This window comes from Lacerta agilis, chromosome 5 (genome assembly GCF_009819535.1).
Source record: "Lacerta agilis isolate rLacAgi1 chromosome 5, rLacAgi1.pri, whole genome shotgun sequence".
Classification (NCBI taxonomy): domain Eukaryota; kingdom Metazoa; phylum Chordata; class Lepidosauria; order Squamata; family Lacertidae; genus Lacerta; species Lacerta agilis.
This window is the reverse complement of record NC_046316.1, coordinates 54754306-54995907: the sequence shown is the minus strand read 5'-3', so window position 1 is coordinate 54995907 and position 241602 is coordinate 54754306. Positions and strand designations below refer to the sequence as shown.

The window sequence follows — 241602 nt, the reverse complement described above, 5'->3', positions numbered from 1 at the left end:
GGCGGGGTACAAATAAATTATTATTATTATTATTATTATTATTATTATTATAGCTGTCATTAGGAGATTTTTGGTGAAGTGTCATCATTAAGCAGATGGCACCCAGATTCTAGTCCATTTTAATCAGGAGAGGAGGTTGAGGTGTTAGACTGGTGCTTGGAAACTCTTATTGGGAGGACACCAGCATGCCCAGGTGGGTGTGTTAACCTGTCTGTAATAGACATCAACAGTCAATATAGGAGTAGACGAGAGATAATCAGTGGTAGCCTGGTATTGGGCTTAGACAATCATCTGCATGTGAATATCCAAATGGTAGTGTCATATGTGGACCCCATTCTCTCACCATCAGTTTGACCACATTCAAGTTAAATTCCAAACCCCAGCAGCTGTGGATAGTCTAGTTTCCTGTAGATTAAACACCCACCCACATACCCCACTACTGCACCTGAGAAGCTGATGCAATTCCAGGTATCTTAAGGTTACATCCTTTTGTTTTTCAGCCCCATTGATACTGAAAGCTCAGGTTGTTCTCAGATTCCCTTCTGTTCCCAAAAGGGCATGGCACCCTAGCTTGCCAATTCACTTTAGAAGTGTCTTTCTTTGAAATTTACACCACCCTGGCAATTGAGCTAATAAGCCAAAAGCATGCATTTATTCAAGGGGGGTTGGGTGGACTCATTGATGGGGTGAGATGGTGGGAAAAGCCAATATGGTTTGTTATGTATTGTATAGATTGGATTGTGACCTCAAAGAGTTTTACATCAAAACACAACCTATGAACAGAAATCACCAAAAAAAACAAACCTGTTTACCACAAAATGACTATCCAAGGACACCTGAATCCCATTGTGTGTGTGTCAGAGTGAGGAGGGCGACTCTTCTTCTCTGGGCCCCTGTGTCTGGCCTGCTACTTTCGGACGCTCTTCGCCTATTTTTCCTCCATGTGCATCTTTACAAGACGCGTGACTGCGTCTCTCCACGACAGACTCTCAGAGCGTGTGCTTCGCTGGATCTAGTGTGTGTGTGTATGTGTGTGTGTACACGCGCGTGTATAGCTCTCTCTTCCGCGGAGGTGTCTTGCCAATTGGCTGGTGGTTCCGCGAGTGCGTTATGTGGGAGCCTCCTCTCTGCTTCCCTGGGCAGACAGTGCGCGCCTTTCTTGTCCCGTTTCGCCCCCTCCCGGCCCTCTGTCGGAGAAGAGGTTGGGTGGGTGGGTGGCGGTGGCGGGGAGAGATCTGTGCGCCCGAGGCGGGTGAGGAGACTGAAGGGGGGACGGGGGCGGAGCTAAGGCTGCTCCTGCTGTCTGGGCTTGATGGATGAGACGAGGGCTCCCGATGTGTGTCTTTGAGAGCGAGGCAGCGAGACGCGAAGGCAGCGCGTGTTCCTGTGCTTAACCCTCCCGGGCCGCCGGAGCTTTTTCCTCCTGCGACCCGGACAGGAGACGAAGGCGCGAAGTGGAAGAAGCAGGAGCCGGGATCGCCCGCCTGCCCCAGAAGGCAGCCTCTCCACGCCGCCTCGGCAAGCGCGCCGTGCGATCATGTGCGGGGCAGCCCCTCGCTAGCCAGCGCAGGCAGCATGGCTCCCGTGAAGCGAGCGGCGTCGGGCAGCGTGTGGCTGCGGGCGGGAGCCTGCCTCTTGGCCTGGGCGGCCTTTTGCCGGGTCCGGGCGAGCGCCTGTCCCGCGCCGTGCGCCTGCAGCGGCACCACCGTCGACTGTCACGGGCTGGGACTCCGCAGCGTCCCCAAGAACATCCCGAGGAGTGCAGAAAGGCTGTAAGTGCTGCGGGGCGGGGCGGATTGCGTGCCTCGGAGGGGGAGACGTTTGCGACCCTGGGGGGTCCTTGGGGTGGCCCCTCTCTCGGGTAGGGGCTCCGCTCCGCCGGTGCCGGCCGCCACACCCCCTCTCCCGCCCTCACAATGGAGCCCAGCCGCTTAGGATGTGCCACTGCGAGACGCGCTCAGACGGTCCGAGATGGGGGGCAGACAATGATCCCTCTGGGGGAAGTCGAGACGTGGGGAGGGAGTTGGGTCGGGCTGAGGCAGCCGCCGCAGATCCCTTCGGGGTCTCCGGGAACAATCGCTCGATTGCCTTTGTTAGGGAACTGCGGCGCGCGCCCGTGCGGGTGTGCCCCCCTCCCAAATCATTGGGACTGGGTGGGTGTGTAACGTCTCCCCAACACACCCTGTCTCTCACACGTGCACCCGAGTCCGGTGGCCTGCAGATCAGGTCTCGGTCAGGTTTAGAGTAGCGCGGGTCGTGGAGGGGAGGGGGGGGGAGGGAGCGATCCGGCCGTTGCGCTGCGCCTCCTTGCAGCGCGCGAGGTGCCCGGGACCAGGCTAACTTTAGCTGCACGAGCTGGCTGCTCGGCGAGGTTCCAGAAACGGGGAGCACGCACCGTGGACGCGTATGTGTGTGCTGGCGCGTTCACGCGGGTGTGAATCTCCGATGGGCCGGCTGGCGGGGGCTGTTTCTTTTCTCCACTTATCTGCATGCAGTGTGTGTGTGTTCGTGTTCTGTCCGCTCTAGTAAGACTCTCTGGGGAAACTGCCTCCTCTTCTGTGGAGCTAGATGGATGCCTTTTGGGGGCCCTTCCTTGGAAATGTGAGCTTACGAGTGAGAGGAGACGGTCAAGTCCTCTTTAGGAGCGTAGCCCCCTTTCCTACCCCTTGTATAACTGGCCACACCACGTAAGTGTATCTGACAAGATAAGGGTGCACCCACACTATACATTTAATTCCCCCAAACAATCCTGGGAACTGCAAATTGCATGCCCCGAGCTACAATTCCCAGCACCTTTAGCAAACTACAGCTCCCGGGATTTTTTAATGGGAGAAATGGGCTTGAAATGTGGGTGCAACCTTTGAGACAGAGGAGCTCTGTGGAGCCGGAGGAGGTGGGTATGGAGGATGGAATCTGATTCTGGACCATGGAGTCTTGAGTGTCCCTTGCCTCCTCTTCCAAACCCCTACAGGAGGGGGCTTGCTGTCTCTAGCCAAGCCTGCAGCCCTGTTGGCTGCCCTTTCCCATCTCTCCCTTTGCCCCCTCTTTCCACAGTTTAATGAGGGGTGAAGAAAGAGGATCCGTTGGGGGGGGGGAGAAATCCTCTCCCCATGATCAACCCTTTCCACTCGGGCAATATCCATGGCAAAAGCAGAATACCAGGCAGATAAAGGGGAGATCGAGTGAGGAGGGGGTTGAACATGGGGTGGAAGAGACAGACAAGGGAATGGCAGCCCAGGCACTGTGTGTGCCTTTCATCTCTGCATGTGAGGTTCTGAATTATCCAGAATAAAGGCGGGAGGGGAGGGGAGGGGAGGGAATGGGAGCTCAACTGGAACAGGGGCTGATCATTAACGCACACACACACCCCTCCTCATTACACACTTACTTAATGCTGGCTGGAATGCTCCTCATTCCTCTGCAGCAGCAGCAGCCTGACTGTGTCCATTGCTTTGGTGGGGGGTGCAAAGGGAAGTAAAAACCTGGAGGGGATGCTAAATAATTCACCAGAATGCAGCACTGGAACGTGCTGTTTAGGCTGGGGGGAAACAAGGGGGCTGAGTGGTTGGATTTATTGCAGTCAAGCAGGATATTCCCTCCTTGCAGCTCTTAAGGCCTTGTGATTCTTTCCGTTTCTTTTCTGCTTTTACGCAGAAAGCAGCTTGAAACGGAAGGGACAAAGTCTGTAGGAAAGAGTCGGGACCCTTGAGCCTGCCTTGCAGCTCCTGTGCAACTGCTGTCTGGGCTCCCCCAGAGCCTCTGCTTAAGCCCCTTAGTCTCTGTTCCTAGCCTTCCTCAACCTGGCGCTCTCCAGATGGCTTGGACTACAATTCACAAGTACAGCTTGTTGCAGTCCCAAACATCTGGAGGGGGAGGAAGGCTGACCTACTGCTCTCCCCACCACCACAACCACCCAATTTGCTGTCTCTTGATCTCCTCTGAGGAATGTCTCCCTCCGTCGCCAGACAGGCTGGGACGGGGCTTCATGTGTAGGATACGCTTTCAGATTTATGCTTGACTGCAGGGTAACCTAGAAAAGAATGGGGATGGCATGTGGTGTAAGATGTGAATGTGGAAGATTCCTATGAGCATCAGGTGCAGCAGAAACTTGGTGGGCAGGGGGTGCTCCCCTAGCTACCCAGAGAGATGCTAAACCTGAAGTTAAGCAACTTTGCATAACAGGCAGTACCATGAATATTCTCGCAGCGGGTAATTATAGCAGTTTTATTTAGATGCAGCCCTTTTCCTGGTCTTTTGTGAGGGTAACATCTTGTCTCTGGTCAGCATGGTACAAGAAAACTCCACATCAAGGCACCAAAGCTTTCCTGCTTCTGGCTATCATCTTGTTTGCTCTCGTCTGAGCTCATTATTGGGCCAGGCATGGGGATATGATCCATCTACCCAGCTCCAAGCGCGGCAGTGCAGTGGAAGCACAAAAATCCTCCCTCCCCTTGAAGGGAGATTCTAAGAGTTTCAGAAGCCATATCCCAGGCACTAAGGCAGGCCTGGTCTGTTGTGTGTTGTGAGGATCTCCTACAAGGCAACCCACCCATTCCTATTATCATTTCTTCTACAAACCAATTAGTGCCCTCGGAGTGAGCCTAATTAGGTCAGGGCCCTGTAGATGCTCCTATGCACAACAAAGCAAGCTTGGTGAACTCAGTAGCACCGCGGGATACCTTCTTTAACAGGGCGCCTTCTTTAATGGCATTTCCTTCTCTGGCACCTTAATTACCTTCATTGAAGTTGTTATCATGGCACAGCCATGGGGAGCTGCTTTGTGAGTATAGAATGAGTGTGCTGCCCACAAGCACTAAACTTGGCTCAGATCTGAAATGCCAGAACACCAGGAAGGGCTACCATTCCTGTTTTGACAAGAAGGACCTCAATTGTCACTCACAGTCGGAGCACTACTTCTCATGGTCATCCTATTTCAGAGGTGGGGAATCTTTTTGGCCAAGGGGGCCAGATTCTTTATCTGTCTCACTCTTCCATGGACTAACTTTGACAGGTGGGCAGGACACTTACCCACTCTGTATGGGCATAAAGAGGGATACATCTTCCCTGTACCTCACACATAGACTGGTCCCAGATGTTTTACTGACATCTCTCCCTGAGAAAGAAATGGGATGGGGAAAGTTGTTAGGATTACAATAGCACTGAAAATCTGCTTCCACCATCTGATGAGAAATCTCACCATTGAATATCTCTAACTCGGTTGGTTAGAGCATGGTGCTGATAACGCCAAGGTTGCAGGTTCAATCCCCATATGTAGCAGCTGCATACTCCTGGACTGCAGGAGGTTGAACTAGATGGTACTCAGAGTCTATGATTCTAATCCAGAGGTGTTACCTTGCCCTGTTGATCCCAGCCAATGAAAGATTTGGGTGTGTGCACACTGTGTAATAATGTGCATTCAGTGCTGGAGGCCGGTGCCTTTTTGTAATGCTGCACACACAATGCCATCCCTGTCCCACACTGTATGGCAACCTAAAGCACAGTCTACTGCAATGGTTATAAACAGTTTTGTCCCAAGAATGCTCTTCTCAAGTGCTTGCAGCATGCATGTGTGCACAAGAGAGCGCTTTCTAAGGTCACCTGTTGGGGCAGGCCTACTTGCTGTTGCAGGGTTGCCTCCCTCTCATCAAGCTCACCTTGTCTATGAATGAAAGAAGCAAATAGGAAACAGTACAGCAACCTAGCTGTCTCTTTATACCCTTATATAATCTTCTGAATATCATCATACCAGCGTTCACCCCCTCTCTTTCAAAAGGCGGTTAAAAATATTTATTCTTTGAAAAAAGGTCTGTGGAAACACTAATGGACAGGAGGGGTATAGAGAACCCTATTGAGCACTAGTCTGAAAAGGTGCCCACAAACAGCATTCATAATTCGCCAGGCACCAGGCTCATTTTGCACCTGGCTATTAGCCACTTGTGACCAAGTGAAGATGCCCGGGTGCTAGGGTCACTTGATTTCTCCACCATCTGGAGGTGCATGCCTGGGAACCCTTGGATCATGACTATTTTCAAACACTAGCAACACGTCCTGTAGAATTCTGTCTGTTATATTTTATCTGCACAATCAGAATGAATTTCAGGAACCAAAAAGTCATATTGAAAAATACAACTTTTGAGTTGTCTAGCCCCTAAATGGCAACTAGGCATTCTGTTTTGGTGACTGTGTGACCCTGTTTTAAGGAGCCATTTGCCACCTAGCTTATATATTTGAGTTTCTAACACTGTACAAATAGCACAGATGACAGCTGCTACTTTAGATAACATTTGTCGTATGAAGGTGTGTACAATTGCGAACCGTAATGTACAAAAGCCCACGGGGGGGGGGGGAGAATCCCTGTGCACTTCAAAGGCTACATGTGTATACACAACCATAGAAGAGAGGATTATAGTTGGTCGGTTCTGATTTGCTGCAAATGTTCAAACTTCCAAGGATCCTTTGTCAACACAGGGGATTGAAACACAACACAGTTAACTGAATGATGTGGAATTGTGTGTGTGCAGAGATATCATTTTGTCACACGATTTTGGACAAAAGCAACTGTGGGGAGGAGATTGAGTTGGGTATATCTAACAGTTAGGCCCATTTAATACTATCTGCCTTCTCTGTCTGTCTGTCTGTCTTTCTGTAGAACACTCAAACTTTCCTTTGGGCATACAATATGTGGACATATGTTTAGTTGAATAGTTATCTATTAAGCTAACAGTTATGCAAAAGGGAAAAGGGATTTTTTAAGAAGCTATTGGTAAATAATGTCTGGTAACTCAATATGTGAAGAGAGAATTACACATTTCAGGGCAAGGTGTAGATTTTATGCATTTATTTAGTTAATTAGGTGTTCATAATCCATGAAAGGTTTAGATGAAAAATTATGGCCAGCAGCTTTATTCACTTTATTACTGTATATATTTATACAATCCATCCTAAGATTCTTAATATATGCTAAATCTAATACAGTATTTAAATGTTAAATGCATTGTAATTTATTGTAATATGCTTATGAAATAAAGGGTTTTTTCTTCTCAAACAGAAACAAAAACCACAACCACGTGGGCAGATGTAAAGTATAAATTTGGTAATAATGGATACAGCTGGAAGCAATTCTTGTGATCACAGTGGCACTTTCCCCAGCTGCTGTAATTGCTGCTGGTTGGATCTGCAAAGGCCTGTTAACATGCTATAATGCCCATGCAGATTCATACTTTGAAAAAGAATGCAGGTGTTTATTCAGAGAAGCAAACGTGTTGTAGAAATCAGCCCTTAGTCTGGTGCAATGAAAAGATGGCTCAAGGCTGAAGGTATGGTGGCACAATTCAGACATCATGCCAGGCCATGCTTAATGAAGTTTAACCTTGTCTTGATGTCTGAATTGACAAACTCAGTAGCAGCTTGTGTGGTGGGGAAGAACCGTCCTCTCGATGATGGCATTGCTACTGCTTTATCTGGCTTGGGGTGGGCTGGCAGTGAGGTTGGGGACACGTGGTTGCAACAGTGGGGCTGCTGCTAACCATCTCAGACTGCTTCAGCTGCACCCACACATTCCCAATCTCACTGCCCCTCTATCCTGGCAAAAAGCAACAGCACTAGTGTTAGATGGTGGCTTCAAAGCTCCACCCCAGCATGTACTTGGCTACTGGACAAACCATGGCTTGTGATCTGCCAGCAACCAGAATCAGAAACAATGATTTGAAGTGGGCTGTTAAACCATGGCCTGGCATATTTATATTTACAAACCGTAGTTACGGCCATCAGTCTGTCTATAGAGAGGTTGCTGCACCATGGAGACAGGAGTGAACTTAGGAATTTATGAAGCGCTGTGTGTATGTGTGGGATAAAAAAAAGGAGACAAACATTTCTACATCATGGTTTGCTTGTTGTACATTTTGAAGCTTGAACTGCAGTTTGAGTTCTAAGCTATGGTAAGCACAATCAGTGGTTTGGAGTGATATCTGAACGGAACCAATAACTCTTTAAGTTTGTTTCCCCTGGTCCGAGTTTTGCATTTTTGCAGTGGAGGAACAACCTTCCCTTTATGATGATAAACTGAAAGTTTGACTAAAAATGGCCCATCATCATTTAGAAGGCTGGTGAGCCTTGAGCAAACACTTCCTAACTTTGGCCATCTATCAGATAATATTCACTTCCTCTCCACCCCACCCTGCTTTTGCCTGATTTGAAATCCTGTATTTCTCTAGTTCTTTGGGCAGTTGCCACTGTTGTCCTGCCTTGGATATTGCTGGGTGACTAAAATGTTGCATTGTGCACGTTTTATTTTTTATTTTTTTGAGAGAAGCGGCTTCTGATCACTGAAGCTAGGTCTCTAGGTGCCACTTGCGTATGTAATTTTTTGTTTCTCTTTGGCTGTTTCCCAGTGATGGAAATATATGGGACCCACTCTTTAAACCTGTGCCTCATCATGTTGCCTTTCTTTAGAAATAAATAAATCTCAAGCTTGTAAAGGTTTGCGGAGGGCAATATTTTGGCAGGAAAGCAATGCATGTGAGAAGCAACAACAATCTCAGGATGTTGTCATGCCGTTCGGAACAAACTACATTCTGCAAGATACTAAAACCAAATTAAATTTAGTATCCAGTACCCACACAGATTGACATGCATAGAATTAGACACAGAAAATAAAATAATACAAACATATGCTATTGGCTAAACACTAAGGACCAGATTCAAATGAGTGGTTTTGCTAGCAGGTGCCCTCACAAGGGCTCCCCCTAGAGCAGTGGGGCATTCCACTCTCTTCCTGTGTGCCATCTCCATCAAATCAGACCTGTGGGGGTCGGGATAATCCATTGAACAGTGTGCAGGGGGAGGAGAGGTGAGGTTCTTCTGCTGGGCAAGCAAAAATACTTGTGCTGTTGAAACTGGTTTAGTGTGATGTTGAATTCTTCCCTTTCAGGTTGTATTTAAGAAAGTCATTGACTTCAGTGGGTCTATTCTGAGTAGGACTAGCAATGAATGCCACCCTAAGCTTTGACTTAGCAGTGAAAAGCTATCCATGTCTACTCAGAAGTAAGTCCCTTTGAGTTCAGTGGGGCTTAATCCCCAGTGAGTGGACCTGGAAGTGCAGCCTTAGCCACCACTGACAGGCCCAATGGCAGGACACAGATTGTGTGGGAAGTTACACTCAGTCTAGAAGTTGTGGTCAGAAGCAGAGCCCGTCATGGCACAGTATTTTTGTCTTAGAGGTATGGCATGCATAACATATGTCCAGTTGACAACTTATCAAGTGAAAAATGAACCCAAACATTGTGAAAGGCCCAGTTCTTTTAAAACCTAAATGGACAGGAGGCAGACCCACTGTGCCGTGGTGCTCCCCATGCTGCTTTGGCAATGGTGGAAAGGAAACAACCAGGCCAATAGGCATTATAGCTCTCCTCTGCAGCATCACCAGCAGAGCAATGTCAGAATGGGAAGTGGCCATTTTTCAGGCAGCCTGTGCATACATTTCTTCTCTTCACATGTTGCCAGAAAGGTGTGGGAAATGGCCAAGCTACAGTGACTCTTATGTCCCCATACTGTTAGGGCAAGAATATACATTGAACCATTATTCAGCCCTGGACTGTCTTTGTTCATGTAAATCATTGTGCTGTGTGTACTTCAAAAGCTTTTCCTGATAAGAATTTTTTTCAGATTTCACTGTGATTCACACGGAAGGTATTTGTCTAACTGATGTGTTGGGGGGTATGGTGGCACCATTCACATTACAGAAACTATCACAGAGCTATCAGCATTTTCAAAAGTATGGGTTCCATGGCTTGGCTTATGAAAAACAGGGGGTTCTCTGTACTTAGTTAATTGGGAACCACTGCCATAGACAATTAAGCATGTAGGTTATTCTGCCCTGTCCACATAGCTGTGTTGTGTATCTTCTGAACTCAACCCCATTCTGTCCTGTGTTACACTGAATGTATCCCTCTGGATCACGTGGCCCAAAATGCTGCCCTCAGAGCAAAGTCCAGGGATGTGGTGGGCACTCTGGAGAGCCCCCCAAAAGAAAAGTGGGTGGCAGTGATGGGCAGGTAGCAAGGCAAGCAAATGGGCATCTGAGGGGTGAAAAATGACTGCTGATCAGGGCAATTGCCCCAGTTACCCTAATGGAAGGGATGGCCCTTTGGAAGTGCCATGATGCTGCTAAGCTTACCACAGGCACCTGGTTGGCCACCATGAGCACAGAATGCTGGACTCGACAGGCCTTTGGCCTGATCCAGCAGGGACCTTCTTATGGTCTTACTTCATGTGTTCTCAAGAGTTTAAAACTGAGCAGCCTCTTCCCCAAAATTCACACCTGTCACTTCCATAGTCTAGTGAAGCTCTCTTTCCTACCTTTCCTCTTGTCTTGTATCCCTGCTTCATGGCATGCTGCCTCCCTTGTGCAATATGTGTGCTGCCACAGCCATCACCTGATCTAGGCAACAGTTGCAGTATGTTCCCGCTCTCCCTTTTTGTCAGAGTAAAGCTGTCTCTTAATCGTGCGGCTTCACCGATCCCCGTATGTCCCATTCCAAGTTGCTTGCTGTTTGAATAGTGAAAGGCTGCTGCAGAGACTTTGAGGGTTGAGTGTCTCCTTAATCCAGCATCTCTGGACGGATTAGGCAAGAAATCCACAGAGTGTAGGATGCTGCTCTAAAGGGAAGCATGAGACTGTAAAATTGGAATGGTAAAAGACTGCCTTCTGCCCACATTTAATGCCAGCCGTGCTGCACAGAGCAGAATGGCAGGTGTGGTGCTGGAACGAACCCAGAAGCGTTTCACAGCTTTGGCAGCTCTCAGACTCCAGCCTGCAACCTAAAACATAGAAATAAGGTTGTGTGTGTGTGTGTATAGAGAGAGGGGAGTGTGAGGGCTGAGCATGCTTGGATACCATTTAGCCACCCAGATGATTGAGGTTTCTGGCCCTTTCCTCATATTGCTTTGGAACTGGGCACAGGATTGCCAATGGCATGCCAGCAGCCTTGGGATTAAGCTGGCATCAATTCTAAACAAGCCGCTTGGGGGCAAGAGTTGGTTGAGGGGCATTGGGATCCTGCTTTGCTAGCACTGCCACACCCCGCAAGTTGTGAATTTCTGTGCTTGTTAGTATTGTGCGCCTAGGTAAATATGGATCAGATTTCAAGGGAAATCTTTCCTTATTTCTCCCTTCTGTTGCTTTGCGGTACTACTGGGGAGGGGAAGAGTTTGTATTGCCATGGTTAGGAGCCAAGAGAAGGTCCCCTTTCCCAGCATTCGCTCACATATGTTCACATTGATGTATTGCAGTAAGCTAGGCATAGCAAGTAGCAAATGAATAACAGGCCCTCTGGTTTCCTATTGGACTTTATGTGAGTGAGTGAGTGAGTGAGTGAGTGAGTGAGACAGACGGACCAGGCAGGCAGGCAGGCAGGCAAGTACATCTAGCTTATCTAGCTGAAATGGGAGTTCAGATCCCACCAGGGAGCTTCCTAGCTTGGCAGAAGGTGCTCCCGTGTTGAAACAGCGTGGTAGGCTTGTGGTGGATCACACTGGCAGTCATGTTGCATTTCCTTTCCTTCAGATCCTTCCCTGTGTTGGGTTGTGGGGAATTTGCAATTCTATTCCAGTTTCTCCCTTCAGCTACTTCCCAGGCAGATGCTGTCTATGCATTGCCATGGCAACGCTGTGTTCGCCTCTCCATGGAATAGCATGCTGGAAAAATATTAGTTTAAAAACTATGCAGTGTTTGTATTGATGGAAGCCGAGGTTGTTAGCAAGGATGGATCATCCCAGGCATGAAGGAAGCCCCAATAATGGGCAGTAAAGCAGCAGGATTTGCCTCCAGGGGACACTTCCCAGCAGCAGGTCGAGTTACTCCCTACAAATACAATTCTGCCCTCTGTTTTATGGCACATTTTAAAATATAGATATATATACTTGCCTTAAGTGTGCCACAGTGGCCCTTGTAAATGTAGTTTGCTGCAAGTACTTTGAGTAAGTGTGAAAGGGGTTTAGTTATTATTTGTATTTCATTCTTTAGGGAGTTCAGAACAGGTTTTTTCTTAGCCCACAAACAACCCTCTGGGCTAGGCTAGGCTGATAAATAGGGATTATAGACTGAAGGTTGCCCACTGGGTTTTATAGCTGAGCAAAGTGATGTGCTAATAGAATTCTTAGCCACTGAACCACACATTGTTTCTTAAATGTTTTTTCAGTGCTCTTTCCATTTCAGCAAAAAAAAAGTTGCTTGTAGAATAGATCAACAAGCCTTCCCCCAACTACTACTACTACTACTACTTCTTCTTCTTCTTCATGTGCTTTGTCAGTTTTCCTGAAAACATACTAGAAAATCAACATAGGCAGGTAAACACACAACCTGCCCCAGCTCAACTTCTCGAAGCAGGAACTTGGTTCTTGAAACTGCCTGTTTCAGCTCAATTTGCATCCCCCCAAACTGAGAAAATCTGTTAGTTCTATACTGGCCATGCTGTGCCTTTCAAGACAGCTAGTCAAAGCACATGTTGGCAGAGGGAATGCTGCTACTTAGCCTGGTTGTGTGTGTGTGTGTGTGTGTGTGTGTGTGTTTTGCACAGGGAGAGGATTTGGATAGATTTTGAGTGGAGGGGTGGAAACAGTGATCACTTTCCAGGGAGGGATTGCCAAGGGGAAGCAGCTGTGATGGGAGAGCCAACAGAGAAGGAGCTTTCTGTGGGTGGACGGTCATAATCTCTGTCTCTCAGTGTATGTACAATGTGTATGCTCGCATGTATGTATGGAACCATTACCAAATAATAAAACTTTTATTTGTAACAGTAATGGATTTTATTACACCTATGGCTCCAGTAAACATTTCTTTCATCCAAATTAGCCCTTGGTGATTTCCTAATGAATATTGCGGGCTTATTGTCTGCTGTTCTACCTACAAAGCAGATACTGTGGTCCCCAGTTTGTGACTCTGCTGCAGAGTGCGTTTGCTACACCATTTCTTACAGCAACACCACGAGGCATTTCTCCAATGATTTTGGGACTTTAGTTGTTGCTTGGAGCAGAAATAACAAGTTAAAAGAACTGGCTGCAATTCTCCCTACCATACTATCTACTTCTATATAAATAAATAAAAATATTATTTTCTTGTTTATACCCCGCCCATCTGCCTGGGCTGCCCCAGTGACTCTGGGTGGCTTCCAACACATATAAAAACATAATAAAACGTCAAATATTAGAAACTTCCCAATACAGGGGTAATAATTATAATATATTATAATATACAATATAATTATTGGATGTGGGGAGAGGGGAGTGTGTAGAATCCTTATACAGTCATACCTTGGAAGTCGAACGGAATCCGTCCCGGAAGTCCATTTGACTTTCAAAATGTTCGGGAACCAAGGCATGGCTTCTGATTGGCTGCAGGAAGCTCCTGCAGCCAATCGGAAGCAGTGTTGGACATTCGGGTTCCAAAAGAACGTTTGAAAACCAGAACAGTCACTTCCGGGTTTGTGGCATTCCGGAGCCAAAACATTCAACTCTCAAGGTGTTTTGACTTCCGAGGTATGACTATCTCTCTGCTTTACAAAAGCCCCTTTCTGACATTTATTTAGTATATTTTATCTATAGTCCGTCTATCCTCAGAGGATCTCTGGGCAGTGCACATGGTGGTTCTCCCCATGCTATCTTCTGAACAACCCTACGAGGTAGGTTAGTGTGAGACAATGACTGGCCGAAGCAGGCAGCTCTCCCAGCCTAGGTGTGTTCATTATGTGAATCCTGAGAGTGCAGCTGTATACACAGGGCTCTCTGTTATAAGTTCATTACAACATGTGCAGAGAGCCTCACATGTGCAGCTGAATGTGCAGAGCTCGCTACGCACACAGGTCTGGTGAGGTTCCTGCCATGGCAGTGTCGCTCCCTCCTTACCTGCAGACATTGAGTTCCAGGTAACGTTCTAAAAAGGGCAGAAGTTTAGGTCGGCATGGTGACAACTATTTCTCCGAAGTCAAGGGGAGTGTTCCTTGCCCTCTCAGACTGGATGTGATCTGTTCCCTACTTTTTACCCCTCACACCAGCTACCTTTGATGGAGTCATCCTTAATAACTCTGGGTTCTGACACTTGCTGGTTGGAGCAGGCCCTTGGACAAAGCTAGAGACTGTACTTGTAGCTGTTAGCCCAGAGCAGACAGACGAAAAAGCAGCCAGGTGTAGAGAGGAGCTTCGGTCTAGAAGACCGACAAACCTGAAGCATAGCAACCTTTAGTTTCTCTGTTGTTGAAGTGAGAAATTATTGGGCTGAGAGCAGGTCTGCTGCAATGTGGTTTAGAGCAGTGGTTCCTACTTGAACTTACGGACAAAATCACTGGACAGAAAGAGATCAACTAGCTTCTATAAGAAGGCCCAGGTGCATGTGAGTGGTTCTCTTGTCTGGTGTCAAACAGCACCAAAAAGTGAACGCAGTGCCTGAAGTCCTTGCTGCTCAGTCATTCCCTCAGCATAAAAGAGGCAACTCCAGACACCTGCACACGTGGTGGCTTTTTTCCTATTAGGGATTCTGGTAGTGGAGCAAGCACTTCAGAAGAGCAACCCCTGTTAAATAGAGCAGTAGGCTTGTACGCAAAGAGTGACTCAGTCTCAACTGCCAAAATCAGAAGGAGAGGTGGAATCTTTTCAGGCAGTCAAGGGGAAGACAAGTTCATTGGCCAGATGGGGAAGTGCAAATGGCTTTTAAGCATCTGGTGTCACTAGGCAGGAGACAGGAACAGATGCAGAGTTTACTGGAGGCTTCTCTGTTCCCTGGAGAACTGCCAGAGGTGAGCAACTGAGGAAAGAGACGTAGCTGTGAGACCCATTATACCTTAAAGCATTTGTGTGTCTGGGCTCAGCTGATGGCATCCCCATTGCCGGTGGATGACTCCAGCTCTGAAACAAAAGCTAACCAGAGCATTAGTTTTCCTTGCGAAGATGTGTGAGATGAAGGAAGAACAAAGAGAGCTCTGGAAGGATAGTTTTAGGCTTCCTGGATGGGTTGTTTCTTAATTCTGCCGCTTTCTCGTGATATGGACAGAAATGGAGGGCCAAAGGAGAAGTGAGGCAGGAAATATGTGAACAGGATCTCTTGAGAAGGTTTCAAAAGAAAAAAGATCAAAGACGCTGTGTTGTTTTTTTGGGGGGGGAGGGTGTTAGACTGAAATCATGGTGCTCTGGAAGGGTTGTGGGTTTTTTTTTTGGGGGGGTTTTTTAATGCCCTCCTGGAACCATTTTCCTGATAATGTGCTGAGCTGGAGAGAAAGGAACAGAACCTGCCATTTCCCGTGCAGGGCAAAACATGCAAGGGTCCTTCCCAGGCCCTTGCAGATCCAGGCAGAGGCACGGGCCAGGTAGATAATGTGCCCCCCCCCTTTTTTACCCTGGGGATCTCCGAAGTCTTATAAATAAGTATATAAATAATTTCACATTTTCATATACAATAGTGCTTTTTAAAAATACATAGGGAAAAGGATTATTTTAAGTATTTACATTTCAATAATGGTGAGCAATTGTGAATATGCTGATCGAGGCCCCCTTTGGAATCAGAGGCCCGGGCCAAGTGGTCCTTCCTAAGGGTCTTCTCTTCGTAGGACCTCGTTGCCATAGGGACAGGGTCATTCAGTCCTCAGGAGACAAGGGTAGAGCTGTTGTTCCCTTAAACTAGGAGCAGGGAACCTCAGGCCCAGAAGTGAAATGTGTCCCTCCAGGCATGTCTGTCTTGTCCTTGGAACTCTCCCCAGGCCACATGCCTCACAGCACAGTCCTGCTTGACTCCCCAAGTGCTTTGACCTGGTTGAAGTGCAATGTAAGAAGAGTCCCCTGGCCAGCCAGAAGCCTGTGTGAAGCCCGCAAGCAAGTAATGGAGCACAGCAGCAGCAGCAGCAGCACTCTGCCCACTTGCAGTTGCCAGCAAGTGGCTCAGAGGTATCTGACCTCTGGCCCTGGAAGCAGAGCATAGCCATCATGGCTAGTAGCCATTGATCGCCTTGTCCTCCACGACTTTGCCTTATCCTCTTATAGAGCCACCTCTTGTGGGAGCAAGTTCCCTAGTGATGGGGTCTTACACTAGTACTGCAGGAAGAAGTTCTTTCTTTTATCTGCCTGAATCTTCCAACGTTCAGCTTCAGTAGAGGTTTGTAAACTCTGATTCCACAAATGCCCACAAGCTCTGTATCCTTGAGCTGTGATAGTAACTCTTGCATGTGTGGATGGAGGCTAGGGAGGCGTTGTTGTTGTTGTTTGTTGTTGAGAAATTAGTCTATTCTGGAAAGGTATAACTTACACCATAGACCCGCCCACTTTTACCTCTGGCCCCACCCACCACTGGCCTGTGTTTCCACCACAGGAAGGTTGCTCAGAAAGGAGTGCAGCCCTCGGGCTGCAAAAGGGCCCCTATCCCTGGTGACCACATAAATGTTACCCCAAATGAGGAAGCACAACACCAAAAAAGAGGTCAATTCGCATTGCGAATTTAGAAATAGTTGCTCTATTTTAAATACATCTAACCATATTGAGGAAGGCTCTGTCCAGGTGATATGTGGCAGACCTTTAAACATAGGACTGTGTTGTATAAAGTAAGACACATGGCCACCCTAAACAGAGATGGACTTTATATCCAAATAAATTGCATCCTATCAGCAAGATTAATTGCACTTTCTGCCTGCACCTGCTGTATTTTGAGAAATGCAGTTTCCTTCAGAGGCACCAGTGCTCATTGAGTTCGCAGAAGTGATCCTGGCGAGATGAATCTATGAACTGCATCTATTATTTTTTTAATGGTTCACAATCTGCCGCCTTGAAAATTCCTTGCATTTTGTGAATGATACTTGTTCAAACATTTCTGCAGTGACTTAATGGTAGGGAGATCAAGAAGACAACAAAATCTGATATAATCTTGCTTAATCTACTTCCTGGAATGCAACCTCTCTTGGTAAGGGAGCAGGAACAATGGCTTTTGTTAACACCTTTGGTTTAATCCCCGGGTTTGTTGGAGGAGAATGGCAGTGGGCTGTAAGGGAAGGGTAGCTATTTCAAGGTATACCTCCCTTGTACAGCATAGGACAGCAATGTGTGTGTAAGAGAGAGAGAGAGAGATTATCATGCTTGCTGCTCTTTGGAGACAGAAGACAGAACATCGCCCCTCTAAGCCAGTGTTTTTCAACCTTTTTTGGGCAAAGGCACACTTGTTTCATGAAAAAAATCACGAGGCACACCACCATTAGAAAATGTTAAAAAATTTAACTCTGTGCCTATATTGACTATATATAAAGTAATTCTCTTGAATTTTTCAATTTTTCCCACGGCACACCAGGCAACATCTCACGGCACACTAGTGTGCCGCGGAACAGTGGTTGAAAAACACTGCTCTAAGCACCAGGCAAATGGGAGCCATTGTGGTTCAGTGGTTAGAGTGTTGATCTGGAACCGGAAAGACCCAGGTTCAGAACCTCACAGCCATGAAGCTCTTTGGAGATCTTGGGCCAGTCACAACCTTTGAAAACAAAGCATGTTCAGCTGCCTTGAATTAATAATAATAATAATAATAATAATAATAATAAAGTGGAAGATCCTGAATCTCCTGAATCATGTTTAGTTTGGCCAATTCTTGGTATCACATTTTAGAAGAGTGCTTCTTTTCTGAGTATTTACTTACGAGTTTTCAAACCACAGTATAGGGATTCTTCTCTCCAGCCAATGCATCAATTTGTTGTAGTTAGTGTAGTGTAGTGTGGAATCCTGCTACAGAAAGATTACCCTCCCAAGCATTATGTGGGATTGGATACTGTATAGCACTGTTGGGTTCTCAGTTGTTGCTCAATCTGCTGTCCAGATGCTAACTGCTGATGGGCCACTTTGAATCTTTCGCTCTCTCTTCTTATGGCTCATTATCTTCAAACCAGGTTTTCAGCCAGACACTCCTTCAAACTGAGCGCTATCCTCTGGCAACCCTTTAAATAGTGACTCTCTTGTGGAAAGTAGGACATATAACCACCCATCCAATCATGGATAGTCCACCATAGTGTCTAATTTAGCTCTAAAGTCAAAGAAAGGCTAAAGGCAAGAACTTCATTGCCAGGAATGATATAGTGTATAATTTTATCTGTAGAAGTGTACTTGATAATCCTTATTGTTCTCTGCCACATTCAAAGGATGACATGGACTGATACAAATGTTAGTCTTTTTATAGATCCTAATGTGGTTTCGGGAGAAGTACTGTGAGTGATATAAGGATATTAGACTACATTATTCGGTTTGCAAAAAAGCTGTACAATGTAACCAGAGGAGACTATGAAGCTTATTAATTGAAAAGATTATCATGCCACCGTATAGCCAAAGAGTCGAAGGCAGATTACAAAAATTTAAGATGAAAAGAGCAACAATAGAAAGTATGCACACGGATAGCTGCACAGTTATAAGTCAGAGTTTAAAATAATCACGCTGGAAAAGCTTGGATTGGGGGGCGGTGTTTGAAGTTGGCTCCCTGTCACTCAGAGTGGTGACAATTTCTGTCACCTTTTCCCCCCTCCTGTACTTATATACTCCACTTCATCTTATTTTGCTCTATACTATTTTTCATACCTATCACTCCTGAATGATCTTTGCTTCATTACATATTAGGTGTAATGTTAGGGGCCAGGTTTGCAGGCCTTCCTCATTAATCATCCATGTCTTAGGGTGCATTTTAAATGGGTTTGGGTAACTGGAATATGCTAATTTCATGATTTATTTAAAGCATGTATGCAAAGGTCTGTGCTGTGCTTATCACTGCTCGCCCCCTATTCGAATGCAAGAGTTTGGGAGGACCTGCAGGAGGATTCGTTGCTGCCAGTCACAATTGCCAGGGCTTGTCAGGTGCACAAATTCTAGCCAACATCAGTCTCGCAGTAGCTCCCCCTTTTTGTGCCCCAACTTCCCCTCTTTCTCAATTGCCAGAGTCATTAATTCAGTCACTTTATACACCGGAGAGCATTGCAGTCACAGTGGGAAAACCCAGTAGTAAAAAAACGCTGTAGAGACCAGAAAGTCTTGCCTGCCTCCCATTATGGCTCTCACAGTTTGGTGCAGTTTTTTGAGGCTTAATGTTTTATGGCAGAGCTGGAACAGTTTAATAACCTCATAAAACCTAATGGAGTGTTGTGTGCTCATACTCAGTGGTTGCCAGTTACCATTTGCTTGCCCATTGTCACTTGCAGCTAGTGAAGGCAGTGAATTTGGTAGTATACGGGGTGGGACACTGTAACTAGGGATATTTCCCTGACAAAACAAAACAAAAAATAAAAAATAAATAAAATAAAATCCTTCCAGTAGCACCTTAGAGACCAACTAAGTTTGTTCTTGGTATGAGCTTTCGTGTGCATGCACACAAGTGAGTGAACTGTGGGCAAAGGTGAATCCCCTAAAACCAGTAACCCCCTTCTTGCAGTTTTTTCACAGCATCACATTCATTCCTTACACACGTTCATTCTTATTATCTTTACTCTTTCTGTCTGGGGCTTAAATTCCTGCAAGCTCCTGCCCTGGATCATGAAGCCTTTGCTTTTGATATTAACCAAACACTACCTTATAGGGCTAATGATCTTAATGCAAGAGCAAATGTTGTGAATATCGTTTTATTTGGGAGAAGCACATTTTCACTACCATCCTGCCTCGTCTATTTCTCGGAAGAAACACTTGCAGTGCTTCCTGATTACTTGATAATCAGGTAATTTTGCTGTGACTGCAACTGGTTTCTGTGTCACTTGCCCTTCTCCTATTTAAATGCTTTTAAAATGGCATCGAAAAGTTTTCAACTCATCTATGTTGGGGTTTTTTAAAGTGCCATGAATAGAAGGCTGTTCTGTAAATAAAACCATTTATTGTTGTTAATTATTAATATTCTGGATAATAGCAAATTGGGCTACATCAAAATCAGCTAGAAAGATGGCCTTGATGGTTAATTAGAGAGGAAGAACCAGCCCCGTCATCAGAGAAAAATAATAATGAGGGAATTGATCCATGGGAAAATTCTCAGTGCCCTTTGGAGAGCTCATCTATATTTTAGGAAGCAGCTGACTGGTTGCTGCTTTGGTATTCTTGAGAAATATAAAGAATAATGGTTGTTATAAGAAGACTCTCCTGAGTTATACACAAGGGTTTGTTAGGGCTAGCGATGATGCTGCCGTTACAAAAAGCATTTTGAAATGGACTTAAATATGCTAATGGGCAAGTTCCTTTTACAGCCTGCAACCCCTTCTCATTCCCAATTTCTTCTGCTTTGGAGCATAAGAGATTGAGCCAAGCCAGTGCCTGCATATTGAGAGGTAGTTTTCTGAATCAGTTTGATTCTTTAAATTATCCTTGACTATATTTAGCCAGAACTGTTGAATTTTCTTTTCTGAAAACGTTGCGGTTCTGTTGAATGTATCACCTCTGAGACTTCAGACACCCTTAATAGGATTGCCAGCTCTTGCCCAGGAGGCTACACTTCTTCTTGCTTTAGTACCAGGTTTCACAGGCCACATTTAGGAAAAGGCATCTTCTGCCACGGTGCCTCGCCATTCCCTTCCCAGCTAATTTTGGGGTGAAAACAGTAGTCCTGCTCACAACAGCAAGCGGGGAGGACAATGGTATCCTGTAGCATGGAGACAGAAGACAGAATACCCAAATCTTGCCTCTCTGACCTAGAGATGTTAATATGTCATTAATCACAGTCTCCAGCTCAAGAGCTGCAGCCCTAAGAAGAACTGGCAAACTCCATCAAACCTACAAAGGATTAAACAAAATGCTTGTGTCACAGAAGTAGGCAAAACTATGCAGGTGGCATTTTCAACTCTCAAAGACTGTATATATATATATTGTCACTATGTAATAGAGGTGTAATAGGGACACGGGTGGCGCTGCGGGTTAAACCGCAGAGCCTAGGGCTTGCCGATCAGAAGGTCGGCGGTTCGAATCTCTGCGATGGGATGAGCTCCCGTTGCTCTGTCCCAGCTTCTGCCAACCTAGCAGTTTGAAAGCATGCAGTGGAAGTAGATAAACAGGTACCACTCTGGCGGGAAGGTAAACGGCATTTCCATGCGCTGCTCTGGTTTGCCAGAAGCGGCTTAGTCATGCTGGCCACATGACCTGGAAGCTGTACGCTGGCTCCCTCAGCCAGTAAAGCGAGATGAGTGCTGCAACTCCAGAGTCGTCCACGATTGGACCTAATGGTCAGGGGTCCCTTTACCTTTTTAATAGAGGTGGAACCTATTAGCAAAGATTCTACCACTGGTGACAGCAAAGTCTGCCATCCTTTTCTTCTATGGAGAGGTTGTTGTTTCGTTTCATAGCCAAAGACCAAAGTTGCCATGCCCTCGGTGTCTCCATGAGCTTCCTGTATCTCATTACATGTTTTTGAGAGAAGGCTTCCTCCACCCACCCTTTCTTTCACACACACCCCTTTGGTCAAGGCAGAGAATTCGTGATGTGGTAGCGGTATGACTTTGACAGACTATAATTAATATCTGAGAGATTGATGGAGGTGGAAGAACCACTATTGAATTAAATAGCCCTGTTGTTGTGACATCATTGCAAATAAGCTTTCACCTGCTGCTAACTCCCTTCCGTGTTCTCAAGGCCATAATTCAATGAAACAAAGAAGCTATGGGAGCCGCAGATCTAGGGCAGTCATGGGCACATATGAGGGACACAGAATTGTGAACGAGCTGTGGGGGCACTGACCAGCTCAAGGGCAAACTGTGTCTTGTACACAGGACGGAGAGTCTGTCACTTCTAATGGATCTGATATAAACAGAAACATCTGGTCTAAAGATATATGCATGGAGCAGGGCAGGTACTATCTATTCATAACTGAAAATACTGTAACCTGTTCTGAGCTCACAGAATAGGGAGGAAGCCTAAATATTTTATTAATCCATCTACACTCTTTGCTGATGGGGAGGAATAAGCCAGTGAATCCTCAGTCTATATCCCTCTTGTATGCCTATAGAGGTAATAATGTTGAAATGTATTGAGGTGCCTTCTATATAGAGATGCTCATATATTTGATGTGCCTCTCATGGCTGTAGGCCTGGAAGACTCATCCACTCCAAGCATTTAAAGCACTCTTATGTCACCTTAAGTCATGGCTTCCCTCAAAGAATCCTGGGAACTGGTTAAGGGTGCTGAGAGTTGCTAGGAGAACCTTAACCAACCCCGGTTCCCAGGATTCTTTGGGGAAAGCCACAATGGTTAAAATGGTACAAAAGTGCTTTACATGTTTGGTGTGGATGGGGACCCTGTTACTATGAAGATTTGTGTTGTTTTTTGCAAGATGGCTATCCCAGTATACGATTGTATGTCCTGAGCATATCAGGAAGTCGGAAAATAGCTAATTAATCATTGGCAAAATGTTATCTATTGTCAAAGCTGTTCATTTTGACATTTCAGCGTGCAAGGAAAGTGGCAAGCAAAACATCCAGGGCTGTATTAAACCAGATTGTTTCATTAGTGAAAAACAGCACAATGATGCGAGTGCAATTGGACCCTGCATCCCTATGCCATCCCCAAATCTGCTCTGGAGGGTCAGAAATGCTTTTAGTGACAGAATGAGCGCCTTAGCGTGACATTGAATACAGTCCCCTCTCCCTTTTGAGCTGTAGGATGGGATGCTTCCCCCTTAGCATGCTAAAACTCAGGAGTTACGCTGCATTCACTTGGCATCCTTACTGAATTGACAATCAGGTGCTTTTCAGAGAAATGCACTCTGACACCAGTAACTTAATAGTCACATTGAGATAGGAAACTGGAGCAGAGGGTTGGGGGGTAGCCTGCACTGAAGGGATAAAACAAAAAGATTCGGCTATACCAGGAAGCACTTGATTCCCTTCTAGCACTGGCTGCCCAGAGCAGGGAGCCCAGAGCCAAAAGGTTGCGCTTTTGTAATTGAAAATGTAAATTTCTTAACGTTGCAGCTTATGATCTACTCTGGCATTTGTGTGTGTGTACATGACTATGCTTCTGCCTGCACACCTGCAGCTGAGTTCACATGTGGCACCCAAGACAATAGGCACATCTCCTAGATGGCCCCTAGACACCACAAGCAATATAAATGGTAATTTCCTGATGAAGTCATTTTGTTTGGAGTGGCTGGTTTACCCCAGAAAGCCCTTGAACACATGACCCTGATTTCTAACTGCTATTCCTCCTTCCATATGTGATTGAGCATAGGGCTGTGCATCGAGGCACCCACTGAGGCGCATAAACATTAGAACAGTTTCAACAGCTGCAACAAACTCTCTCTCTCTCTCTCTCTTTTTCTGGCAGTTGTCTTGACTGCTGTGATGTTCTCTTGAATGGCCTTTTCGATTTCCATGTCTCTGGAGGTTCTGAGCCTTTTATTGGCACGGTTTAAATTTCTCTTCACAACATGCCAGCAAGCAGCAAAACACTGTTATTATGATCCTGTGCGGTTGAGGACAAGATTACCTTGGCAGTTTCCCCTGCCTTATAAATGTTACGGGAAGGGGGACGACGACGGCTAGTTAGGTTTTTAACATGGCCTTAAAAACCGTAGGCTGTTCTTTCCTTTGGTGATCTACTTTCAACTTGCATGTTTTCATCCTTAGCTAGATTGACAATATCCCTAAAAGAACTGGGAGTTCTTCCCCATTAAAAGCAAGAGGCAACAATTCAGTAGGTGTAGTTTTCCCCGTCAATGATGGGAGAAGTTGCACCTGTCTGACTTATGTTTTCCTCAGAACTCTTAAAGGAACAGAAGTCTTTCCCCCTTTTGGAGCAGGGGTAGCTAGCAGGGGTGTTTCCCAGATGTTGGTGGGCTACAACTCCCATCAACCCTGATCACTGGCCTTGTTGGCTATGGAAGATGGGAATTGTAGTCTAAAAACATCTGGAAGGCACCATGTTGACTACCCCTGTTTTGGATACTTCTACCTTTAGCTGCTCCATCTTTCAGGAACTGAAAGGAAAGGTGGTTGTAAAATGCAAGTTTTTGCATCTTGCTCTTTATTTCTGTGGAGAAGACCGAGCTCCAAATCATTCAGGTTGCTGAGCAATTACATTCCCATCAACTGTCCTGGAAAAATGGTACATTCCATATTTTCTCATGAGAGGACGGCAGCCATCTTGGCTGCCGCGGTTTTTGCGCAATTTCGGGCCACACTCTCGCCCTGAAAAGGTGCTTTTTGGGGCAGCGCTTTTGCGTGGCAACCCAAAATGTGCTTTTTTGGGTGCCGTGCCTGGAAAAAGTGTTTTTTTTGGGGGGGGGGGGTTGATGTCATGTGGGCCATTTGACTTGCCACTCCTGGAAGATGGTGTCCCGAATTGGAGCCGCAATGTATTGGTGGGTATGCGATTAGCCTTTTAGCTGCCTCAGGTTCTCATTATGCCATGCCTGTTTGTCATTGTAGCTTGCATAATTGCAGCAGGAATGAGTGTAGGTTTCAGCCTGACACAAAAGGGCAGGGAGCAATGCTTGTTCACCCCATCCATTCAGGGTGGTCCTTCCTGGTGTCTTGGAAACGTGCTTCCCCGTCCCACCCGCACTAAGCAGCCTCATAATGAAAGGAGGCCAGCAATCTTTGTGATCGAATGGATGCAATTAGCTGCCGTTTCAGCTGGACAATGAGGTCTCTCCAAGGGATGATGCTTGCTTGTTTCATGGGCGAAGCCATATCCATAGTCTTGACCCTACGCAAGCCAAGCATACAAATTACCCGTTTGTGGAACAGTCTGGCTGAGGTGGAATTGCAAAGAAATTGTCCCAGGACCCTCCTATCTATAGGCAGTGGGTTGAAGCTGAGAGTGGGAAGAAAAGCTGGTGCCGTGTATGTTTGCTCTGACGCATCCAAAACTCCACATTCATCACAGTTGGAAGGACAGAGAGTTGGCATTGCACACAAAGGCGCTTCCTCCAGCTATGGCAAGTAATTAGTGGTTCCCTGTGTGTCAGTCTCCTTTGAATACCACATTGGGCTAGAAAAGATATCTTTGAACACCCAGAACCCTAAATACATACCATATAGCCATCACTTCCACACTCTACATTCCACACCTAAAGTTTCACATATTTAATGCTGTCTCAAAACAGACTCTTTGTAAATCCCAGATCCCATCTAAAATCTCTCCCTGGTCTATCCAGGCTCTGGTTTTCACTCCTGCCTGAACCAGTCAGGTTTTTCCTTTCCTCTCTTCTGTTGTTGAACCTTACCAGTCCTCCCACTGGCTACTTTTGGTTCTGATTTGAGGGCTCAATTAAAAAGGGGGGAGGAAAGGGGGGGAGAAGTTTGTTTCTCATCCTCAGTAATTGTAGAACAAAACTTGAAACTGAATAGCTGTAGCACAGAGACCTGAAGGTCAGAGAGGGGTATCAATGCACTACAACTGGCGGCCATGGAGCTAGTTTTTCATACCAGTGAAGAGGCAAAGGACTGAGGAGGAATATATCCCGCCGCGCCCCCCCCCCCCCCGTTTTCTGCAGTGAAGCAGGCAGGGGAAAGAGATGCTGTTGAAATGTCAGAATTCAGATCCATCTCAAGTTTGTGAAATAGCTGCTATTTTGTTTTTTATTTCATTCATTTCATTTCTTACCTGCCCTTCACCACAAGATTCCAGCATGGGTTACAGCGCTATAAAATACAGGATTAAAACTAGTTAAAGTAATTTACAGTCAGAAGAATAAGGTGGGTCCTGCCTGTCTGCCTATCTATGTGTATGTGTGCATGCAAAAGGCCCACAACCCCCTGCTGCTAAATACTCTTCTGAAATATGGTGCTAACTATGTGGAAAGCATAGTAAGGTGTCCAGGACAGGTGAACTCTGTTTTGCTTGTGTGGAAATAGTACATATGAAGATCTGGCACTGGGCTGGTCCTACCATTAGGTAAAGTGCGGTGGCCACCTCAGGTGGAGGTGCTGAGCAGAGGAGAGAGCTCCGCATTGCGCACATAACCTACCCTGCAGCCTCTAAGCTAGGTTGCTGCCCTCAGGTGCTGTTGAGCATACTGTTCCATCACAAGTCTTGGAATAAGATTCAGCTGCTAGTTCAGTCATAGCCTCTACATGGCATGGCAGTGGGCAGGTGCCATTTTGTCCTCTGCCTCAGGCAGCTGAATGTGTTTTAACTGGTCCTGGCTGAAGCCTAGCGCCATGTGTCTACTTCCTAACTTATAGTGTTTCTGTCCTTCACTTCACAGGGAGCTGAATGGGAACAACATCACCCGCATCCACAAAAATGACTTTGCTGGGCTGAAGCAGCTGCGAGTTCTGTGAGTGGCCTCTCCCTGCTGCCTCCAAAGTGATACTATCCTCATGTCTCCACCCCTGTTATTACTGAAGCCAATTGGGACTGCTGTGTGTGTGTGTGTGTGTGTGTGTGTGTGTTACCTTTAATTCAGAGGTGGGGAACCTTTTCCATCCCAAGGACTGCATTTCTTTCTGGGCAACCTTCTGAGGGCTGCATGCCAGTGGTGGGCAAGGCCAGGAGCAAAGGGGGCAAATTTATGCATTTGTACAGTAACTTGCCTTCAACAAACACTCACACACCCTTCTCTATCCTGTGCACAGTCAGCCCAACAAAGAGGAACTCCCATCTGCTAGGATGCTGGGCTCCCTTTGTCCTCTTCCTCTTGTTTTCCCCTTCTGCTATCCCAGCTCTGATGCTCTTATTCCTTTTTCAGGCAGCTGATGGAAAACCAGATCAGCGTGGTGGAGCGAGGGGTATTCGACGACATGAAAGAGCTGGAGCGACTGTGAGTGTCTCAGGGAACCGACCAAACTTCAGAAGCCGGGGGTGGGGAAAGTATGCACACACAGGGAAAAGATGTGTGTGTGGCACACGGTGGGGGGGGGTAGAGATTTCCCAACAGAAACCCTGTTTTCTCTCTCCCCTCCATGCAGGCCATTCACAGGCCTAGGATCATGCACTTGGTGGGTTTCTTGGTCCTACGACAGAGGTCAGCAAACTTTTTCAGCAGGGGGCCGGTCCACTGTCCCTCAGACCTTGTCGGGGGCCAGACTATATTTTGGGGGGAAAATATGAGCGAATTCCTACGCCCCACAAATAACCCAGAGATGCATTTTAAATAAAAGCACACATTCTACTCATGTAAAAACACCAGGCAGGCCCCACAAATAACCCAGAGATGCATTTTAAATAAAAGGACACATTCTATTCATGTAAAAACATGCTGATTCCCAGACCGTCCGTGGGCCGGATTTAGAAGGTGTTTGGGCCGCATCTGGCCCCCGGGCCTTAGTTTGGGGACCCCTGTCCTAGGAAGTTCATAGGTGGGACTGGGCCAGGGGTGGAAAGAACAGCTCAAAAGCAGTCAGCTCCAGTACCTACACCAAGAACCAGTGATTCTCCACCCCCACCCTCCTGCTGACACAGGCAGATGGTGTGAACACTAAGTGTTTTTACACCCAGCCCTGAACAGCCTGGCTGGCATTTACACCCAGATGCTTCCCAGTCTGTTCACCATTTCTTTCAGATCTAAAATAATTCTCAGCAGTGTGCATTCACCGAGGGGCAGTGTTCAAATCAACCCAAGCTGCGTCTGCCTCTTTTCCACACAACAGCTGTAAATTGTCACCTGCGAAACCTGCTTCTATTGTCTCTGAATATTTCCTTCCCTTGTCCTGCCACTGCCAGGGGGGGAAGGGTTTGTTCCAGTGCGGTCCTGGATGAGACTGGCATGCCTAGCGTTGTGCAGAACACGCTACCCCTTTAATTGGCAAGTGCCAGGCTAAATGGACTTTCATCAGTATAGAGATATCATACAGAGACCCCAATCTTCATCCATAAAGCATCGTGGGTAATTTATTATTGGAAGTTTAGGCTGAATTGCCTTTTCATTAATCTGTGGCCACTCTCTGACCGTTATCCATGTCCTGTACAAATCTGCAAACACCACAATTGGACCTCTATCTAGTTGTGTCTTGATACTTGGTCCTCTGCTACCTTTGTATCAATTGCCCATTCAGATTCTTTGTTCTCCCCCTTCCCTAAAAACAATTCTAAATTATATTTTAAAAACATGTACCGGTAGTTTGCAATAAGAATTTTAAAAAACCCACTAAAACTGCACACATCTGTATACAGGTAGGTAGCCGTGTTGGTCTGACACAGTCGGGGGGGGGGGGTGTCCAGTAGCACCTTAGAGACCAACTAAGTTTGTTTTGGGTATAAGCTTTTGTGTGCATCTGAAGAAGTGTGCATGCACACGAAAGCTTATACCCAGAACAAACTTAGGTATCTGAAGAAGTGTGCATGCACACGAAAGCTTATACCCAGAACAAACTTAGGTATCTGAAGAAGTGTGCATGCACACGAAAGCTTATACCCAGATCAAACTTAGTTGGTCTCTAAGGTGCTACTGGACATATTTGTTTTTATTTTGACACATCTGTATAGTTTACCTATACATTCCTACGTACCTTTGACAGGATTTGTACCCCTCTTTTCTCTTGAAAATACACACTTGTACCTTTTATCACAAGTATTTTTATGTTTTTTTATCTGTAAGGGTGTGCTGAAGCAAACGGAGTAGTTGGCTGAAAAATATCGGTTAAGGTTTGAGGGAGGTATTCTAGTTAAGCTGTGAGATCATTGGGGCACAAAGATGACTAGTGGCAGCAACAATACCAAGTGACCTTTAAGCTCAGCTGCTATTGTTGTATGACGTATACTAAAGTGCAGAACCTGTGGACTCCCAACTCCCATCAACCCAAGCTACCATGACCAGTGATCAGGGATGATGGGAGTCTGTGAATGCTTATGAAACTTCCTTCCCCTCTGTTTTCCTAGACGTCTGAATCGGAACCAGCTGCACACTTTGCCAGAGCTCCTATTCCAGAATAACCAAGCATTGTCTCGGCTGTAAGTACCTGAAAATATCTTGCATATTGCTTTTGTTTTTTTCTGCCCTTTTGAAGAATGATGTTGAAGGAGTGCTGCAAATCTTGAATGGGAAAGCAGCAAGAAAACTGTTTCGGGTGTGGTGCATCAATTGCTGTGTACTGGAATTGGCTGATGAACATCAAGGTGTGGATCTGCGGTGTGACTTCTCTGCCCTGAATGTATAGAATGAGAAGCGGATCGCCTTTGTCCAGTCCACGACTGCCACATCTTGAGATCCAAGTCACAAGAGTTTTAAAGCATGGTACAAATTGAGGCTGCATGCACCCTAACCTGTTTGTAGAACAAAAATGTAGTTTTTCTCAGTCCAGAATCATTCATCCTCATCATCAACATGCTGCTTTCAGTCTTTGATTCTAGATACTGCCATTCTCAAGAGGTGTGTGGTTACTGGGTACACATTTGAAAACCCTCACCTTGATTAGGTTACCTTTGCCTTTTCCTTCCTGCACATGCCCCAGGTAAATTAAGTAGGAAGTGGTGACTGCAGCCTTGGTATACAGCCACCCACAACGTTATTGGGTAGGTGTGGATACATGCCCCATCCATGGGTCTGCTTACATTTCTCTTCAAATGGACACACTGCCTTTCAAATGCAAACAATCTGCCCCCCCGAATTAAACCCGCTTCTCAATAAATGTTTTTCAAGGGAGGCGGAATACGCAATAGATCTAGATTGCATGTGAACTACATAGAAGAAACAAGTACTCAGTCTCCATTGATTCTAGAATAAAATGTTATGTGTACACAGCCTGGTATTATTGCCACCTGGGCATGGAAAGACCAGTGGGTTATTGAGATCTTCATACATATCACTTGGAAGCTGAGGACATTATGTGTATTGGGCATTTCAAAGGTCATGTGTTGCACACAGATGACCCCAATCCACCATGAACTGCAGATTTTAGGTGGACTGAATCCTGCTGAATGCCTATATAGAATAGCAGCAGAGATATGGAAGTTGATCATTGATCAATTATCTAAAAGGCTTTCCAATAAAACAGAGGTGGGGAATATTTTTCAGCTTGAGCGCCATGTTCAAAATGGGTTGCTTGCCGGTGCTGGACAGGGCCAGAGGCAAAAAGTGGGTGAGCAAGCAGATGTGCCTGTTCCCTTTGTATACAGTGGGCTTCATTCCAGACATGCAGAAGTCAGAGGTTTCTACCCCCAGATCTTTCCATCTTCCACCCAGAGGCACCATCACAGTTCAAGGACACATTCCAGCCAGGCAAAAACACTTGAAGAGGGCACAAACAGGGCCAGTGGGGGATTGTGGTATTGGGGGAAGATGTGGCCTGCGCAGCACCCCAAGGGCTGGCTAGGCAGGCCTGGAGAGTGCACCAAAAGCCTTAGTCTGGCTGGGAACAGGGAAGCAAAGCTCCCTATAGCTGCTCTTTCTTTGGTTGATGGACAGGAATGGATGGTCTCCCTCTTGCCACCATGAGAAAGAAGCTCAGTTGCATCTTCAATTCCATAATATCTGAGCTAAAGCAGTCCTGAAGTGGAACAAACGAGTGAAGCAATTCTGTTGGGTATAATGCACTGGAATGCGTGCTTCACCAAGATGGAAGGGAACGTCCCAAATATGCCTATTGCTACATTGCATAGGTACCATTAAGCACCCGTTTGTGTCTGTGTACACCTGTATACCCCACAAAAAAGGCTGTGATGAGTGATGCAAGAGGGCTGATTAGATTTTTGCTTTGCTGAGTTGATTGTGAATCTAAACATTTTGTCTCCCTAGTTGAACAGACAATATATAATCACTTCTATTCTCCCTTGCTAATTACCAAGAGCTAGGAAAGACAGAAAACGAACAACTGTGTCTTAAAAAAAAAAGATTAAAGATAAAATGTTCACGTAAAATAATTAATAAAAGGAAGTATAAAATAACATTTCCTTTGTAGACCTGTCTCCTTAAAAGCTTGTGCTAATAACTTGAAATATGCAGTTGCCCATAAAACATGTTTATAATTATGTATTTCTTTATGGCTTCTATAAATACAAAAGTAACAATGACTTGCATAACATGTTTTCTTCTCTGTGCACCGGCAGCTGCTAACAAAACATCAAAATCATAGGGGGTGGGCACCTGCCAAGGCTCATTATCACATGTTGGAGGGATTCAAAAAGGGCTTCTGGCAAAGCTTTTGAGTCAGAAAAAGCCACTTGCATTGTTAAAGTGTGTGTGTGTGTGGGCACAAACACAGAAAGTAGAAGCATTAGCAGAGATGACAGCTTGCAATAGGAGAGCTACTAGTAGAAACAAATGAATTACTTAAGCTGAGTTTTGGCTTGGAATACTTTTTGTTTTTTAGCTTTTGTAGAGGTGCGGATAACCATGAGTCATTTCATTTTTCCCTGTCTTATTTCCCTTCCCCATCTTCACTTATCCAGGCTTGCCTGATTTTTAAAGACCACTTTCTAGAGGCTAGTGGAAGGACTTTCAGATCTCATTTAAGAACAGAAGTTCATACAACCACAATTAAAAGATTTTAAATCATCACAAGTGTTCTTGTAAAAATTATGTGCTGGTATACATTCTCCCTACCCACACAGAGGGTCCTTACTCTGTCAGAGGTAGCCAGTGTGATGCCTTGCATATATTTCTGGCCTACAGCTCTCATCATTCCTGACTACAGTATTGGCTACACTGGCTGGGGCTGATGGAAGTTGGAGTATGATAACATTGGGAAGGCGCCATTTTGTCTACCTGAGTTGTAAGGGGAAGGGATGGGCTGCAGTGCATCAGAGAGTTGTTAAATTTTATCTTCATTTTGTATCCTTCACTTACGAATGGCCTTTCTAATGACATATGAGTTTCTTAGAGAGATTAAAAACTCATGAAGATCAGAAAATCAACAGGTATTAGCTTCAAATGCTTACCTACATTGTTCTTTGCTGGAGGCTATGAATATGTGGCAGGGTACAGATGTCTAAAGCCATATCCTTCCGATCAAGTGTCTGAAATGGACCCCTGTCAGAACTAAGGAAGACAAGCCATTAGACTTAACACAGTAATGTTGTCATTTCATTTTTACCCATGCAAACCAGACTCTGCAGAGTGCCTGGAATTATATTAAAGGTAAAGGGACCCCTGACCATTAGGTCCAGTCACAAACGACTTTGGGGTTGCGGCGCTCATCTCGCTTTACTGGCCGAGGGAGCTGGCATACAGCTTCCGGGTCATGTAGCCAGCATGACTAAGCCACTTCTGGCAAACCAGAGCAGCGTGCGGGAACTCCGTTTACCTTCCCGCCAGTGCGGTACCTATTTATCTACTTGCACTTTGACGTGCTTTTGAACTGCTAGGTGGGCAGGAGCAGGAACCGAGCAACGGGAGCTCACCCTGTCACGGGGATTCGAACTGTCGACCTTCTGATCGGCAAGCCCTAGGCTCTGTGGTTTAGACCACTGTGCCACCCGCGTTCCTTATATTGGAATTATATTGGGAAGAGGTAAAAAGCCCAGTTGGAAAAGCCCACATGATCATAGCACAGTATTCTCAGCCAGTGGGTGGCATTCTGTGACTAGAAAAATAGCACAAGCAGAGGTTTCAGAGAATAAGTGTTTGCTTCCCTTCCCTCTCCCAACATTTTAAGGTTGATTCCAGGTTGATTCCTGAGAAATGTCAGCTTGGCCTGGTTTGTTCGGGGCTCCAATCCCAAGAACAAGGACAGGAGGCATGTGCAGATATTTCCCACTGCTGTCCGGGACATGCTTCTCATCCAGATGCAAGACCTTAGGAATGAGTGTGAAAGGAAGTACCAAGGAGATGGTTTCCTCTGTTTTATATGTGATTATAAAAGGACAAGAGAGGGGATAGGCCTGTGCCAAGCCCCCTAAAAGGCACGGCTTCTGAGGCAGCCGTTACCATGGCAGCTGATGGCTTGATCTAGCTCATTGCCATTGACTGTCGACGTTGCTTCTTCAAGCTGTTAAACAGTTATTCACTGTTGTTGGACAGTGTGCCCCCACAACTGTGTATCCCCCCCTCCCAGAACGATGTATCCCCAAGTCATACTCAGAACAGACCTATTGAAATCATTGTCCTTGACTAAGTCAAGTGCATTGATTTCAGTGGATCTACTCTGAGAATGGCTTAGTTGGATGCAAATTTCCATAAATAAAAATGTAGACATTTGTGAGTTTGCATGAGGGGCTCCAGAGCATATGTGCACACAAGTGGACACTCACAAACCCACACATAAAACCAGGGTGTCAAGCTAACTATGAAGTTCTGGATGGATTAAGCCCTGCAGTGCAAAGCTACTTCTTCCCTACCTGATCTGGCCTGGATGTGATTAATTTTCAACCTCCTGTTAGATGCAGAAGATACACACAATATTTATATTATTTCATTATATTATATTATATCATAAGACGTTTCAGAGAAAGGCAGTGGCCCACAACCCTATTTCTTGGTGACATCTGAATCAGATATGAGGCTGTGCAAGCTCTGGACCAGTGTCTGGATACAGTCGTGGACTGCAGGAGGGCTAATGAATTGTGTTTGAATCCTGAGAAGATGGAGACTCTTTTGGTACCCCTGGATGTATCTTTGTCCCTAGAGACTCAAGTGTCCTCTCTGGCTAGGAGTGCCTTCTACCAGCTTCATCTGGTTCACCAGCTATGGCCGTTCCTGGTCAGGGACAACTGACTTGTAGTTCATATGTTGGTAACCTCAAGTCTGAATTACTACAATATGCTGTACGTGGGGCTGCCCTTGGGCCTCGTCTGTGGTGGCTAAACTGATGATGGAGGCAGATAGGTGACGACATGTTACACTGTTAAAACCTCTGCAGAAGCTGCCCATCTGCTACCTAGCCAGGTTCAATGTTCTTGTATTAATTTACAAAGCTCTGAAAAACTTGGGATGAAATAGAAGAGCTGGTGGCTATGGTGCCTCGTGTCAAGGAAATGGTGACGGGGAGGTAGAAGATTCCATCCCTTAATGTAGGGGTGGGCCAGCCATGTCTGCCTGGTTCTGAGTTTTTTAAAAATGATGTGCACGCATAAGCCCTTGGTCTAGAATGAAGAAATGCAAGTGGTCAAATAAGCTGAGAATTGCATATACAACTTGGGGGGGATTTTGTCCCTGTTTGGGGGAACAAATGTTAAGTATCATGAGCTTCTGCATACCTAAGATTCCCTTGGGTACACTGTTACCTTTGATTTGTTTGTAGGAAGAAGCATCATGCCTTCATAATAATTGGCACAGGGCTACTCAAATTCATTTTGGAGGACTTGTAATGTTTGCTGCCATGGAACAACTGTAGAACTCAACATTCATATTTCACAGTCTGATAACTTTCCAAAAAGACACACAGATCACACTAGGAAGTGCCAGAGGCTGCCAGAAGTGTGCCTTTCAGAAATATGGGTACTTTTAGGTGTTTCGGGTATTCAGTGGCGGAGCTTCATGCTCTGGCACCGGTGGTAGGAAGCAGGCAGGGGCGGGGCTGGTACGCATTCTGGGGGCGGGGCGTGCCACTCGCAGGGGCGAGGCACATGTTCTGGGGGCGGGGCGCACCGCCTGCAGGGGTGTGGCGCGCCAGGATGGAACCCTATCGGGATCCCGCTGCCCAGGGCGCCCTGCCCCCTACACCCTGTCCTTCCTACGCAAGTGCGGGTATTCATAGCTCTTTGAGAACCTTTGTTCATTCCGGATGATGCTCCCTCCCCTGGAAGGACTCCCTTGGTTGTTGTATTCCTTATTGATTGATTGATTGTGTTTAAGGTATCTCTGGAATACAAAATCTTACCGATTTGAGGCAAGTTGTTAAAAAAAATTAGGACATCCTTGTATATGCTTCGGTCTCAGATATTAAGGATATCATAGAACAGACTTGTAAGTACGTCTCTCTCTCTTTTAAAAAATGCAAATAGAAAAAGAAAAACCAACACCATTAGCTCACATTAGCAAAAAATAATAAGTCGTCAGTCCTGCTTTAAACATTAATATAAACAGTCCAACTAGATCCCCAAGTGAGATTAATGATGATAAGATATATGTTCAAATGTAGAAAAGGCTTTGAGTATGTGTGTCTTCATGTGTGGTGCATTATTTGCCTTTTGGCATTTCAGGCCTGGCGGCAATACCAGTGCATTAGCTGGTGTATATTTAGCTGGGCCCCCGTGTCTTAGATGCTGTGGGATATTTAAGTTCAAGAGTAAGTCACTTTGGAAAGAAGGATGCCAGGGATGCTGTAGGCAGCGGCCTGTGGAGAAACACTGCCCAGTTCGCTGGCTGGTCACAGAGTAGCTTCCACATAACTATCACACCTGGTCTCCCACTTTCAGGACATAGGCTCAACCAGTCTGTAAGGGTCTAGTAGTGCTCCTAACGAGTAAAAGGCAATGACGCAGGATCTGTATATTTACATCCGTTTATTATACAGATATGTACAAGTCAGAGCTCAAATTCCATGACCGTCTTAGTCACTCTCAGGTTCCGGAAGTGGCGCTTTGCGAGAGCGCCGCCAACAAAACAACCTGGGGACCCCAAGTCTCCTCCTTTCCTCTTTCCGTTTGAGCCCCCTACGTAATTGGGGCGACGGAACTACCGATTCCCCCTCCGTCCCTGAACTGCAGAGTTGGTGTTGGGACCCTGCAACATCTGACTGCTTTTCCGCCACGGAACTCCCTCCCTGCCTATCGCTCCCACAGGAAGTCTCAGGGCTTCTCTGGCGGTGCTGGGTACTTTCATCATCAGGGGTGCCTCCCTCCAGCTCAGCCTGCTCTCCGCTGCCTCCGGAGGATCCCCTGACACAGTCAGAGAAACCAAATGCATACTGTATGCTGTGCAACAGCACGCCCACAGTCTGGTAATGGCACCACTTTAAAAATTAAGTTACAGATATTGCTATAGGTCTTGGGTCATAGATGTGTACGGAAATGGCACACAAGTATATGGCTGCTGGAACTAATGCTGCATCAAGGTCACCTCTGGCTTTTACATTAGAAATAAAACAATTAAGATAATTATTGTAGAGCAGAATTCTGCCCCCTCCCTTAATCGGCTCTGTCTTTAATGCCATCCTTGTACACCCAAATCTCATCAACAGAAGATGGATGTGGGAGGGAGGAATGTTTAGGAGACTCCCTCATATTTCCTTCCTTTGTTGGCCAAGAGGTAAAGCAGCTAGACAGAGGCAAGGGGGAGTGAATGGTAGGGGAGGGATCCTAGTCTTAGAAGATCTGGCTCTTCATGGTTTCTGACCATTTCCCACTTCACCTTTTGTTCCTTGTCACATTTTAAGGTTTGTGACATTCTTTTACACAGAACAACTATGTACAGTGCTTGGAACTTCTATATTGACTTCTCCTGACTACATGGAAGAGTATCCATGCCTTTAATTGAATGTTTCCGCAAGTATATTCCAAGTTTGAAACACTACTGTCCCCCAACTCACATTTATAATAAGAGGAAGATAATGCTGACCCTGAAGTGCTGCCAGACTCAAAGCCTGGAGTGACTCCTTGTGTTCTGACTTTCAGTGAGTTGTGCATGGAGTTCTCCTCTGATGTTTACTCCTGTCTCCTCTCCTATGGATCATTCCAGCCTTAATATCCCGCACTAGTCATAAAATGCCTTCTGCAGTTTATTGTTTTCTCCTATAACACAAATAGTATTTTCCCACCATCACGATGATGAAGTCGGTTAGGGTGAAACCGAGTCTGGTGCATTTAAATCAACTCTGAGCGCTAGCAGGAATGACAGTCTTAAACTGCGGTTACCATGCCTTGCATGGGAAATCTTGGCCGCACAGCTGGAAGTGGTGTCACCCTACAAGCCAGCTGTCCTCCCATGCCCTTTACGAGTCTCGTTTTAGAGGATGGCCCTTTATTCCTCACAGTCTCTTTGAATACAAAGGATGCCCCCCCTTTTTCAGTTATGAATGTTTCTCAGGGCTATTATTAAGTGACAAACAAGCTGGTTTGACTGTAACAGTTTCCCTCAAGAAACCTTCGGGGTGTTCTTTGATGGGAGCTGAAGAATTCCCAGCGTCTTTACAAAATTACATTTCACAGGAGAAATCATGATAGTTCAAAACCTGTTGAGATTTGTAATGTAATCTTAATGATCACTTTTGCAAATGACATTTTTAAAAAAAAATATCAGTCCTAGACAGTGCTTTTTCTGGGGGGATGCAGGGGAACACATACCCCTAAACATTTTGTGAATCGTAGTTTGGCCTCAATATGAGTAGGAAAATGAGAGTACCCCTAAACATATTTTTAAAAGAAAAAAAGCACTGGTCCTAGGTATGTGGCTCCCGTTAGTTGAAGTCTGCTCTAAGCCTTTGGCCTGTAATTGTGATTGTTTGCTGTGGCCAGGTAGGCAAGTTGAGAGGGTGCGTTGTGGCAGTGGGGAATTTCTCTCTCCACCTCATGGACCTTTGTGTAAAAGGACTAAGACTTCAATCAACTACCCACTTACCTGAACTCAATGGGACTTCCTTCCAAGGGGGCATATACAAGGCAAGTCTTTTAAAAGAGGCCCCGTGGAGCATGTGTTCTCTGTATCCACAGGGCCTCTTTTAAAGGACTTACCCTGTATAAGGCTGTACCACTGTGGGGGAGCAGGCTGTGTCAGCTAATGGGAAAGACAGTGGTATGTTTAGATTAAAGAAAATGTTTCGGTGGGGAAAGCATAGTGTGGAGAGAAGATGGTATTTGGGGGAAATGATCTGAGGCAGGACTCAAGTCATCAGCTCCAAGGAAGGGTACCTGCTAATGTTGATCAGTAACCCGCATTTGAACTCAGTCTGCATGTGTGGATTTGGATATGGACATGTCTCTTTGGGCATTCTTTCTACAAGGTATATTTCATCTTAACTGAACAACAAAGGCTGTGTATACAGCAGAGTGCTAATGCCCATGTGGGTTACTCAGATTTTTCCTTGTGAACTTTTGTGTACATTCATCTACGCATACGCATGAATGCTTTGAATTGAACTCTGTTCCCATCAGCGCTAGTGGACTGTGCTTGATGAGATGTATTTCTGTTGTCATTCCCTCCCCTCAATTAGTATTTCCCTACCTTCCTTAAGTTCTGAAACCTGAGGTCCATTGTGGGCATGCATGAAGGCATTTGTTTATGTGTTTTCATCTATACTTTATTTTTATTTTATTTTTGAGATACAAGTTTTCCAACATACTAGACTTGCCCAAAATACTGAGTTACAGTTTTGTTTTGTTTGTTTATGTGTGCATGTGTATGTTCAGCCTGACCTGGCCCCACCAGTAACCCACGCTCTCTGAGTTCTGGAAATCTGAGGTCCGTTGTGGGCATGCACACAGGTATCATGGGTACAAAATAGTGGGTTAAATAATACAAAGTAAATATGTGTGTGTCCTGACAATCCCCACCAACAGCCTACAAAGGAGTGACTCACCAACAGGGGGTGTGGTGATAGGTGACAGAAAACACCCCACCCACACAATGTGCTTCCATACATCCACAGTTGGGTAACATGCAATTTTATGTTGGATTTCCCTCCTTAGGAAAATCCAAATTAAATGGTGTGGGGTGGGGAGAGTAAGGACTACTACTTGAATAAGAGCAACGTTGTATGGATGAGGCAAAAGACATGGACACATGGGGTGCATCAAATCCACTTTAAACTTTTGTGTGGAGACAGCCAAAGACTCCTGTAGCACTGTAAAGACTTGTCATTTTCCATGCCTCAGACTATCATGGCTGCCTCTCCTGAAGTTGCTCTTTCCTAACTGCTGTTGCATCACTGACTTATCTTCATGGTTTATGTGTGGTATAGTTGTTTTGATTTAGGTCCCTCGTTCCCTTTAAGATGGCATATATAGGTCTACGGTATTTTGTCCCCACAGGAAACCTGTGAGATAGGTTAGGCTGAGAGGTGGTGATTTACCAAAGGTGTCCTTAAACCTATGCTCTTTTGTCCTCTGGAGAGTATCTCATTAAGTAGCCTTGGTGCCTGAAAATGGTGCTTAGTTGATATTTTGCTGGAGAGCACCTGACCTTGCTGACCCTGCCTCAAATGGGGTTTAATTAAACTGTCAGCACTGGACGGAGGAACAAAGGGCCAGGCCTCCCCCACTTCCCCCCAGTCTCACACTAGCAGGAGGGCAGTGTCACTGTGAAAATGAAGAGCTGTTAAAAATGAATCTTGTTTCCCATCAAGGAAAATTACCAAGGCGGGAAGGTGACCTTGGCAATCATGCAGCCAAATGCATTTCCATCGCTCTCCTCCTTGCTATGCATATAGTTGGTGACCCACAGGGATGTCCGAAAGATAGGCAAAAGTGGTGACAGGGAGAGAAAATTGTGGGGATAAAACAATGTAGGTTTCAAGGTACAAGTTGCTTGTTATTCCGGCCTGGCCACAGAGTATGATCGCCTGTCTCCTTGCTCTCTTGACTCTACGGCTCTTTTATCCACCTACTGTATACAAGGAAGCATTACTGTTTTCACCCATACCATGTGAATGACAATGCCATGCCTCCATCTCTGTGGACTCTCACAGCACTCCTGTCCACATTCACAGTCTTCTAAATAAGGATCAAACTAGACATTATACCACAAACTTGCGTAACAGTCAGTTTCTCTCAGATAGGTAGACAGAATGGATATACAGGTAGCTATAGATATATCAATCATGGAGACTTCATGTTCGAGCGAAGGACTGGCAAGGCCGGGTCTGCTTAACCTTTTCCCCCTCTGCTCAAGATTCACTCTCCCTCAGCAGCTTTGCCACCTATGGGGAAAGGACATAGATACCTCTTTTCATCACAGGAGAGGTAATTTTGAAAGGGGAAAATGGCTGGAGGGCAAAGGGTGAAGCATTCCTTCCCCTTGCTGTATCTTCACTGAAGATTGCAGCCATCTGTGGCTCCTTTTTATTCTTTTACTTTTTAAAAACAACAACCCAGTCTGCTGTGTGACTTCTAAGATGTTTGTTCTGGAATCCATACAATTTGTCACTATCATGATCAGAATGAGTTCCTTTTAAAGGAAGCAAATAGGAAACCTGGTTAACTAAGCCTATAAATGTCACTGGGCTGCCATTTCAATTGGTTTAGCCTATAGCCACTCAATAGTATTATGAATACCAAATGTCTGAACCACCAGTTCCACTAAGAGGATATAGTTTTATCGTAGAATTGGGGACACATGGCAATATAGCCACTTTTCTGAAGCTAAGCAGGTCTGGTCAGTTCCTGAATGGCAGATTGCCTCGAACCCCATCTCATCATTTCTGCAGGAAAAAATAGGCAGCTATCTTATATCTGTTGATGCCTGCCCCCCCCCGCCTCCAAATACCACAACTGCTTTTAACTAAAAACAACAGCATGGGATATATGGTGATGGTTCTCTTGCCAACTTTCATTCAGGCAGCAGTCTAAGAATATCTTTCAGTTAATCTCCAGTTCCATCACTTTTCATAACAAATCCTCTTTTGGCATACAGTTTCTATAGCTCACGTATGAAATGTCTTCTAGGCAATAAAGAGGTAATAGATGAAGAGACGGTACCTTGCTGGCCATCCTGGTTATTAACAAAGTTTTCAACAAAGGCTATTTGCATTTTGACAATGCATGTTTAGGGCTTTCTACAGTGGCATACAAACTGAGCTAATTTGCAGATTTTGACTTACTGCATTAAGATAAAAACAAAAATTCTTTCCAGTAGCACCTTAGAGACCAACTGAGTTTGTTCTTGGTATGAGCTTTCGTGTGCATGCACACTTCTTCAGATACCTGAAGAAGTGTCCATGCACACAAAAGCTCATAACAAGAACAAACTCAGTTGGTCTCTAAGGTGCTACTGGAAAGAATTTTTGATTTTGTTTCGACTATGGCAGACCAACACGGCTACCCACCTGTAACTGCATTAAGATAGATGCAGTGCATGTCCGTCCCGTCCCCCCACACCCTTCAGTGCTTTGACTACTAGCTGGAGATGCATAGTTTCTCTCCTGGTTGCAAATATGTATGTTTGATGAGGCAATGAACATCTTCCAAACTTGGAACAGACCTCCAGCAGTGTGTTCCATGTAGTGCCACAAATCAGGACCATCTGTGGAAGCAGCAGGTGTCAGTCATTTTATGTGTTGTCAGAGCAATCAGATCTACACCAAGTTTTCCTTTAAAAAACAACAACAACAACAACAACACAACCCGTTCGGTCCAAGATACTTTGAATTAAGGGAGAAAGTAGGATATAATAAATAATATAATACATAAGCATATTATAATATCTATGTTCTTTGTGAGCTCTTAAAGATAAATGAGTAATAGAATCATGGAAGTGTAGAGTTGGAAGGGACCCTGAGGATCTTCTAGTCAATTCCCCTGCAATGCAGAGATCTCACCTAAAGCTCCAACCTCTGCTTAAAAGCCTCCAAGGAAGAGGAAGTCACCACCTTCTGAGGAAGTCTGTTCCACTGTTAAGCATCTCTTACCATCAGAAAGTTTCTTCCGGACGTTTAGTCAAAATCCCCTTTCCTGTAACTTGAATCCAAGTTTGCTCCATCTTCCATGTGACAGCCCTTTAGATTTTTTGAAGATGGCTATCATATCTCCCCTCAGTCTCATTTTTACCAGGCTAAATATACCCATCTCCTGCAACTGTTCCTCATAAGGCTAATGACTAAATGTCTACTTCCCATTTTAGAATCGTAGAATCACAGAATTGTAAATCTGGAAGGGTTATTTAGGATCATCTAGTCCAACCCTCAGCAATGCAGGGATATGCAGCTTTTCCCATATGGTGATCAAATCTGCAACCTTGGCATTAACAGCACCACTCTTTAACCAACTGAGCTATCTCATGCCATCAGGAATGCAGTGAATAGACATTTCAATCCCCAGTTGAACAGGGACAACCTGTTGATTTGGTGCTGCTTTGGACCTGACTTGTATTCTTTTTCTTGGATGTAACATTCCTGCAAAGTGCTTCCTGTGAGGTGAGAGTTGTCCTGCCTTTATGCTTTCTCCCCCCCCCCCCCCGGTGAGGGGGCAGGTCTTGTCACCAGACATGTCAGGGTTTACCATTTGCAATTCTCTACCACAATCCCACAGCACTGGGGAGGGGAGTGTGTGTGCTTAAATGGCATAACTGACAAAAGACCCTTCTGTGGGAAGAAGGCAAGAGGCTCGGTGGTGCTGAGAGTGATTTGCCGAATACCAATAAGGAGGAGAAATTTGCTTTGCCAAAATGGTTGGGGTGGGGTGGGGGGAGGTGTGTGTCTGGCTGGGTCTGTGCAACTCAGCTTGGAAGGAGGGGGAGAGATGTGGATGCAGGGTTAATGTCAACAGTGATCAACAGGAAAATGGGATGGGTTGGGGGGGTTGAGCTCAAAGCAACAAAGAGTCAGTGTGGCTGGGTGACAGTGATAACAAATGAGGTGCTAATGGGTGAGGAGGATCACCAGAGTACTTAGTCCAAAAGGAGTTGGCATGAAATAGACAGCTATACTTGGCTGTGTGGTGGAGGAGGCTTCAATCTGCACCCCTGCTTTATGTGCATAAAAGTTTCAACTGTGTCCTCGTGCATGATGAAATTAATTTTCTGCATGAATAGCCAATCAACGAATAGAACAGAGGAAGCAACTTTACCTGTATTATGAGACACACCATGATCCATCTCATTTGGTATTTTCTACACTGACTGGCAGCAGCTCTCACAGCCCTACCTGGAGATGCCAGGGATTGAACCTGGGCCCTTCTGTATGCGAGTCAGACACTCTACCACTGAGCTATGGCCCTTCCCTCTGAGCACAGAATGCAGAAACATTTTCCAGGACTGAGACTGCTGGTATTACACTTCCTGGCCTAGGGTATGACCTATATGATGTTGTGCATGGAGTGCTCAGCATGGATTGGAAAGACCGGGTTCAAATTCCCATTCATGGTGCAATCCTGTACACACCTAGCACTTACTTCTGAGTAGACATGCATACTTAAGTCAGGAAGCTCACTGGGCAGCCCACCTCTCAGCTTCACTCATCTCAAAATGGATAAAATTGGACAATACCCATTTGCCACCACCCTGAGCTCCTTGGAAGAAGGGCAGGGATCCTAGCAATTCTCCCAAAAATATTGATAAGGTAACTTTTATTGTTTTTCATTGCATAGAAAAGGCAGCTTCTCCACCCCCACCCCTTTTCTTGTGTCAGTGCAAAAAGCCCACCATTTATCAGTTTCCAAAATTCATGTTTGGTGTTTTTTTTTTAAGTTTGGAGCTCTGAGTACTACCCTTGAACACTGCTGAGAATTCCATCTATCCAGCTGGTCAATGTTATTTCACCAGCAGAGCCACAGAAAATAATCCTTTTGAGGGTTTAGATGCTATTAGCAGAATTAAAAAGACCATCCTCCTAATGTGGTTTAGCTCAATCCATATAATAAAAATAAGTCAAAGCAATTAACAGAAGTAAATAAAATTGCCAATGGTTTACTAAGCAAATCAATCTGGGATAATTCGATTTGTGGAAAATAGAGAAGTAAAGGCTATTAGTGGATGCTTTTAAGTGGGGATTATTAGGAGTGGCTGGTGGGTATGAAGCTTGTGGAGATGACAGGCTGCCCTATAGCTATGCATTAATACTGGGCACATTTGCCCTAGTTGCTTTTTGTCCATTGATTTATCTCTGTTGGATCCACTTCTGATGAGCAAAACCTGTGGCTTCTTTGTTCCAGCAGCCCCTTAATAAGAACCCCCTCTTTTTGTTGCTTTTGCTGTCTCCTTTTGTGCATACCCTGCTTGTAATATTCTTTCCCACCCTGTTTGTGCTGCCTGTAGTCTTGAACATGCGGTGACATTCCCAATTATGCCTGCCTGTGTTTGCAATGGGACCCATGTCAGTGTCTAGGCAAATCCCTATCAATTGTGCTTGCTTAATCACTGGAATTCCACTGCTCAAGGGTATCTGCTCAAGTCTGGGCTCATTGTAAGTGGTCATGGCAGCAGGTTTGTGTTCCACAACACCTCGCATTATAGAAAACTGAATATGGTTGAATATTTAGAAAGGAAGAGATTTAGCTTCATGTCAGTCTAACATTACATTATTATTGTGTATGTGATATGTGTTCTTAATGTACCGGTAGTGATGAAAGATATGGGGCGGGGATCATTAAAGACAGTCTGGTTTTGATTCACACACTGCTAGAAATACCTGATAAAGTATGCGGTCCTGTTTCCAGTTTACGCTAACTAGATGTGAATAAGGTCACTCCAAAGTCTCTTAGCATTGGCAGAGGCCACAGATGCACAAACAAGGAATCTGCATTGACCCCAAAATACTGTTAGCTGAAGGAAACTGAGTGGAGTTGGGGGGGGGGGGTTGCAGAAGTATTTATTTGCAGTATTTGTATACCACTTTTCAGGCAGACCTCACAAAATGGTTTACAAAAGATTATTAAAACAATAAGCAATGCTTTTTAAAAGTCACAATCGAATGGGTAAGACAACATGTTTGTGCAGAAGGAGCAAAGTAGTCCTTCAGGTGCTCCTGTAGTGGCTGTTGTGGGGGAAAAACTTGTGACCCTTGGTTACAAGAGCAGTGCTCTCACCTCTGAGCCATGAAGTCAAGTAGAAGTTAATTGGGATCATGTGCTCACAAGGGTTGATGCAACACCTGATGACAGTGAAGCACAATGCCTGTGAAAGTGGTGCTGTGAATTTAAAAACACCCAAGTCACTCAAGAGCTCCAAACAGTTGCTCCTCCGCCACCTTAGCCATAATGGAGGGGAGGATTCTAACTACCGGTAACTGCAGAAAATTGTGGCATATTAGCAGGAGTAGATAAACTCTAGCAAGGAAGCAGAACTGATACATTAAGACAGCACAGGGATACACCACTGTGCCCCTGTGTCTATAAGAAGAAGAAGAAGAAGAAGAAGAAGAGTTTGGATTTGATATCCCGCTTTTCACTACCTGAAGGAGTCTCAAAGCGGCTAACATTCTCCTTTCCCTTCCTCCCCCACAACAAACACTCTGTGAGGTGAGTGGGGCTGAGAGACTTCAAAGAAGTGTGACTAGCCCAAGGTCACCCAGCAGCTGCATGTGGAGGAGTGGAGACGCGAACCCGGTTCCCCAGATTACGAGTCTACCGCTCTTAACCACTACACCACACTGGCTCTCTATAGTACAGTACTGTTCTCACAAAGCTTTAGCAGATGGGTACTTGCACAGACCTTGAGGCTAGCAACAGATATAGGAAGGTCAGTTGAATAACGCTTGTCTTCTCAGAGCTCATACAGGTACTCTGTCTCTTGGGAATCTGCACACAAACACCCACCAAGATCCTTCCCTCCACCCCAGCATTTGGGCCTAAAGGGACAAGGCACCCCATGCAGGTAAGCAAGTGAGGGGGGGACTCACCTGGAGGGCAGGGTCCTTGTGTTAAAGCTTGACACCTGCATCTCCTCCATCCCTCCTCCTAAATTCCCCAAATGCAAGGGAATGCCTTCCGTGCTCTGGAGAGGGCAATGGGAAATATAGTTACCTCTGCTGGCGAATACAAGGCACACTTGCTTCACCTCTTGCTACTGCTGGCCAAACACAGCTCGTTTTTCTTTGCAGGGCACATGAGCACAGAAAACAGAAATTACGGGCGGCACTTCATTGCATCTCCCTGCAGTGGATGGTTGAATATTGTCTGCCCTGAGAAGTGAACATCCAGATGCAGTTACCATGTGGATTGCCAATGGAAAATTGGGGAGACCAGAGTGAGGCATGAACAGTAACTAGGGTGATATTTTCCCCCTCCTTTATTCATTCAGCAGTCCCAAAGTAGCACATGACTGTTACCATCCTCAAGTCTCTTGTCTCTCTGCAGGTGACAAGGCAGCCATTCAACACACTCAAGAGGCAGATTCCCTGTGCTAGGCAGACAAGCCTACAGCAGCAGTAACCAGTAAGAAGTTTCTCTGTGCGGCTACCATATTTTTGGTATGCAGGGCCCCGTGCCTTTCCAGAGTGTACAATGCACAGTAATCAGGGCCATCTTAAGCGTATCAGGTATCCTGGCGTGGCCGGCCAGCTCGCACTCCCGCGCTCCGCCCGGCACCCGGATGGCGCGGCGCAAGCCGGCCAGCTCGTGCTCCCACGCCCCGCCGGGCAGCCAGAGGGCGCGGTGCGGCTAGCCATCTCGCGCTTCCGTGCTCTGCCGGAGGGCATGGCACAGCCGGCCAGCTCGCGCTCCGCCGGGCAGCCGGTGGGCGCTGCCGGCGGGGCTGGAGGTGCCCTCCACGGCGGGGCAGGCACGGCTGAGGCGCCCTCCAGGCCGTGGCGCCCTGGCGCATTGCGCCAGTCGGCTTTATGGCTGAGACGGGCCTGACAGTAATGTATAAACTGCTGCATTACCCAGGGTAGAGATGCTATGATGGAGAAAGGTATGTCAGTTCACTCTACTGTCTGCCATGCAGCTTCCAAAGGCATTGGGGCCTTGCAAGATAAAGAAGGATGCCAACCCTTGATTCTTCTGTGATGATGCCAGATCAGACTACAGAACCAATGTTCTTCAATAAAACCTGTGACCACTTTAGCTGTGCCTCTGTTCTCTTGAACTGATGGGGAACCTGCATGTTTCTCACCTCAGGATGGGACGCACTAATGGGAAACAGTATATTTAATCTTCTACCACTACCACAACACTTCACCAGGGATCAGGAGCCTGCCTATGTAGCCTTCCCAGTAGGGCACTAGCAAGGGAGAATGGAGGTCGTAGTAGCACAGTGCTGACATCTCTCACCCCCTGCCTCCAGATACTGTTCAGGTGAAAATGAACCAATGCAGCTGGTTGGATGAGGAATGTTGGGTGGATAACAATATGTCCTGGGAAAGTAAAAGACAGGCACAGGCAGTCATCCCAACAAGTGCATGTTGCAGAATAGAATGAAGGAGGCTAGCAAAGTGAAAGGTTTCCTTTTGACACAGACGAGTCAGATGGTTACCTTGGGATATTTGTTTATGTACCAGACACTCTGGTTGGCTATCACATTCCACTCTTTTTGGTGTGAATACATGTCCCAGAACTTTCTCCTGTGAGATTTTAACCAAAGGTTGAACCCCAACCTTCATGTAGAAGAAGATTGTGCTTTTCCACTGATCCATGGCTTCGGTCAGGGTTCCTTTGGTATTGGACTACAGGTCTAGAATCTCTTGGTTCCATGCACAGGTAAGCTGGCGGGTGACAGGTGGTGTGTGCTCGTGGACTTTGCCTCTGGACAAGCGCAAAGATGTTAGCGGTTGCTTGTATGGCTAAGTTGTTGCTCTTTGAGTTTTTGTCCTGTTCCCTCTCTATGTTTCCACCTAAAATTATTGTTGCTGTTAGAGCCCCAGGAAGTTAAGCTTTGTCCTGTGATAGACACATTTTCTTCTCCCTAAAGTTGCACCCACATCTCTGTTTCCTATTGCATTGCTCTTTCCCACTGAGTTACCAGGAGTTATATTACCTCCCATGACCCTGCTTTTGTTACTGTCCATTATCCCTTATTTATTACATTTATGTATCACCTTTTCTCCCAAGGAGCTCAAGGTAGTGCATGTGGTTCTTCCTCCCCCCCTTCCATTTTATCCTCACAACAACCCTGTGAAGTAGGTAAGACTGAGAGATGGTGACTGGTCCAAGGTCACTCAGTGAGCTTCATGGCTGAGTGGGGGTTCAAACCCTGGCCTCCCAGGTCATAGACCAACTCTCTAACCACGGCACTGTCCTTCCTCCCTTCAGTAAAGATTTCCCTTCTCACTCAGACCCAGTGCAAATGTGTTATGTGCAATATTGTTGGTATTGGCTGTGTGGAATCATTGGTAACCCAGCAGGACTTCAGGGAATCCTGTGCGTGCATGCATCATAGGGGAAGCATTGTCCTCTATTCCTGTGAGCATGGCTGTGTGCATTGTCTCTGGAAGGAGGGATGCGCTTGCTCCAGGAAGCAACCATTGCATTCTTATCTTCTATGCATGGCTAATATTGGGGCACCATTGGCAAGCAACGTCACAATTGGCAGTTGACAGTGGCACAAAGGAATGGAAGAAACTGCCTTACGTTGGGCCAGACTATGGGTTCATTTAGCTCCGTATTGTCTCCACAGACTGGCAGTAGCTCTATAAAAGATTTCATACAGTGGTCTTTCCCAGCCCTTCCTGCAAATACCAGGAGTTATGTAGCTCTCTCTCCGTGAGCTACTTGCCTCCAAGAGTTGTCAGGGTGCTGTGGAGTGACTGCTAGTCTTGCTGCATGAGCTTTTGCTTCTCATGGTATTGCCGTGTTGCTGTTTTTGCTGGTGGCAGTGTGAGGGATCCCAGGAGGATAAGATCATCGAATCGCTCTGGCTATCAATAGATGGTGAGAAAATAAGTGTCTCTTAAGAAGTGTCTCATTCCTGGACGAGTTGTCCACAATGGGTACATGCACATGTATGTGCCAAGACACACACCCTGTCATTAACAGCACGGGCCACAGTTATTTAGGGAGAAAAGAGGGGGGGGGTTCATTCCTCTCCTCTCTGTTAAGCTAATTACCATTCCACGCTTATCTGCTCTTAGGCACCTAGACTGAGATGTCTGTGGTTAACATCCCCACCCCTTGCCTAAAGTCTACTAGAGTGCTTGAGCAATTAAACAGTCTTTGGATTAGCATGTCTCATCGCCGGCTGCCTCCCCCCCCCCCCCCGCTCCTTAGAGGCTTCAATCTCATTTTACGCCCATGTTTTTCTTAAAGACAAGAAAAGCTGGATTAATTTTTACTGTGCCCAAGGGAGCCATTTGTAACTAAAGATGTCTCACTGTCTGTGCACTGGGTGGTAGGAAGCAGCAGTAGAGGTGGCTAGCAATATATAGCTCTGAATCTCCATCTCCACCCCCCTTCCCTGCCCTTCTCTCACATCTGACTCCAGGAAGAGAGCTGACAGTCAAGGCAGTGCTTGGCTTTTTAAATGAGAGGGGGCAAAGCTGCCGCCTGCTGTGATATCTTTCCTCCCCTAACTCCAGGTATCCATGTTTATTCAGACCACTTCCACCACACCTTAAACTGTCTGTCTTCACCTCAGTTTCTCTAAGCAAGGCGGTTGGCAGCATGCCTGTTTGTACTGTAGTTTTACACAGGTGCAAATTTATAAGGGAACAAAAAGATGATACTAAATTAATGTTTGTTGTCTGCAATGTGATTATTTTTTTAGGTGAGCACATGTAGAAGAATTATGTTTTCATCTGGTTTACAACTTCTGTGGGTATTGTTCCATAAACGATCTCGGGTTCCCCATGAGTCCTACTCAGAGAAAATGTACATGGACTTCCCACATGTATATATGCTCATGAGTGTTTTGGAAAGTTACTATGTGAGAATTAAGTGTTACACCAGAATAGGAAAGGCTTTGGAAAGCACCATGTGTATATATTGTTTCATTGGTAACATGAGAGGAAAAATGACTATTACTCATACTTAATCTAAGCACAATCACAAGGGCTGCTAATTAGGTGTTTAGCTATGTGATCTTGAATGTTATCTGTTAACTCTGTTCTATCCTGTTTCCCCTTTGTTTTTGTTTAAACCAATTCACAAACCAGGAACTTACACATTGCCCACAAATAGCTATTTTTGTGATGTGCAAATGGCATGATAAGACTTGGTCTCTTTATTTGTGTCATTTATTATTGCTATGATCCTTGCTTATAAGATCTCAAAAAGCTGTTTAAAAGGGGAGGGGAGCTCCATGTGTATGTTTTTTTTCATGCTGGGTTATATGGGGCTGAATGTGCATGTGTTTGGGGAAGGGGGAAAGCATATTGTGGAATTGAGAGTTCTGTTCATTTTTATACTGCAGCTTCACTTTGGCTGTTTCTTTCTGGCTTAAAACTGACCCAATTTTCTCTCAAGGCCAAACTCCATGCTACATAATTAATCACATAACTTGTCCTTACATGGCTTTTTTCCCCTTTTAAGTGTAGCAGGACCCATGAAGCATAGGGAAGAGGTTTAACTTTTGCCTTGTGATATACGGTAGTCCCAATGAAAGTTGCCACCTGAAAAGAATATTTGGCACAGGAGGAAAGCTGCCATTGCTGACAACTAGTTACTCCCCCCCCCCAAGTGTATTTTAAAGGAGAAGCTTTGCAGGAGACAAAGTGGCTTTGCCCTTTGGTAGCCCCATGGTAGGACAGGGGGCACTGGAGAAAGTCTGAGAGAGATCTGGGGTTAGAAACTTTTTGCAGGCGTAGAGAGAAGCAGAGAGTCACATGGACCTTTCTAGGGTTGAGATAATCCCAAAGGGGACCATGTAAAAAAGAAAAAATTGTGATAGCATTGGAAGGGGGTTCTTCGTACTTCAGATGGGAGGCAGACTGCTGCAGAAGCCAGTGGCATGATTCCTAAGAGGATTCCAAGGCATGTCCTGGGCTTAGCACACTGAGCTGGGTTTAGCCGCAGGATTAGGAATCTAAGGGCCTTTCCAAATTATCAGTGAAGGGGTCTCCCCATGCAAATTTTAATCTTTTTCATGATAGACTTGCACATCTCTTTACAATGGCAGCACAATATCTTAACTACATGCAACACATAGTAAAGCTTTTCTACCTACCGGTAATCTATTTATGAACAGAATGTGAGGAGTTTCTAATACCACAGTGTGCAGAAGGCAGACCTATTCTGCTCTATGTAAAACAGCATGATAAACCATATACAGTGGTACCTCCGGTTACGAACTTAATTCGTTCTGGAGGTCCGTTTGTAACCCAAAACCGTTCTTATCCTGAGGCGCACTTTCGCTAATGGCACCTTCTGCTGCTGCCGCCACGCTGCCGGTGTGCGACTTCCGCTCGCATCCTGGGGCAAAGTTCGCAACCAGGAACATCTACTTCTGGGTTAGTGGAGCTCGAAACCGGAAGCGTTCGTAAGGAGGATGGTACGTAACACAAGGTTCCACTGTACATGGAACTTTCTAACATCTATTGTGATATAATATCTGGTCCTCACATGGAGTCTTTTAAAAATCTGGCCATATGTGTGCCCCACCTCAAGAAAGTGGGGAGCACACATTCTTCAGATAATTAAAAAACAAAACAAAAAAACACCCTGAAACAAAATGGCAGGGCATTGCTGACAATCTTGCTGTTACTCGCCATTCGGGTTGGTGGTGATAACTCACAAAATGAACACAGCTGTACTGGGCTTGTACAGCAGGAAGGCATACAGCTTTAAAAAAAAATCTTGTAAACAAAGAAGGTTCCAAAATTATATAGGCATGGGCATGTGTAAGAAAGTGTGCTCTTGATGTTGGTGTAGCCCTTTTGCATCTGTCTGGACCAAAGTGCATCTACTGTTCCTTGCATGTTGCTCAGTAATATTTCCTGCTTAACCACAAATTGGATTCTAAGGGCAGCTTCACACACAAAGCGCTGCTTTCATCCACATACTGGTAAATAGTCCCAGTTGTCTCTGGGCATGCAGTTGTATGGACAAATGTCATGTGTGTGCTGCCATGTCATCAAGGGTATGGCTGACAGCAATTCATGTAATTGCAGCAGAAGAGGAAAAGCACGGTATCATGGGAATTGTTGCAGCCACATCTGTGGTCATTCTGATGGATTCCAAGTGATTTTTGGATCCTTGGAATATATCTGTTGTGTGATCCAGGGAAACATGGGCTGACTGGCAGACACAAATTTTTCCATCCCCTTTACTTGGAATCTGGAAAAGGGGATGGGATTTATTAAGTTATTGAGGTCATAGGTGGACTAGTTACACACTCAGTAAATGTGCAGCTTCTCTTCAAAGGTGTATTAAGTCAGTGCAGGAGTTGTGACTCCTACTTCTGATCCTCCCCACTCCCTAATCCATTATGTTAGCCCACTCTTGTTGCACAACTGATACCACCACCACCCCGCCTTCCTACTCCTTTTGCAGATATGGGAATGAATGAAACATGGGAGCCCTGGCTTTCTGCCTGTTCTCGTACACATTGCAAATGCATTGAATGACTCCTCTGAGGAGTGCCTGAAACATCTTTGCGTGAGAATTGCATTGCACCCACAGATGCTTGGCACACTTGGCTGCGAGGAAAAAATAATGGACATATCTGACTTTTCTATGGCCCCTAAGAGTGGATTAGCATGTCCCACAGGAGTCAGAAGGGTATCATTCCTAAGAGGGCCTCTCTGGACTAGTTTGTTCAGCTCAGGACAGTTCCGGGTCCTCAGGATCCCATTCTTTGCCAGCAGGGACCTGGAGCCAGAACAGGACCCAGCAGTTTGCCAAGAAACAGCTGCATGTGTTTTTCCCATGGGCTATTGTTCTTGGTTGCTAAGGAACAGGGCCCTTCAGGTGTCGCCCGGGAGACAAGGGCCTGGGTATTTGGTTTTAGGTCAGCAGCAATAAAGGCGACAGAACTGCCTGGGCGTCCTGGGCCCTCCTCTGTCATTTGTCAGCTGCTCCTCTTTCCCTGTGCATGTAATTCTCTCTCTGTCTCTCTCTCTCTCTCTCTCTCTCTCTCTCTCTCTCTCTCTCTCTGTGTGTGTGTGTGTGTGTTCAAGAGAGAAAGACTGGGCAGACTGCCTGCCAGTCTGGGACCTATGCCAGTTTGGTAACCCACCTGACATCTCCCTGAGCAGTGTGTTATTTGCCTGGGCGCACTTTGGACCCATGGCAAATGCACTGCTGGGCATCCTTTCTCCTTGCTGTCAATATCCTATCATGGAATCATAGAATTGTAGAGATGGGATCCCGAGGGTCATCTAGTCCATCCCCCTGCAATGCAGGAGTCCTGCTCACAGCCATCCCTTGGTGGGCTCAAACAACCAGGCTTTTGATTAACAGCCAGGTGCGCAGTGCACTGACCCATTGTTTCATCTGAAACAAGTATCTGGCTTGTATCCTGTAGACTTCTTGGGTCACCTAGGCCAGCATAGGGAAACATCAGGCCTGGGGGCTGAATGAGGTACCCCAGGGCCCTGAGAACATCACATATGGAGTATTTCTGCCTGAATGGAATGTATCCTTGAACTCTGATAATGCCTGTCGTTTGTGTATGTATGTGCAGAAGCTGGCCTGTTTTACAAAGGTAAAATTCACACATTGCTCCGGCCACTTTTGCCTTTGCCTCAGCATCAAAAAATGACTGTCATGTGTCCCCAGAATTTACACAGCCTTCGGCACACATCTGGCAGCTTCCAATCCTAGTCCCTGCCCCCCCCCCCAATGGTTTTCTTGTACTGGAAAAGCAAACTCCTTGCTTATTACAGGTAGGTAGCCGTGTTGGTCTGCCATAGTCAAAACTAAAATAAAAAATTCCTTCCAGTAGCACCTTAGAGACCAACTAAGTTTGTTCTTGGTATGAGCTTTTCTGTGCATGCACACTTCTTATTATTATTTTTCTGTAGTGCCCAACAGCCAAAGTTCTTTGGGTAGTGCACAAGATAAGAGATTAAAGCTATAAAATACAGAACTATAACAATAAAACTTACCATAATATCTGAAACAAATTTACAACAGCCACAGAATAAAAACAAAAGTCCTTTTCCCTCCCTCTGCCTCTTTACTAGGAAGGGGCGGGGGGGGGGCCTATTCAACCTGCGTCCAGTTGCATTATTCTGTCTTCCTTTCATGTGCAAAGCCAGTCATATGCTCTTGCATGGTCCATGTTCCTCAGAGAAAAGTCTGCCAGGTAGCAGATATGAAAGACCTCTGCCTGAGATCTTGGAAAACCAGTCCCTCCCCCAACTGCCACCGGGGACTGGCAAATAAAGAAACTTGGGCGACCCATCTAGCTTCCATAGTAGCCTCTTCGATCTTCCATCTCCCAACCACCACCACCAGGTATTCTGCAAAACCATCTTGCCTGGAGTTAGAATAAGTAGTAACAGCTTCCAGCAAACAAGTTGTTCTTTCCATTTTATTGTAACTTTTTAAAAGCAATTCTTATTGTTGTAATAACCTTATGCGAACCATTTTGTGAGGTCCACCTGAGAAACGGTATATAAATACCAGTGCTGTAAATAGATAATCCGACTTTCTACGCTCCCTGTAAAGGGCTGGACAATCACGCAACATCTGTTCACGGATGGTGCTGACAATTACTGCTACGTCTTAACTTTGGAACAAAGAAATAGAGAAGCAAGTGAGAACAAGGGCAAACCAGGAAACATTGTTCATGGAATTTCCAGATGTATTGTTGTTGCAAATTAAGATGCTGTAGAAAGATTCTCTCCCTTTAAAAAGCTGTAATATGTGACCTGGTAAATCCCACATCTGTAAATATTACCAGGTGGTTTCAGTACTGACATGGATAGATGGAGTGCAGTGGACAAGATCTTGCTCATTTCTTCTCACTTCCCCATGTTTCTCCAGCATATTGTCGTGTTAGAGACTTGATCTGGATGGGTTTAGACCTGGGTTCCCCTTGCCCCCTGCCAGATTTATTAATCCAGATTATTGCAAGATTTATCCAATTGGCAAGCTAGCCTCTCTCTTTAAGGTGGACAGCTGAAGCTTAGTGGCTCAGACATGGTCTTACCAAGTACTTACCATTGAGCACAGGGCATTGGGACATTCCAGCTCCCATGCAGTATTGAGGAATTTGGCATTTTCACATCTAATTGGTATTTGCAGAGTTTGCTTAAATTTGCCACTAGTGTGTAAATGCACAAGGGGTGGGTATGTAAATGCAGACAGTGTCCAAATTAAAAAATGGAGATTAAAGGTAGTTGATTAGTTCCAGATGGGCCTCTCCATGGAGGTCAAACAGCTGTTGACAGTCCAAGGAGTAACCATGGCTGCAGGGGGTGAGTTTTTTAATCCACACCGTCTGAGATGCAGCCACAACCATTGTTTTTTATATTGCCAAATAAATTTGGTTATGTCTTTTTGCCATATTTTAAGGCTTCCTACCCCTCCAATCACCGGGATCATTTGAAACAAGAACATCATTTTCGGCACCACATTTCATTTTTATCACTGAGATTCAGTGATGGTCTTAACCTATTCCAAATTTCAAAAAATAAATAAATTGATTTCATTCCAAAGATTACACGCCAACAAAAAAAGAATGGCAAAATAAATTACTGGACTACATTGAATTGGTCAAATTAACAGAAGTAATCAGAGACCAACATAAACAAAAATTCAAAACAGAATTGAAAAAGTGTAAAGATTACTTTATAAAACAGTGTCCCCGACCTGGACTTGGTTTTGATTAATTTCTGCAAGATAGTTTATGATCCTTAGGTTATGGATGTGAGACAATCATAATAATAATTCACAAAGGAAACAGTTGAAAAGAAATAAACATCCAATATCAGAGTGAAGGAAGTAAAAATTTTAAGTTATTTATATTTAAGTGGTGTAAATTTTTAAATTTTGTTGGTTGTAACTTTTATTGTCACTATCTAATTTCTAAAATTTGTATATTGTTTTTGTTTTTTGATTATTTTTTCTCTTTTGTTGTTGTCCTGTAGTATCGATAAAATCAATTTTTTAAAAAATGAAACCCTGTTCCACTCTTGCCGCTGCCCTTGCCGTACCCTTTTAGTGATGTCTTTTATGAAGTTTCTGGGTTACTTCTGGGTTCGGCGCTGTGCACATGTGTGCAATTGCACACATATCAGTCACACCTAAAACGGGTTGCCAGTACTGTATGTGATTGATTCCTACCCCAAAACAGTGGCACCCAGAAGCCCCCTGTTGCATCTCCTCTGCCTCTGTTGTTTCTTCTGCTGCTCACCATTTGGTTTGTTTTCTGCCTGCCACCCCATCACCACCTATCTTACCACCTGATCTCACAGGTTCATGTATTAATCATTGGCTGTCCGCATTGCCTTGGCAACTACTGCTTATGTATTTTTGAAGTGTTCAACTCATAAAGTCACGTTTGCTAGTGAATCACATAAACATAATCCTACAAACTACCGTATTTTTCCGCTCCATAGGGCGCACTGGACCATAGGAAGCACCTCGTTTTTAGACGAGCCCTGTTTTTTTGAAGATCAGCTAAAAGTTTTGTAGCTTTTTTTTGCAAAGGGAAAAGCCCTGTTTTTTGAGGATCAGCTAAAAGTTTTGAAGCTTTTTTAGCAAAGGGAAAAGCCCTGTTTTTTTGAGGATCAACTAAAAGTTTTGCAGCTTTTTTTGCAAAGGGAAAAGCCCTGTTTTTTTGAGGATCAGCTAAAAGTTTTGCAGCTTTTTTGCAAAGGGGGAAAAGCAAAGAGGAAAAGCCTCATTTTTATGGGGTTCAACTCACATTTCTGCAGCTTCTTAAGGAAAGGGAGCCTTTTCTACAGTTTCCAGACAGATAATCTAATCAGCCAGTCACATGTCGCTGGGGAAACAACCTCCCTCTGCAGCACATTCAACAAAGGAGGCCTGGGCAAGAGGGCAGGGCTGAAAGGGAGCCAGGGACTCTTATCTCTCTCCCGATCCCTTGTGATCAGCTGCTGAGCCGGGTCCTTTCAACACCCCCTTTTCTCTTTGTAAAATAAAAAGTATGATCCTCTTTTGGCCCCTAGGCAATTCAGCTGCAGGGACCACCATTCGCTCCATAAGACGCACAGATATTTCCCCTTACTTTTTAGGAGGAAAAAAGTGTGTCTTATGGAGCGAAAAATACAGTATTTGTATGTATCCAGTTGGAAAGTACCAGGTGACACAAAGTGTGTCATCAAACGTCCTCCTCATTCTGCACATTGGCTATCTCAATCCAATTGGTAGAGGGCATAACCACCCCCATTTTTGGGGGGTGGGGGGCCGCCTTTTATGGTCCAGTGCCCAAGACTGTTCAGAATCTGTGTCTGCAAGAAAATCCAAAATCTGAAATTTGCAGAAGAATAAAATTTTCACATTCTGGTGCCATAAGTCAGAAGTGGTGTGTCTGTGGGTGTGTACAAACTAAATTGTTATGTGACCACTGTGCTGATACCTTGGGATTTGGGCTGCTGTTGGTTTATATATGAGGAGAAATGGAGCTTTGCATGACTGCATGGTTTCTTGGTGCATGGAAGGCTCATCAAAGAGCATCTTTTTAGAATCTGCCTTCCATTTCAGATGCCTTGTTCTTCTCATCCTGAGCTCCGGATGCTTTCTCCCCACACACCCAACTTAAATAAAAGTGGAACATCTCAGGAAGCCAAACCTGTGCCAGATTCCAGAGTGTTGTACACGGTACTAGGCCAGCATACAGTTGAGCAAATAGTGGAAGAAAAAAGCTAATGCCACCTTCTTGGGAAGACTGATTTGGATGCTACAGGGCTCTGCCTTTTAGTTGAGAAAATAGCACCACAAATGGGCGGTTTGGACCATCTGTTCTGGCTCACTCTTGCCCAGCCTTCTGCATCCTGGTGCCCTGCAGATGATTCCGATTGCAACTTCCGTCAGCTTCAGCCAACTCTTGTGTTGCCTGAAGTTGTTGGGAGTTGTAGTCTGAAACTTCTGGATAGAGGCATACCCTCTGACAAGGAGCTGTATCTGTGCTGCCCCCCCATATAAAAAGCAGGTGAGGTTGCCTGGACAGGAGGAACATGCCTCTTCAGGGTTAGATGGGGTACCCACACTGCTCCCTGCCTGGAAGCTGCTCCAAGGATCTCTTTCTGTCGCCTCCTGCAGCAGCACCAGCACCAGCACCAGCAGCTTCTCCTATTGGAGATCCTGTCGGATTCCTTCTGTGGGTGAAGCAGGTGCTGCAGTGCTGAGCTGAGGGTGCGTGTGCTCCAGGTGTCATGGGAGGATGCCAGTGCCTGATAGGTGACATTTGTGGGCCCTCCCCAGCCTGTGCCCCCAGTGGCAGGTGGTTTCACCAACCCCTAGGTCTGCCTTTGCTTCTGGAAGGCACTAGGTTTGGGGAAGGCTGGTTTAGCCAGTGGAACTGAGGCTGGAGGGAGGCCCACCTGTTGGTTTTCTCCAGACATTCTGCTGCTGGGCTGCCTGCCTGGTTGCATGGATTCATGTTTCCTACTTTCTCTCATTTCCTTCCATAAATGATAAAAAAATAAATAGTGCAGAATGAAGACGCAGGGCTGCAGAGGACTCGGGGGAGGGGGTGAAGCAGGAGATAGATTGCTGGCCTCATTCGGCCCATTTTCCTTTACACAGGTGCTGACCCCTGACATTCCATGGCAGCTAGGGGGCCTTAACCTGAGAAAAAGCAAACATTCGCTCTCCTCTGCGCCTTGGCGGTGGAGCCTCTGCTCCTAGACAGCACTTGCACTGGCCTTGTGGCTGCAGGATGGGTGGTCTCCACAGAAAGAGTTATCCCACCCTTAACCAGAGAGGCAAACCTTTCTGATTTGCTCAGCTCCTGATAATGGCTTGTTGCATAGTGGTGTAGCTGGAGGTTTGCCTTGTGGGTGGTGGCTGTTGTCAGTGATGGTGAGGCAGTGGGAGAAAGCAGTGTTTTCAGATAAAGAAATCTACGCTGAGCATAATACTTTGCTTAAACTATGTCTTTTAGTTGCCTCAGGCATGCCTTAATCAGGGTTGTCAGATCCAAATAGAGCTTGTTTTGTTCTACAGAGTGGTGACATCCTGGATTAAGGGATAAACAATAGGATACCTCCTCAGACACAGGACATTTGGAAGAAATACTCCTGAACCTTTTTCATAGGAGCCCCTTGGGTAGGGGACAGTCCCTAATGGGTTCCTGCCCCCAAATCTCATTTGTGGGTCTTGAGATTCCCCTGGATTTTGAATACTGTACACTTTGACTCAGAACTAAAGGCAGGTAAGAGGACTCCATAAGGGGCTTAAACAGTACTTGAGCTGGAACAGGACCTCACACCATCTCAGTTTTATAGTGTGCGCATAATTGCCTCTTGGCTTCGGGATTGTAATGTATAGCAGATGTAGGACTGAGCCACCTGGTGCTGCAAAGGAGGTCAGGGTGATGAATATTTTGACTAGGGATAGGCAACAGTGGCTGGTGAAGGTGCTTGGCTACTTTGGGGCAATGCTCAAATCAGGCAGGAAATCTGTGACAAGAGCAAAGGATATACACAAGCCCTCCAGCTGAGCAAATGTTCCCCTTGCATGGAGCCTTCAACGGCTGCTGGGTGACTCCTAGCAGAACACATGAATACGCCCATCTCCACATTTTTATAGCCTTGTTCTCTTGGCATAGTCGCTACTTTGCCTTGCCCTTGTGGCTCTCCCACCCCCCACTGCCAGTATGCTACTCAGCTGAACAGACTGTCAGTGCCAGCGAAGGTTTGAGCTCCTGATGCTCAGGGTCAAAGGACTGCATGAGAAAGCTGTGCTTTCTGGATAAGCAGAAGCGAAACAGATTTTCCTGACATAAATAGGGGATTTACTGAGATATTACGGGGGCAGCTGAGGAGAGGAAACGCAAACCTATCTCAGCTTACTAAACCAACTTAAATCTAACCCTTGAGTATATGTAATAGTGAAATGTAATCACCCACACAGGGTGAATGACTTTGGATTGGCCTCCTCAGATTTTACACTGGCTGTCTCAACCCATATATATGTGGGGTGGGGGGGAGGATGTGGGGACTGCATCTGAGACCTGAGTCTTTGACCACCCAGATTTGACGGAACTCCTCTTGTTACATCCCCTAAGAAACTTCTTAAACAATGACAAGCTCTGTCCCTTTTTGCAACGTTCTCTATAGATTCAGAATTATAATAAGGTGGTGTATGCGTACGTGACTGGGAAACTGTGGCAGGGAGCATCGCACGATTGTGAAGAAGGGCATTAAGTGCTGCCTTGCTAAATAAGGCCATAGATTAGGATCGGAAACAGGAAGCCCTTTGGCTCAGGCTTTCAGAAGGGAGCATTCAGTCCAGATGAAAGGGAGTTGTAAAAGATGTGACAGGAGTAACCGGATTTGCTGTCAGGCAGCTTTGAAGGGCTGGGCTGTGTGGCATTATCTCATCGCTCCTCAAACCCTTTTCAGAAGCAGGTAGGTAGCCGTGTTGGTCTGCCATAGTCAAAACAAAATGAAATAAAAAATTCCTTCCAGTAGCACCTTAGAGACCAACTAAGTTTGTTTTTGGTATGAGCTTTCGTGTGCATGGACACGAAAGCTCATACCAAGAACAAACTTAGTTGGTCTCTAAGGTGCTACTGGAAGGAATTTTTTATTTCATTTCCTTTTCAGAAGGACTCCCCAGGAGAAGCAGTTTATGGTGAGGCAACCGTCTCGAGTAGCAGTATCTACAGGGGCAGCAGATCCAGCTTCCAAGGAATGCATTGCCCACTGTCGCCACTGCGGTAATGGCAACGACTGCGGCACACTCCTTGGAGGCTAGATCTGCCATATTCTTGGGCAGCCTTTTCCATGCCACTTCTACAGTGGCCTCTTGGTGAATAGGAGGAGCTGCTGCTCTCCGCCCACCTTTGTTCCCAATGCAGAACTTTATATTCTCCACCCCCCACCTTGTCCCCTGATATAGATCTCCACTCCTTCCGTGGCAGAGAGTGGGGTGCCATTTTGTGGTTCACCTCCGGAGACAAAATGTCTTGGTCTGGCCCTGGCAACGGCCACTCCATGCACCTGAGAAACCCATAACTAGGGTAGGGTACAGCTGGTCATCCCCAGTTGTGGTGAGCATCACCAATGTCTGGTAAACAGATGAATGTGAGGTTTGCATTCTTAGCTATAATAACTAATATATACCGCTATGTGTGAAAACTATGGTAGGCTAGCTGGATCCTTCTAAGGCGGTTTTAATAGTTGTTGTCAGGTGACAACTTCTGGTACTATCCATGTTCGTCTGTGGTAAGGGACTTCTAGGCAAAGCAATAACTTGCAACTAGTCATTCTGATCCAATTTTTCTGTTTGTGCTATTGTCATATGAGGTTCAACATAGGCACAGTTTACCGTAAGTCCTATGCTTTCCATAGCTATACAGCAGTTTCCCATTTACACCAATGGGCTGTCCCTGAGGGGAATGTTCCCATGCTCTGTGGTCTGGCTCCCCACCTCAGTAACTACTCCCTTGTCATCCACTTACCTTTTCCTGTTCTGGACATGCACACAAGTATTTCTTCTCCTGAAGGAAAAAGTGGCACCCTCTTCCCACATACGGTGCAAATATTTAAATTGATTAAATAACTGACAGTTTGCTGCTATTTCTCAAGATTTGATGTTTGAGGTATTTATCTTCCTCTGCTGACTTTTAGGGTCAGCACTTGGCATAGTAGAAAGATAGAATTGTAGAGTTGGACAGGACTGTGAGAGTCATCTAGTCCAACCCTCTGCAATGCAGGAATCCTTTTGCCCAACGTGGGGCTCGAACCCACAACCTTAAGATGAAGAGCCTCATGCTCTACTGACTAAGCTATCCCAGCACCTGCTTCTGAAAGCTGAGAAGTCCTCATGTATATTTGTCCTCCTGGGCATATATTTGTGTGCAGGTACACACACGCACAGGGGACGTGGGTGGCGCTGTGGATTAAACCACAGAGCCTAGGGCTTGCTGATCAGAAGGTCGGCGGTTCAGATCCCCACGAGAGGGTGAGCTCCCGTTGCTTGTTCCCAGCTCCTGCCCACCTAGCAGTTCGAAAGCACATCAAAAGAATCGGTACTGCTCCGGCAGGAAGGTAAATGGCGTTTCTGTGCGCTGCTCTGGTTCGCCAGAAGCGGCTTTGTCATGCTGGCCACATGACCCGGAAGCTGTATGTTGGCTCCCTTGGCTGCAACCCCAGAGTCGGACACGACTGGACCTAATGGTCAAGGGTCCCTTTACCTTTATACACACACACACACACACACACACACACACACACACACACCCTCTCATTGCATCTTCCCAACAACATTTCAACTTGATGATAGGCATTTCCCCTCAGGCTGTCACTAACAAATACACCTATTCCGCTGCCTGGGCTAAGGGATTTGCACAGAAAGCCCAGCCTCTACAGTCATGAGAAGAATTAGACCTCACCCAGTCTGCAGGGAAGGTCACAGGAAGTGAAGCATGTGGCTCCTTTGTGTCCCTTTTGTAATTCTTTGTCACAATGAACTGCCCCTGGGCTGCCCACCCAAGTTAAAGTGCATAGACTCTTGGTGACAGGAGCGGTCTGTCATTATTAGCCCCCACCTCTTTGGCACGAGTGCTTCACTCTTTCGCTGCTGAGCTCACTTGTCATCATTCTGCCTGTCACCACCCCAAACTGCACAGAATGGTGGCAGACCCAAGTCTTTAAATGTGAGTCTCGAGGAAGTGAAGGTTTCAGCTGAAATAACCCAGCTTGTTTCTATCTCCATTTAATTTAATCTCCCTTCTGCAGCCCCGAATGTGAGTGGTCCTGCTCTCAACCAATGGGGTCACAAGCTTGTGACTCTCTCATTCACAGGACCTCTCTAAGCACCAAGCTGTCTCAGGCAGCCTATCACCAGCTCTGGCATCCCATGGGTATAATGAACAGTTCACACACTCGAACCCTTAAACTTGGCAAATTACAACTCTGTTTTGCCCAGCCTCTTAAGACTGGGCACCTGCAGGACTTTTTGCTGAACTGGCTACAGTGCTTTGCTGGCTGGTTTGCCAGTTCACCTTGGATTGTCAGTCTAACTGTGTAAAAGTTCAAGTGCAGTGAAAGTAAAATTATATAAATGCATTCAGCATTCAAGGGTTGAAGGAGATATATGGTAAGCAAGCATATTGGCAGTACCTGCTCTTTCGCAATTTCAGTTCAGCATTCCCAAATCCAAACTAGCTCTTTACCTTACAGTTTCTTTAAATTATCATTTGGTTTCACGCAGCCCCAGATGTTTATTTTCCAGCTATCCCAGCATACGTTCAAGCTAGGGAACCCGCTTTTTAGGGATGGGTGTGATTCCCCATCCAATGCATGTTACAGATGCTTGGAACAAAGGGTTTCTAGCTGTATTCAGTTGCCCATTACTATGCATTGTTTCCCATCAACACACAGGCTGCAGTCAAGGCTAAGGAGAGAGAGAATGGCATTTGTCCACTTTGCATAACAGAGTCGCTTGGCGTCAAACAATCCTCTTGCCCAGCAGTCCTCTTGCAGAGAGCATTCTTTCATGTCAAATCAGTGTGCTTACTAGAAAGCATGCCAGGTGTTCTTTCATATAATATACAGCCATTTGGTTTCATGTCCCAGATGTATTTTAGCACTAAACCAATTTTATCCTGGCATTTTCTCATGAGAATATCTCCTATTGTGGAACTAGAGGGCGACTGATTGATGAAAATGTGGGATAAAATAAATTAAGGTTTGTATCAAATTAAGAGAGGGCAGCTGCTGAAATGGAAACATGGAAATAAGAGTATTATACTTAATTTAGCTAAAATCCATGCAAGTGTGTGTGTGTGTGTGTGTGTGTGTGTGTGTGTGTGTGTGGCACAGGGGGCAAATTGTATAACTTTTTTTCATAGTTTTATGCTATCATCTGCAAACCTTTAAAATGGCATCCATTTAATGAACGATTTATATTGATAATTATTGAGATCTTAAAATTGCTTTTAGTGCCTTTTTCACTGTTTACAGTACAGGCTGCTAACGTTCAGTATTTCCTTTCTTTGGCTCTTGGCATTTAAATCATCCTAACCTTATATCTTAACTCAGCATCCGGGGGAGTTGCTTGCACTTAAACAGAATATGCTATGAAACTACATAGTCTTAAACAACAAATAGTTTCATATGAAAGTTTTCTTTAAAGTCTTTTAGAGATGGCTGTCAGGGCTTCTCCAATGCGTGTCAGGTGTAAACCAGGGAGACCAGGACAGGGCCCCGTTTCAGCATGGATGCCTTCTTCAGCTGGCAATATCAAATAGTATTAAATAGCACAGAGTACATCAAGTTTCAAAATTGAACATTTTAAACAACATCAAACGAGTTATGTAAGGTTTTAAACAGAATTATAAAGTATCATTCACTAAAGGTCATAATTCAACAACATCAGATAAATTATTATTACAGGAAGTTTTAAAGTCTCGTGCTTATATATGTGCCCAAGTGGCTTTTCAAAGTATTTGGTTCCTTACCTTGTTTTTTATGGTAGAAGTATGTGAAAAATAAAAATGGTGTGTTTCTTTGATTCCTAAGAGGATATAGCGTCTGTAAACCATAGAAAAAACGACTGTTACAATTCTTCCATTAAATTGTGTATATGTGAAGTACAAGATTATGTGTGGTCTCACCTTAGAAGTTTTGCTGTATTTTTCTCTGTTTTTTTCGGGCGTTTCCTACTCATAGGTGAGTTTGTGGCCTTATATCTGAAAGGGGAGGAGATAACCCCCTGTTCTTCTTAAAGGTGTAATGCAATCTAAACTCCTCAAAAACAAAAGGCACTGTGGTGATATTTTAAAGAAAGGAAATGTATTCCTGATGTTCATTCAGACCCTTGGGAGACATGGGTTCAAACAGATGAATGTATCTGGCTTCCTGTTGTAATAGAAGTTTTTCAATATTTCTTCGGTTATATAAGTCTATTTTGGGTTTCCAGATAATAAAGAAGACAAAATCATCCTCCGTGTGTTTTTGTCGTATATAATGTTCCACTAAAGGGGCTTCTAGTACCTTGTTCTCCAAAAATGAAGAGTTCAAACTTAAGTGGATTTCCATTCTAAACAAATGCTCTTTCGACCTGATGACCTTAATTACAGAATTTGCAGTTAAAGAGACTGATCGCTTGGAAAAAGAAATTGGAGGTATAACAGAACAACTACAGAAACAATTTGACCTAGAAACATTTGAGTCCAAATTCAAACAACTACAAGTAGAACTTAAAAATTATTCAGATAATATAAAATCTGAGAAATTAAGGAAATTTGAACGTGACCGTAGAGACTATGAACAAGATCAGGTCTTCCTATGGATGCACAAATCTACAAATACAAGTGGTCGATCCAGACCTACAACCGAAAAATCTTCTAGTAGTGCTGAATCATCTGAACTGAGTGATTCACAAGAATACAGATCACATCGACAGCCAAGACAATCCAGACAACCAAGGCAATATGATCTACGCTCACATACAACCAACTACCCGAAATCACAGGATTTTTCCATGCACCGCAACCCACAACGCCGTCTCTAGTGGTTAATTTATCCAAACGTATACTAACTCAAGAAGAAGAAAGAATATTAAATCTCGGGCTGGGATTTGTCCCTACACCAAAATACAATGCATTTCAAACAAGAGTGGATATTTTCAAGCTTATACGTTTAGTGAAACTAAGATGCCATTTTGGAAACTCTCAGATGACATCTTCTCAATTCCGTCCACAATCGTCATTCAATCCATATGTAGATAATGCCCGGCTAAACGCTTTCTATCAGGTATTACTAGAGGACATTAATAAAATGGAAAAAAGAAGACCACCTCCACATAAGAAAAATTTCACTTCTAGAGATAGAGAAATCATCACCAATCTCCAGAAGGATAAAAATATTGTGATAAAACAGGCAGACAAGGGGGGAGCTATAGTCATCATGAATACACACGACTACACAGCAGAGGTAAATAGACAATTGCAAAATAGTTCTTATTATAAACCATTACCCAAGGACCCTACGGAAGATATATCCAGAGTGATTAGGACCACTTTATCGGAAGGTATAACTTTTGGATATATTGACAAAAAAACAACGGAATTCTTAACAAAAAAATATCCACGAACTCCGGTTTTTTATATACTCCCTAAAATTCATAAATCACTCAGTGCTCCTCCTGGCAGACCCATTGTTTCTGGCAATGATTCCCTTCTGGAACCTTTGTGCCAATATATGGAACATTTCTTGCACCCATTCGCCATTGATACCCCGTCGTACATATTGGACACGAAAACATTTATTGGAAATATAGAGAATATTCAAGTACCTCAAGGAGCCTCGCTTGTAACTTTGGATGTTGAGTCTCTCTACACCAACGTCCCCCTTCCGGAGGTAAGAACAATTATAGAATTCCTCCTAAACTCTAGGCCCAACAAAGAACCACCAACTCATTTTTTGCTCGACATTCTGGATATCATCTTGGACCACAACTTTTTTCGTCATTTGGAACAGTTTTACCTGCAAATCAAAGGTGTAGCCATGGGATCCTCTTGTGCCCCCTCTATTGCCAATATTTATATGATAAACTTTGAAAAAACATTCATTTTGAATAATCACAATCCTTTCAGAACCCAAATCATAAAATACTATCGTTTTATAGACGATCTATTTTTTGTTATACAGAACCAAGACGCGGCCACACAGTTTCTGCAATGGATAAACATTCAAGATCCTAATATACGATTATCCGGGACGATCCACGACACATCGGTCAATTTTTTGGACGTTACAGTTTTCATAGATCACTTCCAATTACTGAAGGTCCGTCCATATAGTAAACTGACTGATCGTAATTCCTTACTGCACGCCTCATCTTTCCATGCTCCACATTTATTGAATAATCTACCATATGGACAATATTTGAGACTCAAAAGAAATGCGACCCTTCAACAAGACTACGAAACAGCAGCCAATAAACTTACACAGTCTTTACTAAGGCGAGGATATACACTACGAACTCTTCAAGCCGCCAAAAGAAGAGCGGAATTAAAAGACAGGAAAGATCTTCTTTCTGTTAAGACTTCTGGAAAATCCAAAGAAGATCGGATTTACACAGCGTTACAATTTACACCTTACACATCCAATATTAAGAAACTGGTATATAAACATTGGCACCTGTTATCGAACATACCGGGATGTCAGAATCCACCTATGTTTGGGTTAAATAAAACCAAATCACTTAGAAATTATCTGGTTAAATCGGACTTGCTTACATACCCGGAGGAAACCACGAAGGGCCATTACAAATGTGGCAGCTGTGGCGTATGCAAATATGCACTACAAGTGAAAGAGTTTGTTGATGTACAGTCTGGCTTTAAATTTCAAATAGAACACTTCAGCAATTGCAACACAAAAAACAGTGTGTATGCATGGATGTGCCCCTGCAAAAAGATATACATAGGCAAGAGCACTAGACCGATAAAATTACGCATAAATGAACATCGATCACGGATCCGAAACAAGGTACTAGAAGCCCCTTTAGTGGAACATTATATACGACAAAAACACACGGAGGATGATTTTGTCTTCTTTATTATCTGGAAACCCAAAATAGACTTATATAACCGAAGAAATATTGAAAAACTTCTATTACAACAGGAAGCCAGATACATTCATCTGTTTGAAACCATGTCTCCCAAGGGTCTGAATGAACATCAGGAATACATTTCCTTTCTTTAAAATATCACCACAGTGCCTTTTGTTTTTGAGGAGTTTAGATTGCATTACACCTTTAAGAAGAACAGGGGGTTATCTCCTCCCCTTTCAGATATAAGGCCACAAACTCACCTATGAGTAGGAAACGCCCGAAAAAAACAGAGAAAAATACAGCAAAACTTCTAAGGTGAGACCACACATAATCTTGTACTTCACATATACACAATTTAATGGAAGAATTGTAACAGTCGTTTTTTCTATGGTTTACAGACGCTATATCCTCTTAGGAATCAAAGAAACACACCATTTTTATTTTTCACATACTTCTACCATAAAAAACAAGGTAAGGAACCAAATACTTTGAAAAGCCACTTGGGCACATATATAAGCACGAGACTTTAAAACTTCCTGTAATAATAATTTATCTGATGTTGTTGAATTATGACCTTTAGTGAATGATACTTTATAATTCTGTTTAAAACCTTACATAACTCGTTTGATGTTGTTTAAAATGTTCAATTTTGAAACTTGATGTACTCTGTGCTATTTAATACTATTTGATATTGCCAGCTGAAGAAGGCATCCATGCCGAAACGGGGCCCTGTCCTGGTCTCCCTGGTTTACACCTGACACGCATTGGAGAAGCCCTGACAGCCATCTCTAAAAGACTTTAAAGAAAACTTTCATATGAAACTATTTGTTGTTTAAGACTGTAACTCTTTACAGAATTGATAATACGTTTGGAATTACTTATGAGTAAACGCATGTTTTTTTGTTAAAACTTTGGCCAGAGTTCTTATTTGGATTCATTACAATTTATTTGGCAATAAGAACTCCAACTTCTTTCATGAAACTACATAGGCCAGGAAAACCTGATTTTCTCCCCCACTGCCTGTATCTGAAGGAAGCAGAGTCCCCATTGCCACTTGCATTAACAGTTCTCCGGGAGCGTCTCAGAGTAAGGTAATGTTCAGGACTCAGCCATTGTGTATTTGCTTAGCGACACTTGGTTAAATATTTATCCCCTGCGCTGTTCCTCCCCCCCCCCAACTCAGAAGCGCATTAGTTGTTAAATGCCCCTCCTCGGGACAGCATGTGGCTCCCGGACCCTGACAGCTCAAGCTATCATTTGTACCTGTGAATTATTGATAAGCTATCAGACAACCCAGGTCTTGGAATAGACAGGCTGCTTGGATGGTAAAGGTGCTGGGCTGCCCCTCTGCTGTATGAGTGGGTGGGTGGGGGGAAGAGTGGTCCAAGGGAAGATTTCCTCTCACTGGAGCTCAGCTGCAACAGAAGCTATTGTAATGCAGTATCCCTGTGTTTGGATCAGGTGTCTCACTTGAGTGTGGTGTCATAATACAGGGCTTGGTCAGAATAAGCACTTCCATAGGATGAGAACCAACATGGTGTGGTGATTAGTGTGCCAGGCTAGGAGTGGGCAGCCCTGGGTTCAGATCGCCTGTCTGCAGTAGCTAAGGGTCAACACCTTGCCTTCTGGAGATGTGTTGGGGGGGGGGGGAGTTCATTATTAGTAAAAGCCATATCCTAGCAGAAGGCTGTGTCTGGTTTGTGGTCTGTCTCTTCTTTGTAAATTAGGCCCAGTTTAAAATGATGACTTTGGATGTTTGTCACCTCTAACCTACCCCACAAGGCTGTTGTGAGGATAAAAGGGGGGTGTTGTGTGGATAAAACCCTCAACTCCTGGGGAAAAAATTGAAAAATGGAATAGTAGGCCCTTTGCATGTCAGTTCAGGAATTCAGAAAGCTTGGAATGCAGGTATGTAGATCTACTTGCTGTTTCTCTCTCATGGATGATGCTAGGCATCTGGTTTGAAGTCTGGGCAGTCCGTCCCCTACACACACACACACAAACACACCATACAAGGGTTGTATTGGCCAACTACTGGCCTTTAAGAAGGCACAGATCCAGCAGGCATTCCAATCATCCATGTTTGGGTTGGCCCACATTTGGCTCAGTATCCAAGGGAAAGCCAGCAACTAGCGGAAATGCCTTTTCCCTAGTCTGAAGGAGCAATTCCTCAGGGAATCTGTTAATGTGCTGCTTTTGTACATATATAATCATAGAATTGTAAAGTTGGAAGGGACCACAAAGGTCATCTAGTCCAACCCCTTGCAATGCAGAAATCTTTTGCCCAACATGGGGCTTGAACTCATGACCCTGAGATTAAGAGTTTCATGCTCCATTGACTGAGCTACCTTCTCTACACCAATGTATGTGCTTCTGAAAGAGGTAATCTCTACTAGTTCCTATAATATGACTCTGGAAACTGCACAACTCAGAAAGCAGCCCTGGATGAATTGTTACAATGACCTTACAATTACAATGACTATTACAATGTAATTAAATCCTCCCCCACCCCCCGCAAGTGGTAGGGAGTACCACACAGATGAAAATAAGTCCCAGACTGCAAGTGCAAAGATACCTCTACTGGCTCTGCCTTCAGTGTATCAATATCAAGCCCATTGTGGACTCATGCTGGCCGAAAGCCTGTCATTCCTTGTTCCCTTTCTGAGTCTTAATTCTGAAAACTTCCCAAGGGCAGTCCAAAAGCCTGCAGCTGGTGTGCAGAATCAATGGCCCTCCAGCTGTTGCTGAACTGCAACTCTCATCATCCCTGGCCATTGGCCATGCTTGCTGGGGCTGATGGGAGTTGTGGTTTAGCCACAACTGGAGGACCTAAGGTCCCCCATGCCTGGCCTATGGATTCTTATCAGCTTCCAGAGGCAGAGCTTATAGTTTCCAGGTTCCTACCACCAATGTGAGGCCCCTGAATTGCTGAGTTATAAATTTCCTGGTGAGTACCAGGATGGCGCTGGGGCGTTTGTTTCATTTCTGATACATTATGGATAGAGGGAAAGGAGTTGGACCTGTCCTCAGTGCACACTCATGCGCTGACCATGTTTCCAGCAGGCTGTGCTCAAAATCTCACAGCTCTGCTCCGTACATAACCATGAATTCCAGAATCTAAACCAGCCTTTGTGGTTCTTGAAATGTGTGTAAATGTTATGGTTGTTTAAAAATGCAGTAGATGGTAAATATTTAAACGCGAAGTGTCCCTGGTTCCCCAAAGTGTGTAGAAACTGGTAGCTGAAAGCAGTTCTACCTTCCTAAACTCGGCAATATGTAGATAAGCAAAGGAGACGTGTGTTCTGGAGGCAGCGGGAGAATTGAGGCTGGCCCTGAAGTCAGGCCTCATTAGAATATTATTTTCGAAGTGCCAATATATATGCGTGTCTGAAATGGGATGTGAGCGTTGGGGAAAAGGTATTGTGTGCTATGTTTTCACTGCAGGGTATTGTAGCAGCTTCATGAAGTGCCTAACTACCAGAATATTTTGATCATTCTTCCGCGATCAGTTATGCTGTATAGAGTTACACAATGGTAATTGATTGAGGTAGGATGGTATACTCCAGCTTTGGGGGGGGGGGGATAACCTTGCTTATGTATATTATCTGGACAAAGGCGTGAAAGGAAAAAAAGACATAATTTATTATTGCTTTCTTAATTGCCTTCTATGCAACCATCTCAAGGCGATGTACAGTAGTAAAAAAGACACGACCCAGCCACTTTCAAATGTCACACAATGGAACTCAGTGGCACAACCCTATGGCCCTGGGAGGGCATCTCAGGGGTCATAGACTGGATATCCTCTCTGGCTGTGCTCTGAAGTGAGATCTGGTGTCAGGTCCCCCATCCCTGATGCCACTGAAGCCATGACTTAACTGATGTTGGTGTTTTCATGGTTCAACTTTGATGTGACTGGAGCCAACTGGCTACTTTGAATAAGCAAGAAGCAAGTGTAAATGGAGGTGCCTATTCTGAATTGGTTTGGACGTGTTTGTCTTTATTGCTAAGTACAGTACTAATATTGCTTTTCCTCCTCTATAGCCTTTTCTACGCAGTTTCCACCTTTCTTCCACCACGTTCCCAACTCAATTCTACTGTTTATGCTCGTAGATTATAATGCAGGATAGATGGCTCCTTTATTCTTTGCCACATTTATTTCTTACAAGGTATTTTATAAGTCCCACTCGACAGCGCCTTTCAGTTTATCTTTTCCTTTACTCTGCTGCCTCTCCAATTTTCCCTGCTGCACCAGTCTCTCTCTCCCACCAGTCTCTCTCAACTTTGCTCTTCATTCGCTCCACTCTTTGTTCCGCCTTTTTAATTCCGCGCGGGGGGACGGACGACTCTATATTAAAACTCTAGCTTTTTCCAAGTTCCAGTTCACTGCTCGAGTTTAAAATTAGATCTTAATAAAGGAATTTTACTGTCATGATCACTCCGGGTGTAGGCTCCAAGCTGGTAAGCACGAACGTCTTTTGTTTTAGTGCCCAGGACTCCTCCTCCCCTCTGCCACATTCAGCGAGGGATGCCAGCTTCCTTTTGAGCACCGCCAACAATTCGGTCAGGAATCACCTTCCTAAACCTTGTTTGGGGGTTCGTTTAGCCTTACGAGACCCCCCTTTCCCCCAGCTGTCGACCCGAGAGCTTAAGAGCTCCCAAATTACACCCAACGGTGATCCGCGGTAAAACCGGAAGCCTCTAATATTGCTGTGCTTTTGTGATTGTATCTGCATGGTCAGAAGTTTGAGGATTTTAGTCCCTGTTGCCTGTACAACCTGGGAAGGGGAGCTGCATTTGCTCTTTCCCCGCCACCTGAGCCTCATGGATAGCCTTGGCCTTCCTCCATTCCTGCCCCTTTGGGCTATTGCAGATATAATATGACCCTTACGGATAAAGACCATGTTGTACACACCGTTCCGTACGATACATGTATAAAAGTAGTTATAGTTAACGACTGTGACGATTGGTCCCTGGGGCTATTCCACTGCTCGCTTCTGCTTTGCTGTGCTGGAGCAAAGGTGATTGCAGGCTTTGACTACATGCAATGCTGTTGAATTTAATGGTGCATTTCCTATTAAAAATCTTATACAGGAGATTGGCCTGGATAGCCATTAATTGCAGTGTTCTGGTGGGGTGAGGGGGCAGCTGGAGCCCAGAGCAAACTGCAATCTCTGGCAGCAAAAAGAAGGAAAACTGCAAGAGATTGCAGCACAAAGGCCAGAGAGCCTAATTCTTTTATTGTCCCCATCCGCCATCACTCCCCTTTCTTCAGTCTCACTCTGTCTCAAATCTGGCAGGCAGCACAGGGCAAGACTATTCCAATATTGACTTTGAAGTGTGAATTTCAAACCCTCGTGGCCTTTTTATTATCTCGCCTGGGCCTGACAAGGAGAGTGAAGAAGTGCCGAGAGATGAAACAGCTTAGCTTTTCAAAGGCTGCCACTTCCAGGTTCACTTCCACAGCCCTATCACTTTGCAGGCAATTACACTGCATTCTTTCTCAGCACTGATTCTCTGCTCCCTGCTGAAAAGCCAGGCTAGAAGGGTAATAAGGAGGGGGGTGCCTCTCCTACCTCCCACTCCCCCACCAGCCTCACTGATGCTTCTGCCTTGCTTCCCTCAGTGCAGCTTTCTGCTACAAAACTTTGGAACTAGAGTGGTCAAAAGCATTGCCACATGTGCGTATATTGCCTGTTTGCATGTCTGAACTATGAGGTGAGTGATAACCCAAGAGGTCCTTTTGTGTACCAGACAACAGTATACCTGCAGTGGTTTCATGTGGCACCTCCGTCTTGCTAGGCTAAAAGACAACCGCCTGTGCTCTCTGAGCGGCATTCACAGCTCCTTCCTTGCTGTGCCTCAGAGAATAGTCATGCAGTGCTTGAGGCCAGGAATCAAACTCCAAGCAGTTCACTGTGTTTGCTTAGCTCACTGAGCTGTGCCAAGGCTACCTCTCTCTCTCTCTCTCTCTCTCTCTCTCTCTCTCTCTCTCTCTCTCTCTCTCTCTCTCTCTCTCTCTGTGTGTGTGTGTGTGTATGCGATGTGATGTGATGTGATGTGGTAGTGTTTCAAACTGATCACTTTCTGTCCCTTGATGAATCTCCAACCCTAATAAATGGCTGCAAGAAGGCAGATGGGGCCCTGCTTCCTGTCTGAAAAGAGAGATGTATGAAGATTGCTCACCCAGCCAAAAAGACACACTTTCCTTGCCGCAGTGTCAGTGGACAAGGGGCTAGTTTGCTGAGCCTGCCATATCTAACGCAGTGTCAGAAATGCCTTGAGATCCTTGCAATATTTAATTAGCATACAGCTCTCTGAGCGCCAGGCAGGAAATGTGTTTGCTAATTAGACATTGTTGATTTCATACCCAGGAACATAATGAATGCCTGGCGGGTGCCCAAAGCAGAACCCCTTCCTCATTTCTATGCATGTATTCCACTTCCTACCAGCTGGGTCTTGCATGTCTGTGGGGCTGGTGTACATTCACACTGGGCGCCTTATAGTAGTAGCATCTTATGGTGATGCGAGAACACCAAGTATTCCTAGGTCGTGACGTGGAACTTCCCTTCTTCTCACCCAAAGTGGGCATTAAGAAATGAACTTTTAATGAGGGAGAATTCAAGTGGCAAAAGTGTACAATACATGCACATCAATATTTAAAGGAGTTAAAAGAAATGAGAAATTTTGCCTATGAATCAGGGCATCTCTCCAGTTACAACATCAGCTTGTTCTGTGACAGAGTGAGTGATCTATAATGAGAACTCAACTAAAACTACAATTCCCAGAGGTCCCTTGATAAAACGATAACTTACACCAGTTTGGTTGAAGTAGAGGTGTGTGTGTGTCCTTAGTCTTTTTGTTTTCACATTGCACCCACACACACATTTTCACAATTTATGTGCATGGCTGTAGGGTGCTGGAATCATGAACCTATAGTCCTCCAGATATAGTTGCACCACAATCCCTGAACCCTGGTCATGCTGGCTGGGGCTGATGGGAGTTGGGAATTCCACAGCTACTAAATGCCCACAGAATGGCCTATCCCTGATCTGAGGCCTGTATCTGAAGAAGTGTGCATGCACACGAAAGCTCATACCAAGAACAAACTTCGTTGATCTCTAAGGTGCTGCTGGAAGGAATTTTTTTATTTGTTATTTTGTTCAAACTAAAATGTTTGTCTACATTGAAAGCACATGTTGCATGTACCCTTAGAACATACTACAGATCTATTTAATCCAGCATTCTGCTCCACTGCTACTGCCTTGACATTGTTGTTGATTTCTTATGGCAATTATATGTAAGTTGCTTTGGTGAGGAAAAATATAAATAAATAAATTTCCACAGCAACAAACTAGATGCCTCTAGGAAGCCACAAATAACATGTGAGGGCAACAGTCTACATTGCTCTTCCCCCCTGGCCACTGATATTCACTGACTTGTTGCCTCTTACTGCCACATATATGCAGTTATCACATGTCTTTGCAAGGGTTGCATGCTTTTTCCTAGATGGAAGTGCTGTTGGTGCTGAAATTGTTTCATGTTTGAAGCAATCCTAGCCACCGCCCCGCCCCCCCAAATGTTGGATTCATCAGAGTCCTTCAGATATTCAGATCACATCTGTGCTGCAGGTGACCTTTCTTCTGTGTCATGGGTTTGCATTGCTTGCCATATATTTGTTAGCTGCCTGCCTGCTTTTTCCATTGCTCCCATGTTGAATGCAGAGTAGTTCTTTACTTCCATGCCTGTTGGAATGTTTGCTATACGGGCTTCAGTACAGAATAGAGATGTCCTCTATTCGTTCCTGTGACGTCTTGCACACATGGGGAACTGGGCAGCCCCTGTTGAAGCAACCACTAAATGTGACTGTGAAATGAGCTCATCTAGCTTTCCTGGTCTTTTCCTGCTGCTCTTCACTGGAGCTACTTGTAGAATGATTATTGCAAAGGAATAAGAAGGGATCAGGAGCAGTTTTTGTGAAATGAGCAAGGCATTTTTTGGTGGTTATTGTAGCTCAAGAAATGTCCAAAGTGATGTGTGTCTCATAGCAAACCGTAATGGGGAAAGCAGCGTAAGGGCTTACATGGAAGTGTTTTGATCATTGTTTGGTTAACTAAAGGCTGGTAGCTGTCTGGCTGTCTGGGTGGCAGAGACCCGGGCACTGACTGGACATGCTAATACCAAGGTCTGAACTGCTGCCACATACCCTATGACTGGAGGCTATGATAGTAGTCTCAAAGAAATGATGCTGTGCCTGCCAACTGCTGTCTGCTTGGCAGGAGATGCAATGCCAGCTCTTATTCAAATGCCTAGTGCCAGTTCCTTGGGATGCTGGTAACATGCGCTACAATTATTTGGAGAAAGACATGGCTGGCCTCCTCTCTTTCTAGGAAGCCATTCATGTTCCTCGTGACTGCATTTGGGAATCTGCAGTTTTTGAGCAGCAGTTGGGAAGGAGTTCTTAATTTTTCCACTAAAAATTTCCTTCCTTTAGCTTCTTTTTCCCCCTGTAGAGTTTCCAGATCATGAAAGCTGCCAAGCAGAGAAGAACATAAGCACCCTGATGCCTTTGCTCAAAATTGCTGCTGTGCATTTAATAAAGCAGTTGGGGCTTTGTTACATGCATTTGCATGTAATGTATAATTTGCCCTTTTGTTAGTACGGGAACTGGCTGGCAGCCTAGTTGTGAAAGTAGAGAGTTGGTCCTGATGTGCTTGTGTCCCCTTCATCTTTTATTGTCCCCATTTCTTTATGTACCTGGGCTGATAACAGAGAAGGAAGGAACTTTGGGAGATGTTTATAGTGAAGGAAGGAACTCTTGTGTCCAACTGTCTAATTGCTCCTGTCCTCTGACACTCACTCCAGAACAGTCCCTCGGGACTCTGTGAAGACGAGAAACACCTGGAGAATAAAGGCATTGAAGGAGAAACTTTCTGCAGGAGGACACAGAAGCACTGTCCCCTGCAACCCCTCTCTGCACCCAAGCAATTACCTAGACACTTATCCCGTGTGTGTGTGTGTGTGTGTGTGTGTGTGTGTAAGTGTGGTTGATTTGGCACATATTTTCTCCATGCAGGTTTTTGCACCCAGGGCCCCACCATTCAGAAGTCTCATTCCTCACTTTCATCTTGGCTGTGGGAAGGCAGGGAGCCGATAATGAGGAAGAAGTATAAATGTCAGCAGAAAACCAGCTTCAGTCAAAACTGATAAAAATAAACCCACCAGGCTTTCATTTCTCAGGATATTCATTCTGAGAGGGTGTCTATTCCATTGCGTCCTAGAGATCCTCAGTGCAATCTCTGGTTTCTGTGCAAATGAAGACTTCCCTTTAAAAAAAAAAATTGAGCTGACTTCCCTTGGTGGGAATGCAGAAGGTGAATGGAGTCTTTGGTTAAACTTTATGATATGCATAGATTGTGTGCTAATCAGAAACTCCTCACACGTAAAACATTTGTCTGGAGTGTTTTAATCAGAGGTGGGATATGAGGAAAGCAATGAAGGTTACCATTTTAATACCATGGCCTCTCTTTCACATTTATAGTGCATTTCAATTCTCTCTCTTTAAAGTGTCACTGTCCCAACCATTGTATGATGTGAGGGATCATAAAAGGAACTGTCCCCGCAAGGTGAAGGAGGACAAAGTTATCTGATGCAGGTCTTCTTGTTCTCAGGTTACATTGTCAGGTTGCTGCACACCATACAGCTGATTCAGGCTACAAATAGAGCTACCCACCAATCTTTGTTGTTGCTGATAAGAAACTGTATTGTGTTGCATCCTGCACTCACCCCCCCCCCCGCAATGCCCTGCATCTGACACACACACACACACACACACACACACACACACACATGGCTGGCAATGTCCTAAAGCCACAGATTTCTAATTCTAACACCCATCTTCCTAGCCAAATTTAAATTCTGCTTTCATGATGTTGAGAAACCTGATTCCACTGACCCAACCATCCCACTGGCCCCATTTATTTCCTACCTGGGTGTACTTGAAAATGCACTTGTCGTCTACAGCCTTAATAATTCCATAGTGTGAAAAGGAAGCATGTTTAATTTATGTGACTAAATTAGCAATTTATGGACAGAATTCGAGGTTATCTGTGTGCCCTGCTATAAATTTCTCAGTTTCTGAACTCATTTGTACAAAATATGCATTCTGGTGATTTTTATTAATGCCCTGAAAAATCCCAAGCTTTGTGCTCAGTCCATAATAACATATTGTAAGATAAGAATGACATAGGCTTGCAGTAAAATATAGTGTGGTCTTTTGTTGCTGCGTGATCTGATGTTGCAAGTGTAGTCACAGAATTGCATGAGTGGGACCTGCAACAAAATCTTGTCCTGTATCCTGCTCCTCCTGTTCACTCTTCCAGCCAGCCAGCCAACCAGCCAGCCAGTGCCACAATAACCCAGTCCATTCCCCCTCCCACCCAGTTTCCCACCCTCCATTTCACCCACTTAATAGTAAGTCAGCATTCTGCGATTACTGAGCACTCTCATTACTTATTGGGCTTTTGTGGGGGAAGGATTCCCCCCCCCCACACACACAACAGGGTTTTTTCCTTGAAGATATTGGGGGGGGGGGTACTTTTGCAAACCATAGGATTCAGCCAAGCCTGCTGAGATGCTTTCTGCCCACCCCGTGTGTGTGTGTGTGTGTGTGTGTGTGTGTGTGTAAGTGTAAGGGGGAAGTGTCAGCTGGCTTGATAAAACAAACATTTGCATCATAGGGAGTCCCAACTCTGACTCTGGTCTTACTTGAGGAACACATTTGCTTCTGTATATGCTCACAGAAGTTTGTTTGTTCTTGTCCATTCTCGTTACCAAGCTTGAACATTTGTCGTTCTAATCTGCTTTTTCTCCAGTTTCGACTTCATCTTTGAAACACAGAAGGAATGTACTTTATGGTACAAGCATATGTATAACACACTGAATAGATTATAAAGTGAGTGTTGCAGGCCTGTGCCTCTCTTGCCTCTTAGTGGCTGACTGCAGAATCCCAGTACAACCAGGACTCAATTCTCAGCTTGGCTTAGCTTTGTCTTCACCTTTCTCAGATTTGGACAGGTGAGAATGCCCACTTCACACTTATTAGTGAAGTAAAGCCATCACAGTGGGAGTAAAATGAACTCTGAGCACAACACCATCACTGAAAAGCCCCCTGTGGGAACTAGCACCAGCACGGAAGAAAGAGACCCTAGCTTTCTCATTTTCACCTTGGATGAGTGTCTAAAAACAAGGAGCTCCATGCTGACAGGGACATGCCTGGTGCCAGCCATCCCATCCGGCTGGAAAAAGAGACAATGATGAAACTTATTATGCATAACCACAGAGTGCAAAGTTATTTGGTCTTCTTGAGGCACAGTGCCTCCTGGAGTCCATTCTGGAGCAGTGCAGGTTATCACTTCTCCTTTGAGGGCGAAGGTCAGGCAAATGAGGATTCTGTTAGGTGCAAAGCCTTCCAGGCCTAAGGCATGATCCATAGCACTGAATCTAGGGGTGCTTCCAGATGGGAGCCTTCTATCAAAAGTGGGTGGTTCAGATTCAATTTGTGCATGTTTGGCACTGTAGCTTCCACACATTCCTCTTTTTGTCCCAAAGTCATGGATAGCAATTGATATTCTGCTGTTTGCTGTCTATACCAGTGGGTGGCGTTTCATGGGATATATCTAGGATCTTGTGCTTTTTTGTCCCTCTCCTCCATCACCCCACCTCGCCCTCTACAGGTTTTTTCTGTTTTGCACAGGGGTCAGCAACCTTTTTCAGCTGTGGGCCGGTCCACCGTCCCTCAGACCATGTGGTGGGCCGGACTATATTTTGGAAAAAAAATTGAGTAAATTCCTATGCCTCACAAATAACCCAGAAATGCATTTTAGATAAAAACACACATTCTACTCATGTGAAAACACCAGGCATGTGAAATGCACCAGAGATGCATTTTAAATAAAAGGACACATTCTACTCATGTAAAAATACGCTTATTCCCAGACTGTCCGCAGACTGGATTGAGAAGGTGATTGGGCCACATCCGGCCCATGGGCCTTAGGTTGCCTACCCCTGGTTTTGGGCATGCATATAGGTATTTCTGAATCTGTGCATGTGTCCTTAAAAAAAAAAAATCTGCAGGAAGTGTGCACAACAGCCAAAACTTTAGTTACCACGTTTCACAATGGGCAAAATGAAGTGAGGAAGGGCAATATCAATTTTCTGGTGTTTGTTTATTAATTTTTAATACTGCGGTCGTATGCAAGAGTGAAAATTACCTGACTAAAGCTTGCAAAGGGGGATTGTTGCAAAAGACTTATTGTCGTCGTCGTCATCATTATTATTATTGAAAGCCTAATGTATGTACATTCCAGCCTCCAAGGTAATTCCCCACATGTACTGTGTGGGGATCATGAGAGAATGGCTGCTCCTAGCTGGGTTGTTAACATTCGAGAATGCTTTCAGCATGCAGCAACTGATGGAAATATCATTTGGGCCACTAGAAACAAAATGACTATTCTGTTCAGGTGAGGAGCAGATGGAAGTAAGGGGGTGTAGTGCTAAAGTCGGTTTACGAAAACAGCACCGTTAATGTGACAAACCGCCCACCTAAACAACAACAAACACTTTAATGAGCTTACACACCAATGAATAGCCTGCTGGATCAGACCAATAGTCCATCCAATCCAGCAGCCTTTTTTTACAGGGACCAGCCAGATACCCAGGACTTTCCCCACTCGGGATTCCTAGCAACTGCCAGCAACAATGATGGAAGATATATAACAGGTTATTTTTTTACTTGTAGGATTTTATGTGATAAGGGGAAATCTAGATTAAGTGTAAAAAATAAAGTATGAGTTGGTATTTTAATGATTACAACTTTATGTGGACATCACAAAAACAACTTGTATGCATGCATGACAGTAGCCATTTCACAATAAACTCCTTTCTGCAAGCACCCTGAATTGCCAAATAGGCTTCACTACAACAAGCAATCTGCTTATCTCCAACGGGAGGTGCTGTGTTCACCTCTCCTGCACCAGAAATGGATAGACAGAAACACATGGATGGATTGAGATATGTAGAAAGTCATTTACGCCCAAACAAAGAGAGAGAGAGAGAGAGAGAGAGAGAGAGAGAGAGAGAGAGAGAGATATCTTGATATGCATGCTGACTCAGAACCATAATTAAATGGCTGTTCCCAAGATATTTAGATAAGGGGGTAATTAGTTAATTAGCAACAACACCAATCAGAGGCAGAAAGCACAGCAACTCTGGGAATCACCCGCGTAGTGAGCACTTCCCAGAGTGGAAGCCTTTTTCAGTCCCTTGGTGGTGGTGGTCCACCTAGGACTTGGTTGTGCGAAGTGACCACCAAGCGCTGGGCTTTGGAGCCGCATTGTCTGGGATCCCAACAGGAGCGTGTCCTTCAAAAAACCTTATTCCAAGTAGATCTTCATGATTAGAAGAATACAATTTACTGTGATGGTGGTGCGGAAGAGAAAGTAACAGTTCTATGAATCCGTCTCTGGAGTCCTATTTCCCTTGTCGTTCATTCTAACCTTGCATCACGTGAGCAAGATGAAACCAGTCCTTGGTAAAACATGTTTCTTTTAAAAAGACACCTTTTAAGATATTTGACAGTGCCTCTTGTCCCCATCTCTTCCATAAGCTAAATATGGTCGGTCCTATTTCCCCTTTATATGTTGTGCATTCTGTAAACCCTTTATTTGTCCTTTTTTCTTTAGTATGAATCCTTTCCAGTTTGTTTGTATCTTTATAATGTGGTGGCCAGAAGTGGGTAACCCCCCCCCACAAAAAAAAAACAATTGAGTCAGCAGCTGTGGCCGCTTGGCAGTGGGAGCCAAATTGTCACAGCGCAGTGCAAGCTGCTGGGGCTGCAGAGTCAGGGGCGTAATGAGATCTTAATAGTGCAATTACAGCCCATTGATTTACTCAGCACATAATTGGCAGTGGCAGCAGCTGCCCAGTAATGGATGGCTGTGATTATTGGCAGTGAGGAGTCAGGATAGACAGTGCTGAATTTTTGAGGGGCCATGGCTCAAGCGCATGCTTTGCATACAGAAGGTCCTGAACACCAGCTAAAGGATTTCAGGAAGCAGGCTGGGAACGACCTCTTTCTGAGATCCTGAAGAGCACTGCTAGCCAAGAGAGTGAAATGCTGAGCTAGGCAGACCAATGGCTTGACTCAGGATAAGGCCGTTTTATATGTGCCAGTGTGGCGCAGTAGTTAGAGTGTTGGACTAGGACCTGGGAGGCCAGGGTTCAAACCCCCAGTCCCCATGAAACTCTTCGGGTAACCTTGGACTATTCACAGTATCTTAGGCAGCCCACCTCGCAGGACTGTTGTGAGGGTAAATTGGGGAGAAAGAAACCATGTACACCACCTTGAGCTCCTTGGAGGAAAGTGGGGGTGTAAATGCAAGATATAAATATATAATAAGTTAACATACGGGGAGCAAAGTGGTAGCAGTGGTGGAAGTCTTATGGTGGTAACAGCTTATGTTGAGAAATGCTGCAAGGGGAGCAGTAGAGGGAAAGGAAAATTAGGGTTTTTTTCAGGTGCATCAAATGGGCTCACTACTTCCTCTCTCTCAGTCGCTCACAGGTGACACTTTTTTGTTCTAGATTTGGATGCACGAGGAAGGATACATGGCAGATGGGAACTGGATGGGGCAGACCCACTGTGGGATAGTTCATGTACCGCTGTAGGCGTCACTTCTGTTACCCTGGCCTCAAGTGCAAGGATGGCTCCCTAAAAACACGACAATAAAGAGCAGTACCTTAGCAGTACCTCTTTTGTTTAGGAGGTGGTCTTCTGTCACAGTTGCACTGAAATTCTGGATTTCTCCATTGATTTCTGTAAGTAGCTCTCACTTGCGCCCTGGGGAGAAAACAAGAAATGATTGAAACCAGGAATTGCTCTGTGTGCTAGTTTTATAAATCTTGTGATCCAGACAGTTTGCCCGTCTAAATGGCCCTGGTAGGACATGTCCACTCACATTGCCTCTCTTGGCAAGATGAAAAAAAACAGAGGGACGAGGTGCATTGGGCTTTGTTGAGAATGTAGTGAGAAAACTTCTTGGCACTGTGGCAGGTCATGAGAAGCCAGTGGTTTAAATGTTATCCTTAATGAAAGATGAGATCCTGGTGAGCAAGAGGGCAGACTTTAGGTACACTTCATGCAAACACACCACACATAGTTGAGCAGGCATGTGGATTTCTGAAAATCCATGTTGAGAAGTAACACAGAAATTTTGAAAGCAAGTTACCCTCTCTGAGGTTTCCATCCCTAGTGAAGGTGCTAATTGCACTATTGATTTCCATTAGAACATGGCACTCTTCGTAGGGCTCACATTTACCATTCTGACAGCTCCTGCTCCTTCATAACATGCTCAATAACCATAGTCCCTAACAGCAGTACCGTGGTACCTTGGGTTACAGACGCTTCAGGTTACAGACTCTGCTAACCCAGAAATAATACCTCGGGTTAAGAACTTGGCTTCAGGATGAGAACAGAAATCACGCCGCGGCAGCAGCTGGAGGCCCCATTAGCTGAAGTGGTACCTCAGGTTAAGAACAGTTTCAGGTTAAGGACGGACCTCCAGAATGAATTAAGTTCTTAACCCGAGGTACCACTATGCTGTGTTTGGAGAAGTGAAACTCATTGTTTATTCACCTGGAATTTAGTTAGTGGCTGTACATGCAGTCAGGGTCAGGGAGGTGGATAAAGTTCCTGCAAAGAATTTCAGACATTCCTTATATTCGATTAAACCTGTCATGCTGCACTGCCTATCTGTGACATCTCTTCTGGGTCAAAGAACCGAAAGTGCTGCTTCTTCTCCCTGCAGCTGGCATTGGCCTTTTTTTGCACCCATTGTAGTGGGTGTTCTTAAGGCCCTGGTACAATAAGCAGCATGCAAACACCTCTTGGTCTTGCCTCAGAAGTACAAGGTGCAGAGGCTTCCTATTTTCTTTGCATCTCTGTCACACCTGAAGCTGCTCTGTACAGCTTCTGGTACAGTGCAATCCAGTCTCCCTATTTGCTGTTCCTTCACGGAGCACATGGAGGGGGTGGGGAGGTGTTGTATATAGTTAGTGATCTCTTGAGTCCTGTTATTTTGGAAACAAGTCAAGTGTGTTTCTGCACCATTTCAAATTACAGAGAAAACTCAATATGTAGGGTTTTTATCAAATCTGGGAACCAGGAAATGGGAGAATATGTGAAACCCATCAAATTCCTTGCAGTATCCTGTCTGCCAGGAAGCTCTGAATTGATTAGAATCATGATCAAAGGGCTTGTTGTGAATGTCTTCCTATACAAATTCCAGAGCCAGTATTGTCTGTGCTCAGTCTGAATGTTTGAAGTTTGCCTCTAAGCCTGACACTGTAAAATGTAGCTGTCCTTGGGTCAGAAAACAGCAGCAACAAACCAAATTAATGTACAAAACGCTGACTCACAAAGACAGAATTGCAAGATGAGAAGGGTTTCTCTCACCCACCCTCCTGGCACAGACCAGGGAATTTCCTCTTGTTAACACTAAGCCCATTCTATTTAAAAAACACACAAAAAAACCTTGTCTTTGGCTACACGTGTCACCTCTAGGAAAGCTCCTGGTTTTGCTTTGCAACCTAGAAGTGATGGTAAATGCAGCCCTTTCCTGGGCAGCTTATTCCAGTGCTTAATCCAATTCATAACCATTGTTGTTCCCAAGTGGGATGTGTCATGCTTCACCTCCCAGCTGTCAGTTCTTGTTGTGCTTCCTTCGCTCTTTAGTGCTCAATTTCTTCTCCCTGGGAAGGTATCTGCCAATGCACTAATTCCATTGCACCCTTCTCTTTAAGATATTAAACAGATTTGAACCCTTATTGTCTGTGACTCTCAGGCTCTCTCATCTAATTTCTAGATGGAGCAGTGATGGCCGGGGGGGGGGCAGGGGGGGATACATGGGTGAAGGTCTAAGGATCCTTCTCTGATATTCCATCCCCACAGAGATTGAATTGGCCAGAGTATCTCATTTGCATGCAGGGGGCTAAATACATTTCAGCTTTCCAGTCGCAGCGGGAGAGGAAGGAGGCAACTGCTGCTGCAGTAAATTGCATTTGAATTTACAAGTACCTGCCTGCTGGTCTGCAGTTTTGAATGTGTTTTTTTTGGGGGGGGGGTGGAGACAGAGGGAGATTACTTTTTTTAAATGCCCATTCAGAACACTGTGGTGCTTAAAATCCTTTGGGTTTTTTCTTTCTTTCTACTTTTAAAGTGTTGCCATGTCACCTCCGGAGTCTCTGTGTTGTCAGTCCGATACAATGGGTGGCATCCTTAACGTGCCCTCCAAGAGCCTGCCATGCCAGAACAAAACAACTGGTGTTGGTTCTATGCTATCCAGTATGCTTTGTGCAATGTTCTTAACCCACAGGTGCAGATTCCTGCTTTGAATCTAAATAAATGTGTCAAAGGGAAGCAGAGTTGCAAGTGTGCTTCCCTTTGGCACAAGTGCAGGGTATATTCCCCTGAGAAATGTGATCCATTTTCACCACCCGCTGGCTGTCGGCTGATCCTACCTGTCTCCTGGCTGTTGTCTGCATACCTCCAGCAGGCACAGCAAGGCCAGCAGCTGTGGAAGCGTCACTCCCAGGGGCTGGATCCAAGGCCACTTTGGTACTAATTACTGCCCACAAGCAACAGGGAGGGATGGGGGCGAGGTGTTTGAAGGATGCATGCTGTGTTGGTGGTGCTGGCGACCAGCTTGGTGGGAGTGGCAGCGGTGCCATCTGAAATCTAGTGGGCCTTCTTGGCCCCATAGGAGTTTCTTCTGCTCCCAACCCTGGCAAGATGCAGCTGGAGTCTAGTGCACCACAGGACATCACAGACTGCCAGAACAGGCATGGCTGGGATAGAGACAGATCTGGAAGGCTCTGGAGGTGTGGCAGCAGATGTCAGAGCAGCTTTCAAGCTGGGCCCAGTACATCATAGGTCTGGGAGCCACCATGTTTAGTCCCAGAGAACCTCTGTTTGCTGGGAAAAGCTTAGGCTTTGCACCAGCAGTTGATTGCAACTGGCTCAGGACTTATGTGACATGGATAAATTAAAGCAAAAACACCCCTCAGGACGCTTGCCTAGTGAATGTCACACCAACAACCTTTCATTGGTAGAACCTGCACTTGGCTGAAGGGGTAATGCCATTTAACTTATAGCGCCGTGGTCTGAGAGAGCCCAGCACTTAGCTATGTAGTCCCCAGAGGAAAAGGAGGCAGACAGTGGACTCTAATAAGGAATCAGAATTCCAGTTTAATTCTGTCTTCTAGGAGAAGCAGATCTGAACGGAGCAAAGGAGATAACTAGAAGGCGATGAAGAGAGGTGGAAATGGAGGTGGGAGTTAGAGATAAAGAAAGAAAGACACAGTCACATGCACACATGCAATCACTTTGGCAGTCTGGAAGTTTTTAGAGGCTGAGCATCAGGAATGCGGTTGTTGGTATCTGCTCACTTGTTAGCAAGAGAACTATGTCCAGGCACTGTGGTGGCTGTTTAGAAAGGGTGGTGTAAAGGGGCAAAGGTCTGGTGTTTTTAAAACTTCCATGCCATCCTTATATATCTGTAAGGTTGCTTATCTCTTCTGAATTCAATGTTTCCACAGAGAATGAGCTGGGCATGCTTTTATTTAAATACTTCCTAGCTGATATTTCTGGACAAGATGGCATACAAATAGAAGCTCGCAAAATATCAACAAAACAAAACCAAAAATTGCAACCTTCAATCCTTGTTGAAAAATCAATCAGCATACTCAGCTTGTCGGTTAAAACGCTTTTCACAGCACTAGCAACCCACAATCCAAGCCAGAAGGCGCTGATCAATAACAGGCTAAGCAGGAGATATATATTTAAAGACTTCCAGATAGCTTAATGAATGGCAGTCCTCTCTGGAGCCTCTGGAAGGGCATTGCAAAGGAAAAGGTCCTCCCTCTCACGGCCACCAACCTCACTGATTTAGGAGGTGGGTGCATGATGAGAGCCACCACTGCACATCTCGTTGTAAGGGCAGCCTAAGACTTTAAAGATGAAAGCTAGCCATTTAAATTCAACTCAGAAATGTCACAGAAGCCAGTGTGGCTGGTATGGTAAAGATATTACTGAAGCTGACATTCTTATCCCTATCAAAACTTAAGTTTCAAAGGACAGTCCCACAAAGAGCATAATGCACTTGTCAAGCCTGGATGTGAGCAGGGCACAAAATGTTTTGGCTGAGTTAGACCTATCCAGATAAGGCTGCAGTTGGCCTATCAGCCAAAGAATGCACCCCTAGCTACCTGCACCACCTGTTGAGCATACATAGGTCACACCAAGTCCAGGAGTGCTTCCGAACTGTGTACCCAGTCTTTCAGGGGAGCACCACCCCATTGAAAACCAGCTCCAAACCTCCTACCAGAGCAGTCAGTCTCCCATCCCACAGGACCTCTGTGTTTCTTTGATTCAGCCTCAGTTTGCTTGACCTCTTCCTTCCCAGTGTGACAAGCTAAGGAACCTCTCTTGGACTGGAAGATGGAAAAGAGAGATAGAGTTGTGTGTCACCAATATACAGCAGACACAATCCAGGCATGACAAACTGGCAGATCCTTCCCCTGTGGGCACAATATATATGTGCCTCATACCTCCCTGTGGTGTGGATGGAAGTGGGGAGTCTGGGGAGCAAATTCTGCACTGCAGGTTGATTATCTCCCTGCTGGTGACTGGGCAATGAAGACAGGATTTTCCATGGCATGGCTAAAGGCTGGGCAAGATGGTCTGGAGCAGTAGGAAGCAATTACCATCCCGCTGAGCCGAACCCTAATCCCCTCAAACAGCAGGAGGGGCTGGCAAGCCAAACACGCCTCAATCAGGTTAAAGTGTGAAGTTGAGATTAGCCAAGAGAATGAGAGCCTCATAATACCATTGCACCCCCTGCTTGCACCAGGCTCAGCCTGGCCCATAGGGCAGGAGATTAAGTGCTTGGCTTGTCTGCCTGAGTGGGCTCCCCACTGGGAAAGCTATGTCCTATGGATGTCAGACAGTTTGGCTTTAGTTACTTGCTGAGTGCTGGCCAGGATCTCGCACTGGGAGGCATCGCTTGCTCCCACAATCGAGGCACCAATCCCAGCAAGGGATTCCTCCAAGTAGCTCATGTCCAAGGCACACAGGGGAGGAGGGATGGCTGAGGCGAAGACAAAAAGAGAGTGTGCAATGTTGAGGGTGCAGGCTAGCCGGGCAAAATTTGTCAGTGTCACGATTTGTTTTGTGATGGGATGGGATGCGACCACAACTGAAACTGGAAATTGGGTCAGGTTGCCCTGGAGAGGCTGATGGTCATGCCTGTTTTAAAGGAGTCATTGGGTGAAAGAGATGAGCTAATCTTTTCTAAACTAAATGCAGAGATAATTAAAGGAAATCAGCATGTTTTCTGGACAAAGTGGTTTAAGTCTTTGCACATCATATTTCACGTTGTATCAGGAAATATAGACAATAAGGCTGACTTGGGGGGGGGGGTCTGTTGGAATTATTTGCAGTAGAATGGAAGAGATTTCTCGGAACACCCTTGTCCAAACTGAGCATTCCCATCACATGTGGAAAACCCCTGTTTATTGAATATTTAACGCTGAGCAGTAAAAAGTAACGTAAGCACTTTAGTTTTATGAACAGAACCTCATATTCTATTTGTGTTGCTATTAAAGGGCATTTAGTTCAAAGTCAGATGGAGAGCCTAGGAGGTATTTGCCCTGCTCTGTAGTCCTACCAGAATTTGCATTGCTTGAAACATACTTTGTTGTATGCATACTGGTTATGGGGTCCCCTGGTTTTCACTCACTAAGAGATGATCCTTCATTCTGTAATAAGGCTGCTTTTCTTGAGGGGGGGGTCTCAATTTATCTGACTCAGCTTAAATGGATGGTAGGATGGTGCAAGTAATGGTCAGAACGTTCCTCTAAAGCCAGACAAAGCTGTTGCTGCAAGCTGTCATTCAACAAGAGTAGAGCAATTTGTGTCTGGGAAACTGGCAGCTTAATGTTCCTTGGAGTTACTGTGATACTGAATGAAAACAGGTCCATACATGTACAATAGGGAGAGAACAGGGTGATTTTCTCCATTATTTCCACTCACCTCTAGGGCAGCTGCCTCCCTGAAGAGAGGAGTGTGAATATGAACTCTCCAAAGGCAGGGAGGGTGGATGGTTACATTACTCCATACTATGCTCTGGCTCAACATCTGTGCAGCAGGTTGCTAGTCCTATTGATTGGGGACACACCAGACCATAGAGAAGAAAAGAGCCAAAAGTGAATAAAAACAGCGATAGAATGAGTCGCTGTGAAGAGCCGGTGGACTCCAACCAAGTCATTTGTGGTAACAATGTTATAGAAAGATTTGAAGCTCCTAATAATCTGTAATATTCCCAGATTTTTTAATTCTGAGGATGAAGCAATTGGAACTCCTACTTTCAGAAGAACTATGGTTTTAAAAACTTTCAATACATCACAGAATGTTGAGTTGTCTAGAACTCTGAAAGTCCTCATTAGATGGGAATGTTATTTGTGCTTTGGCATTTTCACAAGGGCCTGGTTGTTCCAACAGTTTTGTGATCATGCACTCTTTCAGAGGAGAAATGTTGGCTCCCTGTTCCCAAAGGTTCTTTCCTTGGATTTTCAAGTGCCTCCGGCCAAATGCACCCCAATGGATGTTTTATAGGATTGTGTGAATGGGGGCTGGTTCATATACAATGCTAATTTATGATTTATTAGACAATGATTTATTTAGCCATGGCCTAGTGTTATGTGTGAACCCAGTCCAGCCGCTTCATTGATGGTTTAAGGTCACTTGTTAACCAAGGTTTGTAGTTTTAACCTTAGTTAAAATTACCCACAGCTTAGTCCTGTATGTGAACTAAGACCTCTGTCTTAAATATGGTTAAGGAGCTGTTGTGTCCCAAAAGCTACAGATCTGCAGTTGAAAAGTGGCAAAAAAAAATTGAAACTGCTATTAAGGGTCAGTTGCTCTTGCTGGTGCTTTTAACCATTCTGTGACATAATAAGCTAAGGCTTAAGTGAAAGCCTGACAGGCACCACTGCTTTAACTATGGTTTGTTTTTGTTTTTTTAACTATGGTTAATGTTAAACATCACATGTGAACCAGACCTATGAGTCCCTAGAAACAATTCCCCTTTGGGAATAAGGTTAACAAACTCTTCTAACTAGCTAGTTGTCAAAAATTGCCATTAAGATGATGGTGATCTTGGAAGAAATTTGGAAAAATAATAGTGGAGTCTGGTTACAGGTAGGTAGCCGTGTTGGTCTGCCGTAGTCAAAACAAACAAACAAACAAAATTCCTTACAGTAGCACCTTAGAGACCAACTAAGTTTATTCTTGGTATGAGCTTTCATGTGCATGCACATTTCTTCAGATACACTGAAACAGAAGTCACCAGACCCTTATATATAGTGAGAGGGTGGGGAGCGGTATGACTCAGAAGGGTGGTGGGAATGGGTGATAGGCTGATAGCTGTGGTAAACCTGTTGACGACTGTTAATGACTGCAATTGGTCTTACAAGAAAAAGCAAGGGGTGAGAAGGTTAAAAATAGTTTTGTCATGTATAATGAGATAAGAATCCAATGTCTCTATTCAGACCAGGTCTCTCCATGATTTTAAGTTTGGTAATGAGTAGCAATTCAGCAACTTCTCTTTCCAGTCTATTTCTGCAATTCCTTTTTAATAAGACAGCTACTTTGAGATCTTGTATAGAATGTCCTGGGAGGCTGAAGTGTTCTCCTACTGGTTTCTCTGTCTTGTGATTCCTGATGTCGGATTTATGTCCATTTTTCCTTTGATAAATGGAGTGGAGTCTGGATTTTCTTTTCTTTTTTAAATTGCCTAGGTAAATAGATCTATATATCAAAGGCAGATGGTGTGGTGGGGCTCACCTCCCAACAGCTGAATTGTTGTTGCTGCTTACCAGGTGGTGTGGTCCAAACCCCAGGTTGGCTCCGCTGATGTGATTGCACCATGCCAGCCTCCTCACTGCCTCACCCTTCCCAGTTGGCAGCAGCAACTGAACTGTTGGAAGCCCCCACCATGTTCTCTGCTGCTGCTACATAGAGATTGGTGAGGGATCCCATCACCTGAACACCCTAGTGCTATTTTTAGCACCTCCTAATAGTAAATTGCATCTTTATAGCACACACCATTCCCATGTGGAATAAACTAAATAAATAGATAAATAAACGCGTAAATCTTTGGAAGTGTTTTGGTCGCCCCCAGCATTCACATATTACCAGGAAGTTGTTAAGCCTCTGCTAACCCCACACTGCCTGGGTTAGAGGGATGTTTCAGAGATGAATACAAAGATGAACATATTCTCAGCTCTAGCCTTTTCATCTCATGCTCCTTAGAAAAGCAGTAGTGGGATCTTGGGGTGTGGGAGGCAGGGAGGCTGAAGAAAGTTGCTTCCAAAACACATCCTCTGAGAGAAACATGTCTCTGCGGGCAAAAGTTGCACAGCCGCTGCCTGTAGCGACACGAGGGTCCAGTCTAAAGGAGTGTTGGACACTCATTATAAACAGTGGAGGCTTTTTAATGATGCCACTTAGCTGGGGAGTTTCGTTGTTAGCAGAAGTGTGGAGAAGAAACCAGGATGTCATGCACACTTCCTTTCCCCAATGCTATCTATGTGCCAAGTCTGAGGAGCTGCTGTTCTGTCTCAAAGGTAACAGATTGAAGAGGTGACATCAGTCAGCAATGAAAGAGCTTCTGCTGCCCTCTCCTGGTTAGGATTGAGCTGTACTGTGGCAATCCTACTTTCTTTCTGCTCTTAGATTGCAGTTGTTATTTTGTACTTTCTGGTTGTACTTTCTGGTTAGGATTGTAGCTGTACTTTCTGATCTTAGATTACAGTTGTTATTTTCAAAATAGGGTTGCAGGGGTGGTGGAGCAGGCTGTGTGTTTGTGTCCACAATAGTGTGTGTGCACATGTGTGTGTGTGTGTTAGTCTCATGATACAGAAATTTATCAGAAGGCACCTCACTGATAAGCATCAGCCACTATAGGCTTGCATGAAATAATTTGCATGGAAGTTAGGAAATGGCAGCAAGGCAATTAAAAGCCATCACTGCTTATGCTCTTTTAAGTTTCCACTCAGGTACTGTGGTGTGGGTGGTGATGCATAGAATTGCCAAGTGTCTTTGTTAATAAATCAGCAGTCACTGGACATTTTGTGTTCTGAGTTTGCCTCTACTCCCAGGGTTGGGAAAGGCAAGTGTCAACTGTCCACTCCCTTCTCCCAGCCCCTTCATGACTCTTGGTGAGATGCAAGGAGCCAGCAGCAGTGGCGTAGCGAGGTGGGGGCGATGGGGGCGGGGCGCCCCATGTTCCAGCGGGGTGACACTCGGCGCACGCCCCGCCCAAGCCGAGCCCCGCCAGCGGGCCCCGAGCAAGCCGCTGAGCAAGGCTGCTCCGCCCCGCCACTATGGAGCGGCGCGGCACACATGTGGCGCATGCGCCGTGCGTAGTACGCAGCGACGCATGTCATACGCACGGTGCATGCGTTGCACGCTGTGCATGCGTGCCGTGCTTCTCCATAGCGGCGCCAGCGGGCGAGCCCTGGATGGGCCGCAGGGTCGGAGCAGCCTTGCTCCGCGGCTTGCTCGGGGTCCGCCCGCCGGTGCTGCTATGGAGCGGCGTGGCATGCATTCGCTGTGTGCTGTACACAGCGGCACATGCGGCGCTGCGTAGGACACACTGCGCATGCGGCGCTGTGTGCGCGTGCCGCAGAGCGCCACGCACTGTCACTGCACCCCCAGGTTTGCCGCCCCGGGTGACCAAGTTGCTTCCTCCGCCTCTGGCCAGCAGGGATACTGGATGAGCCATGCTGTGGAATGAAGACCTGGAAGAGATTTTGCATCTGATAAGACTATGGTGTGACTCACCTTGTTTCTTGCATGCAGGTGCCAGAGACTGGAATATGCATCCTCATTGTCCATTAGGTCACCTCCTTTGCTATTTTTAAAATGGACTGTTCATGTTTGTTTTGCTATTTTTTAAATGGACTGACTTGGTTGCTTTTGTACCTTGCCGTAAATCAGATGGACCCTGGATGTTTGAAAAATGTGCATTCTTATTTAAATTGCTTAAGGTATTCAAACCACCATCAGTCATCTCATTTTGCTGCCATGACAGAAGTGGCATGAGATGGGCACAGAATGCAATGCTGTTTGCTGTGCCAGTGTCCTGGGGGGTGTTTGGTGAAAAGAACAGCATTTTGGGCCACACACAGAACCTCTTCAGTGCCAGAGCTCACTCTGGTGCATATAAAACAATAAGGATGGTCATGCATCTGAGCATGTGCAGAATATTTATTCATTGCTGCTTAGTATTCCCCTGCTAGTCCTCATAACCTGATGCCTCAATACCTTGCCAAACCCCCCCCCCCCCCGTACTTCATTGTCTCTCCACTGACAGATGGCTCTCTTAAAATTATCATCTGCAGGGACTTGAGTGAGAACCTCCTTCTGGCTGTTCCCAGGAAGGCGTTTCGTGGAGCTACTGATCTCAAGAACCTGTGAGTGACCTGGCCCAGCAGGGCAGAGGATAGGGAAGCACAGCATGCCACCTTGCCCTGGAGAAATTGGCATTATGTTTCATGCATATTGAGGTCATAGGGCTAGCAACTGTGTAGAGGAAGATCTCAAAAAATCCTTCCTCAACAGCAAATACTAATAGGATAACAGCAGTGGGAACGTGTCCCACAGATATAGTGCAGTGCCTGTTGCACCCCAAATCATATTTCCCACCCACCCATACCTATCCCTCTCCTCCTCTTGGCTACTTGCAGTTCTCCAGTGCTTCTTATGCATACCACAAAGCCCTCCAGCATTTCTTCTCCTTTCATTGAGTGCAGCAGATTGGTCTTTGTGTCGAGCATCCTAGGTATTGGTCTGCCAGCACAGCTATTGAGAACAGGTATATTAATCTCCTCTTTCATCACTCAGACAACTGGACAAGAACCACATCAGCTGCATTGAGGAAGGGGCCTTCCGTGCTCTCCGTGGCCTGGAAGTTTTGTAAGTGTCTCTGGGAGGGCTCTGTAGAAGGTTTGTCCCATCGGGCTGGATGGAGAGCCTGCCTAGAGAAGCATGACTGTGGTAGAATCCAGCTCAGTTGATGGGAGGGTGGTCTGGAAGCATCCTGGGGCTAGGGCTAACTCTTTGCCAGAAACAGTGCCCACCCCAAAATGTGGGCAAAGAGTCTCTTTTTCTCTATATTTTTATCACTGGTGTATGATCTGCAGGCTCAGGTGGCTATAGCCTTATCCCCTTCAGCTCTCCACTCTGGTCACTATTCATTTGTAGGCACCAGGCCACATCAGAAATGTTTTTAACTTAGAGTGTATATCCTGAGATTCCCACCCATGCTGGTAACATACAGGGTCCAGGTAGCATTCCATCTCCCCAGAAGGATGGAGGTATTTTGGTATTACACCGATTCTGTATCAGTTGCAGTGCTTCCCGGCAGAACTGAAAGTGCTATTTTCCACCTTTAGAGCCCTCATTGGTTTGGGGCTAAGTTATTAGAAGGAGAAGCTGTGCCTGTATGAACCTACCTTTGCTTTCAGGTGGATATCAGAAGCCCTACTTATTGGCCTGCATTTGAGATCATTTAGATTGGTGGGCACCAGGAAACAGGGCCTTCTCAGTAGTGGCCCCTACTTTAATGGGATACCCTCCCTAGCTTCTCCCATGCTGAAAATGATTTTGAAAATGAGATGTGCTGTCAATCTGAGAAGTGTCACATGCCACTCTGTGAGCATTGTTTGTTTGTGTGTGCACTGCACACACAGCCAGATGAAAGGACAAGATGCTTCTCTCCAATGTTCACTGATGCTCTTCCTTTTCCTCCTTTCTGCAGGACTTTGAACAACAACAACATCAGCACCATCCCCATCTCCAGCTTCAACCATATGCCCAAACTGCGCACCTTGTGAGCACATGATGAAGCAGCCCAAGGGTGGAGTGGGATTGGGGGTGGGGTGGAAGACCGCAGACTGGACATTTCATAAAGCATGGTGGGCTGGGAGCTACCAGTCCGTACAAGGAATCCTGGTGGCAACTTTTCACTTTTAGGTCCTGCAGATCTCTCTTCTTGGCACTGATGTTTTCATAGTAGGTAATGCCTAACTCTGTGCCCAGGATCCCAAGAACCTGGGGCCCTACAAAGATGTGGGATGCTGCCCCCCAATGGCAGAAAGAGCCACAGTTCTGTTCTTGGGGTTGTTGGTTCCTTTAATGACAAGGTGCATCATGGGACAGAAAGTGGTGGCATTAATGTGGTGGGCAGGACGCTGGGTGAGAGCAATCGAGTCCATGGAATGGAGAGTACTAAGGCCCAAACCCCACAGCTTCAGATCCCTATGGGACTGGACTCTCCTTCCCAGGAAATGTCCCCACATTTTCATTCCAACTCAGTAAGCCTAAGTCCTTCTCTCTAGGAATGGCTTTACCTATCTATGCAGGTGTTTCAAGAGGGAGCTGTGGGAGGACAGTGATTGATGTTTCTTCCCCCCCCCCACCTTTCCTCCCCTGGGTCCCTACAGCCGCTTGCACTCCAACCAGCTCTTCTGCGATTGCCATTTGGGTTGGCTTTCCCAGTGGCTGCGCCAGCGGCCCACAATTGGGCTCTTCACACAGTGTGCCGGCCCTGCTGCCCTCCGTGGCCTCAACGTTGCAGAGATTCAGAAGAATGAATTCAGCTGTTCAGGTCAGTGGCATCTATGTGATTCCAGGGAGCTTTGCAGACCCCCAGAATCACCAGAAAGAGGCCCCTTCCGCCCTCAGGTTCAAGGCATATCAGCCCTGGAACCAAAGGGTTAGTGAAACCTGCCACAAGAGACCATTGGTCTCTCAAATGCACACAGACCCTCTTACCATGACACATTACAGTAGTTTCAGGAGCTCTTGTGTCTCGTGTGCAGTCCATGATGGTTGCATGACTGCAGCCTGGACTGCAGAAATTGCTTTTCATTCTGCAGAAATTCTTGTAAAAGCATCGTCTCCTTTTATCCTGCATTTTTCTATTTCTGACAGTGTGAAGCTATCAAACCATTAGTGCTGGAAGCTGCCATCTTGAAAGATGCCCGCTTGCTCTCTGCACCAGTCGGTGCTCTTTATGCAGTCTTCCTCCTCAATGTTGTGAAATAGTGCACCATGCTCCCCTTTCTATCTCATGCTCATTTGTGCACTTGTCCTCCCCATCACACTGTCCATTTCTCGTCTCTGCTGATTTGAACTATAAACCTGTGTAGCAGTTCTGCATATGTATTTGCCTGCATATGTATTCATCTCTACGTGTAAACATCTGTGGAGAGGGGCTAAGAGGAGGGCGTGCCAGTGGCCCAAAGGCTCTCTAGCTGCCCTGAAGAAAGTACACATTCCAAAACCCCAACAGACCACAATGTTCCACAAGCAAAGAACAGGTAGGCAGGGCTAGGGATGCCCTGCAGTGCCGTGGGTTGCAAGCCCTGTGCAAAGAGGATGCACTAAGCTTCTGCATTTTTCTCTGCAGGCCAGATGGATGCTACCAGGACCCAAATCTGCAGCTTTTCATCAGGTTCCTGTCCCGCCATGTGCACCTGCAGCAATGGCATTGTGGACTGTCGCGGCAAGGGGCTGACAGCCATCCCTGCCAACTTGCCTGAGACCATGACTGAGATGTGAGTGGATACTAGGAACATGGTGGATAGGCAGGGGATGGTGGGACCTGAGCACTAGCACCCTTCCTAATCACATCTACTCTGTTTGGGTGCTCCTGTCTCCTTTGGCTAGTATTGATTCAGCTGGTATTGGAGCAGAGAATATATTGTTGCCTAAGGAGCACCATAGGGCAATTCTCAGCTGTGACCTTATGTCAGGGGTGGGGAACCTCTGGCCACATGCACAATGTGAGCATGTAAGGACAGGGCAAGACTGAAAGGGGCTTTCCAAACACCCCACAATCAGCCAGTTGCCACGTGTCTGGGAAATAAAGCACAAAGCACTTGGAGAGGCCTGTGTCCAGCATTTCCCAAGCACCAAGCATGTGACTAGCAAAGCACTCTGCACAGTGCTTTCCCAAACATCTGACAATCACCTGGTTTGCTGGGCATTTGGGAAGTGCTGTGCAAAGCTTTGACAGGTGTCAATCACCTGATGTCATTATGTGTCAGGTGACTGGCATATGGGTGGCCCTACTGACTGTTGAAGTTGGCCCACAAGGGTAAGGGGAGATAAAGATGTGGTCCACTGGTCCAGAAAGCTTTGGAGAGAAGGCTCTAGTTTTTGCCAGTCCCTTTTGTGGCTAAAAGCTGTACCAGGATCAGAGATTTCTGCTTCCAGAGAACTGGGGGAGATGTGTCAAAGTGAACTATCCAGGAATACAGCTGCCTGCCTACTCTTGGGGACTACCTCCTGCCTGACCTCTGTGGCATCCTTGTTGGAAGAGACGGCACTTCAGTTACTCCCATGGTGCAGTCAAGCTGATTTGCTTTCTTGTGTTCTGTTTCCCATACAGACGCTTAGAACTGAATGGCATCAAGTCTATCCCACCTGGAGCCTTCTCATCATATAAGAAGCTACGAAGGATGTGAGTGACTTCAGCCAGAGTGAACCATGCTGGGCTTGATGGACAAATAGTCTGTGCAGGCCTAAGGCAATACCCTCTGTCTAGATGTGATACGGGCAGAGGGGAAGCAGGTGTTGCATTGCAAGGTATACTCGAGGGAGCACAGAGCTGTATTGGCTGATGTGCATCCCCATCTCAGTCCTGCTAAGGAACAGGAGTGAAGTCTTTATTATACTCTGTAAAGAACACAAGGTGGGAGAGGCACCTTCAAAAAAGGAAGGAGCTGTGACTACAGACGTAGGAGCGTTAACTTTGTCTTTGCCTTTCAGAGACCTGAGCAACAACCAGATCTTGGAGATTGCGCCTGATGCTTTCCAAGGCCTGCGCTCACTCAACTCTCTGTGAGTAGCCTCAGTGGGAACAAGCATGGCAGACATTAGTCTAGGTGGGGAAGTGAAATGCCACTTGCATGCAGCATGAGAATGTTCTTGCACAAGCTCCACGCACATAGCTCTACCACTGGCTATGCGCTGTGGCTTCCTGAATATGCCAATTCCAACTCACAGCCCCCTTGGCCAACATATTGCTTGGCCTTTCTAATTCCCATTTGCTGCCGATAATGTTAGCATGTGAGTCCCACCCACCCACCACACTCCCCCACCACCCACTGCAGCAGCAAGTTAATGTGGCTCCATTTCAAAGAGCAATCTGTGTCATGGTTGTCTCTTGAAATGCAATTTTGCAGGCACGGCTCCAGATGGCGAGTGTTTGCGTGAAGCAGCTCTCCATGGTCCTATGGTGATTTCAGCCACACCATTTCAACCCTTCTCCTTCGAAGGTTTAGAATGGAACAAGCGAAATTGCTGTAACCTTGCAGGGAGCCACTTGACACAGGCAGCTTGCCATGTGGAGCTGCGCCTACCTAGCTGTTTCAAGTGGCTGCATATGGTCATTTGCATATACGAACTGGGCCTCAGCGGGGACTTAAATCACATTTGAATCCAGATTCCCTGATGCTGGCATCATAAGCCAGCTGGCACCTCACAGTCTCATTATCGTTACGTCTGCTATGTATGAAGGGTGATCCTGGGTTCAGTTCTTCAAGATGGCCTCTTTCCTCAAGGTATATTGGGACTTAATCACCGAGAGACACTACTAATTCAAGCACTGGTTTTCTTTCTTTTCCAGAGTCTTGTACGGGAACAAGATCACGGAACTGCCCAAAGGGGTATTCGGGGGCTTGTATGCACTGCAACTACTGTAAGCACAAGTGAGAGGGGTAGCTAGAGGGCCATTTGGACATCACTATAGCAGGGGGCAAGCGGCAGTGTGGAAACCTTGATCCAGATGGCAAAAGGGCTCCAGACCTCACATCTGTCTCCTATACAATTTCAGCATACTTCTGTACACACCTCACAGCCTTTTATCTCTTCTCTAGAACCTGCAAATCTCCTTACTTCTTAACAAGCCTTTTCTTTTTCCCTGCCTTCATCTTCCACACAGCCTGCTTCACTCTCCCCTGTGTCTTTCTACTCCACAATCCCATCTAGAGTTACTCTCTTCTCCCCAGCTTTAATCTTTGCCTCCCTCCTCATCTGCCTATATTCCTCATCTATACCAGGGGTCGGCAACCCACGGCCCATGGGCCACAAGCGGCCCATGGGGGTCGTTTAAACGGCCCACAAGCCCCCCCCCCGAACCAAGCTGCCCGCTCGGCGAGTACCTGTGCACTGCGCTAAACTGGGACAGTGCGGAGTGGGGTGCCGAAAATTGCATCTGCGCATGCGCAGATGCTGAAAATTGCGTCTGCGCAGATGCAGACACTGAAAATCGCATCTGTGCAGGCATGATTCGGCCCACAGAGTGATTTCCATGGCAGTGAACCATCCCAGGCGAGGTAAACCTTGCTGACCCCTGATCTATACTATCCCTTCCTTCTGTCCACCTCAGATTCAGGGAAGGGTTGTGGAAATCCTGTCTCCTCACCTGTCTTCTTTGTGGCCATTTTGTTCTCTGACCTACTATCGCTTGGTCTGGGCTGTGTGAGTAACATGCTGGGCGTTAGTTGAGTGGGTGGGATCTGCGGAATCCCCTGCTGTGAGCAATGTCCAAGAATATTTTGTGTGTGTGTGTGATAGCCACTACCACTATGACCACCACAACGTGCACATGCACACACTCTGATAATGGTGTTTTGTGCTCCTTCACTCCAGGCTCCTGAATGCCAACAAGATCAACTGCATCCGGGCAGATGCCTTTGCTGACCTGCAGAACCTGTCGCTGCTCTCGCTGTACGACAACAAGATCCAGACCTTGGCCAAGGGCACCTTTGCCACCTTGCGAGCCATCCAGACTCTGTGAGTGCTGGCTTCTCTGAAGATGTGTCCAATGAGAACAGGGTTCTGTGGGAGGAAGGGAGGAAATGCCCTTGGAACACTGGGGTCCCAATGAGAAGGCAGGTAAGATTCTTTGGCCAAGGCAGGAGATTGCCACAGGGGCAGAGCTCTAGAAAGAGAGCAAGAAGCCTTGCAAGGTCATGCCTTTGCAACCATGTTCAAGAGCAGCTTTCCCTAACTGGGTGTCTTCCAAACGTGGTTGCCCATAACTTGGCTGGGGCTGATGGAAGTTGTTCCAAAAATCTCTGAAGGCCACCAAGTTGGGGAAGACTGCCCTAGAGTGTAGAGGCTGGCCCAGGGCCATTGGCAGAGCCCAACATCCTGGCACCAAAGTGAGGTCACGAGGAAATTGACCACTTTGCCTATAGGGTGCCTACAAGAGCATTCAGCATTATGCCAGTTAGAAGCAGCATCTTGGTTGCTAGATTTAAGGATGCTCTGACAGCAGTCACCAGGACAACTCTGAAATTCAAGCTGCTCTTGTTTCTTTCCCTCTACAGCCATCTGGCCCAGAACCCCTTTATTTGTGACTGCAACCTGAAGTGGCTGGCAGACTTCTTGCGTGCCAATCCTATTGAAACAAGTGGTGCTCGCTGTGCCAGCCCCCGCCGCCTCGCCAACAAGCGCATCGGACAGATCAAGAGCAAGAAATTCCGCTGCTCCCGTACGAATGATCTTCTGTAGGGCTGCGTATATCTTTGGGGATCAGGACAGAGCAGATATTGGATGTCCCCCTGCACTTCGTTGCATACTTATTCAGGGATTCTGACATTAGCACCTCAGTGAAATCTGGGGAAAGATATTGTAGAAACATCCCCCCCCCCACTGAAAAACTGCAGTGTTTCTGTTCTCTTATTTTAAAAATTAACGCTTACATCTTGTGCACACTTTGATGGCTGGTGGAGTATATGTCTATTTTTCATCAGAAATACATATTAAGTTAATGATGTCATTTCTAAGCATATGTATCTGGATATGCATTCTGTTTTCATTTCACACACTGCAGTTTATATACTCGTTCATACATGTTTGAGGAAGCTATGAGCAGCACAGCCTTTAACATCTTAAGTTTGCTGCATTCAGATTAACACTCTGCATATTTCTGTTCACAGCCAAAGAACAGTATTTCATTCCAGGTAAGGGAGCCAGTATGGATATGCTAGAATTTGCACGTGAGTTGCATGCGTATGTTCGTGGTATGTTTGCACTACTGGCAGAATGAGGTTGCAGCCTTGCAGGATTGCTGTTATGATGTATTTTTAATGGCTTGCATTAGATCCAGCCATGGTGGCAGGGACTGTTTGCAGGCACTGTGTCCTTCCAGAGGCTCAGAACAAGATCAACCAGTCTCTGTCTTTCATACCTGCCTTCTCCATTTGCTGTAGCACAGGAGTGGGGAACTTGATAGGCCACAGGTGGTCCGCACAGGAGTGGGGAACTTGATAGGCCACAGGTGGTGCCACTTATTGGAGCCTTACTCTATGTGCAGAAATTTCAGGCTTAATTATGCTGGCCAGAGGATTTATATATTTTTATTTATGAGTTCTGCATTCCACTGGGATCCCTGATAAAGCAGAGCTCCCAGATGCATGGTGGCTTCTACTCACATTCAAGCAGCCATGGTAGAAGCTCCCTTCCAACAGGAGAAGGTCTGGGACTGGATGAGCAGGAACGTTGGGAGCAGAGTCAGCATGTGCCCCCAGACAGAAGGAATCCCCTTCCAGAATATGCTTATGCAACAGTCCCAAGTATCCACACATACACCTCTGTGTGCACACTTTCCCATTGCTTTCTCTTGGTGGCAGGTACGGAAGATTACCAGTTGAACAGTGAATGTCACAGTGACGTGGTCTGCCCCCCCAAGTGCCGCTGTGAAGCCAACGTGGTCGAGTGTTCCAACCTGAAACTGACAAAGATCCCAGAGCGCCTCCCTCAAGCCACAGCTGAACTGTAAGTCAGCATGCTTTGGCCATATCTAAGAACCATACTTCCTTCCACACCATCAAAAACTGAGTACGGTACTCTTATTTGCTTTCCATGTGGCTTTGTTTACACAGTTGTGGATAGCAAATGTTGCTATTGTACAGTTGTTGGTGTTTTGAGGACTGGTCTCTGTGGCAGGGACAGTAAGTGGAAGTAAAGGTTAAAAGGTTCCCTACATACTTGCTGCTAACCATGAATCTATGAAACTCACAGTTCTTTTTCTTAAGGTGAAAATAGAAGTGAGGGGGAAGCTCCTTGTTGTCCAAGGGTTTTTTCTCCTCATAATTCACTTCATTCTCAAATTTACTCTTTGATTGCAACTCAAGGACTTTGAATCACTGCAGTATGTCCAGTTCTTCTTCTTCTTCTTCTTCTTCTTCTTCTTCTTCTTCTTCTTCTTCTTCTTCTTCTTCTTCTTCCTCTTCCTCTTCCTCTTCCTTATTATTAGTATTATTATTGTTATTATTATTATTATCATTATTATTATTATTATTCTGCTCCCATCTGACTGGGTTGCCTCAGCCACTCATCTAAGATTCATAACTTCTGTGCCCAGTGTCCATCTTACACACTGACAAAGCTTAGAACTTGTATTTCTGGTGCGTTTTTGATTCCAGTGCCTCTCCTTTCTGTAGTGCACTGCATTGCACCCAGCATCCCATATTGTGTACTAAACGGGTATTTTATATGAAGCATTTATTCTCCATGCAAGCACAGTGGGAATGGCCCTATCCAGTACTGAGTCTTTCATTGGGCCATTTCACCTTCTATTTCTATTCTATATTAAAGTCTTTGAAATTATCATTTTGTGTAGGAAAAGGGCACATTGTTCATGCAGACAAGTGGCTCTCTGCTGTAGATGCTTGATTTAGAAAGCTGGTGTGTATTGGCTTTCAAAGCCATATAGTTACTCCTGGCAGAACAATCCATTTGCATTACGCTTTATATTCTGATATATATGCACATTTCTTATACACAGGGATTAACTCAGTACAGAGTGGAAATAATGTGTTAAGCAATGCAAAGTTAGTTTTCAGAGATGGGCCTAGAATACACATACATTTTACTCTATTCGCTGCTTTGCTTTCTGAGCTGTATGCTAACAATCCTTTATTTCTGCTGCAGGCGGCTGAACAACAATGAGATCACAGTGCTGGAGGCCACAGGCATCTTTAAGAAGCTCCCACACTTAAAGAAAATGTGAGTATGTGGGTAAGGGGTTCTCATAGCAGAGGAGATACTCCAAAGACCTCTTGTGCACACAAGATCTGGGGAAAAGGAGGCGGCAATATGAATAGGGCTTAGGGTGCAGCAGTATTCCAACAGGAGCCAGATATTTCTAATGCAAGAGGCTGACATGTATGTCTAGAATGTAAAGGCCAAACTAGAGATGACCTTTGTTACATAGCTTGGTGTTGCATAGTTGATTTTTAAAAGTTGAACAGCTGGCATAGGGGGGCCAGCCAGATCAGGACAATGGTGTGGAGTGAGGGGAGCTTTGACCCAGTGCTGGAATTGCCCCCCGCCCCAACTGCTGTTTACAAGGAGAATAAAGCTTCCATTGACATCAGTGGGAGCTTTCCTTTCAGTGCAAACAGCAGGCACAGGAGGGAGAAGATTCTGATCGAGACTGCCAGGGGCTACACGATGGGCCTTCAGAAGCATAAACAATTTTTTTTAGAGGAAGTCAAAGGCTTAAGACTAAACATATGGCATACATTCAAAGTGGGTGCAGCAGGGGCAGCTCAGAGAAGAATTAAAGAGAGCAAAATAAAACCAGCGCTGTTAGAACTACTATAAATATTCTTCATTTGTCTTTGTTGGAGAGAAATGCTCCTTGTAGGCTGCGCACTGAGTTGACAAAACTTTCTGTCTGCTCCTATGTTCTACTGTCAGTTCATGTTCCTTTCTTTCCCAGAAACCTGAGCAACAACAAGGTGTCAGAGATTGAGGATGGGGCCTTTGAAGGGGCAGCTTCTGTCAGTGAGTTACACCTGACTGTTAACCAGCTGGAGTCAGTGCGCAGCGCCATGTTCCGGGGCCTCGATGGGCTGCGGACCCTGTAAGTTGGCCTAACTGGGGTTGTGAATGGGTAGGGAAGATAGGAGAGAGCGGCAGCGGTGGGTTGTCAGTAAGCAGGAGGAGCATCAGGGTGGAGAATGCTGTCAGGCTCCTTTGGCTTTCAAGGGGTAGTTTGTAGAATGGGCTTCTTCCCATTCTCTGTCTTCCTTCCAGGATGCTGAGGAACAACCGCATCAACTGCATCCACAACGACAGCTTCACGGGACTGCGCAATGTGCGCCTCCTCTCGCTGTACGACAATCAGATCAGTACCATCGCACCCGGTGCTTTTGACACGTTGCAGTCGCTTTCCACGCTGTGAGTTGCAAGGCGGGGAAATTCTAACCTATTAACTAACCTGCGAACACGCTCAGTCCTCTATCCTTTGGGGAGAGCTTTCTGCACGGTGTAGGCCCCTCTGCTACCCCACCTCGATTGTAGGGAGGCTCCATAGCCCAGGAGTAGAACCCACACTTTCTATACAGCAGGTCCCTACTTTAATCCTTGGCCTCTCAAAAGCACTCCTATGTAGCAGTATTAGGAAAAATCTCTCCCTAAGACCTTGGAGGGCTGCTACCAGTATTGTAGACAATACTGAGCTAAGCAGACCAGAGGCTTGGCTTAGAATAGATCAGCTTCCTGCAAACATAGACTGTCTGGCCTATGTTATAGGTCTTGAAAGGGAGAAGGTGATTGGGCCCTACCTGCCTACAAGCCTTTGCTAGATTATCCTGTGTCTGCCCAGTTTATTTATCTCCCTCCTGTACCCCTCCCACCCAGGAACCTGCTGGCTAACCCCTTCAACTGCAATTGCCGCCTGGCCTGGTTGGGCGACTGGCTTCGTAGGAGGAAGATTGTGACTGGGAACCCCCGCTGCAATAATCCAGACTTCCTACGCCAAATCCCACTGCAGGATGTGGCCTTCCCCGACTTCAGGTGTGAGGAAGGTAACTCACAGGCTCTCGGTGGGGATGAGGAGGATGGGGAGGGAGCAATTATGCAAACTCAGGCTATGGTTGTATAGCAGGTGTATCTTCCCACAGACCCACATAAGGCCCTATTTGAGTTTCCACTAGCAGACCAGTGTAGTACAGTTGGGAAGGCCGTTGTGGTTGAATGAGGTTGATATTCCCATTTAGCCATAAATGTCCAACCCTTTTTCCTGTCCAGAGTTGTTGCAATATGAATTTAAACCAACAGAGGGCACACAGGAAGCCATTGCGGAAAATGGGAGTGCCATGTATTAAGCCAGATTTTGAAAACGCTGAATGTCCATTAGCCCAGGCTGCACAGTGTGTGTAAACTGCCTTGGCCCTCAAATCTTGCAGTAGCAGTTCACACATGGAAATGAGTTTCCTCAAACACATCAGCTGAAGTGGGAGGAACCCAAAGGCTGCTGTAAAGGGCAAAGAAGGCCGCAGCCACTAATGAAATGATATGGTCGCCCCATTCTGAAAAGTTGTGGGAGATTTAGGGCATGTGTTTGTGTGTGTGTCTTGCAGTCTTCTTCTTCTCGTACTGTTTCCTCAGTTGGGATGGCCTTTTTTGTTGTCCCAGCATGGGCACTGGTCAAGCTCAGCAGCAATTACATGGACATGCCCTTCAAAGTAGAGATAAACTGAAACATAGCACAAATCCTGTCAGGGATGCAGCAGGCCCCCACTTATGTAACGGGCTGTGCCGCCCTGGTTAGGAGTGGTCTCAAGGTCCCCCCCCCCACGTCAATTAATTGGTTAAAAGCAAGGCAATTTAATCAGCTATTTAACCACTCAGTATAAATAAGTACAGTATCTTAATGCAGGAAATATTTTTGGAGATGTTTAACACAGTGTCACTTTACTAAATAGGTAAATCATTAACTGTCTAGCAAATCATCTTAAGCCGTTGGCCCTGGTCCAAACAGCAGCTTCTGATATGCTGCATGTATGCAGGGTGTGGAGGGGTGGCTGCTGTTCGGGGTGGTGGTGGAGGAATTAACAGCCCCATAGCTTTCCCCATGTGCTTCTGAGAATTGAAACCCTTGTGTAAATCAATAGGAGGACATAGATGTCAAAGGGACCTTTCACACTCTTTCCAATTAAGAGCTGCATTTTATTTGCAATGAATTAATCACACCAGCTGATTAATATTCTCAGTTCTAATTGCTGCTGAAACCTCTGGCCCTTTGATAAAGTGGGACACTTTATAATGGTGATATAAGGGGCAGACCAAGATCTAGATTTCCCTGGAGAAACATAGGATAATGTCCGCTTTCAAGATCTCCTATTCCATCACCATGCCGTCTCTTTCCACTGTGAACCCTTTGGCTTGTGCCTTGGCAGGTCAGGAGGAGACAAGCTGCTTCCCACGCCCTCAGTGTCCCCAGGAATGCACTTGCCTAGACACTGTTGTTCGCTGCAGCAACAAGCACCTGAAATCCCTCCCCAAAGGGATCCCCAAGAACGTCACAGAGCTGTGAGTAATACTGCCTGGGCCCTTCTGCTGACACTGCATCCGGGAAGAAGGGGCAATGTGGGAACTGGCAAGTCGCACCCATGGATGAAGGGGCTGGGAACAGCCAAGTGAGGGGCACGCAGCTTTATACCTTGCACTGTTCTGCAGATCATCCTCAAAAGCCAAACACTGATCCAGTGCATGCCACACTCTCTGTGGGTTCAAAACTGGATGCCACTGAACTCTGAAAGGATTTTTTATTTAGGGGAATGAGGTGTGAAACACAGGCATTTGCAAGTACAAGATGACTCAGATAGTTCTCCCTTAGCTGGCACCATTGACAGAGGAGCAGGGACAATGCTTATCACTAGTTATAGCTTTGAACACCATTGTTGGAAGTTTAACAGTCCTCTCCTGAATTGCTGCTGTGGCCTCTGATGCATCCTTCATTGTCCTTGCAGCTACTTGGATGGCAACCAATTCACCCTGGTTCCTGGACAGCTCTCCACCTTCCGTTACCTACAGCTGGTGTAAGTATCTGAGAAGAAGTGGCCTCGCGTGGGTCCCCAAGAGCTTGCCATAGTCTTTTTTCAGAGAGGCAGGAGATGTGCAGCATGTCTGTGGAAATTTTTAGACCAGGCCTAGGTGGGGAGTGGTGCAACTTGTACATCAGTGGATGCTGATCAACTGATTTGGCACACATGGTATCAGCCTTTGACCAATACAGAGGGGCTGGTTGGGGGTACAGGAAATCTTTGTGGAATCAGGTGGCCATTCTGTTTTCAGGCTCCCAGGAGAGCACCAAAGAGAACAAAGCAGGGTGCAGAAAGGCCAAGGGGCACCCAGATGTTGTATCTCCCACCTGGTTCTTCCATCAAAATGCAAAAAAGGTCATATTTCATTAAAACACACACATACCATAGAGCTATATGGGAGCAGAGAAGCTTCCGAAAAACAACAACAAGAGGGTGGTTAAAGAAGCTAGCATGGAAGATAAGAAATAATTTTTGCCTAAGGGAGAATTTGAAGGGAGGCATAGGACCCATTCTGAATTACATAAAATTATGCTTAACATATTAGCTTCTACAGCTGAAGAGGAGATGAGAGGTGTAAAGCAAGAAAATTAACTATTAAAAGTTTTTAGATTTTAGCCACCTTGGTTATGGGGTCAGATTCTCAAAAGAGGCTAAAATGGAAATGCCGTACAACTAAAAAAAGCTGGATTCTCTTGAGCAAGGTGCAGTTAACTCAGCTCAGAATATTGGGTGAAGTAAATAATTCTAAAAATGCCATCTAGTCCATCTGACTTGGGATTTGGAGTTCATCCATCTCTCTATTTACTTTGGTTTCCCTGGACATTAGAATAGCTTTGCTTTTCTGCTACGGCAATGTGGGTCCTTTAGGAACTGATTTCAGTTCCAAAAGAGGTAGATTACCCTTCTGGCAGCTCTCTCTCATATGTGCTTCCTGGAATTTTCTGCATGATAGCCTTTTCCCCTGCCCCATTGACCCTACCTCACTGACTTTTCATCTCGAATGTTTGTTTATTGCCTGCCTAAGGAATTCCAAAGGACGCTTCCCAGTTTATTTTATTTCCTGGCTGTTGAAATGCAGCTGCGTCTAAGTCTTATGCACACTGACTCCAAGATTCACTCCATGCTCTGCAGGCCATCTTGTGATTTTCCCTGGCCTTCAGAGCATGTGCACTGCTAGATTTCCTTCTTCCTACATGATACAGTTTATCAAGATTCCTTTCTAACAGCATGAGACAGAGAAGAGATTAGAAGAATTAGCTGGCATCATGCAGTCATCGGCCCAGAGCTGTTGCCAAAGGAGAAGGCAGATTTGAAGGTGCCACCAGTGCTGCATCTGCTGGATGTTCAATCTGTGGAGCCATGGTTCACATGAGAGTGTCCTTAAGAATGCAAAAGACTGTAGAGTTTGAATGCAGAAATCTGGGAAGGACAGAATTGTTCCATCCCTATTTTCTCCAAGGAAAATAGGGACGTCCCATTCCATAATGATAATTTTACTATTTTTACCCCACACATCTTATTGGGTTGCCCCAGCACTCTGGGCAGCTTCCAACATACATAAAATCATAATAAAACATTAAAAATTAAAAAAATATATTCCCTATACAGGATTGCCTTCCAATGGCTTCGGGGTTGAATAACTCCATATACCCTCCCAACATTTCTCCAATGAAAATAGGGATATCCTAAGGAAAAGCAGGACATTCTGGGATCAAATCAGAAACCAGGACGGCTTCTCTAAATCAGGGACTTCCCTGGAAAATAGGGACACTTGGAGAGTCTGTTCTGTAGGAAGAGAGAGTTAAATGTGATGTGAGCTTGCACGGTGCTTTTGTCTTGCAGGGATCTGAGCAACAACAAGATCAGCTCTCTCAGCAACTCATCCTTCACCAATATGAGCCAGCTCACCACTCTGTGAGTGCCCAATACAGCATTTGAACAGCAGATCAGAAAGGGAGGGTGTCCTACTGCCTCCAGCAAAAAGAGGCCTCCTCTACAAGGAGAGAAATGCCTTTTTATAAAAGACTGATGTTATACTGGTTTTTACTGTGCAAAGCAGGGTAGAAATGCCATTGATCCCTGGGGTCTACTGCCTGGCCAAAGAGGACATCAATTGATGGGGTGGCAGTTGCTGGTTCCAACTAACTAAACAGGAATGCCTGCCTACTGCAGTTCATTATTGTCTACAAGGTGTTCTGTGACAACAACTACTTAATAATCTGGAATTTGCTTAAATCCATGTGGCCCATACACATGTATGCGTCTGTTCCCATCCTGTTATTAGCTTATAAATTCCTAAAGCTGCTACATTATCATTAACATTAGGAGTCATTAACATTTCTGTTCTATTGACTGTGGTGTTCAGTTTCTGAGTTCCAAGCTTAAGGGTCAACCAGAAGGGCTGGAAACTTATTTTCACTTAAAAGACAAATGTAGGACTGAATCGTCAATAAATACGATTGAATTGTTTTGTGGCAGCCTGAGCCTTGAAATTACAGGATTTTAGTGGGATTTCAGTCATCCCAATGGAAAGGGTGCTGGTGACACACATTGTTGATTGTTCTCTTGAGTAATATATTTAAAATCATCTTAACAATAAATAGAATGCCACTGCTATCTAATTGAAATAAACCTATCCATTAAAAAAAAAGTTGAACTGAATAGTTGAACTGAGCTGAATAGAAGTAATGTAGAAAGTAAAAATCCTTCATTGGCCAGCAGACCGTATTATTTTCTGTGTTGCCATCAAAGTTGCAATTTTAGACTTGTGCCAGCTACTTGACCAATCTGGAGAGAGTATGAACTTCATGGGTTGTTAGCATCGGCAATGAGTGGAATCCAACCATACCCCAAGAACACACTGTGCCCCAGTTTATGTGAGTTGTCCATTAGAGAATCTTGAAAGAAGCAATGGCTTGGCTCCTAAGGTGTGCTAATGTAGAGAACTTCACAGAAGGAAATTTTCCTGTCCCCCGCACCCCCCCCTCCGCTGTGCCCTGCAAAAAGCCTGTCTGTAGGCTTGGTGGGGGTGTCTCCTGAACAATGGGGGTTTGGGCACAGAGGTTTGCTGGGGGGAGGAAAGGCCAGGAGGGTTTCCCTCTGTGAATTTTCTTACATTAGCTTACCTTAGGATCTGAGTCCAATTTTAGGGAGCCCCCACCCCACCCCACCCCACCTGCAGGAGAAGCTTTTTTGATGGGCACAGGAAGCAGGATGGAAGAAACTTTCCTTCCTTTAACTAATATGGGGCTGGGGGGGTATATCAGACAGTATGTGGGCTGGGATTTTTTTTTAAGGAATGTGTGATGATTTAAACTCTTCCTTCTCTCCACCATCCCTCAGGATCCTCAGCTACAATGCCCTGCAGTGTATCCCTCCCCTGGCCTTTGAGGGTCTCCGTTCGCTACGGCTGCTGTAGGTACCTTCTATTCCTGTGTTCCCCTATGCCCCAGTTCAAGGAGAATCCCCTCTCTGGAGTCTGACTTTGGCCTAATTCCCGGGAAACTGTTACTTTAAGAAGCGAGCAGCCAGGCAATTGGTAGTGGAGGGAGAACAATGGGCTGAGGGAACCTCCACTTGCTTAGCTTGTGTGTGTTATGTAGTTCATATGGACATCCATTTTGCTCTCCTTGTTTCTTTGGCCAGTTAGGGCTCATCCACACATCATCTGGGCACAGAGCAGGCAGTCTATCATAAGTCCGCGGGTTCGTAATCCAGTGCTTGACATACGATGCAGATGGTATAGGGGGAAGGAATTTAAGTCTTAAAACCCCAATTCCTGACTTCCCTGGTTTTAGGCAGATTATGTTCCCCTAACCTTCTTAAAGGGTCCATCAAAACAGGTAAGACAAGTGGGTCCCGCAGTCCAGGACACTGAAAATGCTGCTTGTGTTTTGTGCACAGGTCCCTCCATGGAAATGATATTGCTACACTTCCTGAGGGGATATTTGCTGATGTCATCTCCCTATCTCACCTGTGAGTATTTGCATCAGCTTGAATGCCCATTCTTTCCTCTTGCATGAGAATCCCAGCTTGGCACTACTACCTGATGCTCTGTGGGACAGTACTTGGAAGGCAAAAGCTAGAAAGCACCCGTTGTTTCCCATTGTTTATGCGCCAGGTCAGAGAATGATGCTAGGCAGGAGTAAAGCCTATTTTCATTTTGGTGTAACGGCTGCCTTGGCTGACGTGATGGCAGACGTTGTGTGCTCTGGTCTGGTTCTGTTTTCTTGCAATGTTGCTGAATTTCCTCCTGGCACCCTTTATCAGGAGGCAGCAACCAAGCTTGCAATCCTGCAGTGTGCACCTCTTAAGTAAGGCAAAGGAGTTAGCACACACACACACCAGGCTGTACTGGCTCTTAATGCCCAGTTGACTGTGAGTGGGGTAGGGGAAGGAGGTTGGGAAGGAAGTTGTGCTGTGCCTGTTGTCCTCTACTGCACTTCAGAATAATGCAGAAGAAACCAGCATAGACCAGCACCCCAATGCTCAGAAACTATAAAGCACTGCAACAGACTCTACCTGGGTTAGAGTCTAAAGAGAAGGATGGGAAAAGGTACATTTGGGGAAAGACTGGGGTATGTTTTTTGTTTAGTTTAGTTTTTTCCAGCAGGACCCTCAGCCTGCAGAGCAATTTCAGCCTTCAGAGTAAATTGTTTCCCAATTTACATACATCTGAAAATATTTTAGATATGCTAATAAGCAGCACCTCTAGGCAAGGCAGCAACCCTAGGGACTACCTCTATGTGTGTTCATCACTCAGCACCCGCATCCTGAAGTGATGAGCGGTACCAACATGCTGCGTTTCGGTGGATGCAATTTGCACATTTAGCTGCATCTTTTTGAGTGATGTCATCAGGAACTGAGATAGCAAGTTGCAAGCCAGCATGTGTGAATCATACCTTTAAGAACAGTATAAAGAAGGAGAGAGACTACCTCAGATTGCAGCTATGTTGCTCTATGAGGGCAGTTTCAGAGTAGAAAACTTACTTATTAATCAGTTCCAAGGCCATTAGAGGCAGCCAGAAAGATCAAATGCAATGAATGACAGCCCCCCTCCAGATCTTAAGGAGTTATGTAGAGATTCTGGTTCTCCCTGCTTCACAGAGCCATCGGTGCCAACCCACTGCACTGTGATTGCCACATGCGCTGGCTCTCAGGCTGGGTCAAAACCGGCTACAAGGAGCCTGGCATTGCCCGTTGTGCTGGCCCTGCGGATATGGAGGGCAAACTACTGCTCACCACTCCTGCCAAGAAGTTTGAGTGCCTAGGTAAGTGAATAAATACTTTATAGGATACTTTATACTTTATTCATTTTGTAGAGAAGCTTTGTCCAAACAATGGCTCTTTCTGGTCCTCCCTACCCTGCCCAGTTGCTCTTTCGCCCTCTTCCCTTTCCCAACCAAACTGGGACTGACGTTGGGGCACCTTAGCTCCAAGGCAGGTCAGGTGAACAGTTTGGGTAACTCCAAGTACTATAGGGCTTGGGCCTGTTGATTGAGCATGGGACACATAGAGAGGGAGCATGAGGGTTGTTAATGTGCGAGGAGAGGGGAGATGAAAGGAAGGGCTTTATTCTAGTGATCAGAACTGTGGCGAGGCTTGTGCAACTTCTGTGTCTCACCACATTGGCCCAAACATATGCTACTCCTATCATGTTTGGTCCATAGTGTTGAGAAGGTAAGATGAGTGTCTTGGTGGTGAGACTCTGAAGGAAGACCTGGAGGAAGGACACAGGCTGGAGGCTATGTTGCCTCTTCCTTCAATAGCCTTCTCATCCAGCTAAGTCACTAGAGCCAAATCCATCCTAGCTGACTTGGTAAGAGTGTCTATGTAGGAGCATCTTCCAGCCTGTTCCTGGCCTCTCTATATGGCAAAGGAAGGGGCAGGTGTTCCATGTAGGGCTGGAATGATCAAGCCACTTCACTTAACCCCGTTGGACTGTTTGTTCATCGTCAAAGGTCTTTCCCATGCCTTGCCACCCAGCCCCCCTTTTTAAAAACTGGAGGAGCCAGGGATTGAACCTAGGAAATTCTGCATGCAACACATGTGTTCCAGCACTGAGCTACAGGGCCTACTATTTAAAGAAGAAAAACAAGTAAGCACAACCTGGCTTTGTGCCACGGAGTGGGGTGGGCGGGCCCTCCTTTCAGAACTCCTCCATCTGTTAATATATATTCAGCTCCACCATTAATCCATCTGCGATCTCCTCTAAGTTTCTGGCAAGTGCCTTGCAAAAGATTCTGGCCAAGAAGCGGGACAGTCTTCACAGGAGGATGTGTGGAAATCCTCCCTCCCATTCAGTGATTCTTTGGCTCTGACCCCAATTCCTAGTTGTCTGGTTTCTTTCATTTATGCAGGGCCTCCTCCCCTCATCATCCAGGCCAAGTGTAACCCCTGCCTCTCCAGTCCCTGTCAAAATAGGGGCACATGTCAGCAAGACCCTTTGGACTCCTACCGCTGCATCTGCCCCACTGGCTACAAGGTGAGAAGAGGGATGGGGAGGAGGGGGAGGAGGAGAGGGGTGAGTAGGGAGGGTGAAGGGATCATTGACAAAGGGAAGGATTGGGATTTCTCCCTGCTTTGGGGACAATAGCCTCTGACAGATTGTTTCAACCAAAAGAAAAAAAGGGGAAAGGCTCAGAGAAGGACCAAGACATGGTGGAAGGAACCCATTCTCCAGTTTGACAACCAGCCTATTCTATCACTGCCATCAGGAATGGGCGAGATACACTCTCAGTCCCTACTGATTGAACCTAGAGCTGCCACTATTTCTGGGGGTGAGGAATGTGGAACTGGCTGTTTCATCTGAATATATTCAAACCTTCCCAAACTGGATGTTCGCCAGATGTCTTGCACTAGAGCTCCCATTGTCCCTGATCATGATGGAGACTGAACTTCAAAACTTACAGAGTGCGCCTGGTTGGGAAGGCAGCTCTTGACTAATAGCTATAAAGGAAATCCTGGTGGCGAAAACAAGCAATCCCAAAAAGGACAGGCTGCATTATGTATATGCAGCTCCTATTAATATTATTATTATTATTATTATTATTATTATTATTATTATTATTATTATTATTATTTGTTCTTTTATGGCTGATGAGCAATGACTTGATAATAAGAAACCTCACGTCCTGGCCAGAGCTTTATAATTTGTTCTTTGTATTGTGGCTGCTACTTCTCCTTGTCTTATTCCAGGGCCAAAGCTGTGAACTGTCTGTGGATGGATGCTCCAGCAGGCCCTGTGAGAATGGTGGGACCTGCCTGTCTCACGAAGGCACTGAAGCCAGCTTCACGTGAGTGGCTGCTCAGGTTCTCAAAATGGGGGGAAATGGTAGAGATTTTGGTAGGGACTTTGGGGAAGGGTTTAGGGCAGGAATTAGAAGAAAGGAAAAGGAAGAGTTTGGGGCATGACAAGGAGAATAAAGAGAGCAGGTCTCCCTAAGAAAGAGGAACCTGATGGGGCTTGAAAGGAGAAAATAGGGGGAAGGGGAGTGGGGGTTGGCCAGCTGATGGGCTTGAGAGAGTTTCATATCTTGTTCTGTGAGGCTTTGGTGGTATGTGGCGGAGGTGAGAGTACCTCTTCAGCTGTAAAAAAAGGGGAGAGGAGGAAAAGTGGGAGTCCACAGGGATGTTACTGGGCAGAGAGAGATGAGGTCTCTTTGATATCCAAACCATGATTCCTAATTGGTAAGGCAAAAAGCATCACCTTTTATGCTTACCTTGAGCTTAAAAATTAGCATAAAAGCAAAGAAGGCAAAACCTGTCTTCCTGGCAGTGAATGAATGTAAAGAAATTAAAATGGTGTCTAAAATGTTTGCAAAATGGCTTCTTATAAATGCATCTTAATCTGCTGTTTAAGTGAGTTGGAGAAAAAAGATTAACGTTATCTTTTGGACTCTGCAGACAAGAGGCTCAGGCGATCAAAACTTATTGATTAGTAATCGTGAGAGTGATATTTTGGTGGCCATATCTTTGTTTATGGTGCTCTTTCGTTTACTTCTAAATTTACAAATTATAAGGGAGGAATGGCAGAGATTTACAGTGAAAGGAGACAATGAATTTGCCTGGGGCTTTTGCAGCTCAGCTTGCTTGGAACATGTGAGGTTGGCTTTCTGTAATGGAGTCTCTCTTGAGGCCTCTCCAGACTAAAACCAACGTCCTTCTGAGGTGCAGGCCATTGTAACAAAAGCTGGATGTTTTTAGGGGTGCTTTGTAACAGATTTGGGAAAAGGATTTGGAAAGCATTCTGTTGATACTGTGCAAAAATGCACTCTTTACCCTCCACCAAGATTGTCCACCACCACAATCACTAATCCTGGAAGCTGTAGTCAGTTTCTTTCTGTAAAAATGGGTTGGGACCTGGCAGGGGAAACCTTTTAAGACGTATACAGCCTCTTGGGGAGCTGTAGCTCTGGTTTGCAGTTGGACCTCAATGCACAGGGCTCCTCCCCACTTCACTCTCCAGAGTACAGTGTGGGTGGCTTTCTGGGAAACAGACCATAATTAGTGGCTGAAAATAAACCACAGGCAGTAGAGAGAGAATGGGGCCCTAGCCCTTTCTGTGTACCCAAATTGCCAAGATGCTAAATGGCCTCTCATCCCGTCACCATAACAACCCAGCATCTTCAAAGCCAGCACATAATGTCCTTTGGGGGTTGACAAAGCTGTTTGCCTGCACATGCCAGACTAGATTCTGCCTTTGGGGAAAGGTAGTAGGCAGGGAGATGAGCCCTCTAGGAAGGGATATCAGGACCCTCAGCCTGCAAAGCAATTCAATATGCCAGAGACGGAAGGTCATCAGTTCTTCCACCTCTGCTTCCTCCTCCAGCTAATAGGCTACAGGCAGTATAAATGGAAATGCCAGCATATGCAGCATTCACTCACCTGTGCTTTTAGTATAACATACCCCACCCCCAAACACACACATACATACATGTGAATGCAATGCATCCCTTGTGTGCACAGATGCGACATGGTGCACGTAAATGAATATCAAGTTCAGAACCACGCGGTACGCAACCAGGCACATACATACATACATAGCACCACATGCATTGTGTGCATAGAACTGTAGATACAGCATACACATTGATCTAGCTTGGGCATGCAAATGCAGCCATAGGGTATAGCTTTGAAAATTGATTTGCTGGTTTACATTTTTATTTAAAATAGTTGTATGCTGCCTTTCATGAAAATGGATTTCAGGTTGGTTTATATATATAAAAAAAATTCAACAAACAGAGAAAAATACAGTAAACATACCAAAACCCACTGCTGAGTAGCAAGAAATAGTTAAGTGACAATACTTAAACATTTAGACTCATTTAACCTTGAGTCTCATATCCTCTGGCTTCTCACACCTGTGTCTTTTTCTTGCCCACCCCAAGGGTCCTCTTTTCTTCTTCTTCTTTAACCCCTCTCCTGCCCTGCCTGTTCCACTACTCAACTTAAAGCCCCTCCAAGTGTGTCTGCCCCAGAACTCTCCTGAAAACAATAATCTCTTTAACCCCTTCTATGCCGTTTTACCTCCAGAGTGGCTCTATCTACATCCTACCAATCAGAGACAAAAGTGTCTCTGGTGCAAGACAGTGCAGTATTCAGAACCATTGGCAGAGCATTGAATGTTCTTCTGGGAAAGCCCTGACTTCTTTTCACTCTTCTTATGGGCTCTTTTCGAGAATGATAAAGGAAAACCACCCACAAAACCCCTGAAATGCCCCAAAGTGAGCAGCTTCTAACCTCTCTGTTTGTTAAACAACCCTCATTTTCCCTCTTGACAGGTGTTCCTGCGTGGATGGATTTGAAGGTCCAACCTGCAGCCTAAGGACCAACAACTGCAACAATAACAATTGCAAGAACAGTGCCACATGCATTAATGGACCCAGCAATTACACCTGCTTATGCCTTCCGTTCTTCACAGGTAGGGCCAGGCTTGTAATGGAAGTGGATGCACTTGGAGGGAAGCAGAAGAGAGCTAAGGTAGCAAAGCACAAACCTCTAAGCTGGTCAGTGCCAGAGGCAGGTTTATCCTAAGGATCTGACTGCAGTGCCCAACATTTACTGTTTTTAGTTTATTGGTAGCACCTCTCCTCCACAATACCTGAAGATACCCCAATACTTTTTTTTTTACTAACTCTTAACTTCCCAAGTAGTAGTTCCCCCTTCCCTGCCAGGTTAGTATCCAACCCATGAACAATAGTGTCTTTACCTGAACAATAGAAGGAGATCCACCTATACCCTGGTTGAATATTGAGTCATGGGTTTGGGAGTTAGATACAAATAACAGCATTCTGGGCTGAAGCATGAGACTATAAATATTTTATTTTAAATTACTTCATAAAATTTATTGTTCAAAGAGAAACCACCCTTCAAAGTAGTTTGGCATCTATTGCATGAATGGAAGGTTGCCGTACCTTATCTCACAGTGCTTCTGTTGGGCTGCCCATAAGATAAGGTTGCCATACGTCCGGAATTTCCGGACATATCCGGAATATTGTAGTACATCCCGCTAAGATGTCCGGGCAAATCTGGACGTATGGCAGCCCATGTCGGCAGTTTCGTTTTTGCTGATTTTCTTAAAAACTAACTTATAAACTTCATGTGAATCTGCCTGAAAAGCTCAACAACTTTGGGCAAACTAAGAAAAGCTCAATAACTTTGTGGGTCTGGATTTTCACTGTTTGAAATATGGAAACCCTCCCATAAGTTGTTGATTCTGTTGCACGGATGCAAGTGATGGGACAGCAAAGTTTGTTCTTCCTCGTTCCTTCCCTCCCTGCCCTTTCCTTGGGGGAGCTGGTTCAGCCAAATGCAGAATGGGCCCGGGGGGACATGGGGCCTGAGTCTGCTTTCTCTCTACCTTTCTCTCCTTCCTGCAGGGACTTACTGTGAGCAGCTAATGGATGTCTGCTCCCTGGAGCTTAGCCCCTGCCACCATGATGCCGTGTGCAGGGCTACCCCTGATGGGCCCAAGTGAGTGATTTAGCAGCTATCATGTCAGTCGCGGGTGGCGCTGTGGTCTAAACCACAGAGCCTAGGGCTTGCCAATCAGAAGGTCGGCGGTTCAAATCCCTGCAATGGGGTGAGCTTCTGTTGCTCGGTCCCTGCTCCTGCCAACCTAGCCGTTTGAAAGCATGTCAAAGTGCAAGTAGATAAATAGGTACCGCTCCAGCGGGAAGGTAAATGGCGTTTCCGTGCGCTGCTCTGGTTCACCAGAAGTGACTTAGTCATGCTGGCCACGGCCACATGACCCGGAAGCTGTACGCCGGCTCCCTCAGCCAGTAAAGCGAGATGAGCACTGCAACCCCAGAGTCGGACACGACTGGACCTAATGGTTAGGGGTCCCTTTACCTTTACCTTTATGGCGGCATGGGGGGAAGCAGAAAGATTTAAACCTACAGTCAACCAGGGGAATTGCAATAGACTTCTAAAGTGGATAGGAAAGGGATGTAGCTACAGCCAGTGAGTGGCTTGTTCTTGTCCCTGCCTACAGGTGTGAATGCATGCCCGGCTTTGTGGGAGATAATTGCAGTGTGGACTATGATGATTGCCTGGACCATCGCTGCCAGAACAACGCCAAATGCTTTGATGAGCCAAATGGGTATTCCTGCCTTTGTACTGGAGGCTACAGGTAAGGTTGTGAGATGGACAGGAGTATATACCAGTTCATCTCATTCTAAGCTACCTGTAAATCTCAACACCTGGGATTGCTAGAAGAGCTCCTCTTCCACAAGGGTGGCTTGGAGAAAGATGTACAACAAAAAGAGTGATCAGTTGTTACCAGAAGTGTCAAACAGTGATTAGTTTTAAGAGCGTGGCTGTTTCCAGAGTTGTTTGGCTGTGCTTACGAGATTAAAAGAATGCATCTCACATTTGCTGGGACTTTGTACCACACAAGGAGTTACATGCCTAGTGTTAATTGCTCTCCCCACCAAGGAGTCGAGACAAGTTCTTCTGAACATCCTGGCAAAAGTAGTTCCTGTATATAGGGAAGTATTGTACAGACATATGTGACATAGCTCTGTCCTGCAGCTGAGGACAGCTTAAAAGACTTGGGGCTAAACTTGCATAAATGTAGAATGCCTCTGGGCAAATTAAGAGGGTGGGAGGGCCAGCTCGCCCATGAGACAAGGTGAGGCAAATGCCTCAGGTGGCAGGATCCACAGGGCAGTGGATTCAGCCTCAAAGGGATGCTGTGGTGGCCGCAACAGCTATGGTGTACTCCTTGGAGGGCAGATCTGCCACATCCTCAAAAGCGCCCCCCCACATGCCACCTCTGCAGTGACTAGGGAGGAAATGGTGGGGGCTGCCCTCTGGGCATGATTCAGAGTGAATAACATACAATGGCCTTTGATTCCGACTTCAACCATCCAGTAAGGTTGACTTGATACTCTCTATGTTCCTGATGTAGATCTTCACTCAGCCTTTCTTCCCTGGTTGGGGGGGGGGGAGCGCACACCATTTTGTGGCTCATCTCAGGTGCTAAATTGTATTGGGCTCGCCTGGACCACCCCATAACGACACCCCTGGCCAAATATATTCTGGTTGTCTTTATTGGTGAAGAAGCAAACTGAGTATAGTGTGTCGGTCTCCCTTGTGATTCAGGGCGGTGTGATGACTTGTATGTCACTTGAGTACTTGCCTTGTCCCATTCACTTGATGCCCCAGTGCAGTGAACTGGAGTGCTTTTACTGCGCAGGCACAAACAGGGACCAGGAAAGATCATGGGGCAACACGCATGTGATTCCAGGCACATTTTACTCAGTCTCTGGGAAGAGGAAAATCAGAGGAGAGGGCACACTACCTTAAAACTGTATGAGTGCCACAGGGTCCAGCTGTGGTCCTGCTACCTGTGGTGTTATCTCCCAGTTGCCTCCTGCAATTTGTGCCTTGTTGTGTTCTCACTCTTATCATAGTGGCCAGCTCTGTGAGATTCCACCCCATGGCTCCCTCCAACCCAGTCCATGCGAGAGGGCAGAATGCCAGAATGGTGCCAACTGTGTGGAGCTAGGCAGTCGTGCCTTATGCCAGTGCCTTCCTGGCTTTGGGGGGCCTAAATGCGAGAAGCTGCTGAGTGTCAACTTTGTGGACAGGGACACGTACCTCCAGTTCACTGACCTGCAAAACTGGCCCAGCGCCAACATCACTTTGCAGGTAAGTGTTGATTAGCAAGGCTGCTGCCTCCGCCACCCCAAGAGTGGGCATCTGCCCACACTCTTCATCCATGCCATTTGTGGGACTGGTTGGATTGTAGAATTAATGTTTCTGCCCCTTGCTTGTTCATTCCCTCATTCTCTGCAGGTCTCCACGGCTGAAGACAATGGGATCCTCTTATATAATGGGGACACCGACCACATGGCGGTGGAGCTGTACCAAGGCCATGTGCGTGTCAGCTATGATCCAGGCACCTACCCCAGCTCTGCCATTTACAGGTAGCCCTCTGCCTTTGGCTTCTCCTTCCAGCTCAGCCATTGAGCAAAGCTGCACATTGACCATGAAGGTGAAAGGAAGGGTTTGGGGGACTGGATTGTGGTGAGTTAGTGCAGAAGTGACAGGGAACACAAGGCAAAGTGGATACGGGTGCTGCACTTGCATGCTGGATGGGTGCAGATGGCTGTGGATGCCAGATATTTGGCCAAAGGTGGGTGCCACCAGCCTTTCCCATCCCATACCTCCCTTCTCTCCCTAGTGCAGAGACCATCAATGACGGGCAATTCCACACTGTAGAGCTGGTGACCTTTGAGCGGATGGTAAACCTCTCCATCGATGGAGGAGACCCCATGACCATGGACGGCTTTGGCAAGGCCCACACGCTGAACTCTGAGGCTCCACTCTATGTTGGGGGTAGGACTGTGACTTGGGTCCAATCCAGTTGGGGAGAAGGGGGTGAGAGAGGCTGTCACCTACATGCTTGCACCTGGAGGGCACTAACTGAACAGAGAACTCCTTCACTCTTCTTAGATCACGTCCATTGGATAATGATGATGCAAGAGGAACACTTCTGTTCTCCTCTCCAGGATGGGGTGTCTGAGCACATACCACAGGGCACTAAGAGTCAAGTGCAAAGCTGAGGAGTGACAGGCGCTGTGGCAGTGGGGAGAGGGGAGAGAAATGAAAGGTGGCTCTTAACATTTCCACACAGCATTCCAGAAAAAGGGGTCCACAGCTCTTTCCCTTCCACCAGCACCACCTCTCTTTTCCCCAGGACCTTGCTTTTCCCTCCTCTTCTTGCCCCTTACCTTGCTGTTCTGGCTCTCCCCTCTGCAGGGATGCCCGTGGATGTGAACTCTGCCGCCTTCCGCCTCTGGCAGATCCTGAATGGCTCCAGCTTCCATGGCTGCATCCGCAACCTCTACATCAACAACGAGCTGCAGGACTTCACTAAGACGCAGATGAAGCCGGGGGTGGTGCCCGGCTGTGAGCCTTGCCGCAAGCTCTACTGCCTGCATGGCATTTGCCAACCCAACACCCCTCATGGCCCCATTTGCCACTGTGATTCAGGCTGGGTTGGGCCCCATTGCGACCAGCCCATTAGCAACCCCTGCCAGGGTCACAAGTGAGTACACAGCAGCAGAATCCCCCTCAACCCTTTCCTTGTGGGCTTCTTCTCTCACTGCAGTGCTGTGTGCAAGATGTAGAAAATGTGGGGAGGGATTGCAGCTCAGTGGTGGAGCATGTGCTTTTCATGCAGAAGGGGCCAAGTTCAAGACCTAGCATTACCACTTTGAAAGGATCAGGAACGACCTCTGCCTGAGATCCTACAGAGCCACTGCCTGTCAGAGCAGACAGTTTTGGGCTAGATGCACCCATAGTCTGACCTGGTATAAGGCAGTTCCCTGTGTTCCTACGTGTGACTAGAACTGCATCCGTATCCTGTGGGCTCTGACAGGCAGTATTTTGCCTCTCCTGTTTGCTCATCTCTGATGAGGCAGGGCAGGCAGGGCATCTATGACTGCAGCAACAAAAGCAGAAATTAGTTGCCTCTAAAGCCCAGCACAGGGGCATAGGTTTGGGAACAGCGTTCAAGAACAGCAGCACATACCAAATAACAACTCCGGCTTCACCTTTAAAGCAGCCTCAATAAAGTTGTACTTGTGTGCTTGGAGGATAAGGGAAGTTGGGGAGTCAGTGAGAACGCTCCTCCTCTTTCACTTCTTTGTATTCCTAAGACGGGTGTTGGAGAAGCCAGGGTGCACAGAGAATCTTGCAGGTCCTTCCTCTGTCAAATGCTGCTTCCAGAAGATGGTGGCCTAACTGCAACCTTTTGAATTCACCTGTATTTAGCTTTATGTTTCACTCATTCTACAGGTGCGTCCATGGAATCTGCATGCCCCTTGATGCCCTCTCCTATAGTTGCCAGTGTCAGGATGGCTACAAGGGAGCCTTGTGCAACCAGCAAGGGGAACTCCACAACCCATGCAAGAGCTTGCAGTGTGTTCATGGTCAGTGCCAGATCTCAGACACAGGCGAGGCCTTCTGTGAATGCAACGGGGGATTTGATGGCGACCTCTGTGACCAAGGTCAGGCACATCTCCCTTTCTTCTTTACATTCCCATGTGCCCCATAGCTAAGGACCCCCTGAGGGCCCTCCCCTGACAAGACACTTGGGCCTATACCTAAGCTGCCAGTATTGTGTTAAGCCAGGTATGCCCACTGTGGGCAGAAGAAACCCCAGCCAGGGGTGCTATTTCTTAGATGCTATTTCTTGCCCAGCCTCTTCCCCTAGTAAGTTTTCTAGCAACTGTAGACCTCCATCCCTTCTGTTGCACCAGCTATAAATGGGAATTTGAAATTCCATGATCCCACAGAACAGCCAGTGTTGTACATCCAAGTACAATACCATTTCACTCTTCTTCCAGACACTATGGCCACAACTTTGGTAAGGGAGCAGGAGCAACTGAGCCACAAATTCTTGATCCCCCCCCCCCCGGGCTTCCTATCTGTCCTCTCCTTCCATTGACAAAAAGCAAGACCAGTTTTGCAGGACCCACAGCCAACCAGATAAGGGACAGATAAGATTTTTTTCTACCGGTTCCTAACCATTCAAAAGGCAAGATCATTCGTCATAGTATGCTTATACATACTAGAATGCCCAGTTTTTTTAAGTTGACCTTCACCAGAACCCGAAGCATAATGTATAATGAAGGCTTTCGCAGAGGAGCCTCCTTGCGTGACTTCCCTCTTTCTAATGTTTTCCCTAGAGTCGGAGTGTCGGGGTGAGGCCGTGCGAGACTTCCACCAGGTCCAGCGAGGCTATGCCATTTGCCAGACAACCCGGCCTGTCTCCTGGGTGGAGTGCCGGGGATCATGCCCAGGGCCAGGATGCTGTGCAGGACTGCGCCTCAAGCGCAGGAAATACACCTTTGAGTGCAGCGATGGCTCTTCCTTTGTGGAGGAGGTGGAAAAACCCAGCAAATGCGGCTGTTCCCAGTGCATGTAGCCTCCAGCAAGGGACAGGCCAGAGCCAGAGACAAGTGGGCCAGGCCTGCCCTGACAGAGGCCTTGGGAACACCCTTGCCATCTCCTCTTGCCCCTGTTGCTGCTTGGAAGAGGGGTGGGGGCAGGGCTCTCAGTTTGGCAACGGAGCATCTCCTTTGGCATGGTGACAATGGCTCTTCTGGATGGACCAGACAAAGGTGTAGATAGAAGACTTTTGCTGGGGAAATCCAGCCCAACAGATGTATTTATATCCAGCACAGACTCTATCTGGGGCCACTACTTGTGCACAATACGGATTCTTAGCAAGCCTGGCCATGCCTGTTTGTTTTGCCCAGTGTGGTGCCCTGAGAGGCCATGTCCACAGCTCATGCCTAGACACGGGATCCTGCCATTTCATATCTTGTCATTTTACCTGGTGTTATAGACCCTGCTATCCTGCACCATGTCTGTCTTTTTTTCTTTTCTTTTTTCTTTTGGCAGTTTTGCTTTTTCTCTTGTTGAATACCCACCTGTTCCTATTCCTACTGGCTGCTCATTGCAACCTCATCTTCTGTTTATAGGACTAAATTACAAGTAATGCAGAGACAGCACCCAGGGCAAAGGCAGGAGGATTGTGTGCTGCAGAATTAGCAAAGATAAAATCCCTTAGGTTCATGGGAAGCGTTTGTATGAACAGTTGCCTCCTATACCGGATGGTTGCAAGGTAATGGTATTTAGAAACAGCTTAGCCTTGGAGCTGCAGTCTGATCCTCTCATCTAATAGCAAAAAGGAGCCACACTTGCTCCAGGTTGAATGATCTACCAGCATTAACTTACCACCACTTCCCTAATTTTGAAATCCTATGCTCACTTAGCTGGGAGTAAGCACCATTGAACACAATGAGACTTAACTGTGTAGGATCTTGTTGCATGAAGGCTGGAGAGACCTTAGCTAGCAGTCTTCCTGTTGTAGCTCTGCTGGATGGGACAGGGAGACTTTCATGTCCCCAGTTATAAAGCCAGCCATCTCCATGATTTGAGTGCAGCAACAGGGACAGATGAAGTTTTCTCCGGTTCTGCCTATATCACTGCCTTTCTACACCACAAAACCTGTCTTCTGCCCCAATGCCATCTGGTTTGCTGTAATGAAATGTCTGGATATTTTGAGAGTGGTGCCTGTTCTGCAACCCAACAGCTGTGAACTCGAGAATAATCATTTTCATACCCATCATGCTCACTTTCACCTGCCTTTTAGAACGGGAGGGGGGGAATGAATTGCATGTGTCTCTTGCACTCAGTTTACTGTAGCATTACTCTTCATACACCAGGCCCACCCACGAAGTACCATTGCCCTCTTGTAATGGGTTGTGGGGTTGGGTATATCAGCCACCGCCTGCAATAAAAGCTGAAGCACAGGCTTCCAAAGCAAGTGCTATAGATTATTTGCCCATCCAGGACTCAGGTGGGGTTAGGCCTGGGCCACAGCATCAGAAGAAAAAATATGGCTCTTTAAGATCTAGGCAGTTAAATTAAACTAAGCTGACAGTACCTTCTCTTGCTATGTTTCCAAATCCCTGTTTGATAGAGAGTTTTTATGCTAGACCCTGGACAATAGAGCTGCAAATTGGTCAAAGACACTTTTGATCTAACTTATTCTTGCAGAGAAAAAGTAGTTTGCACTTATCACCACTAGCTACTGACCAATAATTAGAAGTAAAACCATTAGAGTTGCGGGGGGTGGGGTGGGGAGAAACACCAAGCCAGATTCCTTCAAATTCTGCATGTGAAAAGTTAATCTCTGATCTATATGCACTATGTTAATTAAGCAAATCTGAAGATTATTTGCATGGTTTGCTCTGCTTCTATTGGTTGGGAGGAGAAAAGAAATAGCACGCAGAAGCTGCCATGTTCCAACCACTGGAAATGCTACTTACCCAGCCTGGGCTTTTGAGACTTCCATCAGACAGAGACTTTAAAGTGTGTAGGAGACACTTGAAGGCTTGAAACAACTTTGTTCAGAAAAAAAAATATCGAGATGAGATTCTCAGGATGCAGAATTTTCACCCAATAGTCATGCCAGAATCCAGTTGCTGAGAAACAACGTGCTCTCTGGTACAAGCCTGGAGGCCTTGGCTGTACATGTATTCTTGTTTCCAGGGCAACCTCAGCCAGATGCTTGTTCCTTGAAACTTATGGATCATGTTTCCTGGGGGGGGGGGTTTCCCTCCTAAAAGGTAGAGCTACTTGGTACATGTAATCTCAAGGTTGCAGGTTTCTAGGAGGTACCGGTACATTGGATATGGGAGAAATAAAAGGGTAGCATACTAGGTGCTCTCAGGATACCCCCCTAGTATAAAACAATTGGTTATTAGAAGCACAGGTTTTCAATTATACACTATATAATGGGTAAAACCAGCAGCAAGGAGGCTATCCTTTGCTCCTGCAGAGAATCAAATGAATGGCTAGTTGCAGGGGCTTCTACAGGGGCTTCCACCTTGTATCTCTCTGTGTGTGCTAGTCATGCAGAACCTGCTAACTCTTCCATTGCTGCAGGTTAAGAGACAGAAACTACATGACAGCAGGGCGTAAGTTGCCTTGCTAGTACTAAAAGCCTTGACTGGCGACTTTTGCAGACAGGTACAGCATGAAACTCTGTTAACATAACAGGATCTGTGGGGCCATTTAAATCTGCAGCCATTCTTTCATATTCTGGTTTTGCCATCTTAAGTATTTTTCATTTCTATTTATTATAGAAACCTCAAGAATGTTAAATGTATTTTTCTTCACACTGAGAATGTGCAGCTTTTAAACTTCCATTTGTAAGGTTCCTAAACAAGTTCAATTACACAAAATAAAACTAATTAGGGTTTTTGGAATTTCTTATGACTTCACATTTCTGATTATAGCCATTACACATATCAAACAGAAAGTATCTTATGTCTGATTTTTTAAAAACTGTGCCTGCCACTACAGTCCATGCTTTGGTAATAAAGTAGATTATATTGGGTATTGTTTGGTAGCCGTATGCTGCAGAGGGCAATGTTTGATGTTCACTGTTCATTTTGTCCATCATGTCCCAAAGTTAGTTTACATTTGCAATGTTATCTCAACCAAGTGGCAACACCTTCCACTTATCACCATACTTGAGTGAAGATTGTACCAAGCTTTCACTTGTTCACTGCTGGCTTTGAATCTCCCAATGATCAGAACGAAGTGTTTTGGTGCCTACAGGGAGGTAGCATCAAAAACCCAATTGGTGCAACCTTCAGGGGCAGCTCATGGAAAGGGTACTCAGCAATTGTGTGAAACAATGTCTTTTGTCACCTGTTGCAAGCTAACAGCTGAAGTAGGTCTTTATACATAATACTTAGATTCTTACATATATTAATATATTTGTATTTGGTATAGTATTTTTCTATGTTGTAAGGCTGTCAGACAGCATTTCTCTGTTCTTGGCAGGTGCTTCTCTGTCAGATGCAAACCGGCATCATCGGTTTTAGTAACTGAGGCTTGTGATTCTTGCCATGAGTTTATGGTGACTCAAGTGAGGGAACTCAAAGTTGTCCCTCCTTTAGAAACTGCAGAATTGATTTAGTTTTTTAAAAAAACTGCCAATGTTGTCATCCATGTGAACATGATATTAATTTAGCCACGTGGCTGGTCTTTTCTTTCCCCATAACAAAATATAATAGGCTTGTCTTCCTCTCCCAGAACAATGGCCCAAATTAAACCTGCCGTTATTCAGTTTTCTCAGAGAAGAAAATTAGAGGGTGGCTTCAGTACAGGTCATGGCACTTTTCTTTTTTTCAACAATCACATTTGAGAAGGGGGCAGTCAACTCCTTCAGTTCTGTACTCTAGCAAAGTACTTTGTCCACAGCTTAAACACACCAAATTTTGCTCCTTAAGCAGCACTTGGACATAAAACAAACCACTAACTTGCAAAAATTAGGATTGGGTTTTAAATGCCCTACTTTCTGACAGGCTTAAACAACCCCTGGACCTTAGGCATGTAAAAGGAAGTGTGGCACTGACATGGGATTGGTATTCTGTTTCTAAGGTAGCTGGACCTGTTTCAGACTTGTACTTGAGCTTCTAGGTGCTGCTGCCACCAACTGATTTTATCCAAATTCTCCCGTACCTCACAAATGAGAGGCTGGGTAGTAGCTTGCTCAGAAGTGGGACACATTGAGCTACACCTTTGCTCTTGTATAGCCAGTGTGTGGCAATTAGGTAGGTGCCAAATATTTCCTCACACACACCGACAATGTAGTAGCAAACCCAGCCTAAGCATGAAGAGCCAAGCACACAAAAATGGGTCAACTAGTAGAGGAAGACCGGTGTCAAAAACAGTGCAGTGCCTACCTCTGCTGAAGTTAGGGAAATGAACAGGCTCTGAAGTTCCTACCCAAACTTTCTGGTTTCTTTTGGCGAGCCAGCCAGCTGTAGACAACACCCACATGAGAGTGGTAGCTACAAGGCAATCTTTCCATCTTCTAACAGTTCATTGTTTGGTGACATCCTTCACATGTGTGTATATGTCCTGATAACCCCCAAAAGCAGCAATTGAGATGGCTCATCAACGTGTCTCGCCTTTGCACATCAAACTATATCACACCACACCAATGCTGATATAAAAGAAATGTTTAATAAGCGGCAATAAAGTAAGACTCCTTAGGGCACGCAGAGTACATAATGCATAAAGAGGAAGAAGAAACATGGAAAGAGGCAGAGGTCTAAGCCTCACCTGCAGCCCCACAGTCTGTAACAAGAATGTGTTCTCTTCCACTGGTGAGTTAATAAAACACACACAAAAATCATGGAGCTGTCACAAAAGTAATGGGAGATTCAATACAATTTCCAAGGTAGAGTAGCCCTAAGTGTTGTAGGTGTGTCAAACGGGTAGAAAGCCACTGAACAGAACCTTTATTTTTATATACATTTTCAAATGTTACTCAGGTGAGGTATATAAATATTACCTAATGACACATTTTACCAACAATTCACAGCAGACATGCTCTTCTTCTAAAGTCACAGCATTTCCCAGGGCCCTGAAGGGAATGAGGCTCCAACCTAAGCCTTCAAATGCCCAACTCATGATCACACACTGGGTTTGGGTGATGTGCACAGTACCAGACCTGAGGGAAGGGGAGTAGAGAGAATAGACCCCCTAACACACACATTTGGTTCATCATATGGGGAAGATAGGAGTCTCTTAGACACAGCAAGTAAAAATACCTGTGCAACACAGAGTGAAGAATGAACTGACTATAAATCAACACAGGAAGTGCAGAACACACCTGCAGTCTTGTTGAGTGCCGTGCAACACACTGATAGAGGTTCATTCAGCTGGGCAGGAGGTTATCCTAAACTTCAAGAATGCCCTTGTGGAAAGGTTGCAAATCGTTTAACAACTTCATCTGAGAATTGAGGACTTTTACAATGGATATAGGCAGGACTGAAGCATTTCGGATGGCAGAAGGAGGGTGCAAGCAAAGCGACAAGTTTTCTGGAGCTACATTAGGAAGCTGCATTGCCATGTTTTCCATAGAAAGAAGAGAGGGTGATGGGTGGGAATTCTGAATGGCCAAGACAAACAACAAGAAACAAACCCTTAAGGAACTTCCACACAAGCCTAACTTTAAAAAGTATGAGATAATCACAAAAAGACATTCAAAATAAGACTAATACAACACAGGGAGCAGCAGAGAGAGGGAGTAGAGAATATAGAAATACTTAATGGTCCAAAGTAATAAAATAAAATAAATTGAGAGAGAGTGTGTAAAAAATGGACTCTTCACAGCAGCTGGAAACATGGGAAGTGACGAATGATTGGCTTAATCTAAAAAAAAAAGCGGGGGGGAGGGTGAGCACAGGAAACATCAAACACACAACACAAGAGGTGCTGGTTAGATTACAAGAGTCAGCTATAAATGATGCTTAGAGGGCACCATCACTTCCTCCATGTGTGCCACTGGCATTTCTCCGATCCTATCCCCAGCAAGAGCTCCCCTTAATTCAGTATCCCTGAGTCCACCTGCCCAGGTGAATAAGCATGCAGAGATGTTGAAGCAAAATATCTCTCTCTCTATGTGGCAAAGCCAGTGAAGAAGGGCAGTCTTCAATGAGATGTGCACACACATTTACACAAATATCCCCATAAGGACTTAAACATTAATTTGTCACTGAAAACATTATTACTAAAAATTCTTATTGCTCACATGTATTGTCCCCAAAGATGCACGTGACAAAGCGGGCTGCCCAGAACTGTACTTTGACTCGCTTCCACAGAAAATGAGATTTTAGATAACCCATGTAATGCTTTTACTTGGTTTAGGCCCAGTTCTAAGTAATGTCATAAGCCAGGGCCTGGGCTGTTTCACTTCAGATCGCAGGCAAGAGCTCACATGATTGTACACTCTTTCATATGAAAACATTCTCCCACATGCGAAAGCTAGCATATCGGGGAGGATAGGCTAAAACAATTCGCCCCAGTAGCTTGCTTTCTATGTGAAAGGGCTTTTAAATATGGAGTATTCAATTATGTAAGTGTCATTAATATTCATTTGTCTATTCTGGGTATAGCCCAAATGCAATGGGAACTAAGTCCTTGATTTTGCAGCATAAACTCCAGACCAGATGCCAGTCCTTCTCCCCACTCCATGTCCAATTATTTTTGCAGCAGGAACCCCCACCCACCCACCCACCCAAAAAACCATACTACATTGCAAACCAACAGCACACCCAAGACTTATTAGCACAAAGTACAGGAAATAAATATTTTAAAACTATTTACAGTATTCTAGTTTTTGTGACCACCCAGGAAGAAAAGGCAGCAATAACCCTGCACCTAGGAAAGCATTACAACCGCTAGCTGGATGCTATGTTAACACAGCACCTACTATATATATTTATATATAAACACACATATACATATATGTATATATTCACATTGCATTTTAAAGTCACACACAAAAAGCAGATCCTTAAAAAACCTTTGATAAGCATTACAGTGTAAAAAGACCCACTTAGGTAAAAGGTCACACACGGGTAACAAAACCCATTCTGACTCCACTCATTTCCACTATTTCTGTGAGAAACAATTCTTAGGGTGACACTTCAAGAGGGAAGGGTTTTTAAGATGAGGCCAGTGTCTCCTCTACCTGCAAACCAGAGCTCCTGAGTTCATCTTAGAATAGATAGGGAATTTTTCGGTGACCTAGCCAAGTTGGGGGGTGGGGTGGGGGTTGGAAATACAAAAGAAACTAACTGGCAACAGGAGAGCAAGAAGAAGGTTTAGGGAAGAACATGCAAGTGTCTTTTCATTGAGATTATCTGTGCCAGGAAGATGCTGCATGGAGATTATCTCTGTGCAGGAAAATAGCAAGCATGAAGTAGTCCGAGGCAGTTTAACCCCTTGAAACAAGCTATGATCACATATGGGACCTTTCAGGAACATGGGGACCTCACCCAGACAGCTCCATTCCATGAAATTCGAGAGCTAGGCAGAACTAGATCAGGTGTGCATGTAGCAGGGAAGGGAGCGGTGGCAGATGAAGTCCAAGCAAGGACAAAGGTGGGATGTGTGAAAGACTAGAGAGGCACTGGATTGTAGGCCATTGCATAGCATCATCAAATATCTCTTATCTGCATATTTGTTTCTATTTGGTGGGCATGTGGGAACTGAGTGAAGAGAGTTATATTTATAGCAACATTTTCAGAGGCACTAACAGATTTAATGAAGTCCCTTTTCAATTCGTGGAGGAATTCAACGTAGCACTAAGGAGATTATTCTGTCAACACAAGCATTTCAGTTTTCCAGAAGGAACAATCGCCCTTCTCCTTCCTCCGCTTGCTGTTGATTACCCTGACACACAGCCCCAAGCCAATTTGGGAGGCAGGGAGGAGAGGGGCTACAAGCCCTGTTGCACTCACAGAAGACCTTGTGCTGGCTCCTGCTAGTGGGACTCAATAGTTGAATCCAGCCCAATACTTTGCATTTCCCTCTGGCGCAAGTTAATTCCCCGTTGCTCTGCTGTGCTTCCTGCTGATGAGGAAAAGCGGTACCGACACTGATTTCTCCAACGAAGAGAGGCGAGGTACTGGCTACCACCATTAAAGAGGCAAAGGCAGAAGACTATCTTATCAAAGCTTCTGCCAAACTAGTGTCATCTAGATGTTTTGGCTAGGACAGATAGGAGCTGCAGTCCAAAAATTTTGGTGGGCAGCAGGCTGGCAAAGGCTGCCTTATCACACGAGGCTACAAATGGAACAAGGAAATGACTCTGGAGAGAATGAGATATTTTCAACAACTTCTGGTTTAGAAGATGAATAGGAATAATTGGCCAGGATGTCGCAGCTCATAGTAATAATAAATGATTAGTGATGAGCCTCAGTAACAGTTTTGTGCAGCTTAAATATTCCCCAGACATAGAATGGGAAAAGGGAGATATCATCATTATTCTTACTACTACAAAGCAAAACTCTATGCATAGTGACAGTAATTATGTCAGGAGGAAAGAGCCATAAATAGCATTCCTGCAGGAGCCACCCAGAAGCTATGACAGAGGAACTGTCCAGAGCGAAAGTTGCTACAAAAGGTTCTCTAAGCATTGTGTGCCCTGCACCATCAATCCTTGATCATGTGCACAGAAGTTGGGGCTTTCCCTTAAATACAAGATAACAGCCTTCATTGGAAATTACTGAAAGTGGTAATACTCTCAACCACAGGGAAAGAAAAGCACTGCACACTTGACCCAAAAGAAGGCTGTGGGGAGAAAATGGAAGCACAACTAATGGAAGATCTTTTTGTGAAGAACGTCTAGTTTGTCTCAACAGGCAGGGAGGGCAAAGGGCCAGATTTAAAGAGATGAGATATAAAGAGATGAGCAACAGGGCAAGTTATGGGGAATTGTCCACCATACCATCAGGGGAGAAGAGGGTCCCTTTTCAAACATGGTGTGTGCTAAAGGAGAGGCTAGGATTCATGTTGGCCCATTGCATGTGATGGAAAGAAAACAGTACAGAGGCTGGTTTTATCCAATAAGCAAAGCCATCCACTCTTTTCTAGGAATGCCCAGGTAGCATGGAAACAAGAATGTGCAAACCACCCCAGTTTGACTATACTTGTGAACAGGGGTTTTCCGACAATGGTATCATCACCTCCTTTTTTGATGCCCATGGCAGCCATCTTATGCTGACACCTACCACACTTTTATCAGGACATGATAATTCATTTTTACCCCCACAAAAAGCACTGCCTTTAGACCATTTTGGCAATGGTTCCCAAGATGCTTAAGCAGTAGAACCTGCCAAGCACGTAGAGAAGAGCAAAAACAAGCAGAAACACAGCCACGGTTAGAGGAACCGAAAAGCCTTTCTTGTCACTATACTGAGTAAGGCTGTTACAGTCACAAGCCCAGGCTTCTCCCCTTACTCTCGCAATTCTTTTTTGCAAGAGAGCAGCACCAGACCAGACCAAGTGGCTGAAGATGTTTATAACATCACCAGGCCATAGCAACTGTACTACTGCAGATAACCATTGATTCTGGAAAAAGCACCTATTTTCGCTGCAGAAACCATCAGACCAAGGCTGCATTTAACAGATGACACACTCCCCTTGCAAAAAAAAAAAAATGCTGAAGAAGTGGACGGATGGGAAACAGTGTGCAGGAATTAAGCCCCTTACGTTGCAAAGAGAAGAGCTCAACCCAATAGGGCTGGTTTCCAAAGTTATTTCCACTGGAAGAATTAAGAGTCAAGTTCTCACTATCACAAAAGTGGGTTGCAGGGCATCAAAAGGAGAGGAAATGGCATCTTTGCAACTTATTTAGCAGACAGCATATCAACCTGGCATGTCGGTGACATAGTGTCACTTGCATGACATCAGGACGGAAGCACAGAGCAGTCTGAAGAACGCCTTCCAACCAGAAAGTAGCTTTGCTTCAATATAAATCATACTAAGCTATCACCACCAGAATTTATTTTTTAAAAAAACAACTCTAAATTGCTTTAAACTACTTAGCTCACTTCTCTTCCTCCCCCCCCCCCCAAGCTTACACTAGTCTATTGTCTACATGGCAAAGGCTTGTCTTGCCAGAAGCCACTGGTGCTAGAACCTGGGATAAATCAACCACTGGACCAAACTCTCTCCGGACCTCACCAAAACACTGCAAGGCCTGGTCACTGTATTCCAACCTCTCATAGGCAACCTTGAAAAAAAAAGGTGAGAGGGGAGGGGCAACTGTGAAGCTCTCAAATGCTACACAGGGCTTACAAAGGGATTCTCTGAAGTTACAGACCACACAAGAAATGGGAAAGCAGAAAGGTGTAGAAATATTTTATTAGCAGTGTCGGGATCAGAATCAGTAGCCCAAATTACCACAAGGTGCTCAGCCACCCAGCACTGTGTTAGGAAGCAGCCCTGGGTTGAGGGAGCAGGAAGATTTTACACCTTTCTGGATGGAGGCATTTGAAGTTGGAGAAAAGTAGAGGTGAAAAATCTGACATGCTCACCCTTTCCTCTCACTCACACATACATGCTCACGCACCACACTTCCTTAAATACCTTTTAATACTCCTGGTGGAATGTCTAGCACATTCTATATGTGCAGTTCAAACAGCAATCAGACAAATACGTATCAATCTTTACAGAGAATGCTAGGCCTGACTTAATGCTTACAACAATTCATTTTATACAGCATGATTTACATCAAAAGACAGAAGTTAAAAATCAGTGATTTAAAAGTATTCATACAAAAAGAGTCCACCCTGATGTGTCTTATAGCTTTAGTGCACCCTCTCAAGACACAGACTTGGGTGAGCAGGTGAGCAGGAGGGCTTTGCAGTTCCAGGTGCTGCCTCCCAATCTCTTTGATCAATGGAACAAATTATACAACTAGTTATCTGTGTTCTGCCTGCAGTAATGAGCTTTGGTATAGGAGTGCCAATGCTAACGCACCCTCCCTCCTTTAAAAAACGAAATAAAACCAATTTCCTTGCACCTAAGCCTTGTTCTTGCTCCCGAAAGAGTTTGCCTTTCCTTTTATTCTACAAATCCCTCACCAACTGGAAAGACTGGTTCCAGCCAGTTAATATAATAATGTGTAAAGATGTGTTTGAGTACGTCGATCTCAGATGGTATCCATGGAAAGCTATTCTGAAAGGTCAAGCCATTCGAAGGCCTTCGCAGGAAGCTCCTGGGTGCCACGCACAGCAAGCGAGAGGAAGTTTGCACAAGTTTCTAAGCAAATACCTCTGCCTTTGTTGTGATTTAAAGGAAAACTATGGAAATAAATAAAAGGCTGCTTTTCTCTGCAAGCCCAGAGTAGCAGCAACCACTGTCTGTCACCCAGCAGATGGGTAGCACAAAGTACAAGGGGCAGGGAGTTTCCTCTGAGAAAAAGGCTGCTTCCAAATGCTGTCAGATCCAAAACAAATGTTTGCACTGAGAAGGGGACTGTTTGCCTTTCTAATAGGTGTTCGTAGAAATACCTTGTCTGAAGACAGATACTTCTTGACCTTTACATAATGCATTGATTAAACTTGCAAGGTGAGGCCTTGCAAGGGAGAAAGGAGCTTGCTTACTCTTAAGCTGGAACCAAACCACACTTGCAAAAGCACCAGCTATTTCTAGTTGCTACTTTGTTTGCAGCCAGCATTGCCTCATTCTTTTTTTAATAACAATAATTTTTAAAATCTTTTTGACATATGGCAAACAGGGAAAGATGAAAAAGGAACTTGCAGCAACTGCATAGAAATCATGTAAAGTTTACAGCAGAGAAGAACCTCTGACTACGGGCGCTTTCCAACATTAATTTTATAGACCCACAAGATGCATGCAAGCTTCACTTTGGAATGGTTTTTTGTCCTTCTATTTCGCTGCTAAGATGTGCTTTCAAGTACCCATATTTCAGGGGTGTTTAGGCCTCACAGTAAAATGGACAGGAATACCACCATTCTGAAATGCATCCAGGATGCATTTTAGGACACAGGCCCAAAGGCGCCCACCTGTAAACAACCATGTCAGAAGTGGCAGGCAGTGTGCATGTACTTAATAGGGAAGGGCTCTCCAGCGGTCCAGTTCCTTTCTTGGCTAAGTACAAAGTTGGCCAAGTATGGCTGCCAATCACTGACGCTTCGGAATCAGCATCTTTTTGACACGAGAGCAAGGCTACGTTACAGCCAAGCCCCAGTTACACAAGATAGTCCAACTGTTCATACCTTAACAACACCACACACCATTCTGACTGACTGACAGGATTAAAGGATGCAAATGCTTTGGGTTTTGGCTTTATAATGCCCTGCTTGGTTTAAGCAGTGCCAGGATGCTACAATGCACAAAAGGAAGAAAATGCTCCTGTGTGAACCCCAGCAGGCGGGCTGCCAAGGTCTATGGGATGTGCATGAAAGCTGGTTCTCTTTCCATTACAGTTCAAGTGCTTGTGCATTAACTATAAACTGCCAGCCTTTAAATCACACAGATTAATTTATTCAGTTCCTAAAAGGATAAATAAGGCACTGTACTTCGAACTGAAACTGCCAAACTCCTAGTTCCACTCCAGGAGCTTTCAGAAGCAGCAACTTTCCTTCTCAAGGGTAGGGAATAATAGCTTTCCCTTCTGGCTGCAACACAGCTAGGGGGCTCCTCATCATCCGAGAGCAGGGGGTTGGCCTTCGGCTAAACACTTGCGTCCCTCCCCACAATGTTCAGAAGTGGATCTGTTTAATGCATTAGGAAGTATTTCTATGACCCACCTCCTACCCACCCACAACCCCAGCCGGTTACTTTGCATCCAGACACCTGCGTTTGCTGGGTGAAGAGTCTTTGCTTGCCCTCAGCTTCCTCTTGCCCTGGGCTCTGCTGCTCTCCTGAATTCGCTTCATTGACCTAGTCAAGGCTTTGCCACTGCTTGCCTTTGGGGCAGCCGCTTTGGGAGGTCGGCTGCTGGAGTCGTGCACCACTTTCTGCTTGGGAGGCTTAGCAAGCCCTGCTTGCCTGGAAGGCAGGCTTGCCTTTGGACCGGCCTTGGCTTTCCCCTTCTGGACGGGGAGCTTCCTTTTCCCAGGTCGCAAGTCATTCAGCTTCTTTGCCTTCTCGTTCCCAGACACAGGCTTATGACTCTTGTCGGCAGCCGCCTGCTTCCTGGTAGCAGGAGGCCCTGCAGGCTTCAGTTTACTGGCTTTCTTAAGAGGAAGCCTTTCTTTGCTTGAGGTGCTCAACAGCCTCTGTGACCTGCTGCTCTCGGTCGGAGACTTCTTCCTGGTTTGCTGAAGGTGGCCTTTAGATGAGGTGTCCTCCTGTAACTTGCCTTTCGCCTTTCGCCCCTTCCCTCCTCTTTCAACTAGGCTTGTCTTAGTCGCAAGTGGGGGGGCTTGGACCTGCTGGGCCAGTTTCGGAGACACCAGGGGCTTAATGCACAGGCTCTTGCCGCTCGGCTTGCTTTCGGCAGAGAGGTGCTTGGCCACGCTGTCGCTCTTGTCCTGCTTGACCACCTTGCGTATGGCGTTGAGTTTGCCTCGCAAGTTGGAGTACTTCCTCAGGATGCGAGAGCTGGTTTGCACAGGCGTGCTTGGAGGCTGGGCGCTTTTGGCCTCAGCTTTGTGCTCCACGCTTACTTCGGAGGGAGGCGTCTGCTTCGAACTGGCAGCCTGCTCGGGCTCTTTGTCCTCAGAGCCCTCTCGAAGCTTAGCCCACACCCTCTGAATCTTGATGGTGTTTTTTGCCGGGGTCATAGCAGCAAACTTCTTCAAGTGTTTCTTCAGACGCTCAGCTTGAAGGGAGCTAGGGTAGCTGCTGGAATAACAGCCCTTCTGGAGTGGAAGCTTGATGAGGGGGATGTCCCCCGGGAGACGTGTGTTCATCTTCTTCACAATGACCAGAGACTTGGTTTCAGTGGTCTCCATAAACCACTTGCAGATGTTGGACATGTCAAACCCCTTCATGAACAGCATCTGAACCGGGGAGAGCTTCTGGACTTCAGTGGGCCCTTTCAATTTGCGGGTCCTCTTCTTGCTTTTCCAGATCTCTTTCAGTTTGTCGGATTTATTCTTGACCTTTGGAGCTGGCTGAGCCTCTTTCTCCAGCTGAATCCACCCTTTCTGGACCTTCATGTACTGAGTGTTAAAGTTACTGATGAGTTCTTGGTTCTCTTCCTCAGCACACCAGTCCACAAAACTGGGCTTGTTGTCAGAGAGCACTTCCATGCTGCTGAAGTCAACGGTGTCTTCACTCTGTGCATTTTCTTGGTCTGTGACATTAGAACCTGCTTGTATAGTCACAGCATTAGAATCTCCTTGTACGGTTTCTTTTCCAGAAGTGTTTTTGGAGGCAGTGGCCACAGGGGTTGGGGCAGGGGTGTGCCTCAAGTTATAGAACTGGAGAGCTGGCTTCTTAGATTTTACCGACCTCTCTGGTGGTACAGACTTGCTTTCACTCCTGCTAACAGAACTGGGCCCATGCTGGGTGTGCAACTCCTCTGTAACCTCCATCATACTGTCAGAGTTCTCTGGAGTGCCTGATGTCAAATCTGACTGCTTTTCACCCTTATCAGAGGTCTCTGGTGGGACGTGAACACTTCTCCTATCAGAATCACCCTCTAAGCAAATTTCAAGCATTGCCCCTGCCTTGTCCTTGTTTCTTTCTTCATTCTGGTCTTCCTCTACTATGGTCTTTTTTGCTAACAGTGTCTGAGAGGCATGCCCCATTGTGATGTCATTTCTGTCACCTGACTGCTGCTCAGAAGAATTCCCAATGTTGTTTAGCAGCGTTTCATGGAACCCGTCATTTGGGAAACACAGCGATGCTGCACCGTCAAGATGCACCTCCCTCTTGAAACGCTTAGCACCAGGGCTTTTTGAAAGCTTGATTTGAAGTTGAGGAAGCTGTAGAGACGTGGAAGAAGTGGATTGCTCAGGACTGTCGTCTGCAGGTGACAGGGATTGCTGGCTTCGAAGACAGCGATCGGATACAATCTGAGGTTTTTTCTCCCGCTTTCGTTTTTTGTCTGGGCTAGTTTTGGAAGAAGCTCCCTCCTTGTTGTCCACTTCTGATGTTTGGGGCACTACTGGAGCTTTGCTATCAAGTTCCTTTCCATCATCCACCTTGCTTGTTTCACTTGTATCTTTTACTGTTACCTCTCCCCAATCTTCATAATTATCCGCAACAGGCAACACAGTCTCACTTTCCCCAGAGTGGATTCCACCTGAGTCCATAATCCCTTCAATGCTATTTTGAGTATTAATACTTTCATGTGCATCTGCACCCTGCAAGCTGCCAGGGAGCTCTGCAGCATCCAAGTCAGAAAGTGGCTGTGAGAGCTCCATATCTAACTTGCCAGGTCCCACCACTGGAGATTCTATAGAAGGAGCCCCTGAAGGAGCCTCTAGGTCAATATGGGCAGGAGGCTCAGACACCACAATGCCAGGAGACACTGCCCTTGAACTGGCAACAGGCTCCCCTGGACACATACACTCTGGGATAGGAGGGAGTTCTGCAGGGAAGGCTATGGAAGGCTCCAGGCGGACAAGGGCGGGAGGTTCTGCCAGGTCTATAGGGGAAAGAAGTGGGGGTTCCACATCAGAAGGTAGTTCTATAAATGGTGGCAAGTGTTCAACAGGGGCAGGCTCCTCCAGTGGAGGCATCAAGTCCATCCCAGGGGAAAGGTCTTCAGGGGGCTGAAGGGCCATGCTGTCAGGAGGCACCTGGTCTAGAAGAATGCAAGGCTCAGGAATAGCCTCGGTCTCTGAGAACATGGCACTTTCCTCACCATTAGCAACCTCTGAGGCAGACAACACCACAGAATCTCCTGTGTTGCCACTGTCTTCATTGGGTCTGCTACTCTTACAAGAGTCTGTGCCATTGCCAGCCTTCTGCACAGTGTCCATGTCCATTTCGTCCTGTGGCTCCACTTTGCTCAGTTGGCAGGGAGAGGCAAGAGTGGTCTGCAGTGAAGAATTGGACAGGCTGCCTTTCTCTACATGCAAAACAAGGCCAGGTGGTGGGGAGAGAGCAAGTGTGGATGCTTCAGCAGAACTGTCTTCTCTCTCCTTCACAAAACTTACCACAGGAGCGGCCTTCTCAGCCAGACACCTCTCATCTCTCTCCTGAGTACTGTTGTTGGAGGCATCTCCTTGAGGAACGGCCACAGCAGGTCTTTTGTCACTATCGTCACTCATGGCTTGGGCTGCTGCTAAGCAGCTATCAATCGGAAGAGAAGCTCCCTGGCTTGGGCTTGTCAGCACCTCAGGCCTTGGTGCCAGTGTGTTCCCACTCTCCTGTACATTGGAAGTCTTGGCCAAGGTGCGAACTGTGGGAATCTCACAGCACTCACCGTTGTAGTAGTATCCACGTGTGCTCTTCCTTGCTGTCTTCCTAGAGGAGACCACCCTCTTGCTCTCAAAGTGGCACTCTGTAATTGGCTGGCTGATATAAACAACATCGCATTGGTTGTCATAGTCATTGATTCTCAGCCCTGAAGGCCTTTTGCTCTTACGTGTGCTTTTGGTGGAGGATGAGTTACTCTTGGTCCTGGAGTGTCCATTGGTGGTTTTGTGGTGAACCACTGACCCAGAGCTATTGGATAGCCAGCCATCCTTGGCATTCTCCACATGGGTCTTGTCAACAGGTTGCATGTTATAGCTCCCCTTGCTTTTCCCTGAAGCCTGGAGGTGGTTCTCTGCCTTCAGTCTTGCTTCTTGGTCATTCATTTCAGTATCCGGGTGCAAAGAGGCTTTGGAGCTGCACTGCAAGGCATTCTCTTTGTCTGCTCTCCTAGGGGAGTTGGCGGTGAAGCCTGACTCTCGTGTTTCCTCTGGGAAAGCTTTAAAAGTGTTCTTCTGAGAGCCCACCAGACCGTCTTCACTCATGTGGATGTTTGTTGCTTTCACAGCATTGTAGCCTCCCAGCAAAGCTCTATTTTGCACCTGGTCTTTGTCATCCTCACCTTTCCTACCCCCCATCTCTTGGTCACTACCAAGGGCTTGGCCTTCCAGGCTTTTAGCAGAGTGATGGGAATTGGAGGCAGTGAGGTATCCTTGAGAGGGACTGTCCCTGGGACTTGCAGAACTTGTTCTAACGCTAGGAAGCTCAGGGAAGTCTCTTCGGACAACTGGGCTGCAGTTTTCCCTTCTATCTGTAGATTTCAGATCCACAGCCTGCTTCAGGGCATGGCAAAGTATGCGCAGAGAGCCATGAGACCCTGGTTGGTCTGTGTCCAGGGAAGAAGGGAGCTTTGATTCAGAGCAAGAAGTTCCAAGCTCCTGGCTCTCAGTGTGATACTGGCTGCAGCCAGAGCTACAAGTGGACACATCCATGTTTTCTGCTCCAGGTAACTGCTGCCCCTCACAGCCTGTCTGTACTTCAGTGCATATGTCGTTTAGGACGCGGACGAAGTGCTTCTGATGGTACGTGCACAGTCTGACCATAAATTTTTCCAATGGAGATTTCGGCTGGGCAAGACAATCTGCAGCGTCCTCACTAGAGAGAGGGAGAGAGAAAGAATCAGTAAAGTTGGGGAGCAAATCACTTTACACTGCAAATCTTCACAACTCTCTCTCTCCTTTCTGCTCCCCTACATTGCATGCTCTGTGAAGATGGCAGCTCCAATTGTCTACCTAAAATCAGCAGGCAACTTAAGCAAAAGCTCAAGATTTTGTTTGTCATTTCTCCCTTGCCTCCTCACGGCTCAGTATATTAAACACTGAAAAGTTATTTGGACAAACCGTGCTTTATCCCTTCATATTTGTCCCTTAGAAAGATTAGTTCTAGGGGAAACCAACCTGAACAAGCTGGAAAACAACTACAGTCGTACCTTGGTTTTCAAACGCCTTGTGAGTTGAACGTTTTTAGCTCCCAAATGTCGCAAACCCAGAAGTGACTGTTGCAGTTTGCAAACTATTTTTGGAACCCAAATATCTGACAGGGCTTCCACAGCTTCTGATTTGCTGCAGGAGCTTCCTGCAGCCAATCAGAAGCTGTGCTTTGGTTTTTGAACGTTCTGGAAGTTGAACGAACTTCCAGAACAGATTCTGTTTGACTTCCAAGGTACGACTGTACCAGATTCCCCATTTCCCTGCAGACAATTCTTCATTTCAGGCAATGAACAGGCTGCATCACTGCTCTGGGAATCTGACTGAAGGGAAGGCCAAATATCTCTGTAAGTGATAAAATAAATATTATCTTCCCAAATTCAGTGCAAGTCCTCAACAGTTTCACAGGGGCAGGAGCTTAGGAAGAGATAGACACCCAACAATGCATATTCTTAACAAACTTAGACTGAATAGCCAACCTATGGACAACAGCATTTGCCCTCTCCGCATCAGCCACCACAAGTCCATAAACATGAAGATTTGAAAGAGCAGTTTTGAATAATAATTAACTCAACAGGTGTGGGAGGAGGTGGCAGCCCTGAGCACAGCAAGGGGCTGGGGGGTTGCAGCTGGAGTGTTTGAGAACAGCAAAGCTCCAATAAACATCCCTATCAATCTTTTCCCTCCTGCCCCCAAAGTTGGTAGCCAGGTTCTGATTTATATATAATTTATATAATCCAGTGGCTAGGCTCCTGGTAGAGAAGATACATCATCCTAGAGAGTGAGCAGTATTATCTCTTGACAGCTACTGAATAAAACGATCAACCTTTCTGTCTTTGGGAAGTGCATGAAAAATTATTCACTCTCACTCATTATTGAACTCAGGAGCTGCACTACTGGAGCGGTTCATATGTTAATGGCAAGCTAGGTGACAAGGCCTTGTGCTCTTATTTTCCTCCCCCTTATGCCCCACTTCAGTTATTTACTTCCTCTTTAGGACAAATCACAGTTTGCCATCACATCTAATCTGGCAAACTGTGGTTCACACCTATCCTCCAAGCAGGAATACAAACAGGTTTTGAACCATAGTGTGCAATCTTGTTTTGGAGAGCAAGCACAGAAACCATAGTTTGTGCTCTGATGAAATGGCCCGTTTGGCTTCTGAAATATTCGACAACTGAGGCGCGGCTTCTGATTGGTTGCAGGAGCTTCCTGCACTCCAGCAGAAGCTGCGTCGGATGTTTGGCTTCTGAAAATCATTTGAAAACCAGAGCAATTACTTCTGGGTTTTCGGTGTTCAGGAGCCAAAACGTTCCAAAATGGAGGTGTTCAGGATCCGAGGTTTGACTGTAGCAACAAACCATGTCTGAACGGAGCCACTATAAGAAGCTGGCTACTGATTCCAAAGAAAAAGCATTCACATTAGTTTCTTATCAGGATTGCTCAGGCCTATCTCTCACAAATGAGGGAACACCCCTGTTTCTCAGCTGTACCATTGCAGATTTCTGTTAGGGGCTCAACAAGATTGAATACTCTTCCATTTTAAAAAATGCATACAGAAAACTAGATGGCAAGGAGAAGGATCCTTGCCTTTCTCTCTAACATGTTAGTTTTCTATGTGTATTTCTTTTGAATGGAGGAGCATTCAATCACTTTAAATCTCTAACCATTTACTGAAGTGGTACAGTCCAAACACAGATTTGCCACATGAGACAACTAGAGCTCAGGTTGCCTGAAGTAGAACCTTATACTCTTATTTTGTAGCATCTCTTTACCTGAGCTCTAATTGTTGGGTACATAAACCTCCTATCTGAATATTTTGCAAGCCCACATAATCCATGGAAACTTCCTTTCCAACTCATTCATAAACAGTGTTTGCCAATCTCTGAATCAGAATGGTATGAAGTATCTTAAGTAAATATATAATTGTTCAGTCCAATACATATTCAAATGCATGTATAGGACATCATCCTAGAAAACAGGTTTTTTCAATCTAGTTTACTAATTATACTGAGATGTCAAATCAACATTCAATTATGATGTCAGTCAAGCAGTTCTACAGAAACTGAAGAAAGGATCCATGGAAAACGTGACTGAACTAATGATGTAAACCAAGCTTTCCATTTGGTTATTTGAACTATCCTTGAGAAAGTCAGGCAAATTTAATAGCTATCGTCTGTAAGCTAAAATGATAGAACGTCAGCCTAACTGAAACCCTGTCACAGTCCAAAGCAGGGGTAACCAATGTGGTACCTGTTGCTGAACTGTAACTCCCATCAACTTCAGCCAGCATGAGCACTTGTCAGGACAGCAGCCATATTTAGGTACTTAAACTGGGCTATAAAGTTCCTGGATAGAGTATTGCTTCTCAACAGCATTCTCCTGGGTTCTGCTCAATCACTGTGGGGCTTTCTTTCATTTGTTAAATTAACTAGAATAATACTGGGAACTTAAAAGACCAACACACCAGCATATTTAACTGAGAGTCACACTGATTTTAATGGAACTTGCTTCCAAGTAAGTATGCTTAGGATTGCAGTCTCAAGAGGCCAAATAAAAGGTGAACTGTGCTTATTAAGGTCACTTCTTAGACCTGTTTATTGAGCATTCATCCTAATTTGTTAGCAAAAAGCTTGCAAGGTTAGACAAAATCATTCCAATTTGTTTGAAGGGAGTTTACACAATATTACATCAAGCAATTGTCGCACGCCCCCCCCCCCCCATTTTCACAGTACTTTCCTCATCACAAAAGGTCTAGTTTTGGGGAAAACACACTTGATGTACAACAGCATCAAATCAACCATATTTGTGCTTCTTGATTTGGCAGTATGTGACTGAACAACACCTGAAAATAGCAACAGTTTAGCAGTACCTCAAGATCATTTAATAGTTGGTTTTTAAAATGAACAAGGAATGTACTCATGACATTTCACTGAGTCTGGTCCAGACACTGCAGTCAAAAGGTTTCTTAGCAAGAATTAGGATTACAGGTAGGGTTCCCCGCTAGGTCACAACCTGCAGAACCTTCTCATCTCTTGGGCAGAGCCACAGCCATTAAACAGGATTCAGCTGTGGCTTTTCCTGTTTCTGCTCCTGGGCCTCCTACCCACCCTCCACCCCCAGCTGCTGTGTGTCAAAACAAGAGTTTCTCTGGCTGCAGCAGGTGGGGGGAAGTGTGAGTGTGGAAACTGAAGCTGCATCCTCCTTCAGAGCTGCAGCAATATTAAAGCAACAAAAGGATTCTCATGGTTGTTGCCTGGCAAGCCTTGATGCATGTAGGGATGTCGAATCTGGATCTTGATCAGCTAAGCTCACACGCTGCAGAAGAAGTCTCATTTATGTCAGAACAAAAGAACATCCAAAATGGTGGTTGCTGCATATGCTTGTTTGCAGATAAAGTATGGTAACTGTTTGCAGGATCCACTTTTACAAAACTCTTGAGAGCCTCCAGCTTTCATAGATTTTCCTGCACATTTTTTAGAATACTAACTTTTAAAAATCCCAATATAAACACATCTTTCATTGGAAATTGAGGGTGGTTTATTTTTGCTATCCTTTCTTTATTACTTTACCTTGTTGATCTGACACATCTTAGCCCCTATAAAGCCCCACCCCCCATTCATCAAGGAGCTCTGTTCCACTTCTGTTGTGCACATAATTTTAAGAGCCTGGAGGTCACCCGCAACAGATTTCACCTCTCTGCCTCCTGACTTTGGGGCTCTTATAGCACCTGCCACAGCTTTCCCCAGGGCAGCCATCACTGCTTCTTATTCCAGTTTGTCACTAAGTACGAGAGAGAGAAATCAAGGGGCAGTAGCTGTCATTTGTTCAAACACAACTGTTGCCATGCAACAGTCACAGTGCCACAATTAATGCTTTTCAGATTTTGCTCTGCAGTGCAGCTATTTGCATAGCTGGATGCTGAAACATGTCTATTTGCACAGAGCTGTCACTGGCTGGTGGTTCTGTTCTCAATTAGTATGTGTGCACAAATCCCTACATGCATATATACAGTCTGTTTTTGTTGTTGTTTTGTTTTCTCCTGAAGGATGCACACAGACTGCTAAAGAACATTTTAAAATTTCTGAGCAATGCTGGTGATTTTTAGGGTGGGGGCAGGAGATTAGCTACAATAGCAAGCAACGGTAATTTTCAGTTTGTAGGGTTTACCTGAGAAATGTAGTTCTTGCAGTTCAGGCGATTCAGTTTGGCCCCTATTTGTATAACCACCAAAATCTTCTACTTAATACACAAAACACCCCCCTTTTCCCCACTTCCTTAATATGACCAAAATGGATGCATCTTCCCCAGCTACAGAACAGTCTGTTTGCAGCCCATCTAACTGAGCTGCTGTATATCCAAATAAGAGGGCGGGGGGTGTCCCAATTAACCACCCACCGCCTCCCAAGTTTCATTTCCATCTCCACTTCGCCCCCTGGTAAATCAGTTTGACAGAGTATAAGTTTACAGGTATGTTTTGTACCTCAGAGGCACAAGAAGAAGCAGCAGAACAAAAGTTCAAGGCTAAGTGTTTCTGTTCCTTTCAGATCACTCTAAGCACCACGATTATAGCTCTGTAAAAAAAACAAGACATAGCTATAAACTTATAAAACCCAGCCCTGGTTTTTTTTATATACATCAAGAGGGAGACAGTTCTCTCCCTCTCCCTTATGCTTTTCAGCAGCCAACTCACAAAACAGATTATCAGCAGTAGAAGTCCCAGCACCCGGCTGTAGCAGAACTTCCTGTCCCCTTCAGACTGAGGGGGCAACAGAAACCAAGGGAACATGAAACAGTCAGAGTTTGAATTTGTCACACAATAGACATGGTTTTGAGCCTGGGCTGCAGAGGCTTTAGAAAGGTCAGCGAAGAAGTGACACATCACCTCTGTGCAGAAACACCCCTTATGAACAGTGGTCCAGACCTCCTCATAGCAACCCAAAACACACGGGTGGTTAGTTTGAAAAACTGCAACCCACACCTGGATGGGCTGAGGAAGAATAAAAACACACTAGTTTCACCCTTAAATGCATTTTCAGAACTCCAATAATGTCTTTTATTCCTGAATGAATCTCTTGCTGATGATTTAAAAAAAGGGGGAGACCCACTTCAAACTGAATAAAATTTTCCATCAATGTGGTTTTTTTCATGCAGAAAATGCAACAAACAAACAAAACTAAGGCCAGTTTGTGTTGCCTGTGTTGTTTCAGGCTGGCTAGTTTATGAATCAGAACAACAAAAGCATTGGCTATAATCTGGAACAAGCCTCGTGCTCCCCCCCCCCATTTGTTACCCAAATGCAGGGTGGTTGACAAAAATTAAGTCTACTCTTGAACACACAGGGAAAGCTGAGCCAGACAAAAATAGTTTATGAATCAAGGGGCTTGTAAAGAGGAGAGGTGGATTTTGTACACAATTCTAAAAATGCCAAATACATAGGCAATCAAACCTACAAGTCCCTTGATTTTCTTTGTTTTTGGTGATGTCCTTTGGATTAATACACTCTATATGGGAGAAAGGAGAATCAAGTAGTTTTGTGTACCAATTCATAAATTTAAAAAGTCCAGAAAAACAGCAAGGCAGAATTTTAGCCCTTCAGAGTATGGAATTTTGGAGGTACTATACATTTTTTAAAAAGCAACCTTCTTCACTATCTGAATCCAATCATGTTAGGTAAGGAAGCCTCTGCAACCTATATCAAGGGTACCTGATCTGTACATTTTATTTCTTTCCAGAGCATTCTGCACTCCTTCCCTCCCACCCCCACCCACCCACTTTCCCCCATATAACATTTTAATCACCAGCTGTGACGCATCTAACAACCTTCTTGTGGCTAATTGAAAAACGTTATCATTCAGTCCATCCCTTTTAAACCAGGGGAGATTTATCATGCTGAAACATTAACCCACGTACTGCTTTCATTTCAAGGGCTTTTCACAATGGTCCTTGCTAATTTTTCTGATTATCAAGGACGCTGGGGAGCTTTTCTCCCCCCCCCCCCCCATGAATGCATGGTGTTCCTGCCGCTGATAGTACAAACACCACTCACTCACTTAACAGCTGGGCTTTATGGCAGCCACCACGGCCACCTTTATAGAATAAAAACACAAATAAAAGCTTGCAAACTTATGAATTGATGAAAGGCTTTAAACATGAAACCCAAACCCAGGGGGAAAAAAACTTCTAATCTAACAATTCCAGGGCTCTGAGAATGATCTCTGTAGCTAGGAATAGAAGCCACAAGCTACGGAGGGCTACCTGACCCAAGGCCACTTCTACTACATTAAAAGGTTAGTACTGTACAGGTTTATATAAGTCTCGATTTTACTACACTCTATGAACAGAAGATACCATTCACTCGCTTAGCACAAGTTCATACATCAAATCCACAGATTTAAAAACTTCAGGTGAGGATGTCAACCAATCATTAGAAAATGGATGAGCCCATATCCTGTGCAAATAGAAGTTTTTAAGAGAAGATAAATATATGGATAACATAAATTAATTGCTGTTATGTGAGTAAAGCATTTATTTATATAGATTTATATGCTAGCCTCATACTACTTATTATAACCCAGCCTAGAACTATGGCAAACAAAGCAGATAAGAAATACAAATAAATAAAATTATACAGTAGCTTCTGGGGTTCTCAGTGCAAAACACAGTGGGCAATACAGCACTCTCAGGCACCTGGCTTGGTGCTCCCCAATCCCCCTGCCCTCAATGTTGTTGTTTTTGAAATTTAGTTTTTTAGCTTCTTGGAGAATGTTGACTGCGTTTTTTTCTGTGTTTTATTTGCTTGGGGTGTATAGCATTGTGTCTGTATTTTGGGGAGGGGCAATTCTCAGCATCTCCAGTTTTTTTCTTGTGTGAAACTGGTATTTTATAGTGGCTACAACAGTTTATTCAATTTCCAAATGTGCCCCTTGACAAATGAATTTGAGGACTCCTACAAATGCCTTATCTCTCATGATTAAGGCTACCCACACTAGACAAAAGGCACCATCAGTGCAGTGGCATAGGAAGGGGGGTGCGGTGGGTGCGGTCTGCCCGGGTGTCATCACTGAGGGGGGTGACAAAATGGCAAAAATATGTGTTTCTGGGTCACTATTGGGTGTGCCGCAATTGAATGTGTGTAAACGGGGGCTGCCTGTACTGTACACACACAGCCACAGCCCCCCCCCACCAATATCTATCTACTTCTGCATAGAATAGGATCTTAAACAGACCACTGCCATGGTTGCCAGTTCATTTCTGGGCCCAATTCAATGTGTTCATGTTAGTGTTTAAAACTGTAAACGACACAGGCCCCAATTTTCCGAAAGGCTGCCTCATATAGACCGTCTCAGGTGCTGCAACTGGTGGGCGGTATGGCAGCCTCAGAGAGGACCTTCTCTGTGGTGGCCCCTAAGTACTCCTTCCCCACAGAGGTGTGTCTGGCACCTCTTTACCCTGACTTTTGACACTTGAGGTGTATATCTTAAGATGGACCTTATTTTGTCATTTTAAGTTGTTTTAAACCGTTTTTTAATATGTTTAAAATGTATTAACCCACCCTGGGACCTTAGATGAAGTGCACAGATCCATCCATCCATCCATGAGAGTACCAGTAGACAAGACTGCAGCAGAACCAAACAGGACAAAGTTCTGCTTTCTTTCACAGATTGAAACCAGTGCCAATAGGGGCTAGTGGAATCCCTTATTACTGGGACTATGCTAGAGTTGACTGAATTCTCTCAGAGAAAAATGCACTATTCAAATCTTGGCCTGGAAATTAGCACCATTTTCAGTGTTGTGTTGCTGAGTAAATTTGATGTTACAAGTTTATTTACATGCCTGAAACCTCACGATGCTATTTCAAAAGGATTGTGTGTGTGCATGTGAGTAAAACTAAAGGATTAAAGACAAAGTTATAATAAAAGGGCTCAAGGGAAAAGTCACAACAAGGTGCCTTAGTCAAAGGTAACAGCATGGCATGAAAATCATGCAGAGCCCTCCCTCCTCAGTTGACAGTGTAGAGACCTGAAGGGCAGTGTGGAAGGCAAATCCAGCCTTGACTTACCACCTGTATTATGTTACGTTGAAAGAAATATATAGAGTTTCTATACTGCTGTGCAATGAATTGAATGCAAATTATGCTCCTTGTAGCAGATGAAAGGGTGGGGGGTGCATAGAGGTTGTTTTTTGCTACCTGAAATAAAAGCCACCTGAATTTTCTACTGCCTGTATTGCTCTTCCCCCTCTTCTCACCCACAGCACAGGAAGCTTTGCTAGTGAAATGAGCTGTTGTCTGCTCTTAAAATATTTCCAATTAGTTGAATCAAATATCTGGAGTCTACAGGCAAACACAGAGCTTAGCAATACAGTGAACAGAATGAAGTGCTGCCAGTTACAACTCTTGTTATGCAGAAATAAGTAGCTATAAGCATTTTTAACCAAGTCACATTATTTGGGCTCGTATACATGCATTTCAGGCATAGGTAGTGCTAGGCCCGCTGTCAGGATACTTATTAATACTAACATCAAATCTTCAGCCTATGTGGCATATGAATCACAAAAGAAAATGGCTACTCTGCCTGTTCTGCAGCCGGCAGCACCAACTGCTCCTACGCATGACTCACTAATAACAGCACACATATTGGGAAGTGAAATCCCACTAAACTCAGTCAGACTTCCTTCCCAGTAAAGGTGTTTAGATTCAGGCTGCTACCGTCAGCGCCTCCAGCTAAACCTATCGTGAGGGCTGCTATATTGAAAGGATTGGAAGGTTGTCATTCAAACAGAAATCCACTGGGCAAAGATGTTGGTTTTTCCCCAAAATCGCATTCGATTTGCAAATAATAATATTAAAAAAAATCAATGAATTGTTTAGTGATCCAAAGACCTTGGAGTATGTTTGTGCAGGCAAACATGTTTCTTGCTTATACTGACCAAAATAGAAAGGATGAATTGTACACCAGATCTCTTGATTCAGTCCCACTACCTGGGTCCACTGCTGATTCGATAAGCTTGAAAGAAAACAGCCTAATTAACACAGGGATGAATCCAGACTTCACTCCTGTTGACATGCACATCCTCTGAGCAGAGTCCCACATCAGAGAACACTTTCTCTAGCAGAGTAACTTCTGCAAATTCCCTCTCTCTCTGCAGCCCCCAGTGCCACTGCCTACACTCTGCTGGAGTACTGGGGGGATACTCCAGAACAACATGGGAGGTGGCACTGTGAACTCCAGGTGATGGAGAAATCTGCAAAGTTGGTTCATCCCACCCACTAGTAGGGTCTCTCTGCTGAATCAAAAGCCTTCCATGGATTGAAAGAGTCTATCCGTCAACAGAAGTTAAAGACAAATTTGCCTATTCCTAGTATGGATTACTTCGCTAAAATACAATGTATAGATAATTAATTGCACCTGGCCCACCAAGGCTTTAATTGTACTGTAGTAGCTTTTACCTATATGGATGCCCATATACAAGGAAAACCTGGCATTCCCCAGATGTGTATACAAAGGCACATATTGGCAAATTTTTGCTTCCAAAATTCAGACTATTCCTGCAGTAAATAGGAGTAGAAGATCAGAATTTCATCCTGCAATTGGAGCACAGATTGTTAGCCAAAGTAGGTCAGTTTACTTGAACATTAATTGGTAAGAACTTCCCAGGAAGCAAGTGCCCCCATGTTATTTAGTTGAAAGGCAGAGCTGTTGCCAGTTCTTGTGCATTTGTTCTTGTGCATCTGGGAAACAACCTGCCCAGACAACCCTCCTGAAAAGAGTCTAAGGCTGTGGGAGAGGAATCAATAGGTTTCCAATCCCTCTCCTAAAACAAAGTTTGGGAAGGGCAGAAAAGAATACTATGCTTCCAGGTGTTAAGTGCAATGTTTAGGTAAAAGAAAGAATTTCCTTACTTCCCCCCCCCAAAAAAAATCATGGGGTGCCACCATGTTTAGTTAGGGCAATAGGGCAGACCGCCCAATTTCAAAAGCAACTTACACCACCACATTGGATCTGTGACAGTCTGAAGGTTTGAGAGAGAGGTGAATTAGTAAAGGACTGTGTGTAGTAAATGCATATGGGGAATATATCAGCGAAAGAACTTTACTCCAACTTGACAGATCTTTAACACCTATATAAAAACCACAATTCCCAAGATTCTGTGGCATTCTAATGTCACAATGAGAACAAAACTCTGGATGGGGACAGGTAAAGGGAAGGAGGGGTAGCTTTAGTTCTCAAATACTTTCATTGTATTTTCTGAGACAAACTAAATGGCTACAGTCTGGACCACCGTCAAGGATAGGCAACAGCAGGCTTAGCTCTCATGCCACTATTGGGCCCCAAGTAGTTCCCTTTAATTTCTCCTATAAAAGTAAATATTGGATGTTCATTGAGAAGGAGGGAAATAAAACATTAAGACTTCTAGCCAGCTTTGCAGTGCAGGCAAAACCTTTCACCCCTGGCAATAATGACCATCCTAGTGTCTACTGATACAGAATTGTGGGTGACACTGGGTTGCAATTTACAGCTGCTGCCTACGTACAAGAGAACACATTATAATGATGAACATTCTGCAAGTAATTCATAATTTGCAAAGTGTCTATTAGGGACAGACAGAAGAAATTGTAGGGAGTTGGGATAAGTAATATTTGCAGCTACACTATGGAAAATGTGATACCCAGCACAGGCAAGCATTTTTGACCCTACAACAGTGTACGACTGACATGTCTAATCAGAAGTAGGTCCTACTGAATTCAACAGGGCTGACTCTCAGGGAGTAATCTTAGGACTGCAGCCTTAGTTTCTCAGAGGAAGCAATCCCCCCCTCTCAAAATGGACTAGTCAATTAAAAGTCCCCTTATGATGGACCATAGAAAATGTTGAAAATGAAGCCTCTTTCTGTCCACATAGCCTTGCCCTTGGTTGTGTTTGTTGCTGATGCAAAGTGTGTGACAAAGGAGGATCCCAGAAACTTGCACATATATAATGAATTGAGAACTCAGCAAACTACACAGCTGAGGTAGTTAAGAGTGCATATTAATAGGAATATGAGATTAGAAGGAAAGTGCTGTAAATGAATCATCCTGAGTGAAATATAGGGTGGTGGAAAGTTTGTTTATAAAAAGTACAGGCATCACTAATATGGTCTTCTATCCAGCAGCAGCTGAAAACCATAGACCTACTTATTTGACTGACTCGGGGGAGATGAGACTATGTAGAAAGGCCTTATAACACTGATTTCAAATCAATGCCCAGTGGCAGCATTGTGCTACACGTAAGCCATATGCAGAAGGAATTAACTTTTTATCCAGATATGTACTGTGTTGCTCAAGACTTTCGTCTTGCCCATATAAATTAAAAGCTGTTAGCAATTACAATTTTTGACTATAATATTTCACAGATTCAGATATTCATTTTTGAAAGAACATAGCAAACACAAGTTCACACATTATTTTCATATGGTGTTAATTTCTTCTGAACATGCTCCCATGTGGCAGGCCTGAGATTTATCATAGCTCGGATACAATGAAAACATACTGTATCTAGCAATAATACCTCACTACACTGAAAAGAGCATTCGGAAGAACCACAAGGAAGTGAAAGGTAAAAGACACCTTGAGGTGACATTTCCTCATTTGGTACAATTTATTTTTAAATCTTGCATCCCATATAGGAGCTTCAAAAGAGCTAAGAATAAAAAAGATAAAACAATTCAATTTAATCAATTAATGTAAAAAGTTAACTCAACTACTAAAACTGATACAATGACAATTTAGATGAATCAAAACCATAATAATGGAGTATGTCATTGGATAGTGCGGTGTTGCTAGATAATAAACCTACACATCAGCTAAACATTAAAAGGTGGCTGAAGGAGGGAACTGAAAATGTGGCTGAGAGGCAGTTACTGCATGACAAGAGTACATTTTTACATTCTCAAGCATCTGCTCTGCTACTCAAATACAAAACACAGCTTTGTTTGTATATATACACATATATCAACCCACCCTGGTACTCCACTGAAAGAAAGCATCACAAGGAAATAGAACCATAGATATTTTAAAAAGACACTTTAGAAACCAGTGCTTTGAACCATTCAAGTTTTCACAACAAAATTTATTAGAAGAATAGTGGTTCTGAAAAGTCTAGCATCCAGTGAAAACTACCATACACGTTACAGCTGGGAATGTGTTTTCAAAATGACATGGCCAAAGAATACAACAGGGCTGTTAAACCCTTACACATGCACAACGAGAGAATCAGCGCTTTTGACATACAATGCAAAAAAAAAAAAGTGGACCACGTGAATTAAAAATTTATAAGTACTTATCACATACATTAAGACACAGCTTATTTAGTCCAGTCAAAAAATCAGAACTGCATTAAAAATTAAATGTAGTGCAATCAAACCAAAACCTTAATTTGTGATCATAAGTGCTCTACTACATAAAATGTTGATCATAGCAAGGAACAAAAAAGTTCAAATCACACAGTACAAAAAAATCTGTAAATAAATACAAACTACAGTACAAGAGAAATATTAAATTATACAATTCCGTCAAACTGTAAACAGTATATTGAAATGAGGTCCATAGATTAAAAAGGGGGTTCCTGCTTTATTTTTCCATGACACTTGTACTTTTAGAGGTCTGTGAAAAATGCCATTTTTCCATACTCTACATAAATAGAACTTTCTAAGGTGTAAAGCATCAAATAATAAAGCAGAGGCATTGCTGACGCACAGTTACGGTGAAATGAATGCTGGTGCGAGCAGCAGGCTTTATTTTAATGTGTTACACACATGCACTGTTTAGTGCTCATCAAACAGACCCACCACTACAGGCGTGAAATGCCAACACTCACAATTAGTGCACGGCACAAGAGGTGACACGCCCGACAAGGAGCATAAAGGTAGGCGCGATCATGTGCTCCCACAATCTATGTGCTGCTGCTGATTATTTGAAAGGTTTACACTCTTGCCATAAAACACCAACTTTGGCAGAAGGGTTACTAATAAACTCAAGCCCATCTGGCCCATTGGCTTCCATCACAGTGGCCAGTGCACAGAATTCCTAGAGACATTGCATAACTAGAATGTAGAGGTCAGACACCCAAGGGCCAGGGCTCAAGTTTAGAAGTACCTGGGATGAAGGAGAAACCACAGCCGTACTGAGAAGCTGCCCCTGTTCCATTTACAGGGACAGCCAGGAATGTATTTGACATTAGCTGTGCTGGCTTGGTAGTGGCATTTTTAAATATATACGTTTAAGATTACATATATAATATATATGTATATAACATAATACACATACTATATATAGAAATTTCTTACAATACATAATTATCAGGAACCCCCATGCGATCTTGCTCAGTAGTAATAACTGAATATACAGAATGCCACTACGTGTCTGAGGCACTGCGTGCTGGAGAGTAATATGCAGCTTTAAAATCCGTTTGGCTGAGTTATACCTGGATACCTGAACTGAGTTTAAGTTGACATTCATCAAGGATGTGCTATTAGCACATCAAAAGAAAAGCAAAAACAAAATACAAGTCACTGCTAGGTTTAAGAATAGTGTACAAGTACCTGAATTGAGTGAGGGTAGTGTGTAAACTGTCCCTGAGGGTTTTCAAACAGTGTGTGTACAAGCTGGAATCCTAAGCACGTTAGTTTATAACTTACACTGCGGACTGATAAAATACCAACATTTGACAATTTAACAAGTGGAGGTTAGAAAGAGTTATGAGCAAACACTCAAAACATATTTATACATGTTTAAGCAGCAGTAAGCTGCTGTAAGCAAAAATCCCATGGATATAACCACCCAATGGGACTCCAAGAGGCTGCAGTCTGTAATCTGTTTTTCTGATGCTAGGGCATATGACAGCCGTCATCTACCCTCTCTCAACAAGTAAAGAAGTTTCACCTGCTAATGTAGAATGCACCTAGTTACAGACTAGCAATTCAAGATTAGATTTTTAATCAAAGACTTTCCTATTACATACTAAAATCCCTTAAGATCACTAATGCTGGTATGCTAATCTAGTTAGTTTTTTTTTTTTTAATTTCCCCCTTCATTTAAGAAATATACCATTCGACAACTTAAACATTAAGATCCATTTTCAGTCCTCTGATGTAAAAAGCATGTCAGTGAATTTATATTAAAAATTTACATGGTAAAAAGGCTTGAATTTCAGCCAAAGATTCTAAATACTGCTCATTCCCTGAAGACAAAAGGGAGAGAGAATCCCTACCCATTTTCCTAGTGATATACTTTCAAACTGAGCACTACACAATGGTCTAAAACTATTCTTCATTTGGGAAACTTTACCTAGCCTCCCCCATTTAGATCCCAAACCTTAAAGCCCTGAAATGGTCTACTGAAATGTTTAATTAAAATATCATGCGTGTACACCCAGAAGCTGCCTGAACATTATAAAATTCCTGGACTGAAACTTTTACAGTACCTTAGACTCTGAAGACCAGATAAATTAAGACTCTAGTTGTAACAGTAAAAAGTGCTGAAAGGTCCCTTTTCTGTATTTATTTTTTTAAAAAAAAACAACAACAGGTCAGACAAGTGCTTTAATGGTCTATCTTTCTATCAAGTCTGTAAAGGTCTGATGAGTGTAGCACCAAATGTGAGGTACATTAGAGGCTGAAGTGGCATGTCCACAATTTTAGAGTGGGGGAGGAAATACTTAAGTCAGATTTTTATAAACTAGCGACCAAAGACGCAATGTATCTATTGTATAAACAGATGGAACACCTAATCTTCTAAGGATTTTTTTAATTAAAAAAAACTTTGTATTAATAAAAATGGATTGTGCAATCAGGTTAATAATTTGAGAATTTTATAATGAATGTTTTCAGGCCATTTCCTAACTAGAGGTAATTTTGCAGGCTTGAAAATATTACTGACTTATACAAACTCTGTCAGAAAGATGCTGCAGTGGCTGACAACTTGAGTTTTTATTTCTCTGGCATTTTGAGTGCATCTGTGGATTATTTTAGGTGCCTACATAGATACATCCACAGATTTGCAAAAAGTAACATTACAATACTTGTTACATCCAATTAAATGATATCTGCATAATTTTAGACTTCAACAAAAGCTTGCTCACTTGCAAAATTTCAGTTTATGACTAGATATTCTATGGTGTATTTCCAAGGAGGTTGCCAAGTTGTACATTTGAGAACTCCATAAGGCTAAAAGGCCAAAAGACGCACATCTCCAAATCCTTCCCTCTCTTCCAAGCCCTAGACCAGTCCCAGTCCCTGGTCAGTCTGCAGCTCCTTCCTTCTGCCTACTAGCCCATGATGTCAGAGGCCCAAATATCTACCACTGCATTCTTCTCTTTGTCTCCTTTGGACCTAATGTGAAGCTGCAAACTTTTGATGGAAGGAGTGAACAGAAAATCTCTATCTCTAGTACACCAAATTCTCCATTAGTGATTTTCTGTTCACAATCTTGAACTGCCCAGTAGTTGCATATGCTTCATAAACCAATTTGGCCAGCCCTGGTATATATCACGACAATTTACCAAACTGTTCACTTATCACAAAACTCAGAAATTTTGTTTGGTGGAGCACAGATATAATGGCCACATTGGGGCATAATGTAAAACTATGGTTTCGTATTATGCGAATGAGCCTTGCCTCCTGACAGGCTCATGCATTTCCTCTCCTCATACCTGCTGCACAGCAGGGATGAATTTGAAAGCTTTGGTTTGCTTTTAGTTAAGTGGGGTGGGCCGCTTCATCCAAACTGGAGATTGTTGTCTAACACTAACTTTGGGTAACTTCACAAAGCCAGCTGCTTAACTCGTGGTTTGAAAGTGGCTTATTTTTAAACTAACCAGTCTGTGTTGAACCACAAACCCTAGCTTGAATGAAACATACCACAGTTAACTAAAACCAAAAGCAAATGTTTCTGAGCTCCTTCTGTGGAAAGAGTAGAGGGAAGGAGAGAGCATGTGAATTTAGGAGACTAGACTTGTTAAAATGGTGCTAAATCACAGTGTTTTAAAATTCAACTATGAAAGCCATTAGACACCCATGTGTTATAGAAGCCAACTGCAGAATGTGTAATTTGCAGACAGCAGGGAAGTTGATTTTTTTAATTACATTTCTGAAACTGCAAGGGAGAAAAGCAAAAGATGCCTGGTCCACAAATGGACACCCTATAACTTCCTAGAAGCACCCTTTTTTGCCTGAAAACATATGGAAAAAAATTGTATGTCAAGTTTATCTTTTCAAGACTTCCCAAGTCCTTCAAGCAGCCTTGGCTAATATGTGAACCATCCCACTATGGGGCTGAAAGCTAGACTTTTAAAAGTTTCTGTTTTAGAGTTCTAGCAAAGTGCTTTTGGATAAGAAAGGGGAATACTAGGAATGCTTCCCCAACCCACTCAGGTGCCATGCCTTTATCCTCTTTATTACCTCTGAGACACCCAGAGACTTTAGGAAGATTTAATCCTAAATTTATTATACATGGGAGGGTGGGATCTGCTTTTCCCTGTCAACACCACAATGAAATTTGACTCCCTTTCCTTTTTTGGCTTGCTAAGGAGCTTACGATGAGACATCAATAGCATGATCTCAATGGGATCACAAATACAGTCAATGTTTGGAGGTTTTAATGGGAAAACTTTTTTTTAAATGCATAAATAATTCCTGACAGTTTCTGAGCAAGTCATTTGTCAATAAGCTTTGGGATAAGCCACAGGAAACAAAGCAGACCTGCACTTCTACCATGTTTATAAGGTACATCTCATTCTTAAAGGATAATTAAAATTATTCCAGATTTGCATTAGAAAATATTTAAGAAAACATTCAGACTAGGCCTTTCCTTTGGAGGCAGAGCAGTGGGCAGTATGGAGCAGTCCTAGGGCCATACAGAAGCAAGGGCATATTCTTGGGGCATTTGGCTAATGCAAGAAGAGGATCTAAGTGCCCCTGGAGGAGTTATCTTTCAATTATTTTAATAAACTCAGGAGTCTGGAGGTTATATATATATATTTCTCTCTATATATAAAGTAAGGGCAACAGTCCAAACCCTACAACTTCCATTCTTTATAGCTGTAGTGAAAACAAAAAGGCCTGGGGCACAGAAAATGAGGTTCTAGAATGGCTGACAGAGGTAATAGTGTATCAGATCGCCAGGAAAGAGCTTTTATATTTTACAGATCCAAGTAAAAACTGATACATTTTCTACACAATGGGCTCGCTCCACAGAACTGCACAATAATTAACTCCACACTTGTATCCCTACAACACTAAGCCTTACTCATCTGTATAACCTGCTGTAGCAAAAGGTCACCAAGCAACATCTAAATTCCAGTACAATAGTGAACTTGATTTTAAACGTTACACAAACACATTCTAACATTAGTCTTCTAGGCTGGGAGTAGAGGGAGAACCTATCCTTCATGATACCTGGTCTGTATAAGCAGAGGCTGCCACAAATACTGTTCACAGTTTCATTCTGTCCTCCAGGTGCACATGACACCGTCAACAGATACACAATAATTCCACCAAATTTTGGTTCTGGATCTAACACACATGTGATTAAAATGTCCATTTCTTCCTCCCAAAGACTTCACCATTTCTGGAGCATTGCACTTGGCTTTGTCCCCTTAATATGTTCTCAAAAACGACAGGAAAAACAAGGCCTAAGCCCTATGTCTTGCACAAGTTACATGAGCATCCATTTACTGGAAAACAGGAGAAAACAAGGCTTCTCTTACAAAGAAAGCAGCGAACCACATCTTCCCACATCAAACTATGGTCAGTTGAGGATTTTGGCCATGCAAACTTCTGTTCAGCAGAAAATTAAGCATGCTAATGGATAAACACTGATTCCATTTTTTCCTAACTGGAAAGATGCTCCCAAATACTACTCAAAGCTGCACCAAATGCGTCTGTCAGAGCAGTCTTACTTCAGTGAATCACTTAGGATCTAGAGTGAGATACAGTCACAGGATGAGCCACCTGGGCAAAAACAGGTGAGATGAAGTCTTAAACAAAAGTTAAACATTAAAAAGGTGCACCTGAATATTACAGACTAAGTTTACAAAACCTACAATAAGATAAAATATAGATATATTTATATCTTTTGAATATTCAGCAGCTTTTTGTTTATTTTTGAGAGGCTTCTGAAATTTTAGAAAGGGACAACTAACTAATTTCAACCATGCTTCACAAAACAATAATGGCTATTTTATATTGCAATTACAAAAGTAATGCAATTAGTGCTTTAAAAATAACCTACTTTTTCCTTTTCTTTTTTTTAAACAGAGACCTTTTGAGGAAATATGGTTGTTCCAAAGCTTCTGGGATTTTTTTTTTTTTTTTACCTGAATAGGAAGTGATCACAGATATTAAGTGTTATATTTCAAAGCTTTGCAGATAGGAATCTTACAATCGTCAGGTCCCAGGACTTTAATCTGAGAAAATTAAGTGTTTGGTTGTTTAATTCATTTTCTAACCAAAGCAATAAGAATACGCAACTATCACTATCTATTTACAGTTCTCAACCTATGGTCTGAAATGACGTACAAGTAGTTCTCTTTCTAAACTGCAGCATTAAAGGGTAGGCACACCATTTTTCTGCTGCACGATTGTCATCCACTTAATGATACACATAGAAAATATTTAGGTAAGTAAAATGAGCACACCACATACACTATGACAAGGTTTTACGGAACTCAACTCATACATCACTTAAATAAAAACAGCCACAAAAGGTTAAACCTCTGACAGTAAAACTCTATGCAAGTGTTACACTTCTAGCTTGCAGCAAATCTTCTCCCACACTTTCAATAGCAGATGAAACCACAAATTTAAAACAGTGCATTTTTATTGCAATTTCCAGAAAAACTGGAGTATATTGCAGAGTTTCTACACCACTATGGAGCTTCAAACAGGTTTCTGTACTGAGATGTCACCTAGATAGCTAAAGGAACTCTGCTTTTGAGTATGGAAATACATTAAGCTACCAAAACAAAAAGAAAAGTCTAAGAACAGTAGTACAAAGCATATCTGGGCCAAAAGCCCAGTCTCTCTCAAGAATGAGAAGTGCATATTTAACACGACAGCAATGGTGTGCCTAACCTTTGAATACAGTGGGTTACTGGGAAGCAATCAACCAATCAAGAAGGCCAACTCAATTAATTGCCCCCAAATTCAAGCAGCAGCCCTGGGGCTATCTAGGCCTTCTTCCTATGAATCTTAGCATCCACTTTCAGTCATTAACACAGGATAACTAATTAAGAACAGTGCTCAAATGATGTCTCACATACAAATTCCATTGCCTCTTTTGGTTGTGCAAAGCAGTAGAGTGGAGTCTTACCAATCTTTTGCACAGCTAAGATTAAATTGTTTCTCTACCCAAAGAACCAATAAGTCTGATTCAGTGAAGCTGCAAGTCCAGAAAGCTTTATTTAAAGCTTAACATGTAAGAATGTTCAGATGCCTCTGCAACTAACAAGACTGCACTGTGGATTTAGGAGTGCTAGTGGTGATCTGCCTATGTGAGTGTGTGCTAGTCCCCTATTAAAATCAATATTGGATGAAATAAAAACAGAAATTCAGGATATGCAAGCACATTTCCTGCTACTGGCAACTGTAATATTTAAAAAGGAAACACCCATTGGGTGTTAAACCCTGACAGTGTTACAACTAGATAAGATGCTCAGCCTAAGTCAGACCAGAGTGATCTGATAATGGGTTTTATTAAAATTGTAAAAATTTCTTCCCTGAACATTAACATAGATCCTTCATTTACATGACTATTTAGGCAGACTATTGAGGTTGTATGTTTAGAGATCAGTTGGTTTGATGAGGATTTTTGTTTGTTTTTTGCCCAAGATTACAGTAAGCTGTTATATGTATTCCTGACTCCCAGGAGAGAGTTATTTAAACTAGATGTTGGAAACGCACAGTTTAGCAAACTCAGAATCCAGTCTGTTAAAAAGCACGTAGGTCACAAAAAAGCCATTATTTTGTTAAAGTGAGGAATACCCTAGTATATCATTCAATGTACCCTGATGCTCCTGAATGGAGTGTTGAGATAAGGCTACATCCTCAAGCAGGCAAGCTGAACTCTCTTGCCTTTGCAAAAGAGCAAACACAACAGTGAAGGTAGTGTTCCAAAGGAATGAACCAAAGCATTCTGAAGGTAGTGTATGTAAAGTTCCCCCATCCCACTCCCACCCGCCCCGCCGGGTGAGCACTAAGCAGATTGCAAATAGTAAAGGAGGAGTTGAATTTAAAACAAAATGGCTCCAATTAGACCCAACTGACTAGGAATCCAATCACTGAATTCAAAATGACTAGCCATACTTAAAAAGGTTAAACTCTCTTTCAAGCCAACTGGATCGAAGAATTAAAAAAAGCTGTGAAAGCCTAATTATAAGCAATTATCCAGTTTTTGTTTTACAAGTCTGGTACTAGAGCTCAAGAAAGTGATTTTTTTTAAAGGCCATATGAAGAAAGCAAACCCAATAAAATAATTAAAAGTCCATGCAGGCTCAAGAGGCAAACAGTCCACTTCCATGTCTGCATTCTTTGTGAGGTAACTCAATTCTCTATAGAATATTAGAGAAACATGCAAAAGGCCAAAAAAAAACCCAACAAAACAAAACAAAAACACAAAAGAGGGCTCTAAGCCATTCCGGGCCAGAAAATTTACAAATATGCAACATTCAGAGCACCCTTTTTCCCCCTGTGTCCACACAAGTCTTTGCTGAACTGCAAAGCAGCATGTCCTGCACCCAGTGACTGAAGAGGAGCTGGGTACATACAGCAGGAGTTGAACAATGCCATAGTGCTCACCCAGTTTATAATGTAATTGGCACTCTACAACATCCCTAATCATCCTTTGACTCATTCGCACTCTGTGCTGCCTCTCCCTGGGGATCTATCTCAAGCTTTACAGAGACATCCTGTCCCTCCGACCGCATTAATTTCATTTTTTTCTTTGGAGGGTTTTTCAAAGTGCCCAGCCTCTCTTTCACTTTATATTCCAGGGTGCTATGGGGAATCCCATAAATACTCTGAGCTTTGGAGACGCTCATTTTCCCACTCATCACCACAGAGATCGCTTCTTCCAATATCTCACTGTTGTACTGTCTGTATCTGCCTCTTTTCTTCCGAGGTTGCTTAGAGCCAGGATCTCCCTCTTGATCAGAGGTGGGATATGGCTGTCCAGAGGTAGATTGCTCAGCATCTGAGCCCCAGGAGTCTGGTCCGGGATCCAGCAAGCTCCTTCTGTTTTGTTTTGGAAGGATAGCCCTTAACTTTTTACTAAGCGCGCTCTCCGTTTGTGAACCCATCACCAAAGAGCTATAGCTATACTGGTCGCCAGAACGGGACTCCCATGAAAGGTCCATGCCTCGAACTTGTGGTATCTTTAAATCCACAGGAGTTGAATGGCTCATGTCCTTTTTCCCATCCTGTTTAGTTTGAAGTGCCATTTTTTGAAAGGCTGAATTTTCTGTAAGAAAAGGAAGGTCACTGATGTTGCTGAGTGCACCGTTTCCCCTGAATTTCATTCGGGTGAAGTTGAATTCGTAGTGTGGTTTTGCCCAAGAAGCCTCCCTGGATAGTATCATGTGCTGTCCGTGATTCTGCAGCCCAGATGGCCCATGGCTGGCAGCTGTAGCATGCTGGTTTCTGCTCAGCAGTTCTTCGCTTATCTGCAGTGATCGAGCCAATGGAACTTTGAGAGATGTGGAGTGGCCAGACCCTTCCCTCGTTCCATCCTGCCAACTTCTCGGGGGCACCCCATCACCACTCCGAAGTCCCTCTGCATGGTGCTGGCTGGGTCTCCCAGGTCGCCTAATTGGATGGAAGGAAACTGATGTGAGCAGGACTTGCACAGGTAGGGAGGAATGGGTGAGGGGGCCACTCCTTTATTAGAAGACCTTGCTTGGGTAACATCACTTTTGTGGGTTTTTATTTTTATTTTTTTAAGTCTCAGCAGTCAGTTTTTTTAAAAAATTGTTCAAAAATAAAGAGAAGCTTTTTGGGCAAAGAAAAACGAAACCTGTCAGCTGGTCTTTGGTTGGGTTCACAAAATCTTGGAGCAGAAAAGGCTTCGCGCAAGTGTCTGAAAATAGCATCTTAATTATAGATTAGAAAGGAATAATCATTTGCTAGAGTCTATTCACGACTGTATTACTAGTGTGACGTTACCACTAAACAAGTACAGTAATAAAAGAGTAAGCCAAGTGACAAAATGCAGCAAATTCAACACACACACTCTCACACACCAGCCACCTGCACTTTTTATAAAATGCTGAAAGCTCTGGAGGGCATGGATTAACACTATATATGCTAAAGTTGCTGCTCAGCATCAAGAGCGCTCAGCAGAACTCAAAGGTGTTTGCTTACTTTGCATTCAACATTATAACAGAAAAACGGAATGGTTCTCAAATAAAAATGTTGCACATACTCAGACTCCATTTCCTTTTAAAATTAATCATAAGCCACATAAATATCAATTTGATTCTGTTTTTCACATGCCTAGGTAAAGAAGCAGGATATTTTCTTGCCACATATGTATTTTTTATTATGCTCTTTCCAACTTTACTGATTAAACAGATCCAGTTTAAATCTATTTTTAAAAAGAATATTATCTACAGTCTAATCAGACTATCAATCTTGTTTTATGTACACAATTATTTCAATTCCTGTAAATAATATGAACAAAAAGTATGCAATGCATTCTTGGTACTTTGCTCATTAAGATGATTACTGTGTATATCCTATCTAGCAGACAGCCTTTATATATTCACACACCCCTTAACCTAACCATCTGACATCTAAGATATGTATTTTAGGACCCACCTTACTCTCTTGACTGTAATTTGTATTTCAATATTGTATTTTTACATTTTTGTAACCTGCCCTAGGACCTCATGATGAAGGGCAGGTAAGAAATCTAATCAACAACAACAACAACAACAACAATAACAACAACAACAACATACAGAAGATTTGGATGCATAGCAAGGCGGAAGGAAGAACTTACATTCAAGTTTGGACTTCCTAATTCTTTAACAAATGCCTATTAAACATTACTCAGAATTTGAAGATTCTTAATTTGGTAACAAACAGTCCACATGAATTCTGAACAAGAAGCACCCCAGTGTCAAGGAAAATAATAAATTTCTACCAGAACTTTAAACATGCATTGAATATTTCAGCTAGTTCTAAAACAGTGAACCACTGTCCAGATATAAAGATTAACTAGCACAGGCTTCTTCAAACTCGGCCCTCCAAATGTTTTGAGACTACAATTGCCATCATCCCTGACCACTGGTCCTGGTAGCTAGGGATCATGGGAGTTGTAGGCCAAAAACATCTGGAGGGCTGAGTTTGAAGAAGCCTGAACTAGCACTTTGAAAGACAGAGGGCAATAGTTAACTAGCATTTAACTTATCAGTAAAAAGCAGAAACACAGGCTGATCTCTTGAAGATGCTTTCAATCAGCCATGTAGGAACACTTTATTTTAATGCACAGAACCTGTTAGAATATTCAGAAAGGGAACAGAAATTGATATTCTCCATCACAATACAGTGTTTAGAGTTCTGACATACAGGGTTAAGTAATATATCCATGTTGTGAGGAATTTAAATGTCTCTTTTGCAGTTATGTCAGTGACTGTCAACAATGGTTATTTTTATATCACTAGAAGTCCAGCAACTTGAAGATTATGTAATTCCACATCTATATTCAGCCACTTAATATTCTAAAGGCTGATTAGCTTTAAAATTAAACAAAAAATGTATTCTATTGCAGCATTTTCAAGTATCACCCCAAATTTCTTTATTCTCATGTATCTTCTCCCTATCAGCACATGCAACAAAAAATACAAGGTTGATGGGATTGTATAACCTTCACCAAGAAAAATCTTCACCCAGAAACTGTCTACTAGTCTAATAATAGTGTAGTATTTGGAATGTTTGAATTATTGAGTATTCCTCTTGGGAAAAGCTCCAAGGTAAGTAATTAGAAATCCGCCATATATCTAATGAGCCATTAGAAAACAAATGGAATTATAGCACTGTACTATAATAGTAGGTTATACCAAAAAAATAAATCCTAACAAATATTTTACAATTCTTGCTCAACCACTATCTTTACTTTAGTGGCCTTGCCTAAACATTCTGACAACTAAAGGAAACACTGTTTGGTTTGCTGATCTATTCAGACTAGGCAGCCATCATTCCATCCTATCAAAGGCTGAGATCGGGTTCAGATACTCATCAAGCCTCATGTGATCATCTGTGGGATGTGCATGGAACTACCAAAGGCTCACAACCCAACAAAGATCATGTACAGCCACTGGTTGTATGACCTGATACCCCCATACATGAAGCCAATGAAACTGCATTGTGGTAACACTTTTTGACTTGCTACAATCATGAAAACTGCAGTAGTCGTTTGTATAAGCTTCAAGGGGAAATGGTTGTTCATACAACTGGCACCCAACATAACCCCTGCCAAGTTGTTAGACCACTCTTAGGCCCAATGCTCCCATAGTCAAATGCACAGGTGTAGCTGAGCATGTGAACAAAGTCAAAATAATCAATTTTTTTTTAAAAAGTTGAAAGATCATAGCTCTACATTTCATGTATCAGGTACAAAACCAAAGTATTCCTAAAATGGAATTAATTTTTCAGTTGACTTCATATTTAAGGATTGGAAGAAGGTGTTTTAACAAGATGTAATTATACTCTGAAGGGTTAAATCAACCCTGTCTGTGGAAGCAATAAGGAAGAATTTGACCCTCAGTCTGTTGTTATGCAAATAACTTGAGGGGTTTTTTTATTAAAAATACTAAGAATTTCCCTTACCCATTCCCAGGAGTAGTGGAGCAGCCAGGTGAATGGCTCAAGGAGGCGCTGCCTGCACATGGACTTTTCTTAGTGGACAGATCAAGTACTCCGTCTGCAGAGACATGAGAATTACTTGAGAATAGGAAGAAATTAATAAAACTAAACACACACAAACATACAACTTGGTAAGTTTTTGTGGCTGAAACTCTGTCTCAGTTAATCTTGGGTTGCTTTGGAACTTGCTACTGAACCTCAGCCAAAGTCTCTTGACATATCAGCCATTATTTTATTTTCCTTATTTTGTTTTGTTAAGGACATATCGATATTATGACTTTCATTCAATAAAATATTAATGGTAGATTAAACAGTATGAACACATTATATCTGAGAGCATAGAATGCAGATTAATTTCAAAACATAGTTCTATGCATACACTTCATAATGCCTGAAAAGTGGATCAAGGTACTTCTTTTTGAGCATGTATACTTCTTGTTATCCACCATACATTCATTAAGATGTAGTCTATGTATTGATAGTTTCAAGTAAGACACAAAGCAGAGCAGGAAAGAAAAAACATCTTAACAACCAGAACCGAAGTTCATGTACGCATAAAAGAAAACTCAGTAAGTGTTTAGTTCAAGAACTACAAAATGGAGCAAGAGTAGGGAAATTATTGCCTTACAATTATTATTGCAAACAAACTGCAGCTTTCATATTAAGTATTTTCTGGGTACACTTCATTTTATTTAATATATTTATATTCCATCTTTAAATTTAGCAAAAACAATACTATTTAATGGGATAGCTTACAGGGCACTCTCCAGATGTTGTAGACTACAACTTCTATCATCCCTGACCACTGGCCATGTTGGCTGGGGTAATGGGAGTTGTACCCCCACAATATCTGGAGTGCACCACTTTGGCTACCACTATTCTTGCTTATTATAAAGTGCTGCAGTCCAGATATTCAGTCCATGAGCTATTCAGTTAGAACAGAGATAACTAGTTCAGTAATGCTAGCCTTGCAAGTTCCAAGGCAGTAAAGCAGATGCTAGAACGTCATGTGACTGGATTTTAAAAGTCAAATAATAATATATTTTGCATTTATAAGATACATGAGATATTGTTAGCCATTAATGGAAGACTAACTAATAAGCCTGATGAAATCATTTTTTCTACACAAAAGACTACTGCCTATCTCCCATGAAGCTTAAGTATAAACATTCTTAAAAGCTGCACAATTCTGGAAGGTAACAAGCTACTAGTTATTACTAACAACTTTTAAGAGGTAGCTAGTGGGAAAGAGGAAGGGTAAGTGGTGGCAAGTACAGAGTAGTTACCAGACAATTTGCCAACGTGGAAATTTACAGGTGCCCGCATTCTACAAACAGAATAGATTCTCTCTTCTTTTTCTTAATAAGCAGGGTAGATTCTCATTGAATTATTGCTGTGTTTCACATAACACCTAAACCAGTGTTTTTCAACCTTTTTTGGGCAAAGGCACACTTGTTTCATGAAAAAAATCACGAGGCACACCACCATTAGAAAATGTTAAAAAATTTAACTCTGTGCCTATATTGACTATATATAAAGTAATTCTCTTGAATTTTTCAATTTTTCCCACTGCACACCAGGCAACATCTCGCGGCACACTAGTGTGCCGCGGAACAGTGGTTGAAAAACACTGACCTAAACCCTCAAGGGATCCAACTCCATTCCCAGCATATGGAGTATACAGCAACTTCTAATGCACACAGGAAGTCACTTTTTAGCAACTGCAGCTCAGTGAAACAGTGTCTCCTTTTCTAGCAAACAAGTAACAAAGCTATGGTTATACGGACCACCTTTAAGACTCTTATCCAGAACTTTATTATGAATCTAAATCTTTCTGTTCTCTCCTCTACCAAAACAAGTCTGTTTGTAACTACATTAACAGGACAGTTAAGGAGGTTTGGTAATATTTGCTGTCCATGAATTTATATGCTAAAATGTACTATTTGGCTCACAGAAATAGAAAACATTCAAGTTCATAATTATTCAAAGCAATGTTATTTAAAGCAAATCTACATTTCAAGATCATCTATATAGAATATTTTGTTTTTCAACATGTATTTTTGCAATTTAAGGGGCCAGAGTCAGATCTGGAAAAGCTCTACTTATTAATAGAGAGATGGGGCAGTACCTTGTTACACCCAGTCCAATTAAATACTGCTTTGGTTCTGCGAGAAAACCAATTAGAAGACCCATGTTATTCTTCCAAGGTAGAGATTCACAATCCCTTCCAAGGTAGAGATTCACAGTGGGATTTTATTTAGTAAACATCAGATTGCACTGTAGGTTACCTAACTGTAATGATTTAGAAAATGGACAAGTTGCTTAAGCTGTATGTGAAAATTTCTTAAGGTTTTTAAGAAAACTAAAAAGAAAATGCTAGACAATAATATTTTAAAGTGCTTTATTTTCTAACACATATGTATTGACTTTTCTGCAAAGTCCAAGTGGCATACAAAATAATCCAACTTTAGGGCAGACAATTGCTTTCAATAGCTTATGGATTTCTCTCGCCTCTAGAATGCATTCAAATAAACATACATTATAATGTAAGATGAAGGGCAAAATTCTTCAGGTCCATTAAAAGTACTGTGCGTATGTTTACTTCCAAGGGAAAAGAACAAAATGTTAACTGCTACAACCTAGCAATTGTTCTTTCAAAAGCACTTGGTCAACACCAAGGTTTTCTTTTAACATAAGCACCACAATCAGAGGTTGACAAATGCAGTTACCATATCTTAAGATGCTGGCAACCACCTGCTACCTCCAGCATAAGATGAGGAAGGTAGGGCTCATCTCTGATGTTGTTTGGGAGTTTGGAAGAATGTAAGAGCCTGCTGGATCAGGCCAATGACCCATTCAGTCAAGCATCCTGTTCTCGCAGTGGCCAATCTGATGTCTTTGGGAAACCTACACCTGGAATCAATCAGAAGTTCCTCTGCTTCCAAGTGTTTCAGAAGGTCAGGAACAAAATTCCATTTATTCTAGAACACCCAAGAAGCACTGATTTCACCTGACACTGGACAAAGCATCAGTATTTCCAAAGTCTGGTGAGGCAGTTACAGTAATTTAACTAAGGCTGAAACTTGGGGGAAAGGTGATGTCTCATGTCTGACTTCACCCTAGACTTCAGAATCACCTGGAACCAGTGAGAAGTGCTATTGCTTCTGGGGCTCAGAATGACACCAGCCACAAGGTCCTGACCCTGCACCAAAACTCCTTTGCATGTCAGAAGAATAGGTGGAGAACAGGGTCAGTGATAACCACAACTGGTTCCTGGCTACCAAGGTCAGCCAAAATCTGTGGATCCTGTTTAAAGCCCTTCACCAGAAGACACACTCTTATGTGTAGGTTACCACATACTTAAAAGATGTCACACACAAAGAAAGTTACAATTGACATGAAGGACTATATTTAAAGTAAATAAAATAGCCTTTACTAAGCTGGCTGCTGTAAGACAATTTGAGTATTCAGCTCCAATTACAGGCATTCTGCTTATGAGCAAATTGCCAAAATACTTGCCAAGTGTGATTACAGGCACAATTCACTACATGGAGGCTAGAAGTACACTATCAAACCCATTAATTCAGCATAAGTAAATTTCCCAGAGAGTAAGTTTATTTTCTGGCAGACCCAGCATCCATCTGGAATATGCTTAATAAAATGAGGGCACATAGTTGTTAGCACTTTCGCACCATTTTCAGCACAGCTTTTCTCTATTCTCTTATGCACTACTAATCAATCCATGCCTCTCTTCTTTCCGTTCTATGATTTACTTAGTCATTAATGGCCAGCAAATTGCAAATGGTTGCAAGGGGCTATGAACAGAAATGTGGCATACCTTGTTCGCTAGGATCCAACTGAGACTTTCTGACAGTGAGGTCCAAGGGCGAGTCCTGGTCAGCCATGAGAAGTTTGCTGAGCACAGGATTTTGAGCCGTTGCACCCACAGGGGATGAGGCTACCAGAGATGCTTTCAGCAGGCTTTGGTTCTTTGTGCTATTGGGCGAGCTGGAGTCCTGAGTAGAGCTAGTTTTTGAGGTATATTCAGCAGCAAACTGTCGAATCATCCGCTGCATGATCTCACGGGCCACTAGGGGAATGTTGGGGTCAGAGACCCTATGACTGTCTAAATGGTAAAAAAGAAGAAGAAGGAAGTTTTATGTAGAACAAATTTTAAAGCAAGACAATTTCCGATACTGAGGGTTGTGGGTTTTTTTTTTAATTTAAAAAAGCTACAATATTTTAACGTGCAAGAGCAAGACAATAAAAAGGCACAGATCTTACATCAGGGGCTCTCTTAATTGCATCTTCAAGATCTGATGCAACTTATAGAATTGTGCACCCATTCCCTACAGCTCCCTCTCTTAACTGCATTTAAAAGAGCCACTATGTCTGCACCAGCTCCTTAAGATCACAATGCCCAATTTTTAACACAGAGAATTTTAAAATGATATAATACATTCATAAGAATGAAATAATTTCTTCAGTGCTGGAATGGGAAGAGGGAGGCAAATTAAGCATGTATTTCTTTGTATGGAGGTTTAAAGAATCACCTTCCAGTATAACAGCCCTTTGCCAACATAAGACAGAGACCCTATGTATGTCCCCAAATAGAATTCTAGGTCTGCAATAATATCTGCCCACCAAAATAAGCTGAGCTAAAGAGCATAAACTTATAAATTATCAATGTGAATCTCACCTAAGCCAAAAATCTCTAGGTAGAATTAGACAAGCCATCTTAAACCCACAGTTCCTCTTACCTTCCCCACAACCACATGGATATAATATTTGCCTATTTACTGGTTCTGACATAATATATGTGCGGTACTTGAACACAAACTCTGCTATGTAAATGCTATTATTAATAACTCCTCAAAATTCTTCTCTTCCCACCAGTCCAGCTGCCTGAGAAATCTTGGGCACCACCAGGGCTTTTTTCAGCTGGAACTCACCAGAACTCAGTTCCAGGTGGGTGTGATTGCCATTATAACAGAAAAAGAGAAGTGTTCATGGCACCTCTTTTTCTAGAAAAAAAGCACATGGCACCGCTGCATGGAGACAAAATTTAGAGCACAAACTACCCAGAGGGTGGTGAACCTTTCGGGCCCAGTGGGACAGAACTTTATCTCCCCTCAATTCTGTGAGCCAACTTCTAACAGGTGGGTAGGATTGCCCAAATGTCAATCATCTAATATCACAATAACACTGGCTGATTGATACATCAACGTTGGGCCACATGAGTCAGAGGACTCAGGAAATGGTTCAAAAGTCTTGTTCTTCCCTATATGCACCACTTAACAAATGCCTGAAAACCAGGTAATTGTTGGGCCTCTGGGAAGTGCTTGGGAAGCATGTCGGGTGCAAGATATATTTAAAGGTGCCAACCAGTGTCCTTTAAAGATTATTTTATGGAATAGAGATTTTATGGAAATAATACATGGCTATCTCAAAAAAAAGTATTTTAAAAAGATCAGTTAGCCAAGCATGCAAGCCAGTTAGAGTATTAATTTCATTCTTTCATCATGACCAACCTTTTCGATAAAAGACTGCATGGATAAATTCTTCCGCTTGCCTCTCGAACCGAATGATTTTCGCTTGCTCTTGTCTAAGCAGAGCTTGGTGCCCAACTTCCAAAGCTGGCTCATCCAGACTGACTAAGTGTTCCTATGAAAAATATTTAACACAAATGTAAAAATATAAACACCTCTTCTTTTTATGCTGACTTAAAAAAAACTGCTCACTGTAAAGACAGTGATACAATTTGATCTGATACAATTTGGAATATATGTCAGAATTTGTCAGCCATCTCTCATTGCTTAACACTTAGGGCTGTACATTTATTAAGAAGCAGTTTCCACTAAACTCAGTGGCAGCTACATCTGAGTAAATACCGGTATATTCAGGATCTTAATTCATCTTAAATGATGAATGCACCAACAAAGTCACAATATTTTTTTTCAAAGTCACAATATTAAATATAGAACAAGAAAGGGAGAACTATCTTTTCATTATTTAATAAAATTTACCATATAAGGAAAAGTACTAAAAAATTTCACTTCAAACTGATCAAACACGGGTTGTTCCAACCAAGGCACTGGGTGGTGGAATGGCAACCTGCCTGGCTGCTGATTGCAACAACACTACATTATGTGAAGGGGCAGGGAAAAAATGGTTCAAGGAAAATATATGGGGGGATTATGCTGCCACTGCTGCTTTCCATATGCAACCACTAGATAGCACTCCTGGCCATGGTTGCCACCTGGCCTTTCCAAGAGGAAACCTGGATTCAAAAGATATTGCCAAGCAGCAAACCTGGTTCTTTAAGAGGAGTGTGATTACATTCAACAGGAATTTTCCCCTGTCTCCATTAAACCCCTGTTGATTAATTCTTATCCAAAATAGTGTGTACGTATTTATGCAGGATGAGGACAGCTGCTGCTGGATCCAAAATAAAGAAAAATTGTAGTTTGATGTTATCCACATGCAACTCTTTCCAATAAATAGTCTAACCATCTCAACCCAGTGACATTATACAGAAGTTAAACCATCTTGTCAAGTGAGTATCTCCAAAAGGTATCATAGAAGTAGTAAAGGTGCAAAAAATGATAATCAAGGCCACAGCCTTTAAAATACTGCTTTAACAACTATGGGAGCAAGCAGGAGGCATGTTCGCAACCCGCAGCATCCGTAACCTACAGCGCCGCGTCTGCGCACACACGGGTTGCGATTCGCCGCTTCTGTGCATGCGTGAAGCGCTGAACCCAGAAGTAACCCACTCCGGTACTTCCGGGTTCGGCGCGTTCGTATCCCGTAGGAAACGCAACCCGCAGTGAATGCAACCCGAGGTATGACTGTATATGATCAATGCCCGTCTAGCATGTCTTAAGAAACACTCTCCCAAGTGCTTCAGGCAACTTATACCTTTAATATCCCACATAACTCCTTGCCAGAATTATGCAAAATAAGCAGCTTGGCTTAAGCTCTTCAACCTATGCATCATTTATAAAGGCTAAATAATTTTATTTTTTTTCTTGGCACAATTTAGTTTACCTTGCTGCCTATTTGATTCAATTTTTTTGAAACAGAAGTGCTCACATGAATTTTAAGACCCTACTTTATTCTGCTTTGTCGGAAAATCCATCCTTTTCTTACAGGTAAAAATACCTTGCATACAACAAGGTACCTAATGTTAGTAAAGGTAAAGAGACCCCTGACCATTAGGTCCAGTCGTGTCCAACTCTGGGGTTGCAGTGCTCATCTCGTGTTACTGGCCGAGGGAGCCGGCATACAGTTTCCAGGTCATGTGGCCAGCATGACAAAGCCGCTTCTGGCGAACGAGAGCAGCACACGGAAACGCCGTTTACCTTCCCGCCAGAGAGGTACCTATTTATCTACTTGCACTCTGACGTGCTTTCGAACTGCTAGGTGGGCAGGATCAGGGACCGAGCAACGGGAGCTCACCCCGTCGCGGGGATTCAAACCAGTGACCTTCGATCGGCAAGCCCTAGGCTCTGTGGTTTAACCCACAGCACCACCTGCGTAAAGAACTCACAGCACTTTTTAAAAAATACTTTCAGTGACACTGGCTTCATTGTTACAGGTAGGTAAGTTGGTCTGCCATAGTCAAAACAAAATAAAATAAAAAATTCCTTCCAGTAGCACCTTAGAGACCAACTAAGTTTGTTCTTGGTATGAGCTTTCGTGTGCATGCACACTTCTTCAGATACTGGCTTCATTGAATAGGGTTGCTGCTGGCCACATAAGCCAACTGAGAATGGTGTTATAGCAGTGTGGAAAATTACACTGCATAGCTACACTGTAACAACTATATCAGTGAAGGATAAAAATAGATCGAAAAGGAATTGTAAGGAAGGAATAAAGAAGTGGATTGATTACAGTTAGGCACCAATTGACTTCAAGGAAAGAACTACCCTGTGTACTGGTGTATAGCACACTGTCAAGCATAGGCTAACAACACAAAACACAATATGCTCAACAGTTCCAAAACATCAACTGCCCTCAGACTAAGGCTAGGTAGGATATTATGTAGCCCCAGCAAACCATGGTACAAAAAAGCAACAGTGAAGGATATCTCATGTATCCAAATCACAGCAAGGGCTTACACCACTCTTGACCTATAGAACCACGATACGTAAGATCACAAGAAAGAACTTAGTGATGCGAAACTTTAGTGAAAATGTACTGTACACAAACCCAAGGATAACAGGGTGCTGATAAAAAAGTGCTACAGAAAACAAAGAAAAATGGAACATTTGTGAGTTCTGACTTTCCAAAGGAATTCTACAGTATTTATTCATGTCACACTTTCTTCCACAAGGCAACTCAACATGCATAGATAGGGTTCCCAAGTGCTTTCCCAATCAGGCACTGGCCAGAACCAATCCTACTTTAGCTTCAGCAAGGCTGTTGCAACATGTGCCCTCAAGCCATGCCCTAGGATCTGCATTAGGATTCTGGACACAAATGCCAAACAGAAATTTCAACTCTTAAGCTGAAACACAAGATGCAAGCACCAGCACAGGTAACCAAGGGAGGAGGAGGGCAGTTTAACACCAAAGTGTATATTAACATACACCCAGAACAGGGATGGGCCAATGATCATCACCAAGATCAAGAAATGTTTATACCCAGGTAAGCCCCCAGGACAAGCTACAAAAGCAATGCCAAGCACAAACAACCAAGGCCTTGGATTTCAAGCACTCTGCTCACTAGCAGTGCTTAATCTAACAACTCTATACTATCCTTTCTTGCATAATAAACACAACCAGAAAATACACGGCAGAATAATCATGACTAAAGTAAACTATGACTGCCTACTATAAACCACTTAGAAGTCTTTTGTTGTAATAGACTGAAAATAAATGTTAAATAAATAAAAATTAACTTCAGTGCAACATGCATCTGGAAAGATGCATACAGTCCCTAATATTATATTCTCCAGCATCTAAACCCCACCTCAATGAAGGAGAATATAAGGTGACCACAAAGACATGAGGAGCATGTATGGGTCATGGATTCCTCAGCAAGACTGATGGAACAAGGATACAGATTGAGGCTTTCTTGTGCACTGACCAATCCACTCCTTTGCAATGAACACACATTGTTTTTATTTATTTATATAAGATTTGGTACCTAATTTTCTTTATAAAATAATCTGAAACCAGAGTATTATATAACACAACAAAATGCATTAAAAATCAAGCAATCAATGGACAATAAAACATACATAGTTCAATAGCTATTTAGAAAGTGCAGTGACACAGATTCAACCAAAAGCCCAGGTGGTTAAGTAGGTCTTCAACTGGTGCAGAAAGCTAACAAGAGTGGCCACCAACCAGTGCTTTTCTTCTAGAAAAAAGGTGCCTGAACTCACCATGAAGTTGTTACATTAAGTGCCACATTTTTAAGCAGTGCTTTTCTTCTAGGAAAATAGGTGCTGGTGCTACGTAACCTTGAGTACCCCCAGAAAAAAAGCACTGCCGCCAACTGTAAATGAAGGGTAAGGGAGTTCCACCATCAGGATACCATGCATTCCAGGTGCAAACTATCTGATACTACTGTTAGCATGCATCTTTTTTGCATTGCAAACTACGATGCAATACCCACTAAGGCAAGGATGCTTCCCTACTTTGTACCACACAAACAAACAGCTAAGATAGCCTGGGGAAGAAGAAGCAATCCTTTGCACACTACTTGAAACCACCAGAAGAACTGAGAGAGCTGAAGCAGTTAATCCATTTACTTGACACTATTGGAGGTGGTTCAAGCGCAGGAACACCTCTCCTGCGCACCACCACAGACTTCACACATATGTGTATGCAACAGTGCCCACAAAGGGATAACTGAGGCACTAAGTGCCTTGCTACAATAGCCACCAGAATGGGGTTTAACATCTTCCCAATGAGTAGTCACTCCTCATAAGCCATGATGATCTGGCAGACCCCTCATTCCAGCCTCACCTAGAAGTGCCAACTTCTAAAATGTAGCCAAATAATTATTTTTATTTATAATATTTATAATCCACCAACTCATTAAAAAAAACTAAGGTGGTGTACAGTTAAATCATTAAAACACCTTAAAATCTTAGGCTCATAAAATACAGAATGAATGGTCAACAGTGAAAATACAGGGGAAGATGGAAAATGAACACAAAACGAGAGATGACCTGGGGATATGAGCATTCACTGACTCATTCCATTCACAATGGTCATTGAACTGTCAACCACTCCAACTAGTTTCCCCATCCTCTGTGGGACTTCACAGTTGGGGGCACCAATAACTGCACTTGGAAACTACCGGTATGTTATGGGGCAATGAACTCATGAACAAACAAAATATTGCACCCAAACTTTGTGGTCCACTTGTATGATTAGTGGAACAGGGCCCACAAGACAAAGCTCAGGAGTTGAGGTTGGGATGTTGCTCTCACAGATCTAGGCTCTCGCCCCACTGCCTCAAAATACTGCCTTTCTGCTACTTCTATCCTTTACCATCTGAAACTGTTGCCAGCAAGAAATCTATTCAGCATATTGCACCTTGTACAAAAACATTATCAGTGGCACCAACATCATCTACAAATGAGCTTATGCAAACCATACCCATATACTCCCAGGAACAGCCTAAATATCCTAGAGTCTCAAGTGTAATACACAGAATCTACACCTAATATGCCATTCTACAAGGCATGGATGACCAACTGACTAGACTGCTGATGCAGGCAAACTGCCAATGGAATGTAAGAACTCTGCTAGCAAACTATCTGCACTGGCTGTCCATTTGCTACTGGGACCAGGTTCCAGGCTCTTGTGGTAATATATAAAGCCCTGAACAACTTGAGTCCAGGATACCTTAAGGACCACCTGAGCCCTTATATCCAAACTCAATCATTAAGATAATCCAGAGGAGCAATTAGTTGCTCCCTGAGTTACAGAGGTCTAACTGGCTTCAACCACAGGTTGGGCAATTATCCGGTAGTGTTGCCAGGTCCATGCTGCAGAATATTCTTCCACCACAGATTCATGAGGCATCCTTGCTACTGACTTTTGGGTGTCTCATGAAGAGCTTTTTATGCTGACAGGTTTATGAAGTTATTTAAACTTTCCTGATTACCCAGTCATTTTAACGATTACTATTGGGGATTTTTTGTTTTCATGGCATGTTACATTGAATCGTATATACTGTTGTACATCACCTTGATATTTTATGAGTTGGCAGTATATAAATATTTATATAAATAGATAAAGTAACACCTATATCGCACAGCATAGCCATCTACAATGCAGACACTTTGGTTACAATCTTAACACCCTATCACTGATCTATGATATGACAGAATCTCTGTGAAACAGGCATCATCATTGCCTCTTGTCTAAGAGAAGGGAGGAGTACAAAAAAGGTTCCACATATGCAAAAAGGAAACTTCCGCTAAGCTTGGACACTTGTGGATCAAAATGAGCACTCCACACAGATCCCTATCCAGCTTCTTAAACGTGACATGGGACTGATCTGCTTCCCTCAGTGGACCCAGGCATAACTGTACAAAGGGTCATGAAGTACAGACCACAAGAACATGCATGCCATCAAAGTTTCCCCATAAAATATGCAAAATGAATATAGATAATAAAAAGGAATTAAGGCAAAATAGAAATTTTTGAGAGTTTTGATATTTTGTATCTGACAAAGAGAAAGAATGATACCCTGGTGTTAGTACAGGTGTTTATTTATTTTTCCCCTGCCTTTTTCTCTGACGGAACTTTTCTACGCCTTTTTCTCTGACGGAAGGCAGCTTACAGATAAAAGTAAGAACTGCTAAAAACATAACAATCATTAAAAAAAAATGAAACATCAATAGAATTAAAACAATATACATATATAGAATCTGTTAAAATCATATCAATAATGACAACACAGCATCAGCTCTTTCATTAAAAGCAGTCAGTTCACAAAAACATATTGAAGCAAGGAACTCTTCACCTGCAGGCAGAAATACAACAAGGAGCGAGCCAATGTAGCTTCTCTAAGGAGGGAATTCCAAAGTCTGGGAGCAGCCACTGAGAAGGCTCCCTACCAAGCGTGCCTGTGAGGGTGGCAGAACTGAGAGAAGAGCCTCCTCTGAAGTTCTCATATGAACCCAGGAAGGTTCATATGAGGGAATACGGTCTTTCAGTTAGCTTGGACCTAGGCCCTGTAGGGCTTTATAGGTTGTAACCAGCACTTTCAATTGTGCCTGGAAACAGACTGGTAGCCAGTGCAGCTGTTATAGCAAGGGAGACATATGCTTCCTATAACCAACCCTGGGCCCCAATCTGGCTGCAGCTCTTTGAGCCAATTGAAGCTTCTGAGCACTTTGCAAAGTGTAGAGTGTGTTACAGGTATCCAAATAGGATGCAACTAAGGAGTATGTCACTGTGACCAGTGATCAAGGGGTACAGTTGGCACACAATCTTTAACTGTGCAAATGCACTTCTGGCCCCCACAGAGACCTGGGCATCCAGGCTCAGGGCTAAGTTCAAGAGCACACCCAAACTGCAAACCTGTGTCTTCAAGGGAAGTGTTATCCCCATTCAGCACAGCCTGAATCCCTATTCCCTGTTCTGCCTTCCGAATGACCACTACTGTCTTGTCTGGATTCAGTTTCAATTTGTTCACTGTCACCCAGTCCATTACTGATGACAGGCACCATTTTAGAACCAAGACAGCTTTCTTGGATTTAGGTGGAAAGGAGAAATAGAGCTGGGTGTCATCAGCATACTAGTGACACCGAGCCCCCAAACTCTAGAAACATCTCCCAGCGGTTTCATGTAAATGTTAAATAACAGGAAAGAACCCTGAGGAACCCCCCAGGTCAACAGCCAAGGCATCAAGCAAGAGTCCCCCAGCACCACCTTCTGTGTTTGCCCCTCCAGGAAGGGACCCGCTGTTAAAGAGTGCCTCCAAGTCCCATCCCAGCAAGGCAGATCTAATCAGTCTCCTCCACTCAAACTGAGGTGCCACCACACACTCTAGAACCTTGCCCAAAAATGGGATAAAACAGATTGGAAAAGTTTTCTTTTTTAAAAAAAACCAAAAGTCATATTATATTTAATGTTACATTTACACTGACCGTTTACCTTATGTACTTTCTGGAAAAAAACAACACCTTTCTTATCAGGACATTCATCCCTCCAGATTTTCCTCAAATGTCTTATTGTCTAACAGTGATATCCAATGCAGTGCTCACGCAAGAGGGCTTCTCCTTCCTCTGCTCCCCCTGCAACCTCTTATAAACCTCCAATCTGTTTCAGAGGATTGAGACACTCTCCACAGCAAATACTGAGGGCATTGGACTCAGCAAGTAACTGCAGTATCTAATGAGTTTACTGACAGAGGTGCATAGCTTATTTAAAGATTAGTAGAAAAGCTTGTGAATGTAGTACACAGTCCACTATGCCAAGAAAAGAAGATGCAACGCTAATAATATCTATTGGTAATTGTGGATTAATGTGTGCAGAGAATGAAACAGCTGCCATCAGACTGAACTCTACCCACATGCTAGGTACTTATACAAGAACCACAAGCAAGCGATCTCCACAGAGTGCACATAGGAAAAATGACTCTATATTGCAATCACAGACAAAGTGTCATGCTGGGTAGCTCCTACAGACTGAACCTCGCAGTTGGCAACCACTGAAGGAATTGAGTACCATTTGTCTTCACATGCAACATAGAATTTAAGCACCCCTTGACAATATAGATTCCTCTAAATAGGAAATGAGTAAATGGAAAAGACCTCCACTGACCAATTTTCTTTTTCATTTTCCTTTGTTCGATGTCCTTTTACTTTAAGGAAGCAAATGTAGGTTCCTCTACCCATTACTGTTTTGCCAAACTGAAGTCAGATAAAAACCCAAATCCTTTTTTACAAAAACTGAGTATATTTGCTTTGTTACCTTCACTTTCTCTCGTCTCAAACAGCAGAAAAGACAATTTTCATCAAAAGACCAATCAGAGACACCTTCAGGCTCAAAGTCTGTGAAGAAGAAGAAGCCGTTACTTCATATCTATAAAGACCACAACTTGCTTATGGCTAAAGCTCATTCCCAATTCACTACATGATTTAGAAGACACTTGGTGAAATTCAGAAAACACAAATTTGAATTTTGTCATGCTTTTAATTCCACAATGTTACAAAAGTATAATATTTGCCTACACACAAAGCTGATTTTCCTAAGCAACACCAAAACCACTGCCAGTTATACAGAGATGAAGGCATGCTCATTAGTAATTTTAGCCAATATGAAACTAACTGTGAGCATTGCCTGGGGGGAGGGAAAAAGCACAAATCACCAAGGTAACATACATTTTCTAGAGGCAGAGCAGAGGTTGATTTTGTCATTAGAAATGCAGATCAAGGCAAAAAAAGGGGGGGATGTAATACCTTTAAACAAACTCAGATCTTTTAATAATTCAGGTCCAAACAGCCCTTCTAGAATACTTTCAAATCCTAAAAGCAAAGAAAGAATAGTTAGCTTTCTCTATAATATACGTTACTGTCAGAATATCGAAAATTGTTCTTTATTCATCTGTTCCTAGCATGCTTTTATGCAATGAACTCAAGGCCTCCTGGTCAATCATGACAAATAAATTGGGGGAGGAGAAATGAGCCTTTACGTATATTATCTTTAAGAGTTACACTAAATAACTATATTAATAATTAAGAAGTATATAGTAAAACAATGGAAATGTTTGTGTATCAATGCAATTAATTTTTCCACAAAAATCCACCACTCTATTTAGGTTATAAAAATATGTATTTTTGCCTCATCTTATAGATCACATTTTTTAGCAAAGATTTTGAACTTCAAGCCTTAGAATTTCTTAGAAAAAGGAAAGCCACTAAGGTGCAAAGGAAACAGCAAAATACAGTGTGCATGCATTGTGTATGAGCTTGTTTATTACAGAGAATATTTTCTATGTCTTTTTAAAGAGTGCAGAGTGTTTCTGTTCTAAAAGATTCTACCACCACCACCCAATTATTGCCACTATTTGTAAATGTAAATTCAGTGTTAATCTAAATCATGGCTTGCAGCTAAAGAGATAGCCAAACGAGCTACCATAAGGAAAGGGGCACATTGTAGAAAATATACCAGGGACATTTTAGAAGACATTTGTTAATTCTGCCAGAGAGTTTGTTCTGAAAAATAAGACTTTTGGGATTTTGTAGTGCATTTTCCACATATACTTAACAGTATTGTACTTGTATAATTTCTACTTTTACTACAATATTTAAAGTCAAGAAATAATTTTTTCCCCAAGAAAGCCTTGAAAAAAGCAATGCAACAGCTATTTTTGGAGCCACAATAGAGTGCAATATAGGGCAATTTTGATTTAGAGATGCATGACTCTCTCTCTGAAGCAAGCTTCACAACCCAGTGGTTATACCTTCATTTATAAAGTATACACAAGAACCATATTGCAAATTTGGATGTGTTACAGTCATTAGCTATCAGATGTAAAACTTAGAACACACTTCTAAGTGGCCTCTACTGGCCTCGGTCCAGTATATCTGAAGGAGCGTCTCCACCCCCATCAATCTACCCGGACACTGAGGTCCAGCACCGAGGGCCTTTGGCGGTTCCCTCATTACGAGAAGCCAAGCTACAGGGAACCAGACAGAGGGTCTTCTCGGTAGTAGCACCCGCCCTGTGGAATGCACTCCCACCAGTGTGGTGTAGTGGTTAAGAGCGGTAGACTTGTAATCTGGCGAACCGGGTTCGCGTCTCCACTCCTCCACATGCAGCTGCTGGGTGACCTTGGGCTAGTCACACTTCTTTGAAGTCTCTCAGCCCCACTCACCTCACAGAGTGTTTGTTGTGGGGGAGGAAGGGAAACGAGAATGTTAGCCGCTTTGAGACTCCCTAGGGGATAAAGCGGGATATCAAATCCAAACTCTTCTTCTTCTCTTCTTCAAAGAGAACAACTGCCTGACTTTTAGAAGACATCTTAAGGCAGCCCTGTTTAGGGAAGCTTTTAATATCTGATGAATTATTGTATTTTAATATTGTGTTGGAAGCCACCCAGAGTGGCTGGGAAGGCCCAGCCAGAGGGGCGGGGTATAAATTATTATTATTATTATTATTATTATTATTATTATTATTATTATTATTACTATCATTTAAAGTTAGTAAGAGGTTAAAATTGCTACTGTGGATTGAAACTGCTAACAGAAGCATCTCTTGATCAATGTTGATCAGCTAACAAAAAATCTACCAGGGTTCAGCACAAACACAGAAGAGACAAAAATACAGAGAAAAGGGGGAAGTGTAATAAATATACCGTATATCGCGGCGTATAAGGCGACTCGGCGTATAAGACGACCCCCCAACTTTTAATGTGAAAAAACAGAGTTTGGGGTATACTCACCCAGCCCGGGATCCATGGCTGCTGAGGCGGCGGCAGCGGCGGGGAGAGCGTCCCCCGCGCCACACAGGAGATTTCCGCGCTTGCCGCCCAAGCGCACAGCGGCCCCCATGGCTGCTGAGGCGGCGGCAGCGACGAGAAGCTCCCCGTCGGCGCAAAGGAGGCCTCCGTGCTTCCCGCTGAAGCGCAGGACGGCCTCCACGGCTGCTGAGGCGTCGGCAGCGATGCCTGGGGCAGCGGGGAGAAGCTCCCCGTCGCCGCAAAGGAGGCCTCCGCGCTTCCTGCTGAAGCGCAGGACGGCCTCCACGGCTGCTGAGGCGTCGGCAGCGACGCCTGGGGCAGCGGGGAGAAGCTCCCCGTCGCCGCAAAGGAGGCCTCCGCGCTTGCCGCTGAAGCGCAGGACGGCCTCCACGGCTGCTGAGGCGTCGGCAGCGACGCCTGGGGCAGTGGGGAGAACCTCCCCGTCGCCGCACAGGAAGCCTCCGCGCTTGCCGCCCACGCCCAGCCCGGGCTCCATGGCGGCTGAGGCAGCGGTTGCGGCTGGAGCGCCGGGGAGAGGCTCCATGCAGCCAGTGGCGGGGCGGAACTCCGGGTCATGATGTTGCCGGCGTACAAGACGACCCCCGACTTCAGAGAAGATTTTTCGGGCTTAAAAAGTCGTCTTATACGCCGCGATATACGGTATATGTGTGTAATGCAATGAGCATACAATAAGCCAAAATGCAATGGATGCAGCTGGACATCATTACCTTATAGATACTCTGCTAACTTTTAAAAGTTACAAAGTAAAACTGACAGAAATATAAGTCACAGTCAAGTCTGGGCAAACATCATTACTAAGAAAAAGTTAAAATTCTAAAAGACTATCTGTATATTATGCACGTTTGCAACAGAGAACCATTTGCTTTATTATTATAAAAAATAAAAGCCATAGAAGAATCTGTGAAATGCAGAAATGGCAAGCAGAGAAACTTCCCTTCCTGCAAATGGCTATTCTTTATTTTAAAAGAAAAATGTGTTGGGGCATTCTTGTACATATGCATGTAACATGTAGATGTTAGATAAATATTCGTATTTGCTTTACAACAACTCAATAATGTATCTTGCTGGTGTATTTTGTTTAACTCTTTCCACAAGAGAATGGCTGTGTCTGCATACTGTACTAAGCCATGGTTTGTTTCAACCATGTTTTGTTCAACAAACTGTTTGTTTGTTTGTTTGTTTGCATTTATATATGAACTGTTTCACACATAAGCAAACAAGTCATGGCCTGTTTTTCCACCTGCTCTTGCCTCATGCCTTTATAACTTGGTGAGGTAGGGTGGCAAAACAAAGCATTGTTAAGTGAGGCTATAGAGTTTGGACATAATATCAAAGCATAGTCAGGAAAGAAACCATGGTTAGTCTTTTGGGTTGGGTCTGCAAGTTCAACCAACCATAAAGGTAAAGGACCCCTGACAGTTAAGTCCAGTCACAAACGACTCAGGGGGTTGCAGCTAAGGGAGCCGACATTTGTCCACAGACAGTTTTTCCGGGTCATGTGGCCAGCATGAATAAGCCGCTTCTGGCAAAACCAGAGCGGCGCAAGGAAACACAATTTATCTTCCCACCGGAACAGTACCTATTTATCTACTTGCACTTTGACATGCTTTCGAACTGCTAGGTTGGCAAGAGCTGGGACCGAGCAACGGGAGCTCACCCCATCGCGAGGATTCAAACTGCCGACCTTCCAATCAGCAACCCCTAGGCTCAGTGGTTTAGACCACAGCACCACCCGCGTCAACAAACCATACCTATGCTAAACAAAGCATGGCTTTACATTATATGCAAAGCAGGCCAAATACTATTAAGTTCTCCTTATACACGCATGTAATTTTGTTCTTGTTCATTATTCCAAATGTTACAATTTATCACAAGCCTGGAGGTATTACATGGTGGTGTTCTGTTACTCTAAATTATAAAATACTTCCACTATTCAATGAAATCATTTTTGTTTATTTTCCTGCCTCAATCAATGGTTTTGTTAGCTTTGCCAATAGTCTGGCTTTCCAAAGCTTGCAATTACATTGTTCTAGGAAGATTAACTTAGGTCTACCAGTTTCTCACAATGATCTACAACTTGCTGGTGAGATAAAGAGTAACATTTCGTTGCATGGCATAGTTTTGTTCTGCCCTTCAAATCACATGGTAGTTTGGGCATACATCTATGCATTGCCCTAATATTTTTACACACAGGAAAAAAATGACAGAAATTGTTTTTTTTCCATCACATGTGTTAGAACATTGCCACTTCTAGGCATCCTCTGTAACACCAAGGGCTTGGCAAACTGTGTATGTGGCTTATTTCTAATGGTGTTAAATATCAACTGTGATTTTGACTGCATTCTAATCTTTGTTGACACAGATTTAAAGGGTCTTTTAGTCCATAGATGCCCATTGTTCTCCTTGTAGTTGATCCCCCATGTCTTTTCTCCCTATAGCCACTATACCTTCTGTTGTGTTGTAGATTATTTTACTATTATTCTGTATATGAAACCATCCCTATATGCTTAGTAGTTGTTCATATTCTATTACAAGTCTGATTGCATCTGCTTTTACTTTAATGTCAGAGGTAAACTATTTCATGATTAATTTGTAGTCAGCTACTTTATATTTTACAATTGTTATTTAAATGGCTATCCTGGTTTTTGTTTGTTCAGGTATATTAGTCTCCTAACCTGTATAGGTCCTTAACCTCTCTGTCTTCATATTGCTGATTCTTTTCCTGATAGAATAGCAGGCAATATAAAAATGGGATAAGTTGAAATATACCCAGGGTTATTTTTAAAAACCATTCCCTTCCCATAATTGTAATGTTAACAGGATAAAGGGATAATGTATTCTGCTGATGTTATTTTATCCGTTATCTGGGATATCTATTGTTTTCCTACATCTCTTTCTGTACCATTGCTATCAGAAGCTGCAGTTGGTACGCTGCATCAGACCATCCAAAATTAGATATTCCTATATCACTTATCTTTGTTTTTCTTCTAAATCCATGCACTCCCCTCCCCTCAAAAATGTATACATGAAATCAGCAGCTTTTGCTAGGTTTTTAATTTCTCAAGAATATAAACTGGAAAAAACTGGGTGGGGTAAACAGAAAGCTTGGACACAAAAGCATGTAATGTGTAGTTAGTATCTAAATGTTACTACTTAAGATTACAAACAGTTTAGTTATGTGCAAGGCTGAATGCTTTAAAAAACACACCCAAACCTCTTACAATATCTGTAATAGTAATTACCAATGATTCATGTCCCACGGAGTTTGCTATACATACAATAGAAAATTCACAATGTCTGCCAAGTGGGTTAAACAGCCTGGACAGTATAGAATCCTACCTTGTTCACTGTTCTCACCAACAGTAATGCCACTTGATTTTTATTAATATTAAATATTAGATTTAACAGTTGCATAGCAACAGAAGAAGAGCTTATATGTAATACTTGTCACCAAAAAAAGCCAAATAAGGCAAGAATGAATATATTCAAAATTATTTTAAAGGACTTGGCATAATGCAGCAGGAAGCAACACAGAAATTAAGGGATATGGCCTGCCTGTTACTTTCAATCACTTAAGAGTCCAGAAAAAGCACGTGCATGTATCTGCAACAAATACTCTGAATAGATCTTGAAAAATGAGATCCTGCCTAGTTTTTACTAAAAATTTTCTCAATCACTCTTAGGAGATAGTAGAGAACATTCCTTTCTCCAATGATATTTTCCTTCTTTCCCTATTTGACAGATTATGTTTTCTCTGTATTTCATAGGAAAAGAATTAACATGGCTGTCTGTTGTTAAATTCCTGTATTCATACCTTCATCATTCACGTGCATGTTTGATCATTTACAGCTGCTGAAGAGAAGCAGTTGTACAAAAGTGGCAAGCATAAGAGCACAGGAATTGTTAGAGACTCAGGATGTTTTAATTTTGCTATTTTTCACAACATTTCACAACTGATTTTATATATGAAGACTTGGCAATAAGAGAAGGCCATTTACAATGAAAACGGGCTGGCTGATGTTTTCATTCTACAAAAATGAGTAGGAGTACCTGGATTTTCTAAAAGTTTCCTCTACAAGAAATTAGTTATTATTACTATAGAAGGACCACTGACTGATTATTGTAAGCGTTGCTTGAAAGGAAACTATCTTGATGCATGCATATACACCATTTTCTTGCACTCTAGATATTATTATTATTATTATTATTATTATTATTATTATTATTATTATTATTATTATTATTATATTTAATTTGTACCAAGCCACTCTGGGCAGCTTCCAACAAAGATTAAAAATACATTAAAAATGTCACACATTAAAAACTTCCCTAAACAGGGCTGCCTTCTAAATGTCTTCTAAATGTCAGGTAGTTGTTTATTTCTTTGACATCTATGGGAGGGCGTTCCACAGGGCGGGCGCCACTACCGAGAAGGCCCTCGGCGCTGGACCTCAGTGTGCAGACAGAACAATGGGGGTGAAGATGCTCCTTTAGGTATACTGGATCAAGGCCGTTTAGGGCTTTAAAGAGCAACACCAACACTTTGAATTGTGCTCAGAAACGTACTGGTAGCCAATGCAGGTCTTTCAGGACAGGTGTTATATGGTCTCGACGGCCGCTCCCAGTCACCAATCTAGCTGCCGCATTCTGGATTAGTTGTAGTTTCCGGGTCACCTTCAATGGTAGCCCATTAAGCAGCTCTTATTTCAACTAAATGATTCTTGGTTTTTGGGGGGAAAAAAACCTTAAAACAATTTGCATAGTTAAATTTGGTAATAAATAAATTTCACTGTGGAGGATGTTTTGTGTGCACGTGCGTATGCACCTAGAATATGAAAACTGGACATTTCCCCTATTATCTAACCTTGTATTTTAGGCTAATGGTTTAATGACCTGTTTCCCTTCTTTGATAATGAAATTTTAAGGAAAATTTTGATGTACACATACACGCACACATTGCATCATGTAGGCTAAAACAAACACAGTTCATTTAGCTTTTCCTTGTGTAATGTGTTGCATTATCATCTTCAAAGCTCAACACAGCTCAGCACAGAATCTAGGCTGGCACTGGTCTTTTGAGCCCAATTCATCACACTGAAGACTCATAAACCCTAAAATACCTCTCAATTGCTTTACTTAGCCAGTTATCTCTTATTGCATACCCTGACTTTACATAGCCATTTGTCTAGTCACCTGTGATGAGCAAACACTATAAAAAGAGGGAGATTGGGTACCTACACAAGTTCACAATGGAAATAGGATTGCTTTGTGGCACAGAATAAAATGCTCTGTTACAGCCCTTTAGAGACTAGACAGAAAGCCCTCTGAGTCCTAGAACCCCTTCTACTGCTCCTGGAGTTTTCCCTAGCCACTGAAGAGCAGAAACCAAGCAGCTTAGTCCTTTCCTTCCAAACTTCATACAAGCAGTCTCAAATGTCTGTCAAGAAACACTGTTTTTGCCTGGGTTTCACATGAAAGAGTGCATGTAAGCCAGCCAGCCTGTTTCCTTTCCAGAAAAGTGAGGATTAGAAGGCTAGCCAAGCCAGAGAATATGAGCCTAGGTTTGCTTCTCAGAATGTGTTGTGTCATAATGTGTTCTCAGTGATGTGGAGTAGATGGCAAAGGCAGCTGCAAGAAATTAATGGACTTAGCACTGGTTCTTTCAAACTGTACAGAATACAGAACACCTTCAGGTATATGACTCAAACTAGTAATCTGCTATAATATTGCTCTTACAAAGTTGCAGTAAGAGCTTTGTGCTACTATTTTTGCTTCTCACTTGCCTCAGATTACTCAGTCTACTGTATCAAGTGGAATAAACTCACAAATTTTTGATACGCTTACACACTCACATTCAAACAACATGCAAAAGAGTGGAAAAGGTTCTTTCCTTTCATATATTTTCTGAAGACCATGAAAATAAGAACACTGCTGGACCACATCAACTGTATTTCTAGGCTACCACAGTGTTTCCCAAGGTGGCCACCAGGTGCCTATGGGAAGGCCAAAAGCAGGAGATGAGAGCAAGTCCCATTCTCATTGTATTTCTCAGCAACTGGGATTCAAACTCTGATCCTGGAAGTAATAACAAAATCGAAAATTCTTTCTAGTAGCACCTTAGAGACCAACTGAGTTTGTTCCTGGTATGAGCTTTCGTGTGCATGCACACTTCTTCAGATACGAAAGCTCATACCAGGAACAAACTCAGTTGGTCTCTAAGGTGCTACTAGAAAGAATTTTCGATTTTGTTTTGACTATGGCAGACCAACACGGCTACCCACCTGTACCTGGAAGTAATGTTTAGACACCAGGACTAGTAGCAATTCATACTAGTATGATGAGAGAGAAATGTCCACACCATGCATAACATTATGCACTTCTATCATCCCCCACTAACTCACCTTTTTTCTAAACTAAATAGAACCTAACGTTCAAACTTTTCCTCATAGAGGAGTTGTTCCAGCTCTATGGCTGCACCATAGATTTGTACAGACATGTCAAGATCACAAGGGGTTTTAAATTTTGTCTCTTTCCTGCTGATCTCCAACATGGAATTTGCCTTTTTCACAGCTGTACACCGGATGGTCCTGAAGCTCTCCATCACAACCCCAAGATCCTGTTCATCATTTACTAGCAGCTTGGTCTCCATCACTGCATATATATGAAGTTAGGAAAAGCTGTGGCACTGAGTTGGTAGAGCATATGTGAAGCATTCTCCACACAGGCCATGTGGTTCTTCCCCAGCACTTCAGGCAATTTAATACAATCCACCTGGTAACAACTCCACAGGCAGTCCAACCCACTCACCAAACCAAAAGCCAAGACTTCACTCATTAATACATGGCGGCAGTGTGTCAGAGTGCATTGAGAGATACCATAGGCTTGCTAGGGGGATGAGGAGTCAGTCAATGTGGCAAGCTTTCCCTTCAGCAATGGATTTATCTCTGGCTAACCAAGCACACTCTTGCTAACTTTTATCTAAAGGGAAATTGCAAAACATGTTCCAATGACTACTGCACAACAAAGCATCTAGACAGGATATGTAGTCAAACTCTAGTTATTCTCAATAAGAAACTATTACAAAGTTTGTGTTGTATGCTTCAAAAAGAGATTACAGTATGTATAAGTGGGATACCAGTCACAACTTCATACAAATAAAGATGCACCTGAGAAAGAGGTAAAACAACTAAGCTACAGAACCCCTGCAACTGGCGCCAACTCCCACTCTCCTTTGCTGCTTAGGAGCAGCAAGTACACTATGAGACATGTATGAGCAGGTGCGGCCTCAGTTTTTACTTCAGTATTAGCAAATAAGATACAAGGGAATCAACATTCTAATCCAGCACACATAGGTACCACACTTTTCCGTGTATAAGACTAGGTGTTTTTTTACTTTAAAATAAGGTTAAAATATGGGGGCATCTTATACATAGATAGTGCATATGTCTATTTTCTAAAATTTGGGGTCCCCAAAAGTTGGGGGCATCTTATACATGGGGATGTCTTATACACGGAAAAAATAGGGTAATTATCGAAACAACTGATTAAACTGGGGAAGACAGGGCCTTGCCAACATAGTGTAGTGGACACAGGTTGGCTTTGAACCAAAGTCATGGGTCCCACTCAGTCATAAAACTCACTTGCAACCTAACCTCATTTACAGAGTCGTTTGGGATAATTCCCCTATGTATGTCATCTTGAGTTCCTTGGAACAAAAGCAGAATACAAGTGTGATAAAGACAGTGCTTTGCAAGGGTGCTCACAGCCCAAGATACACACAATCCTGATATGAGAGTGGGCTTATCTTTTAAATCTAATAGTTTCGAAGTTGAAGTCTGACTTCACTGTTCTTGCAAATTTAGTATGTGGATATGTGGCTCCTTTGGGTAAAGCAATTCTGTAACTTTTGGCTCTGTTCATCAAGAGATAATCTGCCTTTGTTATTTCTGTAGAGGTTATTCAAAATGAAGACCTTCACACCAAAATGTATATATGTAATGCATATATATTATATATACATGTAGGAATGTGACCTTAGCAAGTGGTAAGATTTCAGATAAATGATAGTGTGAAAACAGGATAATGTTTATCAGGAATTGTGTAAATTAATTCATTCGGCCACAGGGCAGGACATGAGTTACATAACTCCATGAGTGTCTTTGAATTCTTCCAAAGAGATTCACATAATCAGCATCACTTCCACCTTCACTAAGATCCTATTGGTGACAAACATCTAATATAGACACTGTAGCCTCTAAGGATCATATCGACTTCTCATATTAACAACATCCTTCACATACATTGCACATAAATCCTATGTACACAGCTACATGTACCATATGCACACACTTCAGTATATGCAACATAATAGTCAAACATATTAATAATCATATGTGATGAACATGTACACAGTATTTTTTTTTAAAAAAAAGAAGCATTAATGTTGCAAAGATAAGCTTGGAAATGTGTGGGTGTTGCTGTTGAAATGTCGGAAGCACTTCAGAACACTGTAAAGCTTTGTGCCTTCTCCATGACAACAAAAAACAATGTAAGTTATGCAGAAGAGTAAAAATTGCAGAATTATGCAAAGTACAGTAAGAGGAATCATGCATATCTGCTGAATATTCATAATTTATAGAAGTTGTAGAATTCAGCTTCCCTTATTACAAGAAAGAGAAAAGCCAAACACACTCAGCCTCTTACTGAAAACATATTCAGTCTCTTCTAAAAATATATTATATAGCAAAGCGTTCAAAGAGTTTCATCTTATAGATACACCTTGAATACAGGTACTTTTTTATAGACTCCCTGTAAAGTAAAACAGCATTATTACCCCATGTTGTGGTTAGGCACTAGGTTGAGAGAATGAGACTTGCCTAAAGCCATCAAGATTCAAGATTTGAATAAAGGGCTTCCTGATTTGTAGCTCAGTCTCTTAGTCACTATACCACCCCAGCTCTCTGCTAACATCATGTAATCACCCGCACATCCCTATGCAAAAACCTAATTGACATGGATGAAACAAATCTGCAGATCCTAGGTAATCGTTGCCTTTACCTTCACATGAAGTGGTAATTGCTTGGCAGACTGTGTCTTATCTTCTAGATTTGAAGGGGGTGGGGAGCAAAAAACCAACACATCCTTTGGCTTTATGTACTTTTTACTTTTAATCTACCTAACTGTAAATGCTTTTCTCTCACTTTCTACATCCAATCAACAACCTCTTCTACCCAATATACAAGATTCACTACTGTCCCTTCATCATGCTCACAGAAAAAGCATCATGGGTTATTAGAGGAGTATTGTGTTTTTTTATCCAATTGCTTTAATAATATTTAGACTAGAAACAAAGATTTTTAAATAAGAGATTATTCTTCTGCTGGCCAGACACAACTTCATAGGCCATGGTCAAGGATTTTACTTTTTATTCTAAGTGTTTGGCTCTCTTTACATACAACAGCAAATGCAGTCAGTCTTATGAATTCAACAATATGGAAGCCAGGATTTCTAAAGCACCATGCACAGCAGAGTTATTTCCCTAGTTCTGCACTATTCTGCCTAGGACCCCTGCTGGCAATCTGCATATTCTTTACACTGGATGATAACAGTTTTACTTCTCATTTAAAATTAGTTAAGAGTGGTCCAAGAGAATAAAATCTCATTTCTTCCTGCACAGCCAGAACAAGAATTGACCAGTGAGTTGTCTAAGATTTTGGGCTGGTACTGTCAAGCCAATCCAAAAATTGTGATTGCCAGAGTCTTCCCCACTGCTGGCTTGCTAGAAGCAAGTACCTCTGCCCAACACCAAAAGAAGTTCTTCCCCTGCCCAACGTTTCCTGCAAACCAGAAGCTTGTGAATTTCAGCCAATGCTTAGTGAGAGAGCTCTGGCCCTTCCACCAAGCAAAGGCTCAAGAAACATCCTCACCTTCCTCTCCTTCAGGGAACATGCAAACTTCAGCCACTACTCAGCAGGGGACCACCATCACCAAGCAGTGGCTGGAACCTCTACCACCTCTTTCCTGCAGAAAAGAGTGGTTAGGATCATGTCAGCTTTATCAGCTGCTCAGCAAGCAGAGCTCCAGGCCTGTCTGCCAAGTAACAACTGTAAAGGCCTCTTTATCTTGTGGGAAAGAGAGGTAGGAATGTGGGGGATTCAGCTGGTGCTGGGCAACAGCACTTGCTTTCAAATAGCACCCAGACGTCCATAAACAGGAAGGGAGAGGTATTGCTGATTTGTCCCTCTGGGACCAAGGAACTCCAGGGGCTTGGATAAGTTTTAGAAACTCATGATATATAAGCTAATTGACAAATTGCCACTTTAACCTAGGTTATGGATGCCACAATGATGACACCCCCTGTGTGTTTGTTGTTGTTAATTTCATTTCTATACCACATTTCTATACCACTATACCCACACATGCATTTTTTAAAAAAAAAAATGGTTTACAACACATTAAAACATCAACTAAAACAATCCAGAATAAAACAAATTCAAAATATTTCATATCCTTCTCTAAGCATTGTTTTGCTTTCCCCATATTTATTTACCTATTTAATTTATATAGCGCCCAATAGCAGAAGTACTCTAGGAAGCCAGTATGGTATAGCGGTCAGAGTGTGGACCTGGGAGATCAGAGTTCAAATCCCCACTCAGTCATGAAACTCACTGGGTGACTTGGACCAGTCACAGCCTCTTAACCTACCTCACAGGGTCACTGTAGGGATTGACTGAGGAGGAGGGTGAACCATGTAATCGTTGGAGAAAAAGGTGGGATATGAATGCAATAAATAAGCTCTTCTGCTTACCTGCCTCAAGAAACTGGAGGGGCCAGCCAGATGGAGATTTAAGTCGCCAACCTGGCATCCACAGATGTCCACCATGGTCGCAATTGGAACTGCACCAGTCACAAAATGCGCCTGGTGAATTTCTAGCACAAGCTTGAATCACACAACTGCAATACCATCCCTAGCCTTCCTCACAACTTTAGAGAGGCGAAGGGGGCAGAGATTGCCTGGACATTTCTGGAATGATCCTTCCCCATTCCCTGGTTTTCAAATTTGGGAGGAAAGCTGGCCATCCTCACGCTTGCTAGAGGGTGGTGCCACACTTGCCATGACAAGAATAATAGTTGAATCCTGCTCTGCTTGAAGCAGCAGATACCATTTTCCCCTACCTGCCTCAGCAAAAGAATAGGAAACAGTTGGTGGCATTGGATGAAAGAGCAAATGGGTGCATCTCTCTCAGTCAGCCAGCAATTTGTCATTCAGGCTTTCTTGTGTAGTTACCAGAATGAAAGCCTTTACATGCATTTATCTTGCTGACATTCTTATGGTCAGCAAGGATAAGTGCAAATTAAAAGCTTATTAACACATGGTGAGTTTAACAGGAACAAAGGAATCACACACACGGAAGGATTTATTAATCCATAGAAATCATCCCTGCGCTAGACAAATATAGGGCTTCCCTTCCCTGGGTAGCAAAATATAACAAAAAAAGAGGAACTCTGGCCTGATGGCACAGCATGCAGTGTAGTGAGAAGTTTAAAATATCTAGCTAGCATATGCCACTCTTGTCAGTAGTGTAAATCAACATCCATGGAAGAGGTTATACATTACAATTCCCGCTGCTTGATTGGTTGCACTTTGCACCTCAGTATGAGATGAGCTCTCATACTAGTCCCATGGGAACAGGAACCCTGAACTACTCTGAGTAGACCCCTGATATTAATGAACATTACTTCATTAGGTACATTCATTTCAGTGTGTCTACTCTTCGTTAACTATCACCCTTGAGTTTTTTACTCACATCAGCCCCTGCTTAACATATAATGAAGCTCCAGATAAAAGTATATTGTATAAAACGTGAAAAATTGGGGTGAAGCCGCAACAACAGAATGTACAACTCTGTTCGTAAACAGGGCTCCGGGGCTTCATACCAACTTCTAAGCACATCTATTTTCAAGCCCCAAATCTAAAGCCCAAAACAATGGAAGGCAAGATTCTCAACATGAATTTTGAACCAGAGACACAATGTTACCCTTGCACAGCCCTGTGTACTATCTTCATATTAATAATCTTCAATACTCATATAAAAAAGAGGAGGCCTATGACATATCACATGTGAAAGGGAGGGGGGTCAAGTAAAGTTTGCTCTGGGAGGCTAATTTACTTTCCCCATCTTGTGATCCTTCAAGCTGCAAATGAAGCAGCGCCACTTAAATACTTTGTTTGGAAGGGTAGACTGGCCTCAGAGAGTATACATCCAATTTCCCCTATCTTTGGTCCCTAGGCAGCTGGCATTTGCCAAAACTATTTAGCCTAACTCCCAGCACCAGCTGGCTAAGGGCTCTTGCATACATGTTGCTCCCTGCTGCCAACATTCCCTGGCAGCCTGCAAAGAAAACCATCAGCTTCCACTTGTTTGGGGGGTTGAGGAAGAGATGGAGGGTCATTTGCATCCCTAGTGCTTTTTCCACAAGGGTAAGAGATCTGAAAATTCTGATGTGACCATCTCTTATCCTGCTGCCCTATCCCAAGCACACATACATGATATAAAACCTTAATTTACTAAGCAAATGGGGGGAGGGACAGGGAGAAAGCAAGGCAAATAAGAAGATTTCCCCCTCCCAAAGCCCTCACTGACAGACATGCCAGGGACCCATTTTTCCAGAGGGGTAGCTTTGTTAGTCTGTTGCACCAAGAAGAACAGAGTCCTGTGGCACTTTAAAAAGAATAATTGTCAGATGCAGGAAGTGAGATCTGAGCTGACAAATATGTACTATATACCTAAGGGTTAGGGAAAATAAATATATAAAGTGGGAGCTAAATGGCAATGTGGTGCAAAAAATGCAATCAGTGATAATTCAATCAGAGCTTAGATGTAGGAAAGCATTGTGTCTATTCAAACCAAATTATGTTATTGAAGCATGGAGCCAGCTCTGGAAAGGCTTTGGAGTCCTTCTGTAATCAAGGCCAAATATAATTGTGAATTGCATGAGCATTATGCTAGAAATCATTCTAGCCCACTCGTATCCCTGTTCATTGGGGCCAAACTGTTGTGCACACAAAGTATAAGAGGCTGCTTCACTTTCTCAGCCCTTTTGTCCCTGATATTTGCCTCAGATCCTATTCTACTCTACTTCCTGGCTGGACCTGATCTGCCTTGCTCCTTTAAATCCATCTAGGCTTGGTGGCTCCAGCTTTGACCAGAAATGAGCACAGAGCTCCAGAGAAGGAATGCCAAGTGCCCCAGAATTGCCACTGAAACCACAAGTTAATCACTGCACATTGCTCTTTATTTATTCAATAAACTCACTGGGGCGACCTTGGGCCAATCAGTCTCTCACTTCCCTACCTTCCATGGTCGCTGTGGGGATAAAACAAGGAAGAAGACAACCATGTACATCACCTTGTGCTCTTTGGAGGAAAGGTAGGATATAAATATAATTAATTAATTACTAAATAAATAAATACTATTCTGTGCATGGTGTAGCATTTTATAAAACTATCTTCTCTAAACCGCTTTCTGGCTCTATTCCCTTAGTGTACAGCCCTTCTCTTCTGCTGTGATATGCACAATCTTACTGCAATGCTACTGTCCCCAATCACCCTTCCATCTCCTTTTTTCCTTTACCCATTCACAACTCTCTGCTTTTTTCAAGCACTTTCAAATACTCCACTGGTTCAGTCATTCCTCCTCACACAGATTTCTGCATCTTGAACTTAACCATTTTTCCACTCACCCCATAAATACTTCATTCACTCCTGTTAAACACTTCCAAACAAAATATATGAGAGATTGTGTCATTTCCACTTAAGGTATCAGGCAGCAGTGACAGGAAAAACTATCAGTGCTTGATGTTGGAGAACCTCTGCCAGTAACTAGATTGACCAGTGGTGTGTCAAAGAATAGAAAGTTGGTAAGTAGCAATTGCCCCTGGACAAGCAGCCAAGTGGCAAAAAGGACCACATCCCATGCTTTCCCTTCACCATCCCACTCCAATGAACTTCCCCTTTGACTGCATTGCCTGTTCACTTATTCTTATCACTGCCCCTTCTGATTCCAGTTAGCAGGACACCTCTATTGTCTTCCTGTATGTGTTTGCTTTCTTTCTTGCTTTATGTGGAGACTGAACAAAGGGAAGCAAAACACATTTCTGAAAAGTTATTGACAAAGCTAATATTACTGTTAAGAGAAAGTTCTAGGGATCTGAGCATTTACAAACTGCTTTGCATAGCATTTAGAATATGGTAGGGGAACCATGTTTTCATATTAGGCTGATTCATCTATGCCCATCAAATTATTAAGTTTTCAGTCAATCCCTCACATTACAAAATAAAAAAATAAATATATAACACCAAAGTCATGTATTTCAAGCAATTTACAGCTTTCCTACTGAAGATGGAGACTTTACTGAGAAAGACTGGTATTAAACTGTGGAGCACATGCTATTCTGAACCAAATAAAAATAATGGGGAAAACAATACCATTATTTTTGTGTTTTAGATATTAAAGTCTCTACAGACTGGAATCACCTCAACATATAGCCATTTTTAAAACTATCTTGCACAAATCACCTGAATGCAAACCATTTTATAATACCATAATCACCAAGTTTTTATTCCTTTTTGGGGAAACAGACACCTAAAATCAGACTCCCAAGTACATTTGGCTTTATTTTAGTTAGAAATACTGAGCTTTCTCAACTCTCACTTGATAAAGGGAACAGACAGTAGTCAGTGCTTCCAAGAACCTATCATATTGGGATTAATTAGGCACTAGGCTTTTGGCACACATTTTCAACATCTTGGCCAAACTTTACAGAAGCTCTGTAAGTTAACTTTTTTACCACTGCTATTTATAAAGTGCCACAATAGCCAATCATAGCCAAACAACCAACGTACAAATAGTTATTGGCAACATAACAAAGGAAGGAAAATGGTTTAAATATACTAACATCCTAGTCTTGGGGCATCCAGTCAAGCTACGCAAAGAGGTGTTTTTGTCCCTTGCATACTCCCAAATGTGGAAGTAGGATCAGAAACGGGATCTGGAAGAAAGGGTAAACAGCATGTTAGTTAAATTCACAGATGGCACTACACTGGGTAATGTTGCAAACATTAGCAGGAACAAAATATAAATGAATTTAGGAACATACGAAGGAAAACACATCACATTTCAGGAATGCGTGCTAATGACATATAATGAAATTCTAGCACACAACAAAAATGTTCAAAGGAAACAGAGGATTAGTTGTAATGAATGAAAAGTAGATAAAGGGGACTGCAAGAGATCAAGAAGTTAGGAAAAAGTGATTGTGAGCTGTATCTGAAGTCAGTGTGCAAGCAGGACTTACACTCGCACAACAGAACATCCCTTCCCTCACCTTCCCCCCATGCAACCCTTATCTGCTTTGTGGAAAGTAGGGGAGAGAGAAGTTCTGTTGCAAAAGCAGAAGTTGTTCTGCTCATGCAATGACTTTGTTGGATACAACACTGTGCCTTCAAAGCCACTAAAGACACTCTTGTCTCATTGTGCTAGGGTCACTTGCTGTAAGCCAGGGATGTCCAACCAGTAGATAACAATCTACCGGTAGATCCCCAGCTGATTCTGGTAGATTGTGGGATCCTTATCGTGTACAAAAAGTTACAGGGGCAAAGTTAAAAAACTCTGTGCAATCCTCCTCCTATAAAGCTTAACAACTCTGGGCAATCCACCTCCCACCAACACACGCTCCTCCTCCCTCCAATGACAATGGGTAGATCACTGCCAGTTTTTTTATACTGGGAGTAGATCGCAGTCTCTTAGGAGTAGGACATGCCTGCTGTAAGCCATGTACCAATCAGCTTTCTTCAATCTTACACACTGCTTATCTAACTAGTAGATTAGGACAGGGTGGGCAGATCTTAGGCTGGTAAGATCAACTTTGTTTTTTCACTAGAATCCTGAGATCTACCAACCAGAGCCATGTGCACAGACAGAATTAAAGAACACAGTGCCTTTGAACATATTCTGAGCATTTTCAGGATCACAACAAATTGAGTTTAGTGTCTTTTCACACAATAGTCCAATCCTGATTAATCTTCATTTCAGCAAACTAATTTTGGTAGGGAAAGTTGTTTTGTTGCCATTGTTTAATAACTGGGAGTCAGAAATACTTGCTGATCTACCGAAATCCAGAGATCCTGAATTACCTTCTGTCTACCCCAGTTTAGACAATGATACAGTACTAGATATTGATTTTCTTTGTTTTCCTGGAACTTTTTTTTTTTTTAGAAAGTTTGGCTTCAACAGGAAATAAATAAAAGTCTATACTCCAATTGTATAATTCTTGGCAAAGCATATTCCAGTAACACAAAAGTTTATGTGCTAAGTTTGACCTTAAGATTGACCCTGAGGTCAATCTAGAGTTTTACTTATATATTTTTAAAAGTCACTGAGGGAGGGAGATTTTGCCAGTGGTCAGCATGCAGCAAGCTAGGCATGAAGATGTGGTGGGGGAAAGAGTCAAATGATATAGTGTTGAAATAAAGATTCAGAACTGAGACTGGAAGATGAAGCAGAGGAAATAGTTAGATGTCTAAAGGAAAGATGGGATGAGGAAGGAAACACCCAAAACAGTGGCAAGGAAGCAAGAGATGCACATTCCCCTTTAAAAGCGTAACCAGAAAATGAACTTCTACAGTTGTTTATTCCTTTGAACATTACTGGAGGAAGAAACAAAAGGGTGAATTTATATTAGGTTGGCTGCCTTTTTTTTTTTTTTTTTTTAGAACATAGCTCTGGCCAATTAGTATTGGACCAACTTTTCCAAGTTGGTCTTCTTAATGTAGACAAGAAATTAAGTTCAGAACTTAAATACAAGAAAAATGAAATATAACTGTTTCACTCAATATAATCTCATGGGATTCAAGATGAAACATTTTGAATAAGCATTTTCAGAATAATTGCAAAAGTAAGAAGAGCTTCAATTTATTTCCAATGATCAGGAAACAGAACATTTTGCAATTTACCTTCCCTATGCTGCAGTCCCTCCCAGCTCTTTCTCTCCCTGAGAACTGCACACACACACAAAAAATAGCCAAGCCTTATTACTCTACTGGAATGACAAGAATTAAGCAAGAATTAACCAGAAGCACCAGTGACTGTGTTTTGGCCCTTTTTGTACATAATCTGAATGGTTTATAAAATCTCATGATTAAATGTGCATAGCGTTTTATTCTTGCCCAAGAAAAATTGGAATAAGTGTATGAACTAATAATGGCAAGGTCCTCAGTTAGGTTTCAGACTTTTACCACCCACTGAGCTCTCAAACAGACACAAATCCTGTAACTACTTTATATAATTTAGACCAGTGTTTCCCAACCTTGTGCCTCCAGCTGTTTTTGGACTACAACTCCCATCATCCCTAGCTAGCAAGACCAGTGGTCAGGGATGGTGGGAATTGTAGTCCGAAAACAGCTGGAGGCACAAGGTTGGGAAACACTGATTTAGACAAAGTTCATAGCACAATGCAACATATACCATATATTCTTAGCGCATGTCTGAGAAACCACAAAGATGCAAAAGAAAGGGGTTTCTTTCTTTAGTCAAAGAAGATCCCAATGAGAAGAAAACATTTCAATATCTGTATATCCTGCTTAACCAGGCCATCTTAGGTCAGACAGTGTTAGAGAAGGTATTTTGTACACAAGTAGAGATAGCTGAATAGAACAGTTATATGTAAGGCGTATATGAAAAGCATATTCTATTTTTATAACACATGAAAGCTGAGCTCAATTATTTTCTCAGTTACCACTTACAGATGTATGAGCTTCACATAGACATTTTGAGAACAGAACGCTGGACTCTGTAGCTAGAGCATGTGCAGGCCTCTAAATGTTGTGCATTTTGTTGAAGATTTGTTGTTTTAACATTTTCAACTGCTCTGCAAGTCCTGAGTTAACGGTACCTGCATATTTGATGCTGAACAACCAGAAAAGCCTACAAACAGAAGTCCATGAAAACAGCCTCTCTATTCACAATCAAAGAAATAGCATGATTGTTTTACATCTTGGAAAGAATAACCATCAGGCTATTCAAGGTTTGTAAGTGTATGCATCTATAATAATACCAATTCCATATTTTAACTTTTATACAGTATCTAGCACTGTAAAATTATAACTAGATGTAATACTGAACAACCTATAGTTGCAAACCCACTCACAATGTTCCCAAGTTCAGAGGTACCGTACTTGATTTACATGTACAATGCTACTATTATGTAGACCATACATAACAATGAATTTTAGTTTCCTAGGATGTTCATGCTTTTTAAAAGGCTTAGAGCCAAATCTAGCTATAACATGTACAAAAAAGGAAAAGTATGGGCACATTGAAGGTTTATGTGGTCATTTTTCCTTCACTATTCAGGGAAGTGTATGAAGTAGGTTCAGGGATACTGGTATGTTAGTGGAGCTCCTATGAAGGGGAAGGTTGAACAAAATATTGGCATGTACACTATTGACAGGAAAAAATCGATTGATTTTTCATTTTTTCTGACAGATTATAAAATAACCAGAATAGTGAGAGAACATCTTTCCTTGTCTTCATTGTGCTTCTAATTTTAAGTATCATACTTCACAGAATTACATCTTTTGGAATCTGGAGCCAGGTAAGTGTGAGTGTCACTATGATGTCTGCATGAAGGTCTGGTGCATATAAATTCTAAAGTAGCACTTACAGGGACATTCAGATATTAGGTAACAAAAGATATATTGTGAATTACTTTTTATCAATACCAAAAGCAACCATAAAAATAAAGCTTGTCGACTTTGTTCCCTGTGTTAGAAAGTAGCCCTAAGTATCAAACCTCTATCTGAAAATTCCTTATTCCCTCAGTGCATTCCAAATTAAGGAGATTCATATCAAACCCTGAAAAACACACTCCTAATTTATAAAACATGCAAATCAAAACTACAACTCAGCGCTACGCTATTGGTATGTGATCCCCACCCCCACTAGTCAGTCATATCACTTCACAGAAGTGTAGCTTTCAACATGAAGATGAAAACTGGCTATCTTAGCATGTAACATTCCTGGCACCAATTACAGCACTTTTTATTACAATACTTAGAGTACAGATATCTGATAACTTATAAAATGACAAGTGGTTATCATTTCAAACTTAAACTCGCTGGCCTGGCATCCAGGCAAATGACCTTGTTTTTAACAATGCAAAATCAAACAAATCATATATATCTGCTTCCACATCCTGAGCAATAAGGAGGGCTCACTTAATCTAAGCATATTTTGGTAAGAATAGAACTATTCCAATTTTTATACTCTCAGCTAAACTTCATTATAGTTCTATCTAAACAACCGACTTGCTAACTTTTAACAACTCTGTTTTAGTAAAATTCAAAGCCTATAAATCAGTGTTTCTCAATCTTTTTTAACCCATGCCCCCTTTTAGTAATATAAAAATCCCACTCTCCCCCTTCAAACCTGGCTCCTACATTATTTATTTTAATTCTCAAATGGACTGAAATTTTTGTTTTTACTTACATATTTTTAGAACACTCCTGTCCCCACTCAAGATCATCATATGCCTCCCTGCTGCCCTGCTTCACAAACACTGATGTGTAAAAATCCCAGCTGGACCTTTACCATACTTCCTCCAAGAGTTCTATTAAAAATGTTACTGCAATATGGCCTAACCAAAGACCATGAACACAAGATAAAATTAACAGTTTTCCTATGGACTTATTGCCCCAAATCAGACCAATGATACCTGCCACACAACCTGTCTGCCAGTAGAACTGGAACCTTGCCTCTGAAGCCACAGGTAGTTCTCTTTCCCAGTACTGTTACCTGAGACAAAACCTAAAGTCCTGTATGCAAACCAAACCAATCCTCCCACCTACTAAAGTTTAATTTGGAATGGACTCATAAACTCAAATATTTTACTTTCCCAGAGAAAGATCAGGGGAAAATATCACCAATACTTATTGCACCCTGGAAGTTTATGAAGCTAAGACCTCATAAAACTGATCAATTTGAAGTTCAAACTGTTAGGTGCAATGCTATCAAGATAAAATGCTACCAACACAATTATACTTTGGACCTTCTAAAATGTTTTTGTACTTTACCTCAAAAAATAATCTGGATAGCTAGGTGATTAACCTTCGCAGCTTAGTCATTTCCTTCATATCTTCTGTTTACACAAAAGGGGGGAAAGTGCACCCAAATAGATACCAAGACTACAGGGGTGGGGAGAAGCAAAAATAATTGTTCCCTCTAGATGCTATGTTCATTTTTTCCAAATCTGCAGCAGAAGTGCTCCAACATGTTTCCTTTTTGTGATATCTGATTAAGTCATACTCAGAGTAGACCCACTGAAATCAATACTTAAGTGGTCTACTCTGAGTATGACTACCACTGGATATTATTTTTTTGAGTTTGCAGACATCCTTAGTATTTCTGACCAAGCTTCAGAGTAAACATCAGTAGCAATCTTCCCTGCTAATCACAAAATTTCAAACAAATGCCCACAAGTACTAACAGGGATACATAACAATTCAAGTAACTGATGACCTGAAATAATTGGAGCAGATATGTGCAAAGATTGCTAGCCTTTAGACTTCTAGTATACTTTAACACTCGGACACGAACACCACCATTCAAGTACATAAAAAATATATTAGGATGAAGAATAAATTTGTGTTCAGTTTCATCAGGCAGAGGAAGTAGTAAAATGATCTTCGAGACGGGCACCTAACTGATAGATGCTAATACAAACAAGCACACTCACAGCACACATTTCTCCTCAAGAAATATTCTAATGCATTACCTGCTGTAGCTTTTCCAAAGGAAAGAAGCCATTCTTTTTTTAGTCAACCAGTTAACTCTGACCCACTTTCTAACCAGTGACATCACTCAGATGTGCTTGTGGTTGTCGTCCAAGCCCTGGTCTATTTTTTTATACAGTTAAACAAATATGACAATGTACTGAATGTCATTTAATACATGCACTAGTGCAACAAAAAGTGTTTCCTTTTTTTTTTAAAGAACACTATAATTTCAGTGTCTTCTATTACACAGGTTAATATTGAGTAATTACTACAGGTAACTAGTTAAAAGGGGGCTACTGTTTAGAGCAAGAGTTGTAAAGGCAGTTAATTTACATTAAGAAAAGCAGGCACTGCTACAGAATTTTAAGGTGACTTGCTGGATTACAGTTAACATGATCAGCATCCTTCTTTTGCTGTCTAGAAAACTAGAGTTCAACTTAAAATGATCTGCTTCTACTTGCCCCTGCTTTTTTACTCAGTAAATACTCAGTGTTTCAGGATAATAAGGCTGCTATCCCTAAGTCACATTTAAGGGATAAACCCAGTGAAACAGTGGAATTAATTCCTAGTAAGAATGCATGACTGCATTGTAAGTTTAATAATATGTAGTCCATCCCTGTGTATCAACAAGGCTACTGTCTTAACATGTTGGAATGATGTATTATCTAAAGCAGTGTTTTTCAACCACTGTTTCCGCGGCACACTAGTGTGCCGCGAGATGTTGCTTGGTGTGCCGTGGGAAAAATTGAAAAATTACTTTATATATAGTCAATATAGCACAGAGTTAAATTTTTTTAACATTTTCTAATGGTGGTGTGCCTCGTGGTTTTTTCATGAAACAAGTGTGCCTTTGCCCAAAAAAGGTTGAAAAACACTGATCTAAAGAAATCAAAGGATTTTAAATAATGGGATTTTAAAGAAATTTAAATGGGCAGCAGATACTCTTACATGTTGAAATAAACCTGGACTGTATTTCATATGAAAGGAGCTTTGGTCAGTTCAACTTGAAGATTGCATTATAAATAATATCCCCTTCCACATAACTGAACCTTTTCACCTGCTTCTTATATTTTATAAAAAGTAAATGTGCTTTCCCTAGCAGCTTATGAAGATTCCAAGGCAGATTATTCTGTCATCTTCACAATCCAAAAGATTTAGGGGAATACTAGCTTTCAACAGAGGTATCATGGCATTAGGGTACATTTTTCCTAACATCTGAGAACGTTTTGCAAGGTAAATCGGTGACTATAATATTCGAGACACACACATACACACACAACCAGGGATAAACGGAGCAGGATCCTAGCTCCTTGGCCACACGGGACACAATGTGGCTGAACATAGGAAAGCAAGGAGCAACCGATTAGGGGGACAGGGAAGCAAGAATGACCTGTGTGCAAAAATCTGGAAATGGGAGAGGGGCGTGGTCACCCCAGAACAATCCTGCTCTGCCATCATCCCCATCAAGGGTAACTTTCCCAAGCCAAATCAGCCTCTGACGGGGGCGGGGGGGGGCGTAATATATATATAAATATATGGTCGGGCGAGGGGGGGGTGGGGAGGAGGCCACCCGAAGCACTTCCTTCCTTGACCCATTCCGGCGGACACAGCCAGCTTACCCCTTCCCCCAAACAAAGGGCCCTCTTCTCTCCCCCGTCCTCCCACCTTCCCGAGAGGGGGCGGGGGAGGGAGGGAGAGAGAGGAGAGGAGAGACCAGGCCGGAGTGGGCGGGGCGGAGCCTAGGCCGCGGTTGCTCCGTGAGGCGCGAGGAAGGGGAGGGGTGTGTGAGGCGCGCGTGGAGCGGCTAATCCGCGCGGGAGGGAGGCAAAGCGAGGGCGCGCGCGGTCAGCCGGCGGCCGAACCGAGGAGTGGGTGGGGGAGGGGCTCAGCGCTCTCTCTCTCTCTCTCTCTCCTCTCACTGTGTGGAAAGAGAGAGAGAGAGAGATGAGGGGGAAGTGGGGCGGAGGTAAAAAGAAAAGGGGGGGGGTTCCACACAAGCGGTCCGCTTCCCCTCCGCCTGCCTGTCCGCCGCCCGGGCTCCGCTCCCCTCCCCCCTATAGTCCCTCACCCACACAGCGCAAGCAGCCGGTGTCGCCACGAGTCGAGCTGGTGGCGGAAGCCGCGCCTCTCGATGGAGCACTCCTGCCTCCCGCACGGACTCGCCATCTTCTGGGGGAGGGGCCCGAGCCTCCGCCGCCGCCGGCACGCACCGCCGTTTGCGTCACGCGCACGTCATCGCGCACGGCCACGCGGAGGCGGGGGGCCACCGCGGGCGTAGCTACCGCCCAAACCTGACCGCGCGCGGAAATGCGGCGGGGGCGGGGATGGGGGCGGGGGTTGGCCATGGCAACGGTGGGAAGGCGCAGCAGGAACCGGAGAAAAGGGCTCGGCTCCTCCTTGTCCGCGCGCCGGATCCGCTGGGGGACCCCTGTGCTCCGGTGGCGCAGAGAGGAAACGAGGACAGGCAGAGAGCGGAGGTGCGCGTGGAGCCAAGTTCACGAGGCGGATCCAGACTCCGACCTGATCAGGGTATCCATAGCTGTGTCTTAAACCCCACTGATGCCAGCGAGTCTGCCCTACGCATGAGTAACACGGGATCCAGCCCTCCGTGCAGTAATGCTTGAGTTGGCAACATCTAGCTTGCCGTCCTAATCGCACTTAACACAGGAGTCCGTCCTAGTGAAATCAAAGGAGGGACTTGCTGTTGCCAAGTAATCTGGCTGATGGTTCTGTTGTTAGAGAGACAAATCTGACATGCAGGAGAATGTGTGTTTTATTTGAAAGTACCTTTATAAAAACCTGTAAGTCAGCATTCCTAGTAAAAACAAAAACCATGGTGTAAAAGCTCTGCTGGATCAGACCGAAGGCCAGCTTGTTCTCCCAGATGTTGATGATAAAGCTTGCAAGTGGGACCTAAGTCCCACAGCATCCATCACCAGTTGCAATGTCCACCAACTGAGTACAAAGAGGTATGCTGCCTCTGTGTTTGTTGGAGCATAACCATCAATAGCTAGGTGCAGTATGCCTCTGTATACCAGTTGCTGGAAATCACATCTCTTGGATATCATGGCATCAATCATCAGGTTTAGCAACAATATTCAATATGTGAGAATCATATTCTCACATCCCTTGCCACAGCGATCTCCCAAAGCGTTGCCCATTGTGAGCCATGTTTATGGTGGCAACAAACTCACCATACCATGCCATGCTGACATTGCACATTTAAACCCAATAAACTCTTAATCCCGCTTTCTCCTTTCTAGCTATAATTCTGCTCTTTTTGCCAGCACATTAAAGGCCACACACACCCCAAACTCTACTAACATTTTGAATTTGACTCCACAGGTTTACCAGAGCCACATAGGACACCAGAAAATGGACAGGTGGGCATGGTTTGGGCCAAACTACTCGGACCAAATGTAGAGGCCTGGGGGGGAATAATTAGGTCCATGGGCCGGAGGTTCCCCACCACTAAGAAAGCTGATATGTAGGAACAACATTCACATTTTTAAGCCCCACTCTTATATTGGTCCTGCACACTATATAGTAGTTCAAAAGTCTGTTGTTAAAACATTTCCCACTTTCCTGAGTAGTGAGAATTCTAGGAACAGCACTAACATATTAGTTCCTTTGAAGAGAGACAGCTGAAAAAAACTAGAGGTGTCCTCCAAAATAGTACTTTAATTACAAATATACAAGCAGAGCATAAGTAGCAGACAGACACACATAAGGCAGAAGATTCCCCATAGAGCAGAGAAACCCCTGAGGCAGCAATTGCATTGCAACCCCAAGCTAATTTTTCTGCTGCATCTCTTTCACTTACTCAAGCAAAAATTTCTGTCTTCTTAGCTGGAGGAATGCTGACAGTGGATATCACATCCAAAAACCCAGGTTCTCAACTATCAACCTCTCCTAACCGTAACTACCTACCCACCCATCCTATGAACTCACAATCCACGAACAAATAAATTGGTCAGCCAGCAAATATATACTGCCATAAGCTACTTGAAAGTTGATGGCTGCTGAGATAACTCAGTCAGTAGATCACGAGGCTCTTAATTGCAGGGTTGTGGGTTCCATGTTGGGCTAAAAGATTCCTGCACTGCAGGAGGTTTGGACTAGAGGACCCTCTTCAATTCTATTATTCTATGCTGAGGTTGTAGAAATACGCTTCTCTTGTTGTTCATGAAAGGCTTTGCAGCTGAGGCCAATGAGTAGTTAAAGTATTTAAGGACCCACACATGGAGATCCAGTTTCACCAAGTTTGTCCTGCACTGATTCAGTATTTGTTTTTTTTTCTATTTTAATGTGAACAACCTTAGGAGGGTTTTCCTGAAAGTGGCATATAAATTCTGAAATAAAATAAATCATGTCACTTAGTATTTGTGTTATCTTTACCATTGCCAGAAAGATGTGGTATTTCATCCCACACTGCATTAGTGAACAAAGCGTGATGAGCGATAAGTGTTCTCTAATGTATGTTCAAACTTTATAGTTCAGTGTCTTCCACTATTCCCTTCATCTCCTGATTTCAGATTCCATAAAGATATTTGCCATTTTTGGCACACTTGTATCAGAAGGAACAGTGTCATCTGCTATAATTAATTATTATTATATTATTATTTATACCCCAACCATCTAGCTGGGTTGCCCCACCAACATCACCACATAATTCTGAGAAATCTCTCTGGGGAGTTGATGTGGGACAGTGAATCTACTGCCTTCTATGACTATTGGACTGCTTACCTCTACATGTAACTGCTTGCATAACTATATCAAATATTACAATAACACCATCAGTCTCCAGAGATCTCTCCCGCAAAAGGAAACTAAAACCCTGGTAGCATTACCCTTTGACAGCTGGGGAAATTATAGCTCCAATTTCTTCTGCTTCATCTTCATATTTAATGGCATCTCCAGCCAAGCTGCTCACTAGAGGTTTGGGGCTCCTATGATCGGCATGCCGAATATGCTATTCCCTTGCATAGAGCGAGTTCCTTCTGGCAGAAAGGAAAGAAGCAAGCTTCCTTCTGTTCTATGCCAAGGGACCATGGTCAGTCATATCTTCCCCCTTGCCACTAGCCTTCCCAGAGGGGACAAGATGTAACCTTTCAATAGCCTTGTGTTCTCTGGCCAATGGCAGAAATATCAAAGCATCTTCCCCATGCCCTAGATCTAGGACACCATACTGAAGGTATCTGTTGTTCCTCATTAATACCAATAGCATAGCAAAAGGGGAAAAAAAGAAAAAAGGCCAGTAATGGAGAAGTGAGCAAAGGTTTTGACATGTGAGTTCAAGAACATAACCACCTCAGTGTGGTGCCCCATGACAGCAAACGGAGGACAATTTTGCTGCAAACCTGAGTACTGGCAACTCCCCATTTATTCGGGGGGGTTATGTTCTGAGGCACTGCACATTTAAGTGAAACTGCATATATTGGGAGCACCATTGAAAAAGCCTGTAAATACCACATTCGCTCCCTCCAAACCTTCTTGCTCAAACTCCCAACTTTCCACGGGCCTCAAAAGGTTGGTGCAATGGCTCCTGCCCTTGCAATGGCATGTGGGATTGCTAAGCACTGTTTTTGTGCCGTTTTGCAGTTTACGTGCTCTTTAGCGCCATTTTTGCCCCCTTTTTGCATGCTTTTTATTAGTTTTCTTACTTGATAAACAAACACATGCAATAAAGTAACCAAAATAATAAAAGGCACAACAAAAAACACAAAAAACCAAAAAATAAACACACATACAACAACCATAAATCCATAAGTTTTTACACATGGACTTATGTCACCATATACTTTATTTCCAATTCCTTTTCTTCTTTTGTGCCATTTCCAAGTTCGCAATGATGCGTGCATGCGCCGTTGTACGTGCCTTGAATGTGCATAAATGGGAGTTGCCCATACTGCAGTTTTAAAACCTGTAAGCACATAGGTAGCACCATGAAGCCACTTTGTCGCTGAGCTTAGATGAGTGTGCACATGAATTGTTAGGTGTCTTTTGAATAATTTTAACTCTGCTCTGGTTCCTCAGTTGCCTTTTTGTCCTATACTGTATTGGAATGGATATGTTAAGATGGTTGAAATCACCTCAAAACTTATGTGGGAGGCGATATAAAAATGTTTTAAATTTTAAAAAAATATACGAGTTGCAGAATACACTCAGTCATGGTGGGAACAGTAGCAATGAGTTCCACAAGCTCATTTTCAACTTGCAGTGCTCATGCCAAACACACAAACACTCCCTGGGCACCATATAGAGAGTATTATGCCAAAACCTCAATACTGTTAAAAGCAGAAAAGGGAAAGTCATTCTTCTGGTATTTGTGTTATGGTTTGGGATCACTTGGGTTATTTGGAAGTACTGAGCTGTGAACTGAAGAGCACAGGTATACACACCTGAAAATATGTTGAGCCAAAGTGATATTCTAGACATTGCTTCAGTCTAATATACTTCACACAGGGCAAGCTTCTAGTGATATGAATGTACAATTGGGGTGGCTAAATTCAGCACCCCAGGTTAACATGGTCGGGCCCCTGTCAACATAGGAGCCAACCCCTAGGGGCCTAGGGGGCTTTGCCGCCAAATAAAATATTTGAGGGGGCCACCGCCACCCCCCAAAAAAATTGTTGGGCATTGCCATTCAAATAGTGTGCATACACTGCATCATGTAATTGATTATGAGGGGCAGGCTTACCTGGGGCCCCCAATGTTTTTTTCAAGCTGGCACCCCTGCCTGTCAAGATGCATTTCAGCACAAGGACCCAATCACGAGCCACCTGCTGCAGCTATTGCTGCCTCTGGCTCACTGTCTTGCCCTTCCCTCTGTCTTAGACAGAACGATGCAGCTGCCACCTTCTCATTTGGCAGCCCTCTCTGTGGCAAGGGAACAGCTGCTGGTGATAATGGCAGCAAGGGTGAAGTGGGCCCACACTGAGTGGGGTGACAAGGGTGAGCCCACGCCGCTTCACAACACAGAGCCTGCAACAAGGGATCGCCTAAAAACATGTTTAAAGCTTGAGTGCTCAAATTGCAGTTATTCAATCAGCATTTGTGATGACATGTAAATGAGAGGCTTGAACACTGAAATATCTGTACAATGACAGCTGACTTTAAAATTGCTACCTGTTGAACTCCTGGCTGGGCCACATCTTCCTCTGTTCGGAAGGCCTCAGAGCTTCACAGCAGGAGCCTGTTAACATCATAGGTGTCTACCCCAGTTTTCTCAGAAGTTACATCCTAAGCAGCTAACAAAGTATCTAAAAGCACATCATAATTTCCATGACACTTTGAATTGATGGATACATACTGGATTTATTCTCAGTTACACGGACATCAAAGCAAAGCTTGGAGGGCGGATTTTATTTCTGACATCTGTATGATGCCTCACGACTTGAGATTCTCTGGGCAGATTTCATACCTTCACAAAAATAGCTGCTTCTCTTGCTCTCCAGTTCTCAGAACAACAAAACTAAAGAAGCACATGTCAGTGCAACTGAACTGCTGAAAAGTTGCTTATCCCTTGCAAGCTAACACAGCACTGTATCCTAAAGCTTTGGGTTTTTTAAATATTTGATTTGGCAAGAGCTGCAATGCCTTCCAGGTCAGCATCTACGACTAAGTAGAGATTTACTACCAAAAACACTTGTTCCACCCAAATTGTTTAATTTCAGCCAGCAAGTAATTTATGCATTGTAGCAAAAACCAACCAACCAACCCAGTAACCAGTTCCCCCCCTAACAAGTCCTTTCACACACCAATGAAGCTTTGGGTGAAAAAATGTCATCAGGGCATGTCCAGGGTACAGCTACAATGGCACAGACATATAGTGTGAGACAGTGAGATGCTTGTTCTGGCATATAGTTCTGTTTAAGATTCGTGTTGCGTCTGTACCTCTGAACTGTATAATGGAGAAGGAGCTTCAGATAAGAAACTAGGAACCAGCTTCAGCCTCATGCTTTAAAGTTTCAGCTTTAAAGTCCTATACTGGCTTACTCAAACCTTTTCACCCCAAGTTGCATTACTGATTAACTGCTGTTTCACACTCCCTTTCATACTCGCTACAATTTTTAAGCAGTGCCTTGGACCTTTGGAAGTGGCAAAGTTCATACCACGAACAACAAAGGGAAACAAGTGCAATCCTGCAAGAGGAACAAAGCTCCAGGCACATAATTAGCCATATTTCTCCATCGTGCAGACCCCAATGACAAGTGTCCAAGAAATCTTGAGACTTGCATTCCAGGTTTGTCATCTTTAAAGCATTTCCACCTTGTGAATTCCAGGTAAATGCAACCTAGCTGAGAGCCCATGCTGCAGGAGATCTAGAAAAAATATAGAGCTGGTAGCCAGGCCAAATTAAAAAGCAGAGGTGCCAGGGCATAGGAACAGGAATGAAGACTCTGTTCTCAAGTAAGGGAGGAGTTTGTGGAGCAAACATGTAGAGAGCAAGCAGATGGGACATACTGACTTTATTTTGTATTACCAAACTGCTTATTAGTATTTGTTGTTGTTCAGTCGTTCAGTCGTGTCCGACTCTTCGTGACCTCATGGACCAGAGCACGCCAGGCACGCCTATCATTCACTGCCTCTCGCAGTTGGCCAAACTCATGTTAGTACTTCGAGAATACTGTCCACCATCTCATCCTCTGTCGTCCCCTTCTCCTTGTGCCCTCCATCTTTCCCATCATCAGGGGCTTTTCCAGGGAGTCTTCCCTTCTCATGATATTAGTCTAGACAACAAATGTGTGATTTCTTACAGGCACTGCAAGGAGCTGAAGAAACAGCAGCACCCAGTGGCCTTTTCTTTCTAGCGTCAGAGAACCTTCCCCAACATGGGTTCGGAACATCTGGAAGGCAACTCCTATCAGCTCCAGGGTGCCTGGCCAATTGTCTGGGGCTGATGGGAGCTGGAGCCCAAAATTGTCTGGAAAGCACCGTGTTGAGGAAGGCTCCTCCCAAGGACGGATTCTGCTGCAGAGGCACTTGTTTTCCCTGGAATACTCTCTTCTTTTGAAGTTAGAGGAAATCAGCTTGCAAAAATGATGAGACAGAATGTACTAACAGAGTTTGAGAGAACCAGAGTGCACACACTAAGTTTTATCAAGCTGTGCTGTTATAGAAGGTAGTGCAAATGGAGAATCTCGCAGTCCATTACGGGAGAGATACTAATACCACGCCCGAGAAAGCCACAGGCACTCGCTCTCCTGCAGGCCCCACGTTGCAGCTTCCACACAAATTGTCGGATAAATGATTGATCATGCAAGTTTGTAGCAGATTGGCACTCTCTCATGGATTCCCTTGTATCCTATCTGCTAATACTTAAGTCTCATGTAGTTACTTGCTGCTAAGCAGGAGAATGGGAGTTGGTGCCAGCTGCAGCGATTCTGCAACCCTAAGACTGCGTCCTCCCCAGGAAAAAAACCACCCCTTGAAGAACAGCCTCATGAGCGTAAGAAAGGATTTCCACACTTTCAATGCAAACATGTCTTACCACCTTTGTTACAATCTGTTTCAGTGATGCAGGATAGTGGGGAAAGCAGTGTCAAATACAGTCGTACCTTGGAAGTCGAACAGAATCCGTTCTGGAAGTCCGTTCGACTTCCAAAGCATTCAAAAACCGAAGCGTAGCTTCTCATTGGCTGCAGAAGCCCTGTAGGAACGTTCGGCTTTCAAAAGAACATTTGAAAACAGGAACAGTCACTTCCGGGTTCAATTGTTCGTGAGCCAAAACGTTCGAGAACTAGGCTGTTCAAAAACCAAGGTACGACTGTACACAGAAATGCTAGCAGATGTTGTGTCCAATGAGGACTGAGCATACTCAGTGCGGGTTGACTGAAGGTGGGGGGGGGGGGGGGCAGAGGAAATGGCATAATGTCTGGAAGAGTGTGTGTCTGACTGGCTCCCTGAGCTGGAGCACTCCAAATTGCAACCTTTTCCTAGAGCAGTGTTTTTCAAACCACTGTTCCGCGGCACACTAGTGTGCCGCGAGATGTTGCCTGGTGTGCCGTGGGAAATTACTTTTTATATAGTCAATATAGGCACAGAGTTAAATTTTTAACATTTTCTAATGGTGGTGTGCCTCGTGATTTTTTCATGAAACAAGTGTGCCTTTGCCCAAAAAAGGTTGAAAAACACTGTCCTAGAGATCCCACTTCTACTTTGATACTGTGGATTCCTGAATTCTCAGTCCAGGCACCAAGGGCAACCACCTATTCAAGAAATGGATTCACAAACATTAGTCATAGTGAGGAGGAAATTGCCCAAAACAAGCTCGCATCCTAATTGCTGGCAACTGACACCGGAGTTTGCAAATAGAATGTGACTGTCTGTTTGCAATCATCAGGGGGGGAAATTACCTATAGAAGTGCATCCTGAAAGAGCTGCTCGGAGCTGTTGAAAAATTAGCTGTGTAGCGGAAGTCTGTGTTATAGTGCGTATCTTCTCAAGCTGCAGGATAGTGTGTAGATAAAATAAAGTCTATGGGAGATTTTATGCCTTGGTCTAAGAACTTCCCTAATAGATTCCAGTTGATGGTGGCAGATTACGTCTTCCAACCATCTCTGCAGTGTCATTTCTAGGAAGTGGGCAAACCATATGTATACAAGCGGGAGTAAGTAGGACGCTCTCTTGCTGAGAACATGACCTAGCACAGCTCCCTAGGGGGAGACGGAACCAATGCAAAGATGCCCCCTGCAGAACCCACAAAGTACAGAATGCAGCAGCCTAGGTTGGAGTCAGCTGGTAATCTGCCAGCATCTTCTGAATGGCATCTTATTCTCCATGCAAAGCAATGACTACATAAAAATCTCCTGGCTTGTATGGCTTGAGTGATGCATGGCACCATCTCCAAGGATATAGTTCAGGGAACTACTTGTGCTTTTAATGTTATTCTGTTCCGGCTTCAGCAATTATGCTATTTATTGACTGATTTATGTACAGTGCCAATCCAGTGGCGAATGAGGCCACTTGCTCCAACTTGCTAAAATAGACCCATCTCCCATACAGCTTCTCTGATCAGCTACTTGAAACATTCAGGTAGGACAGACGGTGCTCGCTTTTGCCTTATTGCCAAGCAGCTAAGGGGCAGAAGAAAGCACTGTGGCAGCAGGTTGTGGGGGTTCCCCATGCTGCCCGTGTGCTTCTGCCCCTTTCTTCTATCTCCATCTCCATTCCCACGTCTCACACTAATTCTCTCAAGGTATTAATTTCCTGGAGAATGCCCGTTTTCTTTAATGTCTGCTTAAGTTGTATTGGCATAGATTTCAGGGCAGAATTCACAAGCCCTTAAATCAAGCACCATGCTAGCATATTACTTGGGCCTGTGCACAGCCACATGGAGGTGCAGGTCTGATGGAAGACTGCTGGAATGTATGCTGCTTGCACTTGAGCTAAGACCACGTTCCTGCTGCAATTCAGCAAGAAACCTGAAGGATACTATATTGGGCACAGAATCCAGTTTCCAGTGAGCCTCAGCTATCAATTTTTTTTTAAAGGAAGAAAGAAAAAAGAGGCAGGTTTCTAGTCCTCACAGCTTGAAAATTTGTAAGGCAATGCCTACTGAGATCTCAAATATCAGAGGTGTTGCTAGACAAGATTCTTGTCTTCAGCATCCTTTGTAATTCCTTGCTCCTCTCTACAGCTAGAAAAAGCGGTGTATCCAAAGTAATGCCAAGTAATTCACAAGGATTCAAGCTCATGAAACTGACCTTTCCCATCCCTGCATGCCTCACTGAATCTGTCCTGGCTTTCTCCCCACCAACCCTCCAGAAATTTTGGGGAGGGCACAGGGCAGGCATGAGCAAAGGGCAAGTTCCATTGTGCTATCTTAAATCCATGGAGCACATTAGCTAGATACTTCCCTAAGTGATTGCCTTGGTACATCATCATCGTCGTTGTTGTTTTCATAGTAGTAGTAATAATAATTATTATTCCTACTGTGGACTTGCAACTCGAGAAAAAGGGAGAACAGGTCTGCAGGGTTTGTTGTAGAAATATACCATAGGCAGAGCAAACAGAGAAGGGGTGTGGCAGCACAGGAGACGTTCTGGGTGAGCAAGAGAACAAAACCAGCCCAGCCAACCCCACAGGAGCTGAAACACATTAACTATTGGCCATTCAGAACTGTGGTGAGCCTACATTCTTTATAGCCCTAGTGAATGTAGAGAAACTAGACAACAAGCAGCTTCTGCAGCCTCACCCACAGCCACCTTACAGCCCACCTGTGGCTACCAAAGGTTTTTAAGACAACAGCACATCCTAACTTTGTGTGGCACCCAAGGTGACCCCTTCGGACCTCGATCAGAGGAGCTTGTTTTTGAGGCCTTGTACCTTGCCTCCTCCAATCCTGCAGTGACAGATACAGACAGACAAAAAGTAGGAGACTGGGAAGATCTATGATTAGAGTTTATTGTCTGCATAGTGATTAAGCGGACTGAAGGCGGTTGATGTTGTTTTTCCATTCCTGTCCCCACTGTTAGAGAAAGTGTCCTTCCCCTTAAATAGTCCCTAGAAAAAACAGCCAGGATAAAAATTGTTTATGGGATTTTTTTCTGTTATATTTCATTACAAAACCACGCTGGACATAGCAGCTAGGCCTAAGGGGCACCTGCCCCTGCAGCCAATCTGAGGTAAGGCTGGTGTAGGCAGATGCCTACCGGGCAACATGAGCCCGAGAGAGCCAGCGTTACCTCTGCAGACTCCGCTGAGCCTGCTTCAATAAGGTGTCGAAGTCAAGGGAGTCAAATTTGCTCCTCGCGGGAGCAGGCTCAAAGTCATCTCGGTTTGAGTCTGAAAAACACAAAGACAGTCACTGGTGAGTCAACTAGAATCAGCAACCAGAAATGTCCACTGGAATGGAAAGGCTGACTAGGCCTCAAGCCACCTCTACACTTCCCCTAGACTGTTTGCCCCAAGAAAACTGTGGAATCAATTATTCCAAACTCTTCTCTCTCTCCCACCCTCTCTATCACACATAGGTCACGAATATACAGGGGTGTTACTATTATGTTATCCATTTTGTGTCTTTATGTTGAAAAACCACCCTGTGATCTTTGGATGAAGGGCAGTATATAAATTTAATACATAATAATAGGCAAAAATCAGTGCCAAGCTAGCTGAACCTCAACTGACAACTCCATTACCCAAGATACTTAAGACCAAGCTTCCTTTGCTGTGTTGAGAGACACCTCAATGCAGGACTGACACCACACAAGAATCAGGAGATTGGCAAAATAAAGGTTAAGCAGGGGGCTAACCTCCTGCACAAAGAAAGTTCCAAGAACTTGGATACTCCTGTTTGCTCAATGTCTCAGAGCAAGTTAATGGCAACTGCGTTTAACCCAAACTCACAGTCACCTCCATGGACTCACCCAAGTCGGCATAGTTCCTTTTGCAGAACTGCCGGCGTCCTCCAAAGCACAAGTCAAAGGGCTGCTCATCAGGGCTTTGCAGTGAATGCCCACCGTCTATGGCAGCAAAGGCATCTTCAGCATAGCGGTACGTCACAAAGCCATAGTTATCCCTGCCGGATAGGAAGGACAAGGAATTACGATTCTACAGCTGGGACCAGCCAGGGGGAAAGCGAAGGGCCAGAATCAAACACCCCATCCTGTTTCCCCCCTCTTCCCATTAGCTCCATGCAGCAAAGGAGGTTGCCCAAAGGAAGGCTTGATCCTCTCTTACCCCTGCTCCCGGAAGTGCAGGGTGCATTCCTCAATGATCCCGAACACAGAGAAACGGTGTCGTAGTTCTGAATGAGTCATCCGGCTGGGGATCTTCCCAATGAAGACAACACGCCGTTCTTCCTATGCACATAATTGAGGGAGAGAAGGGGCAGAACTCAGCCACAGTTCTATCAAGCAATCATCTTCCTCTTGCCAATCCACTTGCCCCAACCAGAACACTCACCACAAACTCATTTTTAATATAGATCCCCCTGCTTACTTGTGTGAACCACTGATGGGGAACTCATGGTCCTTCAGGATGCTAATAGAATATACATTCCAGCATCAGTGAGCACTGCCCATCCAAGAGCAAAAATCTGGAGGGCCACAGGCTTCCAAAACTTGTTCTAACCTTTCCCATGGTGCCTCTGTGGATCACTAAGAGGAGGGCTACAGCTTCTCTGGAAAGTGCCAGAGAATTTTGGGACGGCCTCACATTCACTCTCAATGTGGCAAATGTGTTCATGTGCTCTACGCATGACCTTCCCCACTGAACAGAAGTCATGAGCTGGTTCAGCTACTATGCAAATGCCCACAACTATTACCTTTCTTCATGCAAATACAACTTCAACTTCTAATAGAAAGTGCCCCAGGACCAAGACCTCACTTGGAAGTTTGCCTAAAAGGCTAAGACATTGTCAGGTTTTCCTCAAGGGAAGGGGGAAAGCCCAAGTAGGTGCACGTTCCCAAGGTAACTCAACCGCATGTGTACCGTATCAAGGGAAATCCAAATTCTGCAACCAGCATGCTTTTTTGCTAGCTGAGTGCATCTGTTTTTGTTTTTTCCAACTCTTGTTGTGTATTTGACAAAGACTCTGAAGAACATACCAAGCCTGAACTAGCCACCTCTATGGCTTCTGAGATTTTATACTGTCAAGGTCATCTCTGCAGCTCAAGCAGTAGCAACTTGCTTAAAGGAAAAAAAGCAATTGCTTGCTCAAAAACTGCACTTCTGCACTGTATTAGCACTTTGGCAGTGAGGAAACTTCATTGTCACTTAAACAGGCCAGCCTCTCCTTGTCCTTGGATCAATGGAAAAAGCAGAGCTGCCTGGTTCTGGGAAAAACAGCCTAATAGCATTAGGTTGAAGAAAGCGTATCAATTCCAGATCAGGAAAGCGACACTAGAGTGTCTTACAATGACCATGATTAAGGCAGCCCCCCGTGGTATAGATGCCCTTCCTAGAACACTGCTATACCCCAGAAATACTCACTATTGCACGGTCTTTGTAACCGTTTTTCTGCCTTTGGTAACACTCACGGGAGCTGCTGGAATTGTATCTGTATGGTTTAAGAAAAAAAAAGAAGTCAAAGCAAAGAAGAGTGAAAAAAGTGAAATGGTAGCAGAAAGGTAGGAGCAGCTTGATTCTTCACTTAGGGAGATACAGCCATCATCTCCTGGTTTTAGCTCTTAGAGAAGAATGAGATGCTCCAGGCTGCAAGCAGCTTCCATGGAAGGGAGGGTGTGTGTGGGGAGAGAGGGAGAGAGAGAGAGAGAGAGAGAGAGAGAGAGAGAAGTACAGACACAGTTGGGGTCCACTCACATGGCTGCTCAGTATAAAGCTAAACACCCCATTCCTTGTGAAGATGGGGGGAAAGTGCCACACAAAAAACCTGCAAGCTGTTTATCAGGTGACAACTAACTTGTGAAAGTTGGCGCAGTGGCAAGAATACAGGCAAGACCTGGAGAACCTAGGCTGCAGTTCAGCTATGAAACTCATTGCAAAAGTCACAGCACACTTTACTGCACACAAGGCAAAAAACACACCTCTGAGCCCCTTGGAGGAAGGGCAGAATACTAATGTGCCAAATACGTGGGAAGGGTTCAAGGTTTCAAGAAAGAAGAAAGCAGAACTACTTCACAAGGAAAACCTGTATGGTGACTAAAAAAAGCACAAAAATGTATTTAAAGCATTTCATGTTAATTAATGTGGGGAAACAGAGAGGGAGCCCAAACCGAACATAAAATATTTGACTTTACTTTCATATTAGAATTGCTGGGGTGGTGGTGGAGAAAGGGGAAGAAGACAGATTATATATCCCACTGTTCAAGAGAACAAACACAAGTGCTGCATGTCTCACCTCTTCCTTCTGTGCAGAGAGGGGGAGCAGGAGGATGATCTTGATATGTAGGAGGAACGCGAAGAAGACCGGGACCTGCCCCTCGACCGACTCCAGGAGCTCCCACAGGAAGAGGAGCTGGAACTTCGAGAATGGCACCTGGAGTGAAGGAGGGAGCCCAATGAGACCAGAGGCTGCACACACTATGTGTCCATTGGAGTGCACGCAAACACACACAGCAGCTCCCCTGAGTGACCTTCAGCTTGTGCAACCTGCTTGCAATGGAGCTTCAGCATGCCTTCTCTCCCAAGGAACAAGGGGTTCCCAAGACAGAAAACTCTGTGGCAGAGCAGACTGTGACACTTCTTGCATTTGTAGAGGTCAAATGTTCACCCTAAGACATGCCCAAGATGCTTTAACACTTGTTCTGTGAGGGACTGAAGCTTAATAATAGGGCATTTGCATTGCATGCAGAGGATACCTAGTGAAATTCCTAGCATCTAAAGTTAAAAGAAATCAGTTAACAGGAGATGGGAAGAGCTACCCAGGAGAGCTACTGTCAAGAATAGACAATGCTCAGCTAGATGGATGAAAAGGAAGCTGCCATATACCAGGTAAGACTATGTTCAAGAAGTAACTTACTGCTAACACTAGAAGTGCAGGATACGCACAATGGAATTAAGTAAGGGCTGCATAGCCATTTCTATCTCCCCACTACAAGAAATACCAAAAAGTATGGCAGATGTTCAGGCCACTGTATTCCATCACAAATCAGGACGAAGGTCAATTTCTGTGCTTGGTATGCATTGTGCAAGTTAAGGCTTCATTTCCATCAACAGGTCTTAATAATTCACCTGATCAAAATTCCTCCAGAGAGAGGCAATTAAGGAGAGAGTGCAACTTGCACATCCGTTAGCCACCTACACCATTGTGTGGCTAACCTTCCACTCTAAGGGTCCTGAACACTGGGTTTTTGGAAATAATTGAAATCTTAGGCCTTAATCAGCATCAGCATCCATGTGCATTCCTCAATACCATCAAGTGAATAGACCAGCTGAGGGCTGGATATTGGCAGCTGCCTCAGGCAGTACAAGATGTCACTAGAAACAGAACAGATGGAAAGAGAAGCAGAGGCTTAATGGGCCCAGTTGAAAAGGTTCAGCAGCCCACAGGCTGCCATTCCTAGGATGGGAAGAGTCCTCATGGTGACTATATGTCACATGCAAACTGAATTAGCCTGTGGCCCCTCTGTATAAGGTGCAGAACAAATTCACCAAGAAGGGTATGCAACTAACGTGTCCCAGTAACAAAAGGATTTCCATTTATGCAAATCTGCTCCAGAAGGCTGGCAGAATCTCCAAAAATAAAATTAGGGGGCATGGGGAGGCAGGGAGAAAGTCCTGTTGTGCAAGCAGAAATCCCTGTGCTAACAGGACCGTGACTTAGCACTGCTTTGGATTCAACCCCAAGGGACAGAAAGGAATGCTAGACACACACTCATTAGAGCAGTTTGCAAAGCTATCCTCAAAGTAACAAGATACAAGTTGAGAAGTTCAGCCCAAAAGCTCCTCTGGAAGAGAACCAGCATTGGCATGTAAAGGTAAAGGTAAAGGACATCTGGACGGTTAAGTCCAGTCGAATTTGACTATGGGGTGCTTTCCAGGTCATGTGACCAGCATGACACTTCTGGTGCAGCAGAATATCATGACGGAAGCCAGAGCGTTTACCTTCCCTATTGGTACTGATTTACCTACGTACACTATACATACATAGGCATGTATACTGTAGATAAGAGCCCAAGACTCGCTAAGCTAGGAAAGGGCCCAGTTATCCACAAGGCTAGCGAAGAGTGCAGTGGGCTTCCTCTTGGGCAACTTAGACTCCACTGCTGCTCATGTGCATGCAAAACACCCCAAGCCACCCCACAGCACTCCACACCCATAACTTTCAGCCACAACAGCTGCTGAAGGAAAAGGCCCATAAAACTTCTGTGTCATGCAAGGGCAATTTGACACTCAGGGTGCCGAGTCTTGGCAAGAGGAAAGAGACTTCCTCCCTCACCTTCGCCAGCGCTTTGCTGGGGGAGACCGAGAGCGTGACTGAGAAGAGGAGGAAGAGGAAGAGGAGGAGCAGGAGGATGAAGAGTCACTGTTGTCACTGTCTCCATCAGAGCTGGAGCTGAAGGATCGGCTGGCGCGGGTCCGTCTGCCTCTCCAGGGCCCCTCTGGGGGACTGGCTGACTTCTGCCTGCCCCGGTAGCACCGCAAGGAGCGTTTGGAAGCCAGCCGCTTCTGCCGAACCTCTTGAGGCTGCTGCAACGTGGGTCCTTCTGAATCTCGGCAGGGGGACGCAGCCGGAGATAACAGTACAGAGCATGGATCGTCGCTGCCCCTATTTGCGGACCTTGGTGTGCTAGTCCGGTGGTCCAGAGGCTCCTTTTGCGAGCTGGTGGAGCTGCTGTCCAACAGCGGTGACTCTGATGTGTCAGGGCTCGAGCTGGCTGCAACGGGAATAGAGGCTCTGAGCTGCTCCCGCCCAACATCTTTGAGACTCTGGCAGGCAGTTGCTGTGCCAAGGGAGCCAGCAGGGTCCAGTCTGACAGCAGCAGGAAGCTGACTCGCAGCTGGGGGCTGATCCGGCACTTCTTCTGCCATGGCCTTGATGGGCTTTATTGTTATGTCAGAGTTTTGCTTGACGTTCCACCGGGCACCTCCCTTTGGCTGAGCGGCACTAAGCTGACAGTAGTCATGCTCACCGGAGCCGACGTGAATTGGGGCTGCAGCTTTCCAGTGAGGCTTGCTCAGGGATTTCGTGAGCCTGACGCCTTTGGTGGAGCCAGCCTTACCCAACAGGGAGACGGCCACCAGAGGTTTCCAGAGCTGGTGGGGCGGAGTGGCTGGAGGCGTCAGTCCTGCAGAGAGAAAGAGAGCCCTCAGGAGATGGAACAGAAACCCATGTACACAGCACCCCTCCCACCCTCAAAAAATGTGATCAAGGCACCTGGCCTTGTTGTCCCTCCTATGGGGGGGTGGTGTCAAAGTTTTTGCCCCCAGCAATAGCCGAAACCAGCTCAATTTTGCAACTTCCTCCCAGAAAAAATTAAGAAGTCAGTGAGGACTGTTGCTTGGTTGGAGTTCCAAGGGCCACACAGAGAGGCCTGAAGGGCCACATTCTGCTTCCCTCCCCCATACTGTAAACTCTTCCTATTTTGCCTAGTCTTTGAGTGAATTGGTCTCCCCCCCCCCCCCCCGGCAGTTTACCTTTAATGTAAATTTCATGCCTTTGCATTTTGACGGCAATTTATAATTGCTCAATTCTTTTTCTGCTTTTTAGCTTATGTCTTTTCGTGTTTATGAAAGTGGTGTGTCACCTTTGCCCCATCTACCTCCCCAAAAGAGCACCCTTCCTCAGCGTGAACAACCTAAGCTAGGCCCCTCAGCAAGAGCTCAATAGAGAATCTCAGGAATGCATTTTTGGGTGCTGGAGAAATGAGGCAAATTAGTTCTGCCCTCAGCACTCACTTCACCTCTACCCCACACCACTCCTGGAGAAAGAGCGTGTTGAATTTCCTGGCATTTCAGTCTCAGGGATCATTTCTCAGTACAAAAAGAGGTTAACTCTAAGAGCCTTCACCTGCAACATTGGTGAGCTCTGGCGCCTGAAGCCGGTCCACCATTTTCTTTTCCTGTTGTGCCACAGAGCTGAAGTGGAGAGAGAGAGAAAGGCCTCTATTACACACAGAGTGTCCCACACAATCAGGAATCACCTAGTCAGCGCACGGAGCACTGAAACACTGCATGCTTGATACTCCTTAGCAGGTTATCAGGCAACTTAGGCCAGGATGTGCGTGCTCTGGAAAGCAGGTCTCTTGCCACCAGTGTTTCTTGCCTGCCTCCAGAAATGCAGTGCTATTTGTCAACCAAGCAGAAATAATTGTGGGTGGGAAGATACCTGGTTAGGACCAAGTTCTGTACTCACCCATTGTACCCCAAAGTCACATTGTCCTTAGATTTTGCCATACTAGAAGCTTCCTTTTTGGCTAAAAAAATAAATAAAGCAAAGCATTATTCACAAGCATTTTTTCTGAGCACAAAACTTGCCTATCTTTTCTGGAGACCTAGGTTGTTTTCAATGAAAAACACGTTCATCCAAGCCAGTGGACATATTTATTTTATTTTTACATTTATATCCCATCTTTCCCTCCCAGCAGCTCTAAGTAGCATACATGGTTCTCCCCTCCCCCATTTTATCCTCACAATAACCCTGTGAGGTAGGCCAGGCTGGGAGGCAGAAGCTGGTCCAAGGTCACCAGATGAGCCAAGTGGGGAATTGAACTCTGGTCTCCCACTGGCCCTCAGATGGCTCTCTTCGTTTCCACAAGACGTTTTGGTGCTTTGTGGAAAGTGCAAGTAAGCCTGGGACTGGCTGCCACCTTCATGTGATACACAAGGTAGTCAGGCATGTTTTTATCAGTTTGCTTTTCTTAGTAGAGAAAGTATTGATCTGATGTGAGGGTTCTGGAAGCTTCTCTGTGTTAAAGAAACAAGCAGAAGGTTCATGATGTTTGGGTTATTCCGTCAGAGAAGGCAGAGTACAGCTGGCTTAAACTGGTTCTGTTATCTCTTTTGTCAAAGTCATGCTGACTATAATAGGAGGCCAGGAGCCTCGGTTTCACTTTCTCTTTCTGTCTCTTTTCCTTCTGGTGTGGTGTTCTGTATACAGTCGTACCTTGGTTGTCGAACGGAATCCATTCCAGAAGTCCATTCGACTTCCAAAATGTTCCAACAACCAAGGCACGGATTCCAATTGGCTGCAGGAGCTTCCTGCACTCAATCGGAAGCCATGGAAGCCACACCGGATTTTCAGCTTCCGAAGAACATTCACAAACTGGAACACTTGCTTCTGGGTTCGCAGCGTTCGGAAGCCAAAACGTTTTGAGTGGCAAGGCGTTCGGGATCCAAGGTACGGTTGTATAGCATTAAGGTTTAGACTTATTATAAGTTGTTGTAAGCTTAAGTTAAGTCTGCTGCAACTGGATTTCTTATGGACAGTGCCAACCCTAAGTGTATTTGATTTGTGACCATTATGCTCATTTGCCTTCAGTAGCGGTAAAGCTCTGCTGGATGAAATACAATTGACTCTGGCCTATTTTTTGGGAATCCTGCAACATGTTTAAGTTTTTACTCTGCTACATATAGTTTGGCATCTGCTGTAGATCAATATGGAGTAGAATTTCAACAACAGTTTTGGGACAGGAAAAGAAGCTGGAGGAGTGAACGAGCCTGCCGGCACACTGGTCAACATGTTGAGCTGCTGGTCCCAATTTCGCAACTCACCTTCTGTCTTTTCAAATTGCTCTAGCAGGCTGGACAAATCAGAGGCTTCAATTCCTGAGGGGAAAAGGATAATATTACTGCATTGTGTACACTCGTTTGGGCTTTGTGATTTCCCAGAAGAAGCTTCACTGTGCGGCCGGAGAAGCCAGGCTCCCCACAATTACCGCCTGGCCCTCTTTGCCAGCATCTTCAAAACAGTGTCTTAAGAGCATGAGAGGGAGACAGACAGAATATGTAACTACTTAAGCATAAAACATGTAATGCAGTTGTTTGGAGCAAAAAAAAAGTGTAAGCAGGTTGTGAATACGTGATGAGATAGAAATAGGACTGTCCCCAGGCTTTAAAGCAGAGCTTCCCAAAGGGATTTTGACCTCCTGAAGTAAAGGGGTCAAGAAATACCACGGGGCAGAAATAGGAAAGGAAAGTAAGTTTGCAATGTATAGTGCATAATTAGGAACTATCAGCCTCCAATGGATATGGGCTTCCTTTTTCATTGAGGAACCTCTAAGAAGGGGATCCCAACATACAGGTTTGTGAGCCCACCAAGGGGCCAATGAAATCAGATGTTTGGGACACCCTGATCTGCACCCCAAGTTCTGTGTCCAGCAAAGGACTGCCTGCCATGCCATTCTTGGGCCACAGATGCCACTTAACCCTCTCCTCCCCCCAAACCTCAGCAGCACAGCCACTCACCAATTTCATTGATAAAGGCTTGAACAATGTCCTCTTTACAGCTGCGCTGTGCAATGTTGATGAGTGGCTGGTACTTCCACATATGGGTTGTTTTCTTGGAGAGCTGAGCAGTTTCATGCACCTTCTGGGGCACCGATGATGCTGGAGAAGCGGTGGCTGTTGGGGCAGCTTCCCCAGCACCCACCTCCGTTGCAGTTGGCGCTGTGAGCTTTTCTGGCACTGAGGCAGCAGGAAAGGAAGAATGTTCTTCTTGCGACCAGGAAGCTTGAGGCGCCTCTTTGGCACTTGAAGCTGCAGTGGGTATACTCAAGGTCTTCTCCATACAGTCAGAGAGCACAGGGGCCTTCCCTGAAGGTCGTAGCAGAACAGGAGAGGACAGCTCTTCCAAGGGCTTTGGGGCCTCCCTGACTTGCTGGGAAGGAGGTGCAGAATGGGGTTCCCCCAAAGACTGAGGGCTGGAGCCCTTCCTGGCACACTGAGTCACTGCCGCTTCCCCTGAAGGCTCAGTGATTGATGGAGAAGGCAGCTTCCCCAGAGCTACTTGCCTCCTTGGGTCAGACACTCTTCTGGGGTCAGCTCTGATGGCAGAAGGGACAGGCGCCGGCGGAAGCTGCGTAGGCAGGCTTGGTTTCTCACTGGCTGCCCGGCTTTGTGCTCTGATGTGAGAGGGCTCTGGCATCAAGGCTGCATTCTGGGGACCAAGCACCCCTTTGGAACAAGACGGTGCAGGCAAACTGCCAGCCAGGCGTCCCTGATCCCCGTAAGGGATGGGCAACATTGGAAGGGGTACTTGCATGCCCGGCCAGTACGGTGGCTGTGGCGCCCACTCGACAGAGCTGTAAGGGAGGCCTGGGGCTAAGGGCGGCAAAGGAATGGGCGGGGGAGGCCAGGTCGGAGGGAGCACAGGAGGAACCATGTGGAAGACAGAAGGGCGGGTCTCAGCAGCAGGAAGTGGAGGTGGCAGGCTTTGGTAGGTGGCTGGCACAGGGGCAAAGGGAGGCCAGGGAGGCACAGCTGGTAGGAAAGCCCCTGAGGCTGGGGGCAGGAAAGGCGGAGGCAGCGTTGGAGGCACCTGAACCCCAACAGGGGGAAAGGCACAGACTGTGCTGGGCAGTGGGGACGCAGCAGGGAGAGATGTGGTAGGTGGTGGTGGTGGTGGTGGAGGTGGAGGAGGAGGAACAGGGCTCATACAGCCGTGCTGCAATGGAGGAGCCACTCTTGGTGCAGAATTTGGAGCTGGCATGGATAGAGGCGGGGCACTTGCATTGCCAGCTGGGACAGGAGCAGCAGAGGAGCCAGTGGGCTTCTCAGGGTCCTTTGCCAGTCCAGACGAAGCAACTTTGGAAGGCAGTGGTGGGACCAAGCAAGGAAGCTCAGCCAGTTCTGTGGGGAGTTCAGGGAGGCTGGGCCACTTGCTGGCACTCTGGTTCTCTGTGCCGCTCCTAGAGCTCCCATCACGAGGCTGGCGCTGCTGACGGCGCTGCCTGTATTCGCTCAGGCTCAGAGGCCTGGGCTTAGCTTCCTTTGGGGGGCAGCCAGCATCCTCATTACTGGGAGGCTGCTTTTCAAAGTCTGCAGTGCTGCTGGGAAGCTGCTGGAGAGGTTCTGGGCCAGCCACCTCATTAGCCAGCAGGACGGGCTCACTTGGCACATCCCCCTCGTGCTCACCAAACTGCAGTTCCTTGTTGCATGGCACAAGTGGGGTTTGGGGCTCCAGTTCCTCCATCTCACTGTCCGATCTTTCCACTGTAAGGGCTGACTGGTCTGACAGCAACCAGCCCTGTCCTTGCCCTCCAGCTTTCTCCATCTCCTTCTCTGGCACAGGGTGGCTTGGCTTAGTCCCAGCCTGCTCTTCAGTACAGACAGGAATCAGCCCACAGCTTGTGGCCTCTTTGTGTCCCATTGTTTCCTTGTTCAATTTTCTCTTGGTGCACATCTGGTCCTTTGCCAAGGCACTGCACTTTGCTTTTTTGTGTGCAGCTGAGCCAGGTTCAAACGTATGATCTTGATCATCCATTGAGTCCTGAGATTTTGCCCCTGGATGAGCATCTTCTACCCCTTGGAGGGCAACCCTGCCGACATCTTCAGCCCACTTTTCCAGATCAGGCTCTCCGTCCAGGCAGGCAGCCTTGGTGCTGTCATCAGGTGGTAATTTTTCCAGGGCAGGGGCCAGGAGTGCTGCCCCTTCATCCACATGGCTAGCTGTGCAGTTGCTCTCAGTTCTGTCCGGGATCTCTGTCTCCATTCTCTGCAGGACCACAGGGATCTCCATGCTCTCTCCACTCTCAGGCACCACCTCCAAAACAAGTGGGCCAGCAAGGAGCTCCTCGGCAAGGGGCCGGTTGTTAGGACTCAGGCACACCGTGAAGGTGGGTATGCAGTAAGGGTGCATGGACCTCACCAGCTCACTGAGGGAGATGCTCTCCGGGGCAATGACACAGGGACCATCACTTGCAGATGGGTCCGGTTCCACCTCCTTCATCGCTGATGCTACAAGGGTCTCCTTCACACCTGCCCCCAAACCCTGCCTGCTGCTTGTTGTGGCCGCTTCCTCCTCCTCCTCTTCCTCTCCATCACTGCGCTGCTGCACAGGCAGCTCTCGTTCCCTGTGCCTAAACAGCACCCGCTTGGTACTGGGCTTCTTTGAAGCAGCCGAATCATTGTGACAACTCGGAGGGAGTCCCAAAGGGAGGCTGGCAGTGCTGGCTTCAATCTGGAGGGGAAGAGAGATTATGTAGTAAAGCTCCTTGCAGGTACTGATTATTGGGGGGGGTGCAATTTTTGACTCCTCTGCTATCTCACCAAAGGATGCTTACTAAACACTGACTTGAAAATAGAAAGATCCACTGCTAGAATTATATTAGTCTCTTAGGGTTGCTAGGTCATCACCCAAGGGATGCTTTTACTTATTTAAAGCATTTTTTAAATGCATTTGCTCCTTTCATAGCTATATGGATGGCAGCAGCTAAGCAAGTGGCATTTCTTCCATTTCTGAAGTACTCTGGTGGCAGAGGGTGCCCTTACTCGACTCTTGCTGATTTGGAACTCAGCTCCCCCTCTATGTAGCAACCAATCCAGGAGAGGCTATGCCAAAGAGGGCTTCATAAATAATCTTGATACAAGACAGATAGGTGCAGGGAAATATTAGCTTAATATTTCATTTCATTTTTTTACACACTGCTTGATTGTAAGAAGAAAACCTCAAAGCCAATTGCAAGATAATGTAACAAACCGTAAACCAGAGAGATAAAAACTGGGTTGCCCACTGCACAACCCACCCATTTGGTTGGAACATCTCACCTTCTCTGTCACAATGGAGCAAAGTTTAGGCTCCTTTAAGTCCTCTATGGTGTGGAAGTCTTGCTCAGGGGGTGTCACGGACAAGCTGAGAAACCTCTGAAACTGACATAAGGAGAGCAGTTTAGAAAGCAGAAGTAAATTCAACTAATTCTGAAAATGCCATGTGAAACGCTCCCATTTTACCAGCGGAAGCTGAGCTTTGCAAGATAGAAGCCAATCCATGCTTGTCTGGGGTGCATAGTTTGAGGGACCCCACAAAGGGCACCTCGGTGTTCTTCAAACCACATTTAGCATCTTCACATGTTTCCACCCAACGGCACTACCTAGCCACCTCTTAATGCCACAACATGCACACCAGAGGGCGCTCTGAACCTTGCAGAGTTCACAGTGTGCTAGACCCATTACATTTGGATGCCAACTTTGAAGAGGAATCCTTGCCAGGATTTTCTGAATGCGTGTACTGATGCACATGCCTGCCAGGAAGAGGCAGCTAGCCTGGAGAAAATGATGTCACTATTGTCAATGTATAAGCAAAAAAAAAAAAAAAAAAAAGACGTGACTGTCCAAAGAAACTTCATCATCAAATGCAGATTGAGATGAGATCACGGGTGAGGAAAAGGGCCTCCAGAACTTCCTTAAGCATTATCCTGGAGCTGTGACACAACCCACAAGAAAACCAAATGCTAGCAGCCAAGAACAGGATGCTGTTGTGTGTATATTATGATGCCAGCAATAAGCTAGGAAATCTTGGAGCTGAGTACCAAGCAAAGTTAAATTAAACAGCTTGGATGCCCAGCCTATGGGAGAAGTTTCAAGCTGAAGGAAGAGGAGGATGGGGTCATTCACATCCAAGTCTCCTCTTCGTGGAGAAAAAATATATATACTTGTGAACTTAGTAGAGATTAGATGAGACAAACTGCCAGGGTTCAATCAGCCTATGGTATTACAAGGACAGGATGATACTTACATTGGCTTCTGTCAAACTGACATTTCATAATTAACCTTACCCAGGACGGGCTGCCATTTCAAAGGCGCTACACTGTTGTGGTAACCCCACAATTTAACTGGCCACACAAGAGAAGGCAAGCAAAATCTTCTGTCCCATCAACCATGTCATACCGAAGAATTATCACGGTCTCTGGGCGATGTCAACAATTCAGAGTCAGGAATGGTATCAAAAGGAGAGAGAGACTCGTCATCGGTGCTATCCAGAATATCTGTGATTGCAGTCAACAGGGAAAGCTCGTTCTCTGCATCCATGCGGCCTTTTGTCTGTTAGGAGGGGGGAAACAAACCAAATTTGGAATAGACATTCAGTTCATATATGAAACTCAGGGATGGCCAATTTAGCTTTACCCAGGGGAGCAACTCTCAAGCTCATTGCCAACACAGGCTTAACTCACTGAAAGTTACATGGAAAACAAATCAAGTAAACAAGCTGTGGAAGTCAAGGAATGGAATGATAACAGAGGGTTGCTGTTAATGGCAAACAGCTCAGAACTGCAAGATGAAGGAGCATTACCAAGATAACTTCACAACCAAATAGAAACAGAACAGTTAGAACAATTGAAAATAAAATCCTTGCAGGTGGTTATCATTCCTCATACCATCCAAATAATGACTTCTGAAGCAGATGTGAGGAATTTAGATATTAGGCCAGCCAGCACATAGCCACTAAGACTATAAATCTTTCAGAGGAGGTCTGAACTTTGAGCTTCAACGCAGGCCCACACCAGTAGGGTGCTGTGTGCTGGCCGGCTTTCGTCTCTCCATAGAGCAGACCATACCTCAGTCAGACTGCTGAAATCCTCAATGATGGAAATGACGGAAGAGTCTAAGTAGTCCTGCATCGTTTCCAGGAACTCTCCTGCTTCAAGGATGGTTTCTGCATCCAGTGATGTCAAATGCAAATCCTCTGCCAATAAGTACTGGGGTGAAGGAGAAAAAGGAAGAGCGGCAGATGAGGGCATAGAAAGCTGCTTGGGGAACAATGTAAGTCAATTAAACATTACCTGCTAGGTGCAGGTTAGAGCCTTCATATAAGTTGACTCTGTCTGATATTAATGCCCTCCCCTCTATTTCAAACACTCTAAACAATCAGGTATCCTTCAGCATGAAGGGTAGGATATGTATCAATTTAATGAATAAAATGTATACACAAAAGGGATTTACTGCATGTGTGGCACAAGCACCAGTTCTGCAGTTCTAAGCAGTCAGGTGGGCACATATGGGGTGAAACACTTCTTCAAGTAGCCTTGTTCCAAACTGCTGAAGGCATTACAGTCATACCTTGAGTTGCGTACGCTCCGTGTTGCGTACGTTCGACTTATGGACCTCCGCAACCCGGAATTCCTCCCCGGAGCGCGGGTGCGCAGAAGTGTTCTGCGCACTTCGCGCACGCGCAGAAGTGCAAAAAAGCACGAACTTCCGGGTTTTTTCTTTTGGGGGGGGCGTTCGTGTTAAGCACACCCGTGTTACGTAGCGTGATCCGGAACGGATCACGTGCGTAACACAGGGTACCACAGAAACTTACTATACTTACATATAGTACAATAACATTGTTTTCTCAAGTGTTACAGAGCAGCTACTTGCAAGGAAAGCTTTAATGCCAATAAGGCTTGCATTTTTGGTGTCGAGCTTCTTAAGAGGGAAGCAACACTGTATTTCTAAGGCAGAGAAGACCAACCATTCTGCAGTCTTGGAAAAACCTCCAAGGTGTGAACCCCCCCCCCCTGCCCCCCGAGATCATATAGGGGGGAAAGCATACTGGAAGAATTTTGCATCTCAAGGAGATGGGTTAATTGGTTTGTACAATTATTCTTCCTTGCTTCTCAGCACATCCTTCAGGACTTTCAAGGGCTTTTTGGTTTGCTTTATTGTTTTGACTTGCTGCTTGTGTTTCAAGGATAAGTGTTGGCAGAATGTGGGAGGGTCGGCTTGTGAGCAAGTTCACAAGGTTGGGTGCCTGCCAGGAGGAGTACAGCTGCAGAATTTATTAATTAGGCCAATGGACAGGGGCCAGCATATCTTACCTTGCAGGTGATGTGACATTCTTCACACCATCCAAATAATGACCTCTGAAGCAGATGTGAGGAATTTAGATATTAGGCCAGCCAACACGTAGCCACGTGTTGGCTGGCCTAATATAGCTCTCAGATGGGATCTGAAATTTGACCTTCAATGTACATCCAGACCAGTAGGGTGCTGTGCTGGCCAGCTTCGTCTCACCATTTTCATTCTCATCAACTAAATAGGAAAGTATCTTATCTTGTTTCTGTTATGTTGCTCTGCTTAAATACTGGTTTCAATTATTTTTATTTTGTATTTAGTCTGCTATTTAATAAATCACTGAGTTTTTCTCCCCTGGTGTTATTTCCACTGACTCCCAAAGAACTCTTGCATTTGGCAAAACAGATCACTAGAGTCAGAAGTGCAGCCCTTTTCATCCAATAAATGTTGGATTCCTGCCCATAAGTAAACTCAAGCTGTTTTGCTAATACCTTATCCTCCAATTAGGGTACCAATGTTGCCTTACCGCCCAAAGCTGTGAGTGCTAGCATGCAATGGAATTTGTCTGGAAAGCACAACCTTGCTATCCCTGCACTGGTTTCTATCCCCAGTTGCCTATTTCCACAGTCTCTGTTGATTAGCCCACAACATGGAACTTTCCTGAGTCAGTGCATGTTTGCCCCCTTCCCCCAAAAAAATATCAAAGAGAAATGCCAAGCCACAAAATAAGGTGCAATGTGCAGTTGCTAATGCAAGAAAGATTCATATCATCCAACTGTGCTAAACATGTGTTTTTGAGGAATGGATCTTCAAAAGTTCTAAGCAATGGAATTATCATATCAGCACTGGAATATTCAAGAGACATTTGCACAATAGGATCACCATGCTGATTTCTTGATCAGTTCTCAAGGGCTACGGGGTGGTGAGAAAAGACAGCTCCCATTGCTCGGTCCCAGCTCCTGCCCACCTAGCAGTTCGAAAGCACGTCAAAGTGCAAGTAAATAGGTACCGCTCCAGCAGGAAGGTAAACGGCGTTTCCGTGAGCTGCTCTGGTTCACCAAAAGTGGCTTAGTCATGCTGGCCACATGACCCAGAAGCTGTATGCCTGCTCCCTCGGCCAGTAACGTGAGATGAGCGCTGCAACCCCAGAGTCGGACACGACTGGACCTAATGGTCAGAGGTCCCTTTACCTTTTAAACAAGGACAACTATTTCAAGGTAAAGGCTAAGCTGGAAGAAAGCTGTGGTCTTCATCTATTTCTACACGGCAGATTCTACAGGAGTAACATTAACTATGAGGCAGCATTCCAAAATCAGTATTGTCAGAGTCAGCAGCAAATAAACATGCATGATCTCTGGGAGGAGCCACCAATTCTGACCTGGGATATATTTTCTGGCTGTTGAATCAACACATTTAAGATGGGGAACTTGCCAACTGGAAAAGTCTGCCTTCACTACTGGATCTGACAGATGGATATGGTGGGAATTCCATTTTTCAATACCTGTCCCCTAGCCTTTAGGAAGACATAACTGCAGGAGAACGTGATGAGCAAAGTTATGGGAAAGTGTGACAATGAATGGATTACCTGTGGACCTCCGTATGCTATTGGACTCCCAGCCATTGTGGTCCAGCAGTATCTATAGGGCTATAGGTTTGAACCCATACTGGAACCTGTTTAGCTTTGCAGACATGCTAGCAGTTTTACTGCTGCACCACAGATGCAAAATCCCACTTCAGATTACAGAAAAAAATGCAGTTGGTCTCATTCACCATATGAACAGCAACAAAAAATTATATTAATGCTCCTTTATTTCCGAGGAATGTTCTCTGGACAGCATACTCCACTGCAGTCTAATATCAGCCAAGGAGCATTATAAAGTCAAATATGCTGTAACACACTGTACTACACACAAAAAACCTCTAGCACATGCATTCAGTGAATACTATTGCAGTCTGACATGTTTTGCAGTTATTTGGGATCCCGTATATTAGACTGCAATGGGAACATCAACATTTTTATACTCTTCCAACGAACATTCTATAGGCACATACAATCAAGGCATGGCCACCCTGCAATTAACCACTTGTTCAGAGTTGCAATCCTGTCCACATAAGCAGTTTCCTACTACAGTACTTAGCTGCACTGCACACACATGGATGTCCAGCAGGCAAGTTGGTAAATGTTATGCAATTATCTGTAAACACTAGGTCAATGGAAGGTAGCAGAGCTGGTGGGATAGGAGAGATAGGTAAAACTATGAAGCTGAAGACTAGCTTCTCGGGGCAAAGACTATTTTTGTTATGTAACTGTAAGGTGCCCAATGGTTGGCGATGCAATGTAAGAAATAAGAGTACCATCTGAGCTAGAACACCAAAGTGAATCTGAAGGGTAGCCTTTTGTTTTCTTTGTGTGTACATAAATGGTTAACAATCAAGTCACCATGAGTAGCAGTCTGTGCTCTCCTGCCAAGGTAACAAATGCTAACATAGAAAGCCCCCCAGTCTGATAGCTGAAGGACACGGTTTCTGGCAACTGTGAGATCACTAGATGTGATAATGTTTTAGAATGTTTTTAAGAATTGTTTTGTTGTGGATGTGTTTGCAGCCTTGGACTCCTTTAGGAAGGGCAGGATACTACAACCACTACTACGACTACTATCATCATCATCACCATCATTAACAATATTCCAACATCAAGAAATTTGTTCACAAATATATGCCTAATGCATAGCTGTCAACCTTTCCCTTTTTTGCAGGAAATTCCCTTATTATAGCATTGGGAAACAGCAGGGAGGGTTGACAGCTATGCTAATGCGCTGTACTTTCACATTACAGCTAAACCTTACTCCAGATGTGAATTTCTGGAACAGAAATGGCCAATTCGTCATCCTTCATAGAATCTATGATACAGGTCCCAGGAGCCACATGGCTCCTACCTTTTCTATTCCTGGTTTCTAACACTGGTCTCCCATGCAGTTGGGGTGGGAAAGAAATAGGGTGTCATATGAACTGTTGCTCTTCCCAGATACCAAGCACAGAGATGCTAAATCCCTTCAGCATGCCTGTTATCATTTTCTTTGTGCTCTGCACTTGCATCAACACAGTGGCAATGCCCCCCCCCCCCAGCAGCATGCAGGGGAGGAAATCATTCTGTCTGGCCAACTAAAATGCTGGCGCTGATGGAACATTCACGATAGTATGAAGTTGAATCCCACCCTGAGTTAATGCTTGCTAATCACCACCAAAGTTCTACATCTCTACGTTTGGCTCTCATTTGTCAAAAATCCTGGATTCCAGCCTGCCGTATTTTCTTATGTGCATTCCTCTGTGCAAAGGCCACCGTAACAGACTCTCTTACCTGTGGCAAGCTAGGGAAAGGATGCTGCTTCTTTACAAACAAGCACCTTCTGACCCATTTCAGCACTTTGATCCTACTGCTGACAAAACAAAATCGAAAATTCTTTCTAGTAGCACCTTAGAGACCAACTGAGTTTGTTCCTGGTATGAGCTTTCGTGTGCATGCACACTTCTTCAGATACACTGAAACAGAAGTCACCAGATCCTTAAATATAGTGGGGGAGTGGGGAGGGGTATTACTCAGAAGGGTGGTGGGAATGGGTGATAGGCTGATAAGTGTGGAAAACCTGTTGACGACTCTAAACGGCTGCAATTAGTCTTGCAGGGAAAGGCAAGGGGTGAGATGGTTAAAGATGGCTTTGTTATGTATAATGAGATAAGAATCCAATGTCTTTGTTCAAACCAGGTTTCTCCATGGTTTTAAGTTTGGTGATTAGTTGCAATTCAGCCACTTCTCTTTCCAGTCTATTTCTGAAATTTCTTTGTATTAAGACAGCTACTTTGAGATCTTTTATAGAATGTCCTGGGAGATTGAAGTGTTCTCCTACTGGTTTCTCTGTCTTGTGATTCCTGATATCAGATTTATGTCCATTTATCCTTTGGCGTAGGGTTTGGCCTGTTTGTCCAATATAGAGAGCTGAAGGGCACTGTTGGCATTTGATTGCATACACAATGTTGGAAGATGAGCAATTAAATAGTCCTGAGATGGTGTGTTTGATGTTGTTGGGACCAGTAATGGTGTTATCCGGGTTTATGTGGCAGCAAAGTTGGCATCTGGGTTTATTGCAGGCTCTGGTACCAGTGTCCATGTTGAGTCCTGTTTTTGTATTATTGTGGGTGAGGAGCTGTTTGAGATTGGGTGGCTGTTTGTATGCGATGAAGGGTCTTCCTCCCAGAGCTTGAGAAAGAGAATTGTCATTGTCTAGGAGAGGTTGTAGATCTCTGATGATGCGTTGTACTGTTTTAACTTGGGAGCTGTATGTGATGACTAGTGGTGTTCTGTTATTTTCTTTTTTGGGTCTGTCTTGCAGCAAGTTCTCTCTGGGTATCAGTCTGGCTCTGTCGATCTGTTGTTTAACTTCATCAGGTGGATATTTTAGTTCTAAAAAGGTTTGCTGTAGATCTCTTAGGTGAGAGTCTCTGTCTGTAGAGTTGGAACAGATGCGGCTGTAACGTAGGGCCTGGCTATATACAATGGATTGTTTGGTATGTTTGGGATGGTAGCTAGAAGCATGTAGATATGTTTGTCGGTCAGTTGGTTTACGGTATAAGGTGGTGTCTATGTGTCCATCCTGTATTTTTATAGTAGTGTCCAAAAAGTGTATTTCTTGCATAGATTGGTTCATAGTTAGGTTGATGGTGGGGTGAAAGTCATTGAATGTCTTGTGGAAGGTGTCCAGGGTCTGTTGACCATGTGTCCAGATAATAAAAATATCATCAATAGTGGGGGTTTCCAGTTATATGGACTCTGTTCTGAAACCATATGCCATCAGTGCTCCCAGCTACGTACGTGACACCACAGATTTTCTGAGAAAAATACAATCTTTGAATAACCTTCCTAACAATACTATTCTAGTCACTATGGATGTGGAATCTCTGTATACCAACATCCCACACAACGATGGTTTACAAGCTATAAGGAACACCATTTCAGATAAAACCACAGCAGACTTTGCTACGAAACTCTGTCATTTTGTCCTTACCCACAACAACTTCAAATTTGGTGAGGACCTGTTCCTTCAGATCAACGGCACAGCAATGGGCACCCGCATGGCCCCACAGTATGCCAACATCTTCATGGCAGATTTAGAACAACGTTTCCTAAACTCCTACCCACTCAAACCTCTCTTGTACCTGCGTTACATTGATGATATTTTTATTATCTGGACACATGGTCAACAGACCCTGGACACCTTCCACAAGACATTCAATGACTTTCACCCCACCATCAACCTAACTATGAACCAATCTATGCAAGAAATACACTTTTTGGACACTACTATAAAAATACAGGATGGACACATAGACACCACCTTATACCGTAAACCAACTGACCGACAAACATATCTACATGCTTCTAGCTACCATCCCAAACATACCAAACAATCCATTGTATATAGCCAGGCCCTACGTTACAGCCGCATCTGTTCCAACTCTACAGACAGAGACTCTCACCTAAGAGATCTACAGCAAACCTTTTTAGAACTAAAATATCCACCTGATGAAGTTAAACAACAGATCGACAGAGCCAGACTGATACCCAGAGAGAACTTGCTGCAAGACAGACCCAAAAAAGAAAATAACAGAACACCACTAGTCATCACATACAGCTCCCAAGTTAAAACAGTACAACGCATCATCAGAGATCTACAACCTCTCCTAGACAATGACAATTCTCTTTCTCAAGCTCTGGGAGGAAGACCCTTCATCGCATACAAACAGCCACCCAATCTCAAACAGCTCCTCACCCACAATAATACAAAAACAGGACTCAACATGGACACTGGTACCAGAGCCTGCAATAAACCCAGATGCCAACTTTGCTGCCACATAAACCCGGATAACACCATTACTGGTCCCAACAACATCAAACACACCATCTCAGGACTATTTAATTGCTCATCTTCCAACATTGTGTATGCAATCAAATGCCAACAGTGCCCTTCAGCTCTCTATATTGGACAAACAGGCCAAACCCTACGCCAAAGGATAAATGGACATAAATCTGATATCAGGAATCACAAGACAGAGAAACCAGTAGGAGAACACTTCAATCTCCCAGGACATTCTATAAAAGATCTCAAAGTAGCTGTCTTAATACAAAGAAATTTCAGAAATAGACTGGAAAGAGAAGTGGCTGAATTGCAACTAATCACCAAACTTAAAACCATGGAGAAACCTGGTTTGAACAAAGACATTGGATTCTTATCTCATTATACATAACAAAGCCATCTTTAACCATCTCACCCCTTGCCTTTCCCTGCAAGACTAATTGCAGCCGTTTAGAGTCGTCAACAGGTTTTCCACACTTATCAGCCTATCACCCATTCCCACCACCCTTCTGAGTAATACCCCTCCCCACTCCCCCACTATATTTAAGGATCTGGTGACTTCTGTTTCAGTGTATCTGAAGAAGTGTGCATGCACACGAAAGCTCATACCAGGAACAAACTCAGTTGGTCTCTAAGGTGCTACTAGAAAGAATTTTCGATTTTGTTTTGACTATGGCAGACCAACACGGCTACCCACCTGTAACTGGAACTACTGCTGACAGTACTTTTAACTCCACCAAGGCAGGCTCATAAACACTTCTTCCAAGGGCCACTCCTTTTTTTGGTGAAGCAGGGCTAGTCTCAGGGATGCAAACACCCATAGAGCAGCCAGCTCAGCTTCAGGGAGGGAGGAAATCTGCAGAGCTGGTTAGAATGCAGCTATGGAACAAGTTCTAACTCAAAGCACGTTTAACTGCTTCCCTCCCTAGACATCCAGCTGAAATTATTGGGCTTTGCACAGCAGACTCTCACTACAAGGACTTGGCAATGCTCCATGAATACCTGGGAGCATTCTTTGGCCTGATGTCTCAGTCACCAAATTTTTCCATGACAGCTTCCCACCTAGTCAGCCAAAATTCTTTTCATATGCAGAATCCAGAGCAGGGCTGCTAAACTGTTCCACATTTTCCACGTGGAGGAGTCTGCATAGCAAGCTTCTCAGATTCTGAAATTTCCCATGGAGTTGTCTGCATTGTTAGCTTCTCAGATTCTGAAAATTCCCAATCAGTTTAAGCCTGAAAATAGCCCAAACAAGCTCAAGATAAGAAGATTTCACATGTGGGAGAGACCATCCTGGCCTTGGATCTCCATTGTGGTCATTAACAACAACTGCTCATCTTTTTCAGGCACAGAGCAGCAAAAGAACAGGCAATTAAGAAAGGCAGAAAGATTTTGGTTGGGAAAGTGCATTTGTCTACCATCTTTCTCTGAAGGTCCAAATGTGGTGTTTTTAAGGCACTTCATAGAACAAAAACTGCTGCCACAACATACAAAAGGAAGAAGTGAATTTCTCAACAGGACCCATAGCTCATGATGTCAACTGGATAGGACAGACATCTTTTCTTGGATGAAATGTTTATGGGTGGTATACAGCATTCCTGTTCCACTAGCATAAGAGACTGTGGACCAGAATCCACCCCCCCACCCATGCCTCCCCATGCAGTCACCAGCACACTCTCAAAGTCAGCTCTGGAAGGCTAGGAGGGAGGACCTTACAAAGATGATTTTGGGTACAAGCAGGGCAAGGAGAAGGGGGGCTTTTTTTGCTGAGCTAGCAGAGTTCCATTTGTAGAGCACTGGATACAACCCAGGCAGTTAGTTCAGTTGGTTAGAGCATGTAGCTGATAAGGCCAGGTTGTGGGTTCGATCCCTGTACGGACCAGCTGCATTTTCCCCTTTGCAGGAGGTTGGAATAGTTGACCCTTGTGGTCCCTTCCAACTCTACAATTATATGATTAACCCTTCATGTTCCCTTTCCCTGCTGTGGATTTCAGAACTAACCTCTTCCCACCCCCACCGCCATGTGTCTGTAAATGGCACCAATGACTACAGAAGTTTCCCACCATCAGTAGATTACTGTGGCAAAGCAGGTACCCTGTCACAAGGCCTGAGTCAATATGCTGCATGAAGAGCTAATCACCTAAGCGAGCATGGATGCATCAGCAGGTAAATTCCTGACACTGCCATTGACTGCAGGTTTGACCTTTCTGCTCCCTCAAACTGCTGTGAGTTATGTTTGGTTAGCCATCAGGTCCCTGATTACAACGCCAGGTCACCTAAAGCTGAATTTTCTTTCCCAACCCCTTTATAACTGTGCACCAGGGATTATGGGAGTTGGAGCCCAACATCCAACTCCCTAGAGAGCTACATGCTCCTCCTCCCTACTATAAGCTCACAAGATCTTTGTCTATGCTACCCAGTGTCTTATACTGAACCATGTTTCCAGATTTGCCTTCTCCAATAGGCAAACATACCAAAGATTACACCAGAGTTACATTCCAGGGGTTGCACCTAAAGTCAAAATTGCACATACAGTAGTCAAAACACAATGGGTTCAATGGCAGGTGTGATTGCCAAAGTCATTTTTCCTGGAACTCCAGGACCCTTTCTGCTCCCTTTCATCATCATCATCATCGACATTTTGCCATGCACATAAAGCTGAATGCACACAAGTTGCGGGCTTACTGTAACATAATCAATGTCCCTTATAAATATACCATACTTCAATAGTAATTAACTAAAGTACAGATTATTAAGAAATTAAAACATTAAGAATACAGTGAAGGGAAACAGAAAACAAAACAAGAATCCTTAAAGAGGATTCTAAACAAGAGATGACAGGTTGAGAATTAATACATCTACCACTGTAATAAAGTCACATATGTTATGAAACCTAAAGTCTGGTACTTGTATCTACTTAGCAGTGTGTTCTCCATGGTATTAGGAACATAGGAAGCTGTCTTATACAGTCAGACCATTCCACTGGCCAGCAGTAGCTTTCTAGGATTTGTGATAGGGTATGATTGTAAACAGAAAGAATTCATGGGCTTAGCGAGCTTATTACACTGCGAAATTCAATTAAGATATGCATGCAGAATAGTGACAAATGAAAACCTAAGATAAAATCTTGCAAGAGAAGCCATACATAGTGGTTCAGCTTCCACAGATGAAAGCTAAGGAAGGCTGGTTCACCTACTACTTAACACCCCTTCCACTTTCAACTGCAACAGGCTGGTAATTTAGCAATATAAATTATGTTAAATGCATTTTCCTTTACTTCTCATTGCACAGACACACAAAACAACTAATTTATTTTTGCATGGTCAGGACACAGTCTGCAATCACATGCTTTGTACATTTATCACATGGTATGGACATGGTAGGAAGGAACTCAATTGGAGAAGAAGTCCAGCTGGAGTCCCAGCAGACTCTTCCAGTGAACAAATGTCAAAGCGGCCCACATGCACATTACTGTTATTTATCATTCCTAACATGGGCATACACTCTCAACTCCCATAAATGGCTTCTCTGAAACTGCTTGCTGGAAGCAAAAGCCATGCTCCAAGTGAATGTAATTTTTCCAAAAATAACAATAAAAAATAACCCAATACCAAGGGTTTTCTGGAATGCTAGTAGAATCAGATTCAGAGAACAAGAGATGCTAGATTGTATGGAGCAGACAGAGGCATGCATGCTTGTAGAGTGCCTTCTCTCAGTAGGATTAAAACTGCTGAAAAACTGCATCATCAAATGGGGCTTAACAGGATCAGCAAGTGGGTGGGGATGAGCACACCCAGAAATGAAAAGAACGGGTGGGGGGTGTATAAGAGGAAGAGGGTGGAGTTAAGGCAGGCAAAAGCATCAGGACCCATTTTTACACGAGGGAACGCTTCCCAGTCTGCAGCCAACCCAACGCGTGAGAGACAGGGCTCCCCCATCTCCAGAACAAGCAAAAAGTGCTCTAGCTAGCCCACATTGGCATGGGTGGAGGAGACAAAACGAGCCCCGCCCCATTATGAAAGATAATGTGGATACACCACAGAAGAGGGAGTTAACAAATAATCACGGGAAAGGGGCTCATTCTGAGCCAGATTTGATCAGAGCGATTCCTAAAAGATTCATATGCCACGACTAAGTGGGGAGGTTCTATTTCCCTTGCTTAAACCCAGGACCCCAGCCAAGTCATAAATACCCCAAGTTCTCCACGGAAATAAGTCCAAAACTGTCCCAATGGTGGTCTAGGAGGAGACACACACTCCCCTTGACAAACCATAAAGCTAGGACTAGCATGTCTTAGAAACCTCTAGTTTAACGTATCCGTTACGTCGAGGCCCTCGATAACTTTTTTGTCGGGGGTGGAGGCCACCCCCAGATCTCTGAACTGCGGTGGCCCTGGCCCAGCTCCCCAAATCCCACCTTATGTCACTGTGTCACTCCTCTGGCCGCCACCGCGCGCCCGGGGCCCACGCAAGGAGCCTCTCCGGGAATCCACCATTCGCAACTTCGCAAAAGCTGCAGCCAGATGTTCCGCGAAGCATTTCCCCCTCCAGCCCCCGAAGCTCCCTTCCGAGGGCACCCGTTCCTGCCCGGTTCCATCGCTCCCTTCGCCCTCCTCGCCTCCCAACCCCAGGGCCATGGTAACCCCGGTTTCCCGGTCGTGCTGGCCGGTGCCACCTCCCTATGCCGGCCACGCCGCCTCCACGTGTCCACCCAGCGCCAGCCAAATGGGCTAGCCCTACTCTCTCCCGCCCGCTACCAGCCGCCAGACCCGGCCATTACCTGCGTGGAAGAAAGGCCATTGCCCGCCACGGACTCCGGGCCCCCTCGCAGCGGGAGGGTTCCCCCAGCCCCGGCATGTCCCGCGCCGCCGCCCCACAGCGCAGCCATCTTGGCACCTCCTCGCAAGCAGTTTCAGCAGCCCGGCCGGCACGCTAAAACTCTGTTTCCCAGAAGGCAGCGCGGCGGGGAAGTGAGCTTTTCTTCTCGCGCGATGTATGCTGGGAGCTCCGTTCCCTAAAGCATCATGGGCGTTGTAGTTTATTCTGCTGTAGGTGGGCTCAAAGAATAATCACTTAAGGCTTGCAGTAATAGCGCGGACTTTCAGAGGTAAAAGCGTTGCTTTATCTTTGCATTGGTCTGAGGTAATGCTACAGTTTTTAGCCTATTTGGTATGCAGTTAAGA

At 44.3% G+C, this 241602-nt stretch overlaps 3 protein-coding genes across 3 annotated transcripts; 1 reads left to right on the top strand and 2 right to left on the bottom strand.

Moving 5' to 3' along the window:
* Positions 1–1269: 1269 nt before the first annotated feature.
* SLIT1 (slit guidance ligand 1) lies at positions 1270–124404 on the top strand. The gene is made up of 37 exons (XM_033149865.1): positions 1270–1772; positions 26174–26245; positions 26657–26728; positions 28786–28857; positions 92458–92529; positions 92960–93031; positions 93876–93947; positions 94561–94724; positions 95529–95676; positions 96513–96584; positions 96893–96964; positions 97752–97823; positions 98777–98920; positions 99460–99623; positions 100072–100095; positions 100765–100909; positions 102068–102142; positions 102861–103004; positions 103178–103321; positions 103784–103950; positions 105325–105457; positions 105898–105966; positions 107815–107886; positions 109315–109386; positions 109876–109947; positions 111079–111242; positions 112332–112456; positions 113170–113267; positions 115755–115894; positions 116853–116946; positions 117467–117604; positions 118890–119127; positions 119275–119405; positions 119663–119817; positions 120241–120529; positions 121282–121493; positions 122175–124404. Exons 1-37 carry the CDS (start codon positions 1576–1578, stop codon positions 122411–122413), a joined length of 4605 nt encoding a protein of 1534 aa, XP_033005756.1. The 5' UTR covers positions 1270–1575; the 3' UTR covers positions 122414–124404.
* An 8541-nt stretch (positions 124405–132945) lies between these two features.
* On the bottom strand, positions 132946–190044 carry LCOR (ligand dependent nuclear receptor corepressor). The gene is made up of 8 exons (XM_033148161.1): positions 190014–190044; positions 179533–179598; positions 179045–179124; positions 170627–170759; positions 168934–169221; positions 165060–165153; positions 161067–162035; positions 132946–139866 (listed from the first exon to the last, which is right to left on the bottom strand). The coding sequence occupies exons 5-8, from the start codon at positions 169169–169171 to the stop codon at positions 135174–135176; spliced, it is 5994 nt and encodes a 1997-aa protein (XP_033004052.1). The 5' UTR covers positions 169172–169221; positions 170627–170759; positions 179045–179124; positions 179533–179598; positions 190014–190044; the 3' UTR covers positions 132946–135173.
* Positions 190045–214777: 24733 nt separating this feature from the next.
* PPRC1 (PPARG related coactivator 1) lies at positions 214778–241379 on the bottom strand. Its single transcript, XM_033149864.1, has 14 exons — positions 241200–241379; positions 229290–229430; positions 228622–228774; positions 227503–227604; positions 224203–226915; positions 223510–223563; positions 222152–222212; positions 221807–221874; positions 220235–221084; positions 218195–218332; positions 217327–217393; positions 216073–216194; positions 215760–215911; positions 214778–215178 (listed from the first exon to the last, which is right to left on the bottom strand). The coding sequence occupies exons 1-14, from the start codon at positions 241305–241307 to the stop codon at positions 215075–215077; spliced, it is 4833 nt and encodes a 1610-aa protein (XP_033005755.1). The 5' UTR covers positions 241308–241379; the 3' UTR covers positions 214778–215074.
* Positions 241380–241602: the final 223 nt, after the last annotated feature.

Bases quoted from the DNA above. Each gene is read 5' to 3' on its own strand.
- SLIT1 (XM_033149865.1), top strand. From the start codon at position 1,576: ATGGCTCCCGTGAAGCGAGCGGCGTCGGGCAGCGTGTGGCTGCGGGCG. The intron at 105,458-105,897 runs GTGAGTAATACT...TTGTCCTTGCAG, and splicing joins CCCAAGAACGTCACAGAGCT to CTACTTGGATGGCAACCAAT. The intron at 109,948-111,078 runs GTGAGTATTTGC...CCTGCTTCACAG, and splicing joins GTCATCTCCCTATCTCACCT to AGCCATCGGTGCCAACCCAC.
- PPRC1 (XM_033149864.1), bottom strand. From the start codon at position 241,307: ATGGCTGCGCTGTGGGGCGGCGGCGCGGGACATGCCGGGGCTGGGGGA. The intron at 223,564-224,202 runs GTGAGTGGCTGT...TTTTCCCCTCAG, and splicing joins AGCCTTTATCAATGAAATTG to GAATTGAAGCCTCTGATTTG. The intron at 221,085-221,806 runs GTGAAGGCTCTT...TTCTCTCTGCAG, and splicing joins AGAGCTCACCAATGTTGCAG to GACTGACGCCTCCAGCCACT.
- LCOR (XM_033148161.1), bottom strand. From the start codon at position 169,171: ATGCAGCGGATGATTCGACAGTTTGCTGCTGAATATACCTCAAAAACT. The intron at 162,036-165,059 runs GTAAGGGAAATT...CCATCCAATTAG, and splicing joins TCCACTACTCCTGGGAATGG to GCGACCTGGGAGACCCAGCC. The intron at 139,867-161,066 runs GGGATGTTGTAG...CCCTCTCTCTAG, and splicing joins AATGAGTCAAAGGATGATTA to TGAGGACGCTGCAGATTGTC.